At 42.6% G+C, this 269991-nt stretch overlaps 16 protein-coding genes across 27 annotated transcripts; 12 read left to right on the forward strand and 4 right to left on the reverse strand.

Moving 5' to 3' along the window:
• Positions 1 to 463: 463 nt before the first annotated feature.
• Positions 464 to 14440, reverse strand: ssbp3b (single stranded DNA binding protein 3b). Of its 2 annotated transcripts, XM_071908573.2 has the most exons (18): positions 14304 to 14440; positions 13524 to 13596; positions 13282 to 13343; positions 13091 to 13175; positions 6935 to 7024; positions 5533 to 5607; positions 5216 to 5278; positions 5016 to 5079; positions 4840 to 4913; positions 4370 to 4434; positions 4220 to 4268; positions 3883 to 3918; positions 3683 to 3737; positions 3520 to 3584; positions 2682 to 2760; positions 2443 to 2471; positions 2236 to 2337; positions 464 to 1921 (listed from the first exon to the last, which is right to left on the reverse strand). In XM_071908573.2, the coding sequence occupies exons 1-18, from the start codon at positions 14357 to 14359 to the stop codon at positions 1892 to 1894; spliced, it is 1152 nt and encodes a 383-aa protein (XP_071764674.1). In that variant the 5' UTR covers positions 14360 to 14440; the 3' UTR covers positions 464 to 1891. The 2 variants fall into 2 exon arrangements, with proteins under 2 accessions (XP_071764674.1, XP_071764677.1); XM_071908576.2 differs by lacking the exon at positions 5533 to 5607.
• A 1271-nt stretch (positions 14441 to 15711) lies between these two features.
• On the forward strand, positions 15712 to 23633 carry acot11b (acyl-CoA thioesterase 11b). 3 transcript variants are annotated; one of them, XM_071908611.2, is made up of 16 exons: positions 15712 to 15854; positions 17012 to 17210; positions 18188 to 18257; positions 18868 to 18928; positions 19038 to 19139; positions 19248 to 19383; positions 19492 to 19645; positions 19900 to 20019; positions 20202 to 20340; positions 20504 to 20559; positions 20658 to 20724; positions 20859 to 20942; positions 21408 to 21541; positions 21931 to 22062; positions 22259 to 22385; positions 22638 to 23633. In XM_071908611.2, exons 2-16 carry the CDS (start codon positions 17021 to 17023, stop codon positions 22794 to 22796), a joined length of 1731 nt encoding a protein of 576 aa, XP_071764712.2. In that variant the 5' UTR covers positions 15712 to 15854; positions 17012 to 17020; the 3' UTR covers positions 22797 to 23633. The 3 variants fall into 3 exon arrangements, with proteins under 3 accessions (XP_071764712.2, XP_071764713.2, XP_071764714.2); XM_071908612.2 differs by having other exon boundaries at positions 19254 to 19383; XM_071908613.2 differs by lacking the exon at positions 22259 to 22385.
• A 997-nt stretch (positions 23634 to 24630) lies between these two features.
• On the reverse strand, positions 24631 to 27540 carry lrriq3 (leucine-rich repeats and IQ motif containing 3). Its single transcript, XM_071908546.2, has 5 exons — positions 27271 to 27540; positions 26432 to 26758; positions 26207 to 26337; positions 25961 to 26111; positions 24631 to 25257 (listed from the first exon to the last, which is right to left on the reverse strand). Exons 1-5 carry the CDS (start codon positions 27538 to 27540, stop codon positions 24631 to 24633), a joined length of 1506 nt encoding a protein of 501 aa, XP_071764647.2.
• Positions 27541 to 28224: 684 nt separating this feature from the next.
• On the forward strand, positions 28225 to 30938 carry fpgt (fucose-1-phosphate guanylyltransferase). The gene is made up of 4 exons (XM_071908609.2): positions 28225 to 28345; positions 28490 to 28657; positions 28756 to 28848; positions 29375 to 30938. Exons 1-4 carry the CDS (start codon positions 28252 to 28254, stop codon positions 30793 to 30795), a joined length of 1776 nt encoding a protein of 591 aa, XP_071764710.2. The 5' UTR covers positions 28225 to 28251; the 3' UTR covers positions 30796 to 30938.
• A 1278-nt stretch (positions 30939 to 32216) lies between these two features.
• tnni3k (TNNI3 interacting kinase) lies at positions 32217 to 46134 on the forward strand. The gene is made up of 25 exons (XM_078285591.1): positions 32217 to 32256; positions 32609 to 32717; positions 32908 to 32993; positions 33550 to 33647; positions 34060 to 34170; positions 34285 to 34383; positions 34576 to 34714; positions 35085 to 35229; positions 35319 to 35423; positions 35606 to 35700; positions 36022 to 36171; positions 36265 to 36348; positions 36428 to 36484; positions 37746 to 37838; positions 37927 to 37984; positions 38089 to 38283; positions 39077 to 39181; positions 39274 to 39326; positions 39634 to 39686; positions 40323 to 40455; positions 41103 to 41212; positions 42948 to 43007; positions 43224 to 43393; positions 45240 to 45319; positions 45974 to 46134. Exons 1-25 carry the CDS (start codon positions 32217 to 32219, stop codon positions 46051 to 46053), a joined length of 2508 nt encoding a protein of 835 aa, XP_078141717.1. The 3' UTR covers positions 46054 to 46134.
• Positions 46135 to 72381: 26247 nt separating this feature from the next.
• LOC139926041 (LIM/homeobox protein Lhx8) lies at positions 72382 to 79360 on the forward strand. Of its 4 annotated transcripts, XM_071917601.2 has the most exons (9): positions 72382 to 72553; positions 73206 to 73286; positions 73945 to 74070; positions 74296 to 74417; positions 74989 to 75209; positions 76265 to 76368; positions 77166 to 77261; positions 77748 to 77937; positions 78722 to 79360. In XM_071917601.2, the coding sequence occupies exons 1-9, from the start codon at positions 72470 to 72472 to the stop codon at positions 78799 to 78801; spliced, it is 1104 nt and encodes a 367-aa protein (XP_071773702.1). In that variant the 5' UTR covers positions 72382 to 72469; the 3' UTR covers positions 78802 to 79360. The 4 variants fall into 4 exon arrangements, with proteins under 4 accessions (XP_071773702.1, XP_071773703.1, XP_078141716.1 ...); XM_071917602.2 differs by lacking the exon at positions 73206 to 73286; XM_078285590.1 differs by lacking the exons at positions 73206 to 73286; positions 73945 to 74070.
• Positions 79361 to 83655: 4295 nt separating this feature from the next.
• slc44a5b (solute carrier family 44 member 5b) lies at positions 83656 to 123897 on the reverse strand. Its single transcript, XM_078285588.1, has 22 exons — positions 123789 to 123897; positions 106800 to 106848; positions 101302 to 101375; positions 98031 to 98115; positions 97659 to 97743; positions 97398 to 97526; positions 95392 to 95452; positions 95171 to 95294; positions 92602 to 92685; positions 91852 to 91964; positions 90501 to 90632; positions 89872 to 89971; positions 89667 to 89759; positions 89100 to 89187; positions 88133 to 88395; positions 86756 to 86850; positions 86539 to 86642; positions 86318 to 86391; positions 85816 to 85886; positions 85618 to 85706; positions 84243 to 84327; positions 83656 to 83874 (listed from the first exon to the last, which is right to left on the reverse strand). The coding sequence occupies exons 1-22, from the start codon at positions 123823 to 123825 to the stop codon at positions 83759 to 83761; spliced, it is 2151 nt and encodes a 716-aa protein (XP_078141714.1). The 5' UTR covers positions 123826 to 123897; the 3' UTR covers positions 83656 to 83758.
• Positions 123898 to 131860: 7963 nt separating this feature from the next.
• st6galnac5b (ST6 (alpha-N-acetyl-neuraminyl-2,3-beta-galactosyl-1,3)-N-acetylgalactosaminide alpha-2,6-sialyltransferase 5b) lies at positions 131861 to 145238 on the forward strand. Of its 2 annotated transcripts, none has more exons than XM_071917614.2 (5): positions 131861 to 131875; positions 132502 to 132723; positions 140340 to 140749; positions 143553 to 143660; positions 144998 to 145238. In XM_071917614.2, the coding sequence occupies exons 1-5, from the start codon at positions 131861 to 131863 to the stop codon at positions 145236 to 145238; spliced, it is 996 nt and encodes a 331-aa protein (XP_071773715.1). The 2 variants fall into 2 exon arrangements, with proteins under 2 accessions (XP_071773715.1, XP_071773716.1); XM_071917615.2 differs by having other exon boundaries at positions 132508 to 132723.
• Positions 145239 to 162099: 16861 nt separating this feature from the next.
• On the forward strand, positions 162100 to 165727 carry ptgfr (prostaglandin F receptor (FP)). Its single transcript, XM_071917644.2, has 3 exons — positions 162100 to 162232; positions 162849 to 163657; positions 165413 to 165727. Exons 2-3 carry the CDS (start codon positions 162863 to 162865, stop codon positions 165725 to 165727), a joined length of 1110 nt encoding a protein of 369 aa, XP_071773745.2. The 5' UTR covers positions 162100 to 162232; positions 162849 to 162862.
• A 2288-nt stretch (positions 165728 to 168015) lies between these two features.
• Positions 168016 to 172534, forward strand: btf3l4 (basic transcription factor 3-like 4). The gene is made up of 6 exons (XM_071917596.2): positions 168016 to 168089; positions 168632 to 168693; positions 168975 to 169088; positions 169375 to 169576; positions 171508 to 171567; positions 172168 to 172534. Exons 2-6 carry the CDS (start codon positions 168640 to 168642, stop codon positions 172212 to 172214), a joined length of 477 nt encoding a protein of 158 aa, XP_071773697.1. The 5' UTR covers positions 168016 to 168089; positions 168632 to 168639; the 3' UTR covers positions 172215 to 172534.
• Positions 172535 to 173600: 1066 nt separating this feature from the next.
• On the forward strand, positions 173601 to 184301 carry zfyve9b (zinc finger, FYVE domain containing 9b). Its single transcript, XM_071917640.2, has 16 exons — positions 173601 to 173664; positions 175697 to 176547; positions 176694 to 176745; positions 176880 to 177082; positions 177921 to 178044; positions 178866 to 178988; positions 179495 to 179650; positions 180290 to 180514; positions 180689 to 180771; positions 180855 to 180959; positions 181055 to 181205; positions 181558 to 181638; positions 181923 to 182085; positions 182553 to 182658; positions 182758 to 182937; positions 183677 to 184301. Exons 1-16 carry the CDS (start codon positions 173601 to 173603, stop codon positions 183836 to 183838), a joined length of 2829 nt encoding a protein of 942 aa, XP_071773741.2. The 3' UTR covers positions 183839 to 184301.
• An 817-nt stretch (positions 184302 to 185118) lies between these two features.
• elovl1b (ELOVL fatty acid elongase 1b) lies at positions 185119 to 200885 on the reverse strand. Of its 3 annotated transcripts, XM_071917623.2 has the most exons (9): positions 192092 to 192329; positions 190234 to 190374; positions 187746 to 187835; positions 187441 to 187631; positions 187124 to 187204; positions 186962 to 187018; positions 186745 to 186850; positions 186145 to 186281; positions 185119 to 185979 (listed from the first exon to the last, which is right to left on the reverse strand). In XM_071917623.2, the coding sequence occupies exons 3-9, from the start codon at positions 187804 to 187806 to the stop codon at positions 185641 to 185643; spliced, it is 972 nt and encodes a 323-aa protein (XP_071773724.1). In that variant the 5' UTR covers positions 187807 to 187835; positions 190234 to 190374; positions 192092 to 192329; the 3' UTR covers positions 185119 to 185640. The 3 variants fall into 3 exon arrangements, with proteins under 3 accessions (XP_071773724.1, XP_071773723.1, XP_071773722.1); XM_071917622.2 differs by lacking the exons at positions 190234 to 190374; positions 192092 to 192329 and adding an exon at positions 200781 to 200885; XM_071917621.2 differs by lacking the exon at positions 190234 to 190374 and having other exon boundaries at positions 192092 to 192328.
• Positions 200886 to 204475: 3590 nt separating this feature from the next.
• Positions 204476 to 210554, forward strand: mob3c (MOB kinase activator 3C). 2 transcript variants are annotated; one of them, XM_071917594.2, is made up of 4 exons: positions 204479 to 204761; positions 206859 to 207465; positions 208528 to 208730; positions 209674 to 210554. In XM_071917594.2, the coding sequence occupies exons 2-4, from the start codon at positions 207048 to 207050 to the stop codon at positions 209701 to 209703; spliced, it is 651 nt and encodes a 216-aa protein (XP_071773695.1). In that variant the 5' UTR covers positions 204479 to 204761; positions 206859 to 207047; the 3' UTR covers positions 209704 to 210554. The 2 variants fall into 2 exon arrangements, with proteins under 2 accessions (XP_071773696.1, XP_071773695.1); XM_071917595.2 differs by lacking the exon at positions 209674 to 210554 and having other exon boundaries at positions 204476 to 204761; positions 206859 to 207461; positions 208528 to 208715.
• A 126-nt stretch (positions 210555 to 210680) lies between these two features.
• Positions 210681 to 218689, forward strand: mknk1 (MAPK interacting serine/threonine kinase 1). The gene is made up of 14 exons (XM_071917593.2): positions 210681 to 210759; positions 211632 to 211694; positions 212276 to 212378; positions 212560 to 212658; positions 212748 to 212845; positions 213390 to 213469; positions 213563 to 213636; positions 213771 to 213875; positions 213962 to 214017; positions 214134 to 214229; positions 214713 to 214907; positions 215608 to 215772; positions 215974 to 216017; positions 216320 to 218689. Exons 1-14 carry the CDS (start codon positions 210709 to 210711, stop codon positions 216537 to 216539), a joined length of 1449 nt encoding a protein of 482 aa, XP_071773694.1. The 5' UTR covers positions 210681 to 210708; the 3' UTR covers positions 216540 to 218689.
• Positions 218690 to 221028: 2339 nt separating this feature from the next.
• On the forward strand, positions 221029 to 221610 carry LOC139926065 (transmembrane protein 275-like). Its single transcript, XM_071917638.2, has one exon. It carries the CDS (start codon positions 221029 to 221031, stop codon positions 221608 to 221610), a length of 582 nt encoding a protein of 193 aa, XP_071773739.2.
• Positions 221611 to 261799: 40189 nt separating this feature from the next.
• Positions 261800 to 264030, forward strand: LOC139926069 (diencephalon/mesencephalon homeobox protein 1-A-like). Of its 2 annotated transcripts, none has more exons than XM_071917643.2 (4): positions 261800 to 261953; positions 262167 to 262345; positions 262636 to 263095; positions 263615 to 264030. In XM_071917643.2, the coding sequence occupies exons 1-4, from the start codon at positions 261800 to 261802 to the stop codon at positions 264028 to 264030; spliced, it is 1209 nt and encodes a 402-aa protein (XP_071773744.2). The 2 variants fall into 2 exon arrangements, with proteins under 2 accessions (XP_071773744.2, XP_078141923.1); XM_078285797.1 differs by having other exon boundaries at positions 262636 to 263083.
• Positions 264031 to 269991: the final 5961 nt, after the last annotated feature.

Below are 269991 nucleotides of genomic sequence, written 5' to 3' on the forward strand. Positions count from 1 at the left end.
GACGGTGTGTCCCGCCCGCTACAGACTGGTGTGTTTGGTGTCGCTGGGACAGAGGGGGCCACCAGAGGGGCGGGGAGGGGACGGGGGTGTGACGCTCGCCAGCCGCTGCCTGTGGGACCGGTACACAGACACCTGCGTTTCACACACCTACCAGAACAAGGAACTGTTCTGCACTGTTAGTGTGTTTGCTGTGTACTTTGAGTAAGATGAGGGGGGGGGGGGTGAAATCCAAGTCAAAGACTCAGAGGAAATAGATCCTTCCTGGGCTTTTCTAACATAAAACCACAATGTTTTGTATGGTATTTTTTCATGCATCAGTTGAGATGTTTCAAAGGCAAATATTTGTCATATCTACCGCTCCAATAGCAGATAATAACCCAACTTTTTCTTTTCTTTTGAATCTACCTGTTGTGTGAATCTTCAATCAGTCAAATAAAAACACGTGACAAGTGATTAAGTTATTGTAAAATTATATTAACAAGCAATCTTTCCTCAATTTGAAATAAAAAAATATCAGCAAATAAAGGCAACATAGGACAGATGTGTATAATGCTTAATGCTCACAGGAAAAAAAAAAAAAAAGAAACAAAATTATCATCACATTTACAAGACTGCTGCTAAGTTTATAATAATGCCTACTAGAATCAGTTTAGAAAGCTTTGACTAACTCTGAATAACTGGGGCAATATACGTAGTCAAAGATTGTATCAAAATATAAAAAAATGGGGGTGGGTGGGGGAAAGGGGGCGGGGCCAAGAGAACAACCAATGATACAGGAGAGGGGAATATGAACGACCAATATGCATGAGAGATTACAATGGGCAACTCATTCATAGCCATTTTCATCATAATCAACCAAATTGGAAATAACACAGAAGGCTACGACGATGAAGAGCACAGAGTGTTAAGCACAGGCAGGTAAAGAGATATACACCACGTCTTAAAGCAGGTGTCCACATAGAGAAGAGCAGCACTAGGTAGTATGTTGTACACAGATTCTCAGCATTCATGCACTCACTTCTTATGCCGAAGTTTGGTTTCCCTTGACAGAACAGAACAGAACAGAACAGCAGTCCGGCTGTTTAAATGAAAGAAACAGCGAAAAACAAAACAACAAAAAAACAAAAAAAAACAAAAAGAGTGCAGAATAGCATTGCTCTCTATAATAAAGAGACCGAAATTGATCGAATTAGATCAATTTGACATTTTAAAAACCCATCTGAGCACCTACAAACTGTGAAAGGTCGTCACGATAAAAGCCTTATTCTTTCACATCGTTTCCCCTTAGAAACTTCTTTAAATAGTGGGGTGGGCACTGGGAAGAATATTACATAATCCATAAAGGTGGCCACAGAGTAAAAGGCAAATTCTGAGTTCCTGTGTCACCTGACTTTTGTGACACAGTACGCGTGGCTATAAGTAAAATGACAAGACAAAGAGTTTTTCCTAGCTCACAATGCATATGCACACTCTCCAGTGTTTTTAGTGACAAAAGCGGAGACATTTTCTGCACATCTTGCACCACAAAGCAATAATTAAAAAGTACAAGAGGTAAACTTCGACCATTTTTTTCTTTGCTTTGGGGGAGGGGAGGGGAAGGGAAGGGAGGGGAGGGAAGGCGGGGGGCTCTGCAAAGAACTTAAAACGTGTCATGTATGCATTTCAGTAGCTGGTTTCGTCACACTTGGGGTTGTGATGAATGGAGAAATTGTCCTTCATTTTGAGCAAGGAGCAGTAGTCGCCAGCCATTTTGTTTTTCTCCGATCAGCATTCTGGCATTTGCGTGGAACCAAAATGGCGCCTGTCCCTGATTCGGTGCTGATGTGTTTGGCCGTGTCCTATAGTGAGTTCAGATCCTCGGAATGATGGCAAATAACTGAAGGGGGCGGGGTCACACGCTCATCGTCATGGTAGGGGAGTACTATACGGAGGCACAGAGAGAGAGAGAGAGAGGGTTAAAACACACTCGACACACACACACACACACACACACACACACACACATCCACACATCCCTCTTCACTGCAACCAAGTACTTCTTGGTCAAGCGCCCGGTCTGCTCTCCACAGTGCCACTGCAGTCAATGATGCTAATATGCTGTGACTGTGGCTTTACTATGCGGTCAATAGTGCTCTACCTCTGGCTTCATCAAAGCCCAGTTACAGTCAACAATCGTCTCTCCTCCGACGTCTGACAGCTAGCTGAGGAGAGGCATTGTCAAGAAATTGGACTCACGTTCTCGCTCTGAAAGGAGTGGAGGAAGTTTCCACTCAGCTCGCCGTCATCCCTCGGGGTCCCAGGAGGATTGCTAATGCCACTTAAATTGTTTGGGGAATTCTGGACAGAAAGAGAGCAGTGTTTTTTTGATTGCGTAACATTTTTACTTTATCCAAGATTAAGCTCTCTAAATGCAAATAATCTTTGCGTGATTATAACATTTACCTTGTTCAGTCCATCCATATCACCAGAGCCTATGAATGAAACAAACATGTTTACATTCCATGACCAAGAGAAAGCTATTTTTATACAGTAGCTCTATTTGAAGAATGTTCCATCGGCCATTACTGAAATATAACTTGGTGGACAAAAATTTGACCTTAAAAACATTAATGTGCGAGAATGCAACCCTAACATTTCCATGTTGTGTTTATCAGCAACTGGGTAGTAGCGGGTGGCGTTACCTAGCGATCCGTTCATGTGGTGCGGCTCCATCCCGGCCATGGCCCCCAGGGGTCCGTCAGAGCCGGGGCCCATGGGGAACTGGAGGGGAAACAAGACAGCATGGGCTTACTTACCACTTCTTCACAGCACAGTTGGCATACAATGGGAAGGCCTTAATAAAAAAGGACTACCAGGTTTACAGTAAAGTGACCAGAGATACTCTGGAACTGTAGTTACCGTACACTTTCATGTAAGTTTTATTTTTAGAAATAAGAGCAGTGAATACAGTGTCTTTTGTGACTTAAAAGTCACAATAAAATGGTACTTTGAGAGCATTTTGTTGCATTTCAACTCATTTCCAGTTGAAACAGGATGTTGGGGTGGGACACAATGGGAACAGGGATCATTCAAAAGTGCAATGGGATAACTGCATTTCCCCAGAGAGGAGAAGGGTTTTATATGATGGGGGGGGTTGTTCAAAAATCTGTGATGATAATATTCAGTGGAATTTTTACGTACACCTACTGGCACAGCATGAAGTAACCATTAAAAATATGCTGTTTTCCCTGAAAGAAGAAGTAATGATGGATGGAATGGAAAAATTGATTTTTTTTTTAGCATTTGTTAAAAAGGTGTATAATACGACATGGAAAAATGGCTAACAAGGTGAAATATCACAGAGATGAAGCTCGCCTCTTGCTCAGAGTATAAAAATAGAATGTTAATTATCATTCGATGATTACGCTCTTCTGATTTTTGTGGCTGCACCTTGACTCGCTCTTTCCACCACTGAAAGCAGCACAACATGAACCATTTATCTGAGAGACTAAGGAGAGAGGGGAAGCGGTTGAGACTTACATTATTTCGGTTGCCGGGTCCAGTGTTGATCATGGTGTACAAGTTGTCACCAGAGTTGTTGGAGTCTGGAAATGTAAAATTTGCGATGAAGTATAGAAACAGTATTGGTTAAGGCATGGGAAGGTGGTGCTAAACAATTTAGGGCAGGGGAGGGAGTACTAACCTGCAGGGCTGGGCATGATGGGAGTTCCTGGCGGTCCCCCTCCTCCAGATGCCCCCTTTGGAGCGGCACAAAATGAGGACACATTACAAATTAATGTGTAAATCATGTCTTAAATAAGACAGTCTGTATGTAGAATTTATATTTTCCTGTGTTGAAATTCAATATTACGTATAGGCTAAGATGCCAGGATGTGTTCTTACCCCATATGCACCAGGAGAGGGTGATGAGTAAGGCATCTGAAACCAAAAACAGAAACATTACAGACCAGGAATGGGAATACAAACCCTTTCCATACCTCAAAACGTCATCATTCATCATTTGATCATCCTTCTAATACCATCACGGCTGTCTGTCTAACCGTCTGTGGAAACCAGGACACATAATACTACAATTACATCCCAGACTAGAACCTTGGAACGCATTAGACCGCTACCGCTCTGACTGAGAACAGATTTGGCTGCAATCTGAACCAGCATTGCTCTGGGTGTATGTGTGTGTGTGTGTGTGTGTGTGTGTGCAAGGAAAAAAAGTACTCACAGAGTTGGCATTGTTGGGATTGGGCCATGGCCGACCAGTCCCTGGGCCCCTAGATGGTAAGAGTAATAGAAACCACAGTTAGATATTGCATTTACATTGCACTTTTATGAGAATATATGCATATTTAACAAAAATGAATTGAAGGCTCACATGTTCACTCCTGGCATACCGGGACCCATGGCGTTGTGTGGAGGCCTCATCCCACCACCAAAGTTCTGGGAAGACAACCAAAGATCAGGGGTCTCATTTATAAAAAATAGCCGTTGTTTCCACTGTATGTCCATTTCAAAGAATATGATAAAAAAATATTACTTATTTCTGGCCATTTTTGCCTTTATTAGATATAGTGCATAGTGGAGAAAGACAGGAAAGTTTGGGGAGAGAGAGAAGGGGATGACATGCGACAAAGGTCCTGGGCCGGATTCGAACCCAGGACACTGCAGTTAGATGGTATGCACCTGAGCCAGCAGGACGCCCCTAAGCTATTTTTTTTGCATAATAACAACTTTGGTTTGGCTGGCACAAAATCTGTGCATAGGAACCGTTTATAAATGAGGCCTCTAATCACCAAAACCACTGAAGGCAGTGGTGACAAATGCTTTCTGAGTGGAGACACCTACCTGAGGGCCGGGTCCCATGGGCCCCATGCCTCGAGGGCCGCTCATTCTCTGCATCGGCCCCAAGTTAGGATGGCCTGGAAGGAGGAAGGGACACAGACAGTCAGGAAATAATTTCTCCACTCCAGATCATGTTATTACAGCAGACAATCCCATTCAGGATCACTGTTGGTTCTCACCTTGTGGTCGTGTGGGGTCCATGTTGGGCAGCATGGGATGAGGGCCTGGTCCTCCGCCTGGAGGCTGAAGGGGAGAAAAAGAGAGTGAAACAGGAATACTGCTGAACATAAAGACATGATGAAATTGTAGTTTTAAATAAGTGCTATGTATTCAGAATGGATGAGTGTTAAGCATACATGGTGTGTGTTTGAGGTTTTACCTGGTTTCCCATCCTAATGGGGGGACCTCTTGGACCTCCAGCGAAGCGAGGCGACATGAAGGACTATAGAAGAAAAACAATCACTCCATTACATTTAAATAAAAAATAATATGCATCTGTGCAAAGTACAGTACTACATTAATTTCTCAAGTATGTGTCTGTGTGATTATTCAAAGCTGCATAAAGCATCAAGCTGACACGAACGCCAAAGCATGAAGCATCAGCAGTGAGAACCAGTGTTCCCCAATGACAGCAGACAGCAAAACAGAGAAGAGAGCCAGAGAGAAAGAGAGAGAGAGAGAGGGAGGGAGCGTTACCTGACTGTGGGGTCCCATCATACTGTTAGGGGGAGGAGGCTGAGGGTGAGGAGAGCCCTGGGGACCAGGAGGACCCTGTGGCGTTGCACAAAATGGCAGGAAGGGAGAGAGAAGGAGAGAGAGCAAGGAGGGTGAGAGGAAGAGAGAGGGGGAGCCAGAAACAAGTGACAAAAAAGGGGCAGAGAGAGAAGCAGGGTTACTGCAGGACAGAGGACAGTTGGAATGTGCCAGAACAAAAGTGTGGCGTAAAAAAAAAATGTAAAAAACATAAGAGAGGGTAAGTCTGCTCATTTTCTTGTTCCAGACGCAGAAAGCGAGAGAGTGAGCGGAGAATAGCAAGCGAATGACATAGCCTTGAATGAGAGAAAGGAAACAAGAGATGGAGAGGATGTATGCTCTTTTGCCTGTCAGTCAAGGCATTAAGAAGCCTGCTGCATGCAGCATGTCATCACTGCTAATTTCCCCCAAATTAACAGCATCAATTAAGCTCTATGCAATTAGCTTTACAACATCCCTAAACACCGGCACTGTGTTGCTAATGTTGCTGATCTGACAGAGAGTGAGGGGCCTAATTGAGACTACTCCAATGGATTCTGGTATAGAAAGTGTGAGTGCGTGTACGTGCTCATGTATCAGTGAGAAAGTGAACGAAAGACTTTAATGTCAAATTGGCTTTCCTGATATTAACATGATCATATAATGAGTCACTGCCTTGTGGCTTCTAGTTCATAATCAGTTGGTGGATTTTAAGTGCATGGTTTGGTCGGAGGGAGGCAGAGCAACATTGCAATTTTATGTCACCTCTTACAGCCGGTTCCACACAGTTGCCTGCCAAGAGTTTATCCTCATGAGATATTGATTTACAGTGGGTGCTGCACCTTTCGATTTCTCCATTAGGGAAAATGGCCAGGCCACGCCTGCCTGTTTACTACACTGGAGGGGCCCGAGCAGACAGAACGTCTATGATGTTTACTACAAATTCACAAAGCAAAGTAGAGCGAAGCAAAAGGCAAAGCAGTACAGACACCGATGCAGAGAACTGCAGCTCTGTGATACATATGAAAGCCTGACAGGCATTTACAGAAGTGGAGCCCGCAGCAGCTCAGCTACAAAAAAAGGGACAGGTGAGACATGAAAGCAGAATATTGCAAAGCAAATATGCAAATTTGGCCCATACAGTTTTCGCATCCAAAATACTCCCATGAGCCCTCCTCCATATGCATTTGGTGTAAAGGACCGTTTAAAAATTATAGTCACAACACTATCATACATGAGCATACTGGAGTCTCTACCATGGACTGCACCTGCCAAACCGTCAGATGACCACCACGAGTGCATAGGGGAGAGGGGGGATTTAGGACTAACCCTAATGAAGACAATGACAGTGTGGTGACGGACTGACCTGGAAAAAGCCGGGGGGCATGGGTCCTCCTGGCATGCCCTCGCCAGGAGGCATCCCTCCCATCACAGGACTGGGAGCTGCTGCCGCACTCTGGGGAGAGAAAACAGACAAACCACCGACATTAGAACCTCTCTGTGTGCTACACAGCATAAGATGTCTCTGGTTATATTTCCACCTTTTTTGACAAAACAAACCTCAATACAAATATGGAAACCTCACATGCACACCATTAACCATTTACGGCGAAGGAAACTTAATCTATCAGACTGCATCCATGACCGAGGCTCATGGCAACACTGACCACAGGAAGAACGCATTTGAGGAATCTAATAGACACCCTTATTGAGGCTTCTGAGCCCTGCTGATCAGGATCCAGTGGATCAGATAAGCCTCAGTGGGATTCACTGAGTCAGTGGCTCCAAAGTGCTGCTGCACAGCAGGGGCTCGCTGGGCCGATTTCCTGCTCAAACCGCAGCCCTAATTCACTAATGTGCCATTTGCTTCGGTCACACGCTCCTAATTGACTGAGTTTTTCTTCCCTGTAGCTGAAGCAATCTGAGATGAGCTAATGTCTTCAGAGCTGCGGGGTTTAGCTTCCAAAGGCAGAACAACAGGAGGTCTTTTAGTCCTGTGTCCCATTTGTACACAGCTCACTCACATGTTGTATTGTATACACAAACAAGCAAAGCGCAAACACACGCGCCGATCGCCACACGGATGTACCAGCACACACACTCGCATACACATAGATGCATGCACGCAAACACTTCTAGTCTCTGTCCAGAGCCATAGGGCTCCACAGACATCGCTGGTCAATAGCCAACACACTCCCTGTATCGACTGCACCCTCCCTAATTATATCTGCTCGGGCTGCCACTGCAGGGCCACTGTGAAATACCACAGCAGGGAGAGAAGTGAGGCCGCAGGGAAAAGCCACGTCTCATCAGGCCCCACCACCTCTGGGAAACACACACACACACACAGTCGGTGAATACTACTGAGCAGTGTCATAGAACGGTGTGAGAAATCACTGATACGCAAGAGGCAGTAATCCAAACAACATGTGAGGAGGCCCCCTCAATCATGCTTAACGTCTACATTTTTCCAAAACAATCTACTGCAGATCTGTAATACATTTCTGCACCAAAATTAAAATTTGTGAAGTGTTCAGTGGCTCTGCAGACTAAAGTTGCATACCATATACTTCCTCATCCATCTTGACCAGTCACTCTCAACTATACTGTCCAATGAAGGAGAAACGGCCCCAAAATAATGTAACAATTTCCAATAAAAAATGAAAACTTCTCACACTGTGTAGAGCAAGCTGTGGCCTGGACCCAACACAAACCGCTTAAACACATCCCTGCGTATGTGAAGTAATAAGCACCAGTGTATAAATGGACTTTAACTATGATTTTGACACCCGTATAAACACTAAATATGTAGCCAATTTCTTTGGGATCACTGGAAAATATCTATAAACATGGTGGAAGTTTAAAGTGACCTTCCCCATTTTACCTCAACAATTCTTGCCTAAACCACAAGTTCTTTCTGGGTTTATTGAGACCTTGACGAATCTGAGAGATGAAAAATTCCTTCTGTGGGAAACCTCCAAGGCATGGGTAACAGAACCAAAGGAGGCATTTTGTGGTGTTGAAGTTGATGAACAAGATCTCACCTTTTTTCCCCAATTATCATAATAACTGCTTTCAAGGAACAAAAAATGTCACAAATCGCACTCTGCCAGACTTGCAATGACATTATCCAAGGTCTATTGAGAATCTAATTATTACAATTAACATAAATTTAGAAGATGTTTAGCCATTTATGCCTCCCAACTGATAATTCTATGCAAAACTACAATGCCAGTCTGAAATTCTACAGCTCACACATTATAGTAACTGAAAATTCCCTTAAACGTATGCCATCCAATGAGCTCAGACAACTTGGACAGCAACAAAACTGACCATTTCCATTAAGACTAGTAATCAAATCATTGGTTAACAAGACAAAATAGCTGATTCCTACCAATTGAAAAAAATGAAAATACAAAAAATCTGCTGTACATCCCAGTTCCACTGCTGCACCTGAACCTCATTTGTCTGGGAATGTGACCGGTGGATATAGTCATACATATTTTTTTTGGATGGTTTTCAAAGAAACGCCAGAAAATACCATTTAATATACAATATGCTACAGGTGAGCAGTCTTGTGTCATGAATGATATTCTAAAAGACTACAGAGGAAGATGTGAAACTCAGCTCGAAGGAACCTCTTGGTAACAATTTAATGCATATTGTTCCTACGTTAAAGTTGCACTAGGCGACTTTGCACGTTGGCAGCTCTTCGAAAAATTTGAACTTCGAGACCCAGAAATCATGCAACGTTACGTGACGTCAGTAAACTGCACACAGCCCGCTCATGTTTACCAACCCGGCCAGTTTGTGATCACTTCATACCAAAGGGATGAGAAAGGCAGATCTAACGTTGGATGAGTCCAGCTTTCTCTGGATGGAGTGCTCACTTACTGCCATTTAGGAGACAGTTTGATTTTACTCTTAAGTTCAGATTTATCACTTCCTGTGGGCAGAGAAGTGTCCAAACCTGAAACCAGAATTTCATTTGGGCAAATAGGGCGAATCTATAGGGCCTCATTTAGGGGGGATGGGACACTCTTCTCTGTTGCAGCCCCACATTGTGATTCAGGCTGATAAGACGGGTACATTTTACATAAAAAACTTGTGTAGTGCAGCTTTAAGTAGATATTATTCTGTTTATTATCATCTTATTGCGGACAAGAGTTGATCTACAATATGGTGGGTTTCATATGTATACCCTTAAGAGATAATGAGGCAAAACAAATTCATACTATAAAGACATTGACTTAAATAATTGCAATACATTGTGAACGATCCACGTAGTCTCTTTTGAACTCAGGAACTGTTTGCCATCCTGGAAAGTAACGTGCATGGCGGGTTCCCAGGCATGTTGTGTGTGTGATCCTTATCATGTCCCATTAAAGCCCACCGCTGTGCTCACTGGACTGTCCCAAGCAGCCTGATGCTGCATGCGGTGTGGGAAAGGCAGAGCCACGTCTCTGTCCACAGACTCCGGTACAGGAAAGGGGCAGATGTCTCAGCCCTGCCCTGGGCTATGAGGCTCTTGTCTGGGGCCTACCTTACAACCTCCCCCTGGGACCTTCTTTATGACGGTCTAATCCCGCCCTCCTGATTCAGCGTGTGTGTGTGTGTGTGTGTGTGTGTGTGCGCGTGTGTGTGTGTAAGAGAACACAAGCAATCCTGGCCAGGCAAATTTTCCTTGAATCACTGTAAGGAGGTTACAAAAGGCCAGAGTGGCGGCGGATGTGCTTGCGCTCCCTCTACAAAAACAAAGACAGAGGGGGAGAGGGAAATACAGAGAGAGAAAGAGGGAGAGAGAGAGAGAGAGAGAAGGAAAGAGAGAGGAGGGGGAGGGTGACGGAGACAGAGTGGTTGACTGAGGTAACCGTGAAACGGCTAGGGAAGACACAGAGAGAGAGACAGAGAGAAGGAAAAAAAAAAAAGTAAAAATCGGATGGGACGAGGGTGCAGAAAGCAGTGAGAGGGGGGCAGGGCCGCAGCACAGACCACCCAACCGCCGGCTCCTGACCCAGCCTGCTCCTGACCCAGCCTGCTCTTAACAGCCTCACTTCTTCCACCGAAGCCGACGCTCAGAAGAAACCAGCCCCTATGTTTAGCTTGTAAATGTTTAACCATCAATCAACATCATAAAACCCACTTCGGATCCTGGCTGGATGCTCTCTCTCTCCCTCTCTCTCTGGTTACTTCTAGCAGGTCCCTTCCCCTCCTCTCCTCTCCTCTCCTCCCCCTTTATTCCCTCAGCTCCTCGCTGGATGCTGGGCATATGCCACAGTGCCACTCCCCTTTCCCTTTCCAATCTGCCCCCTCAGCTCCATGACAGCCATCAATCAGCCGCTGACGCCATGGCGACGGGGCCCCTCGGGGAGCGTCCGTCAGGCCCGGCGTGAATACACCAGGGGTTTACGAGCGCTGCCGGCTAGCGGAGCAGCCGTCACCTCCCCCACACCTAGACAAAGGCTAGGGCCCAAGGACTAGTACTGTCCACACACACACACACACACACACACACACACACACACACACACACACACACACACACACACACACGCCTGACCCCCCAACATCCACAAATGAACACAAGGAGAGCGAACATCAGAGCGAAGGGCAACCACAAGATGTCGAGGAAAGCCGACCGCACAGACTCTCAAAGCCCCACACCACAGCACACAGCCCAGACTGACATTTCACCGTTCCCTCATTTGCCTAATGCTTTCCGTGTTATGAAAATGATCTCAGCCGAACCAAAGGCTGCAGTCTCTATTTTGTGTAGTTTATTCTTTTAAAACCGGTCCAGGGACGATTACCCCCTCGATAATACAAGAGAAATTACAAAATGATTTTATAGAATGATTTGCAGGCATAAAAATACAGCAGGTTAGAGAGTTACGTTGTTCTTACAGCTTTGCTTAAAACACAGAAATGTAAGAATAGAATCTGTATGGTAGAAACTGTACTTAATGTCTGGAAAACAGATAAAGCAATCTGAAATCTGTGTAGGCGACATTTTAAAGCACGATCATCAGACAATACAAATATCTCCAACCCAAACAAGGGACCAAAGGCAATCAAATACATCGCAAATCGATTACTACAAACCTAGGTGAGCAAAGGCCGGTTCTCAAGTGAAATGCAGTACTCCTTTGTCTGGGCGAGTTGGAATAATGAGGAATGTGGTTACTGAAAGGGCAGAGCCCGGCTCTAGCCTCTCTCCTGGCTCCCAGGTCACCTGCCAGATCAGGAGGCCTGTTGCCCTGACAACCCTATCTGCCAAGAGCAGGACCAACATCTCCGTTTTAACCCCTTCCTGCCCGAGACATCATCACCCTGCCCGCACACCGGGCTGTGCACCAATCAGCTGGGGAGGCTTCCTTAACTCGAGTACCTTTCTTTATCTGTGCTGATACGACAAAACCTGGACAGGTAACAGTATTTTTTCTGCCATGTCCTGCCTGTCCACTGAATCGTTTCAGATAAAGCCTGAGAGACACAGGGACAGGAACTACAGAAGCCACTAACAAGCAGTTAAGATTTTTTCTTTGATCCGCATGAGCTTCTTTCTGATGTTCCTTTCTGAATGCTGACTCAAAGCTAGAAATAACAGCAGCACATGAAAATTCCTTTATCTCCAAAAACGCATAATTATCAACATGCAAATCACCCATAGCATGCAAATACGCAAGCGCCATTGCAAGCTGAGCAACGCACTACTGAATGATGCACTTGTCCCGAGCGTCATCTCATAAATTCAACAAACCAGACCTGTTCTACCGTTCTACTGTTTCAAATCCTTTAGGATTATGTCGTTGTGTTGCAGGTATAACGTTTCAACATATGCTTGAGCTACTACACATCAAGTCAGTCAGAGGCTCGAGTCAAAAATCAAGTTGAGTATTATATTTTGACACAAATAGGAGAAACTGTTGTCGGTGGTACAGACTGCAGGCCGTTTTTCCCTCTTGGGACTGAGGCAGGGTGCTTGAGCGCGGCGTGGCTCAGGAGGAGAGCACATCGACAGGTCTGACTCAGGACATGCTGACATCAGCATCATTTTCCCAGAAGCCTATAAAGCTCGTCTTTGGGCGCATCATTCGGCCCGCCGACAGGGCAAGATGACAGCTGGATGGAGCAATAAGATGCCGAGACCACCCTCGTAAATCCAGAAGAAAACACTGCACCCAACTTTCACTTACAGCTAAACAGAGCTACAAATTACTGTGTGAAATAAAAGACTTACATCTCTAATAAAAAATACCTCTAGCCAAAAGTTTGGAGGGGATCACAACAATCCAAAGTATGGTAGCTGTATCACACTTGAACGGGAATGTGGGAGATTTTGTCAGAATTTAAGTGTTGACAAACGGAGATTATGAGCACTTTGCTCCGACAGAATATTCCTATTCGTTGCATAACCCGAGTTGGACATGCCACTTCTAAGGCTTGATAGTGAACTTGATGCCTTCTTCAGCACAAGATAGACAACAATACGTGCAACAGTTCTCATGCAAACACCACTCACGTAATCATGGAAGGCTTTTGCTTCGCTGGAGTGGTCACATGTCTCTCTTCTCTCCGGTGCAGCACAATACAGGTCCCAGAATACACTGTGGACAAGATAGGCCATGAAGAAAAACAGACCGACAACAAACTAAACCACACAAACAACCCATGGACATGTTTACAGGGGGAGAAGAGAACACGATTGCTTACCACCACCAGGAATGTAGGAATCCAGGGGGTTCTCCGAGTGTTATGTTTTTCTCCCATCGGATCTAGACAAGGGGGAATTCAGAAAGGACTGGTCATTGGTGTCAATTAAACACATTTAAAAAAAATCTGCAAACAAAACATATTGTTCTTGCTGAAAGATCATAACATTTAAGATTCACTTCCATAAATTAATAGATTAATTGTTGAAATGTAAGGAACTTATGCTTAAAAATCCATCTTACCTCTGATAAAAAGGTCTGTGCAGACTTCTGTGCTCCTATGTGTAACAAATATTCATAGACGTATAGAGCCAACCTGTGTTACAAAAAAAAAACATTTTTAGAATTAATTCAGCATCAGGTCAATACAAAACTCACCAATTGGCAAATAAAATGTGAGTAGGTTAAATTTTCTACAGGCAAATTGAATGGAGTCGGGTACAGGCCCTGTGAACAATGGCTGCCTATGCCAAACAATTAAATGGGGACTGTGTAACCAAGCCAAAGCCTGGTAAAGATTCACCACAATGAGAGATTAAAAGTAACGACTGAAACGAAAGTATGGCTTCATGTCGTGATGCGAAACAAAAACCCCACCAGCCCACACTGTATAAGCTAAGTACAGTATCCTGGTGGCATTGATGAGGGCTGAGGGAAATAAAAACGTAGCCTATCCAAAGAAGCGCAACAGAGAAAACAATGTACTGTAGCAAGGCGATGTTATTGTTTTCTCCGCCGTATTCTCGACTGAATAACCGTAAAATATGAAACAACCAGCCGTTTAAATACAACAAAACGTGCACACGGTATCGGCTGGGGAGGTGTAAGAGGCAAGCAATAAGCCAAAGGCAGCAGAAACACAGCCTGAGGAAGGAATGGCGAGCAGACAAGGCGGTTCATTCAATTCCATTCTCGGTAGGAGGAAATCGCCTCTTGCTAGCCTGTCCAGCGAACAACAGAGAGCAAGAGGGAACAACTTGCGAGGTAGAAAAAATAAAATAAAATAAACGTTTCTGAGCTTACTTTTCTCGTGCTTGGCCGTCCGACGGCACCGGGGTGCCTTTGCCTTTGGGGAACATGATTTTGTGTGGGAGGACGCCCGCCTTCTCTTTCTTTTCGCTATTTCATCTGTCAGATCATCGCGGCCGCGACCCTCTCGCACTCCAACCGCACTCCTCCTCAACCGAGCCTGGTCAGGGGGGGGGAAGAGGCGGGGCCAAACGGATTGGCGTTCCTTACAGCCAATGAGCAGGCGGTATTTCCCTTAAGGTCTGCCTTTCGTGCTTTTCGGTTTACAGTTTGACGTTTACAGTTGCGATATCAAGTCTTTCCATGTAGGAGTGTAATGAAAAAACGTTTTAATCCTATTACAATTGCTTCGTTGATATGATGGTGACCTCTCAAATCTAAATGAGCTAGTCTCTGATTTTCAATATTGCCAGGTTAATTTCAGTGCAGCCCCTAATTTTTTCCTCCCAATGTAATTTCTAACATCATGACAAAAGGTCTACATCGCCTCTGCACAGAAGAATTATGGGTTCCATATTTTCTCCCTGTAGGCATACTAACTGAATTAATTAGCAGCAACAGATAGGAAGAACAATTAGGGACTGTCATTTTTTTCATCCAGGGCCAACAAGCTGAATTTAAATTTCTGCACACCAGACTGTCAGAACCATACAAAACAACCCCGAGGTTATTGGTTTAAAGTAAGTTGTTTATGCCCTGTTTCCCCTCATTAAAGGACAACCATGACAATCATGCAAGAAATTAACAGGCAAGGCAATAAAAAAAGACAGGTTTATAGATTCCTCAGAAGTCTACTGGACTAGTTTGTTTAGCTTTTTCGTTAGCTATTATACCCAAGGGTTAATTCAATTTTCTAAGACCATTTGTGTTTTGAAATGATTTAATTAAGGCAAAAATAATATTGAAGTCTAAAAATACAATCTTCATCTAGACATTGACTGTATTAGTTATTGCCCTCTTTGGTGTTTTAGTAACCTGTATATTTCTAGAATCAATTCAAAAGGAAACAATTCTACAAAACAACAATAAATCAGGATGTCAGTCAAGGTAGGTCTAATATATTGTTAATTGTTAATATCGATTTTTACGTTTGAATTGCCTCTTTAAGTTTCTTCCAGAGGGCCTAGACAAGTTCCACCTTAAAAATTTGGACGTAACTGTAAACTGTAACCACTACAGGGGGTGTTTCTCTCTCTCTCTCTCTCTCTCTCTCTCTCTCTCTCTCTCTCTCTCTCTCTCTCTCTCTCTCTCTCTCTCTCTCTCTCTCTCTCTCTCTCTCTCCCCCCATGGCAAAATGCCACTTTGAGTTGTAGGGTGTGTGTGTTTGTGTGTGTGTGTGTGTGTGAGAGAGAGAGAGAGCGAGAGAGAGAGAGAGAGAGAGAGAGAGAGAGAGAGAGAGAGAGTTGAGGAATGGGGGAAATGGAGAGAGCCACAGTGCGGGCTGCAGTCTGCTCTTTCTCTCCCGGTGTTTATGTTTTGTAGCCGGTATTTATTGGCACTTCAACTTTATCGCGACTTCATCTCCAGCAGCGACTTTTAAACCGGGTAAGCAGCCATTTATAGTTCATTTTCGATATAAAAACAAGAACCTGGCGTTACTGTGTTTTAGTTAGGCTGTATAGTGACGACTTACTTGACAGCCTAAATGACAGGATTATATAAAATGTCTCCATGTCCGCCGGGTATTTTCTCTTTCATTTGCACATTACAGCTTATTTTAAGTTCATGACACATTGCTGGATTCATTTCATATCTCTTTAAAGTCGGTGTAGAGGTCACTGCAGCGATGTCGCATGTCATCCAACACGAGAGACAGGTGACCACTACATGTGCGGCTTGCTGCAAGTTACACTGCAAAGACTTTTATCTGAAAATAGTTTCCACCAATGCTCATTTACCCTGTGTGTGTGTCTTGAAATAGTTTGCATGTTTGCAGTTTGCACAGCTGCTATTGACGTTTTGAGTCCCAACCTGTTGTTTAAAAAGCCTATAGATAGTCATTCATCTATACTGGGGAGTTTATTCGAGAAAGTACATATTCCAAAGTTTATATGCATGCAAGTAGATGGAGGTTGGACTGGCAGTCACATCCAGTGCTATTAAGTTGTCATTACATAAGTAGCTATTCCAACATTTCTGCATTTTGTTGCTGCAGGTAGAGGAGAAATGTTGAGCAATCTCTCAGACGACAAACTGAGCTGCAGATTATTTAAAGCGCCTTGTTTTCAAAGCACAAAACCTCTTTTGTTGGAGCAGTGGCTGTGGTCCAAATGACCCAGCAGTTTTCAGATTTGTAAGGAAGTAGTCAACAAAATCCAGACATTTTTACATCCCAAGTGACCTCTTCCTTTTTGGTAAAGCTTTGATTTCACTTCCTCATCGCCTCTGACTCTATACTGAATCGACCTTGGGTAAAAAACATGTTCAAGTTTTAGCCCCTCATCGGCTCTAGATGGATTGTTTCTGACAGATCAAAGTGTCTCCTGCTGAGTGCCAGACAGACTTCGATCAACTAATCTGTTTTGTTTGTTTCTCTCCTACGTAACAACTGATGTAGTATTCATTTCATTATTGCAACACTTATGCTCCTTTAAATGTGATTTGTTAACTGAAAAAGTCAGTTTTTCACAAAATCACAATGCACAAACAAGACTGAAACTGTGGCTGACGCTGAACGTCCTGGGTTTCCTGTATCTGTCTAGTTGTGAGTCATGGCGTCGGACCGGCCAGGTGAAGACGCCATCCAGGACCCCCTGTTCATTCTGGAGACTGGGGAAGTGTACAGAAACCCCACTGAGGTGAAGATGAGTCAGATCGTGCTGCCCTGCCACGCCAACCACTGTGGGGAGCTGAGTGCCGGACAGCTGCTCAAATGGATGGACTCCACCGCCTGCCTGTCTGGTAGGCAAGCATCGCAAGCCACCTGACATTTACATTTCAGGGGTTTAGCAGATGCTCTAATCCAGGACGATTTACAACAAGTGCTAGGTATAAAAAAAATGCAAATACGTGAGCTAAGTATTTCTTTTGAACTCACAGTATTTTTCCTAAAACTCAATTTCATGGCAAAGTACCACTTGGTCATACATAAGCTGACAAAATGACAGGGAGTCCGGCCTCAAGACCACGTTTCTGACGTCCATTATCGGATGTTGACTCAACTTTTTCTCGCCAAGATAAAAATGTTCCGATGTTTTTCTTCACCTGGTCCACCTTTGTTTATTTTCTCCCAAGTACTACAAACAGTTTAAGGGATTACATAGTAATGTGCATAAAGTGCATAGTATGTAATGGTCCTCAAAGTTTTATGCATTCATTTATTTGGAAGTTGAAGAGTATAGCAGAGAGCTCCTATACCTCTGTCCTTAAGGAGCTCCTAAAGCATTAGTTTTAAATTTGGTCTTGGACTTGAATAGGATTAAATTTGCTCTGGTGTCGGTTTTGACTTGGTCTCGGCCCCCTCTGCACCTGGTCTTGGTCTTGGAATTGACTTGGACTTGAGGGGGGTTATTTCAAAATCTGCCTTTATACATTAGGCTGTTGATGCCCTACTTTGCAGGTGTCGGTCAGAACAGGAACGATAGACACAACAATGAAAGTCTCTACTGCACAATCAAGGGCTTCAGACCTGTTTTGTATTTAAATATATTTAAAGTATCCGTATAGCAGCATCAGATAAGATTGGGGCCTTCGTTAAATGTATTTAAATATGAAACAGGTCTGATGGCTTTCTGTGTGTGACAGAATATTTCCATCGTTGTACGCCTTTATGGATGCACAGCTTTATGGATCGCCAGTTTTCACTGTCCCTGGCTTGTGGATGCTGTGAGGCTTCGTGCTGCACTTCCTAAATATCTGTGTAATCTCTCCTCTTCCAGCTGAGAGGCATGCAGGTTGTTCCTGTATCACTGCCTCCGTGGATGACATCCACTTTGAACGCACCATAGGGTAAGGATGTACTAACCTCCCAACAGCTCTGCCAAAGCGTTTGCCAAAGTTTGACTTGTACAGAATGTGACTGAGCAGACTGAGACCAGCTTCCATTCGGTGCCTATAGGGAGGAGAAAAAGGCAGCATATGCAATCCTCAGCCAAAAAATGTTGACTGGTGGTCAACTTTCAGCAAAGCTCGAAGTGCAAATGCCACTAAAAAGTCTACTTTCTGTGAGAAAACATTCGCGACAATACAGACAAAACCAATCAGAAACCAATCAGAATGCTTTCAACAAAACTGCTTTTTTTAACAGCCGCCGAAGCATTTTCAGGTAGCAAATAAATGTATTCGTTTAAAAAGGAATTCCTAAATGGAGCCTGTTTTTTCAGATTACTTCTCACACATGCTAGTCACTAAATGAAAATATCTTGTCTGTCAGACTACATTTAAAATGCCGCCTTGTCCCTAACTTTAGGTAGAGAAAGCTGGACAGTGGCGACCGATCCTCTGTTGAGCTGAATTGAGCATTATGCCACAGAGTAGATGGGTTCAGATTCTGTTGATAGTATAATCACTGCTACATGTTGATAGTAAAGAGAGATCTCTGTCTGTCTGTCTGTTCCAGGGTGGGACAGGTAGTCAACATCATAGCAAAGGTCAACAGAGCCTTCACATCCAGTATGGAGGTTGGTGGATGCAATTTTTGATTTCAACGTACTGAACATTCATTTTATGTCAGAAAAATTGTACAGATCTGTTTAGGCTGCTACTAGCGATCATGTGTGTTTGTTTCAGGTGGGCATCTTGGTCACTTGTGAAGATCTCTACACTGACAGGCAGTGGAAGGTTTGTCACGCCTTCGGCACCTTTGTTGCCAGACGCACTGAAGCTGGGAAGGTACGAGCCAAGAGACGGATGTGAATACAAAGGCATCCTGCAAACACTGATCTAACATTTCCTTGGTGTACTGTATGTGTGTGTGTTCATGTGTGTATGTATACACAGGTGCAGCTGAAGCAGGTGATCCCGCGTACACAAATGGAGCAGATGGAGTACAGCCTCGCAGCAGAGAGGAGGAGGATGAGGCTGATCCACGCTGAGATCATTACAGACCTACTGAGCAGCAGCACCGCTCAACTCGGTACAGGCTCTACACATAAGGCTTCATAACACAGCACTTGGCCAGGCATGCGCGCCATTAAAAGCCTGATTAATTAAAGTGCCTTGTTTTTGCGTGAACTCCCACCAGGGGAATGTCAGGAGTACCAGGATGCGGTGCCAGCTGAGCGGACACGAGTGGAGAGTGTGGAGCTGGTGCTGCCGCCCCATGCCAACCACCAAGTCAGCACCTTTGGGGGCCAGATCATGGCCTGGATGGAGAATGTGGCTACTATTGCAGCTAGGTGTGCATCTAGTATTGACATTTTTCCCGATTTAGCTGACACTCTTATCCAGAGCGAGTCAAAATAAGTGCAACAGTAGATTAAGCTTAAATTCCTAGATTGGCAACATTACAAGCAGCTATAGTAAAGAGGCCAAGGGTCAAAACAGCAGCACACAGACACAGAAGTAACAAATATCCCTGTCTAAAGATATTGTAGCGTTTGAACTGAATTTGCTTCGATTCAATCTCTTCTTTTCTCTGTATCTTCATTAGTCGCTTGTGCAATGCTCACCCAACCTTGAGGACCATAGACATGTTCCATTTCCGCGGCCCGTCTCACATTGGTGACCGACTGGTACTGAAAGCCATCGTCAACAACGCCTTCAAGAACAGGCGAGTCTCCTCAGCATGACAAGGTCTTACTTCAGAAGCTCTAGGCGGGAGAGAAACTGTTCTGACTCCATCTACTGTATGTTTCCCCAGTATCAGCATATCTTAATCCATCTATGTGTGTGTTTGTGTGTGTGTGTGTGTGTGTATGCGTGTGTTTGTGTGTTCATACTGTAATACTGTAGTATGGAGGTGGGTGTGTGTGCGGAGGCCTACCAGGGGGGAGAACCGCTGCGTCATATAAATAGTGCCTTTATGACCTTTGAGGTGCTGGACACTGATAGGAAACCATGCACGTTGCCACGGATACGACCCGAGCCTGTGGTGAGTTCTCCAGGTGACCAACATCTTAGAGAGTGTGTTGCGTGCAGTAAAGGTCCTGAGTAGTGCCTAAAAAATAAATTACATTTCATAAGTTTACATAATTAGTATCCTTGTGTCAAGGACTTAAGTGTTATGCTTTATTATGCCTTGCTTTGTTTGACAGGATGGTAAAAGGCGATACCAAGAAGCTATTGCCAGAAAGAAGATTCGCCTAGATAGGTTAGTATCTCTGCTCAAAGTTCATATGAACGCACATGAATGTCAGTTTCTCTCTTTCCTCTCTGAAAGTGTGTCATTATTGCGCTGTTTGTTTACAGGAAATACATCATCTCCTGTAAGCAAACAGAAGTGCCTCTGTCTGTACCTTGGGACCAAAGTAACCAGGTATCACAATTCTTTCTGGCTAACAGAAGCACACACACTTGATAAAGCATGTGGAGTGGCCAGTAACAGATATTGCCACCGTCTCCTACCAGTGTTCAATTACTGTTGTTTCTCTCACACAACACGTTTTTCAGATGTACCTGAGCTACAACAACGTGTCAGCACTGAAACTGATGGCTGCCAGAAACAACTGGGTATTAAACTCAGAGAAGAATAAGGTAAGTATTGTTTGTAGCGGAGGCCTGAGATTGGTTTATTCCTCAGAATGAAGCTTGTTAAATATTATACCTGTTTTGATATCGTCTTCCCCCATGCATTCTTATCTGTGTCATTTTTGGCAAGCTGAAAATGCAGTCACAGTGGCTGTGCTCAAAGTAGCCCCATATTGGTTTAATTAAGTTGTGGAGCCATGTGGAATAAGTCAGAAAACTTTGCTTGAAGCTGAAACTTTGAGATTACTCTCTCACTACCCCTCTCAAGAAATCAATTTGAGCGTTTCAGAACAGAATAGAAAATAGAATCACACTCAATAGCTGTACAATTATCGTGTTTGCAATTTCTCACGCACCCGACATTTTATCTAGCAGGTTTGTCAACAGTTGAACTTGATGTGTAAATACCTGGAAAGGAATCTATTTAGAGCCTGAACTCATCTCCTCTTTTTGGATATGCTCCATTCTCAGGTCAGTCTGTACACACTGGAGGAGAACCAGATGTTGTGTTTTAAGGTGGAGACGCACGTCAACGTCCCGGCAGAGCAGACCTTCCATTTGCTGTCAGACCTGAGGAGGAGGCAGGAGTGGGACCGGCATTATGAGTCAGTAACATTTATCTGACCCAGAGTGACTTACACTGAGTGCAACAGTAGAATAAACTTGAATTCCTAGGTCGACGGCATTAGAAAAGAATGCAAGGGTAAAAGGTACAGCTCCCAGACGATAGATAAACAGCTATTCCTGTGCAAGAAACAGGAACTGTTTGTAATGATGCATGTGAAACTTCACACTGTGAGCCTCCAACTGTTTTTAACTATCAGTGATTATGTAGACTGATTGTTGCAAACAAAAACTCACTCAACAAGTCATGTATTTAATTGCCTTAACTGCCAGTGACAACAGTGTGAGACTGATACATAAAATTGATTTAATCTTATATCTTTCGATATCTTAATTTTGTCACATGCCCATTATTTTGTGGCTGCTGCAGGGAGTGTGAGGTGATCAACCAGGCGGATGAGGAAGACACTCTTTATCGTATCGCTACACCGTCTGTCAGTAAAGACGGCAAAGGCCAGGACTTCATCTTGCTGGCATCTAGGAGAAAACCATGTGATGCAAGGTACTGTACCATACTAACATAATGAACACTCAGAAATGACTCATCTTGACAGCACCACTACATGTTTCTTGATTTCCTTTTTGTATTATTATATTACTTGTATTATCCTTTTTATGCAACCAGGGTTATTGCCTCTCTGCCTTCCACTTGCTCTTTCATAAAGCCTTCTGATGCTATCCTCTTTTGTCCCTCTCAGGGACCCATATCTGATTGCTCTGCGCTCTGTCACTCTGCCCACTCACCCTCCCACTGACGACTACACCAGGGGAGAGGTGCTCTGCGCTGGCTTCAGTATCTGGGAAGAGTCCAGTACTGTCACCAAGGTGGGCCAAATGAAGGGGGGCGCTTAGTTCAGCACGCACGCTTGCTATAATTATGCATGATTCGTACTCTTATCACATTGCTGCAGCAAACTGAGCTAAGCTGTATGACCGGTGTGGTCAGGCATAAGTCAGAGAGAGTAACAAAAATGCAGTTACAAAATGAGAAGTAATTACTTTTGATTAGTAGTTAATTAGTAGGTGAAAAGGTTTACTGGACCACTCTCGACCAGCATCCTCTGCGTTTTGTTTCAGATCACCTACTACAACCAGGCCACTCCAGGCGTCCTCCCCTACATCTCCACAGACATTGCTGGGCTCTCCTCCAGCTTCTACTGCATTTTCTCTGCCTGCAGCCACTTCCTGGAGGCCAACAGGGACAGCCTGGCCGCTCTGCCGCCCTCCGCACTGTGACACAGCAGGACTGCCACGGCCCACGCTCCCTACGAGAGGAAAAGTAGTAATCAGTAGGAAGGAATAGTATCATCCTGCTGTCTCTGCCCCATTTTCCCTCTGTGGTGGAGGTGCTGTGCTCTTGAAGAAGCCAATGTTGAATGTCACTGTCTCAGGCTGCACACACTGAGCTCACCAGACGTCTCTACAGTGGATCTATGGGATGGATTGTCTCAAGAGATAAAACCTCAGTTCATCCTGTATGACTGTCCATTCTGAAACTGACAAGAACATCCCTAAAAGGAAGAAAAATTTGGCCAGGAAAATGTATGCCTCTCTCTTTTAAGGACTTGCTACTTGTTTTTAGCAAGAGTAATGGATGTGAAGCAAGAGCTTCTTTTTAAGCCTCTTAAGTTTTATTAGAACTGATATACCATAATAACATATTTTGTGCAATACTAATCCATAGATGAATGGATCATATGTGGGTATATCAGTAGTTTCATGTATTTAACATGATTTCCACACCTGATGATGTTGCTATGGCATCTTTTTACAGTAACTATCATGTGAATAAAAGTAGTATAGTTTAAGCTGACATGTTTGTTTTGTAATAGTTTATTTTCTACCTCTTTGAGTAAAGTTCTTAAACTATCTGATTGCTGCCTTAAAGTATAAATGAGTCAAGATGTACTTATGTGTATTTAGTGTGATTATGATGCCATTTTAATTTGACACTATCGTGTGCAATTTTAGAGAAAACCACATGCACTGTTTGTTTAATATATTGACATGAACAACGGCCAAGTATCTCACATGACAAGCTGTCTTGATTTAACTCAAACAATAAACACAATAGACCAGTGGATTATGTTCGCTTGAGTTGTTTGTTGATGTTCACCCCCTCTTTGCATTCCTAGCATTCCTTAATCATTTTTTACGTACAAAAAAAAAAAAAAAGACAAACACAGCTTGCAGTTTTAATGCACTGTAACTCGTGATTTTAGTATTGTAACAGATGCAGGCCAGCAGGGGAGTATAGTGCAGTCTGATTGAAGCACATAGGTCTTTATCCTCTTCTGGCTGGACCTCAAACTGGCCGCTCTGACTGGAGCTTAGAGGAGCTGGGAGCTACATGTGCTTGCCAGGTATTGTACCTGTTCCCACGGTCGGCCTCACACTGCCTCCTGGACAGCAAGACAGAGAGAACAAGACCATGAGCTAATGCAGCTGTAATTAAAAGTATATATATATATTTCATCCTGTGTAAGCCTAATCATTGGTCTGCAATGATGAATGTTAGAAATCACAAACCGTAGGTGGACAGATCAAGTCTTCAAATGTACCTGGTGTTGATTAGGCCAACCTCTTATCATTGTCCAGTGTGAGTTTGTCTATTGGTAATGTTATGTTGATTGTAAAGATATATTCATTCTGGTATTTAGTGTGAACCAGTGATACTTATCAATGTTTGTTTCTTTTGGTGTTAACCTACCTTGAACTTGGATGCATTCATGAGATGTAAGTTTAAACCCTTCTTGAATAGTAATTGAGATACTTATTTTGTTGAATAGTAATAGAGACATTACTGTTTCTTTGTTATGTTAAAAGCTGGTTTTAACTCATCCATACATCCTTCCACCTACCAAACCATCTGTATTATTACCCTTTCATCAGTTAAAGGGAAGAGTGCTATCTTTGGGTCCTTGTGTTTTTAATGGACATACTGGTGTCAAGGCTTTAGTTGGAGCAGTCCAGGTACAATCCTTTACATGAAACATGGGCAGACACAAGCCCTTCAATAATCCTGTGAAATAAACCTGTTCTTGAGATGTTCCTGGTTAAGCGTCTCACATTACTTGGCCTGCATCTTGCAGCTCGCCACCCGTTCGCTCTTCTCCCGCCGGACACTGAGCAGCCTCTGACCTGTGCTGTTCTTGTTAAAGGCCTTGGTCAGTGCGGCGTGCTGCCCGCTGAAGGCCGTCATCAGCTCCCACTCTGAAGCCACCTTCTTCTTCTCCTCCAGGAAAGCGCCGTGCCTCTGCCTGGCGTCCTGCACCTCCCTGTCTCGGCTGGCTCTCAGCCTCGTCAGAGCGGGCTCCATCTGAGCGCGCTCCTTCTCCCTCTCCCACAGCACCTCCTCCCTGCGGTTCTCCATGAAGTTGTGGCGCTGCATCTTGACGCCCTGCCTCCACACCAGGGTCTGGTTTACCAGCTCTGTCTTTTTCCTCATAACCTCGGCCTTTGCCTGCAACCTGTTGGCACGTTGACTCATCCGGGAGGCATCGACGGAGCCTTGAGAGCGATCCATCAGCCTCATCTCGGCATTCCTGATTGGACGATATGGTTGACGGTGGCAGACGGGCCTGGGAGGTTTCGGCTGCTGGGAGTGAAAGTGTTGGATGGCTCTGCGGATGTCTTGGCTCTCCTGGCGACGGGACATGAGCATGTTACTGCGTGGGTCCGCTTTGAGTAACGGGACCTTAAAACAGTGAACACGAAAATTCAACTTCCCAAGGTCTTTTTCAGTCTCTCCGCCTACGGGAAGGGCCCAATCAAAGTGAGTGAACAGGGTAGATGTGGGATGAATTGTATTTCTATTATGTTCCTTTATTTATTTGGAATAATCACCCTCCATGAGTTTGCTGTATCTAAGGATTTTGCTGCGGTCTGTGGGATTGTGCAGAGGATGGAAGTATTTCTTGGCTTCAACTGGCGCCAGAAATGTCTCCTCTTGTATAACCTGTGACAGAAAAAAATTCATCCAAAGCATTGTAATCCTCAGAAAAAACAAAAAAAAAGAAAGAAATAAAAACACTTCAGTCAAAGCAGTATGTACCGGATGTTGAATGATGATTAAAAGATTACCTCTGGAGAGTCTGTTTGCGTCAGTTTCTTCAAGTTTACTATCAATCTTTGGATTTTCAGATCTTGCTGCTCAAGCCTCTGAAAAACCACAGCAGATAACAATAAACTGTGCACTACATGTTTATAGATCGTGCATTAGATGAACGTAATTTATCTGATTATGTCAAGACTCAGTCCTGTTGCCTTTCCAATCACAATGCAAGAACGGACCCAAACAGCTAAATATCTTCTACATACATCAAGATCCTGTCTCTTCCTGGATTCTTCTTCCTCTAATACTACTTGCATCACATGCTTGACTGGCGTTTTGTACAGACCTGCACTTCCTTTTCAATCAAGCACTCTTTGACCCAGCTGTCTTCTTGGGTCTGTCTGGATTTAGTTGTGTCTTCGGCCTTGGGCTCCACCGGGGAGACAGGTGTAACACACAGTCTCCGCTTCTCACACCGAGGCACAGCTTTGACAAGTCTACATTTAACAGAAAGACAGAAATACATCCAAGGTTAGGGTTCATTCTTTTCTTGATAAATCATGTGTTAGGCCTACTTTGATTCTGTATGTACCCAAGACTTTTCCTCTTCAGATGACCCCGAATCCATCGCTGGATGATCAGAGTTGGGGAATAAATCGCCTGAATCCTGTTGATTTCTGAGATGGCTTCCTGTACTGACCTCATTTCACTCGGATATGATCTCTGCATGAGACAATTTCCAAACAAAATTATATTGTAGAAGGAAAATTTTACCTTTAAAGACAATAGTTGGATGATGCAAATATCAATTACAAACCAATGAAGTCGATGGTGGGTAAAGGTTCACAAAAAAATTGGGATTTAGGGCTTTGAATTTCAGAGGAAGGTGCCAGTTGTCAATTATCTCTTCATCCGAGATCACATTGTGATCCAGGGCTTTCAGAGACAATATGCTGTTAACGATGCATTGTCTGTAGTTTCCTTTCAGACTGAGTGGAGTGTCATACAGGGTTAGTCCAGTGAGTTTTTGGCAGCCGCCTAATCCCTCGATATTCTCCCTGGTCAACATATTGTTGTCATGGAGATTAAGAAGCTGCAGCTCTCTCAGTCTTTCCCAAAACGATGCACCGGGAAGTTGGGTTATCTGAAAGACAATGCAATGTGTAATATGCAATGCAATGCTGTTATATAAGGTAATATACACCCTAGGCCTGTAATATATGGGTTTTGTCTCAGTTCATCAAGTCAAGCAAATAAAACATGCAACTAACGATTATTTTCATTATCAGTTAACCTATCGATTATGTTTTTGATTAATCGATGAATCATTTAATCTGTAAAATGTCAAAAATAATGACAAATGCCCATCATAACTTCCCGGAGCCCAAAGTGATTCTTAAAGTTGCTTCCTTAGTCTGACTAGCAGCCCAAAAAAAACCCAAATGATTCATTTTATAATGATATGAAACAAATATTAGCATTTGTGAAGCGGTAATCAGGAAATGTTTGGTATTTTTACTTAAATGGGTAAAACAATTAATCGATTATCAAGATTGTAATACATTAATTTTCTGTCGATCGACTAATCGATTAATCGACTAATCGTTTCAGCAAGTAAACATCAGTCAGTCAGTCTGAGTAAGAGTCACAACCCACCTGGTTTCCTTTCAGGTCCAGTTTCACCAGATGAACACACTCTATGAGGGCGTCTATCTTTGTTATAAAGTTGTCTGACAGTATGCAGATCCTCAGTGACTTGCAGCGTCCTAAGTCTTTCACATCCTTCAGAAGCAAGCGGCTCAGGGTAACCATAGAAATCTGCTGAGGGTCTCTCACCGTCTCCTCCTCGTCAAAACCTTGCCCGTGGTCCAGTATGATGGACTCAGAGCAGGGCAGCCGCAATGCTTTCTGGGCGTTATGATTCATATCCAAAAAGAGATCATTCACATTTTCAACCTAATCATTTTAATAGATAGGCTTGTTTGTTTCTTGTACAATAACGTATTTCAATCACAGCTTTCTGTTTAATGATTAAGCTAACCGTAGATAAAACGTGTAGTCCAGGATTTGTTGCACCGTTGTCATGGTAACTGGTGTACGTTACTAGTGGACGCCTACTCTGAACCAGAGCCATTCTGCTCTGAACGATGTTTAGGAATTTCTAATCAATAGGAATTAGCTAATTGTTAGCCAGTTAGTAGATTTAGCAATCCACACCCAGGCAAAACCGAATAAATATTTCACTATTTCTATTTTTTTTTTGTTGACTTTACTTGATCCAAGTAAGATATACAGTATGTTACAAGATTTGAAAGAAAATCAACTGTTGATTCAACAACGGTGATTCATAACATTACTTTCTTCAATGTTACAAGGTATGTTACCTCTATAGCTTGAGTGAAACATTTGAGTGAAGCATTTTAGTCTGCAACAGGAGGATCTATCAGGTGAAAAATGATTGGCCAATTCACCACGTGCTCTGCTCACTCCCCGCCCACGTTGTAAACAACCAACCCGCGTGACTACACCCGGAAGTAATAGAGAGATTTTCGCTTTCTGAAACGCTACACTGGTAGAAATGGTGAACCTTAAGTTCATTTACAGTTAATGTATCTGAAATTGTAGCGTATATATCTAATGGACACTGGAAATAACAGTATGAATCAGGAATGTATCAAAAAGTTACAAATTGCAACAAGAGAAAAGCTCAGAAAGTTTAACTCTCTGCGTGGTGAGTTTTATATTTGCCTGTCTACTTGACTAGTTGTTGCTGTTAAACGAGAGTATTGGTCTCCCAGTATTTCGTATTAGTTGTAAACCATGGGATGAGTCTGTCTATGAAGTATCCTCTAGCTGCTGTATGTTTTGCATTCAGGTAAAGAGGTGCAACCGGGTGAATTTTGGGATCTGGTGATTGTGACCGCTGTGGATGAGAGCCAGAGAGATGCATATGAGCTGCAGATCACCGAGAAAGTTGACAGAAAGGAGCTTCCCCTTGGAGTTCATTATATTGTCTTCTCAGATCCACCTGGAGCAAAAATAGGTAAGTGACTCACACAACAACCCGTTCAAATGTCATTTCATAGTCCTCTGTTGCTACAACAAGTCACATTCTTATTATTATGGGTTTATGTTTTCAAGGGAATGGGGGCTCAACTCTATATGCATTGCAACGGCTGAATGACATCTATGGGAAAACCCTGGGCAGCTTCAGAGTCATCCTGATCCATGCAGGTTTGAGAATTGAATGGTCTTTTATCGCTTTCACATATTTTACTGAATAATAGCCTAGATATAATAATTACTACTGCATGTTTGTGTAGATACTGATGCATTGTACTGTTTTATAGCAGTTGTCTTAAAAGTACTGTAAATAGGTAAAGAATAATAATAAAAGAAACAACAGCTGTAATAAATAGACGTTTCGTACTGCTGACTCCATTAACACCCATAAATTGTTACGGCTGACTGGCAATGACATGATGTCTGACAAAAATCAGACATCATATTGGACTCCCAGCAAAAAAAATAACTATACTACTACAGCATAATGAGGGCAAAACTTAGTAGTTAAATGCAAGTTTATAAAAATTTGTTTTCAGTTGTATCTTAAAAGAAGATAAGATTTCATTAAATATTTTTCCTGAGGCAGGCTGCTCCAAAGTTTAGGGGCTTTGACTGCAAATGCTCAATAAAATAAATCAAATAATGCACCAATGTGATCTTGAACATTTTCACATTTCCCCTCTCATTCTCCCAGGAGGTTGGAGCCAGCGTTTGCCCAACGCCAGCGCCCTGGGGAAGATCTTCACCGCCCTGCCTCTGGGTGACCCTCTCTACCAGATGCTGGAGCTCAAGCTGGCCATGTACGTGGATTTCCCCTCCCAGATGAAGCCTGGCGTGCTGGTGACCTGTGCAGATGACATAGAGATCTACAGCGTCGCGGAGGACGAGAGCGTCAGGTTTAACAAACCTGGCTTCACCGCTTTAGCCCACCCCTCCCCGCTCTCCACTGGAACTACCCACGGGGTGTTTGTGTTGGAGCCGCATGAAAAGTCCGGGTCCTCGGAAATGGAAGACATTTCCTGCCTTCACTTCTTGCACAAGCCGAGCATCAATAAGATGCGAGACAGTGGTGCTGTTTGTAAGAGGCATGACGGCTGTTTTTCCTTGACTGATACTGAATTTGTCTACACAGACAGCACCTATTATGTGGACTATGCTACTGCAATGTCTCTCCTCGACCTGCTGAAAGAAGTCGGGCCTTTGGAATGTGAGATAGACGCCTATGGGGACTTTCTCCAGGCGTTGGGCCCCAAAGCCACGATAGCGTACACTAATAACACCGCTAACGTCACCAAAGAGGAGAGCACCCTGGTGGAAATCCGCCGGAAAATCTTCAATCATCTCAGAGGAACTCCCTTAAACGTCGTTCTCCTCAACAACTCCCAGTTCTACCACATTGGAACCACGTCCGAGTATCTCCATCACCTCACTGAGGACGCTGAGCTGAGGAGCGAGCTGGGCCTCCTCTCCTCCGCCTTCAGCGTTTATCCGAATCAACCCCCCGAGGGCGCCGCCGCCGCCGTCTGCTGTGTCATGTACAGCGTCCTCGATCCCAGCTGCTCTGTGGCCCCTCGCTCGGTGGTGGAGTACTGCAGGCTGGAAGCGGGCGTTACTGTAGGCAACGGCTCCATCCTCAGCGGCTGCTGGGTCGGCTCGAGCCTCTCTGTGCCGGATCGAGTCTTCATGCACTCGCTCTGTGTGAACCACCGGGACCGAACCGGGTTTGTGACCGTCGTCTTCGGTATTGACGACAACCTGAAGCACGGCGTGGAGGCTCCTGCGTATATAGAAGGGCTGAAGCTGTTCGGGGTCAGCCTGGCGGAGTGTCTGCCCCGCTGGGAGCTGGGTAATGAAGTCCTGAGGTTCTCCGGCGAAGCGTCCAGCTGTAGTCTGTGGAACGCCTGTCTGTTTCCCGTGTGCGCCGACCAACAAAGCTCCTTCTCAAAGTCTCTCGAGATGCTGCAGGCCGTGCTGGGTGGCTCCACTCTCTCTCTACCCAAGGACACAAAGCTGATGTCTATGCATGAGTCTTTACAGTGTAAGAACCTGGAAGAGATGCTGAAGTTCAGGAAGGGACTGTACAACGACATCATGCAGAGGAGGTCTAGCAGTTGACCATGTCCGATTGAGATCATGTTTTATGTTGTCAATTTAATTAAGTGCAAGATGAAGTTGATGGATCATTTAGGATTTTTCAACAATCAGGACTATGTGTTTTTGCCAACAGTATTAAGATCTGATATATGCCAGTCAAGACTATTTGTACGTACTGTATTCTTGATTTTGCTGTTTGGTTCATAACCGTTCTTGAAATTCATCCATAAATGTTTATGTTTGTAATTTGACTCCTCAATATCCTTCTAAAGTGATGAAGACTGTTGCTGTTTACATCATCCACACCAGCTATCTCAGCTATGTGGTGGTTTGTTGTTTATTGTGGATCTCCATTAGTCGACACACAAGCGACAGACTAGTCTTCCTAGGGTCCAGTTAAAATATCAATACAAGACAGTCAAAGTTAAACATGTATATAAAATTGCCAATTACAACAAGACAACAGGTACTACCATAATTACAAGAAAATTAATAATATGACATACAGTGTATTTCAAACTGTGAGAGAACAATTCATTGAAATCACATTACATTGAATACAAACTAAACTAAACTAAAAACTAACAGCCCAGTTCACAAATTTCAAAATGCAACAGATGAAGAGTTAGGATAGCTGACTGAATAGGAGGAGGTGCAGACTAAGTGATTTTTACTCATCTTTTAAATTCTTCCTTCTCAGGAATGTTTCGAAGTGTGTTCCATAAAGAAAAAGCCCTGTAAGGTGGTGCTATGCTTTCAGCAATCTTTTGCTCAGGCCAAGAGGGTAAACCCCTGAAACCACAGCATCAGACCCAGAGGAACCAGTTCAGTCCATGGTGGATCTGTGGCTCCAGCTTTCTGGAATGTGAAACATCCTCTACATGGAGAGCTCCATCATCTTATAACAGTGACTCAGCGCTTTGGGAATGTGAGGTGATGCAAAGGGGACTTTCATGTTATCTTACTTTTATTGTCTATTGAAGTAGTCCGTGATTAGATTAACAAGACGTCTTGGCTTGGAAATTGTCAAAGTATTGCACAGTTGCTTCATTTTCAGTCTGTCGAATGGACTTTGCTGCGTCAAGAGTGAAAACAGACTGATTGCTTTGGCAGGCTATAGGACAGTGCAGGGCAATGATCACCTGCTTTTGTTTTTTTATAAAGATCAGTGGCTCTACTCCTACACACACACACACACACACACACACACACACACACACACACAATACACACAGGCGTGCTTGCATTCAAATGGAGATCAGTTGTCATAGTTGTGAGGCATTCCACTCAAAGATGTTTATTTTTAGCCCACAGCCATGATCCCCCCCTTTATCTGGCCCTATGCAATTGTGTCAGAGTGAGAGATTGTATTACCGCTTTACTCTAGAGAAAGTTTTGAAGCTTTACTTTACAACACATATCAAACCAACAGGACCTTCTCAATGGGAAATTACAAATCAAGACCGACTCAGACATGTACAGGTAATAGCTTGGTGTCTTTGTGATTGGGTGAGAGTGTTGTTTTCAGACTTAGAGGACTGTCAACAAGGTTTGCGTTGAAGAGGGAAAGCCTGGGAGGATGGGAATTACATTTTGCTGCCATCGTTCTGTCATTGTTCTGTTGAAAATACTGTAGTGACTAATAATGTCAGATAGGAATGTTCAGGTACAATGCAATATATATAATTTGGGACTCATTTACATTTACATTTCTGTAAATCCTCAATTTTTCTCCATGTATTTACAATGATATGGTATGAATAATGTGAATATTATAATTCTGCATATCAGCAATAATGTAAATGTTATTATGCATGATGATGGGGCTGTGAAGATGAGTGGAAGAAGAAGGTGTGCGAGTCGTACTCCGTCATCATCGAGAAGTTGGAGGACGACCTGCGGATCAAAGACGATGAACTCCTGGAGCTCAAACATGCTTTCAGGTAACAGCAGAAGCATTTTCTGTGTTTCTATAAGTGGAATTCAATCTCTAACCTTTTATGCTGTGTGAGTCATTGTATCAAATAGATTTAATAGAACAAAGAGCTTGTATTCTGCTCAGTTTGCTCGCTTTCCTGTGCCAGATGGCTTTTGATTGTCGCAAGCAGATGATGTTGATTTTCTGTGGTTCAGCTCTGATGAGGCTTTTCAGAAGGTGAACTTGAGCTACCGAACAGAGAGTGGGCTGTCCCTGCTGCATCTCTGCTGTGTCTGCGGAGGTATGCACAGCTACCAGCCGTCTATTAATAACCTCACCAAAACATTACAGTGGAAGAAAGGATTACATTGGACTGACTTTATTGTTCGCCACAGTCGAAGTTCACCTTTGGTTTCAACCACATACAAGTAAAAATGCAGTTAGTAAGTAAAAAAAAGTACTAAAGAAAAGTAAATTCAAAGTATAAAGTTGATTTAAAAAGTTAATACAGTACATGCAATATACAGTAGTGTTTATGAAAAGGCAGCCACAAGAGAATCATGTTACAGAGTCCAATTGAAATTGTGCAAATTACACTTATCTGGGAACCTGAACCTTCTGCTGAATGACAGCAGCTCAAAATGTGAATATCATGCTGTGTAAAGATCTCACTGAGTCGTTTTTGTGGCTTACCAATCACTTTCCCTGCAATTTCAGCTATCTGGACAGCTTGCTTTCTACTCTACATTTCAGTTCCTATACCATACTGTCTGCTTCCATGCTATGTTCACTTGAAGCAGGATATGTTGTTAAGTCAAATACTGCCCCAGTACATTATATTATATGTTTGTGACCAGGGAACAAGGTTCATATTCGCACCCTGATGCTGAAAGGCCTGCGTCCATCCAGACTGAGCAAGAACGGATTCACTGCTCTCCACCTGGCTGCTTATAAGGTGAAGAGAATACAGCAATAAGACAGAGATTTCAAAGATTTTCAAAACTGCTTTCCCTTTGCACAATATTGATCTGTGTTGTTTGTGAGATTTGTCATCTGGTGAAGAGCTTTCTAGCTTTTACCACATGGTGGAGTGCAAGTTGCACACAAAGCCAGTAGGATGGTGAACTACATTTTGTACTCAATGCATTTCTTGGAAAGATTGCTTTTTTTCTGAGCTGCTTTATTTGCACTGATTTGGTAAGGATATGGTAATGGCAGTATAATCATGGCTAACCTTGATAAGGTGGCTGCAAAGACTAGTGGAGGAAGACAGTGAGCATTGTACTCTGTAATCCTTATACAGTTTCATCCTAAGGACCAGGGTTCAAGGCCTGTGGAAGTGAATCTGCTTTGTTTCTCTGCCACAGGACAGTGCTGAGCTGGTGACTGCTCTTCTCCACGGGGGGTCAGACATCCAGCAGGTGGGTTACGGTGCGCTCACCGCCCTGCACATCGCCACGGTGGCTGGGCACCACGAGGTGAGAGCTGAACCTGGGCTTTATTTCTATTTTCTTTGCATGTGAAGACAATTATCAACATCTATGAACCTTTTCTTGCTTTTGTACACTGAAGATTTGTCTTTTTTTCCCCAGGCGGTGGATATACTCCTACAGCATGGAGCTTATGTCAACGTCCAGGATGCTGTGTTCTTCACCCCACTGCATATTGCTGCTTTCTATGGCCATGAACATGTAATCGCCTGCACCTACGTATTGTCACCTAATAACAATGAAATCAATCAATCAACTACTTTGGTTGAGGTTCAGATGAGTTCAGAAACTGACAATTCTCTTACCTTTCCTGGAACTCATATGAGTATGTTTCTTCTTATCCTGACCTGATCTGCCCATTATTCATCTGGCCTCCATCTCTCCGCCTCCCAGGTGACGAAGCTGCTGCTGAAGTTCGGGGCGGATGTGAATGTGAGCGGCGAGGTGGGCGACCGGCCGCTGCACCTGGCTGCAGCCAAGGGCTTCCTGGGCATCGTCAAGCTGCTGATGGGAGAAGGGAGCAAGAGTGACGGTGAGACTTTGAGCCAAGAGTGCATTTTAGACATTCAATTAACATTAACTTGAGTCACTGATGAGTAACAGGATACAGAGTAAAGTAAGTAAGTTCACATATACTGTGCTTACCTGTGGTTTTAAACAGCATTTGGCTTGGCTTGTCCTTTGATGTGCGCTCCAGGCAGAAGGCAGAGCTAAATGCATTAATTATCTACACTATGCACTGCTATAGATCCACTGTCTAACCCTGCTGATTATTTTCTCCCAAGGCACAGGAAAGCCAATTGCACTTATTAACCTTTAAGCTGTGCTCATAAATGACTGTCTGTAGCTGGAGGTGATTGCAGGATTGATAATTTAACTGACTTGTCTACTCCTCTCTGCAGTAAATGCCCAGGACAACGAGGACCATGTGCCTCTCCACTTCTGCGCCCGCTTTGGTCACCAGCAGATTGTGCGTTTCCTTCTGCAGGGCAACTTTCACGCACAGCCTCACTCTGTCAACATCTATGGGGACACGCCGCTACACTTGTAAGTGTTTCACAGCGTCAGTACCCTTCTGTGATGTTTGGTAGATGATGTTAAGTTGACACAGTATACTGAACACTGTGTTTCTTCAGGGCCTGCTATAACGGCAAATTTGAGGTGGTGAAGGAGATTGTTCAGCTTTCTGGCACAGATAGTCTGTCAAAGGAGAATATATTCAGTGAAACAGCATTTCACAGGTATGGTCTATCACACTCTTTACCTTTATTTATAGTATGCAAAACTAAAACACACACAGACACAATTTACATTGTCATTGGTCTGGCCAATTTTAAAATAATTTTCACCGGGTTTCACTCACTTTTTAAACTGTAATTTCTGTATCTCTGAGGTAATATGAGTGTATATCTGTGTCTCACAGTGCCTGCACCTATGGTAAAAACCTGGAGATGGTTCAGTTCTTGTTGAGCCAGAACGCTATGAGTGTCAACCATCAGGGCAGAGATGGACACACAGGTACATCTTTCTATCCTTCAAAGGCTATATAATATAATAATAACTCATCTGTTCACTTGCACAAATAGCTTTGTACTGGATCAAGCTCCAAGTTCAGTATCTTTATTGTCCCAAGTGAAATTGGTTATGCAGTCAGGTAAACACAAAGGTAAAAACAACATGGAGCAAACACTGTAGATAAAAACCGAACACATAAAAAAATAAAAAATAAAAATGTAAAAAAATTTTTTTTATCTTAAAATAAGATAATTTATCATTCAGTTGTGTTTTTTTCGAAAGCCCGCACCATCTGTGACCTTTGACCCTAACAACTGTGTTTAGCCCTGCACAGTGCCTGTTTCCATGGCCACATCCGCCTGGTGCAGTTCCTGCTGGACAGCGGGGCCGACATGAACCTTGTCGCCTGCGACCCCAGCAGGTCCAGCGGGGAGAAGGAGGAGCAGACCTGCCTGATGTGGGCTTATGAGAAAGGTCTGTTCACACGACGAACCAACACACTCACCTATCAGGGAAGATCTTATGAAAACCCTCATGACTGCTCTGTCCTTGTGTTTTCTATCTCAGGTCATGATGCCATCGTCACCTTGCTGAAACACTACAAACGTCCCGATGACTCCCCCTGCAATGAGTACTCCCAGCCAGGAGGGGGTGAGTCACCCTCATATCTGGAATAAAAAGCACCCAAGTCCTTTCATTAATCTGTCTGTATGTGTTGGATTTCTTTCAGATGGGTCCTACGTTTCTGTGCCGTCTCCCCTGGGCAAGATCAAAAGCATGACTAAAGGTAGTGACGTGGAGTGAAGCGTGAGGCAGATTTCCTGCACTTCACATCACTGTCAGCTGGCGTGACAACACACACTATTTCTGTTACCAAGGGAAGGGACTTAGCTACTGTTGATAACACAGTTCCCTGCTGTCCTCCACAGTGAAACTGGGGCTGGGGAGAACTATGGATCTGTCTCCTTCTGTGTATCTTAGTGACTACTGGTCTGAATTTGATGAAACTTGGGTGAATGGTGCATCTTACCATTGAGAGCCGGTCATAAAAAGTATGCTGATTGGCCTAAAGGGGCCACTATAGCAGTTACTGAAACTGAACAAGCATCTGCTACCTTGTAGGCACAGGGTGCAGGGGGGTGCAGGGGGGGATAGAGTTTCTAACAGGGCAACACTGATCACCTGAGGAGCTGGAAGCATACACACCGCAGTATTTCCATTATATGTAGGCTATTCAACCCTGGCACACATGCATTACCTCTCTTCAACAGCTTACATTGGTCAGCAGTGAGCATTTCAGGCCGCAAGAATATTTTCATCCTAAAATCATAAGACATTTGATTTTGTCTCTTATCCACTGAGCAGATGGAGCTCTTTCGGATGAAAAATCTGCCAAAATTGTGAGAGATGCCAAACTGCATGAGAAGCAACTATTAGGGCCTGGAAACACAATTTTAATCCTTGGCCTAGATCTGTTTCCCTCGTCTAATTTTCGCATCATTAACTGCATGATTAGTTTTGGTCTGAATATTGGCTATATTTTTAGAAGAAGTGATTGTCAAAATGTGTTCTTGTGCTCTTAAATTTCAATCGCTGAATACCAATGCTGGCTTTTCTGTATAAACCAAGTGACATAATCCAGAAATAACAATACTGATTCAGTGCTTGCGTGTATCTTGTATAGAAACATTTCCCTATTATTTCCTATCTTGTTTTTGTTTTTAAAATTTCAAAAACTTCTTTCCAGGCAGCACCATGCCCTCGGGCCCCCTAGCATTTCTGGGGAAGTGCCCTTTTAAAGATTATTTTTTTGGCATTTCTGCTTTATTAGACAGCTCACAGTGAAAAGAGACAGAAAGACTGCCCTTCTGCAATATTTCACCACTGCCTCATTGAGAGTCTGTGCATGCCACCGCTTGTAGGCATACAGTAGGCTATCTTGTACATCTCATTCATGAAATTAACACTGTTGTCTCTGACATAATGGAAATTTTATTTGTTGTCACTGATTGAAAAACTCTTCTAGAAACTTAATCCTCTCTTTTCAGAGAAAGCAGATGTTCTTCTGCTGAGGGCGAGCCTCCCATCTCAATTCCACCTGCAGCTTTCTGAGCTTGAGTTCAGTGAAATTATCGGATCAGGTAACTACATCCATATCTTCTCTGTTTTTCTCTCAACTAATGTGCTTCCCTATATGAGTATCGAACATCAAATCTGCTTCACTCTCAGGCTCCTTTGGAAAGGTCTACAGAGGGAAGTGCCGGAACAAAATTGTCGCCATAAAACGGTAACCGGTGCTTTAACACAGCCAACAGATGCCATTTTGCATCCCTAATTCTCAGTCAAGAGGACAAAACTGATGAGTCCCTCAATGTCCGCTCTCCTCTCCAGCTATCGAGCGAACACCTACTGCTCCAAGTCAGACGTGGATATGTTCTGCAGAGAGGTTTCCATCCTCTGTCGGCTGAACCACCCCTGTGTCATCCAGTTTATGGGGGCTTGTCTGGACGACCCCAGCCAGTTCGCCATCGTCACTCAGTACGTCTCTGGAGGCTCTCTGTTCTCCCTGCTGCACGAGCAGAAGAGGTGAGGAAGTGTACACCACACTACACACACCAGAGCCTGTATTTATTACCTTAGAAAAGGAGTGTTCATCTAGTGTCCATAGATACACCCAAGCCACCCAGGTACAGTACTTCCTAGTGATGCTGCTATTCTCTCTTTATGCCTGTTAGCATAGTTAATTCTTACCATTTTACAGACTGTGGAGAGAGACAAATATGTAAGAGTCGACATGATTCACATCATGGCAGGCTAACAAAATTTGGTTCACTCATTGTTTAAAAATCCACACTTTGGATGGAAAGCTACCTGTGGGAAATGTGTGCATGTACCTGCCTGGTGTGTTTCTCCCTGTTATTTTGGTGGAAGTGAGGGCCTGGTAGCAGCTCAGCAGTGAGGTGCGTCAACACTGAGCTGAAAGTGGAGAGTTCATAAGATGTCACACTCACACCTAGTTAGCTACTAAATCCTGATGTTGAGATTTCAAAGAGCTCAGACTTGCTGCGTAGATGTGGAACTGAGCGTGAGCAGTCGGCCTTAAGGAGTTTCTCAGTGTCTTATAGGTCGGTGTTTATGTTTACACAACATGGCGACACACGTTTCAGATCTCATTATCCTCCCTGGTAGCGTCCCCACTCCAATCTCTCCCCTCAGCCGGGCTCATCATTGATCCAGATGAAGTGTTCCACTAACTCTGCGCCCAGGTGCCGTCTTCATGGACTGTCCTATTGATCTGTGTAAAGTGCTGTGCGTGATTGGCAGGGACCATTGATCCGGCACTAAGTGGCTGCTACTTTAATGATGTGTCAATGGACAGGCTCATCGACCTGCAGTCCAAGCTCATCATTGCCATCGACGTGGCCAAGGGCATGGAGTACCTGCACAACCTCACCCAGCCCATCATCCACAGGGACCTCAACAGGTAGCTGTCGCAGTAATAGCATGTGTGGCTGGATGATATTGGCAATCTGAAATAACTGTTATCATTGCAAATAATACATGTGTTCCTTCCAGTCACAATATTCTGCTTTATGAGGACGGACATGCTGTGGTGGCTGATTTCGGAGGTAAGGCAAAGGCACTCATTACCGTCTCTTCTTTGCCATACAGGGGTAATTGAAGTCGTGCTCATGCTCAAAAAAAGAAAGGAAGGAAAAAGTTAATTGTGCAATATGAACAAGAATATTTGGTACATCTATTGACTGGCAGCTGTGGCTCTGGCGGTTGCTTGTATTGCTGGCAATCTAGGAATTTAAGTTTATTCAGCTGTCCAGTTCATTTTAAGTCACTCTGGATAAGAGCGTGAGCTAAATGATTAAAATGTAAATCAATATAAATTGTTTGACTCTTGCTCGTCCCTTTCCTTCCCTGCAGAATCTAGATTTCTACAGTCTATGGATGAGGACAACATGACCAAGCAGCCAGGGGTCAGTCCTGTTTCCTCTCTTTTTGATTTTAATTAATTTGATGACTTTTAACACATCAAGCATTGAAAGTAAAATCATTTGAGGATGCGTCCGTCTCCCTGTCGTGCCACCCATACCAAAAACCAATGCACTCATGGATTTGTAAGGCACTCTAGATAAAAGCGTATGTTTTTGTGGGAGCTGAAGCCAGAGCTCCTGCTAAGGCACCTGCCATCAGTTACCCTCCAGAGAAAAAAAAACTGCCCTCATGCAGATTGTGTCTCAAAGTGCTGACTCATCAGAACCCAGAGTGCTTGGCCTGCAGTTTGGTGTTAAGTGTGTTACATCCCATGGGCACAGCCTGTTCTGAGGAACCAGTTGTCCTTGCTGGGGCACAGTGTTTATGCCAGTAATTGGGCTTTGTGTGTGTGTGTGTGTGTGTGTGTGTGTGTGTGTGTGATGGCCTGTCATGATGTCTTCAATATGATTTGTTATGTTTTTTTAAACCTTGTCTGCCAACTAAAACTCTTTACAAGGCAATAAAGATTTGAATGAAATTGAGTGCCTGAATGCCTGTGTATGTGCATATATGTGCATGCATGCGTGTGTGTGTGTGTGTGTGTGTGTGTGTGTGTGTGTGTGTGTGTGTGTGTGTAGAACCTGCGTTGGATGGCTCCGGAGGTATTCACCCAGTGCACACGCTACACAGTGAAGGCGGACATGTTCAGCTATGCCCTCTGTCTGTGGGAGCTGCTTACTGGAGAAATCCCCTTCGCTCACCTGAAACCTGGTAATTTCTCTTCACATCAGTCAAAGACTTAAATCATAATGAAAATATGTATACATGACTGTGTGCACAATTTTCTATATAGGGTGATTACAGTGAATTTTTGGTAGATTTGCAGGGTGGGGATAATTTTGGGGCTGAGTAGAGTTCGACTGATATATTGATTTGCAGATATATCGGGCTGATATTGGCCTTTATAGCGGACATCAGCCACTCGTGTTGTCCGCTGCTGATATCATGGAGGTTCCTCCCTGACCACAGCTACAGAAAAACAGTCTCTAAAACCTCAATGAAATTTGATTTTCTTTACATATTTTCTTTATTAATTTCATTGTTCATTAATGCTTTTTGTAAATTCATTCATTTAAAAGCCTCATGTATCCCAGAGTTTCCTCTACTACTGAACAGGTGTGGTTTCCACCCTGCCAAGAATAAAATTATGTGGGGAAACACTGAATTGCTTGTCATTTTGTGGGACAAAAATGAAAAAATTAAAAGATATTGAATATTGGTACAAAATATGGGCTATCGGCAGCTTCAATACAAAAATATCGGCATCAAAATCGGCCTTCAAAAATGCGTATTGTTCCAGTTATGAGACTGAACAGAAGTTCAAATGGACATCAAAGGTCATGCTCCCCTCTCCCCAGCGGCTGCAGCAGCAGACATGGCCTACCATCACATCCGGCCTCCTGTCGGCTACTCCATCCCCAAACCCATCTCCTCTATGCTGATGAGAGGCTGGAACGCCTGTCCAGAGGTAAACCTGAGCCCTGGTCATCACTCATCATCACTCCAATAATAGGTTGTTCTTAAATTACTGTACACATGAAGCTTATACAGTATATTGCACATGAGTGTATGCCCAATATGTGCTATACTATACACAGTGTATATACAGCCTTTTCGTTTCACAACTGTGTGAATAAGGAAAGCTTTTGCCCAACTGAGAGGGAGTCTTAGTGACAGGTGCGTAGGAGAAGAACCACAGTCCTCAAAAATAGAGAAAAGACTGTCTGCACTGACACATCAAAAAATACATTTAATAAGAGGCAACGTTTCGGTCAAGAACCTTTATCAGGCATCAACGTTTCAGTTGTTTTCTCCATTTTAGTTGCACAACTGTAAAATGATCCCACCACTAACATCATTCCTTGTCATTAGCTCTTTAGACATACTGAGGCACTGGGAGCCAAGTGAGCGGATGCTGAGTCAGCTGCTCCTGTAAGCGTGTGCAGCACTAATGAATGGGACAGGCGGATCCCCAGATGCTACATTATTGCGTGGCTGTTCACATCTAGGAGCGCACACCAACCGCATGGTCGTCCCTTGGTGCTGCGCTGTGATGTTCATAATGGGCTTGGCATGTTTATTTGGCCTCATTAAGAACATTATTACACAACCAAGCATGTTGGCACATTTCCCCCTCCTTGGTGCAGCTGGCCTTGCTGTTTGCCAGGTTGCCAGCCAACCGCCTCCGTAGATAGCATGGATCTGCCTCCCTTGGCGATCGCCTCGTCCCAGTGCCCCAGTGCCCCAGAAACTGTGTCAAGTGTCAAGACGCAGTGTTTTTAAAAAGAGTCCCATTATAGCTGGCCGTCAGGATGTTTCAGTACATGCACACTCACCTCGCATGATCCCTCACCTGTACAGTTCACCATTTCCCACAGGGTCTGAAAGTAGAGCGAGCTGCATCATGTTTACAGGCTTTGAACAGAGCACTTTAATGGTTAAAGCCCTTGAGACTGAGAATGAATGCTGCAGTGTAAGCAAATATTATGATAACTGCTGTCAGATGAAAACTAAACTGTAAAAACTAAGTTTGTCATGAATGCAGAAATGAATGCTTATTTTCTCAGTGACACCCATGTAATTTAAAATTGCACAATGTTGTTTTTAATAGGCTTCGAGGGCCTAAAGCTCATGAAACTCACTCGGCACATAAATGACGAAATAAACTTTCAGTTCAAGCCAAAACACCAAAACGAAACAAAAAAACCAAAATGCAATTATGTGATTTTTCTGTGACGAACTGAATACTGTCGAAAATTGAATGTATATGATGACAGGGGAAAGTCTCGGTTTATAAATTAAAAATGAGAGCGCTTGAAGAAGATTTATTGTTTTATTTTGTTTTCATCTTCATCATCTTTTCTTGTGTTCCCTGCATGGGTTTTATTTATTCAAAGCAGTATGCAGACGGGCCTTGGCCACCGTCTGCGGATGTGATGTATAATTGAACAGCTCTAGGGTGGCAGTGTTTGTTCTTTTACAGTGAGGGAAGAGATCTGAGGGCCGCTTTTGAAGCAGAGTTCACCTTTGCTTCATGCGTGGGTGGACTAAAATGAACACAACATACAAGACAATGTTGGGGAGAACACAGGTGTGAGTGTGTGTGTGAGTGTGTGTGTGTGTGTGTGTATGTCTGTGTTGTAGGGTGATACCTGGATTGGCCTTGAAGTAGAGATAAGTATAGTCTGCTTTTTCCGATTCAGGACAGGCCTGAGTTCTCTGAAGTGGTCTCCAACCTGGAGGAATGCCTGTGCAATGTTGAGGTATAGAGATTACTTTATTGGGAATAAATAAATATACCAAATTATATGTTATTATTAATGCTATAATGCATAGCTGCTCCCATGTCAACTTCTGAAACATTTTAATAAGCATAATATACAGGTCTACCGTGATAATTCAACTCACATTTATGAATGGGCATTTCTGTTTGGGTGCTGATGTATGTGTGTGTGTGTGTGTGTGTGTTCCCTTCACAGCTGATGTCTCCAGCCTCCAGTAACAGCAGCGGCTCTCTGTCTCCCTCCTCCTCCTCTGACTGTCTGGTTGGGCGCGGGGGCCCCGGCCGGAGCCATGTGGCCGCCCTGCGCTCCCGCTTCGAGCTGGAGTACGCTCTCAACGCTCGCGCCTACGCCGTCTGGACTCAGAGGTAGGAGCACTCAAGCATCTGCTGAGACAGATGAAGGTCGAGAGGTCGAGGACAACTGGCTACGCAACAATGGCTACGTTTACGTGCACAGAGCAACCCGGCTGTTGGCCATATTCCGATTAAGGTCTTAAGTTTGATTAAGCTGTTTACATGAACCTTCGATACCCTGCGGTTGAGTCTTCCTGTTGCCATGAGTAAACAGTAAAATCTATAAATATCGCCCCGCAAGAATGATGCGTAGTTGTAGTGAGGCAATAAGTAGAAAATATGTTATCTCATGTTTCTTGCTTGATGTACAATTAAACAAACGCTGTGGCGCCCCCTTAGGCCAATCAGTGCAATTAAAAAAAATACCGAAACAGAGACGCATCATTCCCCTACGTTTCGTGAAAATGCGATCAGCAGCATCCAAGATATTGTGTGTGATTTACAGACAAGTAAGCAAAAGTAGCACCCCTGTTTGGCCAATTGTTGCAATTTTATATAGCATATCATAGTGAATATCCAGTTACTTGAGTAACTGGGTTGAGAACATGCACGTAAACGTAGCCAGTGCTGTTTGAACCAGTGCGCCTCAAAAAGTTTCAACCAGGGAGTTCAAAGTTGTTTCCTTTGACCTTATCAAGCCATGAGGACTCCGAAGGCCTTTTGGCTCAAGGTCCCCTGCTAAGGAATTCCAAAAACGTCATGTCTGGGCTTGTTCTAATTTATAAGGACTTTGTAGAAACGATAGCAGACTCCCTCTGCACCTTTGTTTGACCAGTAACATGTAGAACAGTTGAGATACTTTACTGCAATAGTGAGGAATGGAGTTGCTCGGATACAGGACCAGGAAACAAAGGAGAGCAAATGCAATAAAACATGCATGGCATTCTGACTAAGGACAAAGGCCTCCATTAGTGGCCTGGCTGTGAGCCTCTGTATTTTGTGTGTGTGTTAGTGTGTGTGTGTGTGTGTGTGTGAGAGCATGCAACCAGTAAGAAGGAACTAGAGAGACGGAGCCTGGTAACAGTCACTATGAACACAGTAACGGGGGGCGGGGTTGTCATGCTGTGGTAGTGTCTAGTTGTCAGTAATTCTCTGGCACTCCATCAAAAGTGTCATCAATTTTGTAGCAGAGAAAGTGAGAGCAGCTGGCTCGGCAGTCCTACACAGTTCACACTAGCTTCATCTCTGCAGGACAGTAGATCTGGGATTCTCCCTGCTTGTATCTACCCAGCAAACATTTCGACGTCGATCGGAGGTCCAGTCCACATGGGTCATGAAGGTTGATACGTCTACTGGGGGGCTGATATGAAAGTTTATATGACGTCGGTCCTTCAACCCGAGACGTTTCAACGGCTTATAAAAGACATTATTTGAATCTATAGGAAATGTACTTTTAAGCAACCCCCCCCCCAAACCCCCACACACTTATTAAAGAAAATGAAATTAAGCTAAATTTCACATCTAGCTATGTTACCTTGTAGTTTGCCCCAAATTACTTTTTTTTTTTACTAGGCGCCCACACTTCTACTGGCCAAGGTGCTTGGCCTACATAAAGTTGGACTTGAAATCTCTAACATGGCTTTAAATAATCTTTTCCAACTTTATATGGTTGTTAAATCGTTCAGATTATATGTTGTCATATCGGCAAAGGTAGAAATAATGTCAGGTTGTGGCTCGATGTCTGTTGGCTTTGTTGGCCTTGACGCAGGTTGAGCAAATGTTTGCTGGGTAGCTGCACTTCATCTGTCTTTAATTAGGTTGGACGATCATAGTGTGTCCATCTTGTTCTGTACAGTGGATTCATGAATAACGGTTGACTTTATTCCTTATGACAGATGATATTGTTATTCATTTTCAGTGAGCGGCGGCGCGCCTCCGGAGGCCTTTCACTGGAGGAACTAAGAAGGAACATGCAGTTTCCCCCGATTGACCGCAACGGTTTGTGTGCAAAATGCATGAGCACTGATATAGTAACAGTCATGGTGTTTGAAAGCAAAGATGTATTTTAACACTTCATAATTGTGGTTGGGATCAATCCATATTCAAATTAATCAATTCAGGAAGTGGATTTTCTCTGAAATTCTAAAACTGAAAATCCAGACTAGAAGGCGATGAGGCCTGTAGACTGTGGAGCCTCCTGTCTGAGGACCGTAGGCAAGCAAAGTCAGTATCATCTTCTAAATCGTGTTTTAAAACACACTTTTATAGACTTGCTTTCATGCAATGTTATTGACTTTGTCCACTAATATTGAATTGTTTCTTGTGTTATTTTATCTTTTAACCACTTTTTCTTTTGAATGTTTCCCAATTTTTATCTAATGTTATATTTTTTACTTTTCTTGTTTTTATCCCTTTTCGCAAAGCACTTAGTAAACTCTGCTTTTAGGTCATTAATAATAGTAGTAATTTAGGTAGTAGTAGTAGGAGTATTATTGGTATTATTATTAAATGATTGAATTGAACATGAATTGACCCCACCCTCTATAGAGTTACACTATGCACAGCAGCTGATTTGACTGGTCATCAGTGATTAGTTGTGTTTTTGTTGTGAGTTGGAATGTCACTCTTATCTTTGCCTTGTCTGTTTTTCAGGATATGTGTCTGATCCCATGAGCACCATGCGCTTCCGCTCTTCCTTCAGCAGCAGTGGCAGCTTTGAGGACAGTAACTAACACTGTTCGGAGCTCATCTTTGAGTGTTCACTTTGGGTAAAACAGTAGTTACAATGCACATATTTGTGTCACGGCACAATAAGATATAATGTCCATTTTGTTATTTAGAAGGGACAGGAAAATTGAATTGGCAGGTGCTCTTTGGATCTAGGTAATAGCTGAGTCAGAACAAGACAGTTCATGGGAAGGCTTTGTATACTGTAAGATCCAGTCAAAAACAGCAATTGCCAGCAAAAAAAGCTATCCAAGGCACTCTGATTGCAAAAATTAAAATGTCTTTATTAAAATATGAATCATAAAAGATTAGAATATTCATCATCAACAATGTTTTAAATTTGCATTTTAATTTTTGCAATTAGACAGAGTGCCTTGGACAACTTTTGCTGGGAATTACTTTTTTGACTGGATCTTTCACTGTCAGTATTTGGATGAGGGCATTGTAAATAATGTAAGTGGATGAGTTGTTCGTGAATTTACAGCACACCTTCCCAGTATCTCTAGTCCTGTGTTACATTAGTTACATTTTTTATGTACAATCAAATATGTTAATTTGAATTTGGATTTTGTTGACACTTCTAGATCTTGTAAATATTTGTGACATGGTCATTTAGTTGTTGTGTATACTTTTTGCATAAAACTGAAATACAAGCTTTGACAACCCCAAAAACTGTATGCAATAATCCTGACACTCACAGTACACAGGAAAGTGATTTCAGACTGTCCATCTTATTTTTATTTTTTGAATGGCCACATCACACAAGCATTCAGTCACTGACTTTGACAGATATGAAATGTAAAGGTGAATCTTCGCAAAACCACACTAACCATAAAAGTCAGATGAAAAGGCAGAACAAAATGTTAACTACAGTTTTTGAGTAAGAGGTAGTGTTAGCAGCAATTATGACACAAATCAGTGCCTACATTGGACATATCACAATTTCACCACTTGTTTACTGAGTTAATTAGACATCTATTAGCCTATAGATGAAGACTAAATTATTCATGTCCCTTCCTTAGTTAGCCATATTGTTCCCCTCCTCAAAGTTGTATTGATGCATATGTGACTGCCTACATTATCTAAAAATAATGAGTAAGCTATTATGTCAAAGCACTGACTAAAACGGTCAGATCACCTCAACACACATACAGTATTGCTTCCTCCTGTGCAAAACAGATGCAATCACATATCTCTGAAGCAAAAGTAGCATTGTGCTTTCGCCCAGCGGGCCAGTCACTGGGAATGTAAAAAGTGTGCTAGGGTGCTTTGGTGCAGACTAAGCTATGGGAGTCTACCAACTATGAATTATTCAATCATTTGTGCAGCGTGAGTGGAAGAGTATCTGTTTACAGGTGATTGGTGATAGCAGCTGTACTTGATACCTTGCAGAAACTATGCCTCATTGTTTGTTACCAACAATAGGAAGAGATGGGCTATTGTAAACGTTCTATGCAACAATCAAAACTCATTATGCAGCTTCTTTTGTTGGTAATTGAAGGATAAAGACTATTTAAGTTTTTATTGTAAACACAGACATCGCAAGTCACTACAGGGCTTCTGTTGAACCTAAAGTCATCTTGATTTCACTTCAAATGATCAGCATATTAACATCTATGATTTGACCAATATATAAAATCACATTTTGTGATCACTGATAATATACTTCCAGGTCTTCATGTAACCATCTGATTGTTGTAAGTGCTCTGCAAAAGAGAACACAAGAGTGTTTCATAATTTATTAATAACTTTGTTAATGTAATAACTTTTTCACATATTAGTCCATTTAAAATCAAAAAATCAAAACAAAAGGTTTCACTTACTGTACCTCAGTGCCATTCTGAGGTGTGTTGGGTTAATGGCCACTCTCTGTCCCTGTAGTAGTCCGCAAAGGATATGAACTGCGACCAAACAACGTCTCGTCCACTGAGAAAGTGCTCAACCGGTCTTTACTGAGAGTATGTTTGATGTCTTCGATCAACTGTACATCTTGTTTGTCTCCACTGATGCTGCCGTCTGATGGTTTGGGTTGGATCTGTCCACTTTGGGAATCCCCTTGGCTACCATCTTCTGACTTAGAAGTTGTATGATCAGTTACTTCTGTGACTTCTGTGCTTTCCTCTTCTCTCTTTTCCGTTGTTTCTTTGGTATCTTCAAGTTCACCTGCTCTCATGTCAGCAGGAGCCAATTTGGAGATCCTCTCTGGACTCTCTGAACGCTCCTGATGCTCTTCAGTTTTGGACAAGGATGGGAGATCTTGTATCTCTTCAACTGTTGTTTGTGTTTCATTCAACTCTGGATCATCCTCAGTTGCTTTCTCCTCTTTTGGGTTCTCAATGACACTCTCAGGTTTGACACTGTCACCTGAATGATGCGTACCTGCAATGCTTTCTATCTCAGTTTTGGAAATATCAGTTTGCTCAGTGTTCCTCTCTGTTGGTGCATCTTGAAGCTTGTCTTCTTCAAGAGATCCGCTGGTTTCTTTGTGCTCTTCTGAGTTTGCGTCTTCCTTCACTGTCTGGGCTGTGGACTCTTCGACATTTTGTTCAGTCTCTGTAATGGGTAAGACTGTGCCTTCAGTCTCCTCCTTCATTTGCTGAGTATCTTTGGTGAGTTCACTTTCACAAGGATCGTCATCTTTAGAGTAATTGCTCCTGAGGTCTGATTGTATGGTTTCCACTTTGGTATTGTCCTCAGACTCATTTCCATCTTTTGGTATGGGCTCTTTTTCTGCATTTTCAACATTGATGCCATCAGCAGCTTCACCCTCAGACATCTTCAACATTTTAATTGGACTCACTGGTCTTGGTAGCTCTGTCCCATTTGTAGATTCTGTTGCTCTTGTGTTATCCAACCCCTTCAAGTCATCTAAAGGTTCAACAAATTTCTCAAAGAACTTTGATGCTTGATGCACGGATACCCAGTTTGTGACTAAATCTGTGTTGTCTTCACTTCCTAAGGCCTCTGGAGTTACAGTGTGTTTCTCAGTTTCAGTAGTCTCCTCAAGAACATTAGCTTCTTTACCTAATTCATTGCTCTCTTCTGCGTGATCAGCATCATTGTGTGTAAGCTGTGATGATTCTGCTTGAGGTTTGAGCAACACGCTTGCTCCTTCCTCTGAGGGCTTGCTTGCCTCCTCTGTGTCTGCTCCATTTTCTCCATCCACAGCAGAAAGGTCGACACCAGCAGCATTTTCATCTCTGTTTGAGAGTTTGTCAGTCGTTGAGTCATGAGGTGCGATGGATTCCTCTTTATCTTCATCTATTACCTCTTTGACATTATTCTGGACATTCTTTATACTTTTATCTGAATCTCTGTCTTCATTTTCAGGGACAGATTCTTTGCTGTTCTTTGGCTCAGCATCTTTGTCAGGATGTTGTTTTGTTTCCTCAGTCTCTGTGTCATTTTTATCTGTGTTAAGGTCATCTGATTTAGATTCCTCTTCGACCTCCACACCAGATGTCGCTGGCTCTGAGTCTCCTTGATAGGATTCTTGTTGGTTATCCACATTGGCATCCTCTGTCTTAGACTCACTTTCTACCTTATCAATATTAGGAGTTTGATCATCCTTGCCATCTTCACTTTTCTCTTCATGGCCTTCAGCACCTTCTTCGGCCTCCACTTTATTGAGTTCCACAGCTGCTGTCTGTACCTCTGTACTCTTTTCTTCAGTATGCTCTTCTGTTTTTGTCTCATCTTCGGTATGCTCCTCTGTTTTTGTCTTGTCTTCGGTAACCTCTTCTGTTTTTGTCTCGTCTTCGGTATGCTCCTCTGTTTTTGTCTTGTCTTCGGTAACCTCTTCTGTTTTTGTCTCGTCTTCGGTATGCTCCTCTGTTTTTGTCTTGTCTTCGGTACCCTCTTCTGTTTTTGTCTCATCTTCGGTACGCTCCTCTGTTTTTGCCTCATCTTCGGCATGCTCCTCTGCTTTTGTCTCGTCTTCAGTATGCTCCTCTGTTTTTGTCTTGTCTTCGGTACCCTCTTCTGTTTTTGTCTCATCTTCGGTACGCTCCTCTGTTTTTATCTCATCTTCGGCATGCTCCTCTGCTTTTGTCTCGTCTTCAGTATGCTCCTCTGTTTTTGTCTTGTCTTCGGTACCCTCTTCTGTTTTTGTCTCATCTTCGGTACGCTCCTCTGTTTTTGTCTCATCTTCGGCATGCTCCTCTGCTTTTGTCTCGTCTTCAGTATGCTCCTCTGTTTTTGTCTTGTCTTTGGTACCCTCTTCTGCTTTTGTCTCATCTTCGGCATGCTCCTCTGCTTTTGTCTCGTCTTCAGTATGCTCCTCTGTTTTTGTCTCATCTTCAGGACCCTTCTCTGTTTTTGTCTCATCTTCAGTACGCGCCGTTTGTGTCTCATCTTCGGGACCCTCCTCTGTTTTTGTCTCGTCTTCGGGAGACTCCTCTGTTTTTGTCTCCTCTTCAGTATGCTCCTCTGTTTTTGTCTCGTCTTCAGTATGCTCCTCTGTTTTTATCTCATCTTCAGTACGCTCCTCTGTTTTTGTCTCATCTTCGGGATGCTCCTCTGTTTGTGTCTCATCTTCAGGACCCTTCTCTGTTTTTGTCTCGTCTTCAGTACGCACCGTTTGTGTCTCATCTTCGGGACCCTCCTCTGTTTTTGTCTCGTCTTGGGGACACTCCTCTGTTTTTGTCTCATCTTCGGGACGTTCCTCTGTTTGTGTCTCATCTTCGGGACCCTCCTCTGTTTTTGTCTCGTCTTCGGGACCCTGCTCTGTTTTTGTCTCGTCTTCTGTACGCTCCTCTGTTTTTGTCTCGTCTTCGGGACCCTGCTCTGTTTTTGTCTCGTCTTCTGTACGCTCCTCTGTTTTTGTCTCATCTTCGGTGCACTCCTCTGTTTTTGTCTCATCTTTGCCTTGCGTTGGAGCCTCTGCTTCATCCGCCTGGGTTTTGTTCTTTGCTCCAGTAGCAGTCTCTCCACTTTCAGCATCAACTTCACCCTTTTCACTATTGTTGCTTTCTTTTTCACTTTCTTTCTCAACATTATCAGACTTCATCACATTGTCTTTGTTCTCTTCAGCTTTGTCTTCAGTTTTAGCCCCTTGTGCTTCATCTACTGCTTCACCGTCACCTACATCCTCTGATTCAACAATATTTTCATCAGATGTTTTTACAGTCTCTTCCTCTTTATCCACATCTTCATCTACAATTTTCTCAGATTCTTCCGTAACCTCTGATATTTCTTCACCCTCTACAGTCTTATCAGTTGTAGCATCCTTTTCTTCAGATTCTTCTCCATCGTCTTTATCCTTAACACATTCACTATCCTCAACTTTGCTGTCATCCTCATCTTTCTCTGCCTTTTCTGCTTCATCAACCTTCTCTTCATCTGCGACTTTCTCTTCTTTGTCAAACTTTTCCTCCAGTGGTTCTTCCTTTGTGTTTTCTTCTGCATTTACGTCATCTTTAGTCCCCTCTGCTATGTTGTTTTCTTCATCTTCCACCCTTTTTTCTGCCTTAGTCTCATCATTCCCTTCCTCCTCTGTCTTATCTTCTCCAGTCGTTTCTCTGTCCTCTACATTGTCCCCTTCTGTTATCTCCTCTGGATTTGTTTGGTTATCTCCCGCGTTATCATCCTCAGATTTCTCCGGTTCAGCCTTTTCTTCTTCTCTGTTTACTTCTACAGATTTTTCTGTTTCCTCTTCTCCCTGATTGTCTTTAACACTCTCTTGTTGTTCATTGTCTTCCTTACTAGCCTCTACTCCTGAAGCCTCCTCTGCTGCCTCTTCTTTGACATCAGCTTTACTGGGCTCATCTTCTGTTTTCGTCTCACTTGTTTCTGCTTGTATCTTCTCGGCATGAACTGTTGTGTCTCCACTCCCCTCTGATGAGCTGCTTGAATTATCTGCTGTGACTTCTGTCTCCGATCCTCCAGCTGTGGCATCCCCATCCCCCTGCTTCTCTGTGTCAGTTACAGGTGCCTCTTCACAGCTGAGGGCCTTTTGCTCCTCCGAGGGCTCCGCTTTCATCTCCACTGTCTCACTTGCTGTCACCGCCTCCACTTCTGCGTTATCTAGCACCGCTGTTTCATCCGTCTTTTCATTAAGTTCTGATGCTGATGACTCATCCCCTTCACTGCTTTTTGCCCCTTGCTCTGTCTCGTCGGGCTGTGTGTCATCCTCCACTGTGATTTTCTCCTCCTCCTCTTCCTTTTCCTGGTCTTTCTCTGTAGCCTCGGCGTCAGTGGATTTTGCCGGTTCATCTTCTTGAGGCTCTGAAGTCTCGTCTTCTGCCATTTTCTCTCCAGATTCAGGATGTGGAGATGCATCTGTCTCCTCTCTCTCCTCTGATTGATCCTTCTCTTCTGTGTCTTCTTCCTTATCTATCTCTGATGCAGCCTTTTCTACTTCCTTATCCTTTTCGCCCATCTCATCTCTGGCACTGTCACCATTCTCATGGGGCTCTGGTTCAGTTTCATCCTCCTGTTTCTTCGGCTCAGATGTCACCTCTCCTTGATCCTCTACCACTTCGCCTGTACCAACAGCACATTCCTCACATTTCATCTCTTCTGTGTGGGTCTGTTGCTGTTCTGTAAATGTCACCGATTTCTCTGGAACTGCATCTGCAAATACAATTGAAAGGTTGTTTTGGAAAATGACATGCTTTGTTTGCACTCTTTGCCTTGTGTTGTATACTTTTGGGAAAGTTTTGTACTCTTTATCAACAACAGCAGCAACAAAAAGTTATATCAGCTATATCTGTCTTCTGAAACTACACAACAAAAAGGAAATTTATAGTAGAGTTGAGAGCATTGTTATTGTGTGCAATCTATTCATTTTGATGAAAATTAAAATCTGGTACCTTTGTTGTCCTGTTGATGGCCTTTGCCTGCGGACTCCTCCTCCTCCTCAGTGCTGGTGTCACTCAGTTCTGGCTCAGAGCTACACTGGGCCTCCTTCAAAATGGCTGCCGCCAGCTTCTCCTGCACAGACTTGGCTTGGGTTAGGCGTGGAAAAGAGAAAGAAACATGCACACATGCAGTGAAATCGATTCACAACACATTTCAGCAAGCACAAGATTAACTTTTAGAAACCACACATGAGTTGTGACATTACAAAGTTGTGACATTACAAAGTTGTGACGGATGAGGAATTTTTGACCAAATGCAATGAGAAAACACAAAAGAAATATGAAACCAAAGACATTATTTATTTAATCTCATAGGTGCAGGGGGTAAAAAGAAAACAGCACAAAAGAAAACAGCACAACATGCAAAATAATGATTAACATGCACAAAATAAAAAAGTAAAAAATACACAAACAGGATTCAGTAACAACACAACCAGAACGGCTCCACAATGCACAAGTACAAGGCCTCATATTTAAAAGCTGCTTTATGTAGTTTTAGGATGTAAATTTAAAACTATGGAATGTCTCTATCTGGAATTAAACTTATTAGATAAAACTGATCCCAGGAGTACAGTTTGAATGAAAGTTTGAATGAAAGTAAGTGTTTGGCTGCAGTGATCCACCTTATTTACAATATACATTTTTAGTTTGACCAGTGATTCACTTTTAGATACATGATGATTTAACTGTTTGGAAATTACTATTACACAAGTCATTTTTTCCTCTTACCAAAACTACATAGTGCAGCTTTAAGACAAGTAAATGGGGTAATAGGCACAACACATATTTCTAAAAATGCTTCAAGTCTAAAAACACTGTCAGGCATGATTTAATTAATTAAGAAATTATAACATAAAATTAAAATACAATCACAATCAGTCCAAGCTGGAAATTTCCCACTAATCATCTCTTTCCTCCTTTCAAATGAAATTAGTCTATTAGATTACCAAGTGGATCAGAGAGGAAATCATCACACACAGGAAACATAAAACAAAAGAGGATAAAACCAGAGCCCAAAAAAAAACACAACGGCACACATTTTTTTCCACTATTAAAACGTCATACATTGTCACTGAACTGAGAAACAGTAGTGGATAATGCTATCTGATAGTAATTATTTAGTTGTAGTCAGGGCTGTATTACTCGAGTCCGCTCTTCAGACCATTTTTCTGACACCTTAGACTTGTCTTGGTCTTGTGCCTACTTTGATTCTGATTTGTTTTGGTCTCGGCCACTATCAGATGTTGACTCGAGTTTCTCCTGCCACTCTAAAAATAAAAAAAATTGGTAAATTTATTGATAATTTTATTTATTGATTGATTTTTTCCCCCAGCACTACAAATTTGAGGGATTTCATGTGGTGGTCCTCAAACCTTTATGCACTGATTAGCTGATTAATTATGCATTTATTATGCATTTTGTTGCAAAGTTGGATGTTGAAGGGTAGACTAGAGAGATTTGCAGATAGATCTACATTTCTGTTCATCCTTAAAAAAAACTCCTTAATTATTTTTGCATTTGGAAAGAAATGTACTCTATTACCTACTACTAAAGAAATGTACTATATTGCCTACTTTGGTCTTGGCCTTGAATAGCACTTGATTTGTTCTGGACTCAAACTCGACTGCACCTGGTCTTGTAATTGACTTGGACTCGACTGAGGTGGTCTTGGCTACAGCCCTAGTTGTAATAATAGTGGAAAAAGCTCCATAGAAGATGGACTGATCCAATCTCTCACTCAGGCGAAAGCTCCAGAGTCTGTGTTCGCCGGTATATACTTACCCCTCTCAGGTTCCTCCTCCTGTTTGTCCTCATCTACACTTTTCTCAGCCTCTTGTCCCGGCTTGTCTCCTGAGCTGTCATCATTCCCTTTAGGCTCGTTCCCTGAGGGGACACTGGTGTCTGAGACCTCTAACTCTGTGCACCCTGTGCTGTCCCCGGGGCTGTCCTGTATTTCTGAGTCCTTCGCCATAGGAGAGGTGGCGGTATTAGGCAGGATGGGAGAGCCGCTCTCAGCAGCTCTGGTTTCTTCTGTATTCGGTTTGTCTTTTTCGGCTGGTGGAACGGGGGTTTCTTCTTGATCGACCTCTTGAGCGTCTTCCTCGTGGTCTTTAGATTGCTCTGCTGTCTGGTCCTCTTTGATGTCTTTGGTGTCTTCAGCATCACTCTCCTCCCTGTCGCTGCCTGAGGAGCTGGAGGCTGAATGAGACCTCCTGTCCTCTGTGCAGGGGAAGATGGAGCACTTCAGCAGAAAATCTTAACTCCTGTTCCAATCCTCCAATTCTTAAATGGGATTTGTTGCAGTAGTTCAGTCTACAGCTGTGGTTCTTACACCTTTTCAGCTTATGGCACAAATTTAGCAAATTCAGTGTCACACTAGGACTCATACATTCCGTTAGTAATTCTGTTTCGTTGTATAAAAACAGGCCTTGACTGAATGAATTATGTATGATGTAATGGCTACTTGAATTTCAGTTATACTCCTCTCATGCAATGCGTTCAAACAAAGTGATTCACCCACCGTCCTTGTCATCATCTTCGCTCTCAGAGGCATCTCTCTCTTTATCCTGCCTTTCTCTCTCACTGGATGGAGACGGAGATGTCTTTTCTTTCGCCTCTGTATCGTCTGCAGGCCCTTCGTCATCTGCTTCAAAGTCTTCTTCATAATCTGTAGGCAAGGACACACACATGAGGCATGGCGTGGGAAAATACTAGGCCAATGACTTATATTTACATCGCATTGTCTTTGTTCTTGTCTTTGTTTTAGCCCCCTGTGCTTCGTCTATTACATTTTTTCAGTTCTATCTTAGTGGGGTGGCTGTATTACGAATTATGTATCAAATCTGACTCAATCGCTGTAGTCACTATACCATCTCTGACTTTGTCCTCCTCAGGTTGTAAGTCTTCTTTGACCTCGGTTTCCATGTTCTGTGGTTGGCTGGTTTCAGGCTCTGGGTGGGGGGCAGCGTCTTTCCCGGTCCTCTCCCTCTCTCTCTCCATCTCTACAGCTTCCTGGGGGGTTTCCCTGAGGCTGGTGATTGTCACCTCTCTTCCCTCGTCCTCTCTGACCCTCTTTGGCGGAGGTGTGGGCTTTTTGTCCAACCCCATTGCTATGATGCACCTGAAAAATTACCATAAATATGGGATTTGAAGTCTAAAGAGGGAGTGGAGCTCTCGTATATCTCGTATATCTTAACCTATTACTGCTATGCTGTTTTATATGTTGATTTCACATTAGCAACTAATAAAAGATAACAAACTGTGCATCATCCATTAATAATGACATAACGTTACTGCTAGTAGGTGGTGCTTCTTGTTGTCATTTCATTAATCTCTCTTGAGTTACATTGCCCAGCTCCTTTCACACACACAGCGACACAATCTACCTTTAAAGGTAGATCTTACTTGTAGCAGGTAGATCTTACTTGTAGCAGGTAGATCTTACTTGTAGCAGGGTGAGGCTCCCTCTACGCTGGAGAAGCCGAAGTGTCCGTGCCTGCCGCCGAGCCGGGAGCCCTTCCTGTGTTTGAACTCACAGCAGGAGCTGAGCCGCTCCACCTGCAGCCCGTTCAGGAAGAACGTCAAGCTGAAGGGGAAACCTCTGTGTCGCCGCGACACGAACTGGAACATCTCTGAGGGGAAGATAGGAGGCACGGATGAGAGGTACTGATGTTTATAACAGCAGTTCAGTTGTGATATTACATTGGGCAGGTAGGGCTTTCAGTGTCTTGCTCAAGGACACTTTGACAGGTATGGACACATTGGCTGTTGTGGGGATCAAACCTGTGACATTCTGGTTACAGAAGAGCCTTTCTAATCCTTTTTTTTAAGATTATTTTTATGCCATTTTTTTTTGCCTTTATTAGATAGTTAAAAGTTTAGGGAGACAGGAAAGACTGGGAGAGAGAAAGGGAAAGGGATGACATGTGACAAAGGTCCTGGACTGGATTTGAACCCAGGACATCGCATTTACATGGTACAAGCCTTAAACCACTGATCCACCAGGAAGCCCCCAGGCCAATCCTTTTTTAATAGTAACTTGTGCATTCGGCACTTGCATGGTAATCAGTTATCTTGTTGCATTTGTTGGCATAGAACTGACTCATGGAGTGGGAAGCCTGATAATAAGGTCTAATAATGACCTGACCTGCCTTCTGCAATTTGTTTGCTTAAAGGCTATTGCATACACATAGGTTATCTCACTGACCTCCCTCCCACACACACACACACACACAAACATACACAGATCCCCATACTAACCTCCCTCACGGAGCTTGCCCTTGTACACACACAGGTTTTCTCCTCCACAGTGCTGCTGGAACACTTTGACCTCGTCCCTCATGTCAATCAGGTCATGGGAGAGGTGCACCGTTTTGCCAAAAAACACCATGTTCACACCCACTCTGGTCTGATGCACAGAGCTCCTCAGCATGGGCGATTCCTGGATGAAAAAGGGAAGGGTATTCAGGATAAGGGCAGGACATCCATGAGACAGCGTTGGGGTCAAAGGAAGTTAATTTGTCTTTAAATTCCAGAAAGAGAAAAAAAATCGAAAGAAAGCTATATTCTACCTTGAATGAAATAACTGAGAATGAATGCTGTGTCACTAACAAGTGAAAATTGATTGAACTGAAAACTGAATTGACTCCAACCTGCACCTGGATGATCTATACAGGTGGGTGTTATCACTGTGTTAACTGTGCAAATATACTGTGTGTAGCAATAATCAATGACTACTGACTAAGCAATGGAAAATAAATCATTTTTATTATTTGTTTTTCCTCATGCTGACATTGTGTGTGTGTTTGTGCATGCACCTGCTCGGGATCTGTCTCTTCATTAGTCCTTTGTTAGCCAAACAAAATACCTCAGAAATGACTGATCCAGTTTTGATGAAACGTGGTGCATGATACCTCTATCTTTGAGATGAGGCATTTAAACTTAATTGAAAACTTTGAAGAAATATCTGCCGCTTGGTTTGAGCTACCATCATGAAATTTTGTACATACTATGTGCAGTTCATCATTAGAAAATTTGACAGGAGCTTATAGGCCTCGCAAAAACCTATAAGCTCCTGTTCTGTTTTGCAGGAATTAAGGCTCCTAATGGAAATTTTCATTGTTGTCACTGATTGGTCCGAAGGGGCTACTGCTTGTCAGCTTGTTATGGAGAGTATTGTTTCCAGGGAGACACATAGAGAGAGATTAAGACCTCACTGACGTCAGGTCCACCGGGGGCGGTGGTAGGACGCAGTCTGCGGCCCCTGAGGGTGCCACTGGCGGTGACCTTTACACCCCTCTCTTTCCTCTTAGTGGTTGGAGGCACTGGGGTGACAAAGTTGTTGATGACTGGGAGACAGTAGGGGGAAACGCCGCGGGAGAACTCCATCATGGTCAAACGCCGCCTGGACTCCTTGTCCATCTGGGAAAAAAGTCATTGATGTCACATTGTGAAAAGAGCTAAAAAATTATATTTGATTTTGCTCTGTCTTGATACACCTAAATCCATCCCATGTGTGATGCACGTTCTGTACAGAACTAAGCATGTGAATGAATGAGTGTGGGTTTTCGTGTGTGAGTGCATGTGTGTGTGTGTGTGACACACAATACAGCATGTAGATGGTCTCACAGTGCAGTTGAATGGCTGGTCGGTCTCATTGGAGGACTCGTTGTGTCTGTAAGGGGAGCTGCGTCTGTGGGAAGCCGTGGTGCTGCTGCTGTGGATGGGCTTCAAACGCACCGGTCTCTGCATTTTCCCCGGGGCAGTGTTGGGTCGAGACGAGCCCGGCTGCAGCACACAGGACAAGACACACTGAGCACTCTGGTGCTAATTACACATACTGTAATGTATATGTATTTATGTTTACAAGCATAGCTACAGTCACTATGACAAATTGCAAGCAACTATCTGTTGCATTGTAACACATTTAGCCAAGCTTTCATTTCAACTCTTAATCAAACGTATTGATATATACATAGGTTTTACTCAGTATATTCTGCAATAGATACATCTTTGTTATATACTGCATATATCTTGGTATTTTTACAATTTTGTGTTATAGATATATATATAATATGTAGATATTTCATATTTTTGTATATTTTGCACATATTTTTCATTCATTTTTCTTTGTGTCATTATGTTCAACTGCTGTGTTTTTGCACACCATGCATGCATGCTGTAACTCATATATTACTACTTAATATGTTCTACTGTAATTTTGGGTTGTGTTGTTTAATACACCCCATGGTGATCATTAAAGTTTCATCTTATCATATTTTAAATATTTAAGCATATAGTCATTGATTAACTACAATAAAAATCATTTTACGAGAAGTACCTTAACATTTTCACCAACATATCACAGTTGATGGATTCTAAACAAGCCCCAACATGCTGATGAGTGAGATGTTTGCAGACTTGAGAAGAGAGATTTGAGAGGGTAAACAGAGGGATCAAAGCCAGGAAAACCAGCCAAGCATTCGTGACCTCATCATGTATTTATTCAGGCATCAAGGCCTGCGACGTCTTACGTTTCAAAGCTGTGATAACATGCATCTAATCCCACTACTTCACTTTAAACACCCTCGTCTGCACCCAGAGCAAACAGCAGGCAGGAGAGCTCTTCAAACTCAAGTGTCAACGTAAACCTGGCAACTATCGGCATGCACAGATAATGACTTCCATTACAGACAGACATTCACCAGCTGAGAGAATGCCTTGGACTCAGTCATAGTCACCAGCCTTGACTGTGAATGGCTTTGACTGTTTGAAATAGATCTTTATTTGTCCTCAATGCAATGAAATCGGGGGTAGGGGAGGCTATGGATCAGGCTGTGTTCGTCCATCTGTCTGTCCGTCAAACGTGATATCTCAGGTGATGTCTCAGACACCACTGGTCTGATTTTGACGAAACTTCGAGGGATGATGCATTTTCGCACTATTCCAGCATTTAAAAACATTATACTCATTGGCCTGATGGGGGCGCTATAATTAAAGGTCAAAATGTCAAACTTTGAAACACCATAACTGCTACACCACCGATCCGATGTTGATGGAATGTGGATGGATGAAGCATTTTGTTACTGATTGGCCCAAGGAGTGCATCATTTGTAGGGGACGACATGATTAATTATTCATGAATGAGCATAACCAATGACGTATCAAATAATGCTCAGGCTCTCACTACAGAAACCACAGGTACAACACTGATATGCACATAGAAACGTGTTTCAGCTTGTGACTCAGACCGTTATCAATGTGTTATCAACTCCTCACAGCATATACCATATTCAGAATATTACTTATTGTCATTCCTGGCATGGGGAAAAGTGCTTTGTCGTTTTAAATCAAACTGCTGTAGCACAAAGGCAGACAGATGACTCACAGACTCGGAGGACTCAGAGTTCTCCCCCTCTGGCCCAGAATGCCGTGTTCGGACGCCCCTGGGGCCCGTGGGTGGGCGTGGAGACAGGATGCGGATGATATCCTCTTCATACCTTTTAGAGCGTTCCACCTTCCAAAAGATTGTACATAACTTAAATGCTTGATTGACTTAAACAGATTGGATCCTCTATATTTTGGTGCTGCTGAAGATGATTCTCAGATATTTTTTTCCAAAACGGATGTATAGCATTTTGGAAATTAACTCTCCCTATATGAGCTGACATAATAAACAATTCTCCTATGGTTTCCTATGATTTAAGAGCATTTTTAAGAGCAATCACTTTATAAAATAAGGCATCAACACGGTGTTTGTATGGAAATGATGTACCTTGATCTTATGCACTCTTTCTCTCCTTGCAAACTCCTCCAATTTCCGTTTGATCTCTATTTGATGGATACGCTACATGGGAGGGGTACAGGACAAATTTACATAATTCATTATGCAAGAAGACCCACTGATTAGATGACTGTGTTTATTGTGGTTTTGTCTTCGGGACACTGTGTTCCTCTCACCTCCATCTCCAGTACCTTGTGGAAGATGGCCTGGGCCAGGCATTCTCTAACGTGTCTCTGGTGGGCTCTCTGGATCAGCTTGTGTCTGTACTCCTTGTCTGGAACAATCCGCCCACTCCTGGTGATCTAATAACAATAATAATGTTAGTATAGTTTGATCTGATATGTGGTGTTGAAGACCAATACTAATACTTTTAGTATAGTAGAATCAGGTATTCAATATCTTTAAATCAACCCTTCTCATGCCAAAAAATTACAAGGATTCCGTGTTTCCCCCAGAATTTTCTTCTTGTAAGGGTGGAAAAGCCTCTGAAATATTATTCATACCATCGTGCAACACTAAAATTCTCCACTGAAACTCAGTCTAAGGAAATTCTTTTTGGTGGGTTCAGCTCCTGATGGCAGGGTGACACCACACTTATTCAATTTAAGGGGAAACCCTGGGATAGAATACTGCCTTTAAGTTAAGAATTAATTTACAAAAAACATTGAACAATTAAATGAATAAATAAAATGTGCAAAGAAAATAACATTTCATTGCAGGTTTTACAGACTGTTTATATGTAGCTGTAGGAGGAAGCTCCATATCGCCAGTGGATGACACTAACTGGCCAATATTTGTTTAATTAAACACCAATATCGGCCCGATTCAATAGCAAATAAATATTTCGGTCTAACCTTAAGTGTGAGTGAGACTGTAAATGGATGACTTACTTTTTCTCTTATTATTGGCCTTAATTTGACAAAAAAAAAAAAAAAAGGTTTTTGGGTCTTGCACATGTGCAGGTCTCTCTCTCTATCTCCCTCTCTCTCTCTCTCTCTCTCTCACACACACACACACACACACACACACATTGACTAGGACTGTTACAGAGATGCTTCATCCATTCAGAGAAATCCACATGTAAAGAAGACCTGGGTCAAATAGAGGTTTGTAAATAATTCTTAGTATTTGTTTTAATCTTCATGGAGATCCAGATGGGTGGGGTTTACTGCACTGGGCCAATTCAGACAGTGTCGTTTAAGTTGTCAGTCAAACAGAAGTATAGTGAAGTGACATTTAAACACTTTCTTCTGACTGTAATCCTAACTTTCTTGCACTCATTCTTTTATCCTATGTGGCCAAGACACCTGGCTCCAAAGTAGGGCAAAGCAATCCCAAGTTTTCCTTTACATTTACCCCCATTATTTTCACTGGAATTGGTGTCTCTATAGTCGTCGTCATCATCATCATCATCATCATCATCATCATCATCATCATCATCTTAACGTACCAGTCCCACTCTTTGCAGATGTCTCCTGATCCGAGTGTTGTTGAAGTATCCAGTGAGATGTTTGTCTGTGAGACTGTTGTAGGCTGAAATAAGTCTATAGAAAAATGTCAAAAACACAAAAAAGAGATATTGAATTAATGCCGAAGACATTTCACTGCTGTTCAAGGCTTCACTATGTTCCTATATGAAGGACATCCGAAACTTTAACTTTGTCTGCCACTAGAATAAAGCTATATTAACACTTTCAAACAGAAAACCAGACCTTAATGGAACAGTTTACCAGAGCACCACACCACATTTGTTTGTTTGTTTGTTGTTGTCGTCTTGTCCTCATTAACTCGACATCAGTATCAAGTCTTCAGTCGGATGTAGCCCAGCCTGTCTGAAGCAGCTTTTTTTCCAACACAGATTTGATTTCCTCGAGCATTTGTGAGTGGGACAACAGGATCTTTACAACTACGGGGTCTATTACCGGTGTCTGATTACCCATGGGAATTAGAGGGGATGGATAGCACACTTAACCCAATCGCCCCTTTGTGTCCCTGTTTTCTCTTTGGAACAGGGTCACCGCAGCATGTCTAAGTGCACCGTGGTTAAATGATCACCTCTCACTTTGCTATGACTGTCTCTGAGCCAGTGATGCACAGAGTCGGCCTGTCCCAGAGAAATATCATAGGCCTACTTCTGTATCTGTCAGGACCCTATCAGTCCATATCAGAACATCACTATTGGGGTTATGTCTTTCTTTCTGTCTTTGTCTTCTTTTCTTGTGCAACCTTGTTTCTGTCTTTCGTGTTGATTGTGAAGCACTTTGTTGGCATTGTTTTAAAGTGCTACACTAATAAAGTTATTATTTTTAGTAGCAGTGGTAGTGGCATTAGTAGGCTAGTAGCGGTAGTAGTAGTAGTAGCAGCAGCAGTAGTAGTAGTAGTGGTAGTATTCAATCAACTAAAGTTTGTTAATTCTTTGCACCACTAAAGTGACTATTGTACTCCTATAATAGCTTTTACTTGCAAAAATATGTTTAATCCAGAGCTTCTCCAGTAAAAACAAATTTAAATACGCGCGGATAAAGTAAAACAAGATAACTCTGACCAAAAAAAAAGCATGCACTCAAACTATTACAATATGCTTATTTTAAACCCTGGATGTCCCTCTAGGCTACTCTTCATATATACAGACAGTCGCACTCACCCCGGGTTGAGGTGACTCATGGTTTCAGCTCGCAGTCTCTTTTAAATCCCCCAAAATGTCTTGTCAATAAAGGCTGTCAACTTTGCTCAGTTCTCGTCGGACGCCGAGCGGGCTTATGTTAAAGGAAATAAAACTCCTGAGTTGTTATAAGTGGAGCTGTAATGGATCAGCTGAGCCGGAGAGGAGCTGCACTTCTCTCAAAGCGGAACTGATGACACTCGCCGTTGCTATGGGAGATCACGTGACGATGCTATCGAGGAGGCTGGTTTCCACTTACAAAGTCACTCACATTATCATTCAGCGCCTGTAGTTTTATCATCTATTCCCTAAAAAGCAGTAGTCGCTAAAAATAAGTCACTAGTCACTATTTTGCCCACTAGTCGCTATAATAGATAGGCCTACTGTTTTTACTTTCTTACTTTCTCATTTTTCTAGTAGCCTAACAACTGAATTTCATTTTGGCTCGTCGCTTTTATGTTCTAAAACCAACTTTTTTTTTTTTTTTTTTTTTTTATTGAATCCTATGGGTCATTTCAGACTTTTCAACTTTTCATTACTCACTAGTCACTGTTTTCATAACTACTAGCCTACTAGTCTCTATTCTAATTCTACTAATTGTTAAATAGCACTGAATAAGGACTAGTAATTTTTCAATTATGACTAGTTTTTACTCCTTTTCAACATATAAACATTTTCAGTTTGACTTGTAATGACTATAGTGCCTTTCAAGTGATAGAATAGTGACTGCAGATGTAGCTGAAGGGAAAATCACCCAAAACTGACATAAATCTTTGTGACATATATTCATAGGAGGACCAATTCATTATGCTAAGTAGTAATAAACTGATTTAGGTTATATGAAGACAAAACATAAATTAATGCTTTACTGAAAATATAATTGATTTTTGTTTATATTGGTGGTTGTTTGCCTTCTGTTGATCACTGGAGGTCTGAGGATATGGCCTTTTAAGGAAAAAAACAAGCATGAATGAATGCTTCTCTGAAAATATTATTGATTTTTGTTTACTTTCACCAAGTGGAGGTCATAGTTTATGCTCCTTTTTATTTACAACTACATCACTGCTCTTCAGAGGATTTTAATGTTTTCTTTAGTTGTGCAAAATATGTGAAATATATGTGGTTAAGTTGCATCTCCTATCAATATCCAATACAATGAAGACTGTCACTAATACAACAGTGGCATTACTATTTTAACCTCAGGAAAACAAACTCACGGCTGAGTTTGAGGATTATCTGCCTCTAGGCTGCAGATCCTTTGTGGCCCCCTTGTGGAAGTTTTAAAAAATTATTTTGTCAGGCAATCAATCCACCTCACATGTGAAATTGATTACTGTAATGAGCCACACTGACAACTCCATACAGTATAAATATGGTGATGATGCAGAATGATGTTTGGTTAAAAGTCGACCATCTTTATGATATAAACATGGAGAAAAGCAATGAAGGATTTCCATGTGTAGGACTGGTCTTACTTGCTCTCACAGTACATCAGTCCACTGCCTTGTAATTCGGTGTATTGTTGGAGTAACGTATCTCTTACATGGACTTTGGCATTGCTTCTGCTCAGTTTTGCAGAGTTGACTGATTTGTCAGTACCAGAGTTGACCAGTAGATAGCACCATGGTTCTGTCTTAAGATGCTGCAAGACTTGGGATTTTCTTCAGTCCTGGTACTTGAGGATCACTGATGTGTCCAGGTGGAAGGAAGAGATCGGCTCTGCACTTTTTGCTTTTGGTGGCCAAAGCTCAAATGTCCAAAGAGACGTACAGTCATCTAAAGGAGAAAAAGAAATACCAGGGTTGTAATTGTTAATCACTGCTCATTCTGAAAGGAACATGTGATATAATGTGTATGTAATGTGATACGTTACTGATACCTGTGTGTAGAGAAATCTCTTTTCATTTCCCAGGTCAGAGGTCAGGCTCAGCTACAGAACAGCTGGCAGGGATTCAGTGTCTTGTTCAAGGACACTTCAGCAGGATGTTTGCTGGGATTGGGACTTGAACCCAGATCTTCAGGCTGAAGGATGGTCTCTCTGACTAGGCTTCCCTGCCACCCAGGTATCTACACCCTTTCTATTCATTTTATTTTGCCCAAAAATGCAACATGAAGGACACTCTAAAATAACATCTTCAAAGCAATGTCTCACTTTGTTAAAACGTTGATTCTCACTCTTCAGCACCCACACCTCCATCATTTTGGCTTAGTAATTGAGAACCGAATCCACTGTCTTCACCAGCATGCAGGCTTTTTCCAGGTCTCAAAAGCTCAAAATCTTGACAGTTGCTAATGGCCAGAATTACTTCTTGAAAAGTTGGATCCTGAAGATACGATTAAATAATATTCCCTGCATTTACTTTGCTTAGTTTACGTAAGACTTTTAAAATTAAAGCAAGTGAGAGTTGGTGGCTACAAATCCCCAGAGTGGCCAACATTGGTGGTTAACCATTCATGAAGTCCTTCAGTATAGATATATAAGTGCTAACATAATTACACAATGTAAATGTTCTCAGTTCCCTAGGGGAGGTCTCTGGGACAAACCCACCCACAGGACTGCTGGTATAAGTGCCCTTAATATTTGCAGCAGGTGCCCTTTCAGAATATTTCAGGCATAATGACAGTAGTGACAGCAACTGTTCCTGCTGTTCACAAGATTCAAGTTTCAAGTTTGAATATTCTGAACACACACACACACACACACACACACACACCCTTCCACTTACTATTACCACATTCTCTGTTTCCCTAGGATATCATCATCATTATCTGCATCAGGGCTATTTTATCTATCTATCTATCTATCTATCTATCTATCTATCTATCTATCTATCTATCTATCTATCTATCTATCTATCTATCTACAGTATCTATTCAACCGAGCTTTATCAGCATTAAATACTTCAGTATCTGTTTCTAAAGCAAATAAGTGACAATCAATAAAGGTAGCAATATTAACAACGAAAAATATCCATCCATCTATCTATCTATCTATCTCTATCTATTTTTTGTCTTATCTGTAGTTTCTACAGTTTTGTTTTCTTCCAATTATTAAAAAATTAAACCTAAAGCTCCAAAAAGACATATTCTTAAAATATATAACTGAAAAAGCTGTCTGCAACATTTTGATCTCACCATTACTTTAAATTACGCATGTATCTGCTCCAACGTTTTCAGAAAAAATGTGTGTGTGTGTGTGTGTGTGTGTCCCACGTATGCGTAAGGATATTAGAAAGCCCTCTGGAGGAACACAAGGCCTGGAATGCAGGGCCAAAGAATAAAAGACACAGTTGAAGTGCGTTGAATGGAGGCTTCAGCTGAATCGCTCCATCCACATAAACACAGCAAATGGATTTGGTCCCTGAAGCTGCCGAAATACAAAAGCATGACAGGAATTTGTCCTTTGTCAAGTCATGAATACCGGCATCCACAAAATCACTGACAAACAAAGATACATAAACATGAAACACTTGTTTAACTCTAATAATAATGATAATCGTATGTGCAGGTGTTCAAGATTTATAAAAAAAAATAATATATATATATCAGAATCAGTTATCCATGTACCATGTGTGTCAGTATGAACTGTGATATTTAGTAAGCAGTCCATATGTCTCTGCACCAGTTCCCCTAAGACAAATTCCTGTACATTTATTGCAATTGACAATTAAAATGATCCTGATTTTAATTGTGATTCTGATGATTTATTTAATCAAACTCAACTGAACAGTAGCTGTTTCACCTTAGTTCATAGATTCAACGAGCCATACAACAAAGGAATACAGGTCTGGTCAGTTCATATGATTTATAGAATATTTAATGTTGAATGAACAGCATATTTAGAGTGATAAATACATTCAGTCGACTGTTGTTTTGCACTAAATGTCAATAAGTATAAGCACCAATATCATAATATTTATGTGTCGAAAACTTAGTGATAATATTTTTGATATTCTAAGGTAAAATAGGCAAAGTACAGAATATTAACAATGTTAAAACTTAATTGTAGTGTTCCTTCACCTTTAAAGAGGAAAGAACAAAACTGGCCTTTGGCTCACAAAACAGAAATGTACATGCTATTGTAATTTGGAAAAATGTATATTTATTATTATTATCATTATTATTATTATTGTTACTACTTTTATTATTTATGGAATGGACAAAAACAGGGTGTTGCCTTGTTAACAGTGATTTGATGTTCTTTTAGTGGCCTGTTGCCATATCAAGACATGCATCAGTTATGGGAATGAATCAGTGTTTTTAAGGTGGTCATTTTTAAATCTTTGTTTAGACCATGTTAAAATCGTTATTGACTCTAATTCATCAGCAGATCCCACCTACTGAAATACTCTAAACATGCATGAAATACTGTTGAGTTAGGAACATGCTTTGCAGAGCTTGGTCAGTTCTCACTTTAATGTGTACAGAATTATTTGGGAGTCCAAAAGCTGCATCAGCTCCTTCTTAGACAAACCACCAGATATGAACTCGGATGAACAGACAGTAGGCAGGTAGAGTAGATTGACAGCTACCTTTTTTTTTTACATTCCCGACCTGTCAAGCTGGTGGAATTGAGAGGGATATTGTGGCCATGAATGCCTTCAATGCCAACAATAAACACTGTAATCAGGGCAGACATTTTACCAGCATTAAATGCTTAATATAAGTCTTAAAATAACAATTAGCCTAGAAATAGACGCGGGGTGATTATAAATTCTATTCAGGAAAAGGATTTGGCTGTAAGCTGGGGGGTGGCAGGGAGATCTAGGGGAGTCATGCGGTTTGGGGTTGGGGGGGCAGCAGTTTTTGCAATCAGCGTTAAATAGAGCAGTTTTGTGCCTGTGTGATTGTCAAGTGGGCCATTACTCCTTGATAAGGGCACTTTTTCCTTATGTCGCTCTGATTGGGCTGAGCATGGTGCTCCCTCTCGCATGCTGTCCCAATGCAATCAGGCCCCTCTTACGCTGCACTGCCATTTTCACCGCAGTGATTTCCACCCAATCCCCCCATCGGCCCCCAGCCAACGCGACAACCCCCCCCCACCCCAAACCCCACCACCCCTTCTTCCACCCCCTTCAGACTCAACGAGGACCCATTTACAGCAAGGAGAAAAGGTCATGCCAAACTCGTTGTGTCAATTGTAAACCACCCCAATTTGGACTGATTTCAATGAAATAAATGAGTAGTTGCAGCCCCAAAGAAAGCAAAGGTTGAGTCTATGTGGAAGTAGCAAATTAGGGGATTTTCTTGGAGCCTCATAGGGGCCAATTGCCTATTGTTTCTCTTCGCAAGATTCTTCCAAATCCCATGTTCTTACTGTATTTGGATACAGGTGAACGACTGTATAACATCCTAAATAAAACCTTTACAGACTTTACAAAACCTTACAGAATGAAATATCACACTGGAAACAGAAATATACATGATGGAAGTTTTGCATCATATAAGGATGAAACAACTTTTATGGAATTATTTGATTCTAGTCAACATTAAATTCAGAAGAAATTACTGAATTTCAGTATTACAAAAAATTACATCATAGAATAAAAAAAAATAATAATTCAAAATCTCTAGCTGGAATTATTACAATTTATTCAACCCTGTGCCTTTATCTGGGCTAGTGGGGTGTTTTTTTTTTTTTTTGCCATAGAGGTAGTTCACAAAAAAATAATAACCAATAACCCATTTTGGCTTGGTGCTTAGACAGAATTTAACAGGTCATTATCAAGCCTAGGTTTTGCAATGTTTTTTTTTCTACTCATATCAATAAATACATCAGTTATGAGAGGTAGAGTGTGGAATTACTGTGTTTTACAGTAAATAACAGTTCTCATTGTAGTCATTACTCTCATGTCTAAAAAATAATACTCAAGCAAAAGTAGGAGTTAAAGTAATGACTTTAAAGCCATTCAAAATAACTACTAAAGAGCAGAGTGGCTGAGTTAGGTTCTACCTCTCACACCTGACTATATATATATCAAATTATGTCAGGCTCCAGAGTTCAGCCATAAACAGGCAGCGAGTACATAAAGCTGCAAAGCGGTAGAACAAGTTTGTAAGTATGTTGACGGAGAAGGCACTTCTACCCGTCTTCCTTATCTCAGTTGTTTTTGTCTGGTCCACATCACGCGATACATTTAAGAACTCACTCAGCCATGTGAACGCCGGCAACATAGAAAATGAAAACATACTGTAACACACTTGGACTTCAATCTTCATCTGTGGTCACAGCACATATTATAAAGACACTGCATTGGGGTGATTAAGTAAGGCTTTCATGTCTTTGCTGGATGGATGAGTGAGAGAGAGAGAGAGAGAGAGAGAGAGAGAGAGACTTGGTTTATGATGATAAAATGCTTGAGGTTCTGCTCTAACTGCTCATGTTTTTGCTTATAGTTTATTATTTGTTTTGATTTATATTATCAAGTAATTACAAGAGTAATTACATTTACTCACGTTACTGTAATTGAGTAGCTTTTTTGTGTACTGTACATTTTTGGGTAGTTTTTAAAGTCAGTAATTTTACTTTAACTTGGGTACGTTTTTACTTTTTTTTACTGAAGTATTTTACTTCGCTACACTTTAAATCACATCCATTGCAGAGTACAGACTTTGTGGCTCTCCATAAGCAATAGAAACTGGACCATCAAAAATTGGCCAATTGTGGAGCCGTTCACAGTGAACAATCAGTCAGCAAAGAACAGAAGAGTAATCTGCCTTTACTTTGTTTGTGCACTTTATTTTGTAATTTTCAGTTTTTCAAATTGAAAGAATCTAGTTTGAGCTGTCGTCTTATCATTTTAGACTTGCATAGGACAAGATGACATGTAAAAATGTTCTTTTCTAAAAAGTAACTGAGTAACTTTTGCTTTTTAAATGAGCTACTTTTTACCTGTAAGTAGTACTGAAGTAGTAGATTTACTTAAGTAAAATATCAGCAAAGTAACTACTTCTAATACTCTTTCCACCACTGTATATTATACAGCAACGCCGTCCTGCTGGCATCTCATCTCACCTGTCACCTCTGACATTTGCGAACCTCCACTGGGGCTAAAATAAGGCGATGTCTTGGGATTTTGGCCCACTTACTGTAAGAGTTTCACAGAATCCCCAAGAGTCCACACAGGTAATTTGAACCCTGAGGATTGTGGAAGGTGTGGTCGTCTCACAGGCTGCTGTAGCGTACATCAAACATCTACGCTACAGCATGCCATGCTTGAGATGAGCTGTCTGATAAGAAGTATTCATGTCCACCGGGTGGAACAGGACACATCGCGATGGAGGCACGCTAGCTCCTTTATCCCTCAGTGCAGTGGAGCTGCGATGGTGCGATACGGACGAAGGCTCATGCCAGTGCAGGTCTGACTGTTATCCCCTTTACTTGAATCTGAGCTGAACCCTCCAGCAGACAAGGGCATGAAATAGCCTTTTGCAGTTTGTGTGTGTGTGCGTGTGTGTGTGAGGGGGAATTGTGTGAATGAGTGAGTAAAAAATATAAAAGAGAGAGAGTGAGCAACTGTGTGTGTGTGTGTGTGTGTGTGTGTCTGTGTGTGTGCGCGCACGCACAGTGGTTGGGGTGGAGGAGTGTGTGTGGTGTGATGGTGAGGGGGAATTGTGTGAATGAGAGTAAAAAATATAAAAGAGAGAGAGTGAGCAACTGTGTGTGTGTGTGTGTGTGTGTGTGTGTGTGTGTGTGGTGTGTGTGTGTGTGTGTGTGTGTGTGTGTGCAGTGGTTGGGGGTGGAGGAGTGTGTGTGGTGTGATGGTGAGGGGGAATTGTGTGAGTGAGTGATGAGTGATTCAGTAAAATAAATATAAAAGAGGGAGAGTAAGCAACTCTGTGTGTGTGTGTGTGTGTGTGTGTGTGTGTGTGTGTGTGTGTGTGTGTGTGTGTGTGTTTCTTGCAAGGGACCAAAAGAGCTTGTTTACGGCTAATATCACCCCTGCCTTAGATAACATCGGTATCAGCCTTAAAGAACGTAACAATGTCACTGTAGTATGGATGCAGATTGGAAGCTGACATGATTTGCATACAGATTCCAGCATAAGAATCCGGACTCATGATGAACAATAATGATTTTCTATTTTGAGCAACACAGCGTGATGCAATTATGATAGAAATGCAGGAACACTCAGAGGGCCTAATAGAGGACTGCTGTCATAACCAAGTGCAAAACAGTAACATTACAATGAGAGAGCATGGTTTGGATGAAGGTTGGCTTTCTCAGCACTTCTTAAGTGTGTGTGTGTGTGTGTGTGTGTGTGTGTGTGTGCATGCAAGATCACATGCAAGACCAGAAAACGACTTCTTGTTGTCCTTTTCTTTTTCTCACATTAAGATGAATAATGTGAGATTAAAGTAAAATATAGTAAAATAAAGTAACTCATTCATTTTACAGTCTGCATCCATTCACAGCCTCAGTTACATACTGTTTTGACAGGGGAAAGAGTAAAGGAAATTAGCAGAAATTAAAATATATAGCCTATATACTCAGGAAATAGTAGATAGAATGAATAATACCTGCCATATTAGGATTCATAGCCTCGAATTTTAAGGTAAATAAAGACAATTTCAGTAAAATTCAGGCAAACCCACTTGAAGAAATTCAAAAAGAATTCCAGTTCTAACAGCCTTCAAGGCCATGTTGCTATAGCTTAAAAATCACAATATTCATAGTCAAACGTACTTAAGTGGGTATCAGGTGTATGTTAAATGCCCATCAAATGCATATGATGTTGCCTGTAGGCCTATCTCTCTGTCATATCAAGATTTAGCCTACAGGTAATTGTAATTTCAATCTAAAATGCATGAGAGATTGTGCAGAAATATTTAACATGTTCAACTCAAGGAAGACCTACTTGTGTCATTTTTAAAATGCAGTGTTGATTTTCTCTGAAAGCTCGCATGATAAAACCACACAGACTGGCTTATGTCTAAGGGAGGCGCGGCCAAAGAGGACAGGAAAATATGAATTATGATCCGCCCTCAAGAAACATGTAAGGGCTGATAGACATACAGAGGAGTCGTGGAAGTGAAAGAATAGCAGCACTTTGTTGAATGCCGTTTGGAAACTGAGCAGCTTTTTTTTCAGCTTTTCGTGCACACTGGATACAGAAATGCGCTGGAAAAGTGAAGTAAAAGTAGAGTGTTGCATTGTGGATGAGAATGAAAACGGATCTATGTTAATGTCCGACGATGGGGTGAGTGAAATATTAATAAATGGACTAACCCGGCGAATTGAAGAGAGGTTTATATGACTTCTCACTGCAGACTTTATCGGACATTAAATAGCCTATTGGTCGAAATTGCTTTCTCAATTATGTCAGACTAGTCATCGGCCTGTAGCCTAGTCAGTCTTCCACAAGCTGACAGCTCAGTGTTTTCACAATTTGAAGAAATGTCGAACAAAAAATTACCCCTCTGTGAATATTCTGCAATTAAAACTCAAGTAGTTAATGAGACCTCTTCACCTTTTGGTTGCCCCGGGCAGACGTTTGTGTCGAACTTAGTCTTTTAATTGCTGTTATTAAATAAATCAATTCCCTTTCCCCGCGACTTGGCGCTGCTTTTGATTGGCATGTGAAATTGGTGTGTTGGGGTTTAACCACTGTGCAGCGAGCATTGCTGAATCACAAATGCAGATCTTAAGAACATAATGCACATTGGATAACTATTACTTCAAGTGCTGCCTGTTTCTGTAAGTAATGACTATCCTTCCTTTTTAAATGCCATTTTGGTAGTCGTTGGGGTTGTCATGGTGAAAAGTGAAAGGCATGATATTTATGGGATGTAGCGGGGGGCTTTAAGGCAGCTGCGAGTGTCTGACGGACCAAAATCCTCTTCCCACCGTAGCTTCCCGTCATGTGTGAAGATTGCAAAGGAGACGAAGAGCTTCTAGGCAAATGCACTGAGGACAGGAGAGAAACTATAATGGTAAAACATATTTGTTGCAGCTAAAGCTTGATTTTTTCTCAAATGTAAGATGAGCAGCAGCCTAATCAAAGGTCATTTATGAGGGATCACCTAGCCTACAAGTTTTGGAAATTTGTGATTTTGGACAAAAATGCCGCACAACTTTAGTTGAAGCAAACTAGACCTGAAACTTTGAAGAATAACAGGAATGTTCCTAGGCGCTGCACTGCAAAAATTAACCATCTAAACAGGTAATTTAATCTAGTATCGAGTCTTAAAAACTGCTTTAAATTAAGTTTATAAAATCAGCCAACGGGCGAGATAATTTCACTTGTTTCCAATGGAAATAATCTGTTTCAAGATTCGTTTTTAATCAAGTATGATTTCATTAATATTAGTGGACTGATCTGCTTTATTCTGCATACTCTTGTTCTGCATGACACTTGTTCCTAGACAATTCCTGAAACAAGTGACGTTGCATTGGAAAAAGTGCAAATAAAATAAAAAAGAAAGATTTTAAGACTGTATATGAGATTAAATACCTTGTTAAGGATATTTTTTTGCAGTGTGTCACCTTAGCAAGGTGCATCAACATGTGAATTGTGCTTAGAAGTGTTCTTTACGCACGGAGTGGAAGCGTTCCGGTGCGTAATGTCCTAACCGCAGGTATGATCCGCAGGGCGCACCGGTGGAGGTTTTGGATGAAGACTCGTCGTCGCTGCAGGCGATGGCATCTGCACCTCTGTTAGGCAGAAATGTTTGTGCAAGCTGCAACGAGGAAATTGTGGATAAATATTTATTAAAGGTAAAACACTACGAGCTCTTTTTTTGTGTGATAATTTTCTTGAAGTGTTATTACAGGGGCTGTCTTTCATCACAAGCCTATCCAAAATAATGACAATATAATGACACTTTTCTCTCTTGCGTTTGGACTTGTGGAATTTTAATAAGCATGCCCTCTAATAATATGCGCGTAGACTTATAGCTACGACTTGATTGACTTTTGCTAATTATCGTATCTTTCGTTTAGGTTAACGACTTGTGCTGGCATGTGCGTTGTCTCTCCTGTAGCGTGTGCCAGACTTCACTTGGCAGCCACACCAGCTGTTACATCAAAGAAAAAGAGGTTTTCTGCAAACTGGATTACTTTAGGTAAGCCTGCAGGCTATAATTGTGCTGATGAAACGAAAATCGAAACTACCCAAACGAAATATTGATATATTTTAATGCTGCACAACAAAAACGTATTAAGCTATGAATGGATAAATAATGATGATAAAACATAACTTGTATAATATATTTAAATAACAGTGTAATAGGCTAATAATAATCATAATAATAGCTTGAAATTTGTCTCTGCGATAGTTTGTGGATTTTGTGATGTAGGCCCATTTAATTATAATTATTGCATGGCTTTGTTGCATACTCAATTTTGATTGGCCAATGAAATTAAGGCATTCTGTGATTTGTTATTTCCGCTTTTTCACATCTTATCATATCACTCCGCAGTGAAGAAGTCTGGTCGATTTTGTTGGACTTCTAATTCAATTAACTCGCACCACTTTGTGCCAAAAGATACGTTACTCCTTAGTTACTGCAGACAGTCCTGCTGGAGTATTTTGGGAGGAAATGTGTCAGTTACTTCAGCCAGCTAGTTTGTTTCAGTTACCCGGGCTGAACGGACACGGGTGGTTTCTGACTTGCTCATGATCTTCCTTTGCAGAAGATACGGTACCTGGTGCGCCTGCTGCGGCCGAAACATCCACTCCACAGACTGGGTCCGTCGGGCGAAGGGCAACGTGTACCACCTGGCCTGCTTCGCCTGCTTCTCCTGCAAGAGGCAGCTGTCCACCGGGGAGGAGTTCGCCCTGGTGGAGGAGAAGGTGCTCTGCCGCATCCACTACGACTGCATGCTGGACAACCTCAAGCGCGCGGTGGAGAAAGGTGAGCCGGCTAGCAACAGTAGGCCTAGCATAGCAACCTGGGGGTCCGGGGTTAGGCTCGTCCGTTACTCAGAAATACATGTAATGCGTTGCTAACTGCTCGTTACTCATTTCAAATGTATTAGGGTGTTGTTATTACCTTATTAATTACTCCCTGGGAGCAGTAATTCGTTACACCAGGCTATGTGTTACATTACTTTTCCATTACATCTCCAAAAATGGTCGTTGACGTTGTGTCCTCTCTTCTCTCCAAAAATCGCGGTAACTCATGTGCTTAATAATCACAGTGGCAAATCACAGCAGTGGGAATGGGCTACTTCCACCCAGAAAAAGTAAACCTTTCTGCTATTTCTTACTTAAAGTTAAAAAAAAAAAAAGAATTGGAGGGCGAGATATAGTTTTTGGATAATGCAACTTCAATCTGATACTTAGAGGAGGTGATAACAAAAGTAACAACTTATTTTTTAAGTGGTAACTGTAATGACTTTACTGAAATCGAAGCAGTAATTCGTTACACTACTCGTTACTGTATGAGTAATAACGTTACTGGGAGTCGTTAATCACAAATTCGTTTGCCACACATTTGATTGATATATAGCCTATTAGATCATTATTAAAAGGACACATTTTGATTCAATTCAATATGTAGAGCTAAAATAAATCCAAGGGAGAATGCAGGGCCAATTATTACATTTAAAAAAGATTCAAACGTTTATTAACATTTATTTTATGTCCTGAGAATATAATTCAGATATATTTGAAATCAAAGTGACCTTTTCTCTGTGGGTGCAAAGTGTGTGTGTTGGCTATATCACCTATTACTTCCACTATATGGTTATTTCATGCTGCTTTTTTATTATATACTTTTTTAATATATATTTTAAAGTTGTATAAAGGACCTGCTGTGTAATATATTTTCATGATATAAGAATACCCCATGGGTGAAGGGCACGAAGAAGATAAGAATGCTTCACATTAGCATGTAGGCCTAAATGTAAATATATTTAACTGATATTCTGCGATATGTTTTCATATGTGAAACTGCTTTTGTTGCAGGAAACAGTGTTAACATGGAGGGGGCCATGCCCACCGAACAGGAGATTAACCAGCCCAAACCCTCCAAGAGAGCTCGCACCAGCTTCACTGCCGACCAGCTACAGGTTAACCTCCAGCACTCAGATAGATAGATAGATAGATAGATAAATAGATAGATAGATAGATAATTACTATATTTAATAGCAGGGGCCTTCTCATATCACACTCCTGAGAGATTAACTACACTACTAAAACATTTTCTTGAAGAAAACAAGTGACATGCTAGGTAGGATGAACCTTAAAATTAGGTGTTGGTTTTAATAAACTACATTACTAAAGCATTTATTTGAAGAAAACAAATGCCATGCTAGATAGAATAAATCTAAAAATGGATGCTGGTTTTTAAGTGACACTTTTATAATGTTTGTTGCTCTTAGTAATAGCATTTATACATGGATAAGGGTATTATAATTTGGATGTGTGAAAAAAAAAAACAGTTATAAGGACATGATGTATAAGCAAAATTGTATGGCCATATAGGTGGACAATTTAGACAGCCGCCTTTTATGACCAAAAGTATTTTTGTTCTTTAAGGTCACGCTTTTATCCAAATTGATTTTGTCCCATTTGACAATCTCTATTGCTGTTGAAAGTGATATTTCCACTCTCCATTGCCCAATTAAACTGCAATAGACACAACAAATACAGACACCCTGCACCGCATTGACTTTGTTTTCATAAGGATTTGTTTACAGTGCGCTGGTAGAGCGTAACTGTATTTATTTATGCAATACTGCATTTGACACAGACAAATCCAGAATGCTGCTCAAATCCCCAGCAGTTTATTCATGTCCTGCAGGTGAATCATGTATTACCTCCTGATTATTTAACTGATCCCGATATACCACCTCTGTCCCTCCAGGTGATGCAGGCCCAGTTTGCCCAGGACAACAACCCAGACGCCCAGACGCTGCAGAAACTGGCAGAGCAGACGGGCCTCAGCAGGAGAGTCATACAGGTCAGTGAAGGAGTGGGGCTCTATTCAGTGTTAAAATACACAATGATGCATGATGGGAAATGGATGGTGTCGGTATTGATTGACACCTGTATATTGTTAGATATCTATGAGGAATAAAGCTTAAAAAACCTCTACACATTTTTTTTTAGATATTGTTTAATTTTGCACACTGTTAAAACAATATGGCGACCCTGATCTTCCACACACTAAATGCACATATCATCTTTCATATATAAAGATATAAAGCTCAGGATATAAAGCTTTACTATCCTGATGCCAAGATGCGTATCATGTAGTTGTGACACGACAGGATGAAATCTGACTCATGACCTTTGTCACGTCATCCCCTCTCTTTCTCCCATCTTTCCCCGCTAAGCTAAATGATAATCACTGAAAGAATGACATCAGCAATTCAATGCTTCTTTCAAGTGCCAGTCATTTACATTCACTACAGCACTACAAAAGAAGTCTGTCCTGTTAACCCAGGTCTGGTTCCAGAACTGCAGAGCGCGCCACAAGAAGCACGTGAGCCCCAACCACACCTCCAGCGCGCCCCTGACCTCCCTGCAGCCCAGCCGCCTGTCCCAGCCGACCCCGACCCCCGAGGAGCTGCAGTACACGGCCTACGGCGGGCCGGAGGGATCCATGCTGTCCGCGCTGCACTCCTTCATAGACGGCAAGCACCAGCCTTTTATGAATTACCATTTGATGTATTGGTCTGAGTAATAATGCTTAAAGTGGTATATGCTAATCCGTGAGATTCACTTTTTTCATCTTTTGTTTACATTTTGGTGACATCTTTGGTTCTAAGCGCTCATTGCTGTGTTGTGTTTCTGCACTGCGCTTCCCAGAGATCACCTGTCAATCAAACAGTGTGGGCGGAGCTTGGATTTTCTGTTGATGCAGTTTGAGTTTCTGTAGGTGGCGCTCTTTTCTTTGTCTGTTCAGCCATGGTGGCTATCGCTGCTCATGCTAACTACCCAGTTCTTCTTCTATTTATTCCACAAAAATCGTTGAAACTGGAATGCTGGAAACATAAAAGCTGCTGGGAACATAAAAGCTTTCATGAATTGGGTTGAATCACTATTATCTTATATCAATCGGTGAGGGAGAGCAGCAAAACAATAATTTATTTACATGAAAATCTCACGGATGATCATTTTAATAAGGCAGCCTTTTATAAATAATCATAATTACATAATATTGCTGCAAATAACACTTAATAATCCAGCTGCCCCTTTCACATAGTTTTATCATCGGATGATTTATGTAAACTATTTTGAGACACTAGGAAGGTTTTTGAAATGTCTTAATTAAAAATAAAACTTTTTGTAGTTTAAGGAAAATTGGACATGGATGATTTTGAATTGATTATTAGAGTTTCAACAAAAAGAATCATAAAGCCAGGCTGTTTCTGTGTTAACGTGTGAATTAATTAGACTGCTGCTCTCTGCCCACAGTTCACTCCCCTCCATCCATGCTGTTCCAACCGCTGCTGCCAGCCCACGCCATGACCTCCCTGCCCGTGTCCCATGCCTGAGCTGCTTGTACACACACACACACACACACACACACACACACACACACACACACACACACACACACAGCAGCCTCAGACATCACCAGCGATCCTCACCCACAGTATTCAGAATTCCATGATAGACATTTTCATTTAACGACACGACAGACATTTTCAAAGAACCATAAAACCTTTTCTTCTCTCGAACTCCTGGTACATTCATTCCATGTTTATATTCTTTGCAAACATTTCATTCACTGTAAACATTATGGATGACTATAATTTACAATCCTAAATGTACTGTATTATGTGGAAATGGAAAGATTTCTGTGTACCTCATAGGATCCTGAGATATGGCATTGTAGACCAATGTTTCTTTGTGTACTTGTTGCAAAGTGCCACACTTTGACAGTGCTACTGTAAGTGAAAGCCACCAGACCTAAAACCATTTGAAAGTAATGTCAACTGATTATGAAGATGAACTTGAAATGAGAATTGTTTGTATAGCAGTGTTTGAATATTGCAGTTTAATTTATTTATTGTATGTATTTGAGATGTCTGTTTTGAAAATAAATGTCTAATTTAAGAAAAGTGGGAGATTTAAATGAGAATTAAAACATGTTACACATCAAATTACATCCACTGACCTACCCTATTTTTGGGTATAAAACAACTGAGCGAGGTGAATATAATAGAAATACAACTATTTATTAAGAAAAATAGTAACACAGTACATGAAACACGGTACAGACAGTCATTCTCATTGTTATGGAATACATACAGCTTGTACTGTATGAATAAAAAAATATGACAAAGCTGTTTACACTAACATTTTGAAACAGTGCACAAAGGAATGTGTGTGTTTGGAGAGGACAACACAGTTCACAACAAACCGTTCAGATGTATCAGTCCTTTATCTGCAGGTTAGCGCATTGCATCTTAAACGTTTGACTTTCAGCGGTCGTGGTAAGGAAACAGACGCACAGTCTAAGCAAACGAGTGGTTTCTACTTGTGTCTACTTGTTGACTGTGGTTGACCAAAAGAATCTAATTTCCAGACATGGGAGGGAGGGGAAGGCATATAAAAACACTGTTTTTACTTCACTTATCAGATCTTTCAGCCTCATGGGAATGAAAATAAATCTAAGCTGGATGCATGTGAAGTTACAAATCTCTTCCTGTCCATTGGGGAGTATAGCAATACATTTAGCTATAGAACAATAGGAATGAAAACATGCTACACACATCACATGTTGCCCTGTACAGTGCATGCATCATTTCTCCCTTTTTAAATTCTTGCACATTCAGTATGCAAATTTGATTGAACGGTGAAGGTGTAACAGCTGGAGCGTGTTTGAGCGTGTTCGGCTCTCACAGGGGCAGAAGGTGTGTAAGCCTGGCAGTGATGATGTCACTCTGGGGGTACTTTCTCAGGTTTGACAAACATGGGACAAAGACTGACAAAGACTCGGCTGGCACAAGGGAGCCGAAAACATGAGTCACAGACCACAAGGTAAGCAAGTGAAGAGCTCATTCCAAATGCAATACGTCCATTTCGGGAAAGGAAAAAAAACAACAACCTTACCTGAAATTCAAGGTCTCTAAAATCAAGAGGATCCAGTTAGGTTTTTGTCACCCAAGGATTAAGGTTACACAATATCCTTTCAAAAAGTACCGTCATTTGTTGTAATTGTAGGCTGTCAATCATCGTAAGAGTAGGCGTCACTTTTTTCCAAGTGGTTTATATTTCATTTTGGAATGAAACTCTTCAAGTGTTTCCTGAAATAAATTCTCTAAAGTCAAATATACAAAATTGCTTCTCCCTCATTACTGGCCCACTGCCAGCACAAACAATCATGCAAACTGACCTTTAGATCTGTTGTTTATCAAAGAAGACCAACACAGATTTGTTAAAATTGTTCTGATGCCAGAGGAGTTCTTATACTTCAGGAAGCAACTCATCCAGTACAGTACGTTTAAAAAAAAAATCACAAAATCTGACTGATCAACTAAAAAGTTTTGGTTGAGTAAAACCCTGATAAACCCAATAATGCTAAGAGGGACCAGCCCACTTTGGATAAACAAGAGGAGCATGGTGACAGATTCAAAGGAGGTTCATAGCTGATCACAAGAGATCAATCTGGTGAATTTTGGCCTTACACTTTGTTATCAATACAAGATGGATTCTCTGGATTTTCAGATTTAAGGAATTTAGACAAGTCAGTCACCATAGTAAACACACATTGTAATTAGGAATTGGTTTCTTTGCATTGCCCTCTGAGTACACATTTCACCAGAGGGTTCAGAGCAAAGCAGCAGCCAGGAGCTGTACCAATTCAGTTCAATTCAATAAACTTCATTTATCCCGAAGGGGTAATTAGGTACACACTATTAGGTAGGGGTTCAGTGTCTTAATTGCTCCAGGACACTTGGTTGGACACACTGGCTGCTACCACAAGGCTCTTGGGACTCCCAAAAGGCCAAATAACTCTCCACTTTACCTTTCATTCCTACACCTTACATTTGGAAAAGGTAAAGAACGTGGAAGGCCAGACTTCCACCACTGACCGCTGACTATCCCTTTATTGAGTTCCAAAATAAATTCAAAGTAAATATAAACTATGTAGCTGCAAGATGCAATTAGACACTCAACGTGGCTTTTCTAAGCAGCAGGCACTTTAGAGTGAAGCACTTTAATTGCTGTGTTATTAAGTCCTTGACAGTTAAATATGAAATTAGAACAATGGACACTGTGTGGCAAATATGTTTCTCAATGTGAGACAATGTGAGGTTAAGAGCCACAATCACACAATACACAGATGAGCTGCTGTTTGGCCATTTCATGGAAAAACTCATTCAATCAACAGTGCATTCATGTCTTGACAACAGTACACAAAAGACTTCTGCTAACGACTCACACCACCATGTGGCAAAGTGTTGCACCTACAAGAGATTCAGAACAAAAAGGCCTGCTGGTTTTGCTGCCATTTCTGGTCTCTCTAATAACAACCCTGATGAAAAATCACTGTAATATATAAGGACTTACAGGACAGTGTGTCTGTGGTGTTCAATAGTGAGTTTATACTGAGTCTTATTGTATGTTATGATAGTGTTTTTATTCTTGTATCACTATACCATGTCTATAATATTTCTATAGGAGTTACAGTGTTCCTGCGATATTTGTATAGTGTCTTATACAAAGGATTACTATAGTTCTTTTACATAAGAGGATGTATGCTTTCAGACAGACTGGCTGCTGAAATTAGTTGGAAACACCAAAGAACTGGCAAATCCTAAAGTTGTGAGTGTGTGGGCGAGCCAAGAGAGTCATTAGAGTTGTTTATATACAATTTGACCACTAATATGCTGTATAGCTACTCAAAGTATTAAGGTTTGTTGCAATGTGTGTCAATACACATAAATTATATTTGGCAAATGCTTATAGCCACATGGGCTTGTACCATGCTTTGGTAAATGATCTTCTGTCCATTTCTTCCCCTCACCTGTCTTCATCTCTATCTCCTCCTCTTCTTCTTCTTCTTGCTGTTCTTCTTGTTGAGGATGCTCCTCAGGGTGCTGCTCATGTAGTACGGCCGGGCAGCAGAGCCGCTGTTCGTCTCCAGATCCACCACTAGGGGGCAGTAGCAGTGGCATGTTAAAAACGCAATTGAGATAATAGCTGAGAAAGTCACAGAGACCATTATCTGACCATCATGAATGTTCAAATTAAAACCAGAAGCAAAATAATGTCACCTGCAAAATGCACTGCACAATACTTTAACCATTTATATTTATTCCAAAAAAGGATTCACATTTTCATTGGATTTCATTGATAAAAAAGAATCCTCCTATACAAAAAGAACACTGAATAACCTCCAGACAGATGTGTGTATTATACTTAGTATTAAAACAGCACTACATCTGAACCATCCAATAAAAAATTTACCAAAAATGGCTTTGACATCCTTTTATAAACTGTATCTCAAAGGTTCCTGGTGTTAGGTCAAAAACCACAGAATAAGAGGAACATTTTCTCTTTTTTTTTTTTTTTTCACAACTAGGCACATAAACTAGTGGCTGCATTCAGAAATTTCCTGAAAACTGTCAGGTTCTATTCAAATCTTATCCTTAGCAAAAAAGCATAAAACGTGTTTCGAAGTCTTAACCTCCCACAAAATCTCGATCTCTCTTTTACAGTACATCAATGACTAGAATGGAAACTTCCTAGATGTGTGTAACTGACGGAAAATAAGTGAAACCAGTTTCCCTATGTGTAAAATTGCACATCATTTTTGGATTTGTGTGTGTGTGTGTGTGTGTGTGTGTGTGTGTGTGTTAGTATAAATATGGTGGGTCAAAAAACAACCTATAAAACCAATGATAAACATACACAGCCAATAAAATAATCATGCTAGACAGAAAAAACATCACATGGTTCTTTTCCCATACTTGAAAGTGCCTACAAAACATGATTTTACACTAGAAGACCAAAGTGCCACAAGAGGGCGCCACTCTGCCACCCTCCAGTCCACAACTTCATTATGATCATGTAGTGTGCCATAGTCCATCAGCGGCATCTGTACATTTTAGGTCCTCATGTTTGTTTGGGTCAAATGCTTATATCATGCTTCCTGTATGTTCACATGTACCTTCTCGGTAAGGCAGAGAATCAACAGAGAGAGAGAGAGAAAAAAAAGAAAAAGAACAGATGCACGGTGGAAAAAAGGCAAGTATCAGAGTTGGCTCAAGAGAGGAAGTGAGTAGAGCCTCTTTTCTCGGCCCCCATGCCCCTTCTGTGAGGAACCAAAAACATGTCCTGTCATGTCCAGGCCGTCCCAGGCCAGGCTAGCTCCATTTTCAGTGTCTAGCCCTACAGTACTCGCTCCGGGACGTCCAGACCCCCACACACGTACATATATGGAGAAGTGAGTGAGAGAGTCAGCAGTTCAGTTCAGTTTAAGTGTGTGTGGTACGCGGCTCAGGAGCCAGAACACAACTTGGCACCCTGCTCTCCTTTGCGCAGGATCTTGTGCAGGCCGGGAGACATGTAGTAGGGCCTGGAGGAAGAACCATCATTCCTCTCCAGGTCTTCACCTGGCCCGGGTCCCAGCAGGGGAAGCACAGCCAAGGAGGAAGAGGAGGAGGAGGAGGAGGAAGAGAGCACACAGTGCACAGAGCAGCAGTCAGAAAGAGATAGAAAGGGAAAGAGTTAGTAGAGATACATACTTTAGAGAGTCAAGCAGGAATTAAAGAAGGGGGAAAACTGCCAAAACAGTGAATGAACAGTCAATTTCAGTGATTAATTTACAGACAGTTTGGAGGAGGAAAAGTGTTGAACTCAAGCGCCGACATGTTACCTGACATATAATGGGAATCTTTACCCAACACAGCAGCTCTATGTCCAATTAGTCTTGTGTTCTCACAGTGTGTAATGTGAAGTATTGAAAGAACAGCATACTTACAGAAGCAAAGGAACAACGTGTCCACACACATGGCGTAGACGTTAAAAAATCCATGTGCAACCAGGTAGGATCCAAATATCACCGTCTGTCAGGATGAACAGGTCAGGATCAATACTCTATATAACTCTATTTATTATAGATTCAGACTGTTTTCCCCCCCGCTGCACCAATTCCAACCCTGGAGTTATAAGTGGGGATTTGCAGCCTCAAGCCTCAAGATGCACACTTGGAGGAGATGAATATGTAAATCGAGGCATGTCCACCTTCACATTATAATATGCAGATTCTGATTATCTTAAGACAATTTGTACGTGCCTTTCCTCACACACTCAAAACCCTGCAAAATGTCCAGCGCACCCATCAGTTTCATTATGTAAAACAAAAAATCTGCATACTAATAAACGCCGAAGACATCAAACAGGATACAAACTGCTGAGTCACAAAAACTTGAAGAAAACTAATTAGCTTGTGCAACACTGTCAATTGGTCTCTGAATAATTGGAATGGTGTTTAAAGCAATTTGATGACTCTCCACAACTAGGCAAACAAGATGCGCCCCGCTATTTATGTGCTCGAGTTTTTATGGGATCATCAAAGGAGGCGGCGCTACCAGGGCGCCAAGAAATCATTTAGATGTGCTGACTTTAACAGATGCCCAGTGTGCCCAGAAGTTTGAACATGGATAAGGCTTTGATCATTGAGCGATGCTGTTGCTTTGCAGATCCAGATCGAACAGCTGACATCGCTCACATGTTACTTCAGGTAGCATGTGCCTCTTCCTTCCTGGTGACAGCTGCTCCTGGTGCAGGTCTTAAAGGCAATGAGCAGAGCCACCAAAGAATATACTGGCTAGATACTAAATTACCTTTACATTATCTGTATTAATACTTTCCAAACTTCACTGGTGCCATCAACTGCACACATCTGACCATCAGGGTGCAGAGTGAAGAAAAACAAATGTATGGGCGTAGGAAAAGACAACTAGCATGTGATGCAGATGTGGCCATAACAATTTTTTTGTGCAAAGTTTCAGTGCAATGAGCAATGCAAATGTAAAGTGGCTTGTTGGTGAGTTGAGTAGAAAGCAGTTATTAAGAAACTCATCTACTGATACTTATTTTTGACAGAAAAATATATTTCGGTGGTTTCTTATAGGCAAAAATGCAGACAAGCACAAACCATTTCATATTTTGTGAAGTCTACTTTAATATATTTTTATCCAATGAATGTTTCAAAAGCATGTTGTTATTTTAATCTTCCTGTGCAAAACTGATTTAAAGGTGCACAGTGTTTAAAAGGCAATGCCTCAGCAGAAAGATCATGTTTTGGTAAAAGGAAACTTCACAATTACTTCGCCTACATTCCTGTTCCTTACCAGAAGGGGGACCCAGTAGTAATTTAGGGATGGCACCTCCTCTTGAATAACTGGTATCTTACGTGTGAAGAAGAAAAATGCAAGAACACCTGGAAAACACAATTGAAAGTGACAATGTTACACTCATATTAAAAAAAACAACAACACACCACTGTCGACGACACTCCCTTCACTGAGTGTGAGTGAAATGAAACTCACCAACACTCCCTGAAATAAGCAGTTTTCCCAAGAAGAGCAGAAAGTCTGTCACCTTGTCCAGGACAGCCACCCTGCAGAAAGAAAAGTGGAGGAGAAGCCCAGACACCCAGAGAGAGGCAGAAAGCACTGTCATGCACCGACAGACAGACCTTAAGAGGGATCTAGGGAAGTGCAGACACCACAGACATACAGAAGGCGAGGAAACTAAGTGGGAAAAACATGCTACTGTTTCACACACTCGTCCCGTGGTTTGGGTCACTGACAATCTTACACAGAACCACATTTTTAGATCGTCTTGGAACCAAATCCAAACATCTCTTTTACTTGTGTTAGCCTGCCATCTTGGCTGGTGACAAACCCCTTACATAATGGCAAAATGGTAAAAAATTAATAACTTTGCAATGCTAAGAGAGAGTGTGGTAACAGCTAGTGAGTCATCTGTACCCCGCACCTTCTCAGACATGTGGATCTACTGGGGGCGTCCAAGGCACAAAAGCCTTACCTAATAACATTCCTCATCAAGAGGAAGAAAGCATCCTTGGCGGAGGTGCAGAAGTTCTTCCCATATATTGCTATCTGTTGGTGAGAAAACAGGTTGACAGTTCTAACATACAGTGCTCAGAAGTGGGTGATTCAATGTCAAACCGCAAGCCGGGACCATCAACAGCATACTGGCAATGAATCAGACCAAACTATTGGCAAAGCAGATGTTCCATAACTCACCATGATGTACGCATTCCTGTTCATGAACTTGATGAAATGCTCCAGGCACCAGAAGCAGCATTTGAGGCAGCAAATCAGGAATCGCGCAAATGCATTGTGAGCACCTGGGAAAATATCATCAATCACGCAGTGTAAACATCCAGTTTGAAATGATCATTGGATTCAGTAAACTGTGTAAAAGGCAGTAAAGTCAGTATCTTGAAGAGCTGCAGCTTACCTTTGAGTTTGTGGTCCAGATACTCGAGAACGATTCGGAACATCTGCACCACAGCGAGGATCAGAGAGCCAAAGGCCAGGGAACCTGTGTGATACCTGGGACACAAGAAACCAAGTGAATACAGTGAAATACATAAGAGAAAATGTACAGTGAGCCCTTCTGTTGGGGTCCTGATTCAGTCCATTGGGGCTTATTTTGCGTTGATGATCGGCTCCCTGTACTTTATGCCGCTTATTACACAGCTACTTAGCAAATACATTAATCATTTGACATGAAATATTGATTTAAAATAATTTTATTACAAGCTCAACTAATTTACAAGCTTCCGCCAAAAAATAGTTCAGCAGGACTGTAACCATAGAAACATCTGTAGCCTTCAGATAACATCCATGGCTTTACTGCAGAATTGCAACCAAAGCCATGTAAACAAATCTGGAAGATTGCTGTTCAGCAATGAAAAGTTTTGTGCTCTCTGAATAAATTAAAATTAATAAAAAAATCTAATGTTTCTAACCTAGCTTAGTCGAGTGTTTGTCTGCAGTAACCAAGCTAATGTCTTTTTAACTGTCTGCAGTTAATTTCCTTAGAAATCAACAAAATCGACCAGACTTCTTGACTGTGGAGTGATACGATTAGATGTGAAACGTCTGATGACATACTTTCCAAATAAATTGTTAAAGATTAGTCAGTGAGAGTGCTGGTGTTCCTTTTCAAGTCATGATTAGATGTTAAACAGCGGTCTGTTATGCAGAAATAACAGACCTCAGAATATCTCAGAGGATTCAACAAAGCCGCGTAACAGAATACAAAACAACTTGGAGCAACTGAACCATTTACTACAACAATTAACACAAATCTGGCATATTGCAGAATGCAACACAAGACAAAACAAGTCTAAACCACACAGGTTTGGTTTTGAGAATATCCCATTACCAAACTGTGTGTTCATCCATCCTGTTATTTTTCACACTGTAACAGTGGTTCTCAACGTGGGGCCCGGGGACCACCAGGGGTCCTTGAGGGGGTTCCAGGGGGTCCCCAGCAATTTGATGAATTGTTAAATTTCACCATTATTTCATTTACAAGAAATTAACACAATTAGAGAATGTAGAAGAATGATTATTTTGATCATAGTTTCTCTGTTATCTCTCTACCTACAATACAGATAGTCATGGAGTTCTGGACAAAATCATATCTAACAATAAAAATATTCTTAGATTTGGGTCCAAGAGACAAAATCTCATCAAATGGGGGTCTGTGGCCCTAATGTGGACTAAATTAGGTGTCCTTGATATGAAAAAGGTGGAGAATCACTGCACTCTATAACACTCTTTCACCTCTGATATGCTACATGTCTCCGTCCATGCAGCTACCTACCGTATGGCTCTGCTGAAGGAGGAGAAGAGCGGGCAGGCGGGGATGTCGTTGGGCTTCTTCAGGGCCCAGTAGTAGGAGGCGAAGGCCCCGGCCAGCGTGCACTGGCCCAGGGCGATGGTGAAGTTGACCAGCCACAGGAACACCAGCAGGTTGCACAGCTGCAGGACGAAGATGTAGCGGTGGTACAGACTCTCGCCGCCATAGAAGGCGAACGTGCACTGAGAACCGGGGCACACTTTGGTGACATTCGTCTGGCTGAAGGTCTGGAGGAAAACGATGGATTTGATGTTGTTTACATTCCATAATCAAATTCCGTGTAATCAAATGCTGTGTAACATCTGCTGAGATATTTATGTGACACTCAGTTTCAATAATGTGCCAAACCGCTCTATCACAGGAAAATACTGGTGTCACTTTCACTTTTTGGCTCATTTCCTTCATTGCATCTCCGTTTTGCATTATTAATAAGCCATTTCCCATTGTATGGCTTTGGGGTAATGTTTCATTTATTAAAAGGTCATGTGACCACCGAGCACATAATCCTTCTAGACAGTCACATAACCTTCTAAAAAGCAGGGAGGGCAGCCTAGTTGAAAGGGTTGCAGCTGATAAATAACATCTGTCAAATAAGCGTTCATAGCTGTCAACTCCAATGTGAACTATATTTACATGAGAGCACATTGATTCACACACTTCCCACCAGGGAAATCACTGCCAGTTATCAGATATTACTTGTAGGCAATAAAGAAGCTATTTCATTTGCATTGATTGATCACAGCTTTGGGGTGATGAAGACATCTGACCGTTGAATATTTCACAGATCGTGCAAGAAGTGCCAGAGGAATGAAAAAAAAAAAACACCAGTATTTTCCTGAAACGAAACAACAAAAATCAAATACAAATTCCATAGAGATATTCCTTTAGCAAATAAAACCTGCAGAGAGCTGTGTAGCAGAGCAGGGCTCACCTCTGGCTTGCAGGTGAGGTTGGCATACATGCATTTGGGCTGAGTAGACATGACCTTGTAGACTGCATCACCGGATGATGCCAAGAAGCTGCAGGGAAACCAGTTAAGAGCAAAACACACACAGAGGAAGAGGGGATTCTAATAGATCACCACAAACACTGACTACAGACAAAACTAATAGTCAGTTTCGATACTTCAGTCATATGCTATTTATACAAATGTAAATCTGTATCAAGACTGACACAAGAAAGGCGCTGACTTGTTTCCACTGTCGTCCTTGCTTTCACAGACAAGCTGCACAGAGAGCTATTGCTTTAAATTGTTAAGTAAAAGCTCTCACCGTTCAACAATGTAAGGATCACTATCTGTTTTCTATAACAACAATAGACCAGAAGAAGGTAGCATTGTGTCTCTCTTATGAATGATCTTATACATGATCTTGTGAATGATCTGAATGACCTTATAGTCTGGTTTCTATAATAAAACTACCATAGAAGGAAGGCAAGGAAGTAACATTATTTCTCCGGATGAACTTGTTCAGCACTGCACCGGCAGTTAGGAGGATACACTGCTGTGACGGCCCAGTAAGCGATGCAGATGGCCAGAAGGAAAAAGGTGATGATCGGGTAGAAGAGAGTGGACATGATGTAGCCGATGGCCCTAAAACGAGAGAGATGAAAGATCTTTTTGAATTGTGCTTTTGCATCGGAAATGGAGCCCCAAACACCCCATTCATTTGCAGGGACTCCGCAGAACTTTCATCCACACTTACTTGCTTCCCTCCTTCAGTAATGCGATGGCGATGCGCACCCTCCTCCTCAGGAATATCAGCATAATCAGAATGATGGCCTCAATTACAGACAGTGAGATCACTGCAAAACAAATGAAACATGTTAATATTAGGAAATGGATACTGCTGACCTGAAACAACCTCATTTTTATATATTTTTCTTGAAGCATGGACATATAAGTAAATTGCCACCATAGAATTATAAGGTTCCACTGACATTTAGGTCAAAAATGAAGTTATTCATACAAAAACAAATATATGTTTCACATGTGACTTAAGTTTGCCATTTGATAATATTTATCCAAGTTGTTAAAAATGCTAATTAAAATCAATGTGCTCATTTTTTGGAAGCTTTAAGTTTATAATAAATATGAGGTTCCTATAACTGTGGTTCTGTATAGTTCAGTGGGTTGAGCATGGCACTATCACTGCCGGGGTTAGGGGTTCAATTCCCACTGGAACCACCAATGCTAAAAATGTATGCACTCATGGTACTGCGAGGCACTTTGGATAGAAGCATCCACCAAATGTGTTATGTAACTGAAAGCTCACAAAATACAAAGAGAGAATGTAGTATTTTCTAAACAGGGAGGAAAAGTATGGCGACATACTGAAGACCAGCCAGGTCTGACTGAGCTGCAGGTAAACCCTGAAGTCCGTCTGGAAACCGATATCAGAGATGGTGACATCAGCATCCGGCTTCCCCCTCAGGGTGCTGAACTCCCAGTAGCAGTGCCAGATACCTGAGAGAGAGAGAGAGGGAGAGAGAGAGAGAGAGAGAGAGAGAGAGAGAGAGAGAGAGAGACAGTGACAGAGAACAGAGAACAGAGAGAGAAAGATAGAAAGAACAAATGGACAAAAGAAAGAATAAACCAGGGAAAAGACGCAAAAAGGTGAGACACAGTTTTCCATGACAACAGAGATGATCACAGAGTTCAGCAGCCGAAAGAGTTAAATGTGAAAAGTTGTGGGCAACATCTCCCACATGTTTCTATATAAAGATTTTTTATAAAGAATGCTTTGTTGTGTACAGTATGTGCTAAGTATGCAGTAGCCACTGGCAGTGTGAGTAACTGTCTATCGCAGCGGTTCTCACCCTGGGTGTCAGGACCCTTCAGGGGGTCGTGAGATAATTTATGGAATAAGAAAAAACACTTCTACTATACGAATTTATTACCATGTCTATTTTTTCTGATTTTTCTCTAGTTCTTGCCTTTTTCTTGTGAAATACTGAATAGGCCTCTGATAACTCAACAAATGAAATAACCTGAAAGGGGAAAATCACTCTTTGGTTGAACAGAAAGGCTGTGAACCACTGCTCTATTGTGTATACTCCTGTAGTACTCCTGTAGTATATTGTTACATTGTGTATGAAGTTTTCTTGTAGGCTTATTCCTGATAGATTGTTATAGATTTGTTTCCTATAGGTTTTAAATGCATGCATGCTTATATGTAAACACCGCCTTAATGGACATTACTGATGAAGAATTTTGATATGTTTGCTCTTATTCTACTCTGCCCTCGATGTAGAATTTAATATATTCCTTATTGGGGTGCATTATTGAACTCTCTACTGTTGCAGACCTACTACTGTTTTCTATTTATATCTACTTAATTGTATATGTATTCTAATGTTTTTCTAACGTTTTTTCTATTCTGTGAATCTTTACATTGAATCTGGTGGTTCCTTGAATATTGTAGACATATACTGTAGATCTGAATGGCCTTTCTTGGTGATGAATGGCCTTTCTAGACACCCTATTTCTAGGCTCATGCTGATCGCCCCGTGATGTCACTGATTTGGAACACCTGTTTTGTAGACTATATGTCACTGAGGTGATGCGATATTTTATCCTGTAGAAGGCAATATGTGCCGAAACGTCAATCCATAATATAAAATAAAACGAATGCATCAGAGTTACGAGTGTGCGGCTTCCCATCCTCTTCTATCTGTATACTCACCATAACCCACCGCAGTGATGACACCAAAGATAATGAGCCACAGGAGAACGCCAGCGGTGAAGCGGAGCAGCAGGATAAAGAGCAGGCTGACCACCATGGTTATCACCAGGCCACTGCAACAACACAAACACACTGGGAAATGACCACTGGGGATACAAGACCTGGATCGCCAACAGTATTTGCAAATGATTATTCTTTGTGTTTGTTTGAACCTGATTGCAGTAGCACATGGATGGGTTTTGCTACAAAGGAGAATACAGCGAGCGCCAGAAGGTTTTGCCTATTTGAAAATCAGTTTTGTAAAATTTCCTTTGATTTGCAGCTTATCTAATGCTATTTGAATTGTCCTGATGTTGTAAACCCCACCCATCTGGTGCTCCAAGTAGGTTAAAACAAGCACTAAGAATTATTTGCATATCAGATGAAAACTTGCCAAAATAGCAACTTTTCAGGAACTGAGAAAAACAGGCTCGTTTTTAGCTTGACAACAACCATTTTTTACATCATCCACTGGGTTTTGAAAGAGTTTCATAGACTAAGAGGTCAGAGAATTTTCTCAACCCATACAGGAAATATGTCATCCTTCAACTAGATGTAAACATTAAAAAAAAAATCACCAAAACTGGAGTTACGAGGTTTTCACAAGACAAGCGCGATATGCCATTTGATTCAGGTCTGGTACCTATGCTGCTCTACACTCAAATACATGTGTGTGTCTCATCATGCAGTCTGTCCTACAGCCATCCTTACATCAGGATCCAGTACCAGGAACTGGCATAATCTTCAAAGATCTTCATGCCAACTTCTTTGGCATCCAGCAGACTGGTGATACCGCTGTGACAGGATGACAGGGTGAGACAGAAGAAGAGGGGGAAAGACAAGAGGTGAGAGAGAGAAGAGATTTAATGAGAACACTTGGAGGGACCTTGGCATTAGTCCAGGTTTGTGTTACTGGCTCTCAGAGGTTACTACGGGTTTCTCAAAGGCATTTTGACACTAAATTTATCTTTGATCCTGTCACTTAGAATGAAACAAAGATGAATATAGTTTCAAAATGCTTTTGGTAATCTCAGCCCGCGGAGCAAGTTATGAGATTATGAGGGTCTGGAGGAACACCAGATCTACATGTTGAGAGCAGGACTTTCATATCAATGAGCCACGATACAGCATTAGTGTTATTGAAGCACTACGAAGCCTATGGTAAATGGTATGGCAGCATGTTACTAAATGTGCTACAGAGGAGCATTTACTGGAAAAGCACATACTAATGAATATTGATGTTAGCTCCAGACAGCAGTTATTTCTGTTCACAGAACAGGTAACAGCACATTGTTCAATGACCAAAGGAAACAAAATACTTGGTTCAGTTACTCCACATTAGATAATGACAGCATTGTTTCCTATCAATATGTTTTCTTGTTTCCTTTTTAATTTACAAGTTAAAGTAGCTGAACCGATGTATTGTTGTTTGTTTTTTAGCTCACTACATTTGAGGTCTCAAAGGACTCCCTATAGGCGGCTGTGGGAGGAATCTAGACCCAACCTTCACCTGGTGCTACATCATGCAATCTACACAATAAATATGCTGCATTTATATGTAATTGTTGAATAAATATACATAAGTTGTACATATATAGGAACATTTATCTCAGTTGAAGGCCAATTTATTCATAATTTATGAAAAAACTTCTATTGCTGTTGAATTTAATGTATAAATATTAAGTGCTCTGCTAATACAATTCATAGACGGTTCACAGAGATTTATTTGGAATTTAGTCAGTCTCCCTCAGTGTAAAGGACTAAAATGGATGCCGTGTTTAAGTGTTAGCTGGAGAGGATAACCGGCCTAAAACGCTGTGTTCTTGGGGGATTTGTCAAAGCGTTTGGGATTCAGGAAGAAATACCTGCTGTAAAGGGCACTGATGTGCCAGAGACATGAGCTCAGTTTAGCCAGGAGTAAAAACTTCTGTAATTATATCAAACAAAACTAAATGGTGGCCATTTAAACTGAAAAATGACATGTTGCTGAACTGTGTTCCTGAATACCCGAGGTCATTTTAAGTGGCACAGGATGGGTAAAGTTCAGTTTTTTGAAATATAAAGCTACACTAGTTACAATACCAATATTTTATCGTTGTACCAGTCAAAAGAAAAAAGCTACTACAAGACTGGTAGCAATGTGAGAGCACAAGGACTGCAGACAAAGATTTCACCGCTCACCAAGGTTGCAGACACGCTGCCCTATGACTCAGACAAAAGGAGGGACAGAGGACGAGCTGACATTCCCAGCTGAACAATACAGCTCTGAAAGCCGCCCTGAAAACAACCTTATTATAAAAGGACTTCAATTCATCGGTCTTAAGGTCAGTGGAACCCGGCTGGAGTCCTATCCAGCCTTATTAAAGAAACCCAAATTCATATCCGGGGGGAGCTGAATTAATAAACACCAGGGGGCGACATTTCACTCTCTCCTCTATTAGACTGAGACTGTGTAACAGTGATTCACAAAGTTGTGGTTTGACAGTGATGTTATGGAGCAGATCCACGCCACAGAACAATTTTATGAGATAATCTGCCCTTTTTTCCCTCTCCACAGTTACAGATGGAGAGCAGCAGGAGCAGATTTCTCATGATGAACAGCACAGGTGGGAAGGTTAGTCTGCACAAAGCTCTTGGCTACAGAGGCACAGTTAAAAAAAAAAGTTTGAAATAATCGTTTTTAAGACCTTTCCACTCCTTGTTGCATGGCGGTTACTTGGCTACAAAGGAAAAGCATTGAGGCACGTTATTTTTCTGCATAACACAAGGCAAACAAAATTAGATCACGGCAAAGATGGAATCATGTGTGCTTATAACGTCAGCCCATGGGTATAAATACAAGATTTATCAGTCTATCAACCGGTTTGCTGTCTCAGCCCGTCCACATGTTGATAGTGCAGGTTTACAAAGCAACATGTATAAGCTTGTAAGTATCCTTGAGGTTCTGGTCTTAAGCTCGTAGGGAAGGTAAGCTGCATTTTCATGCAATAAACATGCAAATGACTTTCAATGTGCTTGGACACATTACTGGGCATTAGTGACATGCCCATTTGTCCTACCCCAAAATATCTGTCCAGCTCTCTCTGGGTGCAGAGGTGGAAGCCCTATTGACAATATTATAACAGTTTTAAAGGCCAAATATATACTGATATGCATATATTCTCTTAGAACTACAGGCCTCGTTCAAGCATGTCATTCCACAATTTCTAATATGTGACTTTCCGACTGGCATAACTTCATTTGTTCAACACGGATATGGATTTACTGTGGCAGGACTTACTTGGCTGCATCTCGGAGGTCGATGACGCTCCTGGTTTTACCTACACCGTCTTTGAAGTTGGTCTGATTGGCTACAGTTAAAGTCCCGTTCCTTGTTATGAAATCAGGGAAGCACCGCTGAAGGACTGAAACACAACATTTTTTTTTTTTTTTGTCTTTAGTGGCTTGTTCAACAAATAATGGAGGTACCATCTGTGGCGTTTCAGCTGGAGATTCACTTACAAGGTCTGCTTGGCACAATCATGGAGGGGCAGTCTTCATCTCGTAAGACTTGTGCAACTGGCTGAAAGGGGAAAAAGGGACGCATTAAGGCAAACAATGGGAAACAATAAGAGATTTATCATTTACTATTCATTCATTACAGGCGTCATTATAGTCAGGGAGTAAACTGCCATAAACCTGCTAAACTGTAACATACTGTATACTCACCGACCCATGCCCCCGTTTTTATTTCCTTTCTTTTCCATTCAATTAACTGATTTTTCCACCGTTTTATTTTAATGTCCTGTATGTTTCTGTATTTGATTTATTGTGATTATGTATAGTGTCGCTGCCATATATAATTCCAGTTAGGGACAATATTTTGATCCTGAGTAAATTCAGTTTACTTACCTTTTTAACAATAAAGCCACCTTTGATGCCCTATATAAACCTTAACATAAATTCACAGTGTAGACTAGAGAGTCGTAAATAGCACCAGTCTCATGTAGGTTAACAACATGGCTTCAGGAGAATAATAAATAAGTTGATTCTATTCTGAAAATATAATCTTTAGTATATATTTGTGGTTGTTAAAACACTGTAATCACTGAAAATGAAAAGTCAGTAGAGTAATACAGATCTACAGTGTTACAGTGGTATTATTATTATTTAACAGGACCAAGAAGCCAGCGGTGGCAACAGAGCTAAATAAAGACCGACATCGCTGAACAAGACGCGCTGGTGGTGAATCCTGTCTGATGTAACACTGCCAGACTTCATAATGTGGGAGGCTACGTCAATTCAGTTCAAACGGAATTACCATGTTGTTATGTGCTCCCACACACACACACACACACACACACACACACACACACACACACACACACACACACACACACACACACACACACACACACACACACACACACACACACACACACACCATCTCACTTTCTGATTCTTACACACCATCACACCATCACAGCTGACGAATATCAGCGTCACCGGCGCCGAGCTGCTGCCAGCCGGCAGAGCGGAGCTGTGATCTACATCAGCGGATCCATCTCACTTCCTCCAGTCTCTCGCAGCACGACAAACGACCCTGCCATTACCATGACTGTTCTGATAAAACATTGACAAAATCTGACGCCTAATGCACTATATCGGCTATATATACATATATATATATATATTTTAAAGTTACACTAGGCATGGTTTTCTTGTAAAAAATACCCCCGTCTTCTCAGCCTAAATCACACAGTGGGGCTGCAATAAAGAAGAGTGCCCCATTCCCTCTAATTAAGACCCAGTAGATTCACTCTTTTTGCCAAAATGAAATCCTGGTGGCAGGTATGGGACACTTCTCTGCCCACAGTAAGTGACTAATCGAAACTTGAGAGTGAAATACAAAGTGTCTCCTGACCTAAACAGCAGCAGGCGAGCACTCTGCCCAGAGAAAGCTGAACTCACCAATGATCTTTTGCCTCTATTGTCCCGTTGGTATCCTTTGATATAATCTGATCACAGACCAGCCGGTTGGCTAACATGAGCGGGCTGCGTGCAGTTTACTGTTGTAACGTTACATGATTTCTGGGTATTTAAGTTCAAAATTTTCAATAAGTTATCTCTCGCTGCCATTTGGAGTCGCCAGCGTGTGAAATTGCCTGGTGCAACATTAAATTTTCAGATGAAGTTTTCAGTGACATTATCTATTCTAGAGACTAAGTTGGTGTTGTTTACATTCAGAGTTACAGCCAGCAGAGGCAGCATATAATATTCAGCCTCCAAACAATCTGGATTGCATATACAACTGCAAGAATATGGGCTGTCCAACTTGTATGGTCCTTCCTTGGAATGCTTTATTTATGGCAGCAAGCTGTGATGTATTCCTCTATGGATTGCTACAAAAGTACACAGCCAGTCTTTGTTTATTCAGTATGCATGCATGGTGTGCAATAGATACATACTGTTTATATTACTCACTCAGTTGGCAAGTAAGACACAGTGACCGCTAACGTGGCTCTCACCTTTTTGGGATTGTCGAAGCCCGGCTTGCAGAATTGCTTGTAATATTCCCAGTAGCTTTTGTTGTACCTGTAGTTGTACTGCATGTCCAGGTATGTGGCAAATCTGTCAGGGCACTTGGAGACACAGAGCTGGGGAAACAGCACGCTCTCTTAATGAGAAAGCCCATCAATCTTGCATAATCAAGCATGGAGGAAAAGTTGAAGAGGAGCATAAAGCATCGAAATGTCTGCTGCTTGAAGGGGCTTCAGTCAGTCTCTTACCTGGGTTGTAGGGCACTGGAGGTTAATTAGAACTGCAGGATTGGCACATTGCAATATGTTGAAGTAGAATAATATGGCTTTGTTTCTGTGGAGACAAATGAGGAAGGCAAAGAGAGGAACCGCATTAGAAGGCTGCACTCACCGGATTCGAAAGATTGAGAAATCTGTCCATTAATGAGTATTTCTCTGTAATGTTTTATCAGCAAGTATTCACACGCACAGCAAAGCTTCTAATAATTAACCACAAACCATTTCCATACATCGTCGTCACGGCCGTTCGTCGGCGTAAAGATAACAATGGAAAGCAGACAGAAAAATTGCTGGGCATAATTATTCCGGTATGAATTGAAAAGCAGATATTTTTCGACTCACGCATTGGGAGTCCCCTGCTGGCCACAGAACTGGCCGTGGCTGTCGGTGGGATAGACCACCTTCCTGGGGTCGCCATGGATCCAGGCTGAAAACACACCACAACATGTTTCATTTAGTGGGCGCTTTAGCATTTTTTCCAAAGCACCTTACAGCGCTGTGAGTGCATGCATTTTTAGCATGGGCGGCACCATGGGACTCAAACTCCTAATCCTGGCAGTGTTATTGCCATGTTCCACCCACTGAGCTACACAGGCCGACTCATTAGCCTCCTTTCCAGCCCCTTCGTGGTCCTAAATGACGCATGCTATCACTCCGAGTGTGTATGAATCACACAGCTTTCTGTGTAATAGAGCATCACCTAATGACATAAACCCATAGCTGGATCCTTAAGATTAAAGCAGGTTGTGTAAAATCAATAGTTTAGTGCTGTGAGTGCAGCCAGGAAGGGAAAGTGTGTCTGTATGCGGATAACAAATAACCAACATAACTAACAAAAGACTATTATGGAAACTTATTTAAGTTGGAACACTGTGCACACGCATATTGATTGAGAAGGAACGTCTACACACACAAAAAAAAAAAATCAATTTTAAGTCTTGGTAATCCAATTTAATTTGTTCTGTACTGTCACTGCTTCTCTATACAGCAGCCGGAGTTACCCAGAAATTCAATTTACCAAGCGATCCTTTGTGTATCATTTGTTTGCCTAACCTGAACAAGACTGTGCAAAGACCTTCCACCTCCTTGCCAGTCAATGAAGCATTGTGCTGAACATGGGACCGCGTAATAAAAGCAGTCTGTGCCTCTCCAACACAAAACCCGGATGATGAAGCAGGAACGTTACGCACAGGGGCAGAGGACGAGCGAGGAGAGAGACCGAAAAGTTCTTCAGCTGATTGCGGACATGCCAGTGTCTATTTGAAGTCACATTCATTGTCGTGGCTGCGGCTCTTTTAAAGTAATTGGGCAACAGTGAGTCCTTCCCATGCCCAGATTGAGACGTGACTCCACTGACAACAAGCTGGCAGGGGACAGCGCTCTGGCGACGGCATCGGGATTGCATTTCCCTAATTTAGGATGTACATATGTGTGTGTGAACGAGGGAGGAAAGATACGTGTGCTCAGGGGTGTTGGCCGTGTTACAAGGTGTGTGAGAGAGGGAGAGAGAGAGGGGGGGGGGAGAGAGAGAGAGAGAGAGAGAGAGAGAGAGAGAAACAAAGGGAGAGAGCAAGAAGGAGAAAAAGGAAGGGGGAAATAGAGAAAGAGAGAGAAGGGGGAATGGGAGAGAGAGAAAGAGAAAGAAAGGAAGGGAGAAAGAGAAAAAGAAAAGCAGTAATAGAAAGAAAGAGGGAGAAAGAAAGGGAGAAAGAGGGAGAAAGAAAGGGAGAAAGAGGGAGAAAGAAAGGGAAAAAGAGATAAAGAGAAAGACAGAAAGGGAGAAATAGAGAGAGCAAGGGGAAGAGAAAGAAAGAGGGAAAGAAAGGGAAAGAGTCAAAGGAAATAGATATATAGAATAGAATAGATATATAGAGAGAACAAAGAGAGAGAAGCGAGGAAATAGAGGGAAAGAAAGGAAAGAGAAGGGAGAAATAGAAAAAGAAAAGCCGGGAGAGAAAAAGAAAGGGAGAGAGAGAGAGAGAGAGACAGAGAGAGAGTGAGGAGAGAGCGAGAGGGAGAGAGAGAGAGAGAGAGAGAGAAAGAAAGAGAAAGAGAGAGAGAGAGAGAGAGGGGAATAGAGAAAGAGAGAGGAACAAAGGGAGAGAGCAAGAAGGAGAAAAAGGAAGGGGGAAAGAGAAAGAGAGAGAAAGGGGGAATGGGAGAGAGAGAGAAAAAGAAAGAAAGGAAGGGAGAAAGAGAAAAAGAAAAGCAGTAATATAAAGAAAGAGGGAGAAAGAAAGGGAGAAAGCGAGAGAAAGAAAGGGAAAAAGAGATAAAGAGAAAGACAGAGAAAGGGAGAAATAGAGAGAGAAGGAGGAAGAGAAAGAAAGAGGGAAAGAAAGGGAGAGAGTCAAAGGAAATAGATATACAGAATAGAATAGATATATAGAAAGAGAGAACAAAGAGAGAGCAGCGAGAAATAGAGGGAAAGAAAGGAAAGAGAAGGGAGAAATAGAAAAAGAAAAGCAGGGAGAGAGAGAAAAAGAAAGGGAGAGAGAGAGAGAGAGATCAGAGACAGAGAGAGAGCGAGGAGAGAGAGAGAGAGAGAGAGAGAGAGCAAGAAGGAGAAAAAGGAAGGGGGAAATAGAGAAAGAGAGAGAAAGGGGAATGGGAGAGAGAGAAAGAGAAAGAAAGGAAGGGAGAAAGAGAAAAAGAAAAGCAGTAAGAAAGAAAGAGGGAGAAAGAAAGGGAGAAAGAGAGAAAGAAAGGGAAAAAGATAAAGAGAAAGACAGATAGAAAGAGAGAACAAAGAGAGAGAAGTGAGAAATAGAGGGAAAGAAAGGAAAGAGAAGGGAGAAATAGAAAAAGAAAAGCAGGGAGAGAGAGAGAGAGAGAGAGAGAGAGAGAGAGAGAGGGGCGGCGGGGCGATCCACATGACTGCCGTGGCCTCGGTCAGTTGCAGAGAACATGGATTCTCTTCACACATGAGCGAACTAAGTGGCTTCGAGGAAATTTGGACGGGGAGATTTGGAGGAGGGCGGCAGAGGGAGCGGCTGCTGAACGCTGGTCAGAGCTCAACAGAGAGATCAAAGCAGGTTAACTACCATGATCACCTCTCCAGTCAGGACGCAAACAGAGAGAGCCGTACAAACTTCAGCTGCACTGTAAACTCCCACTTATTAAAAGAATAGGCCATTCTCTGGGGAACTGCATTTCTCAACTCCCCCGCATTTTTCACAATCAGACATTTTGTTGCATAACCCACCATGAAATGATGAAAAACTCCCCTCGGAGTGTTGGTACATCCTGTGGAGGGGAGCAGGTCCATTTTGTTTGTAGGAAGCAGAGGTTTTGTCGAGATAAAAGTTAGCCAGAAACTACCAAACTCAAGGAAACAACACAGACAGAGCAAACACTCTCCACCCACCTACCACACATTCACTATTAGTCTAAATCTTGCGCGCTGACTCTTCCCACCCTTTATAATTATGTTTGGTATGCCTTGGCAGAACAGGATGAAGAGTGAGCAACTCACACTTCCAGACCAGAGAACATATCACCACCATACTGTGTGTGTGTGTGTGTGTGTGTGTGTGTGTGTACGTGCGTGTGATGTGTGTTTGTTGTTTTGAAACTTCAACTGATGAAATCAGCAGCAATGTGTCAAACTCACCCACGGTACCCAGAGCGATGTAGCCGAGGATGACAATGATGAAGATAACACAGCACACCACATCAGTGCAGCTCCTGCAGGAAAAAAAAAGTTCAACAAATAAAGATAGGTGGCATGGGGAAATGGAGATAAAAAGAAATATGGATAGAAAATATGGTGGATGATCGTAACACAGCACAACATCAGTGAAACCCGGTTTACAATATCATGAGCAGATACATTTTTAATATGGGCGACCTCAGAGGGAACTGGACCATCCATCCTGGCAAAGAGGTGGAGAGAATTAGATAGAAGACAGAGAGTATAACTCAGAGTAATGAGTAGTAGATTTGTTTTGGGGCATATTTAAAGCTACAATATGCAACTTTCTGACATTAAACAATAAATAAATAAGATATATTATACATTATCTGTCTGTGAAACAGTCCACACAAAACACGCACATCCAAATGCAAATATAGGTGCTGGACAGATGAAAGAACACCGAAATAGCAACAGTAGAGTCCGCACACTATAAACTCCCTTTATGACTTTAATAACCACATCACAAGTAACGTTTCTAGCCCGTTGCTCTTCTTCAGACGACACCGTCAGACAGCAGGTCATAGCAACAACAACAGTGATAGAAAGCAGTAAGACCAATAGAGGTCGAAAACACTGCTGCAATTAAACACCAAGAGAGCCTCTTTCCAGTGTCCAGTGAATGACAAGTGGCGTGAACTTGACCGACTGAGGGGGAGGACAGTGGGACTAACAATACACTTCCTGCCTCAAGGTGAAAAGTTGCATATTATTTCCTTAGTTTGTTGGGAATCCAAAGCCATGAGGTAGCGACTGCATGGCAAGTGAGTTTGAGCTCTAAATCTGGGTGCAGTATTTGCTACCAGGCAAGACAAGGTGCCATCTGTAGACTCAGTTCTCAGAGAAACTGTAGCAGAGCTCCATTGACTTTCTAATGAGACTCTGAATCCCCCCCAGAGTTAACTGTCCCTATAGGCACACTGACAGCTAGTTTGAAGATTGTCTCTCTCTATACAGTGGCCTCAGCCTGCTGGTTTAGAGCAGGGATTCTCTCTCTCTCTCTCTTGCTCCGTCTCTCCCTCCCTCCCAGCTTTCTTCCCCTCCTCTCCGCCCCGGGAGGAGAGGAGCTGTCAGCCCGGCCCCGTCGCAGCCCTCTTTCAAAACCTTTCACACTCTGACTACTGAGCCCAGCCCTGAAATAAAGGCAAGTTCAATCCACTGTGCACAGTACCATACAAAGGACATACTCCTAACACCATACGCTACACAAATTGACTTGAGACCCTCATCCCCTCCAGCTATCAACCCTTCTCCTCTTTCATCCGGAGGAGCAAAGCCAATGTCAAGAGGAGGCCCGGGCTTAGAGACGCGACGGCGTTTCCTCTGTGCAATTCTTTGAAGAGCGGCTTGTCCTTGTTTTGTATGCAGCATGGTGACACTGTTCCATCCAGACGCCACATATGCGCGCTGCTTTTCAGCCTCCAAATACCATTTCATGATTAAATAGCAGATGGTCATGAGAAACTAGAGCCACTGATGCACACAGAGAATATCAATTGAAGAGCAACCCATATTAGGCGGGATAAAACTACTTAAACACGGAGAAACACAGACAGCAAAGCACTTGAATTAAGATACAAACACGTTGGTTTAATGCACTTCTATTAAGATACAAACATGCCCATTTAAACTGTTTGCCAAGCGCAGCCTCTTAGACAGATTTAGGGGCCATTGTACAGTTTAAGCTCTGCATCACAAATTATCCCGGAATGTGTGGAAGTGCAGTTGCAATTAGGCACAAATGTTTATGGTCTTGCATTAATACTGTAGGTAATTGCGCCAACGCTTGCAGTCCATGGTAATGAGCTGCTGTGGGAGGTTGGGCTTGTTGAACTTAGCATTATAGAGGATTGAGATTCCTCCCTGTCCCAACAGTACCTGTAATAGGCCTATTTCCTCTTGGCAGAGTAAGATGAGTCCATTATCACCAATCTTATCTGAATTACATTAAGCCTGCAGATACCATACTTTATCTGCGAGTCCAATATGTGATATCTCCACACATTACTGCGGCCACACATCCCTTTGAGCCGATAATAGCCGGCCCATATAGACCATCTGCTCTGCGTCTTTCAGGCAAACACCCCATTATCAGCCAAAACCTGTAATACATCACATTTGACAACACAGGCTCAACAAATGACTTCTTTCCGTATGAAATAAGCATTAGAGACTTGTGACACATATCTTGGTGAAAGCCACTTTTCTGTGGGCACCGCAATTATTATTTCAGAGCAAACCAGGGAACAAAGGAAGCAGAGGAGGACACGGCTCTACCTGGTAAAGACGGCCATAGTTTTGTGTGGATGGATTTACATGATGTGAGAGTATGAACAGGACCTGAAGCACCACCAGCAAAGCCGTCTCTAATATTATGCATATTATTAACAAAGGGAGACAAGGGAGTACTATCTCACTCATTCAAAAAGAACAAGGGGGAAGAGCTGTCTGGGTTGCCATGGCGATGGCTGGATTCCTTGTCTTTGAATCCCTCTGCATCCTTTAGCTGGGAGTCGAGTTAGCAAGCAGTCAGCCGAGCATCATGGGCCGATTCGTGGAGGAGATCTGAGGGGTGGGGGATCCAAACGCCGACCTTCCCTCTCCTCCACCTTAAAGTGACTGTGAGGTCCGTCTCGTATCCGACACGACCGCATCGCTGAGACAAAGTGCAAGCGCAGCTAATACAGAGTCGTCTCCGAGGCACGAGGCAAAGGTGAGCGCTAAAGGGGAAGCTGACAAAGTGAGGGGAAGGGGAAAACAAGCGTGCTTCGTTCTCTTATCTCGGAAAAGCAGGCCGCATCGACTGCAAATGCGATCCAAAATATAGCCAGACTGCAAAGCCCCTTCGCGATTCCTACCTGGCCTCGTCTCCAAGACTTCAAATCTCCTCAGATGTCACTTAAACATGGACCAAAGTGCTGCCCTGCTTGTGTACTGTGGTGGCAGGCAGTGCTGCTTTGAATAGTTAAGTGTTGTGGGGAGCAAAAAAAAAAAAAAAAAGTGTGGTGTGCTGGCAGCCCTGTCAGTGCCATGAGAAACTTTGCGTCACAGCGTTATATTCGAAGGGCTGATAGCTCTGTGGGAGCCAAGGTGACACAGATGACAACGGGTGCCACAGAATAGCGTAGGTGCCATTCTGCTGTGAATCCGCCAGACTGTCCCCACATTGTAACAGGCATTAATAGGAAGAGATCTTCGGAGGGACTTTTTCACACAGGGGCATTTCTCACAGTCGAGAGGGATATTGGTTTGAATCCGTTTAGCTTTCCTGATGAACACAAGACTCCTTTTCGAACGTTTGGCATGCGTGTGTTGTGGCAAGAGAGGGAACTCGATCTGTAGTTGAATCAGTGTAGCGATTGCAGATTTATAATGCATAACACTGTGACAGAACACCACAGAACGCATTATTACATTGCAGTGCGACTGTGCACTTGCGCTTCATCCACATATATTTTTACTCCCACGGCATCAGCGACTGCCAATGCATTATATTATTTATAGCAGGAGCCAGGTTGAATTAGCTCTACACCATGTCCACTTCTGTCTGGCCTTCAGAGGACTGCTCAATAACCACAGATACGGTTACTTCATTTAGGCGTCGGGGGCTTGTACAAAAACAAGACGACCGCAGAGCCGGTTCTCTCCCTCTTCTCATTAAGAAAAAGCCTCTGAGCCACAGAAACATCAAAGTATCCTTGGTGCCTTCACCCAGCTGTAGGAGTGAAATGGGCTGGAGAGGGTGGGATAAAGAGACACGGGAGGACCGAAACATGCCTTCACAGCAGCCTGCCACACTGACACTGAATGTAAAAGAGATAAGAACCCGCATGATCTCTGAAAATGACAAAATCATCAAGGAAGGCCTGTGGTGACACCCTAAAGGGGTTTCTGCTTTATTGCAGCATACTAATGTGGTTCTTCATTGTCTTGAAGAAGACAAGCTATCTTAAAATGTAGAGTTCATTTCTAAAACACTATACAGTATATCTTTTTGTTGGGGGAAAAGAATCACTACCTACTGTAAATCTTATAATTCATTATCTCTAAATGTAGAGGATCAAGTTACAGTGTTATCATTTTGTCAGTCAATGACTTAAGTTACCTCTTATCCTTTAAAAAGTAAAATAATGTGTTTTCATTTTGTTCTATCAGTCACTATGTAAGAGTGAGAAACTTTTTGAACACTATTTTGTAACAACTCTTCAACTAAAACTGAAAATGCAAAGAGTTACAAACCAATGCAAAGAGTAACAAACCCATGCAGAGAGTAACTAACTGTGATATGTATTGAATTGCAGCCCTCAACAGGCAGATATCAGACTCCAGTGAAGCAGGAGATGAGCTACCTTGCTGCTGCCTGATAAAACAGGAGACATTTCACTACAGTATCTCCCTGTAACATCTCCCAGTGGTGTGTGGACTACATCTGTTTTGGGTGTATCTGGCTGGTTAATAATGTGTGTCATTGGGCTAACTCCAGCCACCAGCTTGACTAATGGCCATTGATCTGGGTGGTGGAGTGGAGAGAGCTGCCAGCACTCTGCCTCGATCTTTATTAACACTGCATGACAAATGATCAATCTATCAGCGCTCAGAGAGGGGTGTGTGCCAAAAAGCTTATACAACGGGCAAAATCAATACTATTCTATGAAAAAGAGAGAGACAGAATCAGATGTCAGATGACAGTGTTATGGTTAAGGCACCTCTCTTGCTGTATTTTGGTGATACACCAAAAATAAATAAATAAAAAATAACGGAAAGGTATGAAGGTTAGACTTTTGTTTCACACAATGGCTGTGCATAAACCACTTACAAATACTGGCTTTCCATTGATTTTATTGTTTTTATCATCTCTGTTTAACTTCTTTCTGTATATTTTCTGTTCTTTTATATTGTGTTCTTTTAACAAATTGTTGTTGCTCTTGTACATTTGTGATTATCCTGCTGTCGCTCTTTTTGTGAAGCACTTTGTACCCTTTGGTTTCGAAAAGTGCTATATAAATAAAGTCTTACTTACTTAACATTTTAATATTAACAAAAATTGTAGACTGCTTACAGCTGGAGACACCACTAACATTCAATTTGCAACTTTGTAAGCATCACTGCTTGAAAACCTATTTGTTCCTCTAATGCAATTACACCAACAGAAATTGCTTTCTCTGCCATCCACAAACAAGAAGAAGTGGGAAATGGAAATTTTTATGTTTTAACAGTTAGCATAAAAGAATGCCATGCATATTTCCAGTGATGTGTTTATAAAATATGTTGGTAATGCACTGGACTTTCATTGTGCATTGTATGTATTGTATGTAAAAAAATATCTTATGAAATATCTGTATTTTGGATGTTTCCCCATACAGCGCCATATCATTATATGTAAAAGTAAGGCTGGTGGTGTTAAGTGTGTGCAATACCTGTTATGAACAGGTCCTCTGAAGGTTGGGTCAAACTTGCGTGGCTCACCTGTAAGACAAGCAGATCATGGTGTGGTTAGTTTATGTAAAGAGTGTGGAACCGTCAACAAACAGAAACAGAATTAAAATCAACTGATTCATTCTTAGAAATCCAGAGTGCATGTACAGTAGTTGACAACTGTGGCGAGTTGTACTTTTCTGCTGAATAACAAAGATCAATGAGAGAAAAATCAAATAATTGTGCTGCCACACATAACAGTGTTTGGTCCACTAATAACACAAGATAAAACATTGTATTTAAGGCCTTTCTGCTTTCTTGGACAGAGGAGTTTAGAGCAAAAGTGAACATGGAAGTGAGAGCGAGGCTGACGTGGAAAAGGTCATGAGCAGCATTTCAGCCCATGACTCCACAAGTACACGGCTCACACCTTTGCCTGCTGCGGCATTTAACTGTCCAGGACAAACTAACTAGGCCATTTCACAGCACAGGTCTCCCTAGCAGCGCCGGGCCGAAGAGGGATGAGCATACTAAGCTGCAGCGGTGAGAAGCAAAACAATGTAGCCGATACAGACTGGTAATAAATCATTTTAACAACTCTAAAAGGAAACAACTTATCTGGGTCACAGTAAGGAATCCCCACTTGACCCGGCGGAGTAAATACTGAACCACAGTTGCAAGCACCTCCGTCACCCAAGGGGGCTAAGTCTATCTGTGGGCTGTTCATGAGTAGCTGCCGCTTGGGCGCCCGAGTGCCTCCATGCATGTATGTTCGTCTGTACCCCAGTTGAGACAAAGTATGACGCGTTCCTGAGGACATATTAATCATCGCACATGGAGTGTAATATCTCAGAGCAGCTGGGGCAGACTTAGGGGCAGCATGAGTGGGCCTATCTCCCATCTGCCCATTTTCCATACTGATCCTGTTCACAGACTTGGAGCTAGCCTTGCTTATAAAAAATGTGAGGAATGAGCGCGCCGCACTACACACTTTACTTTCTCGCTAAGCTCTTGCAAATCTGGTGGGCCTGTTCCGAATGTACTGTAAAAAATCGTATAACTCTAGATTAGTCGTGAATTTAAAAATGGATTGTAAAGCGAGTATTTCTCCAAGAAGATATACTGAAATGCCAGGATGATATACAGTGATTTCCATGAATGAGTGAGTATTCGTGGGGAAAATACTTCTTGGTTAGTAGGGCATTAAAAAAGGTCCTCACAGACGCTCAAGAGCCGTGGCGGACTTTTACTCCACTGATTCAACTGGTTACCTGTGAAATCACTTTCAAAATCCTGCTCTTCCCCTTCAAGTCCTTCCACAATGAAGCCCTTTCATCTCTGAAATGCTCTAACCTCACTAACTCCCCTCCATTCCCCCTGCTGTGCTGACCACAGGTTCCTCAACATATATATAGGGGCAGCGGTGACCTGAAGGATAGAGAAGCCGGCTTGGGACCGAGGGGTCACCGGTTAAAATCCCTGAGCACAACAGCAAAATAAGGGCAGGGAAAGTGACTCTCCGTCAACAACGACCACTGAGCTGCCCTTCAGCCCAGTGGTCAGCAGTATAGGAAACTGTGCGTGAATGTGAAGCGGTGCAGAAAAAGAGCATGCATGCTCACAAAACATTTCCCCGGATAGAAAAAGGTTTAAAAAAACAACATTCCCAGCACAAGCCTCTGCACCAGAGGGCCTTCAGTGCTTCTGCTGCCCCAGAACTCATTCCTCTTCTCTCTCCATAACTCTTGAAAGGCACTTTTTTAAAACTTCATATTGTAACTTCTTGTTGTTAACGATACCTTGCAACCGTGCATGAGGGTGAAATTAACCAACACAATAAAAAAACAACATAATACCCGCTGCGTGTCAGTGTTTTGCTTCAGAATGGATTGAAAATTGAAGTGGCAGTTGCTGGGTTCTTTACACACGTGAATAAAATACTAAAACGGAAGGGTTAGCATGTAGAAGATACTGCTGAATCATGCTACTTCTGTAAGCTTATGCACAAGAGTGAGTGTGGAAGAAAATTCAACATATGTATTAACAGCTGAACCGGGGTCACTCCAGGGAATGTAAGGTTTCATGATGTATGGTCACCTCACTGTAACCCTTGTGCCATAACTTACTATGCCAGAGGTCTTGTTGTCAGAGTGGCTCCTGGATGTTTCCGAGATGTCTATGGAGGCTCTAACTTAAGAGATAACGTGTTGCTTTTACTCTACTTTGGTGACCTGTTCTAATGTCAGCACATTCTGTACGTCCTTGGAAGATACATAAAGGGCTGGTTAAATCTCTTCCTCTTTGAAGAAGTGTATGTAGCCTCCTACTGTGTGCATCTCTTCCTCTCATGAGACTCCTTTTAAGAAATATATATTCAAGTAAGACGAACCTCTGACTCCAGAACATTTCTTCAACAAATTGCCGTTGTCGGCAGGATCCCAATACAGCAAACACGGGCAAGTAAGAATTTTTATTCGTCTTGTCCGGGTAATGCTTGACGGGATCCAAAAGAACTAGCACTCGAGTGAGCTTTTATGTTGGGGGCGCCCCTCTGTGTGAGCTGGTATCTAGGAAACTCAATAAGGAGCTAGGGGGATGAGCTTCATCTAGGAAACTTAACAGAACTAGATGGAAAAGCTAAACCTAAGAACTCAGTGGGCTAGAATGCAGCAGCTTTATCTTACTTGATATCGGTCCATTATCGGATGGAAGAGCTTTGACCAGAAAATCTTTGACTGCGCCTGCAAGTGGCAGTGAGATCTGATATAAATATCTGATCAAGAGCAATCAGGATTAAGGGAAGAGTCGATATGAGCAGGAGGATAGAACTATTACGGAAATAAACATATGGGTTCACTCACAAGGTGCAATTGGAAATAAGAGTCAAAAAGAGGTTTTGCATTGAATGTATACACCCTCCCTTTGCGTGTGAAGAATGCATGAATTAGGCATGGACTTCTTTTTTTTTGCATGAAAAGATGACATATCTTCTCCTATGTGAAAATTACTGTGTAGTGTTAACATTTCCTGTTATAAGCCTTTAAACCTTTCAGATTGAAAAGAAGAGGAGAGTGGGTTATCAGTAAGTGAAACAACCACAGCTGCGAATTGTAAGTCTCATTTTTTTTTTGTTGATTAATTTAAATGGAATAAGAACAACATGACCGTTCTCTCACTGCTCTGGTTGAAGGGTTGGAACGGTGCCTAGCAGGGAGTGAGAGTTACCTTGACATTTGTAAAGATAAAGACAAAACTTTCTGAGAAGGCATTTCATTGTGCACAGGAGTTCTTGTATGTGTTCATCTTGTTGAATAATGTCAGACTACTAACGAGTGAGTTTTAATGATGTCTTGATGCAATGATGTTTTCACTTTCCTACAAAACGCAATGTGTCAATGCTGGATTTAATGCAATGTTGCTATGCTGTGTTTAATGCAATGTTTTAATGCTGTGTTATGTTGCTGAGTTCCAAGCTATGATTTCTGCTGGGGGTTTAGCGTAAAGTTTTCAAAACTAGATTTAAAATAAGGTTTAATGAGGGATTTTAAACTGTGTTCTACTGCTGAGTTCTTGAGGCCGGTCGATATAAAAATGTTTGATTGACATAGTAGTAGGTGTGTCGGTATAGTCTCAAAATGGGAAAGGGACAGTCAAAGGTAAAGCAGGATTTGCAGTTGGAATTGCCAAAGGCTGAGAAACAGAGGGCAAAACATATTCTGAGGAGCCACAGAAAAGCACAAATTGTTGTTATCCCAGCAGGGTCGCCAGCAGATATTGTAAGCAAAGAATTGGGACAGAATTACGTGATCCCATTCACAAATGATTTGACCAAATGCACACAAGGCTTGTGGCCAATCGAAGGATCTTTTGCCCCAGAAAAGCTAGACTTTGTGGAAGCAACTGTGATAGCTCAGACAAAACAGTTGGCAAGAGTGAGTTCACTGGGTGAGGTGGGAGAAAATGAGAATTAGAGCGCTGGAACTGCCAATTAGTGTATTATTATGGCATTTCTGCTTTATTAGAAAGTGTGCAGTGGAGAGGGACAAGAAATATTGGAGATAGCAGACAACATGCAAGACAGATTACGATTCGACTTCGAACTCATGGTGTCATGAGTACATGGTGTGCACCTTAGCCTGCTGAGTCATGAGGACACTGCTTAGATGTGACTTCAATTTCACTGTCACTGATGCAGTGGGAGCTGCATTAGACTTAATGATTGCTCGCCTTTAATTTGAGGCATTTGATGCGAGAGCCTCAATGCCCCATTCTGTTATGTCCTTGGCATTAAAAATCTTAGTTTACAGCCATCTGTTTGGTTGTCACTGAAAGTCAGTCACTGCAGTTGTGTTTCAGTTCTAAAAATGGGAGATGTTCTGGGTTAAGTGTGTGAATTCCTCAGCCAAGGACACAGTGTCACAGGACCAGGTGCTCACTGCAGCATTTGGAGAAAGAGCTGTCTCAGGCGTAGTATTGAAGATAAGGGGGATGCTACTGAGGAACAATTCTACATTTGGCACTGAAAGAGCTATCCTATATCTGCTTTTATTAGTCTTATATAATGATCACATATATTTCAGTCACGTATCCTTTTCTGGTGAAGAAGAACAAACTGGTTGCACCCAGTCTGATAACCAAACTGTCGGGAAAGATGCGACTTTGTGGCTATTTCTCAAGGCTGACTTGTTTGACTGTATATAGGCTTTATACTATCTCTATTCTCCTGAGAACTACCTGTACCACTGGTGTGCTGTGAACTTTTCTCTATGCTGCATGAATAAACCTTTATAGACAGAAGAACAAAGTTTGTCGTCATTCACAGAACCTAGGAAGATAAGCAATAATCATCCACACTGCTCTGCTATTCAACTAAATAGCCTGTAATGATGAAAACACAGATCAAACACAAATGCATACTGTATGCATCATAGGCATAATAACCCTAATGATACAGACTGAGATATTCATGGCCGAGTTTTCAATGACTTTCAAGGTTTCGTTGCAAGGACTCAAAATTGGCATGTTTTGGAGATGACATTGGTCAAAATTAGACATCACAGAGGCATCATTTTTTACTCATGATCTTGTCAAGTCAAGAAATCCTGGTGAAATCATTAATAATTTAAAACTGCTGCTGTATCGACACAAATCCCCATCACAGGGTTTTCTTCAAGATGTGAAGTGTTGATCCTAGAGCTGAGAGAGCTGAGGCATATTGATGAATTTAGGTGCTATAATTTAATAAAGAAATCAAGTATTTTCAAGGGCATCCATTCATTTTCAAAAACTTTCAAGGCATTTATTTTATTTTCCTCAAATCCACAAACATTCACGGATTTTCAAGGCCTGTGGGAACCCTCTTTGATAAACTCAGAGCCTATGAATCATGCTGCTACTTGGCCCACTACCACTGTGGAAACTTGGGGCTGGTGTGAACACTTTAAGTCAGTCAAAAACCAAAAACCAGGGAGTTAGTATCCCAACTTGCAGTGCAGCTTCAACATGTGAACTGCGGGCCGTTCCAGACCAGTGGGAGCGGAAGTCGGGCCTCTCATGTCGGTGATTGTGCGCTATGTGCTAATAGATATGCGCTATTCCTCTGTGTTTCGCCATTAGTTGCCTCAAGTTGCTTTTATATCCCAGTGGATGTTGCTACAGCTCCATGGCCAGCAGGTTGCATCACATTAACTCACATCAGAGCTAATTAGAGCTACAGCTGCCGGGGGTGAGCCGGGTAGCTAGCTATTGGACCGGGCCTCATGCAAGCTGAATATAAATAGACAAAAAAATCCTTTCATTGATCTTCTTGGGGTGTGTGAATATTCAAAGCACTCGCAGGTCTCCATAGTGCGGGAGCCATTGTGGTAAAAACAGGTTGGTCCATATGGTGGGTAAGAGCTGAACCACACTGAGATCAAGGGGAGCCAGTGGTGAGAGGACAGATTGTGCTGCGGTGAGTGGCAGGGAGCGGAGGTTGTTTCAGGGCCGTGGAAGTGGTCTCTTGATCTGCCTACTGCTTGGGGCCGAGGGGCCGGCCAATATGTCCGACAAGAGGACCGACAGCAAGCACGGCCCCCTGCCAACTGGGTAAAAATGAGGGCAGTCATTACGCCGGTCAAAGCCCAGAATAAGAGACTGTCAATACAATATGATAGAGGGGATTCAAAAACACAATATGTGCTTGTACAGGGGCACTTCTCCATTTGCAAAAGCATTTCACAATGTGGTGTAAAGCAGCCTACAATAATTCTGAAGGATTGAAAACCTCTTGATTCTAACAAAATGATATCCAGTGACAGAGAATGTGCCAATTCAGCAGAAGCCGAGATGTGAATGAGTAAATTTCGCTTTAACTGCTGCTCCTATACTCCACTACATCAGCCTGACTACTTCCACCAGGCTTAATGTACTTTCCTCAGGCTCACAAAACAGATTTCACTCTGGGGCAGAGGGGAGGGGAGGGTGTTTGAAAATCATCAGTGATGCTGGGCCACCGGCAGGCTCTGCATTACATGACGGCTGTTTAGACTGCACTGCAGTCTGCCAGTGCAGGAGATGAGGGTGGTGGACTGGATGTGTGCTGCTGGCTGTGGTCCGGCTGAATGAGGGTCTGTAGTCAACAACATTCGGAAAAAGCCTGGCAGGCATGCTACACTGAGACAGCTAGAGTCACTGTTAGCTCTACTAACCGCTAGTCTCCTCTATTGACACGGTGCTGGCTAATGTCACTGTGTCCTCCTGTGACAGATGGATTTACGCATAACACAACAATCATGGTGGTAATCAAAGCTGGCCTCTAAGGCAATGAGGCTGGATGGGGTGGGGAATTACACATCAGGCTCAGACAAAGGCTTTGGCAGTAATCTTCACTCTCCAGTCCTATTTGCATCTGCAGTTAGTCTGCCATAGCAACCGGGAGTATGGATCAACTTACTGTAGAGTGACGACCTTAACGCGTAAACTAAATCTGTGACAGTCTAGTAAAAGATGGTCCAATGATGTGCTAAAATGCCTACATACCAATGGGTCTTTCATAAAAGCACTCTAAAAAGGTTGAAAGGCAGTGTGACAATGCCTCAATTTGAAGTCGATGCTTCCAGTCAGACAGATTTGGAGCTAGCTGGAGTACTGAGAATCAACTTCAGAGTGCCGGTGCTGGAAGAGAGCCAGATGTAACAACCCGGCATGGCGTGATAAAGCTCAATGCTTCAGGGGGAAAGTCGCAGAAGGTGTTCGTCGCCTTGTATTTCACAATTTGGGGAGAGAGGAAATTGTGCACTTATCTCCTTGCCATAGCCCTCCTGATGTGGCTCACTCTATCGTAGCATAGACTTCTCAGGAATTATGGGCACATTTACTGCCAAAACTGATTCACTGCAACCTGGCAAATAATCTGAATCATTCAGGGCTGTATATCAGTTCATTTCACCAGCTCTTGGTCTGGCTCCACAGGGGGGAAAAAAAGGAAAGTGAAGCTGAGGCTACAACAAAGACTAGAACTGCTACTGCACCACTAACAACACCGTACAGTACCTCCAGTCTTCCATAATTAACTGAACGACTGGGGCTAAATGGCTGTGATTAGCCCACATCCAGCCCCATGAATCACTTGTTTGCATTTTCACTTACTTCCCTCATTTTGACTTTATTACACGGTTAATGAGCGAATATGAGTGTAAATGAGAATGAGTGATTCGGTGGGCTGGATCCAGGCAAGGCTATGATAGGGCTGATGCAGTGATTAGACTGTATTGAGACTCTGCATCTCAACTAAAAACAGAACAATAATATAATTTAGGATGAATGAAAAGCACAAAACAGTGATTAGTCCTTCCTTGTTCAGAAATTCGAATAAAACAATTTTCCTTGCTTGCCCTTGCAGCTATATGGGATTTCTATGCAAATCTAGAAAGTCTGGATATGCATGGAAAATTTATTTGATCATTTCCAGGTGTTCAAAAGTTTGTGAGCTGCACAAAAAGTCTGAAAAGTATAGAAAAAAAACAAATGACTACACATTTCATTTAGCTACTGTCACTTCACATACTGTGAGATTTATTGTTGTGAAGTATCTCCAGCAAGTGAAATGGCCTTGCTGACAGTTATATTGCCTAGCCGCGGTGAGTATGGAGCATATTGAAAATCTTCAAATCCAAGGCAAGAAATTAAGGTCTGCTAGAAGCGTGGAATCATCAAATGGAAAATGTGTAGGAATCCGGCATACAGTACACAGTATTGTCAGCACGCGCTCCAGTATCGAAATTGTTTCCTCACTTTCTCTCTCCCGCTTCCACTTCTCTCCCCCCCCCCCCGCCCCCTCTCCTCCCTTCTTCGCCTTCCTCATCTCGTCTCCATAAACACATCCAGTATACAGACACATCAACACGGGCGGACACAGGCACCAGTGTCCCCAGGCTCCACTGTCCAACACAGGCCTCTTTCATACCATGGTCAGGCAAACAGCTCGAACACTGCAGGTGCACTACATGGGCTGGGTCAGAGAGGCCATTTGGAAGGGACTTTTTTTACCCTTTTCACTCTGCCGATTCATAAACACTTTAAGAGCTGGAGTGAGGGAAGGGGCTGTGACTTTGCACTTCTCCTGTCAAAGCTATAGTGGGTTGAGAAGGATACGATACGATACGATACGATACGATACGATACGATACGATACGATACGATACGATACGATTCGATACGATTCGATTCGATTCGATACGATACAGGGTCCGAAATTCGCCAAGCGCCAAATGCGGGTAGATTTTCCGTTTGGCAAGTAAATCTCGGAAGGCTATCCGCCACATGGCGGGTAAATGTTTGTACCAAAATAGTCATGTAATAAAAAACTATGCTGAGAGTCTCTACCGCGTTTTGGTGTTGGGCGCGCAGAAAGAGCAAGCGAGAGAGAGAGAGCGAGAGACAGAGAAAGAGAGAGTGCGAGAGAGAGAGAGATCACGTCTGTGTCGGAGTTTCACAAGGGCGGGGCTGAGCTCCTACACACACACACACACACACAGGAGCGCCAGCCACAGACCGTCTCAAGCTCTCCTAGTTTAGCGGCACTGTTTACCGTACGGGACATCAGCTACTCCACTGTCACTTGCCGCCGGTCTGCTGCTAGCTACCGTTAGGCTAACTAATGTGGCGATATTTACAAGGAGTAAGTCCTTCCCTGCCTCCACAGCTGAATGTGAAAGAGGTTTTAATACCATGAAACAGGTGAAAACCGATTGGCGGTCCAACCTAAGGTCTGATACACTGTCAGATCTCCTTATGGTCCAGCTGTCCTCTCCAGAGATCAGGGAGTATGATCCCACAGAAGCTGTGATGCTGTGGCACCAGGACTCTGTCAGGAGCAGGAGGCCAGACTGCATGGGCCGTGCAAAGAGGGTAGAGAGTGAGGAGTCTGATGAGGAGGTTTGATGTTGATTAAAATGATTAAGCATCCGATAGGTTTACAAATCCTTCAAATTTACTTTAATGTTTGATCCTTAAGTACATTTAATAGCAAATACTTCAGTAGAACCGTTGATCAATATATTAAAATAATTTTGCTTCAAATTTTGCTCTGGCCTTTTCTTTAAGTTTGTATTCAACATAATACCTTATTATCTCAATGAAATGTACTGAAACGAATGTGTATATATATATATATATATATATACACACATGTATGTATGTATGTATGTATGTATGTATGTATATGTGACAAAAAAAAGGCAATTTATTATTTTGGCCGGTAAAAAATATGCTTGGCCGGTGGATTTTTTCATCTACCAGCCACCTTGGCCGGTGAGTCAAAAAGTTAATTTCGGACACTGATACGATACGATACGATACGATACTGATAGCCATATTGCACAATCCCAAACAGAAGGCATTGGACTAAAATAATAAAACATGACATCCATCCATACATCAAGACATAGAAATACATACATTCACACATAATGGTACATACAGACACACAGACACACATTCATACATACATACTGTACATATATACATACATACATACATACATACATACATACATACATACATACATACAGGTAAGGTAAGATGGGTGAGAGAGATGTAAGGGGCAAAGATCCAACCACAGAACACAACAAGAGAAAAGAGAAACCTTAAAAATTCAGCATAATGATGTTCCTGGCTTAGCAAGGCGGCACAGACTGTAAGTTTGAAAGCTGGTATATATTCATTCATATTTAATGAAGCGTTGGCTTCTGCCAATCCATAGAGAAAAGCAAGAAAATCAGTGTGCGTGGCTTTGGGGCTCATCTCTTTTCCTCTGGTCTGTATTTAAAAACCTAGCGGTGTTCAGGTTTCTCCTGTAACGTTTTAGTGTTGGCGGCATGGCACGTTGGTAACAAAGCTGCTTGGGTGGATCATTGCCACGGAGATAAAGGGGAAAGTAAAGCCCTGATAGGATAGGAGCCTGAGAGAAGGTCACGGGGGCGGGACTTTAGGGCAGAGACTTACTGGCAAGGCTTCACAGTTGCGTCAGACAGCAACCCCCCCCCGGACACACACACACACACACACACACACACACACACACACACACACACACACACACACACACACACACACACACACACACACACAGAGTGCATGATGATAAGACTATTCTCCCACACACCCAGCCTGGCCAAAAAACCGATGAGATTTGGAGTCCATCTCAAATGGAATCAAAGCAGTTAAGAAGCTCCAGATGGCTCACTTTTTTCATACTATTAAAGATGTGGACAGATAATACACACAAACACTCTCAATGTAGCACCATCACCCTCTTTCCCCCCCCCCCCCCCCGTCTCTTTTCCCTAGCCTTTCTCTGCCTTCTGTTCTTGTTTTCCCTCTCTGGAGAACACTACAACCTTTAAAGTACTTGTCTCCTTATTGAGACAAGACAACAACCTCCAAAGATCCAGATATTTGGTTTAGGTTTACTTAGCAGAGTCCCTTGGGATCGTCTCTACCATTAGCAGATGGTCTAGGACTGTGTGCTTGGCATGTCTGGTTTGGTATCCCACCGGGTAACTCCCATCAACGCATGAGCAGTATTTACAGCACATATATTCAGAGGGTAGCAGAGACACGGCGCTAGCTGACATCCCCTCCGAAGCTGAGAATAGCGGGATCCAGGGTGGGATTCGCCCCCGGGAGGGGAGTTAGCATCTCAGAGTGTCAGACACTGACAGCTAGCCTGCTGCTGCTGTAAGCGGAGAAGTAGCGGTAGTGCGACTGGGGCTTTGTGACCTTGGTTACTTCTGTGGGGGCCTCCAGGCATGTCAGTGGGAGTCTGTGTTCCTGTGAAACGAGACTCACTGCTGCTAGAACAGTGACAGGCTCAACTGGCTCCGGCTTGGGTTTATATAGACTTCAAGGAGTGGAGGGGAATGCAACTTTGTTTTAATCCCCGGACATGCAATATGCATATGCAAAGGTGAACACATACACCTACAAACACACACACACACACACGCTCTAGGAGATCATTTGTATTCTTATGAGACTCATGCTATCTTCAGAGGAAAAACTTTGCTTGCATATATGCAAAAAAAGCCAGGCACAGCAATCCTCACCTTACTTTACACATTAAAGTTTAACTAGTGACTGATGTCAGGCAGGATGCAACTGGGTTCTCACACTTCAACATTTAACGGTAAACACACAACCCTGTTCTTTGATCATTTTTATACTTCTTAGACTTCAGTTATAAGCAGAAAATAGATTTTTCTAGAAAAAGTGAGACGCATTGATCATGCCACAGGCTACAATTGACCTGATTGTTGTCACATAAGTGGAAAGCTCTGACAGAAAAAAAGAGAATCTTTTATTTGGTTGAAAACAATGTAAAGCAGCACATTAGCAGAATATACCCTCAGACTCTCAGGTACAGTAATGTACTGTTAAGTCTCTCTATTGGCAATCTAATGGAGGCTCAAAGGGGTAGCTAGAAGACCCAAAGCAATCAAAGTTTAGTAACTTCATTGATTAAATGAAAACCCCACGGTATTTCAGCTGAACTATGCTGCTTCTATGGCCCAGGATGGTTTAGTCTGTATTGTGATCATTCACCATTGCCTCCAGGTTGGATGAAAGACATATAAGGTGACTGTGGTAATATCCATAGATATTGACTTTGGGTATAACAAGAAAAGTTAAATTTTCAGGTTCAGAACTGCACTTAACTGGCAAGAAGCTACTATAAAATGAAGGTTGTCTGGATGTAAAAGCTCACACAAACGTTTAAGTCCACAAGGTCATTCTCCCACTGACTATCAGTAGTGTGGTTTCAGGCTTGACATCAGTGCACACATGCATCATAGTGTATCACAGATTTAGGGTCTTGGTTCTCTGGTTGCGGCAAGAAATGTTCATGTGCACAAATATGATTTAATGACCCTTAGCTACTAGTTTAACCCAGCGTGAGTTCTTAAATTGAGTGATATTCCCCTTTAGAGACTTAACGGTGCAATTTGTTTCTACACCCTGAGGGAAGGCCAGCGTCCTGATTCGGTCAATGTTAATATCGCCTTACTGGCTGCGTCCTCCAACAGGGGATCCTCTTAACCTCTGCCACTCTGCAGTCTGCACACATCAAACTCAGATCAGCGTCAGGCTGCTGAAACTCTGGTGCAGCCAAGCACATCTCCAAGGTGTAATGCAAGGCCCTCACCTGGGCGACAAAGCATGTGTACAACACCGGAAATCCATGTCCCCTTTCTTCTTAGGATAATGATTCAATTGTTTTGATAAAGCTAGCTGCATCATTTAGTGCATTAGGCCCATCAGAAGTCATTTCAAGTCTCACAGTGCAGCCGAGAGTCAAACAAACCTACGTGTCTTGCATGAGTGTAGCTGCATCTCTCGCTCATTCTCCAGTGTATCTTTGGGTTGTGTTTAATAAATCACTGTCAATGTCAGTTAGCCCTCTAGTCACACACAAACACTGACTATATTCGTGCCGCAAATTGGAAATTTAAAGTCTCCTTGCTGTCGCCCACGAAGCCCCTTCGCAGCTAACTGTCCAATTTTCACGGGGTCGAACAAAAGACAATCCGGTGTTTTCCTCTACACAAAAATGAATCTCTGAAATTATTTACTGACTCACCCTATCATTAGTGTGAATCATATACTTATTCAAACTTCCAGCCAGGCATTGGCATAGCTACTGATACTGATACTGATAGCTCCTGAGAAAAGATATATGGAATTTAGCCGCTGAAGAACATAACCTTGTTAAAAATAATGAGCATAAATGTCATAAAGACATTTATAGTGTAACGTGTAGGAGCGGCATAGAGCGAGCATCAGTCTTCATTTGAAATGAGTAGTTGCAGAGGACAGTGACACTTAAAAAGCCCATCATGGCACCTATTCTTGGTTGCAAAATGAGCCATTTGAACCACAACCTTCTCTGACTGCAATTTCACAGGGAGAGGCTGTGAGTCTTTGATTCTGAACCAAAGCGCTCAGCTTTCTGTCAAGCCTCTGCATTGCCTCAGTATAAAAATGCAGCGTTTAGGGAAGCTGCCCATGCGAGAAATTTGTTAATTAACAGTGTGCCCAACTCAACACTTTCTTTGGTGAATGGAACTCATATCTAAATTGTTACTTACGAACCTGTCACAGAATGATTATGAGGTATTTTTCTACTTTTCTGTCTGACTGAACATTACAGCAGTACAGTATAAGCCCACTGTACATATTTAGGGACGTTATATAATATTAGTATAGAGAGTGTACTTGAATCTTGGATGTAGAGCCAGTAGATAACCGTTGAATGTGAATGATGGGATGGTACTGTAGGTAGATTGACCGACTGCAAAAATGTGCCTCACTTATGCTGCCTTTCACAAATGTATTTTGCTGATTTTTGATGTAGGAATATGCAATTCCACCCCCAGATGCTCTTACACTGTTAGATATCATCAGTCTGTGTTGTTCAATTCATTCAAGGAGTCATTTTGTGATGTGTGAAGTGAGTGAAGTGTAGTAAAGTGTAGTAATTTATTTTTTTTGATGTACCCACTTTGCCTCAACCTGCCTCGTCTACTTCTACTTCAGTTAGTGATTTCCTACATTTCCTAAAAATGTACAAAATCACGTGAACGTGCCTGAACTTGTTGCATTCAGGACATGCTAAGTGGAGCAAAGCGATAGCATGGTAAGAGCAAGAGAGCGAGAGTTTTTCCAGTTGAGAAAAAGCAGGAGTCACACCTCTTACTCAAAACATGTCTTGTGGCTGCATTGCATTCTGGTCTATTGAGGCTTCTGTCAGTGGAGAAATTGGTATCGCTGCTTCTTCTACAAAAGGATTTCTCCCTGTATGATTGTTGAACGTCGGTGCAAAATGGCGGCTCTAGAAAGAAGCCCTCGCTCTTTGACTCCGAGGGACTGACACCAAAACCTGATGTTTACTGTTGATGTTTTAACAAAAAACGCACCAACGCGTTCCACTGTAGCTGTGCTGGAAACATCTCAACATGACGTCATGATGTCTACGTGTGGTCAGGTATGCACAGCTGCAGCAATAAGAAAAATACACCCCCAAATAAGAAAATGGGCCCAGAAATGTAAGATGCATCACCAGTGTTAAAGTGTTGTAGAGTGGATTTTTCCATTTAGTCTCTAAGCATTCCAAGTCCACATTAAAACAAACGCAATGAGTGAGAAAACTGCCCGATTTTAAAACACTACCTGGTGGAAGATGATGATGTAGAATTTGCCTTGTCATCCTCTGCTCACTTGGGAGCCCACAGGAGTCTGTGAATTGCCATTTGGCCAAGCTAGCTGACTGAACAAAAGCAGCAGAGAGCCAATAACACAAAGCAGCTGACCTGAACACAGGGAGTCACCATAACTCCATCCCATGCTCCACTAGCTTGGTCTTCAACCGGCCCACAAAGGCTAAATTATGTTCCTTGATGAAAGTGTCTCACTATGTTCTATGTAATTCTCTGAAAAGCGGCACTTGAATTGGTGCACTGGGGAGAAAATGCCAATAAATGCTCACATTAGCCTCTCTAATCATGTAAATATCTGTAATGACACACAGGCTTTACGTCGCGTTTCACCCTGAAGCTGCACTAAGCTCTGCATTTACCACAATTAACATAATCTCTAATGTACGTACACAGCAGGTTTCTCTAATGTATGTAGGCTACATGGAAGGTTTATTGTATACTGTAAAGCTCCAGTTCTGGCTCTGGCTGGTGAATAGGGAGTGAGGGGTTTTAAAAGCCCCATGGACAGCTGTGTGTCTCTGGAGAACAGTGAGAATCGACTGCAGCTGACAAGTTGTAGTCCTGATTGGCAGAGTGCTGGAGTCATGAGATCTGAGTGGCACACAGGGTCAGTGTGTAGGGAAACGGCAGGCAGAAACTGTAGCGTTCCCCATCAAGAGCCATCGAGAATAGACTCGGCGTTACCCGAGTCACTCTGCGACAGCACAGCACGGCTCAAAACCTCCCTGACAGTCATCTCAGGTCAAATTATCAGCGGCATCCAGCTTGGAGGGAGCCGAGTGATATGATGCGTTTGCGGCCGATAACGATGTGGGAGACCTGACACCCGCACAGCAGCTGAGAAGTGTGACATGTGGTGGCAATTTGTCATCATGCAATGTCAAAATTGATTTGTAAAATGGGAGAAATGAAGTAACAGATTGTAGATATATTCATGTAAAGGCCATTGGGGTTAGACCGATATCGGTTTGCTGATATATCGGGCCGATATTCGCCTTTAGTTTAATATCGGATATTAGCCAGTCAGTGTCATCCACCGCTGCATATGATGGAGGTTCCTTCCTGACCACAGATACAGAAAAACAGCCTGTCAAACCTGCAATGTAACTTCATTTTCTTTGTGCATATTTCATTGTTTCAATTAGCCTATGGTTTTTGAAAATAATTTTTCATTTAAAGGTCCCAGAGTTCCCCTGCCATTGAATACAGTAGCTGCTAACATTAAAAGAATTTCACTAGTCTGGGTTTCAATGGAGAGTTTTAGTGTCCCAAGAGAGTCTAAATGCTGTTTCAGATGTGTTTTCTACCCTGCCAAAAACAGGGAAAACAGAGAAATGCTTTGCCATTGTCAAATTTAAAGATAATCAATGTAAGCACAGAATATTGGCTGTCATCGACTTCAAATAAAAATATTGATGTTGGTACTGGCTTTCAAAACCCCATTATCAGTCCAAACCCTACAGAATCACCAACATACAGTAAATGACTCGTTTGTCTTTGTCTTTACTGTCATGAGAAGACATTGCTGTCTGCGTGGCATCTGGCGATAATAAAGGATTATATTGCTTTGATAAACAACATGATTACTAAAACGGGCTAATGGACAGCAAATCTGCCCACAGATTAAACGTCCACAACGCCTGGAGCAGCAAAATGTCACTTGGAGACAGAAATTCCTTTGTCATGAACCTAACAGAGGACATTGTTCCTTTTATCCTTGATGACCAACAGCACCACTCGAATTGCAGTTGTTGTATTATTGTAATTATCCTATTCTGTGGGCGAGTGAAGATGGAAAGTATAAATAAGCTTCATTGTTGTTTTGAGTCTTCTATTGTGTGCACTTTTACAGTACTGATACTCTCCTGTGTGTGTATGGTAAACAATACAAGGCAAAAAAAACCCAAAAAAAAACCTTACACATGCCTTTCACTTGAGTCAAATATAGATATAGATTATTTTTATGACATATCCTGTTATGGGTTTATGTTTGGGGAGGGTAAAAGATAAAAAACACTTCAGGAAAAACGGTGTAAGCTACTTATGTCATACTACATAACGTCAAAAAACATGATAAATACTGCTTATTTGACTGCGAGCGTCAAATGTGACAGTTGTTAAGCATGTAAATCACAGCGAGGGGTCAAAACATCAATCGGGCCACAGATATCCCTTTGTCACATATTGTGTAGCAGGAAAGATCTTGGCGTTTATAACAAAGACGGACCGACTCACCATAGTACGAGGAGGGGATGTCCGTCTTTCTAGCCATCGCACTTCGCCGGGGAGATGCAGCACCGTCTTGGTTTTGGAGATTGCATATGAGAGTCGAAGTGAACCGCGGGTTTTTAATGGTCCTGTCAAAAATAAACACAGTAACCTGGGGGTCTTTCTTGGGGTCTGAGCTGCTTCGGCCACGCAGCTGAGCGTCAGTCGTGTTTACAGCACAACGTCATTAATTATGCCAGAGGGGGAGAAAACACGCTCTTAAAGGGGACGCTGCAAAATCCCGTGCATGGTAGCTGTTGTTATGTGCATCGGTTTCCCTTTGTTATGGTGTTTTACTAGCCAGAACCGATCTAATTTTAGTGCAAATCCGCAGTTTAGTTGACGAAAATTACTTTAGACGTGGTGTTTATGATGCTGCAAAACAGCGGGTTTGTTAAATTGTCTGTGATTGTAGTTAAATTCGTGATTTCCGAGTTGTAGTTGGTTAATTGTGTTAATTATGTAATGTCGCTGTTGGGAGTCGCAGGTAATATGATGGCAATGTTTTAAACAGCGACAGTGAATTCACACTCAAAACCTTCACCACACTGAGGCTGTGTGGAGACACACTGCCCCCTGCTGGGGTCTCTGAGACAGTGCAGGTATCAGCTGCAGTCTCTCTCTCTCTCTCTCTCTCTCTCTCTCTCTCTCTCTCTCTCTCTCTCTCTCTCTCTGTCTCTCTCTCTCTCTCTCTCGCTCGCTCGCTCGCTCCCCTCTCTCTCTGTCTCTCTCTCTCGCTCGCTCCCCTCTCTCTGTCTCTCTCTCTCTCGCTCGCTCCCCTATCTCTCTGTCTCTCTCTCTCTCTCTCTCTCTCTCTCTCTCTCTCTCTCTCTGTCTCTCTCTCTCTCGCTCGCTCGCTCGCTCGCTCCCCTATCTCTCTGTCTCTCTCTCTCTCTCTCTCTCTCTCTCTCTCTCTCTCTCTCTCTCTCTCTCTCTCTCTGTCTCTCTCTCTTGCTCGCTCGCTCGCTCCCCTACCTCTCTGTGTCTCTCTCTCTCTCTCTCTCTCTCTCTCTCTCTCTCTCTCTCTCTCAGGTTTGTATAACTATACTATACTATACTCATTCCCTATCCTCTAACCCTAACCTTAATCCTCTCAACTACATGCCTAACCTTAACCATTACTCTAACCCAGTGGTTCCCAAAGTGGGGTCCGGGGACCCTCAGGGGTCCTTGTGGGACTTCCAGGGAATTCACAGAAATTCTGTACCAAGTCATATCAAACATATCTTCTCAGATAGGGTTCTATAGGACAACATTTTGTATCTTCTTAAATGGGTCCATGGTCTAATGTGGATCCGTTTGCTGCGTCCTTGATATGAAAAGGTTTGGGAACCCTGTCCTAACCTAAACCTAATGCTAACCTTAACCCTAAACCCAGACCCTAAATTAGCTCCTTGGAAAAGTGAGAACCAAAATGTCCCCACTTTGGAGGATTTTTGTCATCTTTCTGTCTTTGTGAGGACATTTGGGACATTTTAGTCCTCACAAGTGTAGAAATAAAGGTATACATAGCACAGCACACACACCAAGCATTGGGTTTCCACTGAGTGTGGACACATCAGCTCACATTAAGATAAGCTGGGGGAGGGAGAGAGTTGAAGTCTACTACAGTCGCTTTATGACCAGGAAGTGGCAGCACAGGCTGGAAACCATTTAACTAAGAGTTGGTTGGGTGAATTAGGCCTAAGATATTAATAAAGTAAGATCAAGTAAGAAGGATGCTTTCTCTGTGAGAGCTGCAGTCTAAGGGGTTCAAAAAATTGTCGGAAACGTCTGAGGTGTTACCTGAATTTTAAGTGTAGCCCCACCAAATGAAACCCCTACAGAAAATCGAAAAAGTCAGTATTTCATTCCTTTAACGTATCACTCCATTAGAAATAGGCCAAGTCCTGTGCATTAAACACTGACATCAAAAAGTGATGTCTCTCTTACTGCTCTGTCGATGAAAGTAATGAGAGCTCAGGTTGCCAAAGGCCAATCATTAAGAAGGGATTGACTTCCCTGGGGCGGATCATATGTCGATGTGGCTTGAATACGGCGGGCTTGCTGCCAGCAGCACATGGGGGAATCAGAATCACATTATGGCTAAGTGCAATCCAGTAAATGTACAGGAATTGGTCTTGGTGACACCGGTGTAGCACAGTGATTCTCAACCTTTTTGTGGCTCGTGACTCCTTAAAATGAAGCAACGCCTTCTCACAACCCCCCAAAACAAGCGTGCATATGCAGAGTGGTGAACAGTTCAACCAAATAATGATTTTCCCCTTTCAGGTTGTTTCATTTGATTATCAGAGGAGGCCTACAGGCTGAAAACAACTCACTATTTCACAAGAAAAAAGGAAAAATGAGAGGAAAAATCGGAATAAATAGACATGATAATAAATTTGTATAGTAGAAATATGTTTTTTCTTATCCCATAAATTATCTCCTGACCCTCTGGGAGGTCCTGACCCCCAGGTTGAGAACCACCGGTGTGGAACAACAGCACAGACTGAAACACAAGGTAGAAGGACAGCAGCACTGTATGGTGAAAAGGAAAAGAGACGTTGCAAAAACCATCTATGGTCATTCTAAAGAGAGGAATGGAAGCAGTTGTTTCTCAGTCATATGTTTTCTGGGAACTTATACTGTATCTTTTGAAGTTTTATGTTCATCAAATCATCAACCAGGTAGGCTGCATGCCTGACACAGTCGGGTTTTGATGCTATAAATAGATTGATAGCACAGCCAGATGGACCCTACATTTTTATAGCCCAGTTGGAAACATACTGTAGATTACTGTGCCGAAGAAAAAAAAGGTCACCATACGCTCGTGTGTGTATTCCAACGTTATTAATGTGCTATTTACAGTAGGCCCATATCCTGAATAGAACTGTAAGGTTTATTTTGTCTTTATATAAGATGTTTTACTTAATCATTTTGGTCAGAATTGATAAGCTGAACGAGAACACAGGCAGATAGAGGAGGGATGCTGCTCAATTTAGGAACTTGTTATTTCTAGGTTCTAGCCTTAGACATCCCACTGTGTACAGGCATACAATAAATTCCTATAGGAATATTATTGGAATATTGTAGTTTTATTTGTCCGGGTGTGTACATCTTATCATCCTATAACCCTATCATCCCCCTATGAGCCCTAAAATTGAGACAAACCACCAGTATTTCTGGACATAATCAACTCTCTCCCAAACCTGTACAAATACCTGAGAGTTACCTCCATTGACAATGAATGGGAGGCCGGCTTTGTGGGCTCATGGAATAGTTGTCTAATATTTTACATAAAAATGTGCTTGGTGTCATCGTATCAACAAGAAAATGTGCAGAAAATCATCCTTGGTATGGTCACTGCCATCTTTTCCACCTTTTCGCCCCAAGTCATTTATATTATTTTGACTATGCCAAGCTAAACAGCATTATGCTCACATGTTAGATGATCACATATTAGAAGGTCTAGCAAATAAGTCTTCTCTCATTGCTAGATGTGGGAAAGTTCACTAATACAACAAGGACTGACCATGGATGTATGAATGACATATATCATAGCTGAAAGTCTGAAACTGTTGTCTATCTCAGAGTCATTGTTTTTCCCAGAGTAAAAGTTGCCAGCCCATCTGCTTGTCAAACAGTGAAAATGAGGAATGGCAACAGCTTGCTAATTACATAATCGAGATGGTGCATGACAGATGCAGTCGGATTCGACGCTGTTCTCTTCCCATTTGGTTTGCAGCCTTCTCCACTTACTGAAACAATAGGTCATTTCTGTCTCTAATGCAGTTTTCCATTTGGAGTTGGAGTAGTGAGTGAGTTTATAATCACAGGCAGGAGGAGATGCTCTCGCTTCAATCTCCCTTTTTCCCTTTAGTGGTTAGGACTGCTGTTGCAATCGACCCTGCTGACTCCCAAAAATTGAAATCAAGTCCCGTCATGAGGAGGGAAGTGATTCAGTGGAGTTATACAGAAATAGCATCGCTACACAAACAGGAAACAGAGCTAGAGAGCGCACTAGCTGATTGTAAGTCTTTTTTTCCCCCAATTGGATAAACACAACGACCCAGAGAAAAAATATATTGGACATTGGGTAAGAGGAGATTGCATCTGTGGTTGGTATGGATGCCACTGATGAGTCAGCGGTCTGTCCATGAGCAGAGACAATTTACAAAGTGCATGAAGATGCTTTATCTCTTGGGCATAAAAAATGTAGTACATAAAGGCTGTTTCTGCTTCCAGATGCTCCTTCTTTTTTCCCTGAGTCAAAACTAATGTGTGCAGGATCTGTCCAGAGAATATAGTAACATTTAAATATTTCAGTCACCACACCGCCACCCCCACCCTTGTTTTCCCTAGGCGTAATAGGGATTTGTATTTGTGTAGATTAGAGTTAGACCAATATATTGATAGGTCGATATTGTCTTTTTAATAAAAACCAAATATTGGCCAATCAGTGTGTGTTGTCCCCCATTGATATGGGGTGGCAGTCCGTAAAACCTGAAATAAAATCTGACTCATCCTACCTTAAAGAGCTGCTAACCCACCTAAAACAATTTCATTAGTCTGGATTTCAATGGAGAGTTTTAGTGTCACATGATGGCCTAAATTTCAGAGGCTTTTCCACCAACAAAAAGTATGAGGGGAAAAACAGCAAATGCTTGTAATATGTTAGATTCCCCCCCCCCCCCCCCCCCCCCCCCCAGCAGCTTCAATCCCAAAATACTGGTATAGGTATCAACTTTCAAAAATCCATATAGGTCAAACCCTAATTTGTATACCAAAAAAATGTATAAATAAATAAAAACTAAACATCAAGACATGCACGGGTTAAAAATAGTCATAGGAATATTCACATCAGACAACATCTGACAGCATTGCACTGCAACAGCAGAGCAACACAGAGAAACAGTCCTTGAAGTAGGAAGGTTACTGGAAGTCATTTTACTTTTAGGGCAGAAATTAAGGTCAGGACACTCAAAGAAAATCTACGCTTTGATGGCAGTTTAAGTTGTGGACAATATAACAAGTGAAAGAACATCATCTTTTGGCACACAAAACAGGTGCAAACAAAGCTGATTATTTCTCACTTGTATTGTTTTTGGCACCGCATAGGCAGGCAGCCGTCTGTCGCCTCACTGGATAGAAGATTGTAGTTAATTAAAAAAAAGGTTTTGTTTCATAGACAACATTTGCTTCCCCTCCTGACGATGTTTGCTCCCCAGAGCTCTGCTTTGAGATGCATGTACCTCGGGGGGAAAACCTCTAATCAAAACACACAGGCTGCCAGTAGAAATCAGTGAAAAACAGCCACCTATTCTTCCAAATTCACAATGACGAATAGCATTATGAGGAACTGCTCCTCGGTGGTACAGATCATTTTGTGATGATAATAATTCTACCGACGTTGTGTCACAGAAAAGAGCAGAGAGATAGAAAAATGGGAGTCATTAGATAAACAAAAGGGGGAACAGTTTATCCTTTGGAGATAATCAATGTTCCCACAGCCTGTTATTGTTTCCTCGCATGATACTTTTTTATTTGAATTTGAGACCTTGACACCACAATTGAGAGCAGTAAGTCATTAGAAATTACATCATTTCTTTACACTACTGACATGGAGAGAGTCATGTATGTCTTCATCTCATCTCTCATTGACTATTCCCTGTTTTTTTCTTTCAACTTGTTCTGAATGCTGCAACCAAGCTTTTAACTAGAACAAAGAGATGATACTAGTCCCATTTTAGCCACTTTACACTGGCTTCCAGTTAATTTTGGGATTGATTTTAAAGTGTTATTGATTACTTTCAAAGCAATAAATGGCCTTGCTCCAACTTTCATTTCAGAGCTGTTATCTCCTGATGTGCAGAAGTCTCAGATCGGCAGACTGAACTCTTTTGACTGTTCCAAAAACCAGATTAAAGACTGAAGGGGATCAAGTCTTTGCAGCCTGGGAGCCTGAACTTTAGAACAATTTGCCTGAAGCAATACGTTCGTCTAACTGTATCCTCTTTAAAGAGGTGAAAATGCACTTTTCATAGACTTGGATTCAATTAATATCTTGTTTTATGTTATGATCGTTTTGTTGTATCGTTTTCCATTCAAATTAGGTGGATGTCATTTGTCTGTATGTTTGTTTTGCTGCTTCATGTAACTTTCCCAATGTCTTGTATGTGTATATGTGTGTATGTGCGAAGCAATTGTTCCATTCAAATAACTGTCTTTTAAGGGAATATAATTTCTGATGTGTTTGCGTCCTTTGGGCATTACTGTTTGGCTGAAGCTCAAGATGTAATGTAATCTATCATGATCAAATGTAATTTCATCTCATCTTGTATCGTATTGCATGCTATCCTCTCGTCTCGTCTTTTCTTGTCTCGCATGACCTTGTATCACCTCGCCTTGCATCGCTTTGCATTGCATTGCATTGCCTCATCTTGTATTTCTTGTATTTTCTTGTCTTCACAGCTCATCACACATCATATTGTATCATAGCATATTGCATTGTATCGTATCGTCTTGTATCGTATCGTATTGCATCCTATCGCATCACATTGCATCACATTGCATCGTATCGTATCCAATTGTATTGCGTCTCACATTGTATAATATCGTATTGTATCATGTTGTATGGTATTGTATCATATCGTATCGCACCGTATCGTCCAATCTAGCCTCGCGCTCGTATTTCTCGTATTTTCTTGTATCTCATCGCGTATCATATCGTATCCCCATTGTATTGTCATATCTTTTCTCACATTGCATTGTATCTATCATATCATATGGTATTGTATTATGTCGTATATGATGAGTTTATCAGGCTTCCAGATAGATCATGCTCAGTTATTCTAACCCCTTGCTAATTGGTCTAACAAGGGCAATTGTTAAGCACTACTGTATATCTGGGCCAAAAACAAAAGGGACGACCTGATTGTTCCCAACAGCCTTTCCACATCTTAAGTAGGCTACCCTGATTTCTCACACAGCAGCTGTCTGACTGTGATATTCTGTGTTGTTTTGAGATAAATTGCTTATCAACTCCCTCAGAGCCAGCAGATACATTTCAGTTTCTGAAGTGAGACTCGCTGAGGAATGATTGGAACATGAAAGACATATTAGAAAATAAGCGCAATGACGCTCAGCTCAGAGGGCGTCTATAAAAAGACCGATTCCCATTTCCCAGCACCTCCTGAGTAGATTACAGCTTCCAGCAAATCTGTCTCCCGTGAGGAGCTTTAGCTGCTCGGGTTGCTGTGACAAATGAGCAAAATAGTTTCTTGTCCTTACATGGGATGTCCCAAAATCTGGATGAATGACAAAAAAAAAACAGAATGATGTGAAAATGGTATAAAGGTTTATGTACTGTGTTAATATCATGTGTGCATAGAATAAGAATGTGTTCAATAGGCATATTATCACTGATGATCCCACCATCCTTTGTGAAAAAGAACTATAGTAGCCTAATCCTACGATACATTTTAGAGGGATGTAATACAAATATCAAAACAAAACAGTAAAGCTTGTCAAGAATATTATAGGAATATTATAGTGATATTATAGGAGACAAAACGATAAGATTTGAAGGAGATACAACTATAAACTCAGTAAAACTCAGATTAAAAAGTACAAAAATGTACGATAAAGTCACTATAAACTCACTATTGAGCACCACAGACGCACCATCAGTCCCATAGAGGAATATTATAGGAATATTATAGTGATTTTTCCGTTGGGATGGGTGTATTTTACCATCTCGTGAACCCCCCGTGAACCCTGAAACTGAGGTGAGTGAAAACGTCGAGTTCCTTAGGACCATGAGGAGTGGTCCGCTGATTGAGGGCGTCCCTGGGAAAGAGCATGGGAAAAGAGTAGTGTAGTGGAGCGTCATTTGCTGTACGATGATCCCGGTGATGCTGCTGCCGCCGCTCAGGTGTTGCATGTAGCCCGATAGTTGTTGGGTTGCAGAAGAGGAGCCCCGACGTTATGTGAGAGCTTCGGCCCTGTCATGATGAGAAGAAGAGGGACCTGTGCTTGGAAATAAGGGGAAAGTGAAGATGAAGATACGAGTGGTAACTATGACTTAGACCTTTAGGAAATATCACTATAATAATCCTGTATGGACCTTTAGTGTTTCTGTGGGTCTCAACAGTGAGTTTGTAGGCGGATCTGTCTCACTATGCAGTTTATAGTGACCTTATTGTACTTTGTGGTATTTTTTTTGTTTTAATCTCTTATAATATTCCTATAATATTCCTCTGGTTTTGCTGTGATATCTGTAGGCTATAGCACCCGTCCGAAATGTATTGTAGGATTACTTTCTCGCAAATAATTCTGTTGCATGTTTGAATTCAGCAGCCTAACGCAGTTTGTGCACCGCTCTTTGAAAACATATCACTCTGTTGACAGAGCGTGTTTAGTGCATCTGAGTGGCACAGCTGACATTTAATTTGTAGCGTGAAGAAAGCGCAGCTGTTATTGTTGTGTTGCCTTCGCTTTGAAAGTTGACATTTAATTAACAGTGATTTCTTGGCTCTTTAGAAATTCAGCTCTTGTCCCAAAGCTTATTGACAGTCTTCTGGTTGTATGGAATCTGTTTTCTAAATCAAATGCTCTAACTTTATGTTTTCTTTACGGTCCCCTATTCTACTTATATGTGTTTCTTGTGTTATTTGTTTTGTGCTGTTTGTTTCTCCAGTGCCAGGGGATTATTGGCATCATCATCATCACCACGGTTACCAGTTTTATGTTGGTGTACAACAGCAGTTCTGGTGGCACATCATCCTCATCCTCATCCTCATCCTCATCATCCTCATCCTCCCATTCAGATGGTCCTGGTCCACAGATGAAGCAGCCAAAGAAACCACAGAAACCCCCGACATTAACCCTTGATGGTTACACAGGTGTTATGGATCATAAGGTAAACATGCACTGATTACACTTACTTACACACTGTATACTATCTCATTTTGCATTTTCAAAGAGGTAGATGTTGTCGCAGGTGGTTCCTTCTTTATCTGTGAACGCTAAACACTTAAAAACCATAAAATAAGCTATGACTTGCATGTGATTTCAGTGCATATGCCCAAACTATAACTGGATGTCTTCTTCTTTTGAGAATTATAATAAGAATTTCCCTTCAGTTGACAAGTAGAATAGATGTGCAGGAATTCATCTTGGTTATATTGGTGCAGAAACATAAACTGAGCACCAATTCACTGTGGCTGCCAGGCATGGTGCCAACCCGAAGTCGCACTTTACATTTCTTCACATTCTGTGAGATGGTTGATTGCCTTGACATACTAATTTGTCATTCACCGCATTACACACAGTCGCTAACTATTCCTCAATATAATGGCAGTGCCCTCACTCTCTCTGCAGTCAATTTTATACCCTGGAGCGATTTGAATCCACTCAGTGCGTTTGAATATAGTTGTAATCATTTGGGCTTATGTGTCGAGCACCTAGCCCTTGAAAGGCACATTGATTGCTGTGGTACTGTTGTGCATATGTAATGTAACCAGCACCTTATCTGTATTCCGCTGTCATCCAGGTAAAGCACAGAGACTAGCATGTAAATGGAGGTTTCAGGTATGCACTTAAAACAGCTTTTTGAAGCTTCGGGTTCCTCCCCTGTTCCAGACAGAAAGAGCCTTTGAAGGATGCTCTGCTGCGTGTTTGAGTCATGTGCCGAATCATGTTGTCAGTTGTCCTCACAGTTGAATTTGATGCCCAGGTTTTTCAGCTACAGGCAGCATATAACAGGTCCTAGATTTTTGGCATACAACTCGTCAAGCAACCAACCTGTTTTATCCATGCCGTTATTATCTCAAAAGTTCAAATTTCACTGTTTCATTGTTATCTTTTTGTGGTGATATACTGCATAGGGCAGTCAAGCTCTGTAAATGAAATTGACTATTGTAGACATCCCCTAAATTTAGTAATTTAAATTGTGCAGTGTGGACTAAGAGATTATTACAGCCCTATTGTCTCCTATAGGGCTGTAATAATCTCTTGCGCACTGAGCCGAAGTGCTTGTCTCGCCATGGAAGTACCATCTCTAAATTCTCTCAGTAGTTTACTCCGTTTCTCAATTCATAATTCATGTGTCTACCATGAAATATTGAATGACAAAAGTACTTAAAAGGGGATAGATTTCTACAAGAATGGTTTCTAAAGACACCACTGCTATTCCCTTTTTTTTTCATATAGCTCCACAGTGTGTGTTACTGTAATACATAGTGTTAAGTACTTGCTGAAAGTAGATTCAGTCGCTCTTGATGTGCTGCAATTAAAATTCCCTTAAGAAATAAATACAAATACTCCCTATTTGTAACTATTGTTGCTCCCTTAGCCTGAGGAACAATCAAACAATAGAAAAAGATGCCATAATGTTCAAGAATATTCAATGTGTGTGTGTGTGTGTGTGTGTGTGTGTGTGTGTGTGTATGTGAATCCAGCAAGACATTTTGATTACATTGCCACATGACCTTTAAACATTAGTCAGACTGTCAGTGTAAACAGAGCAGGGCTGGGCATGCGTGCCTCAGGATGTCAGTAGTTGGTTTTTTTTTAATTTCATTTAATTTTTTATTTGACTGAGGACAGAGAGTGAGGCAGTTCCCCTGCAGATTTCTTGCTGCTCTTGGTGGGGTTTGTTCGGGGCGAGTTATCTGGGTGGAAAGATAGCACCGCTGCTCCCACCGGCTCCCCTCAGTGAGAAAGATATGAGCGCAGCGAGGCCCCGGCGGTGTGGAGAGGACACTGCGCTGCTCAGGTAGCACTGGACAGGAGAAGATTTGCTGAAAAATAAAATTAGATCCGAACACGGTGTTGGTTGCAGTTCACCTTTCACTGATTGATGATTTGGAGAGAGGTTTGATTTCAGCTGAGGTTTGCTGGACATGCCCGTCTTTCTTGACTCAGCCAAGTTCCAGCACGAAACATTATAACCCCTCGTCAGATCATTTTGAATCAAATCCATCAAAAGGAAACATTAATCTGCAGGTATTGCAGGCGCTCTCCAAGCCCTCCAAGAGAAACGGCAGAGGCAGCTTCTTAGTTTTGTGTCCGTGTTTCCTGCGGTGTCGATGTTTTATTATTCACAGTCACTCCTGACCGTCCGCCTCCTCCAGCTCACAGCTGACAGGGGCTTCTTGATGGATCCAGTACTGCGTCATTTTCACACTGCTTAGTGTCACTCTGCCCCGTCCCGTGGGGGGCTCCCAGCTCTGCCGCCGCAACCTCCGACAGAGCGAGGGAATTACTAACCGGAGACGACCTGCTGTAGGATCCGTGGAGTGGGCGGATCGGTCTCTACGGCTTCCTTCAGGGTCATCTGAGGTCTGCCTCTGCTGGAGGGAATCTAGGCTTTGACTCACACACACACAGATACACACACACACCACCGGTACACACACAAACACACAGATGCAGACAAAAACTCATGCATGTGTACATACACTTATTCAAAATTTTATGCCCTCATCAGAGCCGGGGATGCTTGAAGATGAGGAGAGCTCTGTTTAATATGCCTGCAGGAGTCTGTTTATGGCCCATATTAACTTATGTGCATAACTTGTTTGCATGGGCTGTGATTTCACTGAGGTGGGTGGTGGGTCTGCGACTGCTTCGCTGGTTTATGTCTTATCCAAGGAACACCAGACACATTAATCACCAAGACTGTTTTGCAAAGGGTGGCATCTTACATGAAGCTGAAGGTTAAAGGCTAAACATCTGTGCTATTGTTTTCAATCCTTTCGGTTTTTAATGGTGACATGAAAATACCAGTATTAATGCCTAGCAGTCTGTATCAGATCAGACCTCAAAGATCTTGTGTGCATTAATGTGGGATATTTTGAGCAACTAGCTAGAAGTTATGGTGTTCATTATTTCTCTATATCTATCCGCCTTCTGCAGTTTCTGCAAGTTTCTTTTGTGAGATGTCCTCCTCTAGTATGGATTTCTTTTCTTTGACAAGCTAATTAGAGCTGCGGAGTTGAATAGACTTTCTCTCTCTCTCTCAAATACACACACATGCGCACACACACACACACACACACACACACACACACACAGTTGATTTCACACACCTAAGGAGACAGCCTCCCCATTCTTCTCCTTCCCTCCTCACCTGCTCTCCCTCCCTCCCTCCCTCCCTCCCGCTATTCTCTGATGTTTTGCCGATTCCAGTTAAAGAGATGTTGACCTTTGAAGAATTGTCAGCAGCATCAATCTACATTGGCCTTTATGCACTCTAATCACAAAGCCTGTGTGTGTGAGCATGAATGTGTGTGCGTGTGCCAATGTATGCGTGTACCTACTTATTATTTGCAAGGCCTGCGTCTGTCCTGAAAGCCTTTTAATACAGTCAGCCTTGGAGAAAAAGGTGCCATTAGGAAGTCAGTTAGGAGAGAAACCCTTTCACAGACTTAATTGCGAAGAAGTCTCAGAGGTGCACTACTGCATAGAGGCAGTTTATAATAACAACAGACAACTCCTTTATAAAAAACACAAAAAAGCAGCCTTGTGCTTAGCTTGCTTACTGCTTGAATTCCCAGGACATTTTAATTCTACTCAAGGTAAAGGGGGCACTGCTGGCAGAACGGTTAACCTTACATTATCAGGTGTCATCTTCAGGTTGATGTTAAGTGGCTCATTATGTAGTCATGCCCCTATCCATCCTCCGTTCTGACACACCTCCTTAAATAGGATGTGTTTCCTCATTAATCCAAGAGTCCTGTAATCCGGTAGATGGATGAGGTGAATGGGACGATCTGACAGGGAGCCATGAATATCATCTTCACTAAGGGCCAGCTGTGGATTCTCCATTACACGCCAGTCGTAGAGGAAACCGGCAGATACGTTATTTCGCTCCCTCCATCAATTTGCCGCTAACAAGGGTACGTCCTCGGAGACTCACTCTTCCCCTTCCCTCTGTCTGAGGTTTGGCGGGATGAAGAAGAGAGGCGCCTTGATTATCTCGCCTTTTATTCTCTCAAATTGAGAACAGAGCAAGTTCGGGATTGCGTCTTGAATGTGTGTCACCAGGAGGAGATTAATGAGATTTCAACTGTCAGGAGGATTCCGGTGTAATTAATTGGGCTCTCAGAGAAGAAAGCGGCTCTGATCATTAAAGCTTCACACCACAGCACAGGTGCCACTAATCTGCCTCTGCTCTCAGTTGATTTCCATTACTCTACTTCTTTACACTTTAGAAAGTGCATAGTTACTATTATGATGATGAGCGAGATCCAGATTATTTGTGCAACTAGAAGCAAATACTGTTACTATCTTCAAGTTTTCGAACTGTACCCAACATTACTCATATAGTGGGATGTTTGATATTAAATCCATTGTAATATGCAATGGGGGGGCTTTTTTTCCCTTTGCTCATAACTCCTCTCTGTCCTGAAAATGCCTCAACTTTCCCATGTTTTTCTTTAAGTTTGTACCAGTATCTGCCCTTCATAAAATTGGATGGGATGTGCCGGAGTTCTCAGGGAGAGGCTAGAGGATTGGAGGCACAGAGGAAGCTCCGGTACGATATTAGAGGCTGACTGATGGGGTTTGCTCTGAAAGCAATTATGATCCCGAGTTCCCCCGGGAAGTGTATAAACAGGATGATACTGATGAGTCTGGAGTCGGTGTGTGGGCGGTAATTGACTGGGACTGGAACCAGAGCCGTACTCCGAACTGCTGCTTCTGCTGCTCTCGCTAGCGCTGTGCGGGTCTGTTTATAAGAAACAGACCCGCATGTCTTAGGAAAATCAAATCTGCTTCACGTCAGAGTTCATGGTGCAGCCTCTTACTGTAAGGTTGAACCTCTTCACTTCTTAGATCATCTTACTGTAATCCAGGAGACTGTGTTGCTTACGGTTATTATTGATCTAGATAGAGCATCCTCTCTTCACATGATGTAGTGCAGAGAGAGAGAGAATGAGTGAGTGAGTGATTGAGTGAGTGAATGAGAGTGAGAGTGAGTGAGTGAATGAAAGAGTGAGAGTGAGTGAGTGAATGAGTGAGTGAGTGATTGAGTGAGTGAGTGAGTGAGAGTGAGTGAGTGAGTGAGTGAGTGAGAGTGAGTGAGAGTGAATGAGTGAGTGAGTGAGTGAGTGAATGAGTGAGTGAGTGAATGAGAGTGAGAGTGAGTGAGTGAGTCATTGAGTGAGATTGAGTGAGTGAGTGAGTGAGTGAGTGAGTGAGTGATTGAGTGAGAGTGAGTGAGAGTGAGTGAGTGAGTGAGTGATTGAGTGAGTGAATGAGTGAGAGAGAGTAAATGAACGAGTGAGTGTGTGTGTGCGTGTGTGTGTTTGTGTGTCTGTGTGTCTGTGTCTGTGTGTGTCTGTGTCTGTGTCTGTGGATGAGTGAGTGAGTGAGTGAGTGAGTGAGTGAGTGAGTGAGTGAGTGAGTGTTCTAGTTGCTAGTTGGCTCATAAATTAAAGGACCATTGTATTCATTGTATCTAAATATCTTGTGTGGATTAACTCAATCACTCCCACCAGAACGTTACACAATAGATCAGTGATTTATTCATTCATTTATTCCAACGTCCACAGGTCACATCTTCAGCTGTCTCCGTCCTCCCCACTGAAATACTCTTCATCAGATTGTGAAAGCCTCTCTCAGAGATTCGGCGTCTGTAAGTGCCTATTTCCTAGACCCATCGAGCTGTCAGAAGCTCCGACACTGGAGCTTCAGCATCACTGTCAAGGACACTTTTATTATTTCACAGGTGCGTTAAACTAGACCACTGGGCATGCAACCTTCAATCGCCTTTTACTAGTTCAATTCCTTTCGCCGAGTATTAAAATAATTAAAAAAGTTGTTTTGGAGTCGCTGCTCTGATAGCGCCGGCGGGAAAGCGGACCCTATCTGTTGTAGATAAAAAAGAAGAAACAACTAAAACGATTGTGATTCTCGCAGCCGAGGCAGAGAGGGTGTGTTTGTGCAGTGAAGTGTGTAATTTGCTCTGGCTCTACTGGTTGTTGGCGGTCTGGGTTCAGGGAGTGCAGACAGACTACCACAGGAAATGGTTTCTTTTGACCGTGTTGGGGGGGAATGGAAATACCTGTTCTTCAATGCATAGAGATGATAGGGAAACTGTGTGTGTGTGTGTGTGTGTGTGTGTGTGTGTGTGTGTGTTGGTTTGGATGCAACTGGTCTGGATCTGGACACATTTTAGTCAGCGGCAAACTCTTGCCGGTGAAACGTGATTGTATTACAGATCTGGAGCCACATCAAACTCTACACAATGGTTTGAGGACACCTCCACACACACACACACACACACGCACACACAGAAACACACACAAAAGGAAACACACACTAGGTAATCATTCAGCGTGGGGTCACAGAGATAGCGGGAGAGCATTGTAAATAGAGCGGTGGGAGCGGAGCCTGTGGCGCTGGTAATATCACCTGCATGTATGTGTGCACACACACACATCCCCACCTCCGGCCCTGATGGAGTGTGAAGCCCGGCACACAGTTCAGAATGCCAATGTGGCTCTCCATTAAGGCTGGGAATAATTCATGTGAAGGGTCTCTGGGTTTTTGCCGTTGGATCATTCAATCTAAGCTTGTCATTTTCCACTTTGAAAACCTGATTTCTAAAACCAATTATTCTCAGCAGTTTAGTTCTCTGTTGGATAGACTAGAGGTTTTTGCACAGCAATACATTGTGTGATGTTTTGGCTTCATGTTCTTTTTCATTTTGGATTTGGTACAGCATGACACAGTGATCATGACATTGAAGGGCAGACTGTCCGCTTTACTTTGAGGGAATTTCCAGTTGAAGTAATCCAGTGTGTGTGTGTTTGGCAAAAACTATATTAACATGTAAGAAGACTGGCATTACATTCCACATTTTTTGGCAGTTTTATCAGAGAGACGCAATATAGCAAGCTTATGCAGAGTGACCTTTTGCATGAGCTGCTGTACTGACTGTGCTGAACCATTTCAGGGTTACTGTTGTTTTCCTCCTGGCAGCCAGATTTGAATGTCAACCCAAGGATCTCACTCTGCCAGTCAGACTGACCTTGGTGGCTGGAGGTTACAGATTCATCCCTTTTGACTGTTGATACTTTATTCATCATGTTTTTTGGGCACACTGAATTTTTGATCGCCTTTGAGAATATGTTGTATTTTCTGTTGCTGGATTTGGTTAGATTGTGCTGTAGCAATAGAACCAATCCTGTCAGAGTTTACAGAATGAACTCATAGAAAACATGCAGTGACTCTATAGGATGATACTGGGCTTTAAAATTCCTGTTTCACACCCTGTCTTCTATTCATAGTTGATGATGTCAACTATGTCACATGCATTTCCTACCAATATGGTGCTTTACAATATATACAACTCATTGGCTGTGGCTGCCATTTGATTATAATCACCTGTTAATTTTTTACAATCACCTGTTATTTTCCTACCAAGATGTGTGGGGATGTAACAGAATACTATGAATAGGTAGATCTATTTGAGTTTTCTGAATGAAACTACAGTGATTTCTGACCTTTGACTTTTCACCTCCACAGCCTCTGAAGATGCACTGTAGCACCTGCGCTCTGGTGACCAGCTCCGGCCAGCTGACAGGGAACAAGCGGGGTGCAGAAATCGACCGGTCCGAGTGTGTCATCCGTATGAACGACGCCCCCAGCGCCGGCTACCAGCAGGACGTCGGCCGGCGCACCGGCCTGCGTGTCATAGCCCACTCCAGCCTGCAGAGGGTGCTGCGGAGCCGCCAGGAGCTGCTCAACGCGAGCCAAGACACGGTGTTCATCTTCTGGGGGCCGAGCAGCTGCATGAGACGGGACGGAAAAGGCCAGGTCTACAACAACCTGAGGCTGGTGAACCAGCTGCTGCCCAAACTCAAAGTCTACATTATTTCCCGGATCAAGATGCTGAGATTCGACGAACTCTTCAAAAAGGAAACAGGAATAGATAGGTGAATGTTCAAAAAGTCAATCCTGTCATTAGGGGGTTTGTTTGTCGAGGCAAGGGCTGATTGAGGCACACTTTATATCTGCTCCCCTATGCAAAGACATTTTTAAAAAGGAGGAAACAAAATCAAAAAAAGACCTTCAACGCCTTTGAGTTTGAGCCACTTGAAGCAGAATTGGCAGTGAAGGCAGAGCGGCACTACACAGATTACACTGTTTTTGAAAGGCCTCATATGTTCGTGATACACTTGTTCACAACAAAAGACTATGTAGGAGCTCCAAACAATGAAAACACTCACAGTGTCATTAATGGGATTTAATGCAAGCTAGTCCAGTATCTGTTTATGGATTTGAGGGGATTTGCTTTATAACACGATCTCACAGTTGTCCCACTAATGCCAGGATGAGGGATTCAAAGTCTTTCCTTATGTAGCGCAAACCTATAGTAAGACATTTACTTGACTGGCTCAGCATCATAAATAGAACATGTGCTCTATTTTGAGGGTTGTGTTCCTCCAGAGGAATTACATTTTCCCACTAGAAGCAGAAACAGAATCAGCTCCATGTTAAGTGAGTAGAAATCAATGTCATGGCGGGTGAACTCCCTAATCATTTACTGAAAATGACAGATTGATAACTAGGTCTTCATATTAGGCAGACAGAACACAGATACCTAACACTTACATGGCAGTTACACATGCTGTGTTGTAATTGATCTTACCTCATTAACCGGTGATGATGGGGAGTGGCAGCTCTTGGACGGCAGACAGGATGGCGGGTCCCGACCGCCTCTGCTGCCCTCCGCCTGCAGCGCTCTGCTTGGCATGCGTCAGAGCCTCCTGGCAGGCGAGGCTCCAGCTAACAGGATCCTCACCGACAGGAGCGCCGCAGCTGCCAGCTTCGCCCCAGTCCCCAGTGAGAGCGCTGACCTGGACAGCCTTTATTAACATTACAGCTTATTGTCTTCCTCTATGACGGGAATTCAATTTCAGTGCACAGATTTGCACAAATGCGTCCGGTTTTGCTTTCAGAATAAGAGTAAGAATCACTTTATCTGCCAAATACAATAAATGCAGAGGGATTTTTCTCTGTGGTCTTGAAGCAGAGAGACATCACCAACTTACTCACGGCTAACACAGTACATACACAGTGTATACTGTAGACTTGGTGCAAGGACAAACAGACCTCACATACATTCTTTTTGTTCAAATGCTGCACATTCCAGCTGTACCTTACTGTTATTTTAGGTCTGTACATTTAAAGTAATAATAAGTGACCTTGTTATGTCCTCCCACATGGTATATGGGACATTATGTCGTTGTGGTGGCTGGCACCACTCAAGAATAATACATAATAGAAACTACATACTTTCACCACAAGTACCCACTATAGAGTAGATCAGAGGGGCTCAACCTGTGGGCTGGGACCTCCCAGGGGGTTACAAGATAAATTGGGGGGTTACAAGATGATTGATGGGGAAAAAAAACATATTTCTACCATACAAATTTGTTATCATGTCTATGTTTTCTCTCTGATTTTTCACAATTTTTTTCTTTTTTTCTTTTGAAATAAACCACTCTACACATGCAGCCTGTGATGGCGGTCATGAGTAGGCATCACTTTGTTTTATGGCGTCACGAGCCAAAAAGGTTGAGAACCACTGGAGTAGATGATCTGATTTTGGAGCACCTTGCTGCATAAATTTGCATATTAATGAGGAGAAATTGTAGGACATTGGGCAGCTCAATTGCTTCTTGTTATGTAATGTGTGTTTTGTATCGCCAATTGAAATAACACAATAGTGATTCAACCGACACCCCGGTCATGAAAGCTTTTACATTTGCTGTTCCGGGTCTTTCCTGTGGCGCAAAGGGAGTAATGCGTTTTACGTTTCCAGCAGCAGCAACAGCGGTTTGTTTGGAATAAATAGAAGAAGAGTTGGGTAGTTAGCATGAGCAGGGATAGACACCATGGCTGAACAGACAAAGAAAAGAGCGCCAACTACAGAAACTCCAAGGAAAAAGAATCACAGTACTGGACACACTGTTTGATTGACAGGTGATCTCTGCGAAGTGCAGTGCAAAAAAACACAGTAATGAGTGCTTAGCGCCAACAATATCTACAAAAAAACAAACAAAAACAAAACAAAACAGAACACGGATGTTGCGGATTACCACTTTAATTTTAATTATTTCTGTCTATATCTAAGTATTGCACCAACCATTCAAGTCAAATTCCTGCATGCAGATGTCTGTGATTCTGATTTACTGAGACTTTTTCCCGTCAAACAAAACCGCTCTACAGGCTTATATGATACAGGTGCCTTTAGTGTGGCATAATCGCTGTGATTTAACATGAACATACAACATTAGACACAATTACATGAAGACACGTAGACTTGAAGACAGCTATTCATATAAACTCATCTGCATGCAAACAGTTATCCCACTCCAATAGGGAGCGTCCATAGTCAGTGGCTGCAAAAACGTTTTAGAAAAGACAGTTTTCATCTTATTCATGGATATTTCCTTGTCTGTTGTGTACTTGGTGTAGAAAACATCAAGAACACCTTAAGGAACTGTCTCTTTTCCACAGTTCCACGTCTCAGTTGTCTCACAGTTTTATAATCCCTCTTTAATCTGTCTCCTCCACTGAAGGGGATTTATCAGGTGAAATCTGAAAGTAAGGAGTCGCAGCTTTCATCTTGATTCATTTGGCCAGTCTGTCTCGTGGAAAGAGCAAAGTGTTCCCAGTATTGTTTTACACTTTGAGTATGGATGTTTATGATCGTTCCCTCTTGTCTTCCAGGAAGAGCTCCAACTCCTGGCTGAGCACCGGCTGGTTCACCATGGCCATCGCCCTGGAGCTGTGCGACAGGGTCAACGTGTACGGCATGGTGCCTCCTGATTTCTGCAGGTACAATCCAACTTTTTTTCCAAGAGTTTCAATTGTTTAGTGGGATATTACTTTTGCTAAAGCTGCACTATAGGCAACTTTGCACATTGGCGGCTCCAAAAGGCAAAGAACAAACTACTCCAATATCCAGAATGCATGTAAGGTGATGTCAGTAAACAGCACACACATTGTTCATGAAGTCTGTGATCACTTTATACCAAAGGGACTTGAGATGCAAAAAATTTACATTTATAAAAGTTGGTGAGTCCAGCTTTCTCACTGCTGCTTTGTGTTTTGCTTTGAAAGTCACAATGAAATAACAAGTGACTTTTACACCTTGTTAGCTAATTCTCCATTTCATAACATACTTATTTACAATAAATGGCAAAACAAAAATTCCAAACTTTATTTTCTTATACTTTTTATATCAAAATCCCATTACTTTTACTTCCTGGAAAATGGCATATTTTTAGTGGTGACTTCATGGCACACCAGTAGACGTGTTTTAAAACTCCAACCAAATAACACCATCGCAGATTTTTGACCAAACAGAAGCAAGACACCATTGAAATGCCCTTTTCTCCTGTGACTTTAAGTTTTGATTCGTCACTTTTGATTCATCTACAGTGTCTCAGTTAGAGGGGACAGGATGCTCTTCTCTATTCTCTATTATCTACTTTGTGATTTAGGCTGATAAGACGGATGCATTTTACATAAAAATCTTGCCTAGTGCAGCTTTAATGATGTCTTCAACTGATAATTACAATATAATGATTACTTCCTGTAGCGACAAGTTGAAGAGTCTTTTATTGCCGGGGGAACTATCGTAATTTCAGTACGGATGAAAAATCGCTTTATTTACAACACTTAACAAACTTCACTGCAACACTGAACATAAACAAAACAGGTAGACAAGACAAAATACGCCTAATGCACATTCAAGTTGACTGGGGACAGGAAAATAATAACCTGCCTACATTCTTGTCACATGAATTCAATAGATTCGGATATGATATTCCTAGAGAAATGCAGGACAGATTGGGAGTGGCTTTCATGCGGCTCAGGTTTCCACTGAGCTTGGTGTGAGTTTGTCAGTATCAGAGGAACAGGACGCTCTATAATGAACACATCTGCGCGCTTAGATTCCTCTGATCTTTATCTCGTGTTTTTCTTTGTTCGTGTCTCTATTTCGTTCCCCACTGTGACTCGCTTCCTCTCCCTCTCCCTCTCCTCTTTTCTTCTCATAATTATTCCCGTGCTTTTTTTTTTTCCTCCACATTCCTCCCGGCTCACATCTACTTTCACCCCCTTTTCATTCTCGCTCCTCTCTGTGCTCCCCCTCCTGCGCTCCCTTGTAGATCCTCCTCCCATCCCTCAGTGCCGTATCATTACTACGAGCCCTCTGGGCCTGACGAGTGCTCCATGTACCTCTCTCATGAGCGGAGCCGACGCGGGAGCCACCACCGCTTCATCACAGAGAAGACGGTGTTCGCGAACTGGGCTCGGACCCTCGACGTCCATTTTTACCAGCCGGACTGGAAGCCCTCCGCTGTGGTTAGCAGGAACAGCTCATACACTCCAGTTCCAGCCGGTTCCTGAGACTCACTCTGGAGAAGATCCCCCGAAATATGGAAGTACTAGTGTATGTTATGTGGAGTGGACGCTTTCCAATGTGCAGAATCCCATTCTGGCTGATGTGACTGCGTAAGAGAGTCGGTTGGGACGGTACAAGCTGCTTTTGTGGCTGTTAGCCTGCTGCATAAGCAGATTGACAGAATTGGACCATTATATAATAGCAGCACACAGCTTGAACAATGTTTTTTGGGAGTGTAATTATAATAGGATGAACGTCATACTAGAACCAAAGCCATAAAGAATGGTTCCAGTATGGTTATTTGTGACTCTGTGTAGAGCAGCTACATTGTTCAGCAACATCAGTGCTATCAAAGAGGGGAGACAATGAGGAAGTACGCCGCAGGAATCGCAGTGTGACTCTTTTTTTAGGTTCATAAATAAATTCTGAATACAGTTTGCCCCCCTTTACACCTGGCTTTAATATGCATCCTGGCTGATCAGATCATATTTGGATAGATCAAAAAAACTCCAGGTGAAAATGCACCTGTCACAGGTTAAACAGCCTGTCTGCTACTGGACAAAACACAATGAGGATGTGATCACACAAACCACTCCAGATGTGGTCAGAGACACATTTGGTGACATTAACAAAACAGTGTAGATCCAATTTGTCTCCAATCCACATATGTAAACAGAAAATTCCCGCACAGGGAAGCCAGGAAGCACTCATGACTCAAACAGGCGGCAGGTAGATTAGACAGTGGGACATAATTATTACAGAAGGCAATGATGTGTGCAGCAATCTGAAGAGAAGTCTGATTTCAATCTGCGTACTGGAGATGCATTTCAATGTCAGGTGTAAATGTAATCCAGCTAAACCATATCTAGACACAGTGCAGATAGGAGAGGCGTGTTAATGGGGCTTTTTGTTTTCCATATATTTGTGTTCAACACTTCTACAACAGATGGCCCTTCAGAAAGTCCCAGCCAGCCCATGTGGCTGATACTCTAGGCCACGATTTGTCCCGTTATTAGAGCCAAATGTCAGAACAAGCCCTCAAAGGCTTTCACTGTGACTACAGAGCAGCTTGGCTGATAGTGATACAAATGATTACATCAAAGTACACTCAGCAGCCTCTTCAGCCCTGACCCACAGGCCTCTGTTTCAGCCTCTTCGGCACGCAGAAGAGCGGTGGTTATTGGCGAGGGATTATGCTGCGGTGTCTCCCGGGTGGAGGAGCAGCATGACGAGTATAGGAGTCCAGATCGGCCCTCCTGCGGTGTCCTATATGCAGGCTGCAAAAAGGGATATTGACTTGTTCTTGTGTTCGTTCAGATTTTACGATGAGAGCCGCCGGCACTCAGGTGGAATCTTAATGCTGTAACCCTCTCCGGCGCTCTGAAGCCATGAGAAAAGCTCATGCGATGCTGGGATGTCATGCTAAGTGCACCGGCCCCTCCTGAGGCCTCGACTGTGTGCCTTGCAAACCAATTACTGGCCCTTAAGGTGGAAGGGGTGGATTTTAAAGGCTTCAAAGGACAAGCTGGCTGCAAATGAGCCTGCTGCCAATACCTTAATCACATGCTCGGGGCGACATGATGATTTTGTTTGACCTTGGCGAGTTAAAGAGAGGAGGAATGATATGCAGGGCTTGGAGCCAGAACTGGCATTTTGGGCGGAAATTAGTTCTATGTATCTAGTCAAAGCTCTTGAGGATAGCTTTTTAGTAGTGTCAGTAAGTCTTTATTTGTGTATTTGTGTGATGACATTATCATTATTAAAAGATATTTACAACATGTGATCACAGATAGGTCCTGATGGTTCAGTGGGCTAAGGTGTGTACCATATAAACACAACGTCCCAGGACCTTTGTCGCATGTCATACACCAATCTTTCCTGTCTGTCTCTACTTTCAACTGTCAAATAAAGGTAAAAATGCCCTAAATAATAAAGATCGGCCCACTTTTTTGTTTTGGCTGTCCTATAAAGTTTGCCAAAACCTACTCACACCCCTCTGGCTCCAAACCCTTGATATATAAAATGCAGTGTACACTGTATGTCCTGGTAGAGTGTGTTATTGTTCAGAATACACAACTCAGTCTCATTAATTGGAAACTATTTGGCTTGTAGATGGTGAATTTATGATGCAGGTTTACAGTCCACCAGTGTTGGGATAATTCCTCCCCCCAGTAACAGTGAGAGACTTTATAAATCCTTGTACTTTATTTTCCTTAAAGAATAAAACTCCATGTAAGCAAGCTCTAAAATTCTTAATTTCCATCACCTGCTTTCCTCATCTTTGTGGCCTGAGAAATCCTACAATCTGTGTGCCCAAAGCAAAAAGTGTATTACTGTTAGCCCCCCCCCCCCCCCCCCCCCCCGTGTGTCTGGCTGTGACACCTCTGTAAATGGAGCGGGAGGATAAACGCAGACTTTCATCTCCTCAGCAGCAATTTCCATTGTGGCACATTTCCCCGTACCTGCTATCGATAAGTACAGTCGCTGAAGCTGCCTGAATTACAGATCTCCCTCGCCTGTGGTTGCGGGGCATGTGAAGTAATGTGTGGAGCTTTATCAGCAAGCCTGCAAAATACCATCATCCTATGGACCCAAAAATGTTTTTGAGATAAGAATTAATGGATTAGTTCTATCTTGATTCATAACGTGCCACCAAGTGTAATAATCTCCAGGTTTTACAAAGCAGGTCTATTACGCAGTCAGAATCCATTTCTACAAATAAAAAAATAGTGGTTTACTGTAAATGAGCTAAGTCCCTCAGTGTTATAGATGTCTGTGTTTTTACTTCAAGAAAATGATAGAGTCAGTGCTGTTAGTCTGCTCTGACACCTGCTGGACAAAAGTGCTTCAGCAGCTCTGGGATCTCAGAAATGTAACAGAAACCTCATCGATGTTTTCATTGGTTTTCATTTTCTGGTCAAGCTCCACAGTAAAAAAAAATATCTGATCACAAAGATATTGTTCTTATCTTTGTCTCTAGTTAAGTCACGGGTTAGGTGTAAGGTTTCCATTAAGGTTAAAGTTAGGGTTACAGTATAATCAAGTTTTGAGGTGAAAATGATGATGATTTCTGGCTTTGCAACTAGACCAGAAAAACTCTAAAAACAAACACACTGATTCTGTTTGCATTCCGATTGCATGATGCACTGTGGGCCGAATGCTGCCAAACCAGATGTTATCATCATCTATTTTCATCTGGTGAATTCTGGTGCATTATCAACAAAATTGTATTTTTCTTTTTTATCATTAGCCACAGAATATCAGTGACAATAACAAATATTTTAATGTTGAATACAACTATGTCTGAATTAACATATCACCATTTTTAGATGTAAATCTCTAGCTGAAGTGATTTTGTACTTGAATTTAAGATTTGCATTTGTGTTGTGTAAATTTCATGACACTTTGACTTCAAATCTATATGTGTAATTTCATAAAACAAGGTTTGATGAGAGTCAGAAGGAGTCAGACAGTTTTTTGTATTCCAAAAACTTTCAGGACATACAAGCTCTTCATCCAACATCAAAAATATGTACATATAATGTGTTCAAACAAATGGCTTTCAGAAATACTCTGCACTTATTAAATCACAAGATACAATCCCAATCTTGGTTTCTGCTCATTTTTAATGTAATCTGTGGAATTGTAGGAATTGTATTGGATGGTAAGATGTTTTGAGCCTTTTTGCCTTTACCCCAGCAGATGGAGACACAATCTCAAGCTTGCAGGATAAATCTGCTAACTTTTCCTGTCGTGTGAAATACCTACTTAGTTTTTAACACACAGTCCAACTCCAGATCTTGCACTAGCTGCAGAACTGTCAAAAATTCAACAGCTTCAGTTTTCCAGTTCTTCCCCAGGCTGAGGTAAGTAATCAAATCTGCCACCAGATGTGATTGCTCTCTTTAACCCGGTGAGACAGCTTGTGTGTGTGTGTGTGTGTGTGTGTGTGTGTGTACCCATAATGCTCTTCACTAATTATAGCTGTGTGTCCCATGATGGATCAGCATGTTTGCTTTTCTGGGAGGATCGCTCTGTTCCTTGTGAACACTTTATAAATGCCTGACTGTCTCTGCTTCCCTTTAATATCGTCATTGTCTTTACTTAAGACAAAAAAAGTGCCTCTTAGATCTCTATTACACCATCATACATCAAGGTGATAGACACAGCTTGAAACTTACCAAAGATAAATGAGGCAAAATTTGGATAAAAAAGTAAAGTAGGATCATTTTTGGAGGCCAAGGTCATGAAATAGTTTATTTACACTTTTTTAAAAGCATTCTGCTCCCTCTGTCTTTCTAAAAAACAGTGTGTGGTGAGCAGAGACATGTAGGCCTACACCCATCCAGTCTAGGTTTTGAGTTGAGTGTGAACTAGGAGAAGATAAAGGTAAAACCCACACACTATTAACAAAGATCCATATTGCATTCACACATTGGCTTTTTGATTTGTCACAATAAATTGGGGGGAAAAGCAGCTATGATTGTGTGGGTTTTACTAGTCTTCTAATATTATGTGTGGTTGAACAGGGCGAAACGTCCAGGATCTGAATGTTTGCCAGTTCACGTGATGCTTGTAGATTTCATCTTTCAGATCAAGATAAAGTTTTTCCGTATGAAGCAACAGCCGCTGCAAATAAACAGCTGGCCTGAGAGTTTCTAAGGGAGTAAAACAGCAGATGAAAGTTTGAGGGAAGCAGAAGAAGAGTTATTGAAGTCAATGGGACTGAAGGGGAATGAATGTAAATCGTGTCTTGTGTCACAATCTCTGATGAGAAAGTAGAAAAGTTGTTCAGATGTTAGTCACAATGAAATGACTTTTTGGCTTTTTTTTTTTTTTTTTTCCTCATTCTATCAATCAATCCAAACACCTATTTGACAATTTATGCCAAAAAAAGACCCTAAAAAATATTTTATTGTACTTGTATATCAAAATCTCATTACTTTTACTTCCTGGAAAACAGAAATATTTATTGGTGACAGGAGGCATATATAAAAATTTGGACGGTCCCGCCCCTCCGCACCTCCCATCAAATAAAACTGCAGTATCCCATTGGTTTACACTTTCGAATGATCTCTCCCCAACATCCTGTTTCAACAGGAAGTACATCACATTAATAAAGGTCCCATATTGTGAAAAACACGTTTTTCTTTGCCCATACACATATACTTTAGTCATCCTTCAACCTAACAACCTGGAGTATGTAACAAGAGAATGCCTCTGCATTGTTGCCATAGCCTCCTTCCTGGGAAAACATGTGCTTCTACGAGCCGTTTTGATTTGGCTCCCCATGCGTCATCACAAGGGGAGCGATTTGCATACGCCGACCATGACGCCGACCTCCAAAGTGGATAACCACGCCCACTCCCCTCTGCTGCTCTCTACGCCGTCGGCCACCATTGTTTTACTTCACTACTACAGCTTGGAAGATGTCGAAAGCAAGAGCAAAGCACGCTAAATGTTCCGTTGTTGGCTGCAAGTCTGAACACAAAGCTCTACATTCCCTCCCAGCATCGGAGGATAAAAAGAAAGTGTGGTTGAAATTTATTTTTGACAATAACGTTCCGACTACAGTTAGTCCAAATTTATATGTTTGTGCTAATCACTTTGTCTCGGACTGCTTCGTAAACGAGGGTCAGTACAACGCAGGATTTGCATCAAAACTGCTCCTGAAAGATGGATCTATCCCAACTGGATGTGGCCCAACAGCAAACGTGCAATCGGTAAGTGTCGCCACTTTGTGATAATATTTACAGTACAGTCCGCTGGGCTTGAGAACATGTCGCGGTTTGCTAACGTGTAAAGTTATGTTCCATTAGCTTGTTAGCGACATGGTTTTTATAGTCTATGGTGCTCTGTTGCTAAATCAGTTGCCTTGTATGGAGAGACGTGTCCGCTAACATATCTTGAAAATGAAAAATGGATACGGTAGTTTATGGTATTTCAGTCCGACTAGCATCAGGTAGCGATTTACGGTAGCCTCAGTCCCGATGAGAAGGAGTTTGATGTGGGCCTGTGAATATGAGGAAGCCTTTTGTGTTGGCCACAACGACAACAATTAGCAATTGGGACAAACACATGTGCAGCCAGAGTCGGTGGTTCCTCAGCCGTCGATTGGACAAAACAAGCACCTCGTCTCGTTGACCCGGCGCCGATAGGACAAACCTACTGTCATCAAGGTTAGGGGCTAGTGCCGCCAGCAGCTAGCTAATCTAGCGTTAGCTAAGGTTAGCTCCTCTTTCACTTTGCGGACACATCTCCTTAAACGAGACAACCGCACCTGTAACGTGGCAAAACTCAAAAAGTACTTTGTTCATCGGGACTCTTGTAACGCCAAATGAATGGAAGGGAGTTACTGGCTGACCAGATGTAACAATTCACATAATCAGCTGGGATTGTGGCAAAACATAACTAGAATACATGAACACCGACACAATAACAAATACTACCTTTCTGGAGGTTATAATGTCCTCTGTTTCTTGAGACTGTGTTGGAGACATTTAGACTCAACTACATAGTAATTATTGAGGCTGTAGGTAGTATTGGACTGCAGTACATTGTTAGGTGTTACTTTTGATTTTGTCCACAGCCAATGTATTACTCATGATGCAATATTGTATAAAATATTTGAGATAATTGGTTGCATTAAACATTTCTATTCCCTGCTGTTAGGCCAGCACATCTCAGCCATTCCCAAAGGTACAACATGTTGGCTGCCAGACTGACCCCCCAGCGACAGTGACGGTTGGCACACAGCTGTCACTGAAAACTCTGCGGCATCACATCAGAAGTACAGGTTAGTGGTCTGGCAGACAAGGTCATATGTTGAATACACCAGTTATTGTCTTCAGAATGTTTTACAGGGATGAGTCATTGCAGCTCAGACATGAAAAGTCAGTTAATTTTTCATTGCTTCATATTGCACAATCTGACATCACTGACAGGATTTTCAAAATCTGCTTATGTGCATACAAGGTACCCAAGCAGCAGCATCCTGCAGAGATTTCGGAGTTGGGACTTCCACTGTCCCCTTTGTTACTCCACAAGCTAGCCTGACCTCCCCACCTATCAAGAGACCATCCAAGAGACGCTGTTTTGACCTGATGGAGGAGGATGAGGAGGACCCTGGGTCAGCTGAGCCGACCGCCTGAGAAAACTTTCAGTATGTTTACCAACACACATTTTTCTTGCACACACAAAACTGTGTAAATATAAAAAATAAATGCATATACAAATGATATAACAAAGTATAAACTATAGTATATAATAATCTATAAATCAAAATTGCACATTATGCTATTTGCCAGTGTTGTGTTTTTTGTTACTCCACAGATTACACGTTGATGAGTTGATGGACCTGCTTTGATCACGTCCTCCAGGACCCTGCACCATATGTGAGCCAGGTTTTGAAGATCCCCATCGCAGAAGACCTGTGCCCTCAGTCTGACAGGCCAGCCAAGGAGGACGTCATTGCAGCTACGTGTCTCGGTTCAGTCAAGAGACCCTCTGAACCCAATGCAGCTGGCAGCATCAGGGAAGTCACAGCATCTGCACAGCACCACACACACTGGTATCACTACTCTGACCCTGCGAACTAGAAAGCTCCAGCACCAGCTGACAAAGGATCTGTAGGCTAGATACCTGTAACCACTGAGAAGTCCAAGTAAACACAGACTGTGAATACATTTCATTTGAATACTTAGTCTCTTCTTCCTTTGTTTTGGTTAACTGGCATTATGTTTTTACATTTTACTTTTTTATGCCGTTTCTATAATATAATTTTATTCTGTATGAACAGTCAGTGTTGTGGTTACACAACACTGACTGTTTCACATGTAATTTACATGGGCGTGTAAAGGAAAAAAAATAAATAATCCCACACACTGTCTACACTTACATGGTGCTTTATTACATTTCAATGAGTGAAATGTAATAAAGCACCATGCAAGTGTAGACAGTGTGTAGGATTATATTACTTTTTCACTAACTTTTTTGTCCTACGCACCTGTCAAAAGACTTTTAGGTGTGCTAAAGTTGTTTTTCTACATGAATCTGTATGTACAGTATTATCCAAAATCACATTGGCCATATTATTATTTGGCAATTAATACACTGAATGCATAAAAGATACTTACCGCTCTATACCTCTAAGCTGTAAGGGCCCATAGTCTGCTTTATAAATGTTCATTGCATTCTGTAGTGAGAACACATTCAAACAAACAGGCTCAAGACTAGGATGATCCATCATGCATGTAGGTGGATCCTGAAGCTGCTTCATTCTTCTGGTAACCTAAGGAATAAGAAAGGGTAACTGTTATTGAATTTTGCGAGGTTTATAATTACGTTTATATTATATGTTATAGTAGATGTGAGTACTGTACAAACAAATGTAACTTAGGACATAAACATTGAAGGTGTCAACTCCAAAACTGGTAAGATGTTCAGTGTTATGTACAGGGAGAATGACCATGGGACCATGGGCATCCATGAGATGCAATGTTTGAATATTTCAGCTATAGTTGTACATAATGTTAGATCTCAAACTGTTGAGCTATAGCTGAATAACACTGGCATGAGTTAAGACAGTCATATGTCCAAGACGGTAGGTAGCATGGGACATAACCATATGGTTTGCCGGTGTTGTGACAATATTTGTATCCTCTGAAGATGATTTTTTCTTCACATCAATTTGATGTCATTGAATGTAATAACTACATAATGTCTGGTGTGGATTTGTCTCCTATCGCTGGCCAGTACAACGGCAATTGTAAGACATTTCATGGAATAACATTACAGTAGTTATCAAAGTAGCCAGACCTATGCCTACTGTGTTGACGAACTTACTAGACAACCTCAAACCACCGGCGCCGGTGAACGTCAGGCTAAAAATAAATCAAATAAACCATACGGTATAGTTATCGTATAATGACAAAACAATAACACACACTCACAAAGTGAGACACTCTGGCAGGTAACATTAGATATCATTTTTACGGGATACAAATTTGTCCGCTATGGCTAGCCAGCAAGACACCATAGCCAACACAACCACATACACATGCACAGTGAGAGAGCACCAACAACACAATAAAATTTCAACCTACCAGTCAGAGACATCCTGCTGTAACCGTGTCTGTAAAACTTCGGCAGCTGCCTCCTCTTGTTCGGTTGTCAGATTCCAGCTCAAACGTGTACAGACTTACATGTTCTGTCACGGAGTATTGTTTTGCTGCGGCTGCCATGTTAGTTTTGGAGTTTTCTGCTTCTGCACCATACCCTACCCCCTCAGGTGGCCAATCAGAGCAGTGCCTCATTATCATAGCATCCCGCCCACTCAGAACAGCGCACGGGAGAAACTGAGAGGCTGGTGAGGCACCACAGAGGCTGGATTGGTGTGTTTTTTTGCAACAAAATTCAAAACCTTGTTTTAAAGACCACTGGGAAATGTTTTAAACTGCTAAAAAGAGTATAATATGGGACCTTTAAGGAGGCAAGATGCTCTCAAAATGTGGTTTCATTGTGGCTTTAAAGGAAAGGAATGAGCAGTATCACTGGGGTTATCAAGTGGACACTTTCATCACAGATGTCTGATGGTAAGCAGACATAAAGTATATTCGGCTTCAAACATCCTGAAATATGAATTGTATCAACAAAAAAGGGCTAATGGGTGGGATCAGATCAGAAACCCCACAGTAGCAACAAGCCTTTAGGCTGTGCAACCCAATTCACTGATTAGACACCACAAGCCACCATAAGACAATAACAGTGTTTATGAGATGTTTATCCCTTCATTGGACCTCAGCAGACTTCCTTTCTTTGACAACACTGAGTTTCCAGCTGTTTCTAATAGAAGCCAACACCGTGAATCCCTAACTCCCTCAATAACCAGGTAATTGATGACACCACAAATCCCAGCCTTGCTGCCCAGCTGCAGCCTCTAACTCTATATATCTAAGCTACATCCCTTCATAATAATAAGTTTGTTTACAATAATAACTTTATTTATATAGCAGGAGTTACATAGTGCTTCAGAAGAGAAAAGACAGCTGGAATAGACATAAAAGAGATAACACTTAAAAAAGATACATGGAATAAAACACTGCAGCCTATTAACCATAAAACAACACAATCAACGTATAGGAGAAAAAATAAAAAATTCAAAACAATTTAAAAACATGGACAGTGTAAAATCAAGTAGTTTAAGTAAAAGCAAATCTGAAAAAGTGAGTTTTGAAAAGACGTTTGGAAGACGCCACAGAGGTGGCAGATCGTTATGGCGAAAGCACGGTTGCCCATAGTTTCTAATCGTGATTGTGGACCGACCAGGTGCGTCCTGCCTGAGGATATTGGGCTCATAGAGGATCAAAAGCTCTGTAATATAACCAGCAAATAAGGCCAGCAAGTGCCTTAAATGTTAATAAAATCTTAAAATCAATCCCAAAACGTACTGGAAGTCAATGAAGGGCAGCTAAGACAGGAGTAATATGTTCTCTCTTCTTGGACCGAGTGAGGAGTCTGGCTGCAGCATTCTGCACTAACTACAGTCTAGAAATACTCTGTTGGCTTGAACAAGTGTACAATGAATTGCAGTAATCAAGGCAAGATGTGACGAAAGCATGAAAAACTGTTTTCAGGTTCTTGAACGATCTAATGCCCTATTTCATCCTGTCCCTTCATATTCATTGTCTACCATATTTCTCCACAGCACAGTACGTTCTGCAAAGTAAACAACCTAATAAATTTAGGAGCAAAACAGCAGGTCAGACCTTAAGTTAGTGCTGACGAGTCTCTCTGGTGAGACTGTAAATTATTCAACCACATCTGCTCACATTTTTGCTCACAAACCTCTGGCCTCACCTAGCTTCCCTAACTTCTATTCTGATATGTCTTCCTCACTTTGTTCTATTTCATGGACAAAGGCAGATTAGAGCATGGGATTCACTTCAGGGAGACGAGGAGTTGATAGTCACTGTCCACTTATTCTCAGTTGTTACTGCTAGATAATTGGGTGCTGAAGTGTATTGACCTTAGGATGGAATCACTTTGCATCCAGATAAGATAGGTCCGATTTTTGCTGTGTCTGAACAAAAGGGAGATGTGGGATCTTTGCCCAGCCAAGAGTAAAAATTTGAGGTGATGGCTAACCCAGCCTGCCCCCAAAACCTTAGAGGACTTCCTCCTCGCTGAACTGTCCCCTTTCATCCATTGTGCCATCTTGGCTTGATAAATAGCTTTGACACATTTTGCAACATATTGCCTCCATTACCAATTTCCAGAAAGAGAAATCTTTGGGTCAGGGCGACAGCAGCTGAGAGAGAGAGGGAGAGGGGGAAAGAAATGATGGCAGAGACAAGATGAGGGAGGACAGAGGAGAGTACGTTTGCTACCTGTGAATCTGGAGATAGGGCTGTTTTTTGTGATTAGACAGATATGCGAAGGAAGGCGAGACTGCTGCTGGCATGAGTGGCAAAAGAGCCGGCATTATGAGCTATTTTCCCATCTCGCTCAATCTACTCCAGTCTCCCATCCGAGCCCCGCTGAGGCAGTCGGTCTATTAAAGCAGCTCCGTTTCATGCAGGCAACAAAAGAATGTGATTACGCTCCCATGCCTGTGCTTACTTTACATTGTCACCTGCCGGTTCCCTGCCCATCATCACAGCGCACGCCAGAGACAGCACCCCTCTTTCAGGTGCAATGTCACCTATTCAGAAGTTTCCTTGAGGAGGAACCTTGTTAGCTGCTATTAGGCCTCATAAGAAACCTGTATCTTAGAAGAGAGAGAGCGCTCCATTACAGCTTTGGGACGGCAAGATATTCTGGTTTCACGATGAGAGCGATCACTCCATGAATTCAGTGTTTACAGGCATTCTTTTAAAACAGTTGATCATGAATTAAAACTATTCAGTCAGACTTGTTTTGCTGTGCAATCTATAATAATACAGTTTATTTGTATTGCACCTTTCATACATAAAATGCAGCTCAAAGTGCGTCACAATTTAGCAGTTAATTGAAAACATAAAAAGAGAGACAGTGTAAAAAGAAAAATTACAGATAAAATAAATAACAACTAGTACATTCTTTTGTTGCCTGCATGAAACTGGTAACAACTAGTGATAAAAGAGCAATAAAACAATTTAATTAAAAATAAAGGGAAGGTGGTACAAATAAATAGTAAATAATCTTCTTTTCCCTATTGGTGTATCACATCAAATGATGGGCAATCTGTTTTGGCTTGTCTTATGTTACCTAAAGACCTTATAGACCTCCCAATGACACAAACTACCTGTTAGGTCGCATTATTAACAACTCTTCCTGAGCATGCTGTCTCCATGGAAACAAACATTTTGTGGTTTTGTATCCAATCAACTGTCTGATCAGTGTGTGGAGCCAGAATTACAGGGTCAGATTGCCTTTGGAAGTGATCAGGAACGTCTGAAGGGTAACATACAGGGAATTTTAATCAAGCTACAAAGTCCCAACTCTCTGACTGGAATTTACCCACAGAAATATTTACGGTGTTATTGGCAAAGGGGCTGAGTCGTCTACTGTTGATTGGTGAAATCGGTGGAATTTATACTCATTAACATGCAACAAACATGGAGAGAAAGGGACAGAAACAAACAAATAAGCGTATTGTGGAGATTATTGGGTTCACCAAGATAAGGAAGGGTTTATCATTAAGAAAGGCCATTAGTCTATATGAATTGACCTTGTGAATTTTTAATAAAGTAAATGTATTTATTAATGATTTCACATTATGTCCCAAAATTTAAAATTAAAGCTCATTTGAAAGTGTTCAGTATTCATTGTGACTTTCTTGATCAAGCAACAAACGTTGACTGCTCTTAAGTAATGGACAGTTCAAAGACTGTTACTGGTAACTATTACTAACATATTAGGCTAAATCAAACTTTTCCCATACCTAATAAAATAGGTAATATGTATTAATACCAGAGTAAACAAGTCATGAAAAACATACAGCATATGCAGTCTTTTCCTCTTGTTTACATTTCCAGTTGCATATTCTGAGGTTTGGCTCTGGCTTGACCCTGGTTCTGACTAATGGCTTTAATGATGATCTGAATCTTACATCTCCTACCACTTAGCTGTGATTGCTCACAGAAAAAGCAAAGCGTGAGAGTGAGGAGAAAGTTTGAGACCGTCTGCTGTTGAACAAGGCATTGTAAAAGAAATTGAGTTTTAGAGGACGAATATATGTCAGTGGTTCTGCAAGATGTTTCAGCGTGATGAGGCGTTCAAAACCTGTGAGTCTCTGCAATTAGTGCTTCAGGGTGCAGTGATAATTAGGATGTGGATCATTTAAGTAAAAAGAGATTACTGTCTGTGTGTGTGTGTGTGTTATCAAGCACAGGTTCATCCCAACTTTTAGGGAATATCCTGTTGTAATGACCATTCACTCTACTGTCCCATATAACAAGAAACAGGAGATGAGGAGTTTGTAACACCTCTTACTGTGTGATATCACACTAATGTGCAGCAACATGGAGGATGAAATGGAGAAGATGGAAAGAGCGACTGCGAGTTTCTGGGCTTGAGAAAAATACACTTTCTAGTGTGCAACTGACTGAAAAATACTACGACTACATAAAGCTCATTTGGATTTATGGATGGATGAATTGTGTGAGTCCACAAAGTCAGTTTGCCGTTCATTATCAGTGAAATAGTTTAAGGCTTTTCAACCATTATCTGGTGTCTAGCTTTGGGAGAGATTTGTTTATGTTCATAAATACTGATCTGCTCTAAAAATAACATGCATAGAGTCTTAGATTTGAGTGATATTCACTTAATTTGACTCTTCAGGTTGTTTGATTCAGCGAGATCCAATCGCCTGGCGCCAGGGCCAAAATTTAGAAACTATTTTGTTAGGCTGCTCCAAGCATCAGGCTGACGTCAGAGACAGTATCAATCATTATTATGTTGACCTCAGTGACTAGATTGGGCGTAATAAGGCTGACCTGGTTTCTGATTCTCCCCTCTTGGGAAGCTAAAAAGCTCTGTAATGCCCAACTTGCTGCTTCTGTCTGCTATGTTCTACATCCAGCCCTTTTTCATTCCTAATTTTTTTTTCACAATTAATTATTTTGGTGAAAGAAGAGGCTCCTCTCATTGCTGGAAAGACCTGTGGAGTATGGAGGCAACCTGGCTTCCTTGTCAGAGCAACTTACTGTATGATGTACAACCATGAAACCCTCACCTATCCTCTCTGCTCAGACACAGCGACGCTCAGACATAAAAGTAAGAAAAATAAGTTGTTCCCATAGTCAGTGCACTTGGCTGTGTAACCAAGCACTTAACCTGTCCGTTGTGTTTGGATCAAATTTGACCCATTTCCCTCCTTATTTTGTCATAAATAATGTTTCTTTCATCTGACTGGCATAAGGCTTCATGAAATCCTCAAAACACAAACAATTAGTGGTCACTCCCTTCAGTGAAGTTTGAGTGTTCCTTGAATTGTTCTACAACTTTGGTGTTTTGGGTCAAATTTGTCCCGCCATGGCACTATATTGCAGTGGATGTTGTGATTTTTGACAAAAGCATGGTTTCCTCTTCTAGAAAGCCCAGTTGTTTTTGGAGGTTCAGTATCTTGGTTAACATCTGAAAATAGTCTCATTACAGTTCAGATACTGACTATATTATCCTTCCTCACAGGAGCTGGAAGCCCTTTGCTTCCAAAATACTGCTGTCTGAATGGTGTAAATTGCCTTTAATCACCTCAGTAAAAAGAGCTGACTCTGTAAGACCTTTGGAAATTCATACTGTACCTACTGACCGCCAAGGAGCAAATTGTTCCTTACAGTTTAAACTGAGAACTCTCTCTCTTCTCATAATTGGAAGTCCTTGCAGCAGAAAAACAGACAGAATCGATAATAAGGGATCAACAGCCACTGGCAAACTCTCATTTAGGAAGGAAATGAATAACCATTTACAACTAATGGACTGATAAACCAGCATCTGTTATGGAAATGAAGTGTTCTGCCCACATCCTTTTAGCTGATTGCCTGATCACAATGCCCCTATGTTTTTTATTTTCTTGTGCATTTCATGTTGCATTTTTCAATCTACTGTGTTCAAAATGAATGTAGCGTACAGTAGTAACAGTCTGCTGTCCGAAGTAAACAGAAGGTGTAACTTATAAGCCAAACTGTCAAAATTGATCAAATAAAAGGAAATTGCTTTGACCACAGTCCAGCAATCTGTCAAGCCCAATCCATCTTGTGAACATAATATTGTCTTGGTGTTATGAAAGTTTATATAACTAACTGTTCTAGCTGGTCATCATGTCTGGGAAGTGTGAGCAGACCAATGTCACATATATTTTACTCATGTCCCATTACATATTATGAGATTCCCAGAATTGGACAACAGTTTAAATTGGTCTGGTAATATTTTGATATCAACTGTACACTCCTTGTAATCATCAACAAGGTCTTGTGCTGGGACTCAAAAGAAGTATTAATGTTATATTTTCATTTCAAGTTCTTTGGTAGTTGAAGATAAGCATTTAATAATCACTTTTTCCACCTTTTTTTTTTAATTTTAAGAGTTTGTTCCAAAATGAAATATCCAACATTTGATAGAATTGTCACATTGTGATTGATAGCATCAAATTGTAATACTTAAATATAGCAGGCAACTTAAGTCCTTGGATGGCAAAATCTAACTTTTACAAACTGGACCCTCCATGTTTTACAGATATTGAATGATGAACTTTAATGATTTTATTTCTAAAATGGATAGAAAATGTTTTGTAAGTTGTAGTTTCGCTTATTTAGCTTATTTAGCTGCATACTCTTTTGAAGAAGAAAAAGTGCATCATTCAGCATGGCTAAAACAAACTGACATATCTATTATAAACAGTTGAATCACAGTTGACACACACTTGTGTTTCCAGCACTGATGTCTCATGGAGAGCTGATGCTTGTTGATGATCACTATTCAGTAACAAAGCCAGCAGTTTGCCAAACAGACAAGGGTAAAGGGGAATAGGAGGCTCATTATCCATAAATAAACAAATATGTGGAGAGCATCACAATAACGACACCAGATGTTTTCCTTCAAGGTTTTTAGAGCAGAATTTATCAAAAGATCATCAGAATAAAACCTAACCTTTATATTCCATAAGCCATTCACATGTGGAAATATCCCACTAAGCACTAGTCTATGCTTTGGCTCATATAGCACAGGGTCCCATATAACACAGAATTGCAGTAAATACATAAAAACAATGCATAAATAGCTGTAGCATCTGTAAATAGAGAAGTCCATTACAAGTTACAAGATAATGCTTTATTTTTGTCATACACCCCAGAAGACGTAGTCTAAAATGACATCTAAACTTTCACTTTTAACCCTGTGTAGCCTATTTTTAGCCTAGATGTCTATATTTAGACTTGTTTTGAACGGCTAATCAATGTAAAATCGCTCAGTGGATAGGTAACCCCTTTGAGTAATTTGCCCATGAAAGTAAGAGTAGGCTATATACTGAATGTCAAAGTTAGGGTGATCGAGGGTAATTATTCCAGGAATTAAGTGCATGCAAATTTTGGCAACAGCTTATCACCATTCTTTTCCATTCCATCACCTTTTGATGTCAAGATGCCTCCAGAGACTAAGTAAAGAAAAACAGACATGCCTACCTGTTGCTGCTTTTTACATCATACAACAAAGACTTTTGAATCACTTCAGTAGTGTGTACAGCCTCTTGGGAGGTAGGATTGATGCTGGAGAGACTGCAGCAGAGCAACAGGCTGAAGCTCGGCTGCGCGCTCACATTAGACTTGGCAGCAGCTGAGCAGACGGCAGGAGAAGTGGCTCATGCTGCTGACAGGAACATTGAGGAGAGCAGTTGTGGGACAGTGAGTGACATTTACTGCCGGGTTGACAAGACGTCGCTGTATTTTAATGGCAATAATACAATCCGGAGAGGGAAGAGGCTGCTGACTTATGGCGAGCTGTTTGAGAGAGGAGCAAACCTGAGGTAAGGAACTGTCGATAGAGAGATATTTTTAGATATAGAAGGATAGATATTTTTAATTGTTCACTATGAATAAAAAAAAAAAAAGTCATTGGGAAAAGTAAGTTGATATATGATGCAGGCTTACTTGATGACCAAATCTGTTGGTCATCCCATCCAAACATGTTCTTCCATATTTGGATAGGGTTTCTCCCGTGACTCACCGTTGTTAGAAAATAGCGTTCATGTTTCTTTGCTAGTAGACCTGATGCTCGAAAACAGTTATTATAAATGTAGGAGGATAATAAATACTATGATAAAGGGCATCTATACTCAAAAATGCAAAGCTGTCCTTGCTAAGATGTTGTAAACATGTAGTCTGTGATAAAGTATTTTGTAAGAGTGCCTGACTAAACTGAGTCCACTGGATAAGGGCAGACAAATAAAGCATTTACTTGAGCATTTATATGAAATTCTGTTTGAAGTGAACACATTTACAAGTGAAATTTACAAGAATGAAGATCCAGACTTTACTAAGCCAATGAAAGCAATTACTATAGCCTAAGATCAAAGTTTGTTCAGAATCAACATATTTACAAGCGAAACACCAATCACATTTTCCCTTCACACACTTCCTCAGATTTCACTTTCACTATGTCAGCCAATGGGAGCTCAGAGACGGGCTGCCTGTCAGAGGTCAGGGCCACCAACACCACCTGCAGCCAGAAGGAGCTGTCTATCACAGCCTCCGCCATCTCCATGACCGTGGGCATCCTCTCCAACAGCCTGGCCCTCTTCATCCTGGTCAAGTCTTACCGCCGCATCCGCCTCAAGTCCAAGGCCTCCTTCCTGCTGTTCGCCAGCGGCCTGGTGGTCACAGACCTGCTGGGCCACCTCATCAACGGCTCCCTGGTGCTTTTTGTCTACAGCTCCCACAAGAAATGGGAGACCTTCGACCCCCACCACATCGTGTGCAGCCTCTTCGGGACGTGCATGGTGTTCTTCGGCCTGAGCCCCCTGTTCCTGGGAAGCGCCATGGCGGTGGAGCGCTGCATCGGCATCACCAGGCCGTTCTTCCACTCCACCGCTGTGGTGACCCGCCACATGAGGAGGCTGCTGGGCCTCACCTGGCTGCTGGCGGCCATGGTGGCCGTCCTGCCCGTGCTGCTGTGGAGGCCCTACCAGGTTCAGAGCTCCCGGAGCTGGTGCTTCTTCCACATGGAGGAGCCCAGAGACTGGCTGGATGTGCTCCTGCCTCTGCTGTTCTCCATGCTGGGTCTACTGGCTCTACTGCTCTCTATTGTGTGTAATGCTCTGACCAGCTGCACTCTGCTGCAGTCCAGACTCCGCCGCAAGCATCACTGCAGAGGCACTGCCTACCACTTGGAGATGATCTGCCAGCTCCTGGCCATAATGCTGGTGTCCTGCGTGTGCTGGGGCCCTTTACTGGTAAGACTTCCTTTACATCAGCACAAGTGGTGGAAAGAGTACTAGAATGTCCTACTCAAGTAGAAGTACCGTTTCTTTGCTGATAATTTACTTAAGTAGAAGTAAAAGTACTGGTGTTAAAATCTACTAAAAGTAAAAAGTAGCTCATTTAAAATGTACTCAGAGTGAAAGAGTTACTTGACGTGATTTTTCCCATGCACTTCTAAATGGATGAGAGTACTCAGTTCAAACTAGATTCTTTTAATTGGAAAATTTGGAAATAACAAAATAAAGTGCACAAACAAAGTAAAGCCAGATTACTCTTCTCTGCTGACTTACCGTTTGCTGTGAATGGCTCCACAATTGGCCAATTATCGATGGTCCAGTTTCTGTTGCTTGTACCCTGTACTCTGGAATGGATGTGATGTAAAGTGTAGCTAAGCACAATACTTCGGTGAAAACTTACTTGAGTAAAAGTAAAATTACTGACTTTGAAATACAGCTACTCAGTTATTAGCTACTACCCTTCCTGGTAAGACTTCCTCCCTTTACTTCAGCAGACCCTCAACTCTGGTACAAGGAAACTACAGAGAACAGGCTGATGCTGACAGTTGTTCAGATGTGTTGGGTCAGCCAAGAGTCACAAAGCAAGATGTAATAATTCCTTATTGCTTGAAGCCATGCAAATACTTAGGAGTTGAAAGCTTTTGTAAAGATTAATGTTCCAGGCTTGTAAATCAATCGAACGCGTCAGTTGTTATCTCCTCTAACATTTTACTTACATTCTCACGTCATCGATTTTTAAACCACTTCTCCTGTTTCCCAGTATTGTCGCTGTGATGAATAGAATAGCTAACACACCTCTTTCAACGACAGTGAAATGAGTTTTGAAATAAGACACAAAGCTGGCAGGCTCCATTATCTGTGATGTGTGATGAAAAGATTATTCAAGGGAACAGCTTGCTTTTAAGATTTTCATATTGCTGCTTTTCATTTGCAATCCCCAACCCTTTAACGTTAACATAAGAAATAACAGGTTAATGGGCTTGTTTAATGTGGCAAGTTTCTTGTGAGTGGACATTAAGTAATTAACCATTCTTCTGTCAAAGCTTTTTAACAGAAAAAGCAGAGTATAACATACACATGAGAGAGAGAGAGATAGGGAGAGGGAGAGAGAGGGAGACCAGAGAGAGAGAGAGAGAGACACACCAGAGAGGGAGAGGGAGAGAGAGAGAGAGAGAGAGAGAGAGAAAGAGAGATAGGCTATGCAATTTAAGTGAGTGATTATCAAAGTTGTGTAAGAAACTTGCCTCTATAGGCATAGTTTTGTTTTTCAGGCATAATTTGTTTTTTCAGTTTCAGAATAACAATTAATTTCTGAGCATCTTAAGCATCATGTAAAAGATGCTCATGTGTATTCTTTGATGCATGGTACATTTGTCAAAACATAATTAATGTGTCACTCCTCTTGGGGGCGCCAGAAGCGACAGTCACCATCACTTTCCAAAAGACCAGCTGAGAAAATAGGTGGCTATTAATCTTAGCAATAACAAAAACTATAACAATGAAGCATTTGCCTGCCATGGAGAGATCAAACACTGAGCAATGCAAAGCAACACTTTCAGTCAAACAGTGAATCTATAAAAAACTGCACTATTAATTCAATCTACACTTAATGAAAGACAAACGAATTACATTAAATAATACACAGTTTAATGTTACCTCATTATTCAATTCATTAGCTATTAGCGTTATTTTTTCTGACCACTCCTCCAGATCCATGTCATCATGCTGAGCACCCAAGCCGAGGACCGGCCTTCATCTTTCAGTCTGCTGGTGGTGGTGCGCATGGCCACCTGGAACCAGATCCTGGACCCCTGGGTCTACATCCTGCTGAGGAAGGCCGTGTTGCAGAAACTCTTCCTGCTGTTCCACAGCTGCTGCGACCCGAGGTCCCGCAGCCTCCACTGCCGGAGGTGCAGCGTGCTCCGGAGCTCGGTGGACACCAGCAGCTCGGGGACGGGCCCGTCTGACTGCCACTGCCGGGGGAGAATACCTCTGCCGGTCACCGCCGTCAAGTCTATCACCTGAAGCCCGGGACGAGTCTTCTGATCCGAGAGAAACAGGACGAAGCTGTGGAGAACTTGGCTGAACTTTGAGATAGACTCTTGCACAAGGCAGTCAAAGTCACCACAGTCGTCATCAGAGGTTTATGTGGTATACAATTCAAAATAACATCATGCAGAGCCATTTTTTATGTTGCCTTTGGAGTTGGAAGGCGATCGGCATGAACTGGCAACGTTGTGTTGTATTTAACTTTATTTCTGCAGCTCTGATTTATGAATCAGTGGCGATGAACAAAAGATGTCTCCCTATAAGAACTGCTCACAGCGCTCAGAAAACATGCAGAATTACAGTCACAGATAGATTGTTTCAGGCTTTCTTCCATCATGCTTTTTTTCTGCTGGAGGTGTTGTTGTCTGTGTTGTTGTTGTTGTTGTTTTTTTAACACTTCTGGAATTTCAATATGGCAGCTTGAGCCTGTGTCCTGAACCACATGTGAAGATTAGCTGCTGCATATTTTGAACTTGTATGGATTCATGTTCATGACACCTCTAACTTACATATGTGGGCCTGATATTTCCTCTGATTTAAAACTTTTGAGCAGTATAAATACCTTTCAGCAGGCCAATGCAGCTGAGTCAGCTTTAGGTTGAGCATAACATAAATCTCAACAGCAGAATGTATCAGATTAATGTGTGGAGGATAATTCGGCTATAATATGTAGTCAAGGTTTCACCGGTTTGGGTCCAGTCTACAGAGATATTCACGTATAAATAATTCTCACAGATAAAAAGGGAAGTACCAAGTACTAAAAAGTTAAAATGCCTTTATTAAAACAGCTACATCATGATGTTCTCGCCTGTTTCATTGCACTCACAAAACGTTTTTAAGTTTTTAACTTTTTGTGAATGCCTTGGAAGTCTGCTTTTTTTTCTGTGAGTACTTTGTTAACCCTTTTCCAAGAAGCACCACTATATGTTTTCACACCGTTGAAGGGCACCTTGTACATTTTTGCTTTAGAAATAATTCTCATTGGTTAAGTAATGACATACAGATGATGTGCTTTCTCTGGCATGAAGTTCTGTGTTTATCTCTGTTAATGTACTGATTCATTGTCTGGACCCCCCAACCTTATAATTTGGGTTGGAAAACACCATAGCAGATGGCAAATGCTGTTTCCTGAATCTTACTAAAATGCTCTGTTGCTCTTATTTGTTTTAAAAAAAGCTATTAACATCATTATCAAGCTGCTTAAACTACTAGATGATTACATATGGATAAATACACTGGCATCCTGGAAGGCATTGCTATCACTGGGACAAGAAGCATCATGGGATGGGGGTGATTACTTACAATGGTTATGTTAATAAACCATGTCAGGGAAAATAGCAGTGCATAACCAGAACAACAATACAGTGAGGTGGGACTATATGTTTGTGTTTCTTTATTTACCATATCCTGTACCTTGGCAAGCTAAACAGAGAGAACACATATATTCACCGGCAGATCCTACTTGTTTTTTAAAATGTCTTTTTACAAGATTTTACTCTAGTTTCAAATATTGCAGGCATTTCCATCCAATAATGTCAGACAGAAATCAGAAAGACACAGAACAAGATGCAGATGCAGACCATTAAAGGGAAGGTTCAGTGATTTTATAAGCCTACCCTATTAATCACTAATCAAACTCCCTCTTAGAATGTGCCAAAGGTTTTTACATTAGAGCTTGCGTTTCTGTGAAATCGGCAACCACCTCCTATTATCATTTAATGCTAGCACAAGTCAGTGTGGTATGAAACCATAACTCTTAAAACCACTTGCACGCCATTCCATATACTTAGTATATTCTGTACTATGGTATATTCCATATACCATAGTACAGAACTTGCTCAAAGCACTTGAATGGGATTTTGAAAGCAATGGTTTCATACCCTATTGACTTGCAGTAGTATTATTGCTAACAAATGCTAACAGGGGGCTGGTGCTGATTTCTCAGAGACAAAAACTCTGACATAAAAATGTTTTGAATAGTAGCTTATAATAGTAGTTATAATAGTGGACATGGTTAGTGATAAATAGGATATACAGGCCTCTAGAATCTCTGAACCTTTCCTTTAACAATGCTGTGTTATAGTGGGTGGGAGTTTGTTTATTCAGATGGTGGTGGGACCATGGACGTGTTATATTATTGAAAGTATAGCTTTCCCTGGCCTACAATAGGATGTGATTCCTAAAGTGAGCTGTGGGTGGCAGCACGAAGCCCAAAACCACCCAGCTGGCCGACGCCATTTTCACGAAGAAGAAGAAGAAGCCATATGGTGTGTGACGTAATCTCTTCCTCAAAGCCTCCATCTTTCACTACCGCATGCTTCTGTGGATATTTGATCAGGTTTGGAACGATAAATGCGATTTTGTATGGAAATTATAGTGACTGTCGTGTGTGTGGTTATCGATGTGTGGTCGACATAGAAGTGTGAGACGGACCGGGGCGGTGACAGGCTGTATTTTGAGCCGACACGGCCTGTGTTTTCATTTCTACAGCTGGCTAGCCAGGAAAGAAACAGCAGGTTGATCAGACAGTCTGGCTGCCTGGCTAATTTTCGTCGGGCAAGTTGTACCGCTAGCTATTGCATCAGCGCGATCGCGTCTCTTTTGTGTCTTTATAAGCCATTTATTGGTTCCCATAGCTGCTTACATCTATCTACTATTTTTCTAAAATGTTTATTGTTATGTTTTTTATCAGGCTTGGTTGGGTTCTGTCTGTCCCTTTGCTAGCTCGTATGCTAACGGTACTTCAGCTAATACTGTAGCTCATAGCTTCTCCAGTTATGCATGTTGTGGGCCAACAGTGGGGCCAGCATTAGCATGCTAACTGTTTAGTTAGACATAGATTTATTTGACTAACGTTAAGTGTATTTTCTCATGTTTTAGGTGTCAACATGAATCAAGAAAAATTGGCAAAACTTCAAGCCCAGGTCCGGATAGGTGGAAAGGTAAGTTGACATCCAGGAAATGGTATGTTGCCTTAGAAAAATATACCTGTAAACATTTTCAGTATAAATAGATGAGTTGGTACTGTTAAACCTACCTCTGCCTCCTATTGAACCAATGATAACACCATAAAATGTCATTTGTGCAAATAAATGTGATCTTTGACATGTTTTGATTGATGTGTTCCCATTGTTTCTGTTTATCGTGATGCAAGCCTTGTGATCAAGTCTAGCCTGAGGGCTTTTGGAGCGGTTTGGGAGTCTTATGTCTGCTTTGGTTGCAGGGCTCAGCACGTAGGAAGAAGAAGGTTGTGCACAGAACAGCAACAGCTGACGACAAAAAACTTCAGAGCTCGCTAAAGAAACTGGCTGTCAACAATATTGCTGGAATTGAGGAGGTAAATGGGCATGGAGCTACAGTTTAAGGAAACACAGAATTTAATATACATTGTTGTACATAAACATGATTCTGCAAGGTCTATTCTGATTTGAGTAGAAATGTATTTTTGTGAGGTTATATAAATCTTATTGCTTTGAAGTTTTTCAGATTTATCTCTGTTGATAAATAGTGTGTAACTTCATATTCAGACATCACATTCATTACTTTAGCGTGGAATAACTTCTCAAATCATTACAAAAGGGTTTAGCTGCAACCTTGGAAATGAACCGGTCTTTTCTTCTCAGGTGAACATGATCAAGGATGACGGGACTGTGATCCACTTCAACAACCCCAAAGTGCAAGCTTCTCTGTCCGCCAACACCTTTGCCATCACTGGCCACGCTGAGACCAAGCAGCTGACGGAGATGCTTCCCGGCATCCTGAGCCAGCTGGGAGCCGACAGCCTCACCAGCCTGCGCAAACTGGCAGAACAGTTTCCTCGGCAAGGTGGGTGTGTCGCTTAGACCCTTATGGTATTTTAAGATTCCTTTTTAAAGGGAGTGTGAGCGGGGGGAGGGGGTCTGACCCACAGTGGGCATGTTCTAGGTATGTAGTGGAGCTTTCTTAATTTAAAGTTGCACTCGCCAACTTTGCATGTGGGTGGCTCCAAATGATAGCTAGAGGTAACTGTTGAACATTTTGAACTTGTGTCAGCAACCTGGACACAGCACGCTCATGTTTACCAACCCAGCTTGTCTTGAATCACTTTATAACAAAAGGATGAGGGAAGAAAAAGATGAAGATGATTAATAACAACAACAATAATAATAATAATAATAGTAATAATTATTATTATTATTATTATTGTTGTTATTATTATATAAAAAATATTAAAAGATTAAGTTTAGATTTGTCACTTGCTGTGGGTGAAGTGTCCATACCCAATACCAGAATTTAATATGGGCAAATAGGGCGAATCTACATGATTCCAATTAGTGTGCATGCAGCTCCACTTTGTGATACAGGATGACAACATGCGTGTATTTTTACATAAAAATCTTTCCTAGTGTAGCTTTAATTTAACATTTTGGAAGTGAAACCTGGTTGACACCATGTTATGTAGCAGCTTAGTTTAAAGCCACTCCCATATTAAAATATCCATACTTCATCTCTTGAGATGGATCGTTTTCAAGGAGAAGGTTAAGACATTGTTCAGCTCTCAGGAGCATCATGGTTGGGATTTTTGTAGCCAGGCCAAGGACAAGTGTAAACATGAAGAAACCGGCCAGTGATCAACCATCAGTTATAGTGCTGCCTGTTGGTCCAGATAATATGGTTTGAGTATCATCAGTAGGGGCTGCTGTGGTGTGTACAGTGAGTTTAGAAGACTGATATTTATTCAGGTCACAGCGCTGCTGTAATTAATGGTCATTGGCCAGTAGAGAGGCAAAGTCTGATGTGATTTTGCAGGCTGTAAAGTTAGCATTTCTGTCATTTGGAGTATAGTTCAAAATCCCTATGGAAAATATGAATGGGATTTGCAAGAAACAACAAAAACAAAGTCTGTACAGATGCTTAGTAGCTATACTACATTTTGTTCTAAAATACATGTACTAACGTCACATGTAATTTAACTTTTTTTTAACTGGGAACACAACGGTTGAAATAGAACTAAACTAACTAATTAGAAGAAACCAACTATAACTATATATGAACAATAGAAACTGTAATAACTTTAATGCTATGAAAATCTTAATAATTTGAATGTATAACGCACCCAGGACAAGACGAAAGGTAAAGGAAGTTTCTCATGACTTGAGCATTTCGTTATCAAAAATCAAATATTACAAGTAACTAAAAGATCAAAACTAACAAAGGTAATGCTAGTGGATGGATTCATGTATTTTAGCCCCTGGAACAAAATGTGCTGTATCTCGTGGGTAACTGTTCAACACAGCCCATATATTTGCCATTTTTTTAAAAAGCCCATTCATATCTTCCGTAGAGATTTTAGACTACACACCAAATGGCGGAGATGCTAACGTACGGCAGACAAAATAACATAAAATTACGACTTTGGCTTATGGCAGGCACTAAGCACTCAGCGTTTGGCTCAACCTGGAGAGAAACCTCCACTCACCAGCACAACAAGACCATAAAACATGAATACACACCGTCTATCTGATCCACCATTAGAAAAATAATCATTCTCAAGTAATGTATTACAGCTTAAAACTATGTTCACTCCGAAGGCCTACATCATACAGTATCAACCATGTTAGTGAAGCATAGATGCATTTCTCATGGATTTGCTCCTTCAGACCCATATTGCTTAACCATGTCTTTGCCCATTAAAGAACATTATTAAAAAGCATTATTTGGTTGCATTAATAGTCAGAACTAAAGCTCTAACATATTTCTTGTGTGTTTCATCTCAGCTCTTGATAGCAAGGCTCCAAAGGCAGAAGACATTGAGGAAGAGGATGACGATGTTCCAGGTACGGACAGTAACATGTATAAATGTCAAGACAACTGTTGTCCAGTGAGATAATGTAGTGGTAATTACAATAACAAAAACATTCACATTTACTTCTAATCAACATATACTATTTATACAAGTGAATTTTGGCCTCTTGCAGGGCTAAAAAGCCTTTACATACACACTTTACTCAATACAATTGAAATTACTTTATTTTCCATGAGGAACTTAATTTGTGTAGTCATCAACATAATAGATACAGATGTTTAAATACACCATATTTAAACAAATTTTCACAATGCTATCTCAGAAATTGCACCATTTCATGGAGAGTACATTTCCAAAATGCTGCATTTACATTTTGATGGGAAATCACTACCTGAAGTCCATCATTCAGTATCTGTAAAATATGGAAGATCCAGTCTGTAGAAGTGCTATTTTGTCAGTGAAGGACTTGGGTTACCTGCAGTCCTTCAAGAGTAAAATAATTTGATTTAATTTCCTATCAATCATTTGGAAGAGTAGGAGAGAAAGTGTCACTTTTTTCAAATGGTGGTTATCTTAATCTAAAACAAAACTCTTCAAATGTAAAAACTCACATTCTGTCGTTGTTCTGCAGATCTGGTGGAGAACTTTGATGAAGCGTCAAAGAACGAGGCTAACTGATGCACATGAGGCTCATGTGTACAGAACATGGACTGGACTGCAGTGAAGCGAGCGACCCTCTCCGGTGTTTTAACTCTAGTTATCCAGACATATCAGACACTATCCCCGTCAACCAGAGACTTTTCTATTTTCTGATGGCCCAAGGATGTCCTTGTCAGACTGGCTTGTGCACTTAAAAAAAAAAACAAATACTCCCTACTATTGGTCAACGGTTAAGTCCCTTCACCACATTGTCACTCATGGTCAGGATTACAGTGGTCATTAAAGCTAGTCTTAAATTTTTTTTTGTTTATGAAACAAAATAAAGCTGATAAACATTTTCTAGATGGTGCTGTGGTCATTGTCGAAATTCTGGAAATCCCTGATGCTTCGATTACTTGTTTTAAACCATAAAATAAGGTTTTTACCATGCATGTTTTTGCATGGTAATTTAATTTTTGAATAACATTTAATAATAACTTTATTTGTATAGCGCTTTTCTAAAAACAATGTTTACAAAGTGCTTTACATACAAAAACCCAAAGAGACAGTGATGTAAAACTACCACAATTAAATAAAATAGTTGAACAAATGAATAAAAAATATAAATAAAAGGTAACACAAGAGATACACAGATACAACTACAAACATAATTTTACATGAAAGTGTGTGCCTAAACACATAAATGCCCAGATAATAGAATTTGTTCCCTGAAGAGATAGTAATAAATAAGTAAAAATAAGTAATAAAACGAGATGCACAATTACAAAATGAAAAATTAAAATTTCAAGATTTTACTTGGTTACAGTTCATAGAAAATCATTTGAGAGAAATTCTGGGCAAAGGAGAAATGCTCAGTAACACGGATGTAAACAAACGTACAGAAGATTGGAGCAAAATAAGCTTTTTATAGAAAATTAATGGGATATTTTAACTCAGGAAACATGGGACCAAAACTTAACATGTTGCATTCATATTTTTGTTCAGGAGCAATTCACATAAAAGCTTGTCTATAAAAGTGTGTTTTTTTTTAGAAGGGATTTAAAAGATGAAACTGTCATTCCGACGTCTATAGGGCTGATAAAATGAATGCTGCTGCCTTACTGTGCCTCCTGCGGGCTGTAAACAAACTGTTAATATTTCCTATGATATGTCCAACATCAGACAGGCTTTTGGAGGTCTGTTTAGAGGCTTGGTAGGCTGTCTTGCAGGCTGTGTACACTGGGGAGGGACATTAGTGCACACCTCTTGAGTTTCTTCAAAGAGCTGCAGTGAGACACAGGGGAGGAGGGGGATCACACCGAGGGGGGCAGAGAGGCGAAATCATCCAATCCTCCGCTTGTGAGCAAAGCCACTGCTGCTTAAATCCGTTTTCCTCAGCAGCCCGCAAATGTAATAGGCTGAAAAATGCTGAAGTTCTTCACTGCCCGGGATGATGAGAATGAAAGCCTTTTAGGTGCGATAACTGAGGGTAAGAATTCATTGATTTCATTGGGGGGGATTTTTTTTTTCAATCGGGTACCGGTGCGTTACAGGATGATGATACTGCGCGTCTGTGTTTATGTCACAGAAAAAAACGCTGATCCAGCATTTGGCAGCGCGCATAGTCCGCATCTGAAACATGCATGTGTGTGTGTGTGTGTGTGTGTGAGAGAGAGAGAGAGCGCGCGCATCCCGTGTGAACGATAGGCTGCGGATACACGCGCTGTCCGTGGGCTCCTCGTGTGCTCTAACGGAAGACATTATCTCGGTGAAATGTGTTGTCTTGTATTGATGTAACGGGATGCGGAGTGAGTGTCGCATTGCCGTGCTCGGTGGTGGCGAGCGGATTAAACATTTTGCACGTGCGCTGAATGCGTCACTGTCCCGGGGAAACAAGCGCTCGGTCAGCTGGATCGGTTCTACATCCATGGTCCAGCCCCGCCGCCGTTTAATGCACCGGGAAATCTTCACTCGGTAGCCCGCGGCAGGGATGACACGGCCGGCGTTATTTTGCAAAGCAGCTGCAATGCAGTTTAACCAAATGACTTATCTTACCTAAATTGTTGCACATGCTTGGGTTCAATCTGTTCACTCAAACATTGCAACTGTGTGCTGAACTATAGTAGTATAGGCAGTAAAATATCTTAATTATGTGTAAATATAATATACCCGGGCTGCTGAATGTTTTCCTTGGCGCTAGTTCCAGTCATATTAACTGGCCCTGAGTCATAACTATTCATGAATCACTCTGCCTGTTACTGCTGAATGAAACACAAGCTATAGAGTAACTAGCCGAGGGTAGAGACTATTCACTCTCGTTGCGTTGTACTGTATGTTGGTCATTTACAGTAATGGTTATTACTTGATTATCCCATATCCTAGGCCTATACACTCTTAAGACGGAAGGGTGCTGAATCAGTAATTGGCCATAATCATAAGGGAGGTATATTTGGCCTTATAGATCCTCGTTTTGAGGTGCTGAAGAGAACCATTTCAGGACCAAATGGTTCATTCCTATTCACGTAAAACACACACCTCCCATACAGATACTACGCCAATAGTGGAGATTAAACAGTGGGTGTTTATGCGTAATTCACATTCAGGCAATCAATGGATGACTTGGATCCAAACTCGGATGAATAAACCAGTTTCACCACCATAACATAACGTAAAAACATAACAAATGGGCCAACATAGTGAACTAGCAAAGGTTTTACTCTGAACCCCTGCAGAGCCAAGAAGAGCCTTTACACAATACCATAAAACCATTTGGGATTCTTTAGGGGCTCCATAAAAAAATCTATATGAAGCACAGAACCAGTGAGGAACTTCTTTAGGGAACCAATAGGAGCTGTATGGCATCACTTAGAGGTTCAGGTTGTTCTTCAAGTACTATTGGTTCTGTTATGTCTTTCCAACATGTTGTTTTGTGTCTTGTACTTTGTTTTGTTTCCTTGTGTTTTATTTTGTTGCATACTGTATTACATTATTTTGTTTTGTGCTTGAATGTTGATTAGTTAGATCTAGGCTTGTTCTCTGTGAAGTAATTTGAGACGGCTGTGATGAAGGGCTTTATAAACTTGACCCACAAATAACCTCTGAAGAACCATATTTTTTACAAGTGTAGCCGGTTTCGTTTAACTACAGTCATATTCTGCCACAGAGTGAGTCAGCTCGGACTCAGACACACCTCTCAAGGGCGGCAGAGTGCTAATGCTGGCTTTGGTGATGATTGAAAGCTATTAGGTCTGTTAGGGCTGATGAGATAAATGCCCACATATGGCTTAATGGCCATTACACATATGAACACAGCTTCTCCAGCTAATGGGCCATTATTAATGAGCGTGCATGCATGACATTTGTGGAAGTGTGTGTATTTGACAGAGAGGGAGAGAGAGAGATTGAGAGAATGTGTGTCTAGGTTTAAGTGTATCAGTGAGCATGACTGTGCCCGCCTGTGTGATGAAAATACATTAGTCATCCTCAGTGTTTATGATCACACCACGCTCCCCTCTAAACAGATGAAGGGGACACTCCGTCTCTAATGGACACCAAGCACCACTGGCTGAACAGACCCTGTCTCCTGGTGCTCAAGGATGGAGATGTCACTAAAGCAGGGCTTGGCTGCGGACAAATCGGACCAGAATCCCCATCCAAAGCCCCTTCGGACGGCACGGTCCGCTGTCCTGGGGGGCCCGTGGACCAGAAACCATCGGAGCATCCTGCCAAAAAGAGCTCAGCCTCCCAGCTGGAGAGCCAGTCTCAGAAGCTCCTCAAACAGCTGGAGGAAGGCAACTGCACTGTGACCGCCATCTCCACATGGGGGGAGAGGTGTTTTGGGGAGTCCTCCAGCCCGCTGGTGCTGAGCCCCGCCGAGGCTGCGTGGCCGCAGGAGGACGAGGTCGAGGAGAGGAGGAAGCCCCAGTCTCTCCTATCGAAGGAAGACTCTGTGATCGAGGAGAAGGAGCTGGAGGAGAGCGGGCTGGAGCAGCAGGAGCAGTGCAGCGGCTCAGAGGCGCCTGCAGCCCCCTCCGCTCTCCCACTGGAGGAGGCATACGGCAGCGAGGGGTCCAGTGAGCTCCAGAGCCAGGCCAAAACCCACCAGACCACCGGACCTAACGGACAAGATGAGACCAACACCAGCATGGCAGCCAGTGGGGAGGGAGCGACGGGCGACTCCACTCCCTCTCCTGTGGATCCAGACAATGAGCGCCAGCCAGGCCCCGCTGGTATTCTGTCCAAGGAGCGAGGCAGCGTCCTGGGGGAGGTCGCTCCAGTGTGGATCCCTGATGCTCAAGCGCAGGTCTGTATGAAGTGTGAGGTCAAGTTCACCTTTACCAAGAGGAGGCACCACTGCCGCGCCTGTGGGAAGGTGAGGGAATTCATGACTTTAGTTTTTATGTCGTCTGTTTAGAGTGAAATATAGTTGGATGTCCTCAGGGAAAAGAGTAAATTGGTAGTTGATGTGTGAAATTAATGTGCATCCTTGTGTGGTTTTGTGTGTTTGTGTGTTGTCAGGTTTTTTGTTCAGTTTGCTCCAATCTGAAGTTCAGACTTACACATCTGGATGGCAAGGAGGGACGGGTTTGTGTTTCCTGTCACTCAAGCCTTGTGAAAAGTGAGCATTAACTTCTTTAATACTGTAAAGAAAAATGAACTTCTTTGAAACTACTACTTATTGATTCTGACATTTTCCCCCCACAGGGACGCCTCCCAGAGGGAAGAGGAGGGTGTGGTTTGCTGATGACATCCTGTCCACTAAGCAGTCCGAGTCGGCCCCCACCACTCCAGTCAGAGGGCCCAGTTTCTCACCGCTGATGAGGAGAGCGCTGGGAGGGCCAATCAGAAGTCCTGTGGGTTCACCGCAGTTCAGGAGAGCCTCGCGGCCACAGGAGACGGCTATCAATGTGGGATTATCCTAAAGATTACGCTAGAGATAAATTAGATTACGTAGAATATGATCCCTAGATTACGTAGAATATGATCCCTAGATTACGTAGAACATGATCCCTAGATTACGTAGAACATGATCCCTAGATTACGTAGAACATGATCCTGTCGTTCTATATTTTCAAAGAGAATGGCCCCAAGAACTCAGTATTGCCCTCAGTCCTTTTTTATTTTTTCAGTCAGACCTGTGCCAAATACTTTTAACAAAAGTGTTTGCAGTTTGTTTTATGATTTGATGCCTCTTGGGTGGGGTTGGTGACAAAGGACAATACAGTGAAATACAGTGAATGTAGGAAATTAAGACATTCACAGGTATGTACAGTGAAAGACATTTTACACTTTTCTGCAATTGACATCTTACCTGACACTCTCCGAAGTGTCCTGATGCAATTAACCCCAGCCATCTGGAACTTAAAGCATTACAATCTTTAGTTGCTTGTACTACTATTACTTCCACTGCTATATACTGTACTGCTAGTACTATTACCAATACCATTACTACTACTACCACTACCGCTACTTCTCCAGTTGCTTACAGATAGTCCACACATTTTCTCAAGGAAATTTACGTTTTCTAGTTTGTAAATACTATTTAGCCCAGGTCTGTTCTTGACTATACTGACTACTGTGGGTGCTGCTTCCCTTCTCCTTCCCTCTCCTCCCCTCTCCTTCCCTTCTCCTCCCCTCTCCTTCCCTTCTCCTAACCTCTCCTTCCCTCTCCTCCCCTCTTCTTCCCCTCTCATCCCTTCTCCTCCCCTCTCCTCCCCTGTCCTCCCTGCCTCCCACCTCCTCCAGGAGGCCTGTGGTCCTTATGGCTGGGGCACCGCAGCTCTAGTGAGCAGCCACATCAGCAGCTCTGCCAACCTCATCCCTCTGGATGGCCTGCCGCCCATCCTCACCTCCACTGGAGTCAAAGGAGGTAGAGCTACTACCATTCATACAATATCTGGACATCATTTTGGGAAAGCCTATTGAAGTGAACGAGTTAACAAAATGAGTTTGTTATTGGAAGGTCACTGGTTCAAATTCCCACACCAGGAAAATACGGGCAGAGGAAATGAACAGGACACACTCCCTTCCCTCAATAACCACCATCATCATCTACAGTAGGGATGTTCATTGGCCAACAGTGCAAGACTGTGGTAATACTGGGCAGCTGAATTTAAGAAAGAAATGCCCAACACTGCAAATGTATGGACTAATATACTGTATCTTAATTTATTTTTAAACACAGCAGTAGCAACAGATGAGCACGTTTCAGCCCTCAGCCATCATCAATGCCTGTCAGCACGCATTATGTTCTTTGACATTTGAACTTGTTTGAGTTGTGCGCGCTATTTCCTGATCTCTAAAGTGCTGGGGAACTCCCAGGTTCGCATACATGTATGTGTTTAATCCTCCTTCCTCCCCGCAACTGCTCCCCTGGGCTGTTGCTGTAAATAATAATGTGGTCCCTGTCTTGCCTGGTTAAACAGGGGCGTGTAAAAATAATAACGTTAATGAAAACGACCTATCCTCGCATCTTATTTAAGGCCAGGCTTGTACAAAGCTTATTCATTCTTACACAACCTTGAATTAATTTTCTGACATGAATTTTTCATGAAGCTAGCTCTCGTGTTCGGCCACAGCGGATACAAGTACAATGTCTCACAAAGTATTTAGTGGCTAGTGCTGGCTCAGAGCGTCAGGTCGAAGAAGATACTCCAGTCTAATAGCTGTGTGACTGTGTACTTTCCTCAGATTACACTGTGGAGGAGAAACCCTCTGAGATGCTGCTTATTCAGGAGCTGGAGAGCGGCAGGCCCAAGCCGCTGGTCTTTGTCCTCAATGCCAATCTACTTGCCATGGTCAAGCTGGTCAACTGTAGGTTTATGGTTTTTTTCTTCACTCTGCACTCAGTAACAGTTCATTGTGAATATCAAAAAGCATAGATGGCTATACATTATATTGCCAATATACTATAAAGTTTCAAATCTTACTGTGCAAGTACAGCGGGTTTAGAGTGAGGTTTAGGGTTCACCTGTGATCCTGAAAATAAATGAATGCTACCTAGAAAATTAAGAAAAGGAGCTTGTGTTATAGGTTAGTTTAAATTTTTTTAATAGCTCTCACTCCGTCTTATATATGTAGTATGTATGATGTAGTATGGTATATGACATGTATATGATGGTATGTAAACCCCTTTGAGACTTGACTGTGATAAAGGGCTATATAAGTAAACAAGACTAGAGTAGACTAGACTCCAACATTTCTTCACTGTTCTCCTGCATTTTCCAATTTTGGAGTACAAGTGCGAGTACATATGGTACAAAAAAAAACAAAAAACTGTCACCATAGACCCCTGAGGTTGTGCCTCGACTGTGTGACAGATGTAAACAGGAAGTGCTGGTGCGTGACGTCGAAGGGAATGCATGCCGTGGGCCAGGTGGAGGTGGTGGTGCTGCTGCAGTGCCTGCCTGAAGAGAAGAGCTTCCCCAAAGACATTTTCAGCCACTTCATCCAGCTGTACAGGGACGCCCTCACAGGTCAGAGCCACACACAGTAAGATGCTTTAAGTGCAGTGATTCTCAGCTGTTTTTACATTGGGACCAAGCCATGAAGTAGTGACCTGATATATCAGGTAAGACGATACACCCAGATCTGCATTGTTCTCTTTTTTGTAAAAAAAAAATAGAGATCTGATACTGCGGCAAACATTAACTCAGGGTGCGTTGGCTCAAAAATTGTAGAGGTCAGATAAGGTAGGAGGAACCTGCACACCTTAAATACAGGCAAAAAATGCTAATAATCATATTAAAGGTTTACAAAAGAAAAGGTGCTCAAAGTGCACAAAGATAGTCCATCTGGACTATCATCAGTGCTTGCCTTGCACTTTGAGCACCTTTTCTTTTGTAAACCTTTTAATATGATTAAATAAGATCATCTTTTCCTATCAGCATCGCCGTGTTTTTGTTCATTATTGGCATTTTTTGCCTGTATTTAAGGTGTGTGGGTTCCTCCTACCTTACCTGAACTCTTTTCTGTAACCCAAAACGTCTCCCACTTTTGGACCCTGACCCACCCATTGGGAAACACCGCTTTAGTGCATTGACTGTCATCTCCTTCAAATTCTTTCCACCCCTTTTGATTACAACCCTCCTCCTCTTTCCTCTGTGTTTCTGTAGGGAAGGTTGTGACCCACCTGGCCCTGTCCCTCTTCAGCAGTAGCTTCCTGGGCAGCGAGGAGCACGCAGGCTTCCTGTATGTGCGCTCCACTCTCCAGTCCCTGCAAGGTCTACCTCTGCCCAACCAGCCCTACCTCTTCGGCCTGCTGGTCCACAGAGCAGAGGTGGCCTGGGCCAAAGCCTTCCCCCTGCGCCTCATGCTGCGACTGGGGGCTGAGTACAGATGTAAGCCAGGCAGCGCGTTTGGGATGTCATTACTATCATTTTAGCCATTTTTCTTACCTTCTTAATTGCTCTCAATGTCTATTTTTGACTTAATTTTGTGTGTGTGAATATACAGTATCAAATATTATGTGTAAAACACTCAAAATCTTATTCTTTTTCTGTCTCTCTCTCCAGTCTACCCATGTCCTCTGTACAGTGTGCGCTTTAGGAAGGCCTTGTTCGGAGAGACAGGCCACACCATAATGAGGCTGCTGGTGGTGAGTATAACACGTCTTTCAGTCTCAACAACACCAAACATTCCCTCGTTAACACTGACATGCTCCTCCCATCCTGATTGCAGGACTTTAGGAATTACCGCTACAGCCTACCGATGGTGCCGGGACTCACTGTGGATCTGGAGGCTCAGAGGACCTGCATAAAGATACCAACAAACGGCTACAACGAGGTAGGACTCAGCCTTCAAAAGATTGCAGAGCTGCTGCCGAGGCTGTCAGCTGTCTTTTTCATCAATCATCATCCTCCCCCCTTGTCTCTCTTTAGCTGATGAAGGCTTTGAATAAGTCCAACGAGAATGTGCTGGCCTTGGGGGCGTGCTTCAACGAGGCCGCAGACTCCCACCTCATCTGTGTGCAAGGGGACGACGGCCAGTACCAGACCCAAGCCATCAGCATCCACAATCAGCCGCGCAAAGGTGGGGCATAACAGGAACCACCGTAAGACATCACAGTCTGGACTTGATGTCATGTAATCAAGCACTAGTGTAGGACGGTTATTTCTGAAGGTAGAAACCTGTGGACTTACTGCAATCAGAAATTTTGATCACAAACAAGAGTGGAAGTCTTGATTTACCAATTGTTTATCTTGCCCTTCAGAGGATGTTTGTTTGAATTACAAGCAAAAGGAATGATGTGAAATTATTAGGTGGTGCACTTTCCCTTATTTGCCGCTGGATGGCACTGTTTGACTGTTTTCTTGATAATATACTGATCCAGCTTTTAAGTTGCAATGTTTATCTCTGATGATGTTCTGCTTTTTTGTTCCAGTTACTGGATCATGCTTTTTTGTATTCAGTAGTGCGCTGAAGGCATCTGCAGGATACCTAGCCAAGTCCAGCATTGTGGAAGGTAGGATGTCCACTCAGAGTGAAGTCAGGGTGATGTTGACATTTGCCTGCTCACTTGCAGGAATTTTATTCTTTACATGACTACTTCATGTAGTGCAAGTTATCATCCCTCCCTAAAAACTGCTGCTTTATTTAGAATGTGTTGATCTTTGTATGTGTGTGTCTGTGTACATTTTAACAGACTGTTTGTGTAGGCGTCTGTACGTGTTTATGCATGTGAGAGTGTATGTCTCCCTGTTGGTGTCTGTGTGTGTGTTTCTCCTGTATCGCTGTCCCTCTCCCCAGATGGGCTAATGGTGCAGATCACCGTGGAGACCATGGCAGAGCTCCGCCGGTCGCTACGGGAGATGAAAGACTACACCATCACCTGTGGACGGCTTGACCAATCAGACAGCCAGGAGCACGTTCATGTACAATGGCTGGAGGAGAAATGCACTGTGAACAAGGGGTGAGTGTGTTCACCTGTTTGAAGGCGGCTTTAGAGTGAAGCTTTGGTGCTCAAACAAACTGAACAATAATAGACCAGTCATATGCAAAGTTAGGGTAATGAAAAATTCCAAAAGACTTATCATGAGTAGACATGGAATTACAATAATTAAAAAATGGATAGCTGGTTATCAGTTCCCTCTAAACCGGTAGTGTCCACTTCTGTGAACACTACACCATCTGATTTCACTAATTAGTTCCTTCCTACCTGGTTGAAGGTGCTAATCAATGAAATAGTGTTTGGTTTGTCTAGAAAACCTGCAGACTCTTCCATGGCACAGGACTGGACATCACTTGTTTAGAGGGAACTACTTCAGTTTGCTCTGGGACTTCTTTCTTACTGATGTAGTAAATTGTTGGTACATGTAATTGCATTGACATATAACTTTGCATTTCACCAGATCTAACCTTTGCCATTGTGTCCCCCAGAATCATCAGCCCCATCGATGGGAAATCCATGGAGTCCATCAGCAGTACGAAGATGTTCCAGAAGTCGGAGTACAAGGAAAACGGGAAGATCATCCGCTGGACTGAGGCAGGCCTAATGATCTGCTGGAAATATCACTAGAAGTGCATCTGAAACTGTTTCCTTACTTTAGATTTGTGTGTGTGTGTGTGTGTGTGTGTTATGCAGGTGTTCTTCCTGCAGAGGGCAGATCATCCTAAAGGAGGAGTGACCGACTCTGCTGAACACAATCGGCTAACGGAGCGGATTGCTCGGGCTTTTTGCTTGGCGCTGTGCCCACACCTCAAACTGCTGAAAGAGGATGGGATGGCCAAACTGGGCCTGCGTGTCACTTTTGACTCTCAAGAGGTCAGGCGGGTATAATATTACATTACATTACGTCATTTAGCAGACACTTTTGTCCAAAGCGACTTGCAATAAGTGCATTGCATTGCAGTGCAACTGTATATCACAGTCTTCATCAGCTAAGCCTTTAATAGGAATAAGTAGCATTTGTAGCATTTTTGTTTTTTATAGTAGAAGGGGAAGAAGATGTAATATGTGCAATATTGGATGTCAGTGAGTAGGGTTAGACTGATATATTAGTTTGCCAATATACTGGGCCGATATTGGCCTTTTATTAAGTATCAGATATCAGTCAGTCATGTCATCCATCTCATATGAAAGAGGTTCCTCCCTGAAAAACGGTCTGTAAAACCTGCAATGAAATCTTATTTACTTTACATGTTTTATTTATTCATTACATTTTCAATAATATTTTCTGTCAGTTTATTACTAATTTAAAGATAGTAATCTATGCAGTTTCCTTGCCATTTAATAGGTCGAGTGGCTCTCCTTGTGTTAAAGAGCCGCTAACCCTTGAAGAATGTCATTAATATGAGATTCATGGAGAGTTTTAGTGTCCATGATGGTCTAAAAGCTGTTTCAGAGGCTCTTTACAAAAGCCCATATCGGTCGAACCCTATGATGTAAAATATATCACATTGGAATCATATAAGGTATAGTTATAAATATTATTGCACTCCATAGCATAGCTCAAGTGGGTATGATTATCTTCAAGTAATTAGTGGGATGTTTCTTATTTCAGGTGGGGTTTGTGGCTGGGAGCAACGGGCAGCCCCTCCCAGCCCAGTACCTCAACGCCCTGGACAGCGTGCTGATCCCCGTCATCCACAGCAGGGGGCGCAAGAGGAGCGACGAGCCCATCGTGATGGAGCTTATCTTCTACATCCTGGAGAACATTACTTAGGGCACTCACTCCATTATTTCATTTATTCAACCCTGACCACCATTCTCTCTCCAGCACTTCTCATCAGTGCTACCATGGGTTTCAGAGCAGCGAAACGGCTCATTCAAAGGGCAAACCAGACCGCATCCAAGGTCTGTATCCATCTCATCCACTCCCCAGCAGAGAGAAGTGGTCTAACTCTAAGTGGTTCTCTCATATCACCCTGCCCTGGCTCCTACCCAGCAGCAGACAATCTGTGTGCACACATGAAACCCATGATGGACCATCAGATCAGGGTGCAGCACTGCACTGTAGTGTCAATTTCATAGCTTGATTTCATTTTCAATACAAATACCCACATTTTGAGAATGCCTTTAAAGTGGGAGCTGGATTCAGCGCCACAACCTTAAAGCAATGAGAAAAGAGAATGACTTGAAGAAGTACTATATGTAGATGCGTAGCTATCTGATGCACACCGAATGAATGCCTAAAGAATGTTTTCGTATTGGATGTATTTGAATTCTTCTCGATTGCTCATGAAATGTATAATTGTCAACCTGGAATTAAACATATGAACACAACTGAGTTGCTGCCCCATCATTCAGGACTCGGCGCTCAGCATTGCAAGTCAGTTACAATTTCCTCATCTAAAAGAGAATTTAATTTCCTGCCCGCAATATCTGTATCCTTTAGCAATGTTTGAAAGACGGACAGTTATAGTTGCTGTTGAGGGATGTTGCAATGAAGAGAAGGCTGTAACTGAGTCAGGAGAGGTTATGACTGTTTTACATATCACTGATTCTGTAATCACTTGGTTTATACCTATTATCAGATTGAACGGGTTTGAAGGACACCATTTGACGTCATTCTGAGTGACTTGGTAGTGAAACAATAACGCATTTTTGCCAGATTAACCCTGAACCTAGTCCCCTCTTCCCCGACTGTGTCGGGTGGGTGTAGATCCGGCCTGAAGGGCGCTTGCTCCGTGCCTCTTCCGATGCATCTCTTTAAACAAAGCAGAATGGGTCTCTTGTTTACCTCCTACATGCTCCACATACTTGAGATAGCCAAGAAACAGTACAGGCAATCAGCGCAAATACATTCATTCGTAGTTGCAATGGAGCACTTCGTCAGCCTTTCGTCAGTCTTTCCCCGAGACTTTAAATGAAGACAACTTTTACTGTAAGTATCCATCATATCAGAGCATAGTTGATTTGTTCAAATGTATGCATACATATGTAAGCATCATTCATTTTGCAAGTTACCGAAAATATCTCTCAGATGCAAAAGGTAAGACAAAGTACTTTAAAATTGAATTTATTGGCATTTTAATTTTAAATACACAATGTAACAAAATTTAGAAAGTCTAAAGCATACCAATACAATTAGTTTTTTTGGTGGTAAAACTATTTACAAAAGGCATATTCAAGTTTGATAGAAACTGTACAGTCATCTGTCCACAGCGGGGACATGGGGGTCAGGTAAGTATTAAGGCAAGTGGGGTATGTATTCACATGGGTATGCAACCATGGGCATATTGACTCATGAGGTTGTTGGCAAAATCAGTGAAGATAACATTATGTCAAAACATCTTCTCTTCATACATCATGTTCCATAGATGGTTTCCCAATTCAAACAAACAAGAAATTAACAAAACAATCGAATGTGGGACCCCAACTGTGGAAATCATTGACCATGTTATTTCCCCATGTTTTGAAAATTAAAAACTGGAAAAGAAACACAGCCAAAATAATCTTTGGAATCCAGAGTAGGTTGTGCAGGCTCACGCGGTCATGCATCTTGGGTGTTTCCGTCCAAAGACCCTAGGCCTTCTTCATCTTGCCCGTATGGGAGCTGCCGTTCTCGTGGTGGGTAGAGCCGTTGCTGGTGCCATTGGCGGCCCCATGCTTGATACCATTGCTGGTGCCAGTCTCATGGTGCTTGCTGTTGGTGCACACCGTGTTGCCGTTCAGGCTTGGCTTAATGTCCTGCTTTGGCAACCGCTTACCCTTAATGTAAGCCTGGACCCAGAAATTGGAGAAGAGTACAAAGAAGAAGGTTCCATACATCCAGATGAGGTGGATGATGATGGGGAACTGGTAGTCGCAGCTGTCCATGAAATAATACTGGGTAGCGTGAAGAGATACCAAGACAAACTGGATCTGTTGGGTAGAAATCAGCAAAGTATTTACTATAAATGTACAGGAATTTGTCTGAGTGACATATATACACTCAACATACTTTGCAGATCAGCCATCAGACAGGATGAAGTCTAACTCCGTACTGATAAATGAGCAACAAAGGAAGCTGCACAAGGCTAAACGTACCAGCTGAATGGCAGTCATGTATTTCTTCCACCAGAGGAACTTCTGGAAGCGTGGTCCAGCAGCAGAAAGGCCATAGTAGAAGTACATGATGATGTGGACGGTGGAATTCACCATGGCATGGAAAGATCCCATTCCGCCTGGGGGATTCACAAACATTAGACAAACCCTGACCACAGTGTAACCAAAGAACACCTGTCCTTACAAGGAGTCAAGAATGCAAAGGCCATAGAGGTTAATGGTTGATAATGGAGTTCCTCTTTGCTACTCAATTACTCCAATACTCTGGGTTAATAATTTTCTCATGACTGTGCAGGCTACCTGTGAAGCACTGAATTCTGTGCAATGTTCCCGGAAGGGCCCGTAAACAAGAGGAAAGGGGAAAGAAAGGGGAAAAAAGGAATATGTTGTAGTTGACTGTATCTTTAAAATTCAATGTTTTGGTCTGCAGACTTTCCAAGACACACAAGATAGGTAGGCAGGATGAAATATCACCTAAAGATTTGATCAGCTATATTCTACACCTTCGTACTGATTTTGCCCCCCATTAATAATTTTCTTAGAACTCTTTGACAACTCAAGATGTCATCAATGTGCACTCACCAGGAGCATAGCCAACTCCCCACCACCAAGTCCAAGGCATGAGGGAATGGTGGAAGATGTGTAGGAAGGTGATCTGACCGTGCTTCTTCCTCAACACAAAGAATATCTGACCCAGAGAGAGGATATGTTCGAATTAAAGCCGAGTTGTTGTTAACCTGAATTTCCCCAAGGGGATCAATAAAGTGCTATCTTATCTTAAAATAACCAGTGGCCTTACCGTGTCCATAAGTTCAATTATTTTGGAGAACCAGAACAGCCAAGCCACCCGGACCATCTAGTGAAGACCATACGGACTTGTGAGTGAGTTAACATGTATGATGTAACTTTTAACAAATGCAGAGTCATTTAAATAATGCAGAAATGAGTGGGGGGAACTTACTCGTAGTGCTTCAGGGCTGTCAGAGGTATCAACTGCATCACATCGCCAGGTATACGTTGTGGTCCAACCAGACATCAGGAACTAAGTAACAAGACAATGAACTTTAGCCACTTGGGGGGATGTACAGTACTCTGAATTCAAGTTAGCAGTCATCGTTAAGGTTAAGAAAATGGCAACACTAATCCTTCTTGGATTAGTGTTGGATTAGGGTCGCACTGTGTGAAAATCTCCAATGAGACCGCATCCAAATCTATTAGAAATGATAGCCGAAACTACACATCTTTGAATGTTGAAGACTTTCCATTCTGGTTTCGTACCTCGTAGACAATGAGCGTCGACAGTGCCACAAGGGCAAAGTTGTAGACGATCATGGCTTCCTTTAGCTGGAAGGGCTTGCGATTGGCCATGATACACGGCCCAAGGTACAGTACAAAGAACAGGTAGCACAGCAATATTGCAGTCATGGGAACAGGACTCTGCATCAGTGGATAGATCTTCAGCCGGGGGTCTAGGAGAAAAAAACAACCAAATTCTAGATAAATAACAAAAACATTAAACCGCACAGTGACAAGTATGCTTTTTGTATTTAGTCAGATATATCAGTTGGCAAGACAACACCTACCAATTCCCGCCAAGACATAGTCATAGATATCCATGACATGTGAGCTAATTTCCTGAAGCATTTTGGCCTTCTGGTATTGTCACCAATTACCTGTGGAGAAAGCAACATGAAACAAAGCCCACAGTTAGTTTGATCCAGTTATGGGACTAGTGGAAACATTTTTCAATGAAATGTTTCCACTAGTCCCATAACAACATTTTTAAACAGTAATTAAAAGAAGGGAAATACCACTCAATTCAAATTAAAATATGACATTGTTGTGAGTTGTGATCCATGGCATCCATGACAATAAATGGAGGACGGACTTCAATGGACATATGTTGTCTTCTCCATCCAGATGGCGTTTGTCTATTGTAGTCTTATTGGGTGTGGAAAGGAAACTTCAAATGTGCCATTCCCTGTTTCACATTTTTCTCCCCATTAATTTTCCATGGAGCCTTATATTTGCGTGACATCATGGATTAGGAGGTGGGCCAGTCTTGACTTTAAAACAACATTAAACTCAGAGATTCAGCCGCATTCCTCCTTTAAGAGTCACAAATTACAGAAATAGTTCTCACTAAAATAGAATTACATCTTTATTTCATGGCTCGTGACTTCCTAGTGATCACAAGTGACCAATGAATGCCTTGAAGGAGGTGCATTTTCTGGCGTTTCCTGATTCAGCAGGAGTGAAATGTAATTAGTGGGTAATACAGAATTGCGAGGCTAAGGGACAGAGCAGCTCATTCCTGTCCCGACAAACATCCTCAACAAAATCCCAGGATGCTTTGCCTCAGCTGCAGCCACTCATCAGACATGGCCTGACACTGGAGGGGAGGTGCTACAGCGAACTGGGAGGGCATCCCTCATCCCACAGAGGATGGCGGCACTCCATTGCCAAGGACTGCCAAGTACGGGAGCCAGGCCAAAAGTCAGAGCCACGGCAAGACACAATACCCTCTCTGCTCTTCTCCCCAAATGAACCCAACAGCGAGCAAAAAGGCAGATCAAAAAGGGACGTTTCTGGTCTTTGAACCTTTGAACTGAGAAACCTGCCTAACAAACATTCAAGTGTACAAACCCTGGCATGCATGAAATCAAAGTTCTTAACAAAAAAAGGTAATGCTCCAGCCAAATTTATTGGACGACTGCAAGATGCATCAGTTAGTTCAGTTACAAATATGGTGAGAAATATTCCATCAGTGGCTATGGTTTTCAGGCTTCAGCATTTCTAGTCTTCACAAAGGCTCACCATATCAGATGTCCACTATGTAAAGCGTAACCACAATGTAAAGGGACATGCAGGGTGCGGTCTCCTCTCACCACACTGGACCAAGAGGGACTCATTGTTCAATGTGCAATCTACAATCCTCAAGTTTTCACTGCCCAAGGACTAAAGAACAACCCTCCCTTAGCCAACATAATTAAAAGCTAATAATACCATGTCCTGGAATGAGGCGCAGGAGAGTAGAGCTTAGGCAGGTGCTGTTGAGAAAATGGCAAAAAGTACAGAACGAAACCTTTCCATAAACAGGACAGTGTAGCAAAATCTTAATGGATAAACTGTCATCGACAACAATACATTTTAAAATCAATTTCGCTTGATCTGAGCTTAAGAATGGCAACTCTTGTGTGGCAGCACGACAATTTTGCAAAACGCTGTCTGTTGGCAGAAGATGTCAAACGGTATTGTTTCCCAGGGAATGTAGGAAACCAGATATGGGATAAGTTGTCTGGGGGAGGGGAGAGGAGTGTTGCATGGCAGCTAGCTTACAATGTCATAGAAATGACATTAACATGCTTCATTCATTCATTCAGTGTCTAACCACCTAACTGCAAACTTCAGCAGATTACCCTACATGATAAAGTCATTACAGAATCTCTAACCTACACTGAATGTACAAAATATTTGGGACATCTTCCTGATGTTGAGTTGCAGCCTCTTTTGCACGATCCCAGTTCTCTCAAAGCTTAAAAATCCTGCTCCGACTTGTCTGCTTCTCTTTGCAAAAAGGGATAATGGCTTTTGCCTGGATTCACCTCATCTGCGTATTTCATAAAGTGTCAGTACTATTTTGTACATTCCTTGTATATTGGAGTCAAAACTGATGCCTGAAGGCAGGCTGAACACACCTACAAAAGAGAAGACAGATTATATCTCACAAACCGGACATTCCTCCTCCTTGCAGACATCCCCTGCACGGTTTGCTCACCTCAGGATCTTAAGAGCATGCCATAGGGCTGCATCAACACCAGGGATTTATCTGGTTGAACTTTCTGTTAAGATTCCTTGTGATGAGGCATTCCAGCCCAATGTGTATATAGGTGTCTGCCTCACCTACTCTCAACTTAATGTGCATTTGCATCACAACTTACTTCCGGTTGTGGGGAGAAATTTACTGGAGTCCGTCTACATGCATCTACAGGCCCGTGTTTCACCACTAGTGCACAAATGAGCATGTCGTTTCCATGACAGACCAAACAAGGCATTTCAGGAAACTCTTACACAAACAGCTGTGGTTCTTTTTGAACCGATGATGAGGCGTACTGGCGGGTGCGCCTCATATTTCAACATGAGCACCATCATGTCTCTGGTGAGAGCAAACATCAAGGTGCAGAGTCTGATATCAACCACGTCTGTCTTGTTCTGAGGAGAGGAGGCTGAAGTTAAGTTGATCAGGCGAGAATTTTTATTTTAGTTAACAGTTACCAATCTAAGGATGAAGTGTCAGGTTATACAGTGACCTTCAAAATAAATTGGTATTGGATGTATTTTTGGCTGTATGTTGAGGGTATTATCTGTATTGAATGAAGAGTTAAGGGAGTATTTAAAGCTACAATCGTCCCCAAATCACAAATTACATGGGTTATCCATTTTAACTTTGACAGTTTCGTTTTGTATCCGTGAGCAAGTTGGAGTTGAAGTTGTTCAATTGACTGGATAATAAATGTTGCAGACACCGTAATAGTGTCCAGAGTGGTTATATGATGTTAGTTCCACCATGAAATTAAGCTCATTTGGGTGTTGAACATTTTGACTATCTAAATCTTCAATTGTTCACTTTAAGGTGGATTTTCCTATTAAAGAATGTTGTCCCCTAATAACACTGACAAGAGTGTGAGTGTCCAAGTCAGGGGAATAGTCTTGTGACCAAGACAAATCTACCAAGAAAGGAAACAATATTTCCACATCCCAAGGCACCAAAGAAAATACCAGTTAAAAGAAAATGAAAATGAAGCCCATTCTATTCCAGCTTGGTGAAACCAGAAAACTTGCTATGGACTGGCCGAGCCACACGAACACACGGCAACAGTTTTACCACCGACTTTGCTGCACTCACTGTTCTGACGTTGCTGTGCAATCTCTTGCATCTGGTTATTGCTGCAAACTCAAACATATGACGCTACTTCTAATCTCCACCCATTAAAGGCTTATGTGTTATTGGCTCCAAATTTGGGCCAGTCGTGTAAAAGATGTCCTTGAGAGGATTTGTCATTGTGCAGTGGCTGCAAAGTCAGCAATACCAGTGGCAGTTCCACACGACGACTGTGGAATACAAGGAACTTCTCATTACTGTGAGAAGGGTCACAAGTGTCACTGTGCCGTCTCCATTTCCATGACACACAGCACAAAGCAACATTGCTGTAGACACATGACCACTTCAGCACGGTGCGATCATAAGACAACTACTTCAATCCCTGCTCAGGAGAAACTTACATCAACTTAGAGGGCTCGGCTATCTCTGTCCTACTTGTGCACTGTACTTGTTCTTGTCAACAAGATAAAACCAATATGAAAATACATTATTGATGTTTTACTGTTGGTACAATGGATTGAGTGACTGACAGAATTGACTGAGCCAACACCTTCCACACACCAAGTCGGGCCACCCCTACCCATTCATTTGTAGCACCATGACAACAAGGTGGCTGGTTTATAACTCCTGAGGAGATATAGTACAGTGGAGAGGGAGGGGGAACATTTGCTATGAGTGCCGTGTCAATGAATCATAGGGATGGAAAAAGGGAGCTCACACGGCAGGAGTTAATGATGAACAAACTGGAACAGAGATGACAAAAAAAAAAATCCACAGGGACAGAACAGCAACCATAAACCCATTAGTCAAACACACAGTAAAGCAACCGTTATAAAAAGGAGTGCCAGGAGGACACTTTAACAGGACGACCCGGGATTTTCTGTCAAACACCACCAGCTCTTGAGAAAAGAACAGAAACCTTCCCTGAGGAAAGAAGTTGAAACCACCAAACCTGTGCTTGGAAATCCACAGGCTCAACAAGTGGGCCAACTTGAGACCCGAGTTAGTTTGCCAAGTTTTCCCTCTATAAAACATTGAACGACTTACCTTGTTGTGACTAGATTTGTCCCCTTCAATCATCAAAAGCCAGTGAGTGCCAGGGTGGACTCCTGTTTCACAGCAGGGCAAAGCCTCTCTCCGTAAACTAAACAGGCCGGGGCGGCAGCAGCAAAGAGGGAAAAGCAGAGCGAGGAGAGAGAGAGAGAGAGAGAGATGGGGAAAGGGAATGAGAGAGTAAACTGACAAAGTGTGACTGGTACTGCAGTCCTCCAAGTCCCCACCCTCCCTGACTCACACAGTGGATGAATAACTAGCTCAGAGAAAGAGAGGGAGGGAAAGAGGTTGAGCAAGAGAGAGAGAGAGAGAGCAAGAGAGTACTGTGTGTGAGCGAGCGCCGACGAGTGCAAGCAGGGTGAGAGTGAGCGAGGGCGAGCGAGAGAGAGAGAGAGCTGGCCCTCGTTTCAACTTGCGCTGCAAAAAAAAACAACAAATAAAAAGATGGTAGGTGACTGGCTACTTGGTGACTGCCGCCCTAATCCCAACAAGAGTGCATTTCCCCCTTGACCCTCTCGCTCACACCCTCCACCCACCTCACTGAAACACACACACACACACACGCGTGCATACACACGACTGTGGAGTTGCCCTGTAGGCTTCTCACAGGGGCGGGCTGATAATATTATTCAGCAGCGGGCGAGAAATCAGTGGCGACTCTGTTATCATGAAGGGGGCCATTGTTACGCCTCGACCAGCTCTCTACCCCGGCCAACACCCATAAAGCAAAGCTAGCATCCATTTCTCTCTCCCCATCCACTGGGACAGTCGATGTCATGTCTAAAACGGCAGAAACAAGTCAAGGAGCAGCTGCAAATTATGTGTTTGTTTCAACTTGTTCAGTGTTTCTTTTACTGTGTGAAGAGCGCCAGAAGGGTGAGGTTTACCACACAGAGATCATGCAGGTAGACAGCGTCAGCCAAAACCATAAGTCAGAGAAGTAAACTAAAATGCCTTTCAAATGCTTTCCTATGATTTTTGAAACTTGCTGGGCCTTGCATTGTCCAACTGGCACCTAAGTAGGCTATTTAAAAACAATTTAGCCTACTATTAAATACCAATTACTATTAAATAAATATTTGGCCCAGGTCCACAAAATGCTCACCTCAGATACTCCAAAGACAGCAAATATAGGCTACATATCCAGCTGCTAACCAAATATGAGCACAAGACATTGGTATTAAATGATGTTGCCAGCCTACCTGAAGGGAATCAAATACGCTCGAGCTATGGAGCTAGAAAGCATGATAAACCATCATAAGGCTTGATGTTTACTCAAGGCTGGGTGCTAGAGCTAATGGCAGACAGTCACGGTTGCTACAGCGGGAAGGCAGTGCCTCACACACAATATAATGCTTAAGATTCTTCAGAGTATATTGTGCAAGTAGGTTTCCCTCCTCCTAATAGGAAATCACTTCCTCTGATCTCACTGACACACCCAGCTGTGCAAGGAGGAACAAAACATTGAGAGAGCAATTACAGTTGTAACATTTGCCCTTTATGAGGATTTGGCTATTTGGCAGCTGGTGCACGGCCATAACAAAGAACAATACAGAGATATCCAGGAATCCCATTAATCATTTCTTATCTATTAATATGACTATATATTAGTGTTGAGGAAGAAATGGAAAAGTACCTGTACTAAGCAACTTCCCTATACGCTCACTTAATATGTAACCTTTGACCTATATTTAGACCTTAAGTGCCTAAAACTCAAGAATACTGAATCTGCTTCACCATTATGAGATTAAACTCTTGTGTGTTTCTCACAGAACTGTGAGCTTGGAGTGTGCAAATGCTCACCTCTTATTATGCATCTCCTTAAAGTGCTAGAACTATAATTATCATTGGTTGTTCAGGCTTGTTCATATGGCCTTATACTTTTTGACCAATAGCTTTACTATATTCTATCTGTATTAACATAATTATGAATATTCAACACTGTAAAACTCTGTGTAGCCATCCAGATTTTGAGTTCCTTGGCTCCCAACCTGCAGATTGAATAAACTTGTTAAACTGCCACTCTCTCATCCTGAGTTTTCTTCCATATTAGTCATCAACACAGTGTTTTTAATAGTATGCAACATTTCCAAGATCCAAGTCGTATCATGCTGTAGTCTGCAATCTGTCAGGCAGTGTGCACTCTGGCAGACTAATACATGAGTAAAAACAAACAGAAATTAAGTCTAGTACAAATTGTCATTGCTATTAAAAGTATCTTCCTCTGATGTTAAACCAAAATTAGGTTTTGACCAAGCTGGTGACCCAACTTGGCATTTTAACCTTGACATTCTTCTTCTGCTGCAGCAACTGAAAGCATTGCCAGGTGATCTTGTCATTGTAAATAACCTATTGTTGCACTGTATCTCTGACCCGACTAGGCTGGTTTACCTGCCCCAGGTGGGAGGGGGGAGGGGGTGGTGTGTGTGTGTAGGGGTATAGTGATGGCAGCTCTACAGCACATCTTAATCCCTCCTCCAAGATACCAAAACATGCCTGGCTAGAAAATAGATCATCTTGCTCCGCTGTAGTCTCTGACAGTGCCATTTCAAAAATGATAGTAATCCTGACCAACACCCCGTCCCATCTGGCAAAACAAGCAGCATGACAAAGTGAAGATGGAAGGATGAGGAAATGTCAATTATGGTTGTTTACAACAGCAATTATTCTAACCCTCCGTGATTGCTGATTGGTTCAGTTGATCATTAAAATGCCAATGAGTGACTCAAAGAGGATCCAACAAAGCAAAACAAACCTAGGCAGGAGCAGAGTATTCAACCTAGATCTATTAGAAAACAGAGTTACAAGTGCTTCATAACAAAAGCCAATAAAAACAAAACTGCCAGAGACAAGAGACTTGTTCTAGTTATACCCCGCTGCTTCCAGGTACACTGCTTAACAAAATGCAACTCCCCAGTTCAGACTAAAGTTCAGTGCATCACACATGCGACCACACATCCACAGCCTCAGGTTCACCTCGTAATGCATACTACAGGGCTCAGGCATTGTGGATTTTAAGTGGGTCTGACAACTATTGACACGGCTTAATACTGAATTATTGATAATCATAGTGAATCACACCCTCTTCACTGTTGTATGGCCTGTTGACCTGGAGAGTGTTAAGTTAGAAAGTGTGTATGCAGCAGATGCATAAGTGCGGTAAAGCACAAGTCTCCCAGAATTTCCCCCAGCATGCCACACTCTGGTGTGAGGAGTCTGGCTCAGCTGCGAAGGCAAATCCACTCAGCTCAAGCTATGCAATGTGAAAAAGATCTAGTGCAGTAGGATTATATATATATTATGGTAAGAAACCCCATGGGGGAAGCACTGACTTCAGAAGTGCAGGGTGACGTACCGATGAAGCTAAGATCTAGGGTGTATTTCAATTAAAGTTTACAGTTTTTTTTCTTGCTTCTGCTCAGAGCCAACACCATTATGGACAAAAGAGTTTTCTCAGGTGAAGTTTACAAAGCATAGCCGAGTTTATTTTAGTCCCTTGCATTCATAATCTTTAAAACAAGCATGACATAGTTTACTGTAAATCTTGCATGACAACGTCTAACTGCATACACCATCAAATACTAATAATGAATGTCAGGGATACACATATAGGCTATACATTACATAAACAAGCACTAGTCCCAAAGGACAAAACCAGTAACCCACATTCCAATCAAGCCAGCAGGATGACAAATTCGCTCAGCAGAAAGAGAGGCATTAGTCACTGTATATTTCCAAGATAGATGGCCTGCGGTGACAGCACCATCACCCATCCTCAGCCGACCACCTCTCTCCTCAGTCCAGATACTTCTGACAGAACTGTGAGATTACAACCAAGATAAAATATGTTTTATTCAAAAACAAGCTTGTCTCATTCCACATCGGTTACAACTCCGTGTTATCAGGACTCGTTTCGCCGCTTCGTCATCTGAGACACAAAAAGAGTCACAACCGGAGCATCAAAGTCATTCGACACTCAAACATCCCCATCTCATGCTCATGTATGACCTTTGGCATATTTGTGGCATGAGAAATGAACACCAATCTCTGGTACGATAGCATGAGCATGGCGTATCCTGAAAACACCTCGTCATGACTAGACCTCATCATGTCAATAGTGGCCATGAACGATTAAAGGAGGCAACAGATTAAGAAAACAAACTTGAGTACCCAAACTGCTGAAGTGGCAGTAACTGATAAACATCCCCCCTCAGCGTAGGAATGTGCCCGAACTTGCCCTGAGGCTGACATGTTTACACCACCTTCCCCTCGCTGTGTTTGGGTGACAGTGGAGGAACGGGGGCGTGGGGGTGGGAGGGGGTGGGGGGCAGCAATACAACCCCTACCTGCAGGTATTCAGACAAGGCCGAGACCGCTCCCTGCGTATCCAACACTGGTCTCATTCTCTGCAACCCCCTCCCCACTCCTCCCCGTCCCCTCTACAGGTCTCAGATTTCTGGAACTTTCCACAGACAACACGGTGCATTTTGCAGCAATGGACTGCATGCTTATGAATGAGCTCAGCCTAATGCACATGGAGGAACGACTGCAGCTCAGCAAGTGCGGGCAGTGGAAGGGAAAGTTAATACATATGCCAGTATCCATCAGCCAGTGTCCACATGTTGAGGTGTAATGGAGGGAGGGAGCCACCCTAGGATGAGCCATTAGTTTCAAACACTTAATACCCCCCCACACACACACACACACACATACACACACCAACGACCAAACTGAAATAGGCAAACCATCAACAAACCAACTGCAGACTAGATATATGGGACAAGTGTAAAGCAGACTTGGTAGACAGGTTGGGATGATGCAACACTTTGTCATGATTGGAATGATATTTCAATGTCTGTTAGGAATGTCTACAGAGTATGTCAAGAACTTCAATGTGATCGTTAAATTATGCAATGCTTACAAGCTGTTAAATAAGAACAATTGATGTGAAGTCTTCATGAGGGTTCATTCGGGGTTGTCCCCATTGCTGGTGTGTGTTTACACCTTTTTCCATTCTTAACTACACACCCAACCTTGTTTTGCCACTCTTCCAGGCATGCTGGTCCACACACACACAGCAATCTCACTGGATTCATCACGAGACACTTAAGGTCATAAGAGGGCTGGCGCTCAACTAAACCTAAACACTAGCCCGTGTGGCTAAATTAGTAAACACTGAATTAAAGCAAGCAGTCGTCCTCGAGTTCTTGTTCACAATCTAATGCCACTGCATATTCACTGCTGTATTACATTCAAGAAACTGGCCTTACATTGTTTACGTTTGTTTAAAAGTGGGAATAACAGCTTTAAGTAGCTTCCATCCATCAAAAGATGAATGGATATATTTTAATCATAAAAGATCAGAGCTATTGCAAGCTTTCAGTACACAATTCTTGGAACCAAAATTGTGAGAATTTGCTTTCATTGACTTGATAAGATTTAAATGATTAATTCATTTTCATAAACAAAGGTATCATGGGCCCCAAGTCAATTAAGTGAACAGACAACTTTGAGATCCAAAGATGAGCTCAATGGTTTCTGAGCCGGAGGGCCGTCATCAGGAACCCACTGATCTCTGTTACACAATACAGCCCCGTTTCACTAGTCATTGAACAGACCTTCCTCGACTTGCTCTTGGTACTTGGTGATGTGTAGCACCGTACGTCACTCAAGTGGCCACCTGCAGAGCAGGGGGCGGAGTCCGAGTGGGGAGCAGGGTGTTTGAGAAGGAATGCACTTGCCCTTAAGCAGGCATGTTAATCAATAATAACAGCAATAACAATAATAATATTACACAGGGCAAAGCGTTATAAAATATCACAGATGAGTTAATTTCAGCAATTTCACTGCATTGCAATAGGTCTAAATCCTCTAAATATTGTTTACTTATACTTGTATATTGCTTGATCCGCCATGGTGGGTCGTGCAAATGATCGCAATGCATTGTGGGCAAGCTGTACTCCTGTCGACAGCGTTGTTGACTCACTCCCTCAGCCCTCGAAAGGTCGAGCTCAGAAAGTTCACTTGAGTTATCAGAGTGCTGAAACAGAGCGTAAGATGGCGGCAGGGATTCCCCAAGGGGAAGTGGTAAGGGGAAGTCAGGGTGAGTTACAATGACTAACGAAACAGCACCTATAAATCTGTCAAACAATGTTCAAACATACTGGTGAACCTTGAAGTAGAGTAGACCTAGAGAAGTCTAGTTTACAATTTCTGCCTGATGACGTATTTTAGATGAATGATTAAACTTTAATAGCACATATTTAAAGACAGCTTTCCACAACATTTATAAAAATTGGTGGGATTAGGCAAGTTTGGCGTCGTCACAAAAAAAGATGAATAAAGCCACTGTGTGCAGGTTCAAAATATAGATCTAGGCCTTATTGGCTTATATCAAAGTAGTAGACAACTTATTATATATATGAATCTCAGTGGTAAAAAATAAATCAATAAGCCTAGTGGAATAGTCAGCTGTTGAAGGACTAGTCGACTCTTGTGGCCCATCCCTATCTGGAACTTTGTCAAAATCCTCCATGAAACTGTTGCAGCTTATGCTTCAATAAACTCACTAATTTAAATCAATGTGGCAGGAGCTGGTTCTTGACTCGAGTTCCTGACACACCAGAGCGGCTGGGAAAATGCGGTCAGGGAAAGTGAATGACTAACAGTCTCCTCTACCTAGCCAAGCACTTCACCCCACACAACTCTACTACAGCCGCTCAGTGACTAACAGAAGAAGTTGTGGTTGTGATTGTGGTGAACCGGGTGAATGTGCAGTGTGGGTGCAGAACAGGGCGTCGCTTACAAAGACCATGCATGCTCACACTGCAAAAAACGTCCATCTTAACATCAATTAGTTTCATATTCAACAAAGTGAAGAATTCTGCCAATAAGGTGAGATAATTCCACTTGTTTCCCATGCAGTTTCAATTTTCTATAAATTAGTGTCATTATCTCTATTATTATTGTCAGAATAAGGCAGATCACTGCACTACTATCAAGAAAATGACACTTGATTCTACAAAATTCTGGGAACAAGTTGATTTGCATTGGAAACAAATGAAATTATTAAACCCCATTGGCATATTTCTTCACTTGTTTTAAGAAAATTACAATTTCAGGACTCAATAATGGACTAAACAACTTGTTAAGATGGAGATTTAAAGCTTCCCTGAGAAAATAAGATTAAATGTGATCTTGAGAGCATTAAAAATTACCTTGTACACCAATTTTGTGTCTATTGGGTTGAACTTTATACACTTTTAATATCAGTTCTCCTCCTGCCTCAAATGTTAGTCGTCCTTCAGAAATGTCGTTGACATCGGGGGCTGATGAAGCGATAACCTGTGATACAGTCACACCACATGCTTTAATGTTTGCATTGGCATCAGAAATAAAACTGGGCTGGTGACCTTGAGGCCCTCTCTCTCTCTCTCTCTCTTTCTCTGTCCCGCAGCAGTTTCCTAGTAACCGCCCATGTTTACATATCTACACAGACTCAGCGATCCATAATCTAACTTAGGGCACCATCAGCTGGGAACAAAAGCATCAGTGAGGGCCGCTAGTAGAAGACATTCAACATGCATGAATTAAAAGTGTGTGACAAAATGAACTAAAAAGGGTAGATGTCCAAGTGCAAGTCACATGGGAGCAAGGAGTTGAACCTGACTCCACTCTGGCTGGCAGTCAATAAGCTCTTCCTCAGCTTTCTATGGTTTTTAGGCAGAGTTACATTTGTACTAATAGGTCTTGTCTAAGTTTCAATTTTGAGATAGGCATCAGTTAGTCTACAAGGGCGAAACTGTAACTACAAAACCTGTTATCACTATCTCTAAACAACTATAACATTATACTTATTGTACTTCTTAAAACTCCTATGGTATCACTACAATATTGTCATGGAGACTTGTAGTCTGTTTGCTGTGGCATGTATAGTGTACTGCTAAAACTTGATACAGGATTACAATAGTTCTTTGCAAGGAATGGGTTATCTTTCAGAGTTCAGCTGTTTTGCAGGCACACACCAATCTCTGCTCACATCACTTCTATGGAGATGTACCACAGCTACAAGACATTAACCCACAGTTGACAGTCAAATTACCATCTGCCTCTACAGTGCAGGTACAATGCTGAGCGAGTCTGTCGATGCGTCCTTTGTCCGCAGCACAGGTGCAAAATGATAAATGAGAAGCGGCCAGATACAGTGAGAATAACTCAACCAACAGTTACCAGCAACAGCCAACAGTCCTGCAAAACAGCCTGTGAGTCTGAAAAAGCTTGATAGAGACGGAAATCAAATCGGCAATAACACATTTTTAGGGTGGAGGTGGGGGGGGGGGATACATATTTTGGCACCGGAGCAGGCCAGCGGTGACGCACGCCTCACTTCTCAACTTCGGTACATTAAAAGAAGCTACTGTACACTAAATTCACAGGCAAGGGTCACTGAAGCTTGTTATTTACGTCTGAGTAGCTGTAACAACAGAAAAGGCATCAAAATGAAGCCAGGAGGATGAGTGAGCTCTCCGTTAATCCAGAAATCACATCACCTTCCGCAAACTGTCAAACGCGGTCCAGAAAAAACAAAAACGCACCTGAAGTTCCCCAGATGCTCCATGGCAACAACAAGTCAACAACATGTTTTTTTTTTTTTTTATGCCAACAGTCTCGGAAGATAACTCACTTGAAATGAACCGGCGGAGACTTTCGAAAGCAGGTTGATGTGTGGCCTGGCGCGGGTTTGAAGTCACTACTGAGCTTCCTCTTCCTTTGCGCTGTGAAGTCTTCCTGACCCGGACCCAGCCCTTTGATGGAGCTGGAAAAGGTGGAGTCATCCTCGCGCTGCGGTGAGCGAGCTGGTCGCCGCATATGGACGTAATCAGCTGATGTGCCCGTCCTTGGTCATCATCATCGATCCATAATCAATCAGTGCTACAGGACCTTCTAGCAGACGAGACTCAGCAGATGCTAAGTAACGGTTATAACCGTTACTTAACCGGTTATAACCGTTACTTAGCATCTTCTAAGTCGTTGTACTTCCTGTAACACAAGTGGCCAGTGGTGGGAAGATGAGGTTTCTATTTCTTTCTTTCTTTCTTTCTTTCTTTCTTTCTTTCTTTCTTTCTTTCTTTCTTTCTTTCTTTCTTTCTTTTTTTCTTAGCATTAAACCAGTGCACAGCAACATTTCCAGTGCCAATAAGTGTCGATTTTTAATTTGCAAGTATCATCAATCCATAATCAATGAGTACGGTACCTTCTAGCAGACTCAACCATTACTTAGCATCTTATAAGTTCCTTCAGGAGTGGCCAATGGTGGGAAGACGAGATTTCTTTCTTTCTTTCTTTCTTTCTTTCTTTCTTTCTTTCTTTCTTTCCTTCCTTCCTCCCTGTGTACACTGGATTAAGCATTTAATTCAGTGTACACAGCAAAATCTCCAGTGTCAATAAGTGTCGATTTTTCATTTACAATTATTTGGTGTTGACAAGTGTAGACTGAAGAGTTTTACTCACTGAGAGCTGATATGGATCTGAGGCGACTGTTGAAAACTATTTAAACGTTTTAAATTAACTCTGATGGGAGTGGACTTACATAAACACTGGCATAGTGTTGATTATTACACCCTCAGTGTTAAATTAACCCTGATGATTTTGCTGTGTACATCTTATCAGTGGATAATAATGTGATTATACTCAGAGCGTTGCCATATGCTTTAACAGCTTTTACCTTCCACCAGGCACACTCCAGGATTTAAAAAGAACTGACACAATTTACACAACAATATTGACGGTCTGCGTCTATTCAGGCTTCAAATCATGGAATGACAGGAGCTGATCCCCAGAGGAGATAAGGGGCTGCTGTTATACGTCTGTCAAAATTACAGCAACCGGATGGTTTACACACACCATACACTGTATAAACCACTGCCTGAGCTCAGGTATGTGCAGTATAGTAAGTCAAGGCTCTGATGTTCGTACTTCATGCAATCCCAGCCCAGTGATGTGAAGTGGACTGGATACAGAGCCAGATCCTTAGCTTGTGGGGTACAAGTGAATCATGATGGGTCAAGCTTGTCATCACAACAGGGTGTGTGTGTGTGTGTGTATTCTGGGGATGGGGGGGGGGTCGTCCTGAGCCTGAGGTGAAGGTGTCAGACATCTGCTTTCTTGGTTATAAATCGTCCACCTGCTGGGCTGCACTAACTGGCTCCTTACCCAGAGGCACCATGGGAACTTTTAACCCTGGATGGTATCTACCCCACCTAAACCCATTACTATAGTGTGCAGAGGTAGAAAGTAACTAAGTACATTTACTCAAGTATTGTACTGTACTTGCTGTTATCAAGCATTGTGCTATTTCGGAGGCTTTATGGTTTGGGAATTTTTGCTGTAGGTTTGAGCGCTCAGACAGAAGAGCAGTGTGGGTTTGGAGAAAAATGACAGATTAAGATGCTGACTGAGGATCAAAGGTGAGAGAAGGCCTAACTGGTTTCATTTCCTCCTGTGTCTCATGTTTGGTGGTGACAGCATCTTTCACAACAAAACTAGAGCAGAGAGCAGCAGATATCATTTATCTGTCATTCAGTTGCCACAGTGTGTAGCCTACACAGTGTGGGTTAAAGTGGTTAGAGTAAAATCCATTGCTTCCTCAATATGTGGCCACTGTGGAAGTTGTGATTTTTTGTTTCATTTGATCAGATTTATGTGATACAAATATTATGTGACTATTCGAATATGGATATTTTTAATTTCAACTTGTCTTTTTGGCCCTTTCAGATTTCTTTTAATTTTCATGTGGAAGAGAAAGCCAATCATAAGCTCTCAATACTCTTTTAAAAATGTTCAAAGATAGTGGCTTCTTCACTATAAGCAGGGTCAGGAAGGTTACTTTCAAAATGTAATCCAATAACAGACTATTGATTACCTGCTAACAATTATGATTAGCAATGTGTTGGAATACTCAAACTCAGTAGTGTAATCTGATTACTTCCAGCTACCTTTGAGCTACTTTGCTTCCAAAAGGTAAAGATTATGAAGTTAAACCAACCATTTTCCCCCAAATTACACACCGTAATTTGAATAGTGTTCAAATCAGCATCTACAACCAGCACCAACCATTAATGTAAGAAATGTAAAGTTATTTTTTATATAGTCTCACAACCAAAATGTTTTTCCCTCGAAAAAATGTTGTGTGCCCCTGCCCCTGCCAATCCTAACCCTGAATATAAAGTCTAGTAAAAAGGCATAATAACATAGTCATGGTGACACCAAGTGGATATGTTGGATCACTGCAGGCTCCAAACCGCTGACTTGATTACTGCAGTTATATAAATTACAATTAAACACTTGGGAATATTCAGATCAGGATAAACCCTGGACCCTGGTGTGATATTTTAATCAGAGGAGGGAGGCAAAAACTAACTTTCTTTATGGAGACAGACTTCAGTTGTCTTCGCTCCCAGACTTTCAATCCATATTTTCTCCTGAACCGGCAAAAGTTATACTCTATAAACCCATAATTACTGCATCACCACACCCAAATATTTGTATTAATGTCTATATCCTACAACTGCGTTCTTCTCTGAAATAATACTATCACAATGTGATTCTACCACAGCAAACCTAAACATTAGAATCTGATGCCTGCTTTCACTATAAATGCCTGACTTTATCTCATCCTCCGGCCTACAATACACAGTTTTATCACTCCCAGTACTGGAGGGAATCATATCCACAAACAATCAAGTCAGCCTGCTCATTACAGCAGATAAACAGACGTCCTCTGGATCCTGATGGCATCCATTCACTTTCAAGGGAACAAACAGGTCGTCCCTTTGTTATAAGGACACCGAGCCTGGGGAAAAAGACTATTTCAATCCATACATGGCCAGTTTGCTCACTATTTGAACATAGATTCTTGTCTTGAAAGTGATGTTGTGGCACATACCGCTGTTCCTCTTTAGGAGCAGCTATGACCTCAACGGCAATATCTTAAAAAGGCCAAGAATTTAAATGATATGTTATTGAGAATTCACAAAAAGAGTGGCAGGGGCTGCCAAACATCCAGAAATGCCTGTGGGATCAATCTGCTCCCTGTGTCCTGTTGTGTGGCTGAGGAAGAGGGGTTGTTTTCTCGGGGCTTTCTTTCACCAGAGGGGCTGGGCTTTGGTGGGACAAGTGGGCTGGCTGCTCTTCCCTGCAGGATAAGAGGAAAGAAAGAAAAAACATTTGGACGAAAGGGAGGGCAGAATGAGGGTCTGGAAAGGCCTTTTCCCGCCCCTGTGCTTTGGAACCTCCTCTGTCGATTTATAGGTCCTCCATACACACACCCACATACAGGCACACACACACACACACACACACAGATAGACAGACCGGCCTAGTAGACAAAGTCAGGATGTGACATCACCCACAGGAAGAGAAGCCAAACAACTTTTTTTTCCCCCCTTTGCTGCTCCGTCTGTGCTGTGCCGCTGAGTGAAGTTGGAGCCTCTGCGTCTGTTGGAGGCCGGCGGGAGGGAGCAGATCCAGAGGAACCAGAGGGGACATAGCTGGGCTTGTTCTCCACAGGGAGTTTAAAGTCAAGGGGCCCGACGGGCGAGTCCTCCCTGGCCTTCCCACGACTCTCCGCCACATTCCTAACCCTCCGCTCTGGGATTTCAGCCAGGTACAGTGGAGACAACTTTTTCCATTCTGTAACCTCTTTTTTTTTTTTTATCTCTCTCAACCTCTTCCTTTGTTGTACATTTTCTGAGTGCTGCGCGCTGCATTGCTTTCTCTTCTTTTTTTTCCTCTCACATTTTTGTGTAGGATCTTGAAAGGGCTATTGTTATTCTCCAGTGTCAGAGGCAAATTCCATGGAAACTCATGAAAGTATGCATGCAGGGTCTGCCAGCCCCAGTACGTGATCAGACACGCTTCAGTCTGAGGCTGTCGAGGCATGCAGGGAGAAGCGAAGTAATCAAACTGAAAGTAACTCTATCCCACATGTATTCTTCTTTTGTGTAAACAATGACTGTCTTCAATAACCAATGGTGTTGAGTCATTGTCCATGTTTACTGTGTGGTTTATGTTTGACTGAAGTTACTGCTTGAGTTGAAGAGTGAATGAAAGTGTCTATCAGTCATGAGGAGGCTCCCTATTCATAAGCCCTTTTGTTGTTTACAGCCATCTCATGACCACGTATTCATGCTCCCCCAGTGGTGAGTTTTGATCCAAGATCTGGCAGAATGTGAAAACTATTGACAGGGGAAAGTAGCGCTCTCACACACCAAATGTTGTCTGCAGGTTATATCATTGCCTTTAGCTCAATTTAACCCAAACGGTGAACCTAACCCTACAAAACTCTCAGCATAACAGACATGTGATGAGTCTGTGGGTTGTGAGAATTCAGAGAAGCGAATGACTGTGATTTCTCTGTCTATAATCACATGATTCCTAACAAAATTTCACAGAAATCCACCTGTATCGGCGTTCCAATGCAGGAACAGAAACTTTGCTTCAGCAAAACAACCACAGGAAATGTTGAGGCCGGCTGTGTGAAATGGGACACAGGACACAAATGCGGATATATAGTCTCACGTCACAACCACACAGCCGCTTAGATGTGACTGTAGTTATCGAATCTGCGGAAGACCACATGTGCTATAATTCTTCCAAAGTACTGGATTGAAACGCACAATTCAGTGGAGAGTTCCCAGTATAACATCAAGAAGTATTATCTCTTCTGAATCTGCAACATACCAAGAATTTATTTCTCATGGACTAGAAATTGTGACTTTTAAACTGGACATCATATCTTTTCTGTATTAACTTTATTTAGACCTCTTCAGTTAATATTCAAGCACTAATATTCACCTCCATGATCATCATTGGATCACCCTTCACTGTGATTAACATTTGATTTACTGAATGAAAATGTCAGACCCATTCAGACAGGTCATGATCCTAATCAGTGTACATTACCTGCCAGATGGTTAATAGCTAGAGTCTGTATATAAAAATAATCCTCTACTAATCATCTATTGACAGTGTTTCATGGCAAAGACTCATATCCCAGATGACGAGCCGTCAGTCTGTTATTATTTTGTCAGCTGCCATGCTCAGTGTTTTTATTACACCACAAAAATGCCGGCACAAAAATGTCAGATTGAAGTGAACTTCATGCTTTTCTGTCCATAGCATGTACTTTTATGCCTCATTGCTCATTGAGAGCCAAAGAGCTGTTTCTGGGCACTGAAAATATCATAATGTGGACATTTTTTTTTTATCTCCCAACGCTTTCTAGAGAAGTTTAATCTTTAGTGAGCCGCAGCATGTCATACATTCCCTCAATTACACTTGACTATCTCTTCTGATCTGATTTTACCACTACTGAGTCACACTGGTGCTATTTTCATCACTGGGTGGCTGTTGAAAGTCTTGTGATAGGTGAAGCAATTCTGGTTTCACAAAAAGTCAATAACTGCACATTCACAATGAACTCATTGGTTTGTCCTCAGTTGGGGGATACAGTTTCTTTATTCACAGAGCTTAGTGAATGAATTTTCCCAGTGCATATCCAACAGATGTTGCTTATCAAACCGCTCACGCAAATTCCCTTTATAAACAATCTGACAATGTTGTTTATGCTTTCCAGCTATCGTTTCCTCGTTCTGGTCATGCTGCCTGATCCTTGTCTGCTGACCGTACTGAAGCCATGGATTGACAGGAAAGGAACAAGCCCATGACCTCTCCTGACCTCTTGTGTTGTTCTGTTTCACAGAGAAAATACAGAGCTCCCTGTAATCTGAATCACAGCTCTGCAGGTGGCAGACGCTGACCCCATGTGACCGGATTTCAGCGCTGAAACCGGCTTGGTCCCCCTCTCAGGAAGGTCACACTTTATCACACTCAAAGCTAATTATTCTGGAGAGCCTGTTCACCCCTCGTCTCAGGGGCCACGACGGAGTTAATGGCGCTGTGCCTCGGACAAGTGTTCAGCAAAGACAAAACGTTCAGGCCGCGGAAGCGTTTTGAGCCTGGCACCCAGCGCTTCGAACTCTACAAGAAGGCCCAGGCCTCGCTGAAGTCCGGCCTGGACCTGAGGAAGGTGGTCCAGCTGCCGGAGGGGGAGAACATCAACGACTGGATCGCTGTGCACGTGGTGGACTTCTTCAACCGGATCAACCTGATCTACGGCACGGTGAGCGAGTTCTGCACCGAGCGCACCTGTCCCATCATGTCCGGGGGGCTGCGGTACGAGTACAGGTGGCAGGACGGGGACGACTACAAGAAGCCCACCAAGCTGCCCGCGCTCAAGTACATGAACCTGCTGATGGACTGGATAGAGTCGCTTATCAATAATGAGGACATCTTCCCCACCAGAGTAGGTGTGTGAGGAGTCCAAATGAAGTACAAAAGAACACATCAGTGTCAATCTAGAGTCCTGGGCCGTTCTCCTTCATTAAGATCTCAAATGGGATGGTAGAGGTTCAGACAGAGGTTAATTACACAACAAGCATGACATTTAGATCAGATTGAATGGGTGACTGTGGATCTATTGTGTCTCATCAACACTAAAGCTGACAATCAACATTTATTAGAGGAGAGAATTTATTATTTACATGCATAATCTGTACATTGAGTAGGCTGAGACACATTGAAGAGAAAAAGTAGGACCCGCACCACTATGCTCCACTTCACCTTTATTCAAAAATATATCAAATATAACGTTTCAGCCACAGTAGGCCTTCGCCAGGTCTACACAGAGACCAGAGACTGTGTCTTTGACAGGATGAAGGCCTAATGTGGTTGAAACGTATTTTATGTAAAAAAAAAAAAAAAGAAGGAAAGGACCAAGTTATAAAGCCTTTATTGCATGGCTAATTCATATTGAATTCGTTAAATACATGTTTCGGCAATGTATATAATTCAGTATGAATTAGCCATGCAATAAATGCTTTATAACTTTTTCAACTAAAGAAGAATTGCCTTGGTCTTTTCCTTCTCTTTTGTATAATTTTGAAATTCCCTTACCAAAGAGCACTTTCTTTTTTAATGCTAATTTCCACTGGAGCACTTTTTCTGCTTTACATATATTCTATTTTATAAGTTTTTTAATAAAGGTGCAGTGGAGCAAAGTGGTACCTTTCCTCTTTATTGTCCCCTTTTTTCGACCCAGCACCAGTGTATAATTACTCCTACTTGCTGAAATACATTGTCCATATGAATCAAATTCCATGTACGACACTGACTATCCTTTGTACTCTAAGAACAATACTGTAGAAGAGGAATCACATACAGTTTTTTTAATCAGTTGAATTACAATCATGGCCCATATTGGGCTTTAATTATTGAAAATGATGGCATTCTTGTCTCAGATCTAATCAAACCATTTCTCGGGTGGGAACCACTTCATTTCGGTGACAGCTCTTCCCTTCTTTACACTACAGGCGTTCCCTTCCCCAAGAACTTCCAGCAGGTGTGCAAGAAGATCCTGAGCCGTCTCTTCAGGGTCTTTGTGCATGTTTACATCCATCACTTTGACAGCGTCTGCAGTATGGGAGCGGAGGCCCACATCAACACCTGCTACAAGCACTACTACTACTTCATCTCGGAGTTCAGCCTCATTGAACACTCTGAACTGGAGCCGCTGGTGAGACGTTAGGGAGGGTGAAGGGTGAAGACGGGGGTCAGGAGAGAGGGGATTAGATGGATGTTTTGTGTGGGAGGTTGTCTATATCACTCGCATAACTGTCCGTCTAGCAAAAAAACAACATCCTGACACTTATAACCTAGTTGTACAGCTGTAGTTTTGTCTTTATATCACAGAACAATGTGTTTTCCCGGCTAGTGCACAACACAAAGGAAAAAAAATTTAGTGTGTCTGCTGAAACCACATAAACCGGATGATTACTGAGTCTAACTGTGGCCATAAAACACAAGACTAAACTGTGTTCTTGTTAAGATAGTTATATGAAATGGCATCTTTGATTCACCATTTGGCACCACGAATGGAATCAACAATGCACTATTTTGTTCCCCCAAGTTTGCATCATAAAAGAAACTTGTTAAACTGCTTTGTAGAAACTGGGTTAGTTTGAAGTAACAGCCATCATAAGAGAAAATGGGAGCTTTGTTCAGTCATATAACGAGTCAGAATTTGTATATTACCTTTTGTTGCTTTATTCCAACAAAGGGACCTCCATCACATGTGAGCAGATGGAGAATGGCGCTCCCAGCATCAATAAAAGGCCTCAGTAATCATCATTATGAAGCCAAGGCTATGTAATTCCCCTTGCAAAGTGAAATAGTAATGAGACATTTATGTCAACACACTGCAGGGAAGATAAATCTTGTAAACATAACAGTATGACAGACTCTATTTTATTGTCCTACTTTTAGCACCCGAGGCAATTTTTTTATTGTCATCGTAGTGGGAATGACAACAGTGTTGCTTCTCATGATAAGAAATAAGTGTGTGCTTGTTACTGTCCCTCATATTGAAGATTTAGATTGCACTTCATAATTATCATTCATCTCATGGCACGTTATTAATGGGAAGTGTTAAATATGTCCTTTGTCTTCTCTTCCCACAGAAAGCGATGACAGAGAAGATATGTAATTAAACGAAAACCACTTGGACAATGGAGTTTACATTTCAACATTCCCTGAGCCCCGCGAGAAATCACCGACTTCAAAACCGAAACACTCAAAAACCAAGAACATTTTTTTATGGATTTGAGCTGTGAGAGTGGTTTTCTAAGTGTAACTAGGAATGTTCACTAACTTAAACTTGACACACGTCTTCACATTGTGGCCCCATACCTTAACAGACCTTTTTGGTTTATTGTGGCGCTTTGATGAGCAGCATTCCAGGACTTTGTTTTAGTCTGTAATAACTAGATTGGCCCTCTACATGGCTTTGTTCGTCTTTTTGTGCATGTTTTGAACATTGTTTATGTTGGACCTTTGTATACTTTTTGATATATTGAGCCTTATTGTGATGAATGAAACATTTTATTTGATAGCAGTGTTCTTCTAGTTTGATCTTATACTAAGGACATAAAAATGCAGGCAAAAAATGCACCATGTACCACACAAAAACATTGGGACATGATTCTCTTTTCATTATAAGCAAACTCTATTTCACAGCAATGAAAAGTGAATATATTTACAGGATGAATGCTGATGATACTGAGTTATTTATACCTGCTGCTTAGGTTTGATCCTATATCTGTCACAAAGCGACTGTTTCAGGCCAAACTCAAGACTGACAGATCCTTCCAGAATAACCTAGAAATAGACAAGGACCAGTAAAGATCTGCCTCCTTTTTAAAAAAAAAAAAAATAGTATGTGATGTGGGTGGTATTTCCTCCAGTGATAACCTGTCAGACTTCTATAAACGAATGTGTAAATAAAGGTTATCATCATGCACAAAAAATCCCCCACTACGTGGAGTGGGGTGTGGCGAGATGTCAATCCAAATGACGTTGCAGCGGTTTCCATATTTTTGACCAATGGGAGTTAGGAGAGTGTAGAAGGGGGCGGGAGAAATGTGTGTTTATGTATTTTCCCGCCCCGTGCGTCACTGGTTAGCTCCGCTGTTGCTCTTCATGGATGCTTGCATCAGATGGCAGAGGCTTTGACTGAGGGATTTGGCCAGTTTGGAGACAGATTCCAGGTTAGATGCGTGTATTATTTCATTTTTGCTATAATATTAACAAGGCGGCGTGTCATTACTAACTAGCCTATCTAATGAACGTTAATAGGAGGGACAAACTAAAGTGTTTAACGTTAACGTTAGCTATAGTTAGCTTGCTAAGGCTAACGTATAGGATAACGTTGACCAGTACATTCTAGTTAGTAACGTCAGTTAGCAAGCCAACACTGACTTCTCTTACGATCTTTTCATTTGTTAGCTTTACTACATTGTTCCCATCTTGCTAACGGTACATATATGTTTGCAACAATGTTGCCACTGAAAAGCAACGAAAAACGTTAGTTAGCTGGGTTAGTTAGCATACTGGGCTGTCACTATAGACAAGCTGGGATTAGTTAACGAGTTTAATAATAATGACATCAACAGTAAGTCAAATACCTAATATCACTTGGAGCTGGCATGGGCAGCTGAAAGGTACAGTAACATTGCTTGCTACATAGTACAGTGCATTTGCTGACTACAGCATGAACTTCAGGAGTGAATGACTTTCACTTGGCAGAGAGCTGTAGCTAATACAGACCGGACTTGAATGTTCTGCGACCATTCAGTCACCGACTAACCCAACTTAACCAAAATGATCCATTTACATAAAGAGCAGAAGAAGGAGGAAATGCTTATGTAAACTGCTCTTTGGAATTCGTCTAGCTAACGTTACATTCCTACAAGTGGGAACTTGTACCTTTCAGCTTGATTGATGACGTTAGACCTACATGCTCTTCATTGCTCAAATTCTTTACCACAACTTCTGTATCTGCCTGCCGGCTTCTGTGTATGCCTGCCGGCCCACATTACGTTACTGTTCTAGATAACTAAAAATTGTCATGTGCTTTCAGTTGGCAGATATGGTGAGGCACAGCATGATGACAGACCTGCAAGCCTTCCAGCACTCTCTCCAGGTACAGTAGTGATCTGTAAAACTGCCGGGTTTGTGTGTCAAACCTGTAACTTCCTGAAAGCTGTTGCGTCAGATAGGCTTGAGCCAGAAACCAAGCTTCTCTTCTCAATAACCAAGCTTATCTGTATTGAAATATAGAGGTTTCGTCACTCTCCATGAGTCATGCACTATCACCGGCTGTGTGAATGCTTTTGGGAATATCCAAGGTCAGATGAGGCCTGTGATAGCATTTCCTGTATTCTTGTTTACATATAAGGCCACTGTGTTGGCAGGTTGCCTCAAGGAAAGATAATCAGCTAGGTCGTTGTAGTAGTAAATGACTCAGTGCGCCATTTAATGCAAAAGAAGGTCATATCTGTTATTATATCCGTTAGCCTAGTGGGGGCTGTAAGGTATAAGTTGTTTGGATGATCAGAAAAAGTAAAACTGTAATATTGCAGTTCCCACAGTGAACAAAAGTGAGAGAATAATGTTCTCCTTCTCGTCCTTTCTCTACCTTTCGACTGCCTGATCTCTCTGGCCACTCTCGCACTTTCCCTTCCTCTTTCCCCCACCCACACAGTCTCCTGTTCTCTGTTACAGGGCAGCTCCCTGGCTGTGGGCCAAGTTGGGGAGAGCTGTGGGGGAATTCAGCAGAACGGGATCGCCACAGAGGAGAGACAGCGCCTCTCCCACGGCCCAGCAGGTACAGCAGCTTTTAGAATTATAACTGCTCTAGAGCTAGCGCAGCTTAAGATGCATAAAGTAATAAATGAAGTAATAAACTAGCAAAGTACACACTGATATTAGTCATTTTGCATGCATTTGTGCGACGTGCAGCTTGTACTTATTTTGCGTGCACATGTATTCTTCTCTCATTGCTACAGAGATAGAGAAAAGCCAGCCAATGAGCATCCCGGACGCAGCTAAAAGAAAGAAGAAGAAAAGAACAAGAGCAACAGACAGCTTCACAGGCGCTTTTGATGGTAATGAAGCTCATATTACCAGACACGTGAAGAAGAAAATAACAATCAAAATGAAATCACCTGCAACAGTCTCATCACTGTTCTTCCAGACCTGTACAAGCTGACAGATGAGGTGCTGGGTCAGGGGGCGTATGCCAAAGTCCAGGGGTGCATAAGCCTGCAGAATGGAAAGGAGTTTGCTGTGAAGGTGAGTTAGGATGGTGAGACATCAGGCAATACTGTTCTATAATACAAAATTGGCAATACTCTGAGTAAAAGGTAAACAAGTAAGACACATTGATTTTTTTGTGTGTTGTGTTTAAGGCAGTAATGCTGAGACAACTTGTTGAGTTGCCCAAAGATTGCTCTGTGAATCATGGCCTTGTAGATGTTAAATCTGTAACACATTACCCAAATAAGACTCTATTCTACAAAATCCTGACCTGTGTTGTCCCTGTATGAGAACTCGTGAAGTTTGAAGTTATGGGAATAGTTTTAGATATGTCCTTTTTTATGATAACTTAAATCATGCATGTAATCTTGATTTACATTCCAAAAACATTCCAGAAGGGGCTCTACATGACCTCCATTTTTTTAATTTAAGTTCTAAAAAAAATACATACAATACTACAGCTACGAAGAGGTGCTTAATATAATAGCCCAACTGTGTAGATTTAACACTGTGAAATCAAAACATTTACATTTTAATTTTGGCAACTAATAGTGTTTTGTCTGTTCTTGTTTGTTCGTAGATCATAGAGAAGAGTGCGGGGCACAGTCGCAGCCGAGTCTTCAGAGAAGTGGAGACACTCTACCAGTGTCAAGGAAACAAGTGAGCACACTCGCAATCTGCCATTTAGGTTAATTAATAATGAATATGGAATGAGGAACAGATTTTAATCTTTGGGAAATACCTTTTATCCAGGAACATTTTGGAACTGATCCAGTTCTTTGAAGATAGCTCCTGCTTTTACTTGGTATTTGAGAAGTTGTGTGGAGGTAAGTGTCAGATAATAAATATTGGTTATATGACACGCACTACCACATATCACTCTCAGATAACTGAAAAATATCACTGTGAATATACACCTACACTGAATGCTAAAAGTGATTCTCTTTTCCTCTTCCCTTAGGCTCAATTTTTACTCACATCCAGAACCGTAAGCACTTTGATGAGCTGGAGGCCAGCAAGGTGGTCAGGGACATCGCACAAGCTCTTGACTTCCTACACACAAAAGGTAGGTCGCCATCCAAAGAGCCGTCCCTACCAAAGCATAACAACAGACTTTTCGTTTCATCATCATGACACTGTGCTTTTCTACAGGCATTGCCCACAGAGACCTCAAGCCGGAGAATATCCTTTGTGAATACACTGATCGGGTAAGTGATTTTTTTTGTAAAGAAACAAAAGCTCCCAGATGGCAGGTAGTTATTCCTAACGGTATAGAGCATAAATAGTATTATGATAATTGTTTTTCCTCCATCTTCCTGCTCAGGTGTCTCCAGTAAAGATCTGTGACTTTGACCTGGGAAGTGGAGTGAAGCTCAGCAGTGCCTGTACGCCCATAACGACTCCGGAGCTCACAACACCGGTAAAGCCCCACAGTCTGGTTCTGAACTTAGAGCTGAGCACTTACACGTAGCATGGGAAACAGATTTATATGAATTAGGGCTGGGCGATATACCAGAAATTTTACCAAAACCCGACACTGTCACTCTCTCACCGACCAAGTTTTTATACATGTCGGTATGTTCGGTAAATGCATTTGTCAAGAAGCAGACTTTGCATAAATGGTTTCATTTGTGCCAGCTAGAGAAGGACAGAATATCACTGGAAGTAAGGTGGGTTTACCTTCAAAATAAAAGCATACTTTTTATATTTATGATGCTAATGGTGAATGTAGTATTTCTGCACCGGGGATAGAAAAACAAATTGTTTCATTTATTGTTATCAAGGTAAATGTGACAGTAGTGATATGAATCTCAGGCCATATCACCCAGCCTTAAAATTAATTTATTGGGCAATAGTCACCAGACTCTTCTGTGTGTTTTCAGTTTTTGCCTTCTCTTCTCAGTGTGGCTCAGCAGAGTACATGGCTCCAGAGGTAGTGGAGGTGTTCACCGACGAGGCCTCCTTCTACGACAAGCGCTGCGACCTTTGGAGCCTTGGGGTCATCCTCTACATCCTGCTGAGCGGCAGCCCCCCCTTCACAGGCCACTGTGGCAGCGACTGTGGCTGGGACCGGGGAGAAACCTGCAGAACCTGCCAGGTACGCTTCACCCAACCAGCCCTCCTCGCTCCGTCCGTCCTCCATCTCACCTGACACATCCATAAGTGTTCAGTTCCTACAGTGCTTACAGCGCCCCCCGTCATGACCCTGAAGCAGTGTGGTTTCTCCACAGCCTGCAGTCGGTGTTGTCTCACATTCACAGCTTTCTATGACACACAGCTAGCAGCATATCCAGGGCTTCCTCTGTGTTCACTCAGCAGTGGTGCAACACCACAGTAAGAAAATGATTACCACTGCTAGAGAAAATGTGGAAAAAAATCAATATTATTTAAAGCTACAATATGCAACTTTTCGCCTTGAGGGAGCAAGGGCCTTCTAACACTGAGGCAAGTACACAAAGGGTCACAGATATACACAGACTGATAATGTATAATATATTGTATTTATTTGTTATGTTAATGTGGGAAAAAAACTGCTTATTGTAGCATTTACCTAATTTACCTCTAAAATAAAAAGAAATATAGTCCTGTTGTTTAAAATCAATGTTTTAATACAATAAAGTATCCAAAGAAAAACTCACTTTACCACTGCAACCTGCACTAGAACCATATTGGGGAACTAAAAAAGGGATGATATGGAACCAAAACTAAAAAATGAGTACCACTGCTCCTTTAAATTACAGAGGAAACTGTGATATATGAACAATATTAAAGAATATTGTGGAATATTCTCTCCTCAGAGTCACCTGTTTGAGAGCATCCAGGAGGGCAAGTACGAGTTTCCAGACAAGGACTGGGCTCACATCTCAGAGGGGGCCAAGGACCTCATATCCAAGCTGCTGGTCCGGGACGCCACTCTGCGCATCAGTGCTGCTCAGGTCCTCAAGCACCCCTGGGTGCAGGGGGTGGGTGTCTTTAGTACTCTAATCTTGACACATGACTACTCTAATTCATCCAGTGGCATTTATTACTAATGAAATAAGTCGTTTATTTGGGAATTTTTATTTTGTGATTTAAAGCTAAAGCTAAAGTTAAAGTGTACATTTTCAAGTGATATGAAGAACTCGGTTCCCTTTAAACTCATGCTGGTGTTTTCATTTCCCCAGAATGCTCCAGAGAGAGGTCTTCCAACTCCTCATGTTCTGCAAAGGTAAAGCCAGACAGCTTCGAAAGCGATGTCAAATTCGTCTATGAAGCGCTTTAAACAATTTACAGTGCTTGTGCAAAGTGCTTTACAGAGCGACAAAGGACATTAATGCAGATAAGAACAAGAGAGAATAAACACATTGCCGTTTTTATGATATGAGGATAGAGGTTGTGTATGTGGTGTGAGAATATCTGTGTGTGAGTGAAGGCGCTGGAAGGAGACAATGTGCCAGTAAAAGACAGTACAGTCAGTTAAACACAGTCCACTATCTCACAGATCGTCTTCCCCCTTCTCTCTGCTGACAGGAACAGCAGCACCAAAGACCTGACCCAGTTCGCGGCGGACGCCATCGCCTTCAACCGGCAGCTGTCCCAGCACGACGAGGAGCAGGAGGACGTCGGAGCCATCGTCTGCTCCATGAGGCTTTCCCCTCCCTCCAACTCCAGACTGGCGCGCAGGCGGGCGCAGTCCAACGCCCTGCGCACCAGGGACTTCCTGCCCGCACCGGAGAACCTCACAACCTGACTGAACCGCACAGAAACCCGAGAAACCGCTAAAGGCTTGTGTGAACTTCCTCCTGTGTTTGTCGTCCCGCTGATTTGAAGCAACTTGCATCTCTATTGTTCATTCTTAAGGATAACCTTGAAGGAGAAATGCAAGTTGAATTGCACACATACACACACCTCTCCATGTTCTCCGACTGATTTTAGCCTCTGCCCTCTCTCCTTGGATTAGCCACACAGTATCAGAAATGACTAACTGTTGCTGTTGTCAGCTTAACTCCTGTGTAGCTTCCTATGTTGTATTTCCGGTGCTGCAGCTCTCTCTCATGGCCAGTAATCTTATCACCTAGAGACAGAGAGTTGGAGCACTAAGGAGACACTTTATCCTTGGCTGCCACTTCCTTATTGAAAACATAGTTGAATCTCTTGAGGTTTGTCCAGGAGTAATTTTGAGTTCCCAGAGTTTAACACATGGACTTCATAGTTTGGGAATAGCTTCGCATTTAGTTTTCAGAATTTTACATATAGACTGCATAGATTTATCGTTCTCCTGAGTAATAATACAACTCATGCTGATCCCAATACAGCATAAACCCCTCTTTATGCCAGCAGTTTATACTCTGTATCCTATCGATGCATATCATTATAAACACAGGGCATTACAGTTATGCAGCTTTTGCTGCCTTAATGCAATATCTTCCTTATTTTATAGATTTTATTTGTGTTGTACCAACTGTGAATTGCTTTCTGTATTTAAATAATATTTAATTGATAGTTATTGAATGCTTTAAGAGCATTGCTTCTCAGCCACCTGATGAGGCAAGGGATGGTCTTATTTTTTATTTTTGCCTTTTTTTAAGCCTGTCTAAACTGTATGTGATTTGATTTGTGTGGATGCATGTAGACTAAAAGGTAGAAAATGGACTACACTTAGAAGGGATTGTCCATCATCTATGGAACTGGACTTTCTCTCTGTAAACTTTACCTAGCTCTTCCAAGTCCATCCTTATTGGTCTAGGTTACTTCTAATGTTTTGAAAAGGTGTATGCAGAACTTATGGAAAGTGCTGAGTGAGGAATGTGAATGGATTCAACATGTTGAGAAGTTCAACGTTTGATCAAATTGTGTTTCTTAGAAAATCTAGCTTTCACTTCAACACAAGCTACCTGTGGCACTGATGTACTTTGAAATAAGTCACTTATTTAGCTTACCTGAGCGTTAGGTTATTGTAATATAAAGCATCACTTTGGTTGAAAACTGTGAATTCAACACCTAATATTTATATTTTAAAAACCGGTTTACCTATCGTCTTTAGTACCAACATTACCTCAGATTCCTCAACTGCACCACGTCTTTGCACGTTTTGTACAGATGCAAAACCATCCAGAAAAGACTTGCTTGCTTTCTTAACAATAAGTGTCTTATTGATCCAATATCTCAGTGTCTTGTCAGTCTGAATGATTTTGAAATGTGACAATTGAATTTGTTTTAGGTTGTATATGGTATAAAATGTTGGTTTTAATGTGACCTAAAAGGGTTTTTTGTGTATAGTTTACATTACATGTGTGATGGAGTCTATACTGGGGTTGAAGGGATCTATTTTTATACCAGTGTTTGTAATGGATTGTGTTGTCGGTTGCATCTACTTGGTTCTGTGAATGGTTTTGAATGTGCCAACGAAAAGAACGATGGACTAAACAAGTGAAGACTTGCTCCATCGTTGATTTGCTTAGGTCCATCAAGTTGCTGATGATATTTACCCTCTGAATTAGATTTTTACTTTTTTAAAGAAACATTTTTACCTTTTTTTAGTTGTGAGAGTTTGGTTGTTCCACCTGTTGAGGAGCCCGTCTGTGTTTTAATGGGGTCACTGATGGGAGTCTAGCACTTATTTCCCCCTCACACTATTAATTTAGTATGTTGGCCACTAATGTAAACTGCATGTCCCCAGATTTCACACTGTTGCCATGGACACCCCATCCCTATAGCAACTAAGGGCCTTCACAGGCTGGCAGGAATCGACTGAGATTTGCTCTGGGAGAGTGCACACATTAGGAAACAACCACTTGCTATGTTAAAGCCCTCTCTCTCCCATTATGAATCATCAAAGTACTTGTTTGTTTTTCCCTCAACTGTAATGGCATTGGATGAAATACAGTAATTGGTATGCAATTACAGAATCCCTTGAGATAATTTTTTGTCAAAGCTCTTGTGGGGTTGCTATATGCATAATGCTCTCACAATGTAGAGTATACTCACATTATATTTTCACTGGTATGCTGTGTTCTCAATAAAAAAAAAATCCTAAACATTTTCTCAAGTCTTTGTTCTTCTTCTTGGCTAATCTGTGTGTGACACAAGTAGGTTTGTCACGATACTAGAATTTCTAACTTCGATACAATACCCAGGAAAATATCGATATGCGATACCATTTTCGATACCACGGGGAAAAAAATGAATTTTCAATCTTTTGTTTTTTTTAATATTATACTTTTAAAGTTGTCTGAGATCAAACAACACATTTTTGATTGACAGGTGTCGATCGCCGTCATGATTTGCTCTTTTTTATTGAGGGGAGTTTATACTGCACAACCATGTGAAACATCATATTGCCTCCTGGCCTCTGCAGCATAGACTGTAAGCAACTAAGCAAAAAACACAGAGACCCAAACTAGTCCCTTAATATCCGACAACGCAGGGGGAAATCCCGGTGCAAACGAGACAGACAGACGGACACTTCTCCATAACGTTGGCCCGATAAAACTCATTCAAAACTTTGCACTTACACAGCAGATTACCCCTGCTCTAGTCATCAGCCTATCAGAACACTTTCAGCTTGTTGAAGCAACAGATACCCACCAATGATAGGGAGAAATCAGCAGGGCTAGAGTTAGTGGATTATTATTGACAGAATCGGACATTTCAACGTCCGGTCGAGCCTTCTGACCGGGCCCGGACAATGCATCTGAAAACCGGACAGTCCGGTCGAAAACCGGGCATCTCAGTTTGGTTTGCTAGCTAAACTAAAACGGATGATGTGCAGGGTACGTTAACGTTAATGATAAATGTTTAATGCTTCAGTGATGTTGAAACGGGAGCTTTCGCTAACCTCGAGAAATTATGTATATAGGGTGTCGGTCCTTAAGGTGCTTCGCCAAGTTTGACGTTTAACATTGTTTGCTGACTGAAGCAACAACCCAGCTGACTGCTACTAGTGAGAGGAGGGGCTGTGGGCAGCGGTGCAGTGTGTGTGTGTGTGTGTGTGTGTGTGTGTGTGTGTGTGTGTGTGGCTAGTGGAGGCGGAGAAATAATGTTTGATTTTTCATTAAGAGAAAGCACTGCACTTTTTTTTTTTTTTACTTTGACAACCCTTGTGCTGAGTGAATGGTGGGAGGATGGTGAATGAGGCAGGAAGAGGGAGTGATTCACCGGCCCACACACTGACGAGATAGCATCGCTCTGATGGGAGCGCGTGTCCTTGTCCAGATCTCGTAGAGAGCACGAGACTCGGGAGAAGAGCATCACGATTACACTTTGTCTGGTGGATGATAGCAGGGCTGCATTAGTTGCTGCCTATAAAGGGGCAAGATGACATAAGAACAACTTCAGGTTTGTTCATAATAATATACCAGGCAAGGTGTCAGGTTGAAAGAAACAAGTAGCACTCATCCCATTCAACACCTTCCCTTCTGTTTTCTCTTGGTGTTTTTAATGTTTCCTGAAAGCATCCTTGTCAGTTTCTGATGGATGGATGGAGGCTGCTGTGTGTCTCTTGGGACTGTATTGATTGGACAGTTTTTCACAGGACGCTCTAGCGCCCCCAGCGGTCCGTGTCCGGTATAACTGGTGGAGAGAGAGCAGCAGCGCAGCAGTCCGGTCGGCTTCACCTGCTGGAAGGAGAGATCAGCTCCAACTCCACGACTCGGTAAAAAAAATGTGAAGAAAAAGACGTGAAAACAACAAACAAGATTATGGGACTGATCCGATGTAAGTGAAACAGTAAATGGCGTTTAAATAATGTTTTTTTTTCAGGGCTTTTTTTTTTTCTCTCAGTGGGAATTGTCCGTGCAAGTCTGGACGTGAGTCGCTTGTCTGTTTTGTGTGTTATGATCCGATTGTTATCACTAATAATTAACAGGCTACACGTATTGCCGTATGAATTTCGCCACTAACTGCTTTTGAGTTTTATTGCTGTCGTTTGTTAGTCTGCTTGAACGCCTCCCAGACCAGAGTGTAACTGCATAATTAAAATCATGGAAAACTAAGGAATTGATTTTTGAATTAGTTAATTCCTAATTGATTTTAGGAATTACTTTTGAAAGAAATGTTTTCACTTGCAGCGTCAAATGTCATGAAAACATATAAGATTTGAAAAAAGCAGTCATGCAGCTTCAATAACTTGCTCTTCCTCTGTCTCTTCCTCAGCCTCTGGACCAGTGATGAGTTGACCAGCCAATCCTCAGCCTCTGTGGATCGCACGTGGAGCCGTCCATGTCAGTCCGCCTTGAGTCATGGTGCTCACCGACAAAACCTCCAAACCCTCTGCTCCCCAGAAGAAGGCTCCCCAGCGGCGCGCCCTGCGGCCCCAGAGCCTGCCCTCCCCGGCCCTGTGCTGCGCCTGCGGCCTGTGCATCCTGCTGGCCGGCATCAACATCACCCTGGTGGGTGCTTTTGCCTTTGGCACCTTCGTCCCCACCGGCAACCCCCCCATCATCATCGGCCCCCTGCTCCTACTGGTCGCCCTGGCCTTCTTCACGGCGTGCTGCGTGTTCAGCAGGAGGCCCCCGGCCCACGCCGCTCGCAAGGCCAAGGGGGGCGAGAGCTGGGGGCTGATGCGGATGGGGGCGGCGGCGTTTGAGATGGAGACGAGCGAGCACACGCTGCAGGACACCACCGCCGTCCAGCTCAGCCCCACCAACTCCCCCAGCTCCTCACACAAGTCCAGCTCCAGCCGGGAGGACAGCGGCGCTCCGCCTTCCTGTCAGGAGACCGGAGACGTGGAGGTCAGACCGCAAAACCTCAGCTTCACCTCTGACAGCAAGGAGAGCAATCCCATCCACATGCTGCCTGCTCACAACACTTCCTCTACGTAGCATGGATTTGTCTCTGCCAACTGGCTGCTGTATTGAGATGCTATGCTGTTCACACTCACACACACATGTACACACACACACACACATGTACCACTGTGAGTGGTAGATGGAAATGTCTTTGGTCGACAAGACTGAGTGTCAATTTGGAATTTGTAAAAAGAGAGCAACAGCAAAAGTCCATTATGAATGGCCAGTCGCTCAGCCTGCAGTCTGAAATGTGTTGTAAAAAAAAATAACAGAGTGAATGTTTCTGGTGGTAGCTAATTCAGTGCATTATGTTATTGAATGTTTATTGCTCAGTCCCAGTATGTATTTTATGATGCGAGAACAGAAACAGGAGATGACACCTTAATCCAAGTGCCTGTTTTATGTCATTCTAGTTGTATAATGCATACAGATAAGGGCCTTTATCAAATACTGGAGATTATCCTGCGTAAAAAAATATTCTATGGATTGACTGTGGTTTGTGCTCGTCACCTTATACGTTGGAAACGAAGATGAGTGTGTCCAGCCAAGCTGCTCTGAGTCACGAAAGCTGTTCTTGTGTAAGCCTGATAAATCTGAGCCTCAGTCTTTCACACACTGTGACAGAGCCGTCGCTTTTTGATGCTCTTTGTATCAGCTGCAAAGAGCGAGAGTGCAACCTTGAGCCGCGTTAACATGGACATTCAGGACCCAGGCACAGCATCTTTCCTTCAATTCATTCCTATGTATTTACATTGCAGTGTCATATTTACAGTAGTAACTAAGGTTATACCTCAAGAGAGAGTACATGTTTGGGGGACTTATACATTTTTACAAATAAAACTGTGATGTTGTTGTTCACACTTGCCCTGTTTTACTTGATTGTAAGTCTGTTTCAAAGCCTCACTGAGTCAACACCTGTGAATCGGCCCTTTGTGTAGCATGCACAGAAACAAAGCCATAAAAGACACAACATATGTGCATCAGGCTGGATAAGGGAGCTGCGCGGAATGTGAAGATAATTCGCTCTTATCTGAGGGGAGCCGGTGCCGTCAGTGCAAACAGCTCCTTCCCAACATGTTGCCCATCACTTGGCATCTGACCCAACAGCTGCTGGCAAAGGCAGGGGCGCTGTTTACTCATCATTACACATCTGCTGTCCACAAACACAGCAAGCCTCGCAGTCTGATCCCTGCACACAGCGCAGCCATCGGAAAAGACAACAGAAGCCGCCGCTCTCATTACATTGGTGTTATTCCAGTGGGGGTTTTTCTGCGTAGATCAAGCCTGCTGAATGGCTGCAGATAGTCAGATTACATGGCTGCAGTTATCCAATTAGTCAGGAGCATACTGTATCTAAAGAGGATGACATGTCTTGGCAACCTAAACTCATTTTATCAAACCGGTAATGAGGTCATGTTGCTCTGAGGTGCAGCGAAATCCATCCGGAAAGTAACTTGTTGCAGCTACTCAAGTTAGAGTCATTTTAGACTAATAATACTTTTCTGAGTATTTTTATAAGACTGCACTTTTACTTCTACATGAGTATTTGCTCCTACTTTTACTGTAGTAAATTCTATTTAAAGACATAAAAGTAATGAGATTTGGTATTGAGTCCCAAGTGGTCCCAGCCCAAAAGTTTCATTTTTGCACTACTTCCATCTATCTGCCTCTATCAGTCCCTTATCAGTCTCCATTGTGGATGTGTTGCACATCTTCTTTTTCAGGACAACCAGGGCTACTTGAAAATGAAGTAATATTTGATGTTAGTAGCTGCATTTTAGATTTACTAACAGTAAACTTGTCATTCTGGACTGTACCTTTCATAACTGATACTATAACTTTGTTTCTATGAGCTGAAATGAGCTTTCCTCTAACCTTGGCTTGTAATAATCCATCAAATGTTTTGCAAGGACAATGCCAAAATGAGCCACCTGCTTTTTGTTGAAAGTAACTACATACTTATTTATTTCCAGGGCGCTACTGTTAATTTAAAAGTTAAAGTATCCTTACTCTTTCTTGAATAACATTTGGCTGAAGTAGCAGTACTTCTATTTAAATGTAATATTTCAGTGCTGTTTCCACCTCTGTTCCAATGTCATTATCACAAGGAAATCCAATAATGATAATCAAACTAAAAAGGTTGAAATGAATCATTTTATGGATTATAAATAAAAGGGAAGCACCTATTTGACAAATCAAATCATCTTAAAAATGAATGAACCCAAAACACAATGTCGTTGCTGAATTTCAGTATTTATTTTCTAAATGTAACTCTCTTCCTGTGTGAAACTAAACAGTGTTTGTTCTGATAAAGGAGTTTTGCAGCTCCTCCTCTGTGTGGCTGCAGGGTCAGTGAGGCAGCGTTTGGACGGGCTGCTGGACAGCAAAAGACTTCAAATGAACAACAATCAAAGGGAACCTATGAAAAATGACCATGACCTCTACTTTCTATCTCATTCCCTGATCATTGTTTCCTAGAGGCCACCTGTAATTCTCCACCTGGGTGCCAAACTGAAAGCCTCTGTGACTGTGACTTTATCAGAACAGACACAGTTTATTTTCACATAGGAAGAGAGTTACATTTAGTAAACACTGAATAAACACTGATATTCAGCAAAGATGTTGTGTTTTTGAAGGTGATTTGATCATGTCATTCACATAAACATTAATGTCAACTATACAGTTTAGACAATAAATGGCTCCATAATGAGACATCTGCCATTTGAAACAAGTGACACCTATTCATACAAAATTATTGATCAAAATGTAAAATATATATATATGGTAATTTGTAAGGAAGGTAGATAATAATACTGAATGATGAACAAGATCAGACAATGATTTATATCTAAAATGGAGATATAGTGTTTAGGAAATTAACTCTTATTCATAAACAATAGTGATAATTCATTATCTTTTTTCAGAAAGCACATAGTCGTTACAGTTTATTGTGTGTGTGCTGCAGAAAGATCATGAGACAAATGAACTGTGTTTTACTCTCATGTTCATGGTTACAGCCTGAAAAGATTTTATAACCCCATTATGAATCTATTTCACCATGCGGGAGCCACAGCAGCACAATGCATAATGTTTTATTCTTATGATTAATCATCTCACGATTCTTCAAATATGATCTACTGCAATAACAGTCGTTGATAATTGACAAAAAAAACTGCAGTAATTTGCAAACTGATCTTCATTCCATTTGGCTCCACTCATTAAAGCAGTGATTTGTGAACTCAATAATGTTGACAGTGAGGCTGAAGGGACATTATCACTCGTGTCAGCGAGAGCTGAATGATTCACAAAGCAGTAGTAAAGACCATTACTTTTATGCAAATAGCGCACATTAGAATGAAAGACGGGATCAGTAGGCGTACAATGAACCTGAATCACACGCAACAAGCTTGATGAATGATGATTCATGTAGCTTTATCATTTTGTTCAAAAGACTAAATTACCAAGAAGACTTCAGTTGCATTTGACAGGGATCAAGCAACATTTCAGTCTTATGTCTCCACCTTGTGGAAAGGGGACAAATATTAATGTCTATATTTCACATGAAGTGAAAAGAGCAGGAAGGCTGATGAAGGAATATCATAAAGTAATAAAAGAAAAGGAATCGTGCATGTAGAAAAAGTGGCTACTCACTTAAAGTAGTGTAAAGTAGCCTTACAACTACTTGCAACATAGTTTAGGAATTTTCTGCTTTTCTCTTATAGTGTTAAAAAGACAAACCCTCCTCTCTTTTCTCATAACCTGCATTAGATTTCATGCTATCCTCAAGTAAAGAATATTTCATACATGAAAAACGTTCAAAAAGTGAAGAGAATTTAGCAGATTTGGCAATTTGGCTTTTTTTTTTTTTTTCCCCTAATTAAAACTCCACAGGAAATGACCATGTTACTTTCACCATGTGTAATGCTGTGTCCAGTCACTAGAGGGCAGTATCTCCATTCACACCGTGTTGATGAGCCTCACTTGTCATGTTCATCTCAAGGTGAGAGAACTAATTTCATTCAATTTAATGATTTAATTTAATGTTTTTTTGAGTTTGTTTTGGTCGCTAATATTTCATTGAAAATGAAGCATGCCAGGCAGCTTTCTGCAATGATCTTTATATAACATCTGCAAAATGTTCACATTTTATCATAATATCCTCTGCCTTTTGGTCGTATCGATCCTTAACGAAAATATAACAGTCCCATGATCAACTCGAGAAGATACAAATATCACAGAAAACCTATACGTCCCTAGGAATATTATAGACATATCACTGGAGATAAAATAAATAAATAAATAAATAAATGAATAAATAAAAATACAATAAACTAGGGTACGTTAAGGTGACTATGAACTCACTATTGGATACTACAGACACACTATAGGTCCCTATAGGAATATTATAGGGATAGTGATATCATAAGAGATAAAACAAAAATACAATTAAGCATGATAAAGTCTCTATATAACGCACTATTGAATACCACACACTGTAGGGCCCTATAGGAATATAATAGGAATATCATAGCGATTTTTCGTTGTTGTGATAACCAATTGCTTAGTAATAAATAAGCAGTAGAATTAAGTTCCTCCACCCCTCCCACCCTGATGCTGCCCTTAAATTTCCCCTTAAGTAGCTTCAAAGTTAGAAAAAACTTTTTTTTCTCCACACTGTAATAGCCTATAATGCCTATATATATTCTGTATCTTCTTGTTCAAACGCTTCATTGAAGCTTTCGTTGCTTATATTGAGTAAAATATTGAAACCCAAGACGCCATTTTTTATGGCTACACGGTCAAATGTAAGAAAGTTGTCTTTTGCATCATTTTATACACATTTTCATGTACTTCAGCATGACATATTTGTTATCTTTGGAAACCTTGGGATCTTGACTATAGTAGCCTATTTAAAACAAAGTTCTGTCAACAAAGCTTGGCCACGGAAGATGCGTTTGTAACGATGGACCAGCCAGACGAAGAGGCACATGCAATTTCGATAAGTTTCTATTTGTTGTGTCATCTATGAAGGACAAATGTGGCCCTATTGTGAAAATATTTATATATGCAATTTATAATTTTGTTGGGCACAATTTGTGGCAAACTTTCCCATCCACATCCCAAGTTGTGCCCAGGTTTGCCTCCCGGCCTCCAAACGGCACGCGGACAAAGCGCTCGGCTGCCGCTGCCGCTGCACTCCGTCGTCCTTGGGCCTCCTGCCTGCAGCTCGCTGTGCTGCAGAGGGATGCAGGTATCCTCCTGCGGCCCTGAACCGCAGCCGGGTCGTCTCTGAACCGCTGCTGAAAAATACATTTCCCACAGGAAATACACCACATTCCCAGATAACCGGAAGATAGAACAATAGCAAGGTTACAGTGTCTTTGACCCTCTGTCTGAACATAATCATCACACAGGTGACTGACCCGTTGTGTTTCCTTCACCCCCAGCTTCTTACCCAGGCCCGGCCCACACGCTCCGCTCCTGCGGTTTGCATAAGTCATTTGTCTTTCCACTTTTGAAGTCTGGCCTTCTGTCCCACCTCTGTTGTTGAGTAGAATAGGCATTTAACCGCCCACATCTTCAAATGAAGTGCCATTAATATTATCCTTCTTTGCGGTTATCATTGCAGCGTGTCCCTCCAAACAGCAGCTATAATTCCTAACGACTGCTGTGAGTGCTGACTCGGCTATTGTAAAACAAATGATATCTCTGTCCTGTTGGAATAATCCTAATCTATTTCAATGGAGGGGCCGTATTAAAATGACGAAGGGGTGGATATTACCATCGCGTGATAAATGCACAAATGTCCACCAAAGCTGAATCAGACACCACATTTTAATGGCCTGATTGCTCATTCATTTCTCGCCTCATTCTCTAGCAGCCCTGCCCCCTCCTTTTAATGCGGAGCTGGTCATATTTTGTCCCAGATTAGTATAGATGCTGGCTGACAGTTGCCTCTGCTCAAGGTATTTAGAAGACATAATTCATTCATAGATCTGGAAGTGCTCTCATTTGTCATCCCCATTTTTCTGCCGACTCCCTCCACAGTCGCTGATTCCTCTGGGTGGTGTGTGTGTGTGTGCTTGTGTGAGAGTGTGTGTGTGTGTGTGTGTGTCAGGGGAGATGAGGGCCAGGGCAGTTTCAGCTGATGTATTAGCTGGCATATGCAAGCAATGAATTATCAAGGAGGAGAAGGAGTCAATTATCCAGTCCTAAAGAGGGGCCGGGCCTGTGTGGCCTAGGGGCCCCTTTCCATATTTACCAAATCATTTCACAGAAAGGTATGCTGGGAGACCTGGGGAGCGGTGTGAGGGAGAGGAGACAGTATGCACGCACGCACACACACACACACATAGACACACACACACACACACACACACACACACACACACGCACGCTCACGTTCGCCTTCGACCCCTCTCCAACTCAACCTTGCCCCCTCTCTTCGCTGCACCCCCCTCGCACGCCGTGCTCAGTGCCGTCTCCTCAGTTAACAAGGGCAGCGGTGACGTTTGGATCCGTCCGAGTAATAATCCATTTTTTTTTTATATACACACACACCAACTCCTCTCTCAAACTGATTTGGGCTGAGCTGGAATAGCCGCGCCGTGACCGTCAGCCATTTTGCCGCGTCCCAATTCTCTCCCCTAGCTGCCTCGCCTCGAATCAAAATGGGGCCCTGATTGACTGCGCCGCTCTGACTAATAGAGTGGATACGGCAAATGGAAAACCCAGCACTTTCATATCCAAAGTCTCTTACCCCCCCTGCGTCCCCAGTCACTTTGCCTTGACATATTTCCAGAGATTGAGCGTTCTATCCTGTTTTTGATGAGGACAGGCTGAGCGGAGGTGGCAGTCAGGACCCTCAGACGGCAGCGGCCGGGCTGACAGAGCCTCCGGTGACTGACGGGGCTGACACTTAGGGAAATGAGGTCGTTAGACAGCATTATGAGCGGGCTGATAGCTCAGTAATGGGTTTTAACGCTGGAATTTAACACAGAAGCCCACCGGGGACGGGTTTGATGTGCGGGCGGACAGGTGGGTTCCTCCAGAATAAAGAGGGGAACTCTCAGGGGCGCCGGAGAGAACAGGCCGGGTTGAGGGAAATAGGGGATGAGGGAGGGAAAAGAAGAGTGGAAAGAGGAGGGGAAACACTCTAAAAATAAAATGCGCCTGCCAATGATCCTCTTTACCACAAGGAAATCAAGAAGAGTGTTTCAGCAGATGACTGACCTCGTTTTTGATCCTCCGTTCGCCTGCCCTTCACTTGGGGCCTGCTGAAAGTTTTTTTGCCTTCTTTTGTTTTGTTTGCGGTCGTAGGAAATTCCTCTGAGCGTACGGAGCAAATGAAAAATTATCTCTTCCATCCAGATGATTGTTTCTCCGAAGTGCCGAAGTCTGTTTTAATCTGTTATGGCTCAATGGCAGAAAGTACCGATTCCTAAAACAATTGAACAGTTTCGCGTCCTTTGTTGTGTTTTGGAAGATTTATAATTTTGCACGCTGTATGCACACAGCTTCCAAGCTGCCTTGAGTCTTAAGATCCCAAGTTTCAAGAAAGGGTGTCTAAATTTAGCCCATAACGATAAACTCTTAAGTTATAAGACATAGGCTAATGCGTAAGGGTGTTAAAACCAGTGGGATAGTTTAGGGGAGATTAAGGGACGTATCAAAGACTTGCGTAAAGCTCCGTCAAGAGCTGTGCGGTTGTTTGGTGGGCATCCGCAGATGCTTTTAAAAAAAAAGGCAGGAGTGGCTCAGAGAGCTTTGGCAGCCAGTGAGTGACTGATAATGTCTCAACATCACTCCCATTACTCCTTTTGGCTGTGCTGTGAAAACGAATGGTCCACTTTACTGCTGTCGCGGACCTGGCACGGCCTGTTCAGGAGGAAGATTTAGAGCGGCATTACGGCCGTCCGGCGGAGGGCAAGACAACTCACAGGAGAGGATGAAATGGATGAGGTGGGGCAGAGTGATGGTGGCGGTTTCATTCCCCCGACTTTCGGTTTGGGCGAGATGAATCACGCTTGGCCTCTTTGAGAGGGTTATGGAGGGAAAAAGGAGGTCATGTTTCCTTGGGTGCAGATGAGAAAGGTTCACAATACAAATCAAGTCCAAAAGCTTCAGTGTGTGTTTCGGCTCCATGTCCTCCAGGCATCTGTTTCACAACACTCGAGAGGGCACACACCGAGTTCAACCTCATCAGAACAGCCCAACTGGTCAAAAAGTGATTTCTGGTTTATTAGAGGTGTGTGTGTGTGCTCGTATGTGTGTGTGTAGTTGTATCTACGTGTGTGTGTGTGGAGATAGACTAGTGACAACCCCATTTCTGTTTATTTCTGGTGTGATAAGTATCTTTTCAGCGACCCTCTTCACAAGGTCCTGCTGCTTTAATCGGCATCTGTCTGTGAATTCATCAAGCCACTTTCACTTGCTCAACTGAACATAAAGCCTTTATTCAGAAGTTGTGGAAGAACAGAAAAAAATAACAGCCCCTTTCACTGCCAGAGGTGTGGATGATCGCTGCAGCGGGCTTAAGTGACAGGTAAATTGCAGGTTAAGTGGAGAACACAGCCTTTTAACAAGAGACTCCAGGCTCCTGCAAATCCTCCTTAGTCTCTAATCTGAATACAAAAGGCAGGGGCGGGGGGATTAAATCTGACCCCTCAATGTTCTGTTTGTTCCAGACTCCAGTCGAGGGCCCGCCGTAGCCAGCAGGAGAGTCCCAGGTTTACGTTTCCCTTTGTGCAACGTGGCGGCATTTAAAAACAACGCCGTCCACAATGAAGCCTCTTCAGTGGCTAATTTCCCCGGGACAAAGGAAGGCCTGGAGTCGCTGGCTCCCTCCTCATAGCCATTCTTATCGGGGGCTTCGCGTAAAAAAGATGTAGTTGGAATTCTTTTAAAAGGGGGGACTGTTTATTTAATTGTGGATGAAAATGCCATAACGCGGCACCATTATCACAGGCTGCTGTGGAGGAAAACAAAATCCGTCTTTATTTAGCGATGACGACGGTTAGAAAGAGGAGAAGGGAGAGAAGGGGCCGGGGTGAGGCAGGCGGTTAGGGCTTGCCGAGAGAAAGGCGCTTTGGGTTGTCAACGTTTTAGAGGCTTAGAGTCAAACCTATCCGGGCTCAGGAGAGAGGAGTCTGGGTGTTAGGCAGGCAGAATGACTCCTGATAGAAGGAGTTTGCGGCTCAAGTCGAGAGGAATCGTCTTGGCTCCCGGATGAGGGGAGGACTAATTGATTCTCTGAAGTTTCCTGTCGCCGAGCCCGATTACAGGTATGACCGGATTAAAAAAGGAGAGGAAAAAAACAAGGGATCTGGAGGAGGGAAACGGTAAAAATCAAAGAGAAGAGAAGATGAGGGCTGCCATAGACGGATCAGCATCACATATACGCATTGATGTGTTCGCTTTGTGTGTGCGCTTTGTGTGTGTGTGTGCATGTGTGTATGCTCGTATTTACACACACCGGTGCACCTGCGTTTGATCTCTATGCTCAGTAGCAATCATCAGGTCACATTGCAAGGCCCCTTCCTCCAGCGTGTTGCACAGGAGCACGTTGTGTTGTAGCAGCAGGCGCCCCTCATCACTCACTTCTGGTTAACACGTCTCAAAGCCAGAGGCATGTGTCTCGCCTGCCCATAACAGCCCACCACAAGATTGAGTACTGAGGCATGCGGGAGCCATAGTGAGGCGGGCTGCGAGAGAGAAGGCTCCAGGAGAAGGAGAGTTAGGACGCATATCCAGACCTAAGCTGTCATGCGCGCGGCTGTAATGGCTTGTTTAGTGGCAAAGTCCAATCTAGGGCCCCAGAGAGCCATTATTCCCGGACTATCGATTGGGCCCCACGGCCACCTCGGCTCGGGCCCCTGTCCCTGATCCTGTTCAGTAATAAGCGTACTCATGTCAAGGCGGTAATTATCATTGATCTGTAGCCGCTGTGACAGGGCGGCGGCCCCTTGCCGTGATTCATACCCAGCATGGGGCTACTGGACTCCAGGCACCGAGCCACCAATCTCCCTTAGTCACAGCTTCTGGTGGCACCGCCATGCCCGGCCCGGGAAACAAAGGAAAGTTGGGAGATGGAGATTTCTACTTCGAGTGTCTGGGGTGGCAGTTTGATCATGGGGCTAGAAAGGCTGATTACCAGCTGGAGAGTCACTGGTTTGATCTCTGGCACAAAACTACAAACTCAAGCTGGTGACTGCTGGATAGTAGCACATCTGTGGTGTAAATTGTGTCCAAGTAGCCTCAACCAAGAACTCTAAACTGCTTTATGGCCGACTCTGTACTCTGATCTTTCTGTGGATGCATATGTGTGATGGACGGACAGTGGAATACCTTCTAAATAAACTTAACTTTTACCCAGAAAGCTAAACCACGAATGTCCTCTCCATCTCCTCACCCATTTTAGCTGGTACTACGGTTTCTGTTTCCCCTGTTTCATCTCTCTGCCCTTCCCCTGCCTGGGCCAGGATGCCCCACCTCTCCCTGGGTGATAAGCAGAGAGATTTATCACTGTTGATCTGCCACTGTGTGCTAACCTGCGGCGCAGTGAGAGGAGCGAGGCGCAGCATGTAGAGACACAATGTTACTGTGGACGTTTTATTAGTATGTTAGTGTTGCGCTTACAAGGTAGACGTCAGTTACATGTTACGCCACAATGTGTGCGGCTTTGTGTGGGTTTGCTGTTTAGAGCAGTGTTGATTTCTTAATATTTGCGCGCAGTCAGAGCTTGATTCTTGCTCGACTTTTGATTAAATGTTGCCGGCCACTCATGAAGTCATATTATCTGTACTTCCCTATGACTTTATTGGAGAAAGCTTTCACCGGCTATCTCTGATTGAATCTAATTGCTGCTACTTGCGCTTGGTAACCCCCCACCCAGAGTGAAGTGACAGAGGAGGGTGAGGATGGGGGGGAGCGGGGCGAGCGAGACAGGCAGGAGAGAGAGAGAGAGAGAGAGAGAGAGAGAGAGAGACAGACAGAGAAATAGAGAGATGGTGGGGGTTTCAAGGCAGGCAATCAGTTTTCTTTTTGTGGGCGCTGGAGCGGGACTCGTGTCACCTGCAGACCAAACCCCATTTCCTCTGATTAAGTCCTCTGAAAATATTCCATTTGTCAGTGTCAGGGCCCCGGTGTGTTGCCGCGGCGAGCAGCCGGCCGTGTCTGTTGACTGTGTCATTCTCCAATTTACATCAGACACTGACAACATCATCATGTCCCTAATGTCCCCTTGGCTTGCTCTTGCTCAACCCTTTTCTCACTCTCTTTATTTCTCACATTTTTTTCTCTCTCTCTCTCTCTCTGATGCAGCCTCCACCTATTCATTCCTCTGTAATGCAATTAGACGAGAACCATCAGATGTTGTCGAGAGCCACCACTTCATGCACAGCACAGACTGTAGCCGACGTTGCATGGATGAATTCGGGGTAAAAGCGGCTTCAATTTGTACTTAATTCTCACTCCATGCCCAATCCTAAGGGAGTTTTCCTCTTAAAAGTACTGTTTCTTTTATCAGTCTGTGTCTGGAGTATCAACAGCTAACATCACTCAGGCCTCAAACTCTCTTGCGTCTGATCTAACCCCATTAGCAGCCAATGTCTTTTCGGGAGCAGAGCCGGCATGGTTCAGAGAGGATGGAAATTTCAATCTCCCCTCTATCATTTTCCCTATCATTACTCCATACACAGCCATTTCCTATTCTCTCCATCCCGAGTCCCGAGAGAGAGCGGAGAGGCTGAAAAAGAGGGCATCGTACACTCTCTGTGCCCAACTTTAATATGAGTGGAGCAAAAAAAAAAAAGAGAGAGAGAGAGGGGGTGTTTATACATTATTAGGAGTCTATTATAAAGCAGCTATCACATTCTCCCTCTTCTCTCCTTCTTCCTCTCATTCCCTCATTCTCCTGACAGGTAGCGGGCGGGCTGCCTTGATGACTAGACTCAATCACCTGTGACAGTTTTGATTTGATGTCACTCTCCGGGTCGCTCTATTTGTTTGAGCAGTTAAGAGGTAATTGTGTGACATTGGCGGTGGAAGACGTGCTTTGGCGGCGCACTCGCTGAACCGAGGGGACGAGACGAGGGAGTGTGGCGATAATAAATGAGGGCTATTTTCCCCAGCATTCCCAGACTGTGTGTGTGTGTGTGTGTGTGCGTCAGTGTGTGTTTTGGAGAGGTGTGTGCAGCTGATGGGGGGAACAAGAGGGGGCGATGAGCCCCTCCACCCTGGGGGAATTGAACTGTGAGATGCACATTGAGGTCGCCTGCTCCCCCTCTTATCATCACTTTCTCTGGTCTGAACAGAATTGTTTCTGTGCGTGTTTGCTTTTTTTTTCTTTCAAAGGTGAGTTCAGGTGTCACTCAGAGGAACTTCTGAGCCCCAAAAACATCAAGTTTCAAGTGATGCAAAAAATTTTTTTGTTCTTACTTCTACATCTATTGAATTTATCTAGCCCGCATCTTAAATCTTTTAGGTGGCGGTATACTTAGAATAAAGTCGAACTTGACAAACAAATAGAAATGAATAGAAACAGTCAAACATGTTGCCGCATACAAATGTGTGTATATACTATATTGTGGCTTCATTTACACTCCATGCCAGTGGGGGCGCATGAGGATTAAAGAGGTAAAGCGATAAAGCAGAAATAGTGGTAACAAAAACTATCAGAACAACAACAACAACAACAACAACAGAGGGTCTTTCTCAAAATGTGTTCCTGTGCATTCTTGTGTCCTCCATGATGTGTTTGTCGTAATATCTAACATTAATGTGCGATTACAAACAAAAGAATGCTAAAGATGGAGGATGGATAAAGATCGTGGAAGTTTTCTTGTGAACTGAGGATCGGATGGTGAGTTGATCGATGAAAATGAATGGGAAGCCTGAATGGGAAGATTCTTTGTGAGCCAGAAATGCATCTCGTCCAAACAGCACTGTTTATAGAGCTGGTTGAAACAGATGTGAAAATGAACAGCTGTGTGTCTGAATTGATCGTGCAGCGTCAAGCACACAGTCCATCTCAAACTTTAAGGATGATTCTCTGTGCTCACTTTCTTGAGAAGTTCATTCTCTCCAAGACAACTTGGGAAGACTTTCTCCACAGGGACACAAAGATCCACTTGGTATTCTTGGATTTGATATTCACCTAACGGCTATGGTGAAAGAGCGGAAAAGGCGGCAGAGGGAATACCGTAAATCCTCTAATAGTGGCCTGTAGTCAATTAAAACCCGGGTCTCCGATAATGGCCGGGTCGACACGAACAAATAAAGGCCGGCCTCAAATACAGGCCGGGGGAAAAAACAAAGGAAACAAGACTAGGTCAAAACCTAGTATATGGCTGGACCGTGTCCGTCTCCTCTCTCCGCCGCTGCCTCTCCACCGCGCCCACGGCCCGCATTGATCCTCCTGATCCAAGCCCCGGACGCCCGGTGACGCATCGGCGTCGGGACCCCCGCCGAAATCTCTCGCTTCAGCTTACATGCAAACAACGGTGGATACTGGTAAACTCCTGGTGCCTGTTTGTAACTGTAGTTTGTAGTAACGTACAAGAGCCACAAGATGGCTCGGCCGGCGGAAGTCTCTGGAGCATGCAGTCGTCGATTACCGTAATTATCATAATGCATTGCAGTAACAAAAAAACGTCTACCTAACGTACCCCAACAGAAGCAGATCAGAAAACAAGGAGGCTTCGTACTAAAATATGAGCAAATATACTTATCAAACAGAGGGAATTAGAAATAAAGGCCTGTCTCTAATATAAGCCTGCTTCCAATAAAGGCCTGGCTGGTACCCTCTGCAGTTGAGATAAATAAAGGCCCGGGCCAATATTAGAGGATTTACGGTATGTGGATTTAGAAGCCATTTGATTATCGGTCATAAGGGTGCAGGTATCCTCTAACAAGCAAAGTAAGCCTCGCCTTGAAATTAGAGTTGGCCACTAGATGTTAGCATGGAGATGTAAACAAAGGCAATGAACCGGAAAAGGACATGGAGACGCTTCTCCACAAGGCAACACAACCAGTCATGTGATATTTTAGACCTATTGCAGTCAGTCACACAGAGGGGGCTGATGGGTAAAGAATTTGACTAGTTTGGCCGGTAAGCCTGTGCTCAATGTGGAGTCTGAAGCCAAGTGGCGCTTCATTTTTTCCACAAACGTGTCCTTTTGTCCGTACAAACCTGCCGAAATTAGTTTCCACACCAAGTATACTGTGGTCTTTAGTTCCACATGTTCAAACCTATAGCAGCAAAGACACAAACCTTATTCTTAGATTCTCAATAGTAAATCTGATAGGGACGGTGGCTATTGTGCAACCATTTGGCTTTAAAGTCCTTTCTTTATTCAGTGATTCCCAGCCTCCAACTCTCCCTGGCTCTGAATGCCAGCGATAATCTAGAATCCTCCTTTTCTCATGTAGAAGAAGCGAAAAGGAATCATGGCTGAAGATTGCAAATCTGTGAGCTACAGCTTTACTCCCCCCATTTCCCTCTCTCCGTTCAGGAGTTGAGCCATGGCCCGCTCCCTCACAGCCAGGAGGAGGTAGGAAGTCATTTTTGGGGGAGAACCGGAGGTGCGGCCCGGTCCAGGAAGAGAGGGCAACCGTGGGATCTGGCCCAGCTGTCTTTTCTGCTCTGACCGCTACGCAGCGCTATGATATTCTCAGACACTCGAGGTGCCAGCAGAAAGGCTTTCTCACTCTGCACGTTGGGCTCATCCATTTGTTTGTTATCTCAATCCAGGATTTGGAGAGATACAAAGCTGATTAAACAACAAAAGCATATGGGAAGATAAAGGACACTTAGGTAATGGGTTTAGCCTGCCTGTTTAGCACGCCAAATTCATCCCCTTTCTCTCGGCTCAAAATGCGTTTGTTATTCTTCTCTCAGCCTTGATCCAGATGGGAGAAAAGGAACAAGAATAGGAGGAAAAACAAAACCAAGCAAAAAAAAAAAAAAAAGAGTGAGGAGCAGAAGAAGAGGCTTTGGGTGACAATCTTGTGAGAGAGTCTGCAGAGTCTGGGAAACAAGCCGCAGCAAAGTGCAGCAGGAAGCAGGAACGCTCCTGTTCTTGTGAAGCTAAATGCCGCCGGTCTGCTTGCTCTGCATTACTGAGCTGTGGCTGTGATTCTGTTGCTGTTGCAATTACCGGTGGTTAAAAAAATTTGATTAGATTTAAGTGGAAAGGTATCTTGGAAAAATCAATCCCAACTCAACCTCAAATGTTGATTTTGTTGAGTAAGAAAATGTCACTGTCTCACTGCATTGTAGCAATTTCAACAGAAGTTGGATTTAATTTGGATTTAATTTTAGTCAAAGATTATATTTAAGCCAGTGGATTTTATTTTTGGTCAAAAAACATCACACATTAACAATTCACACAGAAAAGTGCATCTTGACTTTTTAAGATCTTAAATAAGACAGATATCACCTGACTTGGCCTCCAAAAACACAAAAGTAGATTAATCCCAAATAAAATAATTTCTTTAGCTTTTCTACATTTGTCTGTTAATGAAATTCAGTTTTTGGATGATAAAAAATCTGTTTACTATTTGGGCATATCTTCTTCAAGAAAATAGACATATTTCACATAGGATGTATAATTATTTCACTAAAGGATCAAATATTTGCCTAATGCACTGATAAGTACCCGTCCTTGATGTGTGTATTGGGTGGCATGTAAACCAATACAGAGCCATTAAAGCCAGCCTTACCCTCTCCCGGTGAACCTGGCTAAAAGCAATCTGAGAGCTTAGCAGTCACTCTGATAATAACACCTCACAGAGGTCAGTGAGCAATGAGGAGGGATGGGGGGAAAAACATATTTATGCTCCTCCCGCTGCTTCCCCCTCATGGAAAGAAGCCATGAGAAAGGTGCTTACTTAGACGAGATAAAGAGCAAGATGAGAGGCAGCGGACTTGGATTAGGGAAGGGAGACGATCACGGCCAGAAAAGGCAGGGAAGGAGGGGGGTGGAGGAGAGCGAGGCCGGGAGCCGGTGTCTGGGCTGGTTGGATATGGGGGGAATATTAATCTGGGTTTAGTGTGAGCAGGACCCCACAAACGGCTCAAGCAAACAGAGCTTAGACGAGGCCAAGCCTCGGAGAAAGTCCTAAATCTTCACATTAGCTCCCCGCGTTTCTTCTGCTGAACCCGTAAGCTCTTTTTCTAAAGGACAGCACAAACAAACCGCAACCCCCCAATAGTACCCCTTGCCAGTCCTACACTTCCCCTCTCACAAACATACATAGACACACATACACTCTCAAAATCAAGACGGCTTTGAGAATCCAGATTGCAGGAAATTTATAAATCCAGGGCCCAAGTGGATAGGGAGAGATTAGACGGGTCCCCCCCTTAAAGCGACAGGATGCCTCCCGATTGTGTTCCTCATTCTCCGGTGTGCCCTACTTCTGTGTCAGCGAAGAAAGAGAGAGCGAGGAGAAACACTTTGAGGGCTTGGAGAGCGAACTGTCATGATAACCTTTGCAATCATGGAAAAAACCTTAACTGAAAGACAGCTGTTCATTGATTCCCATTTGATTGCTGGGGGCTTTCGGTATTTCAGCCCATTCAAATGTCCGTCCACCTGTAATGAAAAGTTTTCTGTGTTCTTTGCATTCTCTGTTTTATTGGAAGGGGTCATTGAACTACTGTAGATCACTTCAGCAGGGGAAAAAGTGACAGTAATTTGGATAATATTCCTTGTAGAACTTAAATAACAGCTCATAAACTCTAGATTATGTTTTTCTAAACAAAACCAAACTGATCGACTATAAACTGACTAGGTGAATATATAGTGGGAAATGGTAGAGAAGGAGGGACTCGGAGGTAGAAGAGTGATACATCTCAGCAGCTTCAGAGCCTAAAGAGGGTATCAGACCGTCCCATTGGAGGAGAGGAGGGGGGGGGCTGCTGAGGGCGGGGGTGGGGGGTGGGGGGTGGGGTGGGGAGGGCGCTGCCGAACCTCATCCCATCACCTGCAGCTTCCAGGCGGGGAGGGAACCAGGAAAAGCTGCCTTCTCACTGAGTTTCATTAACCTGACCGCATGTGCCAAAAGCCCCGGTATTAGAGTTAATCAAACAGACACTGACACACTTGCTGCAGTCTTCTAGGTCACCCAGGGAAGCTCATCCAGGGGCCCGCCGAGGTGCACACATACAGTATGCATGCATTTCTCTTATATGCACACACACACACACACACACACACCAAGTACCAAACTCATGGCAAGGCTCCTCTGCCACCATAACCACTTGAAATATCATTTACGGAGTTCCAATTAACTGTGGTAGACCATTTGCCATTTGATGTGGAGGGAGTGTGTCCAATACTTTAAGTCACATGGCTAAATGTGAACGTGATTTAAACATCAAATGAAACCTTGAAGGGCCTCCTCACTCATGGTCCTGCTTTATTAGTCTTATTTAGAGTTTCACTTTAAATCATTAGACTAAAGTGACATTTTGAATTTCACACACAGATAGTGCCAAAAAAAATAAAATAATAATCGGTCAAAGTTTGTGCAAGCACTGCTGGGGTGGCAACTCTCTTGGTCCATCGTGTACGCCAGTGTCCTCCTTGTCTTTTAATTAAGAAACTTTGTTTGAAAATTAGATAAGTATTTGAAAAAAAGTGATGCCTACTCCTGCAACATGATAGAACAAAATTAAAACGAATAATTTGACCTTTTAAAGGAGGTAATTCAATGTGATAACACTTTTACAGGCTGTATCCTCTAGATTTTAATGATATTGTGATGAACTTCAGGTAATTTTTTTCCCAAATTGGATATATAGTTTTTTGGAAATTAATTATCCAAGTGAAAAGATGTGCAAAATTATATTGAGAAAAAATTAACAGATATTTGCCCCTCAGCAGACCTGACTTGGATCTCCATTGTAAAGATGCAAACAATTTTTTTTTTAAAAAGTCTTATATTTTGACAAAACTGGCTGCCCAGCTATACATTTTTTGACAAGCATACAAAAAGTAGAATTACTGCACACGATTAGCCTAATGCTCCACATACAGGAAAAGTAGTAGTTTATACTTGACAGTGAGTAAAAATCCATTTCTATGGACAAGAATTATTAATGGAAAGGAGTAAAATGGGGTTTTAGATATGTACAGTAGGAGGACTGGTTGTATTTAAGCCGCCTGCAAAGTCTCCCACTGGCAGCATTATCCGGCCTATGCACCTGTCAGACAACAGAACAAGACGAAGAATGTACCTTCATCAAAAGCAGCCTAGAAAATATTAGACGATCTTCAAAACGGTAAAGACAGGACGGCTCCATCCCTCTGCCTGCTTGCATAAATTCATGAGAATCACAGAAAATCACTCTCTCATTTTGACTCAGGTACTCTTTTTTTTTTTTTAGACTGTTTTATTTTAGCCTGTTAAACAGTTTGAACACACACACACACACACACACACACTCACACACACATGCACGCAGAGTCTGACAGGTTGCTCAGCAGCGTCAGATGAGGCCCCTGGGGCGTTGCAGAGGGTAACCAGGTGTCTACTGAGGCGCCCACTCAGTAGAACAACCTTCATCAAGGCACCGCCCTCAACAGATCAATCTTCCTCTGACACTTCATTTAGACTGCATTAATGTGGAATTAGGGCCCATTATGGCTATTGGCAGGGCCTGACAGTCCCACAGCACCGTGATCCTCGCCTCCCAGGAGAGACCGCTGCTGAATAGACCAGATAAGGCTTTTCCAGCCCCGCTACAAAGCTGAAGAAGTCATTAGATTTTTTTTTTTTTTCTTCTCATTCAACCCAGTCATCAGTATTGCTAATCAACTAAAGGAATGTGTAAGGGTTTTTTTCCCCCCTACTTTTTGCGCTCCGGTCCTTTTCGATTCAAAGGGGAGCATCAAAGCCATTTGAAGTGCAGATATCAGCTCCATTGACTTGGTCTGGATTGGCAACACTGTAGTTATAAATCTGCCTTTTGAATGGCCACTTAATTATCTAATTTCAGAAATGTTGTAGACTCTTGAATGCCTTTGACTTAATCTGACACTGTTCAGACCATTTTTCAAAAAGGTGCACTGCAACTGTTCAGATCCATAGAGAAAAGCCAATCTCTAAAGACTAATGCCACTGTCCATTTTGCCTGGTCTGTGTTTATGTGATCGGGGAGAAAGACGTTGTGTGTTTGAGCGTCACTTCTCTCCACTCGGACGTGTTTAACACCCATCCCACTATATGTGGAGCCCAGCTTTAAGCCCTGAGACTGAGACTTGCAATTCTATTCAGACATATCTCCCTCACACACTTACACGCACATACACACGGTCATGCTCACAAACCCACTTCGAATGAAATTATATGATAGTATGACACAGACAAACAAAGGCAAAATACACTAACGCGATAACATCCGCTGCTCCCAGCTAGTTCCCAACTGGAAGAGCCATTTATTTCCATCATTTATCAGGGGATTCTCCCTGATAGCGCCATAAGCTTTCCAGATGCCAGTATGAGAGGTGAATCCGACTGGATATCGGTGTTTGAGCTGTCTGCGATGACCGGGGAGGAGCCAATCGCGGGGTGGGAGTCAGGTCAGCCTCCCTCCGTCCCTCGCCCCCCCACCTCTTATGTGTCACCCCCCTCCCCACTGTCTCAGGGGAGTTCACGGCGAGGCCCCCCCTGCGCCTCCCTCACTGACCAGGCGGCTGAGAGGCACACAGATACCCCCTTAAGGAGCTTTGCTCTCTGGAGGAAACTTAATCTCCTTTTTTAACGCCATCCCAAGGCTCCTCGCAGGCCCTGAATAGAGCGGGGGAGGAGCCGGCTGCGGAGTATCTCCGAGCCCACATGGCAGCCCAGCCCAAATCTGAATATCTGAGCCACGGCGGAGCTGAGGAGCTCCAACGCCAGCACAGGAATTAGCCCTCCGACAGGCCGCACTAAATCCCCCCCCGCCCCACTTGCTCCTTCCTCCCGTGCTGCCGCAATGCATCCCCCACTCACCCACCAACACACGTGTCTGACGGGCTGCGACAGACAGACAGACAGATAGACAGACAGACAGACAGACAGACAGACAGACAGACAGACAGACAGACAGAGATTGATGGAAGGGAATTTTAAGGCTTAAGATAGATACTTCTCTTCACTTGAAAAGAATAATGGCAGTGGGTTGCCAATACATTTGCTGAAACCTTTTCAGTCCAGCAATCACAAATAGATTTCTCTAAAATGTTTTCTGTGACTGCAATTGATCCTTGTTGATGTTGGGAAATAAACTGCTAAACCTTTGTTTCTTGAATAAATTATGAGGAAGTGCTCATGATTGTGAGATGTGTCTGTCTATCAATATTAAACCCACACGTCAGGTCTGGCAGCAGAAGACATACAGACGACTCCCTGCTTTTTAAAGAAAACCTCTCTCTCTCACTTTCTCTCTCCCTCCCTCTCTGCCTCCCCCCCCCCCTCCCTCCCCTCGACCGAAGGGCAGGGGTAAATATTAACACTGACGGACTCGTGTGAAAATCTCTGAGCCATTTTATTTGGAAGGAGGTGTGACAGATTACCGAAGAAGGGCGGATTCCTCAGTGGCAAGAGGTAGCGGCTCTCTTTACCCAAACACACTGGGACCCCTGCTCTGACATGCTCCTTTAGCGCCCTGTCAGGAGAGTATTCCCAAAGCAAACACAGCCAAGGCTTTCTCTCTCCACAAGCCGGGTCCCTCATAAACTCCCTGAAAAGGACTTAGGGCGCTGAAGAGCCACAAGAAAACAAGATGTGGGGAAACCAAACAGACCTTACAAAGCCCTGGACATGGTGTCTTTAGTCAACTTAACAGGAGTAGGGTGTTCGCTCAGGGGGAGTAAAAGGAAGGGCAAATTTTTAGCTCCTTTTTATCTCAGCAGGTCCAAACACAGACCCGCGCTGTATTTCATGCTAAAAAAAAATGTCCACTCTTGTGAGAACGATGCCAACAGAGAAAAGAGGGGGAATCTGAGGAGAAGAGCCTATTAGGACAGTTTTCTGTCTGATCCACAATATTTATTCGAAAATGTGTTTATTCTGTCTGATTTTTATTATGTTTTAAGTGAAAAAAAAGTCCTTGGTGCTGAAATGTTTGTGGTTTGACCTTTTTATATCAAATGCTGATATAAAGATCAAATCTGGATTGAGTAAAAATTAAAAGTAAGATTAAAATTATGACTGAAATTAAGTCAAATTGAAAGCCAGGACATTGTTTTTCTTTTAGTTCATGCCATAGTTATTTTTTAATCTTTGACGTGAAGATCATCTTTCGTGCACTTTACACTACAACGATCAAATCTGCAAGTGTCAAATATTGATCATTGGTGAAGTGATACACACACACACACACACACACACACACACACACGCTGAGCGCAGAGCTGAGCACAGCGCCTTGATCCAGACTCGGACCCAGCGGAGCCATTTATAGTGTTGGTGTGAGATTCTGTCACAGCCGCGATAATACAGTCCACACACCGGCTTAGGAGACACGGGAAGTATATGAGGAATTTAAAACCTGAACAATTAACTCAGCTGTCGGGCCGTAAAGGGGGGATACATGCCTCTCTAAATATGTCATAAACACTGACTTTGTAAAAAAATCATTTCTTCTTCAAATTTTAGCAGGATGAGTGCAAAACCATCTATGTTCTCTTACATATTTTAAGTTGTATGGGTGAGGAGATCAATCTGCTCATACTAGAACATCACAGATATTTGATGACTGCATTTGAACTGGACTAAATTGAGTTTTTGTCCGAGCGGTAGAGATCAACTTCACCCAGTACTGTGTTTTGTTTCCTGGCCCTCTGTGAGTCAGGACCTGGGAATTAGCATCTCACCTCAAAGCAGGGAAGATTAACAGAGAGCTAGTGAGATATAATTGAGGATGTTGTGCCGAGTGATCAAAGCCGGGAGTGTGTGTGTGTGTGTGTGTGTGTGTGTGTGTGGGCAGAAGGGGAAAGGAGGGCGGGGGGGGGGGGGATGTGTGTGCCACCAAAACCTATAGGCTAGGTGAAAACTATTTCAGGCTGAGCTGACATGCCTTTCCTGGAGCCATGACTCTCTAAACCCGGCTTTGTCATGTTGTTATGTTAGCTCTCATATTCTAGTGTTGGACTGATTAGAATTGCTTGTATAAAGTCTAGCAGAGTTTTTCAATCTGTTTAAATATAATGACAGCAAAAAATGATGCTTGGAACATGTGTGGATAGGAATAGGTGTTTTATATTAGGGTTGTCTTTGCTTTTGACCAAGGTATAATTGTTCGATGTATTGATTGTAATATTCCTCTTGGGATAAAGAGTGTAATGAAATCTCCTGACTTGTGGCTCTTACACAAGGCGCCAACATCACTCCTCCACACTTGGCCAGAGACCTAAGAGGGTGTGTATGTGTGTGTATGTGCTGTAACCGACTCCCTGAGGACGACTCCAAGTCATTTCCTCTGTGTTAGTCCTGCGTCGGACCTGGTCTGCCTCCTCGGAGAATACACAGAGGGACAAACCTCTATTACCTCTGTACGGCAGGAGCAAAAACTGGGTCAAATGGTTGAATGAGGAATTAATTTACAGGTGCCGGCACCGAGTATTACGCAGGTTCACCGGCGGGGCGGTGGTGAAGGGCGGGATGAGGGCAAGGTGTGTGGCAAATGGAAAGTGAGTTCTTATTTCCAAAATGGACCTTAATGAGTGGATTCCACCGGGGGTAAAAGAGGGATCAGTAATTCACAAATTCTTCAATTGAAAATGGATCATCCATTTATTCATCATCTGTGGAATCATCTTAATTGGAATTCAATTTAGTAGGATGTGTGTGTGCTTATGTGTGTGTGTGTGTGTGTGTGTGTGTGTGTGTGCCTACGTGCATGTGCAGGCACACAGGGCACGTTGGACCCTCTTTTAAATTCGGTGCGCCTGATGGGCTCTGAAATACATTTCTCTTGAGCCCCAAGCAGACTTAGATACACTTGTCACATAATCAAATGTGAAATACAAAGTACTGTATGGTGAAAGGGCCAGGACTTTATTCTAAGGGAAATAATTTACTTTATTTTTTTTTTCTCTCTCCCTTCTCTCCAGCCGGTTGCTTTCATGTCATTTAGATGAGTGGTTAATAAGGCAGAGCGTTAAGAGGATTATGATCCGGTTGAGGCCATGGTGGTGGGATGGGGGGTGGGGTTGGGGGGTGGGGGGGTAGTGCATCTAAGGAGGCAGGAGGTGGGGGGTTGGTGGGTGGGTGGGGGGGGGGGGGGTATATAGTGCCGGGCTGGGCGGCTGGTACAATACTGGGCAGGAGGAGAGCATCCTCCTCACTGTCAAGACTCATTTAGTCAGAACTAAGCACTCCAATAGGCCTGAGCTCTCCAATAGGCGATATCTTCTCCCTCTTCTTCTGGGCTGGGGGGGATTTTCCCTAAAGACTCTCTATCTCTCTCCTGCTTTGCTGCTCTGCGTTAATGAAGACCCTAAATGTTGGCCAATGGGAGCAGCAGCAGGTATTGAGAGGTACTGGCGAGCCAATGGGAGAGTCAGAGCCCGACTCCTGTGGGGTGAGCGGAGTGGGGTTTGGGGCTCAGACTGGCAAAGGGGAAGAGGAGGAATCTGCGGGCTCCAAATCTGAGCCCTGGCCTGTGGAGATTTCAGGGTCCCTTGTGCTGGGAATCCAAAGATGGAGCTTAAGAAAAAAGGCTTTTGAAAAACTTAGCGTTGTTACACTTTTTGGCAGTCCGGAGTGGTTTCACAGAGTGGAAAGGAAGATATTCTAGACTTTCTTAGGGGGGAAAAACTCTTACAGGTAGAGCAGGCTTCACCTGGGAATCATCCTCTTGATGTGTTCTTAGAGGACGGACAGGACTCGACGCAGCGGCTCTGGAGAGGGAAGGGTTAACTTAAAGAGAACTATCTCTTCACTGGAGAGTCTTACCAACACAGACACAGATTCCCACCACTGCTGGTCCGCTGCCATTGGCTGGTGTCCTCCCACGCCTTCTCCAGGCGAGGCACTTTGCGAGAGCCCATTTTCCGCAATCTCCACGGATCAGCCCCGCTAGCGCTCCTCGCTCCACCAAGAAGACACAAGCCTTCCTCTACCCCTCCCCCCCCCCCCCCCCCCCCCCCCCCCCCCCCCCCCCCCTCCTCCAACACCACCTCCCACCCCACCCCTCGACTCACAGCGCCCGGCACCAGGCTTCTTAAATGCATCTTTAATTCAGCAACTTTGAAGTGGCACTCCGGCAAATGCACTCAATCAATTATAAATGAAATAATCTCCTTATGATATTAGAGATTTTTAAAGTCTAAGAAATACCGGGAGATTAGGGAGCCCAAATCAGTTTTAGCGGTATCTAAAGTGACAGCAGGAGAATCATTGGAAGGAGCGGGTAGAAACTTAAAATGATTATGTAGATCTGTGTCACTGCCGAATGTTTCTGCAAATCCCTGCTGGATCTACCGCAACGGAGGAAACAGATTATTCCTGGCCTTATTTAAAGGGTTGGAGTTCTTAAGTGGCTTTTTAAAAGGAAACATTTATATATATTTACACATATATTTACGGGTATGACTACTCTCTCTCCTTCTCCACAGCCACTCTTGCAGCTCCTTCACAGCCATCTTTCACCCTCTGGGCAGGCTGCGTTGTCACATGTACATGAGCTTCCCTATTGTACGATGGATAAAGCTGTTGTTGAAGTTTCAGCTCAGGGCAGCGCTCATAACTAATTCATCAAAGCGGAGGCACTGTAGATACAAACAGTCACTTTTTGCCTGATAGTGTTTCTGATCTTGAGATACAATAAATTAAGCTATGCTCACTGCCGAAAAACATCCATCGTAATAAGTCATTTTGTCTCATATTCAGCCTTCAAATCTTTTTTTGTATTTTACAACAAGAGAACAAATCTGCCAGTGGGGTGAGATAGCACCACTTGCTTCCAATGCAGTTTCATATGTTTAGAGAATTTTCTAGAAATGAGTGTCAAAATCTTAAAACAAGTCAGAATAAGGCAGATCACTGCACTACAATCAAGAAAATGACACTTGATTCTACAAAATCTTTGAAACAAGTTGATTTGCATTGGAAACAAGTGAAATTATCTAAACCCCACTGGCATATTTGTTTACTTATTTTAAGAAAATTACAATTTTAGGACTCAATAATGGACTAAATAACTTATTAAGATGGAGATTTTTGCATTTTCATAGGATGCTTCAGCTGAATCAAGCTACTATTCTCTGCTCATCTGGTAAGACACGTTTGAAGTTTAATGTGAAATGAAATTGTCTGTTTTAGCGCTGTATATGTCTGAACAATTTCGTGGAAAAGCCCTGAAAGTAGAGATTGCATTCACAGCATGGTGGTGGAACAGGAGTGTGGCTTACTTTACAGCCACAAATACAACATCAACCTGGCTTTACAAACCTTGTATTTAGTCGTCCCCATTTCAGCAGCGGCCGTTGTGTTTATCCCTTCCTACCATTACTCACAGTGGTAGAAATTATGACCCAGCGCACATTTCTATCACGCTGGGGTTCATTCATCTTTGATTACACCTTTCAGATGATATAAATTAGGCCTATCCCACAGTGTTAGCTTGATGGATGGCAGGGGCCCAATATGAAACACACTGATCAATATCATGGATTAGTTTCTGTGTTTCAAGGCTATGCGACTCAGTGAGAGCACGTTTCTCATGTCTGCCTCTGCAAGCCTACTGAGCGCTAATAAAGAATAGTGCCGCATTTAAACTTTGTAGCTGTACTTAGGTGTAATATCACAAAATTTATAATAACTATGTAACATAAATAAAATGAAGAATTTAAAGTTCTCGTTTCCCGAACAATCTCTCCAAATTCACATCTTTGTTCACGTGATAATATCCAATGGATTTCAGCTGGAGTGAGCTGGAAATCATCAGCGCATCGCTGTGCATCGTCTTGCTCTACAGGAACCATTCCCTTCCCTTCCCTTCCCTTCCTCAGCCTTCCCAGCGGATCACTTGTATTCTCTAACCAGGAAAATCCTGCCTATTGTTGTTGGCACTCTAAGCCGAGTCGAGGGCAGGAGAAAGCAGAAATCAATGGAGGGCTAAGAGTTTCAGAGGGTAAAGGTCACGGAGGTCCTGGACTCAAGGTGCCAGCGGGCCTCACCTCTAACTGGGGAGACTGTCACAATATGTCCACTCAGGGTTTTGGTGATTTACTGTGGTGCAGATAGAGAAAGTGCCAGGGACAAAACGACAGCGAATGGGGGAATTCACATTAATTTTACATAAATTGTTTTTTTACAGAGCAAATCAAAAGGTTATGAGAGCAATAGGAAACTTACTGAGGCATTTATCAAGCCTAACAAAATCGCTCCATATGCAAAGGGGCGGGTCAAATGAAAAAGCTCTTAAATATCAATCTCGCCAATTACTGTCTATCTCAATTCTGACTGAGTCACGCTCGACTCGGCACTGAATCAAAAGGGGCAGATGCGGAGGGAGAAGACTGACAACTTCATGTTTAGGTAATTATCACCACTTCTGGCAGGAGCTGAGGGGCCTCTTAGCTGTCTCATTGTTGTTGTTAAACAGTTTGCTCTGCTGATTGATGATGAAAGGGGAACATGCACCCACACCTCTCCTGGGAGTGTGACATAATGTGGGTGCATCCCCCTGCGACCCGGCCAGCTGGGCCGGCTAAACACGGCGCACACAGCCTAGATTATATGGACTACCGCAGGGGGGCTGGCTATCAATACATTATTCATATCCATCTGACGGGACGCACACAATCAGAGGCGAGACACACGCACGCCCGCACGCCCACACACACACCCACACACACACACACCAACAAGCGAGCCACTTTATCATATCATTGGCAGGGCTGAGAAGTCATACATCCCCATAGATGCTCGGCTCTTTTCCTGCACTGTCATCAGATTCCCCCGGCTTTCCCCTGTGTGTTACCTCCTCATTCATATTCATGTGGAGTCAGTCAGATTTCTGCCAAAGGGCCTTCTCTGCAGGGTGGGGGGTGTGTGTGTGTGTGTTGGAGTGGGGTGGGGGGGCATGGCGGCCCCCGAAGACAAGCAAAACACACTCAAACACGCACACAAACCATTACAGCCAATCTCAGCATGAAACAAACAGTATTTCATTTCCTGGAAGTAAAATGAGAAAGTATAAGTGATTTTGAAGTGCAGTATTTGAAAAAGATTCTCTTTTAACGCAAGCACATATTAGACTTTCAAATTCAGAAGAAAAACAACACATTTATGCAAGTATATGAAAGGCCAAACACCTATTTGACCATTTCATATACTGCAGAATCACGTTCATCAGCATCACATTTACACAGTTTCCTCTTTCATTCTGGTTTCTCCCCGCCACGTTCCGGCTCGGCGGGCAGCTAATCAGCGCTCATTAGGAAGAGATAAATAAATACAGATATCCATCGGCGCCGGGTGTCTTTAACAGGCGCTCGCTGCCCCCCCGCTGCTGCTGTGTGCTGGAGGGATTATCTAACGAGAGGACAGCAGCTTTCACTCCCGGGGTCCTGCAGCCAGCCGCCATCTGACAGGCAGGACAGCCCCGCTCTTTACATGGCCAGTTGGGCCCAGCAAGAGTCCTTTTTGGTCTCAAGGCTTCTCTCTCTCTCTCTCTCTCTCTCTCTCTCTCTCTCTCTCTCTCTTCCTCCCTCATTCCCTGTCTCAGAGAGTTGAGAAGGTATAACTGGTTGATTTGAGGATACAGGATATTTTCATTTAAGTATTAGGAATGATGCTGTTACTTTATGCTTGGACACTTTAGCCAGTACTTTTTATTATTATTTATATAGTTAATTTGATAGGGACAATGCAAGTTAACACAGTGCCACTTCAACTGGTTTCAAACAAGTTCATGCAACTGATGTTCTGCATACTGAGATGAATACCTATTGCTAGTGCTCCTGTCCCGAGTTAAAAAAAGGAAGAAAATATCAAGGTTACATACAATTATCAAGCATAATTTAAAGAACGAAAAATGAAAAAACCAACAAATAACAATAAAATAATCAAGTCATTGATTATTCATTGATTACATGTTATCCACCTTAACTAGTTCTTGTAATCACCTTTTACCTGAACATTACGATGAGTGTTCTTCATTCGCCCCTGATTGGCTGGATTCGTGTGAGCAGGTATCCAGGTTAAGTGGGCGACCGCGGCGTCCCTGCAGAGCGCCTGCTGCCCTCAGGCCGTCTCATACAGTAATTTCTTAAGCACTTATTTCCACACTGGCTTGCCATCTCTACAGAGGCCTCCGCCGCACTGTAATTAGAGCCAAATGGCTGGGAGCAGACTGCTGATCTGCAGGTAACCCAGTAAAATATCATGTCAACTCTGCTGCCCATTGTTATCACAAAATACCTTCGTGTTCGTGCACATCATTTGTCTCAGGACAAATGCTCACACAAGATTTGTGTGAGCATTGCCAACTATATGTGTGAATTTACAGTGTCTTATATGCTTGTAGCTGACTACATATTTTTGTTGCATGCTCCCATTTCTTCAGTCCTACATTGTAAAAACAAGCAAAGGTAGATATTGGAAGGTTCTAACACAGGATGGGAAAATATTTGAAAGGCTGTTTTGACAGTTTCCAGAGAAGCGCTTTCATCAGCTTCATCATGGATCAGGGCGTCCCAACATCACAAACTGGGGCCTGTGGGCCAAATTTTACCCTCCACTAAAAACAGTTTGGCCCTCCAAAATGAGTGTAAAACATTCTGCATTTGATCTGTTTTAATTTGGTTTAATAAAATGTAAGAAATCATTTGTAGAAAATGCCTCATTACAAGGAATGTTAATTTGTGTTTTGTTTAGATAAAACCAAAGATGCTATTTTTTTTGCTTATTACATTTTATATAATTTACAGTTTAATTAATTCTGGGCTATGACCCACCAAATTTTTGCCATTGACCCTCCATGCTGAAACTTTGTGTCCCCCTGTTTAAGTGGTCAGGTGTGTCAGTTCTGTGGTCAGTCGGTGGGTTAATGCTGAATGTGGCTCCGCACGCCTGCCAGCCAAAGCTCTTTTAAAAAGTCTTTTTGCAGAACAAGGCATAAAGCCCAGATTATGGAACGACAATAAAACAATCCCTTATGCTCATTCCATAATACACTGTATAGCAAAGCTTCTGGAGTGGGAAGAGCTTGACTAAACAGGTCCTGAGTGCTGAGATGCAGGTCGGCTGAGCCAAGACCCACAGCTGATGAGTGAAGAGATAATAATGGATAATGGGAAGTTTAACTGTCATCAGCTAAGAATCATTAGTGTTGCATCTCGACTTTTGTGTGTGGGAGTGAGTGTGTGCATGTGTATACTCTGTGTGTGTGTGTGTGTGTGTGTGTGTGTGTGCAGTTTCCAGCTGTCTTCACGCTCACTTGCAGCTCACTTCTCGAGTTTAAGTCGGAGAAGGAAGGCAGGACTTTACAAAGGTGTCTGAAACAGAGCTTCTGTTCAGCAGCCATTATCCTGATGAGAGAATCGGGGAAGCTCTCGTTGCTAAAGAGGACAGGAGTGCAACTCGACAGTGACTTAAGCTCAACAGATGAGCCTCAATTCTCTAAATGTCTGAATCCAGATGACCCACAGATGCTTTAAAGCAGCGCTGATCAGATTTAACAACAATAGACAGATGTTGGATGTTGAGAGGAAGCTGGAGGAAGGAAGGGAAAGGGGAGCGGTTATCACACCGGCTGAGTTTTTTTCCCATCCCTTTAATTGAGAAAAGACTTAGAGCTGTTTCTAAGTGCTCCCAAATCAGATAAAACAGACAGAGAAAATCAACTTCTCCATGTAAGTGTGCGCTGCTTTGTGAGGCTGATATGGACCAGAGAGGATTACTCCTGGATGGGAGGCTGGCTTTGGAAGGACTATGAAGATGGGAATATAGACTTTCCTACTTTATAGGATCATGATAGTCACATAGTGGATGGAATCAATTCGTGTGTGACATGCAAAGATTCTTAAAGGGGGATACCACTGAAATCACCGCTTAAATTTATTATTTTCTCAGCCCCATGCCAGCTTGGTTTATCTTAGTAAACATTTACTGCTGTCTCCCATAGCCAGAAACAAATTAGAAGAGTTGCATCCCACCCCCTTTCCTATGCTGTCACACCAATGTATAGATTAAAGGAGAATGAATTGCAAAAGATAAAATTGCTGACTGTGACAGTGTACATTTTCTAATTCAGAACTGATAGACTTACTATAGTTTTCAGCTCATTTGGCTGTAAAAGTTCAAACAAACATATTGTCTTTAAATTCAACTTCTGATTCATTGTCAGAGGGGCATGTCATGAAATCAAAATATGTGAATTGTCAGATTGTCTTCCCCTTTACAGGAAAAAATCCACCCTAAAACACTTTAACACTGTTTTAAAAAACAGCTGTTACCTTGCATTTCTGGGCCCATTTTGTTGTTTGGTGGAGTATTTTTCTTATTCCTGTGGATAACTGGACAAACATTGATGACGTGATGCCACATCTAGATATTTCCAGTGCAGCTACAATGAAGTTTGATGGCAGAAAATCTTTCAGTTATCTAAAACATCAATGGTAAATGTCAGGTTTTAAGAGAAAGGGCTTCTGTCTAGACTCACCAGACTCCATCATAGAAGAGAAAGAGATACCAATTTCTCCATCAACAGTAGCCTAAATAGACCAGAATGCAATGCAGCCACAGCTTGCGTCTTTGCAGATTTGTTGTCAGTAGCGTGTGAAATACAACGGCCTCTTCAACGTCTTTTTTTGTAATTTCAACAACCGGGCTCTTCACACCACAGCATCGCTCTCTCTCCACTCTCACTTTTTCTCGGATAGTGAAAACGTTTATATTAAAATGCCTCTTTATACCCATACAGTCTTATCTTCTCATCTTGTCTATTGTTTTCTGAACACACTGAGCAACATAAAAAGGAATTACGCAACCATTAAAATAATTTACGTGAGAAAATCCCAGTCAGCCTCTGTGTGTGGTGACTGTGGGACTCTGGGGTGCTGATACTCCCAGTCCCAGCCCTTTCCCTGGGTGATAGTTAATTACCCCAGATAAATCCATTGGCAATTTGTCAGGCTGTGCCAGTATACCCCCCCCCCAACCCCCCACCCCCACCCCCGACTACCCACCCTCAACCACTTCCCTCTCTTCTTCTTCCTCGTTCTAAGCTCATGTAATGAATCACTAATCACTCAGTCCCTGACGAGCATCCCCAGCCCATTATCCCTTAATTACCCCAGACAAGAGGCATCAGTGCGGACCAGCAGGGGGCGCTATGTGAAACAAAGTCACAATGTTACAAGCGGTTACAACGAGTTACGTTGCTGGTGAATCAAATGAATTTTTGTTCCACCCCGGCTGGTTGTTTTTTAGTTTTCAGAAGACGAAGCCGGATCTTTGTGTGTGTGGATGAGGACAATGTATTTACTGTCGGATGTTGAATTATGTGTGTCACCGTGCTCGCACCTGAGAGGGAGGGAGAGACACTGAACGCCCCCCGGCTGTGGTGGTTTACGCACATATAGAGCCAGAGTGAACTGGCTTGTTCTCAATCTCTGGGTCCAAATGGTTCTCTTGTGGAGCATTTGGGCCGCGGCAGAAAATGGAGCCTCTAACTCACAGAGTCATTTGCAGATATGACACTCGGGATTCAAAGCGAGTAGCCGCAGAGCAAAGATAGAAATTGGAATTGGCAGCCGACATGAAATGGGGTCAGGGGATTTGTCCCCGACACACACACAGAACATGTGTGAGAGAGTGGGTCCTCTGATTTACAAGGGGGTCTGTTCAAACAATGGCACTGGAGATGAACTGTAGCTTACAACAGCAGCCCGAGTCTCTGAAATGGACTTAGAATGAAGAGCCTGTCTACGAGAAATTAATAGCCGCCTTTCAAAGTCTCTTGGAGCATTCCCACACACCAAATGAAGCAGCTTCTTGCTGACTTGGGTTTGCGTGAAAAGTGAATGCTTCATGGTTTGCGCACAGTTCAGGGTCAGCCGGCCGGCGTGATGGAGCAGATTTTCTAAGCTGTGTGTGAGGCGGGAAAGAGAAATTCCCATACTCCCTTGTCCTCGTCTGAGAAAAGAGCAAAGAATGGGTTCAAGATCACACAGTCGTCGCTTGTTTACATCAACCAAGTAAATCAAGAACAATTTCAAAAAAAGCCCCATATTGACAGGTGCCCCCCTGCTAGGTCCTCTTAATAGTTTCTGTTTTTGAATTTAATCTCACTAATTTCAACATATCTCTTCTAAGGATCTTAAAGCTTAACTTTGGCAAAGAAAAAAAAACCTGTATGACCCTTTTGGAATCCTGGTGTCCGTTTTTTGTCAGCGCTTTAGTGAAAGCCTGTCAAAAATGGTTAGCTTCTCCAGTGAAACTACTTCTTTGCATCTTAGCTCCAGGTCTTGCCCTGTGTCTGCACAATTTCTTTCTATCCTCTTGTTTCTCTCCTTTTGTTTAGATAAAGCGAGGGATTAGGAAAGATTTGCCCCCATAAAGTAGTGGTTTGATGGGCTTTTATCCCACCATGTTGCTAAAGCTGTGTAGCCCCTGGATTAGGCCCTGACAATAGGAGCCCTTGTGCTGGGCCGCAGCCTGAGGGGCACAACCAAAGACTGGCTCTGAGAAAGAGGGAGGAAACAAACCTGCCAACCTCGATATGTCAAGTCTGCCAGAGAAAGCGTTCAGAGGACAAGCCCCGGCTGCAGCATGGTGTGCTGCATCTACAGGCTGCGACTGGCGTGTACTGAAGCTGAAAGTGAACAACTTGTGGCCAGAAACAGCGAGAAATTACAATGTCCCTTTTATTTGAGGATTCAGTATCCTGCTCCCATAATTGCATTCTCTCAAAAACAAATATCTATCAAAGTGTTAAAAAGTGATACAATGACAAACATATCTGCAACACATTAACTTTGTTAATGTTTTGTTTGCGGCTCATTTGTTGTGATGCTATTATCTATTATCTATTTTTTTTTTTATTACCTTCCCTATACTTTGTTCTGCTATTGTACTGTACATTGCTGCTGTGACACCTGAATTTCCCCTAGGGGATCAATAAAGTGCGTCTTATCTTATCTTATCTTATCTTATGCTTTACTTATTCTCTCTGAATATGATCAGTTTTATAGCACAGTGCAGTCTAATGGATGTCTGACTATATGTTTAATTTTGCACTGGCTTCTAAATAACAACTGATACGAAGCTTATCGTATGCTATGAGTAGCAGGAACTCCACATAAGTTGATAAACCCCCAGCCGTCTGTCAGCAAGCCTAATAAGCCTGATTTAGTCCACTCTCTCTCTCTCTGTAGTCACTGCAGCAGATTGCAAAGAGACTTCATCCTTTTTCTTTGGATATATGTTGCCTTATAATACTTACACCGTTAAAATAATTTATTACAACCATATGAGAGACATTTGGGGTATTTTCAAGCATGCTCCCAATGGTCGGTGTGTCATAAATATGTGTTTGAGAGGATTGTATGTTTGCATGTGTGTAAGTGAATGAAAATGCTGTGTGTTCATGTCCTTTGACATAAGCAAAGTGATTTCTGAGTACAGGAATAAAGAGGCTGTGGAGCAAGAGATTTGTCCAATTAAATCAGGTATCCGACACATAGGAGGAAAGTCTTAAAGGTGAATGCCCGGCTAATAACATGGCCGGAGGATTGCTTATGGCAAGTTGCTTTGTTACTCCAGTCACACGAGTCCCAAGGAAGCAGTCAATTCTAAACCATACATCAAAATGATTAATTTCACCCAAATGAGCACAAGCTAACCTTGACTAAGAGCATGTGCAGGCTAGAGCAGCTGGATTGAAACCTAATATATTCATGAAGTTAAAGAAAACCTAATGATAAAAGTTAATGGGCTCTGAAAGCTGAAGGCATCAACTTTCTCCTCGAGTTGATGCAAAATGCCACTTGGAAATATAGGGAGCCGTTTGAGGGGTAAAATTACAAACGTTCATGCGTTATAAACCTGATTAAAAACTGAACATGGTTTATAAATCGCTGCAGCTTCCTAGGCCGCGCTTTGATTCAGGCTGCCAAAGTCCTGATGCAGGGATAAAGTTTGATATTCAGAAAGCAGGCGGGCCAGCGTCATTTCTCGAGGATGATTGAGAGCAAAGACGATAACTCACATCTGAAGAGAGGCTTTAACATGATAAAGCATGAATGCAGCCGGAGTGCGGAGAACAATGAGAGCGCAATGAAATCCATGGAAATCTGAGATGAATTTGGAAATAAAGGGGTTTAGAAAGTTAGCCTGGGAGTGGGTGTTGAGATCATGATGGTGATCAGGATGAGAAGGAGTGTGAGAATGGAAAATTAAAAAGGTTTAAACCATCAACTCCATTTGGGGTGATCAGCATCACAAGGCCTCACAACCACCAGTACTGTCCTGCAAAGGAAAACAGGGGGACTATTTTTTGTGTTTCTAAGTCAAAGGTCACATCCAAGGTTTAGATTAATGCTACTTAATATTGTACAATCTACTTGGGTATCAACAACACTTTTGTCAGGGCAAATCTGAAGCAATTTTTCCACAGTTCCACTTCTGCTCTTTGGCTTTTTAGAAGAGAATATACACAAAACCCAATTATATTTTCAGACAATCATTGATTTATGCTTATTTTTTCTTTACTGTACCAAAATAAAGAGGTTTAGAAAGTTAGTCTGTAGTTGGTGTGGAGATGATGGGAGTTTGAGAATGATAAGTAAGGCATCACAGCCCCCCAAATATACACAAAACCCAATTATAGGCTAAGAAAAGTATTGATTTATGCTTATTTTTCCTTAAAATACCCATTTCTTCATATAACCAAAATAAAGGGGTTTAGAAAGTCTGACGTGGAGATGATGGAGTGCGAGAATGATAAATAAGGCATGATAACCCACAAAATACACACAAAAAACAATCATACTTTCAGGAAAGCATGAATGTATGCTTATTGATTATTATTCCTATATCTACATATATTTTTTTCTTTTTTGATACTTTTTATTAAGATCTACATATCTATATCTCAGCCTCAAAATGTGGTTCAAGTCTATCCCACAAACAGAAAGGCGTGTACACTGAGTTGCGGTGGGTTCGCCCTCCGCTCCATCCCTCCTGGCCTAATATCGGTCTAATAGCGGCCCTCTTGACACTCGCTTTAAACCCCTTCAGCCGTGCTGGACATTAGCCCGCATTAAGTTCCGCAGAAAGCTGATTTGAGGAAGAGCAGCTGAGAGGAATTCCTTCTCGCTTTAATTGCTTTAGAAACGGTTCCCACAAAGAGACACTGGCCAGATTTACCTCCAGTTTAAGTTCTTATTTCCATCGGTTCACAAGTTAATCCGATTTCTCTCTTCTGGGCCCAAATACTCGGCAGCTATAGAAAAGACAGAGGGAAACACAAGGTCGGAATAAAAAAGATGGAGAAAAAAAAAACAAGAACATTAGCAAATTATATTATATTATTATTATCATTATTATTATTATTATTATTATTATTATTATCGTTGGTGATTCTTCGCTCATTGCTTTTCTTTTAATTGCAAGAAAAAAAACTTCCCATCTATGCATTTATGAACCACTTGTTGCTTGATTTTATTTGCAAGGCTTATGCATGCAATACTAACACATTATGGGTTTACCTAAACGATAAACTAAAGCTAAAAAAGTACAATAAGCGAAATTTGAACTTGATTTATAGGGGGGGGAAAGGGAAAAAAAAGCTAGAGACAATATCTTAACTGCATGTGAACTTGGTTAGACGTTTTGTGGTGACAGAAGGCATGATGAGCAGCACATATTCTTTTCACACAGTGTTTTTGTCAGAAGTCTTAAGTTCTGCGGATGAATGTGGCCAAAGATCAAATTGAGTTTAGGATTTTAGCCTCCTCACCCCCCCTCCTCCCTCCCTCTCCCTCTCTCTCTCTCTCTCTCTCTCTCTCTCTCTCTCTCTCTCTCTCTCGGAGAAAATTCAACAAAATATGCAAGCTTTACATTAAAAGGCTACTTTTCGCTGCCCTTAATTCCAGCCTAAACGGTTTTTCTCCGGGAGAAGAAATCTTTTCTAAAAACCTTGAAGAAGAGAGGGGCATTATTGTTTTAATCCTCTTACCAGCAGTCATTTTAAGACATTTTTTTGGAGGGTGAAATGGCGTCTTGTCTCCCCAATCCTAACCTAAATCCCTCGGGGCCGGGAGCTGCTGGAGGCAGCAGCCCGGCCCGCATCTCTCCATCTCAGCTGCTTTCCCACCAAACACTGAGACCAAGTCAGGAAGCAAATAAAATTAAAGCTCGGAATTAGTGGTTTAACCTGTAAGTCACTGTGCTCAAGTCACTGTAGGAGAGCGGCAGGCCATTAGGCTACTTCTTATTTGCATATCATTTAATTAAGCTTCCATGATAGGCTACGTTTATTTTTGCTTATTTAAAGCAGTGTTGAACAGCCTTGATTTTTCCCTTTGGAGAGCTGACATTGCTTAGAAACAGGAAGATGGACTAAAGCGAACGATGGCATCTCTGAAGACGAGTTTTCAATAGTTTTAAATTGATATGTTTACTACTAAAATCTGGGCATTTTAGTGTTTATCAAGAGAATATCATCATTGTTCACAGCAATTTTAAGTGACTGGTGTTAAAAGTAGGCTACACTAGGCCTATCTAGGAATTAAAGATGAATCGAGTTTACTGATGTAGGAATTTAAACTTTTTTCATTCATTTGCACTTTAAACATAAATGTAAAAATCCAAGCTACATATAAAAGCGGTGTGTTTGCCCTTTGACCTTGCCTCCAGTTCCCATAGAGCAACACAAAGTGGATCTTGGGATATGAAGGCCTTTGGCAAAAATGATGTTGTCTACTTTACCTGGCACGAAATTGAGTATATCTCAAAATATATATTTTTTTCTAAATATATTCAGCTTTGATTCAGTTTTGAAGCATTAGGGCTACTTGCTGTTTGGGTGTTTTTTTTTTCCCAGCCTATCGGTCTGTGTCCTCCATAAGTGCAAAAACATAAACATCATCGTCATCATCATCATCATCATCATCATCATCATCATCATATACAACAAGAAGAACATAATCATCACATACAATAAGAACAACAACAATAATAATAGTAATAGTCTGCCTAATAATAATAATGATAATAGGCCTAAGAGAACCGTTCTGCCAAAGAAACACTTTAAAACAGACCTTGCTTGCATAATGTAAAATATAAAAATGGCATTTCATAGAAAACAGAAACAACATCAACAACAGCAGAATCGGTAGCGCGGATGCAGAAATAATCTATGAAGGGTATTGGGAAAGAGGGGGACGGAGGGAGGGAGGTGGGGGCGCTGGTGGAGGAAGAAAGCGATGTGATTGGCACAGAAAAGGAGCGCGTGAGATCCCGGTGACCCCACCCGGAGCGCTTTAAAGGCCGATAGATGGCAGCTCAGCATCCTCCCACATCCACAGACACATCCACAGCGAGGCGAGGCGAGGCGAGGCGAGACGCGGACTGACGGACCGGGATACCGCGAGGAGCTCGGGGTGAAAACGGTGTACCGGTGAAATGAACAGCAGCACCCGGAATTTAGAAAGGAAGATTTAAAATAAAAAGGAAGATTTTCGGCTTCTGTCGTCGCGCGGGCTGTGGAGATATTTCACTTCAGATCTACAAAGAGAGCAGAGAGGTAAGAACTTTTACTGAATGGAAGTTGGACCAAACCGTGTTCATTTTCCCAAACTACTTCTATACTTATTCAGTACTAATTAAGCAACCTGCTCGCCTAATTTTATCATTGTATGAAGTTTCTTTTTTGTATTTGTTTGGTAATTTTGTAACCACGTTATCTTCAAAACTCTAAGATCTCCGGGGCAAAAATGTCATCACTTTGCAAAGCGGTTCCCAATGTAGGGTCCGGGAACCACCAGGGGTCCAGCTATACTGTAGCTCAATGTGATTTTTATTTCACTCCGTAGAAGTTAGCAGAATAAAAAAATGTGCAAGAATTACTGTTGTAATCTCCTCACCTATAGTACAGTTATAGAATTCTGTATTAAGTCATATCTAACATTAGAAATTATATCAAATGGAGGCCCGTGGTCTTACAGCCTATATACTATCTATTAGGAGATCACTGACATAGAGCCGCTGGTCTGGGTAATAAGGCTTTTTTGGCAAGTTTTGTATTTATTTTTTTAATTTTACATTAATTTGCTTAATTTGACTTTAGGTTAATTATCCCTTATGCGTTTGCTATCACTGGTAAGTTTGTGAGCTGAAGTGATGCCATGCATGGTGGAGCTCCGGCCCCAAGGCAATCTGCAGTCCATGCTGTATTACTCATAAATCCACGGCAATTAGCATAATTAGGCTTAATTCAGAACCTGAGGCTATCTGACTTTGTCCTGAAAGAAAGGCATATGCTGAATTTTATAAGCTGCAGATTTACAATGAAACAGATTAAATAAATACAGCCAGAGGGCGCCTTTCATAAAAGAATAAAAATTTAAGAGTCACATGAAAAAACAATTGTTATTACATTATATTTTTATCACACACACACACACACACACACACACACACACACACACTAGCCCACCTTTCACGTGTCAGGCCTGATGATAAATTAATAGCCTTGTAGTTGAAACCTATTTGCACCTACATTAGACAGGAGCCCAACTGGGATCTCCATGCATATTTCACTGAAGACTTATCATACATCTCCGCCACGATCAGCCTGCAGGCGTCTGAAACTGACCTGGGACCCGCCACAGATTGAAATAAACGGCCCCCACTCGACTCAAACTCTCAGGGAGCAGAGTAAATATTTTTTTTTGCTCCTTCTGTCAAAGCTGATTCAGCCTGCAGGAGTTTAGCAGCGTTTCCCCGCGGCAGAGAGCGCAAATAAAGGAGGATATTTCCCATTAAAAAATCTTCATACTGCAGACTCTAGGTCATGAAATAAGAAATAAAATTGCTAGTTGTGCCATTTTTGCAAAAATGTCTTAGTTCAAGCTTATTCTTGCATGATTATTCTTTGGGTTTTTTTCCAGGGTATTTACAGCGGCAAAAATTGCATAAGAATTAATGCTATTTTCTACCTTATTAAAAAAAAGTGAATCATCACCATTATTATTATTATTATTATTATTATTATTATTATTAGGCTATAATTATCATTTTCAGACTGTGAGCTTTTATTCTGTGCATTCATAATACACCAGTCTCTACTGTCGAATTGCACACCGCAATTACTCAATTTAACCAAACCATTTTTATCATTAAGCTATTTAACATACTGTAGGCCTATATGTTACCTAATACAAGCACATTCTTGTAAAGAAAAACAATAAAAAAGAAAATAACAATGCCGGTAAATTAAAATAGTTTTTTCAAAAGTATAGGCTATTGTTTTGTGGTATGCTACACATTTTTAATTAAATAGAATGTTAAATTTTATATTACATTTTATGTTTAGATAAATTAACAAATTAAAACAGTTAACAAAATTGAGAAATCATTTATAGGATCGGTTTCATTTTCTGCACACTCTTTTCACAATTACGCCATTATAGGAAGACTACCAGGCCTAAAACTGTTGTAAAATTGTTCCTTGTAGGCATAGTGAATTCATACAGCTAATAGAGCCATCATCAGCTGCGCAGACAGCTTTAAATACATGATAACTATGAGTATCCCATTAATAGCTTCAAACCAAGGTAATTATTTAATCATTTCTGTCCGCTTGAGAGCCGCCAATTCCCCAGTGATGTGGACAAACCCTCCGTGGGGAAACACGCTGTCGAATTCCTCAAACGCACATTATAACTACATTTTTCGTTTTGCCAATTGCAGTCCAAATCTATAAAAACATAGACTTTATCAGCTGAATTTGTGAATTTGTCATGATTCACAAATTAGGATTAGTTATTAATTATCTGCCCCAATAAGGTCAAATGAAGAAAATGACAATGAAGCAGTGATATTTTGCCTTTAATAGCCCTTCTGTTTCACCTGTTGCGATTTCCATTGAAACTGAGTATAAGCATTTTCCACTGTTTTTTCAGCTGCAATTTCATGACTAGAAAACAGACAGTTAGCATATTTATTAACAAGGTTTGTCTGACTTTTCTCCCCTCTGCAGACAGCGCCAGTCATGCAGCACTACGGGGTGAACGGCTACTCTCTCCACGCCATGAACTCACTGAGCGCCATGTACAACCTTCACCAGCAGGCGGCGCAACAGGCCCAGCATGCACCTGACTACAGACCTTCAGTACATGCACTCACACTTGCAGAGAGACTGGCTGGTAAGAATCAGTTGCTCATTTTGCCATTCAGTTTCTGTTTCTCCTCCAATGTCAGTTACAGCTGCATCTCTTATGAGCAACAGTTGCTTAGTTCAAGAAGTGCGTATTATAATGTGCATTTCAGCATGCTTTGATCAGTACCAAGGCCTTCTGACCCGTCCCTTCAATTAAACTGGTCATGTTTCTTGTTTCTCAACGGCTGCACATTTCAAGACATTATCCTCGAGGCCCGGTATGGCTCCCAGCACCGAAAGCAGCGGCGCAGTCGGACAGCCTTCACCGCCCAGCAGCTGGAGGCCCTGGAGAAAACCTTCCAGAAGACCCACTACCCCGACGTGGTGATGCGCGAACGCCTGGCCATGTGCACCAACCTGCCTGAGGCGCGCGTACAGGTAAAAACCCCTCATAATGAATGCATCCAGCGCAACTGAAAACCCCTCGTAAGGAATTGAACGTGCGTAATCTACTGTTTGCCTGTTGCGCTCATTGTAAGTCTCTCAGCTAAATAGCTAAAAGGTGAATGTAAATGTAATCTCGTATGATTAGAAGAGCTAATGGATAGACAAGGTGTTAGAAAAATGCAAAGACAAGTCAGTGATGCTTCAAAACCTATCACTTGGTCGGTCAATTTCAGTACATGACCCAAAATCTGATGTAATAACATTTACAATCCTCCTGCCAGGTTTGGTTCAAGAACCGCCGGGCCAAGTTCCGTAAGAAGCAGCGCAGCCTGCAGAAGGAGCAGCTCCAGAAACAGAAGGAGGCGTCAGCAGCCACAGACGGCTCCCAGGACGACACCAAGACCGACCCCTCCACCACCACCGCCTCCACCGCCTCCACCACCACCGGCCTGGTCCCGGAGGCCCGCACCCCTCCTCCGCCCTCCTCCTCCTCCTCCTCCCACTCAGACACAGAGAGGCTGGCGGCGGCGCGGCCCCAGCCCGGCGAGATGAGCGTGGAAGTCAACGTCACCTCCCCCGAGCCCTCGGACAGCGAGTCAGCAGCGGAAGATAACGCTGACAGGGAGGAGGACGAGCTGAGGGGGGAGACGAGGGTGGAGATGAGGGAGGAGGCGCAGGGGGAGGCGGGGGCGCAGCCGGGCAGCAGCTCCCCGTCCTGCAAACGCCTCAGTCCCACACCAGGTAGGAATAACTCACTAATGCAACTTCTTTACCTTTTTACATCCCCTGACTAGAGGACAATCAAATCAAATCACATATATTTTTAAAGCCCTTTTTACAGAACAAGTTGGTCTATAAGTGCTTTACAGAGCAAACAAAAGACACACAATTCAATCAAAAACAGGAGAAACACAAAAAAAAATCATGATTCTAAAATAGGTCCATGTGTGTATGTGTGTGTAAAAGTGAAAACCTGCACACTAAGAAAAAAAGCCACTTAAGATGATCATCTAGACCGAAATGTTTGCACTTTTTTGCACAACATTAAAGGCTGAAACGATCTTGCAGTAACCAAGTCGTCTGGATTCTCCAGCTTTTTAGTTAGTGTGCGGTTCGCATTTTCACCTTTTTGTTTGATGTCTCCCGGCCTACACACGTATCAATACATCAAACCTGACCTGCTGAGTTCTTCAAAGAGGTCTACTGTATGTGTGTGTAGAAACATCCTAAACACCCCCCTCCTCTCTCCCTGTCTGCCAGACTCTCCGCTCAGCTCCCCCTCCCTCCCCTCCTCCAGCAGCGTGACCGGCGGTCTGGCCCAGAGCAACTCCTACGCCTCGTCTCCCCTCAGCCTCTTCCGGTTGCAGGAGCAGTTTCGGCAGCACATGGCCGCCACCAACAACCTGGTGCACTACCCGTCCTTCGACATGAGCGCCCCGTCCTCGCTGCCCTACCTGGGCATGAACGTCAACATGCCGCCGCCGCTGGGCTCGCTGCCCTGCCAGTCCTACTACCAGTCGCTGTCCCAGGCCCAGCAGGTGTGGAACAGCCCGCTGCTGCAGGCGCCGGGCAGCCTGCCGGGAAGCCTCAACAGCAAGACCACCAGCATCGAGAACCTCCGTCTGCGGGCCAAGCAGCATGCGGCCTCCCTGGGTTTGGACACACTCCCCAACTGAACCTCCCCGGGCGGCTCCGGCTACATGGTCGCCCTCCACTCAGGGGCGTAGCTAGGAATTATGGGCCCCACGCACAGGAAGTGACTCTGGGCCCCCCTCCACTTTCCTCTCATCCTCACACCAATCTTATTCCATCTATGTCAACCCACCCACAACTCAAACACACCTCCACACACATTCATTTACTGATCAATTACTGGACACATCCCTAATTGAAATGATGGGGTTTGGGCACTACCCAATCGGATGTCAAACACATGCTTTCATCTGTTCAAAATCTGTCAAACGAGGACAATTTTGTTTTAGTCTGCACAGCCGAATTTTATTTCTGCCTGTTCAGGTTTGTCTCAGATAACACAAAACAGTTGCAATATCATGTTTTTGAGAGTTTTATTTGTTTGCAGATTTGCAGATTTCAACCAAACCCTGTTTCAAAACCAGAGCAGTGTGAAATAAAGGCATGAGATATATATAAATACACACTTGAGGACCACAAAAGGCATTTGAGTCCAGACACTTTAGGGGCCCTTCCCCCTCAGCTTGGGGCCCTGGGTAGTCAGTACCCCTATTCCCCCCACAATACGACGCCCCAGCCTCCACTTACTCACCTCATCGCCATCACAGGGGCATGCAGCTCGCCACTGGGAGCAAACCACAACATAAAGTATATCTCCACAATGGAACTGGATGGACCCAGCAGAATATAAGATCATAACAGGAACTCAAAGGACTTGATAAATGAAAAACAAAAAAAAAAACAATCCCACCTGGACTGCAGCTGTGACTGAACAGTTCTGTTTGCCTGTGGATCCTGCTTGTATGTGACTCCTCCTAGGCTAACAGCATAAGCCACTACTACCACTACTACCCTCGCGCTGTGATTTGAGCCACCTTGGTGAAGTCCGGGCCCAGGTCTTGAACTACAGAGCTCCTCTCTCTTATACTGCGACAGATACGACTAAGATATTCTCAAGTGTAATCCCACAAGAACTCCTGAACGTGAACTTTGCATGCACCCCTCTGAGCCACGGATTACAGCAGCTCCAGAAACAAATTTGTCATGCCGCTGGTAGTAGAGTGCAGTCACATCAAAATCTGATATCATAAGTATAGCTCAGATTGGCCAGTATAGTCCCAAATCAACAGCATTTTGGAGCTGACAGGTGGTTCTTCCTGTTTAAAGTTACGACACAGCTCAGCCTGCAAGAATCCATTCAGCATTGTAAATATCCCTCAGTGTTTGACCTCATCTGCCTGGTTAGTGAGTAACTCCATGTCTCCTTTTGTGTGAAGGATTTAAGAGGAAAACATTCAAATCTATTTTTTTGAATTGCTACATTGTGGCTTCATGCAAAGGACCTACAGTAAAAAAATTAAATGCAGAGAGAATCTGAGGGGGAGGCACAGCAACAAATGAACCCAGTCAGCATATTTTTGTTAATTTGGGTGCCGGACTGAACTCAACTAACAGAGTCACCACTTTTGCTGAACCTGTGGCTTACGCAGAAAGAAATCTGATGCACAGGCCGATGCTATGTATTATATCATTGTAGATCCAAGACATGTATTTCTCAATTGTTTTACTTAAATGTGAGTAATTTATCTGTTTAATGCAAGGGAATAAACCACACATACGAATGACTTCTGTTTTCAGTGTCTTCAGTTGGGAGAGAGAATGCTAATATTTTGCCTTTATTCACTCAATTCACCTCACTACCTGAGGTGAGTTGAGTGTTTTCCAAATCAAACAGGGAACAAACCTGAAAATGGAGAGGAAAATCAACACAAGATGGGGTTTGGCAAACACCTGTTGCACAAAAATGAAAGAGAACAAACAAAGGTTACCCTTTCCTATGTGGAATTCCTACATGTAGGTATTTTGTGATGAATGAAGGAAATAGACGCTGTCTGTATGAATGTATGGCATCAAGAAAAATTAAGCTTTCATAGCAGTTAAGCATTTTCTTTGTGGCAGTTCACGTGTCTTTAGAGGTTTTTGTGTGGATCTTTGGACCTTGGTCAGCTACCAGGTGATGCCTTATAGTCAGAGGGACACCAGACAACTGAACCAGGACTAATCACACAGCGGGACCCCCCACCCCACCCACCCCTTCACCCATCCACCACCCCACAGTGTGAAATCACAGCAGGGAGCCTGGCCTACAGCATAATACAACATATACAAACACATAGGCACCCAAACACACACACACACGCACAGGTCTTACAGAGCATCCAAAACCTTTTTTTTTTTTTTTTTTTTCAAAGTTTCCTGAGTGAGAGGAAGTTGGCAACAAGAAAGGGATTAGCTTAGGGTGTGCCGAATCCAGCTCCCCTTGGATGGCTGACAGCATTGAGTGGGATTGACAGAATACTGAAACATTAATAAACAGTTTTGATTTCCACACACATTTCTTTCAGTTCCCTTACAATGAAAGTGTAGCTTCTGTTTATAAATTGCACCGAAAGGAGACCTTAATGATCGATAAATAAGTTGGATGCAGGAGGACCACCATCTTTAACGGTGATGTTTACACACTCCACACATACAGAGAGAGAGAGAGAGAGAGAGAGAGAGAGAGAGAGAGCCTGCCACTTGTTCACCCAATGCAGAGTAACTAATCCTAAATGAAATGACTGAAGCACAGTGTCAGGCTCTAAAGAGTCCCCAATCCACCCCCCCTCCTCTCTCTCTCCTCCTCTCTCTCTCTCTCTCTCTCTCTACTCCCCACTCCCCCCCTCTTCCCCCACCCTGTCAGCCGAGGTTTGGCTGCACCGAAACAGAATGCTTTGCCATAAGAAGATTACCTTTGGTTGGGATATCGATGGATTAAGTAAGAATAGAATGAGATGAAATGGGACTGAAAGGGTTCCCGGAGTCAGCAAAGTTCAGACACCTGTTTTCCTGGTCTTTCCCACTCCCTCACTCCACCACCAAGATCAGAAGTCTACTTATCACTTTCTAACTGGAGGGGAGGGGGAAGGTTACAGTGCATAAAAATAATTATGGGACTGGGAAGTCTTGTTTCTAATGTTTCTAATGCAATTGGGTTATTTTCATGCATGCTTTTTGGAATATGTGGTCAATTTGTCATGAATGCCTAGGTTTTGTGCGTTCTGGAGGACTGTATATTTGTATTTAAGTTAATGGGAATGCTCTGTGTGTGTGTGTGTGTGTGTGTGTATGAGAGAGAGTGTGTCTATGGCAGCTAAGCCGCTGAAGGTTTCCAGGAGCTCTTTGATGTGTATCTGGGCAATGCGCTATTAGAGGGATTTTCCTAGTTGACAGCTTGGAGAATGTGTGGAGGAATTGCGATGCCAGCGGGCTAAAAGAATGCTGGAAACAGGATTAGGATCATATTCTGGCAGCTCCTGTCACTTCATCAATGGGCTAAGGTTTCCTCAGTGACAGCCCTCCTTCTCTGCCCGGCTAAAACCTTTAGTGGGACCATAAAAGGGGTGAGAGAGGGGAAAAAACAATGATTGAATGGTGTGCTATGATTTCTGTGCCGGGCTTGCTCGGAGGGCTTTGTGTTGGGAGGTCTAAGGGGGAGGAGGGCGTCGATTCGGAGGGAGGGGTAGGTCGCGGGGATGAGAGAAAGGGGGCTTTTGGAGGGGAATGACTGTGGTCTTTCTTGGAAGTTTTACACCCAAATCCCATTGGGCAGAGCATGGGGAGGGTTTTTTTTACACTGATGCTAGCGGACAGCGACGGCAGCACGGTGTCCCCCTGGGGAAGGCAGCAGCAGGTGGGACGGGAGGGAGAATACTGTTTCCTGAATCTTGTCTCCACGCAGAGCCTAATTTGCCTGTATGGAGCCGGTAATGGGGTTACACACCACTTGTCTTCACCGTGTAGAGTGAGACCTCTTTCACCTGGTGATGGTGCATCTAATGTAAAGATAATGGCCTTTTTTGTATCCAGCCAGATGTGTGTATGTGTGTGTGTGTGTGTGTGTGGGGGGGGGGTGTCACAGGGCCTTGCAAGGCGTTGACAGTAGTCGTGTATGGTGATTAAGAAAAAGCTTGAAGCACCAGCTGTAGGGTCAAGCTTTAGCTCTGGTCCTTGGGGCTACCGACAATTAGTTTTTACTGAGGAACTGACTTTGGATCAGCCTTTTTCTACATTTTTCGCCTTATTCAGGTGAAACATCCTAAGCTGAAATTTTGGATGCTGATATTTTGAGGGGATTTAGAGAGCGCGTCTTCTCTAGTATGGCCCCAGGTTGTGCTGTAGAATAGTTTCTCTTGACTGGGCTTATAGGGTGGTCTCACAAAACCTCATCCTGGACCGACTGCCTCCATACTGCCGCCGTGCAGCAGCACCAGCACCCCTTCCCCCAACAGTGTAACTCCACACTCTGCTCACCCATGTGAAACAATACTTTCACAATACCGCAGGAGTTTGATTGTTGGCGACAAGTTATATAATGCCAGGAATTACAGACTAGCATGCAAATGCTAAATCCTCCTCTCTTTCTCCTGAGAAGTGGATGAGACGGACTATATCTGCAGGCTTCACTCTGGCTCCCCAGCTTTGTGCTACAGAGACGCTCTCCTTTCTCCCCCTGACTTGGGTGATAATCCTGACACGCACTGTCTGCATTTTTTACTGTACGTGTTTAAGCGCATTTGCAGAGCATTTATCTCTCCAATGTAAACCAATTTGGCTATAAGGGCCGTGGGCCAAGCAAGGCGCCAGAGGGAAGAAAGGAAAACTCAAACCTAGCAGATGTGCAGGGAAGGGAAGATGGGAGAGCTGGGGAGGACGGGGGGTTGATGAACAACTGAATGCAGCGGAAAAGGGAAGCGGAACCGTATGGGAAAAAAGAGTGTCCCTTGTCCGGAGGGTAAGCTTTTGAAACTTGGGATAGGGGCCCTTAAAGCCGATATAACGTGGATCACTGAATTGTTGAGTCACAGAATCTGAGGAAATCATACGGAGCTCCCAGTTAATCCTGTCATAGTGAAATCGGTGGGCATACTTTGGGGATCCCAGCCCCTTCTGAAGAAATGTGGTGCCTGCTGTATTGACAGAGCCGCTGTTTGATACCGCCTATACACCTGTATCAGCTGTCTGTTAATCTGCCTTCCCCTCCTCCCACTCGTCCTCCGCAGCACGCTGCCTCTGCTGGAGTAATGGCTGATGAAATGGACCAAAGACCTAAAAGCTGCCAATCTCTCTGCTTCTGATGTCTCCTGGAAGTGGCTCTTTGGTCGCAAAGGCTGAACTCGTCACTTTGATCATCTGAAAGGCAGGAGCCCCGCTGTGTCAAACATTACTACCTGCAATTCTATGGCACTATAAAGACTGTGGGCTCCTTGGCCCCTGAAATGGGACATTAAGACAGAATCATCCTAGTTTAGTTGGGACAATATCAAGGTGTTTTATTTGTTGGCGCGCAAGCAGGGTCTGAATGTGTTTGGATGGCTTTTAAAGTACCTGATCTTATAGCCCGAGGTTCCTGTAAATGAGGTGTTTGCTGCTCTTATCAATGAGACGTTACATGAGATGAGCGGCCGGCCTGCGTGTGCTGTTAGATGGTTCAGGTGCATGATTACGATGTGCTGATCTTTGGCCAGACGCTCCCTGTATCAGTTTACTAACTTCTCAAACTCTTTTTCACTTATCACTTACTTTCTTTTTTTGTGATATACTGTTATTGATTTTAATCAAGTATGCATAACAGCAAACTTATCACTCACTTCCTCATGTTGAATCCTGTATCAGTATTATTCCTAGCATCATAATTACATCATGGCAGTCACATCTTTCTCATGCATACATTTTCACTGAATACATTGGTTGCTGTCAGGCTAAAACATATCTCCAAAATGTCAACTTTTCAGGAACTAAAGTAGTCTTGTCTTGATTGACTACTATGCAATTTTTGAGTTTATCCAATGGGGTTTGAAAGAGTTTCATAAGACCAAGAGCTGGACAATATTTTCAACCCATAG

Source organism: Centroberyx gerrardi, chromosome 9 (genome assembly GCF_048128805.1).
Source record: "Centroberyx gerrardi isolate f3 chromosome 9, fCenGer3.hap1.cur.20231027, whole genome shotgun sequence".
Lineage (NCBI taxonomy): Eukaryota > Metazoa > Chordata > Actinopteri > Beryciformes > Berycidae > Centroberyx > Centroberyx gerrardi.

Bases quoted from the DNA above. Each gene is read 5' to 3' on its own strand.
- mknk1 (XM_071917593.2), top strand. From the start codon at position 210,709: ATGGCAGAGGCTTTGACTGAGGGATTTGGCCAGTTTGGAGACAGATTC. The intron at 210,760-211,631 runs GTTAGATGCGTG...ATGTGCTTTCAG, and splicing joins AGTTTGGAGACAGATTCCAG to TTGGCAGATATGGTGAGGCA. The intron at 212,379-212,559 runs GTACAGCAGCTT...TCATTGCTACAG, and splicing joins CCTCTCCCACGGCCCAGCAG to AGATAGAGAAAAGCCAGCCA.
- ssbp3b (XM_071908573.2), bottom strand. From the start codon at position 14,359: ATGTTCCCCAAAGGCAAAGGCACCCCGGTGCCGTCGGACGGCCAAGCA. The intron at 13,597-14,303 runs GTAAGCTCAGAA...TTTGTAACACAG, and splicing joins GACGGCCAAGCACGAGAAAA to GTTGGCTCTATACGTCTATG. The intron at 2,472-2,681 runs GTAACGCCACCC...TTTCATTCATAG, and splicing joins CCACATGAACGGATCGCTAG to GCTCTGGTGATATGGATGGA.
- elovl1b (XM_071917622.2), bottom strand. From the start codon at position 187,806: ATGCTTCAGGAAATTAGCTCACATGTCATGGATATCTATGACTATGTC. The intron at 187,632-187,745 runs GTAGGTGTTGTC...TTTTTCTCCTAG, and splicing joins CTATGTCTTGGCGGGAATTG to ACCCCCGGCTGAAGATCTAT. The intron at 186,282-186,744 runs GTGAGTGCACAT...TGAATCCCCCAG, and splicing joins GGGAGTTGGCTATGCTCCTG to GCGGAATGGGATCTTTCCAT.
- ptgfr (XM_071917644.2), top strand. From the start codon at position 162,863: ATGTCAGCCAATGGGAGCTCAGAGACGGGCTGCCTGTCAGAGGTCAGG. The intron at 163,658-165,412 runs GTAAGACTTCCT...CCACTCCTCCAG, and splicing joins TGTGCTGGGGCCCTTTACTG to ATCCATGTCATCATGCTGAG.
- btf3l4 (XM_071917596.2), top strand. From the start codon at position 168,640: ATGAATCAAGAAAAATTGGCAAAACTTCAAGCCCAGGTCCGGATAGGT. The intron at 168,694-168,974 runs GTAAGTTGACAT...CTTTGGTTGCAG, and splicing joins AGGTCCGGATAGGTGGAAAG to GGCTCAGCACGTAGGAAGAA. The intron at 169,577-171,507 runs GTGGGTGTGTCG...GTTTCATCTCAG, and splicing joins AGAACAGTTTCCTCGGCAAG to CTCTTGATAGCAAGGCTCCA.
- st6galnac5b (XM_071917614.2), top strand. The intron at 140,750-143,552 runs GTGAATGTTCAA...CTTGTCTTCCAG, and splicing joins AAGGAAACAGGAATAGATAG to GAAGAGCTCCAACTCCTGGC. The intron at 143,661-144,997 runs GTACAATCCAAC...GCTCCCTTGTAG, and splicing joins GTGCCTCCTGATTTCTGCAG to ATCCTCCTCCCATCCCTCAG.
- slc44a5b (XM_078285588.1), bottom strand. From the start codon at position 123,825: ATGGCTAGAAAGACGGACATCCCCTCCTCGTACTATG. The intron at 106,849-123,788 runs GTGAGTCGGTCC...CTTGTCTTACAG, and splicing joins CATCCCCTCCTCGTACTATG to GTGAGCCACGCAAGTTTGAC. The intron at 85,707-85,815 runs GTGAGTTTCATT...TGTGTTTTCCAG, and splicing joins GCTTATTTCAGGGAGTGTTG to GTGTTCTTGCATTTTTCTTC.
- zfyve9b (XM_071917640.2), top strand. From the start codon at position 173,601: ATGCTGAAGTTCTTCACTGCCCGGGATGATGAGAATGAAAGCCTTTTA. The intron at 178,989-179,494 runs GTAGGTTTATGG...ACTGTGTGACAG, and splicing joins CATGGTCAAGCTGGTCAACT to ATGTAAACAGGAAGTGCTGG. The intron at 182,086-182,552 runs GTGAGTGTGTTC...TGTGTCCCCCAG, and splicing joins AAATGCACTGTGAACAAGGG to AATCATCAGCCCCATCGATG.
- fpgt (XM_071908609.2), top strand. From the start codon at position 28,252: ATGGACACTGGAAATAACAGTATGAATCAGGAATGTATCAAAAAGTTA. The intron at 28,346-28,489 runs GTGAGTTTTATA...TTTTGCATTCAG, and splicing joins AAAGTTTAACTCTCTGCGTG to GTAAAGAGGTGCAACCGGGT. The intron at 28,658-28,755 runs GTAAGTGACTCA...TATGTTTTCAAG, and splicing joins TCCACCTGGAGCAAAAATAG to GGAATGGGGGCTCAACTCTA.
- acot11b (XM_071908611.2), top strand. From the start codon at position 17,021: ATGGCGTCGGACCGGCCAGGTGAAGACGCCATCCAGGACCCCCTGTTC. The intron at 20,943-21,407 runs GTAAGTATTGTT...CTCCATTCTCAG, and splicing joins TAAACTCAGAGAAGAATAAG to GTCAGTCTGTACACACTGGA. The intron at 22,386-22,637 runs GTGGGCCAAATG...GTTTTGTTTCAG, and splicing joins AGTCCAGTACTGTCACCAAG to ATCACCTACTACAACCAGGC.
- LOC139926065 (XM_071917638.2), top strand. From the start codon at position 221,029: ATGGTGCTCACCGACAAAACCTCCAAACCCTCTGCTCCCCAGAAGAAG.
- LOC139926069 (XM_071917643.2), top strand. From the start codon at position 261,800: ATGCAGCACTACGGGGTGAACGGCTACTCTCTCCACGCCATGAACTCA. The intron at 261,954-262,166 runs GTAAGAATCAGT...GCACATTTCAAG, and splicing joins ACTTGCAGAGAGACTGGCTG to ACATTATCCTCGAGGCCCGG. The intron at 263,096-263,614 runs GTAGGAATAACT...CCTGTCTGCCAG, and splicing joins ACGCCTCAGTCCCACACCAG to ACTCTCCGCTCAGCTCCCCC.
- mob3c (XM_071917594.2), top strand. From the start codon at position 207,048: ATGGCGCTGTGCCTCGGACAAGTGTTCAGCAAAGACAAAACGTTCAGG. The intron at 207,466-208,527 runs GTGTGTGAGGAG...TTTACACTACAG, and splicing joins CATCTTCCCCACCAGAGTAG to GCGTTCCCTTCCCCAAGAAC. The intron at 208,731-209,673 runs GTGAGACGTTAG...CTCTTCCCACAG, and splicing joins ACTCTGAACTGGAGCCGCTG to AAAGCGATGACAGAGAAGAT.
- lrriq3 (XM_071908546.2), bottom strand. From the start codon at position 27,540: ATGAATCATAACGCCCAGAAAGCATTGCGGCTGCCCTGCTCTGAGTCC. The intron at 26,338-26,431 runs GTTTGTAATTGA...TGTCTCATGCAG, and splicing joins ACCCACCATCGACTTCATTG to AGATCATATCCGAGTGAAAT. The intron at 25,258-25,960 runs GTCTGTACAAAA...CACTGTTTTAAG, and splicing joins TGATTGAAAAGGAAGTGCAG to GTCCCGTTACTCAAAGCGGA.
- LOC139926041 (XM_071917601.2), top strand. From the start codon at position 72,470: ATGCGCTGGAAAAGTGAAGTAAAAGTAGAGTGTTGCATTGTGGATGAG. The intron at 73,287-73,944 runs GTAAAACATATT...TATGATCCGCAG, and splicing joins ACAGGAGAGAAACTATAATG to GGCGCACCGGTGGAGGTTTT. The intron at 75,210-76,264 runs GTGAGCCGGCTA...CTTTTGTTGCAG, and splicing joins CAAGCGCGCGGTGGAGAAAG to GAAACAGTGTTAACATGGAG.
- tnni3k (XM_078285591.1), top strand. From the start codon at position 32,217: ATGGGAAATTACAAATCAAGACCGACTCAGACATGTACAG. The intron at 32,994-33,549 runs GTATGCACAGCT...GTTTGTGACCAG, and splicing joins TCTCTGCTGTGTCTGCGGAG to GGAACAAGGTTCATATTCGC. The intron at 37,839-37,926 runs GTAACTACATCC...CTTCACTCTCAG, and splicing joins CAGTGAAATTATCGGATCAG to GCTCCTTTGGAAAGGTCTAC.